Source organism: Panthera pardus, unplaced genomic scaffold (genome assembly GCF_024362965.1).
Source record: "Panthera pardus isolate Hobbes unplaced genomic scaffold, ASM2436296v1 HiC_scaffold_10, whole genome shotgun sequence".
NCBI classification, from domain to species: Eukaryota; Metazoa; Chordata; class Mammalia; order Carnivora; family Felidae; genus Panthera; species Panthera pardus.
In genome coordinates, this window is record NW_026526655.1 from 67,622,969 (window position 1) to 67,911,326 (window position 288,358).

The 288,358-nt window shown below is 37.6% G+C and overlaps 1 protein-coding gene and 1 non-coding gene across 4 annotated transcripts; one reads left to right on the top strand and one right to left on the bottom strand.

Annotated features, from left to right (window-relative positions):
• Nucleotides 1–1,477: 1,477 nt before the first annotated feature.
• Nucleotides 1,478–117,746, top strand: GRB14 (growth factor receptor bound protein 14). 3 transcript variants are annotated; one of them, XM_019457953.2, is made up of 15 exons: nt 1,767–1,877; nt 3,156–3,288; nt 55,753–55,841; nt 74,638–74,794; nt 91,087–91,208; nt 93,174–93,248; nt 96,096–96,233; nt 101,411–101,521; nt 101,713–101,808; nt 108,090–108,170; nt 112,842–112,958; nt 113,050–113,122; nt 113,282–113,369; nt 115,561–115,654; nt 116,999–117,746. In XM_019457953.2, exons 2-15 carry the CDS (start codon nt 3,219–3,221, stop codon nt 117,143–117,145), a joined length of 1,458 nt encoding a protein of 485 aa, XP_019313498.1. In that variant the 5' UTR covers nt 1,767–1,877; nt 3,156–3,218; the 3' UTR covers nt 117,146–117,746. The 3 variants fall into 3 exon arrangements, with proteins under 3 accessions (XP_019313483.1, XP_019313477.1, XP_019313498.1); XM_019457932.2 differs by lacking the exon at nt 55,753–55,841 and having other exon boundaries at nt 1,479–1,877; XM_019457938.2 differs by lacking the exons at nt 55,753–55,841; nt 101,713–101,808 and having other exon boundaries at nt 1,478–1,877.
• A 43,143-nt stretch (nt 117,747–160,889) lies between these two features.
• Nucleotides 160,890–161,016, bottom strand: LOC128772760 (small nucleolar RNA SNORA25). Its single transcript, XR_008416911.1, has one exon. It is a non-coding gene; the product is annotated as a small nucleolar RNA SNORA25 (small nucleolar RNA).
• Nucleotides 161,017–288,358: the final 127,342 nt, after the last annotated feature.

Genomic DNA, 288,358 nt, shown 5'->3' on the forward strand with positions numbered 1-288,358 from the left:
CACCCAGAATTTCAGAATAGGATTGCTAAATTTCAGAGGGTGAGCCTAATGTAATTACAATAGTCCACCCTTAATGGCAGAAATATGTTTCAAGACTTCCAGTGGATACCTGAAATCATGGGTAATACCACCATGAATCACCTATACTAATTAGGTATATAATATAATGTATTATATTTAAAATATAAATATATATATATTATGTATTATACATTATATACATATATGTATGTTATATAATACATATTATATGCATATATTATACACTGTATATACTATGTTTTTTCCTATACATACATACTGATGACAAATTTTAATTTATAAATTAGGCACAGTAAGAGAATAGCAATCATAACTAATAATAAAATAGAACGATTATAACAATATACTATAATAAAGGTTATGTAAATGTAGCCTCTCTCAAAATATCTTATTGTACTGTATTCACCCTTCTTCCTGTGATGATGCGAGATGTTAAAATGCCTACCTGACGAGATGAAGCGAGGTGAATGAGCGTTGAGAGGAAGCTACTTTCTGACTCTATCACAAAAGGATGGTCATCTGTTCTAGAGGGAGGCTGGCCACAGGTAACTGAAAGGAAGGAAAGCTAAATCACAGAAGGGGGCACTACTGTACCATTTCGCATAGTCTGGGTTTTTGAGAAGGGATCTTCTGAGTTCGAAGCTTAACTGCACCGATTTTTAGCGTTATGTTGCACAAGCTATTGAGCCCCACCTTCCTTACCTGTAAAATGGGGTAAACATCGAATTCGTGAAGCTGTCGCGAAGGTGGACTAGGACAAGGCAGAGGGGAGACTCAGAAACCGAGGGCTGCTCTTATTAAAAGAAAATTAATATTTTTTTCTAATTCCCAAGACACCCTCAAGATTATCCATGCCTTACTAAGAATTCTCAAACACCTCAGTAGTTTCCTTTGCTGCGCCGACTGTACTCTCTGCTCCCTCAGCCACCCCTCTCCCCCCGCCCCGTCTAGGGCTGCAGGAGTGGAAGACAGGCACGTGGGGGAAGGACTGGGGCAAACCTAGCCCCATGGCCCCTGGCCTCCTGGCACGGTGGGGCCTGTCATGGCGGCCCAGCTACAGCTTAGGTGATCTCAGAGCAGGAAGAAAGGAAGGGTCTGGGGGTCAGCGCCTCCCAGACCCCGGCCCCGCCTGCGCTCCGCCGGGCAAGCCCCGCGGGAGCGCCGGCTCACATGGGTCCCCGCCTCCAGCGGCGCGGGCCCGCCCTGACCCTGGGCTCAGCCTTGCGCTCGGGCGCCCACCTGGGGAGGTGGCGGCCGGGCCTCGCGCGCGGGCAGCCGAGGGCCGAGTGCGGGCCGCGGGACCTCCGCCAGCGCCCCGGAGCGTCCCGGACCGGGTGCGGGGCCCGCCCGGCGCCCGGCGCCCTCCCCGCCCCCTCCGCGCCTCGCCCCGCCGCCCGCGGCCCCCACCCATCGGCCGCTCCTCCCCTCTCCCCACCCTCCTCCTCCGCCCCCTCCCCTCCCCCGCCGCCTCGCCGACTGCTCGGCCGCGCGTCTGAGCCGCCCGGGCCCGGAGCGCAGGCGGCGAGGCCACCGCACCTGCAGCGCGCTCGGGCTGCCAAGCAGCCGCCTCGCCTCCCGCCGCCTGGCCTCCCTCTCCCCCAGCGCCGGGTCTCCCGTGACACCCGAGACCCCCGGCCGACGACAATGACCACTTCCCTGCAAGATGGGCAGAGCGCCGCGGGTAGGGCGGCTGCCCGGGACTCGCCGCTGACCGCCCAGGTGTGCGGCGCTGCCCAGGGGAGGGGCGACGCCCGCGACCTGGCGCCTGCCCCCTGGTTGCAAGCGCGGGCGCTCCTGCCCCCTCCGGACGGGACCCGCGGCTGTGCTGCAGACAGGTAGGCAGCCCTCCGAGGGCGCGGGGGAGTGTCCTGGGTTGGCAGCCGGCGAGGGGCTGAGGAGGCGGTCCTAGGGGGTGAGCCATGTGCCCAGAGCTGGGCCAAGTTTGTGAAAGTCTCTGAAGACAATTCCCTTTAAGCTGGCTTCTACCGGCTCGGCAGGACATTGCGATCTCCCAGCGCCTTATAAATAGCATCACCGTTTCATTGAGAGCTCCTGGTCTCTCTCACCTCTGCCCATCGGTGTGAACTAGGAGGCCAGGCTGGCCACCCCACTTCCTTTCTTCGTGGCCCTGCACTGAAAGCAAAACAAACAAACAAACAAACAAACCCCTAATCCTTTTTATTTTACGTGTTTAAAAAATCGGAGCATAAATGAATTCACCTCCCACATAGAATCTTACAGCGACCCTGGAGAGGCAAAGCACGGATTGACATTTGAGCAGTCTTGCTGTTCAGCAGGAAAGAATAGAGGCTTTAAAAGGTTTCCCAATCTCCATAGCATTCAGCACTAAGTGCCTTTAGAGTTCACAGTTTTGCACATACTTTAGGAAAGAAAAAGACTGCAACAATACAAAAATCTGTAGTCCTTTATATTCATACATTTAAATGGTACTTCTCCCCCCAGATTTTCAAAGTGCTTCAACTTCACTGAAGTTAAAATTACTCCGCAGTGGACTAGAGTACATTTATACTAGCAAGTTCTATTCACTTACCTCTTCAAAAACACTGCCTTGCGGTTTAGTATCTATAAGCACTTGAAAAATCAACAGACTGTGTGTGGGCAACATTGTGAATGAAATTTGAAGTGAGATGAACCACAGCTATAATTAATAAACCATAACTTCCAAAAGTGATTAGTGAAATAGCATAGGGATGAATTCACTAAATGTTTGTAGACTTGGTCAATTTAATGGATGCATAAAAATGTCTAACTTCTCAGGATGGTTTTTGCATCAATAATTATATAGTATTTCAGCCTCAGGAAAATTATCAAAAGTGCTGGAAATAGGCTTTCTATGCCTGGTAATTTTTTTTTAAGGCCAAAAAAAAAAAAAAAAAAAGATAGGAATACTATAGAAAATTCATTTATATCAATTAACATATTTTATTTTGACCCACAGAAAGTACATCACAGATCTTTGCTGTACATTTTATATAATATTAGTGTTATCACAGAGTGGTACATGTTGGCCTTAACTTCTTAATCCTGTCAGCAATTAAATTTTACATTCATTCCGCTTTATGTAAATTACATCCTATGTTCTCTTGGTGTAGGAGAAAAAAGAAAGATCTTGATGTTCTGGAAATGCCATCTATTCCAAACCCTTTTCCTGAGCTATGCTGTTCTCCATTTACATCTGTGTTGTCAGCAGGCCTGTTTCCCAAAGCAAATTCAAGGAAAAAACAGGTATGCATTTTAAAATGTTTAATTCAAAAATCTTAGGAGCTCTAAATCCATACAGTTTTTAAGGTATTCAGTAATTTGTAATATTAACAAAGGATTAGTATGGTCTATTTTAAATGACTATTGGCTGACAAAGTTTTTGGCATCATTTTCCTTTAAGGCCTTAGTTTTCACAGCTATATAATGGGAATGTTAAAAGTTACCTACTAAGCTTTTAGGATGGGTTAAATGAGAGAATATATATAAAGTACAGAGTCTGGGAGCTGTTATTATTTACAGGGTAGCTGGGGAGAGTTATATATGATGATAGATTATCAATTTTTAGTCAAATTGGAGGAAGGCAATGGTATTGGGGTAAGAAACAGATTGGTTGATTTCTTTAATACCTTCCATAATCTTCCAATTTGCAACCCATGCAACCTCACTTACTAAAGGAGAGTGGGATAGTGAATCTGTGGACTCCTCAGTGAACCAGTGAACTCCTCAGTTTGGAGGCTTCTGGGTGCAGAAGGCAGATGATGACTTCTTAGTGATAATTAGACGATGGACTTTATTTTTTATTTACTTATTTATTTTAATGTTTGTTTATTTTTGAGAGAGAGAGACACACACAGAGCACGAGCAGGGGAGGGGCAGAGAGAGAAGGAGATGCAGAATCCAAAGCAGGCTCTAGGCTCTGAGCTGTCAGCACAGAGCCCTACGCAGGGCTCGAACCCAAGAACGACACTGGACCTTAGTCGGACGCTTAACCGATTGAACCACCCAGGCGCCCCAGAAGATGGACTTTATTTTATATGATTTTGCTTTCCTTTTTAGTTTCTAGTTTGAGACTGACTTAGGCAAATTAGATTTCCAGGACCAAACAACTATGGAGAGAGATCCTTAATGACTATACATTTGGAAAAAAAAAAAATCAATGTTTCCTAGAATAATCCCGTCTCTTCTTAATATACTCCCTCCCAATTTTGAATTAGCAAAACAAAGAGAGGTTTCACTAGGCAAAATGTACCTTGTTCTTGCGAGGATAGAAGCAATAAATTTAAACAGTCAGATGTTTGCAGTGAGGAGACGGATAGTAAGTGGGGAAAAGACAGTTGACCATTTCCCTGCATCTGTTGTTCTCTTTCCTTTTTTTCTGCACTTTTACTTCCTGTGATGGGTTCAGTAATGCATGTTTACAGTTTTAGGAGTGGAGGAAATACCCTAGGAAATAGATGAGCTCTTGATAACATAAAGCGATAATAGAGACAGTATGGAAGCTTTCCATGGACTGTTGGGTTTTGATGGAAGTCTGGTATAACAAGGTATATATATATATATATATATATATATATATATATAATTTTTTTTTTGATGGGGGCGGTTTGAAGTTTAATTGGTGCATGTGCTTTTTGGAAAAGGACTGGAGAAAGTGGGAGTAAATATTCCCGGAGCAGAGGTATGTTCTCAATTAGAGACTTTGATGGGGGAGGCAAGTCCTTAAGTGGGCGGGACTGTGACTTTGGATGAGGAGATGAACACGGAGGAGATTCTCGAGAGCTTTATTATCAGGGTGAGTTTTAAAGTCAGAGCCCAAGAGAAAAACAGCCCCCCCCCCCCCCGAAATGTCTGGGCCTTTTAAAAGCTTGGCTTTCAGGTCAGGATATAAGATCAGAAGATGGGTGATAGATTTGACCGTGTGTCGTGATGGTGGAAAAATTGATTCTGGATTGCCTGTGGGATCCAGAATGGGAAAAGGAAATGCCCGATGGTGACATAATAGTCAGCTAGGGAATTTGATAGGTTATTTCCCTATTAATAGAGGGCCCTCTGTGTTTCTTGCACCAATCTAGGCCCTGGGGGACTGAGCTAAGCAAAAATGCCATGCAAAGGGTGTTTACCATGATGGGGCTTGGATTTGAGGTTGGGTCATGACTTTGGAGTTGAACAGAAGAAGGGGAATAGAGAGGGAGAGGTCTGGGCTTACTCTCACTTTAATTTTGAGAATTAATGCTGGGAGAATGCCTGTGTCTGAGAGATGTTGATGGGGCAAAGTTTGTTTTGAATAAAGAGGAAATATATTAATAGAGGGAGAAAAAAAAGAGAGCATGGGTACAGGTGTTAGGGTCAGGTCAGGGTGTGCCCTAAGTATGCAGTTATCATTGTAGGGTAAGACATCTTGTCTTGGTGAATGACAACATTTTTTTGGATCAGGTTTAGCAAATTGCAAAATGGGAAAAGGGTGCTATGTGACTATTGACTCCGGCTGGTTTCCTGCTCTGGCCTTGTGTCCTGTTTCCACAGTGACCTTCTGAGAGAGCACTGCACCCACACAGACAGCTGTGCTGTTTCATGAACAGAGCGTTCTGGCCCGACTCCTGGAGACCAGTCCCAGAGAGGTGTTCCCACCTGAGAAGGGCCCAGCATGCTGATCTCTTCCTTTGCTCAAGGGTTGGGATCTCTCTGAAGAGAAGGATGTCCCAAAGTTGGGGAAGAGGAAGGTTTCTTTTTACATTCTTTTATGTTTTCCACCTACGCTTTGCATTTAAAACGGATCCTTTGTTTTTATTCCTTTGTATATGCTCAGTTCTTTGGACTGAGTGTTGCTTTGGGAACAGATGACTCTATGTCAGTAATTCCCCAAGCTCAGTATCTTTGTGACACACATTACCCTTTTACTAGATGGTATTTCTGGCCCGATTATCTCTGACCTTCACTTGAGGTGATGTAAATGACTGGATGTGGTAGGTTTCCATTGACTGTTATTTACGGTTGACACATTGCAGGAGCCCTGGGTCTCTTCTCTTAATATTTTCTCTTTCATTTGTTTGGCTTACCCTTGCCAGTCATTTTAGCAATTCTTTTCTCCCTGTAGAAAAAGTGAAGGATTGCACTTGTTACTTACGAATAATTGACCAGAAAGTTTGAAAGAATCTAGACTAGAAATGTTAAATTTCATGTGGTCTTTCAAAACCAGAGTCAAAAATCATTTTACACACTATATATATACACATATATATATATATATGTGTGTGTGTGTATATATATATATATATATGTGTGTGTGTGTATACACATATATATGTGTGTGTGTGTATACACATATATATGTGTATATATATGTGTGTGTGTGTGTACACATATATATATATACTCTTTTTTTTAACAATTTGAGACACCTACATAATGCATAAGTGGTAAAGTGTATTGAAGCCCAAATAGGATATGCTTTATCTCTGTTTGGTAATAAAATGTCTCAAGGTATACAATACTGTAGGCTTTCAGTATTTTTATTGTAAAATAAGAGCTGGAATGAGATAGAATGTGGATTCTTTATTCTCTCTCCTTCTTATAATGCTGTTCAGATATATTGCCTGGACATATTTCCTTGTGTTTATCAATAAAGCAGATTCCTTTATATACATAGTCTAGAAAGAAAAATTACTTGTAATTTAAACTTTATATTAAAAGTGACTTAACTTATGGTTTAAATTTCTCTTTTTCTTCTATTTCTTTTTTTAATGTATACTTATTTATTTATTAATTTTTTTAAACATCTATTTATTTTTGGGAGAGAGAGAGAGAGAGAGAGAGTGAGCATGAGCGGGGGAGAGGCAGAGAGAGAGAGGCAGACACAGAATCTGAATCAGGCTCCAGGCTCTGAGTTGTCAGCACAGAGCCCGATGCGGGGCTTGAACTCATGAGCTATGAGATCATGACCTGAGCCGAAGTCAGACGCTCAACCGACTGAGCTACCCAGGCGCCCCTGTGTATTTATTTATTTTGAGAGAGAGAGAGCATGCACGCACACACGTGTACATGAGTGGGGGAGGGGCAGAGAGAGAGGGAGTGAGAATCCCAAACAAGTTCCATGCTGTCAGTACAGAGCCTGACGTGGAGCTGGATCCCCTGAACTGTGAGATCATGACCTTGGCCTAAATCAAGTGTCAGAGGCTTAACTGACTGAGCCACCCAGGCGCCCTCTTCTATTTCTGATTGAAATTTACCAGGAAATCATCCCTTAGCACTTACTGTTTGTAGAAAGGGAAATAATAAGAGATCATTAGCCCTTACAGAAAAATTAGTTCTTGTCTTGGGTTTGTCTACTGTCAGGTAATTTTTCTGCTCAAACTCAGCTTGTGTAGCAGGCCTGGTTAATTGCTTCCCAGGACTTTGTAGTATAACTTATTCAACATAAAGTATCTGAAGATTTTAAAGATAAAAAGACACCTATGAAAAACTGTGTTATGGAATGTTTGAGCTGGAAGAGAACTTTGAGATCATCTAGTGGACAGATTAGTAAATTGAGGCTAGAAATGCTGTGTGGCTCATAGTACACAGCAAGGACCAACAATTGCATTTCTTGAGGCCTTAAAGGGTCTTTTTTTAGGAAGGCACAATTTCCGCAGAAGTCGAGGACCATAAGAGTAGCACAAGGAATAAACATGCCAGTGTTGTTGGTTATAATCGCTCATAATACCAGAGCAGGGGTGACGGTACCATTGGTTAATACAAATTTAAGGACCTAGATATTTGTTTTTTCCTTCTTCAACTATTTCTTTATGCTTTTATCCTCTAGCTTTCTTCTCCGTCTTACTTGATATGATCAAATAATTGGCTTATCACCAACTAGGATTTATTGGTATTACTAATAACCAGCTTTTGTATGTAGTTTACAGTCCACAGAAGAGTGCCAAGAAGTGGTCTGATATCCACATTTTATGATTTTTTAAAAAGTGCAAAAACCAGAAATGATTTGCCCATGCTCCCACAGTTGAAATAAAGGGAGATCAAAAATAATATTGGTTGTGAATGTTTTTGCACCTTACCAAACTGTTTCTGATCTATTCTGTATTGAGTTAAGCCTTTTTGTACATCTGAGAAAAAGAAAAAATATCTTTCAAATAATTAAGAAATTACTTTTCCATGTGTTCTGCCTTTGATTTCTTTTTTCTCTCTCATATCAGGGACTATCAAAAGACAAGTTCATCTCTCCCCAAATTATAGGGTCTCTGATGTCACTCCTTTGTGATGCGAGTAATTAACCCAATTTGCATAGTTCTGTAGGAATCTTGGTGTGCCTGCTACATTAACCACACTCTTCTATACTCATTTCTCCAATATTCACGGAAGTAGAGAGCAATAAGTTATACTCTCATATTCCCATTTTCCACTTTCAGTAATTATAAAGATTTTGCTTCATTTACTTCATCTATTTCTTTTTGAATTTTTTATCGTCTTTGTTATAAATCCTGAACATCCTCTCATTGAATCCCCACCTAGTTTTGTATGCATCTCTGAAAAGTACATTTTCTATATAATCAAAATGCCATCATTCGCTAACAAAAATAACAATAATTCCTTGGTATCATTTAAAACCATTCATAATCTAATTGTCTCAGTTGGAATGACACATGAAATCTCCAAATTATAAACTGGTTATATTTCAAAAGTCCTTAAATTAGCTCTTTGGAAATTTAAATTCATTTTCAGATGGAAACAGCATCATAAGTCGTATTTAGGTACCCCCAGGCCATTTTACAAAATCCCATTTAATGTGAAATGAAATGCAAATATCTTCTATATGCAGAAAAAAATAATAGAAACAATACTTGCTCCTATTAGGGTTTCAAGCAAATATGTCTTTCCAACAGCAATTTGCTACTTCTGAATGTTGGCACTTGATGAATATCATTTTTCTTGGGAGGAATTTGAAAGTATACAGATCTTTGTAGCAAATCTGAAGCAGGCTTTAGAGCAGTGCTTCTCAAAGGGTAGTCACTGGACCACCTTCCTCAGAATCAGCAGGGATGCTTGTTAAAAATGTTGATACTCAGGCCTTTTATAAAACCCACTGAATAATAATGTCCTGGTGAAGGACATAAGGATTTGACTTTTTTTTTTCTTCTCTTTGACATATATTTGGAAAATCACAGGTATTCTTATTCCCTGTCACTTTTAGACTGTCGGGCAATCTGACCTTTCAAAATTGTGGACAATTTCATTTAGTTGAGAAAAAGTAGGAATATTACAAATGGACTTTAGTTGTTATTTTATCCAGGTATTGATTGTTTGGAGGAAACAACCTCACATGAACTAGCCTGAAAGGTTATGTTATAGTATCTGCAGGCCAAAAGTTCACTGATCTCATGAGAGATCAGAATCGGGGAGTAGAAAGTCAGCAAAAATCAAGGCAGACACTTTCTCCATTCTCTCTCTTCTGTTCTTCCACAAATACAGCACATAACCTCTGCTTCTTCTATGTCCATTTCCTCTCACATTTCTCTGCAATCTTGCTTGTCTTGATGGCACATCAGAGCACATGGCCCCAAATGGCCATCTCTTTGGAATAAATCTTTCCTCCCATTTGTGGTTTAGCACTTGGTAAGTGACTAGAGTCTACATCTGGAGAAAGCTGTTAGCCCAGTGTGCCCAGCTCTTTATTCAGTCAGCTGTGGCCAAAGGGACACAAGAACGTGGACCACTGCTCAGCAGTTTGTGGGAACAGTTTTGTGGGCAAGAAGTCCAGCTTCAATGGGTATGGCATATGAAGGTGGGAGAAAAACAGTGGACAGCTAGTGCCCCAGGGAAAACAAGACCTCAAACAAAAAAACAGTGGACACAAAATCAAATTCTTACTGTATCCTTATGATATATGGTGATTTACCAGTTCATTTGGCTAACTGACCTAGACAATTTACAGTGTCTGCTTCTTTCCTTCAGTTCACTTAATTCAGTTGAAGCATATTTATTTGACCGTGGTTTCAGTTCATGCCACCCTTGAGTTATGCTTATCTTGCTTGGCCATTGTCTTGTGCTTGCATTTTAGCCTCTGATGACAGGAGCTACCGACACAGGATTCTCCCTACTTCATGCTAGTTACTTTCATTTATAACAGAAGACAGCTGTCTCTTCCTATTTTAAAACTTAAATCTCCTAGCAGATCTGCTTGTCAAGGTTTTATTTCCAGTTTGAAGGTTGCCTCTAATTTTTGGTGAAATTGCAGGGTACATTTGCAATCCAACCTTTATCTGCAATATGGGTCTTATTTTTCACTTCTCTGAAAGCTCAGCTTCTGGTTTATTTTTCCCTAGGGGCATATATTATGTTCTGTCAACAGAAGGAAAATTGGAGCCATTCATGGTTCAATATAAATGTGGATCTTAATTAATATAAAAGAGCTTTCTGCAGTCTTGTGGATGTTGCTTTTAAACATGTCAGCTTATATAGAAAAGTGAGAAATTCCATTGTGTAAGAATACACTGATGTGTATTTGAGCAGGGATAGGCAGACTTGGGCATTGTCCTTTTGGCACTCCGTTTAAGGGATAGCTCAGTGGAGAACCCGGAAATGGCCACAAGTCTTTACCAAGGCAAGGGAGCCTTTCAGAATCAATTTAGGAGAGAAGTAGGAGAACTGATATAGGGAGAGCATCTTTTACTTCTTTTCCTTCCCTTTGGCTCCACTCATTTAGCATTTTTTCAAAGCCACAGAGAAAATAAACATAAATAGGAATATTAGTATTCTTTTTTTTTTAAAAGATTTTATTTTGAAGTAATCGCTACACCCAATGTGGGGCTCAAACTTAAACCCCAAGATCACGAGTTGCATGCTCTACCAACTGAGCAGCCAGGTGCCCTGGGAGGATTAACTATTCTTAACTAGTTTACCAATGCATGTACCTATTCCAAAAGCTCATTTATAAGTGGGCTGTTTATTCACATATATTTGTCTGTAGATGTAATGTTACATGTGGTGGTGAGGTTGTTAGGGAGTCAGTAAAAATTTTTAACCCATAATAGTTCCAGAGTATGGTACATTTACAGCATCCTGGGTGCCATTTTTAATATTGTTTCTGTGGAAAGATAGGAGACAGTATGACATGATTAAAAATATTGGACCAGAAACCTGCAAACCTAGTTTTTAATAATATCCTGCTGCTGCTCAGTGATGTGATATAAGCCTATTGCCCATACTTTCTGGGCTTTGTGAGTGCTACCCTTTTATTCTATTCCTAGAGCAAATGATTCTGGTGGCTCTTAAAGTACAGGATGACTCCTTGTAGTAGATACAGGAGTCTTAGGAGGTTCCTTTGGTGCCACTGGCCCCAGAAGTTTCCCGTCAGCCTTTGTTCAGATCTTCCCACATGGTCACCACACCTCCTGTGATATAGAGCACATTGGGTGTCATGCGACAAGGAGCACAGGAGCCACCAGCTAAACTGGAAATTGCACATCAAAGTCAAGGTCCAAATAGTAGAAACAGAGTCAGAAGGGGCCATATCTGAGAGGCGCCAAGTTAGGTGGTGAAGTTATATTGAAACTTAGAAATAAGGATATGAAATGAGATGCGAAACATTTGAGGGTGGCATAGGTCCAATGTACCTGGTTCTGCTTGGCTTGAAGGGTTGAGGTGCATAACCTTTAAGTCCTTCTCCAGGTTCCTCTTGCTCCGCCCTCAAGTAATCCATTTGGTTGCTCAAGCCAAAATCAAGGAGACCTCTTTCTGGTCTTATGTCAAGTACTGCTACATATTTCCCAAAATATACTTGAATCCATTAACTTTTTTCCATCTTCACTATTGCCATCCCAGCTTCAGCCACTGTCTTCTCACATACTGGAGGCTCATAAAGGGCCTTTGTGCTTCTATTTTAGTCTATCTGGGTACATTCTTCATGCATTTGTTAGAAGTGATCTCTTAGAAATGTGGATCACACTGGGGCACCTGGGTGGCTCAGTTGGTTAACGTCTGACTCTTGATTTTGGTTCAGGTCATGATCCCGGGGTTGTAGAATTGAGTCCCGTGTCAGGCTCCACGCTGAGTATGGAGTTTGCTTAGGTCTCTCTCTCCCTCTCCCTCTCCTACTCCCCCACCTCTTCTGCCCCCTCCCCTGCACGCTCTCTCTCTCTCTCTCTCTCTCTCTCAAAAAAATGTAGATCACATCATGTCACTGCCTGATTGAAAACTTTGTGATAGATTAGCATGAAATTCAATTTTGTACCTTGGCCTACAGGATTCTACATGATTTGACTTCTGTCTACTTCTTAAATCTCATCTGCATTCTACATTTTGTTGATTATATTGCGGCCACGGCACAGGGGCCTTCCTACCTGTTTGTGAATATGGCATCTTTTATTCTACCTCAGAGTCTTTGACCTTACTGTTTTTTTCTGCTTGGAACCTCTCTTCCTGGCTCTTTACATAGCTGACTCCTCTTTATTCTTTAGGTAGGTCTCAATATAAAATGACTTATCAAGGAGGCCTTTTTGACTGGACTATCTAAAGTGTTCCTTCACACTTGTTTTTTTATTTTATTTTCCCCCACCACGCCACCACATTTTCCAGTGCATTTCATTGGCTTTACTTAACATAATATGAATTGTTGCATTTATCTATTTGGTCTAATTATTTATTGTTTTTCCTTCCAGATGGAATATCTTACATTCCTAGTTCTTGGGTTCTTTCATTAAAAGAACCAATGAGTAAATGGATTATTAAAGACAAATAGTTCAAATAAATTTTAACAAATTGTATTTGACGTATTTATTCTAGTGGTGATCGATTATCTTCCTCCTCTTCATCAAATTTAAAAAATTTTCTAATTCTGTTAATAGTTACACATAGGAAATTTTGGTCATATGTAACAAAATTTATGGATATATTTCTGATTTGGTACATTATTCTTATTTAATGAGATTGTAAGTAAAAAGTATTTGGTGGATTGCAGTATACTTTCTTCCAGCTTACTGTGTGTTAAAAATGCCCATGTTAGAAAAAATTAAGTGGAAATACCAATTTGGCTTATAATATGAGTCTGTCAGAACAAGGGGTAGTAGGTATTAGCAGATGTTTTAATTATTAACATTTATATCACTGGTGGATGACTTGGGCCAGTGCTCATGATGTAGAAATGAAGAGACATGTACCCCTTGAATGTATAAAATTTACCAAGGGATGTGCAAACTCATAGAGTCAAGAGAATTAGTTACTGGATCCTCATCTTCCATATGTACTTCTTAAAACTTACCTTTCTGAGAACCCACCTGTGTTCATAATAACATTTTCACCTGGTGTATTACCCTGGGGCATGTAAACCTCCAGGGCATCACACATAGGGAAAGCTTCCTTTAATGATTAATCAAAGCACCACAAATCAGAAAGAGCTCCTGCCTTTTTGTGTCTTAAATCAATTTCTGTTAAGGAGAGACATGGTGGGTAATGAGGAATTGGGGTAGTGGTGAAATGTTCTGAATTCAGATATATGATTGTGTGATGGGACTGATAACAATTTTCACTTTTTTATTTTCAAGCATTTTTTTAAAAAGTTCATTTATTTTGAGAGAGAGAGAGAGAGAGAGAGAGAGAGAGAGAGAGAGAGGGAGGGAGAGAGGGAATCCCAAGCAGGCTTTGCGCTTGATCCCACACATGGTGAGAGATCACGAACCAAAACCAAGAGTTGGTCCCTCACCCAACTGAGCCACACAGGTGCCTCTATCATAAAATACTTGAATATTTTCCACTTTCTTTTAATAACAAATACACTGGCTGTCAGACTAATTTTTTAGTGTATATACATCATTTGTTTTCACTAAAATCATAAGAAATATTTATCATGATGAGTATTACAATTAATGGAGCTATTGCTAATTTTATACCTGTTTTTATTTAATTACATCCCAAAGCTAAAAAGGCAGAATGTACACTTAACACAATTACCAGAGAATTCCATGTTCTTAGCACTTTATCATACACTTAGAGCTCTTAGTTCTATATTTTAATTTTGACTGTATTCAGCTATTTCTTTTATAAGATATAATCTATAATTAATTTTCAGTGTTTTTTTAATATTTTTTTCTCAGAATGCATATTGATACCTTTATTTGAGTTGAAAAATAAAGTTGGATTTTATCTGATAGAATATAAGTCTGATTTGGCTGACTGATTTGAGAGTGACGACTATCTTTTCCAATTATATGGTTGACATTTTCCTTAAATTGAATAAACTAAATTTACAGCCCTAAACTTTTGATGAAAATGTATTTAAAGCACATTATAAGATAATGGCATTTTTATTTAAAAAACTGGAAAGAAGTCATGCAAAAGCCTCACTGTTATGTTTGATTGGCCAAGGTGTAATAAAATTAGCACTTTCCTCCCAAATTTTTCTGAGTATATTAGTTTTAACAATTTAAGTGAGAAAGTAACATATCATTAATCTTGGGTAATCTCATTGATTGATAAACTATTTAGAAATTGAGAAAGTGAATGAATCTGATTAATAATGAATCTTTTTCAAGTCCGATAGTTTTCAATTCATTGTTTTCAGTTACATTATAAAAGCCCTAATTGATTTATTGGATGATGTATCATTAAAAATGAATTTTAGGGGCCCCGGGGTGGCTCAGTTGGTTGAGCATCTGACTTTGGCTCAGGTCATGATCTCACTGTTCACGGGTTTGAGTCCCGTGTCGGGCTCTGTGCTGACACCTAAGAACGTGGAGCCTGTTTTGGATTATGTGTCCCTCTCTCTCTGCCCCTCCCCCGCTCACACTCTGTCTGTCTCTCAAAAATAAAATAAACATTAAAAAAGAATGAATTTTTAGCTCAGATGAAATTCAAAGATTGACATTGCTTTCTACCACATCTGCACTGTCTTTTCTCCCTTACCCAACTTACTTTTTCTCTCTGGAACTTAGCATCTGGCATTTTATATGTTCACACATATATGTGTTTATTCTCTGTCTTTTCCCACTAGAACAAGTCCCTGTAAGAGACTTCATTTTATGTATTCTGTCTCCAGCAGATAGAACAATGCCTGGCACTTAATAAGCCTTCAATAAATTTTGCTGGGTCAAAGAATAAATTCATGAATTAATGAATGGGGAAGACACAGAAGAGGTGGTTATTATTAAGTGAAGGAGTGAGGGAACATTTGGGAACGTACTAATACTTTAATATAATGGATAAAGAATTTGCAAGGAAACTTAGAAAAGTGAACTTTTGTAACTGGGAGGGGTCCGATATTGTTAGATGTTAACAAGGTCTGAATCAGGATAAACGTTTGAGTATTGATTTACCACTCTTAGCACATTCTAAATTTGGATTACCCGTGCTCAGAATAAGTTCTGTTCTTTGTCTGTTTGGTCCCCTTGTGAGCGTTTTCAGTCACAACCAGCCCATGTGCGCCAGTTAAAAAGCACGTATACTTTATGGGGCTGAGTCCAGTAAAAGCTTTTCAATCAACCCACATTCATAGTGGAAGATTACTTTCATTCTTGGGAAGGGTGACATATGTGTGTGAAGCCCAGTATTCAGATGAAAGGAGCACTTTGGTATTATTTAACTGTGTATTGGCAAGACTTGAGCCAGTATCTAGTTTCTCTTTAGAGACATTTTGCATTATATTACAGTACTCTTACTGTGCTGTGCCAGGGAAATTAAGATCAGCTGGAACACTCTGTAGGTCATTGGCTTGGAATCTCAGGGCACTGGGAACTTGATGTTTTGTTTTAATGACCTCATTTAGGCTGAACCTGTCTTTGTCCCAAAAGCATAAGGGCCTCTTTACAAAACCATGTCTGCACCTTGGGAAATAGATGGGAAAGGTTTAGAGAAAAGTGACTAAATATTTGAAGGCATTGGGTCAACCTCCATGTACAGGGTACTTGATAAATGACTCATTAGTTAAGGAAGATGAAGAGGATGTATTATTCAAATCCCTTCAACGTTGTTGTAGCCATCAAATTCCAGGATGTCTGAAACATACTTTGAAGGTTGAAGAGGGTATTTTTAAAAAAAAAATGAAAGGAAGAAGTGTTTACAGGTCTTGTAGCAGTTCATGGGACTTGGGCTCTGGCAGATGCTTTCTGCAGAGATTTCCATAGGATGTCACTCTTGTGGAATGAAGCACCTCCTCCATATTTCTCAAAGTGGGAGTATATGATGCGTGTATGCATATGGGGTGTGTGAGGACTGTGGGAGGGCCATATGGGAAGTTGCATGATAAACATGGAACACCTTTTTGGAACGATCATTTTAATTGAAAATAGGGGGAAATATTCTTATATTAAAATCAACCCTCCTGTTTTTATGAGCAGAATGCACAATTTACGTGAATTTTTAAGAACAAAGTTAATACCTCAGCGTCATTGCCTACCCAGAGATGGCAAGGGCTGTGTAAGTTGCTTTCTTTTGCACCTTCAGTGGTTCTGGTGGAAAAATTTGAAAAACACTAATGTTGTTTTCAGTTGTTGTGGGAAGTGACTTTTTGTAATCCTCAGGAGGATTGGTTATCAACTGTCTTTTCCTTCCCAGCACTTCTCTAACCAAACTGCTTTCTCCCTAAAGCTTCTCTGATTTCATTGGTACCTGTATCATGAATATTGAGGAGATTGGGTTGTTAAACATTTGAGTGTGTTTTCTATTGTACTTTCCAGCAGCTTGGCAGGAAGTGGCTCTCACTGAAGTCTCTGAAGACCACCCTATTCTGAAGACCTTCGTTAGCGCTTATTTTGATATCCCAGCAGTTTGGGGCATTTTTAACTACTCTTCACTTCTTGTAAATTTTCTTGACTTCTACCTTTTATAGGCCTCTGTCGTAGGATCTCAGTGTTGGTTTCCTTCGGGTTTTAACCTAGAACTTTTTGTTTTCTTTTTAGTTTCATTTTATTGCTTGGGTAATCTCATCTCCTCCCATGGCCTCAACTGCAATATATACATATAAATCCAGACTATTTATCCTGGACTGTCTGCTGGATATCTTCAGTTATACAGTCTATCGACATCTCAAACTTTGCATATTCCAAACTGAATTAATACTTTTCCTCTTCAACATGTTCCTTCTGTGTCTTCCTTCATTGGGAGTGGCATAGTCTACTCATACTAGAAGTCAAAAATCTTAGCTCTTAGTCCCCTCGCTATTCCTCTCCTCATCTGATTGGTTACAAAGTCCTCTTGGAAAAACAACTCTTGACTTTATCTATTCTGTGTTAGGTGTCCTGCTTTGAGAAAATCTCCCAGTCAGTTCTGTTGCATTATCAGTCTGTTTACTTATCAGTGTTCTGCTCTCCAGGAAGCTCTCTAGTGGCAGCAAGAGCCAAGTCTGCCTTGGACATCAGCGCATTTCCAGACCTTAGCATTGCGCCTGCCACATCATAGGTCCACTGTAAATACTTGAATAGATGGTTCGGATGGCACTTTTACCCAAAGTAGGATTCATTTCTAAAATATCTGATAGATGATCATTCATATAGTCTCCTTGAGCATTTTTAATGATGATAAGTTTATTTTGCTGGTGATCAGTAAAATCCCTATACAAATGCCCTCTTATGAACTGCACGTAAACCAAAGTTGTATATAATTTGTTAGAATAAAATTTAATTGCTTTATTTTTTGTAGGATTTTACCTTTCCCTATTTAATTCTTAATTTTGATCCATTATCCCAACATGTCAAGATATTATCAAATTGTGTTCTTTTATTACAGTAATTGTCCCTCTCAGCTTTGCTTCATATCACATCGGAATAGATGACAATAATATCTTCATTCGAGAATGAACAGTGAAACTTGCCACGTTAACCTGCCCTCAAGGATGATACTAGTGGATTAGTCAATACTTTGAGTTTTCTTAACATGTTGCTAAACCATTCAACCAATATTTATTGTCTTTGTACTAGTCATTGTGTTTGGTATATATACAGTCTACTCTTGAACAACATGGGCTTGAACCGTGTGGGTCCAACTTACCCAAGGATTTTTTTTTTTAATGTTTATTTTTATTTTTGAGAGAGAGAGAGAGAGAGAGAGAGAGAGAGACAGAGCACGAGCAGGGGAGAGGCAGAGAGAGAGGGAGACACAGAATCTGAAGCAGGCTTCAGGCCCTGAGCTGTCAACACAGAGCCCGACATGGGGCTCAAACTCACAAACTGTGAGATCATGAATGACCTGAGCTGAAGACAGATGCTTAACTGACTGAGCCACCCAGGTTTTTTTTTTTTTTTTCTTTTTGATAAATATAATACAATACTACAAATGTATTTTCTTTTTTTAAAAAAAAATTTTTTTAACATTTATTTATTTTTGAGACAGAAAGAGACAGAGCATGAACGGGGGATGGACAGAGAGAGAGGGAGACACAGAATCGGAAGCAGGCTCCAGGCTCTGAGCCATCAGCCCAGAGCCTGATGCGGGGCTCGAACTCACGGACCGTGAGATCGTGACCTGAGCTGAAGTCGGACGCTTAATCGACTGAGCCACCCAGGCGCCCCAAATGTATTTTCTTTTACTTATGATTTTCTTAAAAACATTTTCTTTTCTCTAACTTACTTTATTGTGAGCTTCATAGCACATAATACATGTATAAAATATGTGTTCATCAACTGTTTATGTTACAGATAAATCTTGTGGTTAACAGAAGGCTAGTAGTAGTTAAGTTTTAGGAGAGTCAAAAGTTGCACATGGATTTTTGACTGTGTGGAGGGTTGGTGTCCCTAATGCCTGCATCATTCAAGGGTCAACTGTATAATTAAAAAAAAGTTTTTTTTAATGTTTATTATTGAGAGACAGAGAGAGACAGAGCATGAGCAGGGGAGGGGCAGAGAGAGAGAGAGGGAGACACAGATTCTGAAGCAGGCTCCAGGCTCTGAGCTGTTGGTACAGAGCCTGACACGGGGCTCAGACTCACAAGCCGTGAGATCATGATCTGAGCCGAAGTTGGATGCATAACTGACTGAGCCACTCAGGTGCCCCTCAACTGTATAATTTATGTTATCATTCCGGCCTTACTCCATCTTGTCCGTCAGGGCATCATGAGGCATTTCTCAGTTATTCTTTAGACATCAAGATATCTTCAGTTCTAGAAATTCCTTTGCCCTATCAGTATAGAGGCTTACTTAAGTAGTAAGAACTTAGTGATTATTAGTATTATCAGTAATATTTATTCAGCTCTTGCTATGTACCAGGTGCTGTGCTAAGAAGATAGTAAGTTTTATAACATCCCCTTTTCCCAATATATCAGTGAGGTAGACACTATCATCATATCCACCTTAAAGTGGAGGACATTTAGGTTTAAGAAATATGACAATATTTGATCAAAATTACATAGCTGGGAAGTGACAGAGGCAGGATCTAAACTCAGACTGCCCTATGATGGTGAGATATACAGAATCCTGGAAACCGTTTTTTCCTTCCTTCCTTCCTTCCTTCCTTCCTTCTTTTTTTTTTTTTAACTTTAAAAAACATTCGAAAACAAACAAACAAAAAGAATGTTTTTTAATAGACCAGGCCCATACTATGAATAATATTAAAGGGTACAGTTCTAGAGGTAGGCATTGCTGAGACCTAACTCTTATATGGCATCACCAATGTGCTTGATGGAACCTAACTAATTCTACGTCGTTCCAAAGGTTCCTTTCACTCAGCATTAGCTCAGACTTGATTAGCTTATTTCCAGGTATATAACATTGTGGTAATCACACAAACTTTAAATATAGGAATGCTTTTTCCTTCTTTGAGAAAAACAATTCATCAAAACTGTGAAGACTGTATCCTGGAAGTCCATGCAGTTGTAAGGCAGTCCAACTTCTTTTCTCTTATACTGGTTTCTAAGGGTGCATATAAACTTCCTTTATTTCAGTGATGATGCAATTTGCAAGGTACATTCAAACATGTTATAATTTTTATCCTTTTATAAATGGCTGTTGTAAGTATATGAGTGAGTTTTATTTAGTTCTAAAGATGGAAAGAGGGTCAGAGATCAAGAGTTAAATCATACTGTGGTGCATGACAGAGACAGGACTTGAACCCACAGTTTCAAAAATTTTTTTTAAACATTTATTTACTTATTTTAGAGAGACACAGAGAAACAGAGCACAAGTAGGGGAGGAACAGAGAGAGAGGGAGACACAGAATCTGAAGCAGGCTCCAGGCTCTGAGATATAGCACAGAGCCCGATGCAGGGCTCGAACCCATGAACCATGAGATCATGACCTGAGCCGAAGTCCAGTGCTCAACCGACTGAGCGACTCAGGCGGCCCTTGAACCCAAATTTTCAGATTTCAGTTCTAGCCCTGAGTACCTAACAAAAATTGATAGGTAGAATTCTATGTAAGAACTGTATATATAAAATACCCCCTTTGTGTACCACAGATTTTTATACAGTGAAACATGAGTTGTGACAGTAATAAAGAGTGTTTTAAACTGCACTTGAGGGGCACCTGGGTGGCTCAGTCTGTTGGGCGGCTGACTACAGCCCAGGTCATGATCTCACGGTCTGTGGATTTGAGCCCCACGTCAGGCTCTGTCCTAGGCGCTCAGAGCCTGGAGCCTGCTTCCGATTATGTCTCTCCCTCTCTCTCTGACCCTTCCCTGCTTGCTTTCTGTCTCTCTCTCTTTCAAAAATAATAAGCAATAAAAAAATTTTAAAAAAGTTTTAAACTGCACATGAGTCTCAACCGTAATATATTCCAATCTTCCTTTACCTCCAGCGTTTTTCTTGTGGTATTGATGTATTGCTTTCAGGAAATACCAAAAATCCTTTTTATTATTGTTTCAGGAAATGTCAGAAATCCCTATTATTATTTTTTAATTTGTAGGATTTTGAATGATTTTTAGAAACTACCAGGGAAATTGGATCATTTGAAAATCAGGATATATTCTGACTGAAAGAGCTTAGCTGTACTCTGGGGTGTTAAATTAATTTTCATTGACAGACACTTGCCTGGGATTTAATTGAGATTTAGGTTAGTAAAAAAACCTGCCTTGTGGCCTAGCGAACAATTGGACAAAGTAGATGAAGTGGAGAGGAAAGTATTTTCTCAACCTTTTTTTCCCCTTGGACAGAAGCCACGTCACCTGCAGAGATTTGGAAGTGGAGCTGTCCTGCCAGATATATCACCATCAGCAAGTCAGACGTCCATCATTACAATAAATGCAGGGCTGTAAACATTGGTGCACAGATTACTGGTGTTTGAAGAACAGATTAAAAAATGATTCAGATATTTTGAGATTGAATTAAATTCCTTTTAATAAAAATAAGTTAGCAATCCTTCACTTAGCAATATGATTACCCTTTAACCTTAGAAAAGTTTTTTTATATAAAATGCTTTAGGGTGGCAATTCTCAAACCTCAGCAGGGATGACACATACCTAGATGATTTGGTATAAGTACAGATTTCCTGGGCCTCACACCTGGGGAGTCTATTTCTGTCGATCTGGATTGGGTTTAGATTTAGTTTTTGCTTGAATTTTAACTCGTATTACGTTTAAAAATAGACTATTTCTATTTTGAAAAGATATAAGCACCCTTTAGTCTGTTGCAGCATTATTTACAATAGCCAAGATTCGGGAGTAACCTAAATGTCCATCAATAGATGAATAGACACAGAAGATGTATATATACATGTGGTGTATATATCATATATAGTAGAATATTACGCGGCCATAAAAAGAAAATGTGATCTTGCCATTTATGACAACATGGATGGACCTAGAGGGTATTATGCGAAGTGAAATAAGTCAGATTGAGAAAGACAAATACCATATGATTTTACTCAAAAGTAGAATCTTAAAAAACCCACAAAATAAATGAATAAGCAAACAAAAAGCAGAATCAGACCTATAAACACGGAACAAATCGATGATTGCCAGAGGGAAGGGGTGTAGCATGCATAGCAGAATGGATAGAGATGTTGAATCACTGTATTATACACCTGAAACTAATGCAACATTGTATGTCGACTATACAAAAAAATTTTTAAAAATGTTTTTAAAAAGATGTGCTTGTTGTTTAATAAAGAACCTCTATGGCAATGGGAATTGTCAGGGCTCCATGACTGTAAAAGTGGTTGTTCAAGTCGACCACACTCGGGGGCGCTGTTGAAATAGATTCTTGTCTGTAGTTAGTTCTAAATACAGACAGCAGAGGGGGCATGCTTTAGATGACCCAAAGAACCTGTGACCGATTGTTTTAGTATGAATTTTCCTGTTCTGCACATTTTCTATTCTGCATCGTAAATTTATTTCATTTAGACTATTAGAGAAGTATCATTTGTTGAAACAAATGATCTGTTTTAGAAGGGGCCATGTGATTGGTAGTTTTTATAAGTTAATTACATGAAGAAAAATATTTTAACTATGTATTTAAACAATTCTGGTTTCTTTTCACATTTTCACATTATTATTTGAACAGTGGCTCTAGCTACCATCTTTTATAGGTTGGGTTTTTATTTTTAGTTGTAAGAATTAAGAGTCTGATATGCTGAAGGGTTAGTTGATTATAAAACTAGAATTGGCAGATGTCTCCTACAGATTGTTTGTTGAATAGAATTCTGTAATATTTTGCCTAAGAATGGAAGATATATGTCATTCCGTCCATATTATATGATTAAAAATTGGAAATGAGTCCCATATCCTAAAATTCTTTTTCTCTTTCCTTCTAGACTTAGTGCATATATACTTTTGTTTATAATTTGATATTCTGTTTTATATGGCATTTTCCCATACATTCTTTTACCAATTAATGCTCTATTAGCAACAATAGAAGAAATCAACTTGAATTATGTTAAACAGAAATGGAATGTCTTCTTTGCCGTTATTTTTGTCAAATTATAATCTTTTTTGCAGGCAGAGACTATTCTTTTTTTTATCTTCAGTTTCTACTGTGAAACTTTGGACAGAGTAATGAGTGTCACCGCTGGTGTCAACTCGTAGATACAGACTATGATGGATTAAAGATGGCTGTAGATTCTTTGCTACACTTCACATTCTTGTCTCATCCTCTAGAATCTTGGAGGGGTCTGAGTATTTGACTTATAATATAATGGGGGTGACACTGTGACAGTTTCTGGTCCAAGGTTTTAAGAGACTGGCAGCTTCCATTACCTGTTTCTTAGAATACTCTCTTTGGGAAGCCTGATCTTTCTTATATGAGCCTTGTATGACTTTATTGGGACCACCATGCTGGAGAAGCTATGTGTAGCCTCTCTGATCAGTAGTCTCAATTAAGCCCATCTATACAACCATCCTTGCTAAGATGCTACACACGAGAGTGAGGTAACCTTGGATCCTCCAGACTAAGCCCTAGCTGAATACTTTGACACAGTGTAGAACTGAAGAATTACTTAGCTAAGCCCTGCCTTCCTGATTCACAAAAACATGAGCTATAACAAAGGGCTATTGTTTAAAGTCACTGTGTTTGGGGCAATTTGTTATGCAGCCATAGGATAGCCAGAACAAGGCAGAGCACCTGAGAGAACAGATGGTGGCAACTGGAAGGAACCTTGTAGGATATCTTATTTAACCATTCCCCTTGGTAGGGAAAAACTGCATTCCAGAGAGATGAAGTGACATTTTCACTTCAAGGTCATCCAGACAGTTATGGTCACAGTACTCTAATCTGTCTTTGTTGCTCTTGTCTCTGGAGGACTCTATAAGATCATTAATTTTACACTTCCGAACTGGTCAGTAAAGACCTATAGATACAGCCCTGAGGTCATCTACAGAATGCTACCATGACAGAGGTTTTACAACCTCTAAAAGGACCCCAAAACAGTATTCATTTCAGAAATACTCAGTCTAATTATTCCTTACTACTTAACTGCTGTGATAAAAAGTTACATTCTAGTATAAATGTCTGTTTTACTTAATATTCAAATATAGTAAATAATGCTAGAAAAATAAGCATGCACACAAATAATGAATGATCATTTCCTATATAGGAAATTTCAATATTTATGCATTTCGTATTTCAAAAATTCATTGGTAATTTTGGAAACTTTGAATGCATTTTTTTTTGTTTTTGTTTTTTAGGGTCATGGTAAAGTGGGTTTTTTTTTGTTTTGTTTTGTTTTGTTTTTTGTTTTGTTTTTTGGGTTTTTTTGTAGATTCAAGTCAGTTAACATACAGTGTAGTATTGGTTTCAGGAGTAGAATTTAGTGATTCATCACTTACATATAACACCCAGTATTCATCCTGAAAAGTGCCCTCCTTAATGCCTAGCACCCATTTAACCCATCCTCCCACCCACCTCACTCCAGCAACCTTTAGTTTTTTCTCTATATTTAAGAGTCTTTTATGGTTTGCCTCCTTTGTTTTTACCTTGTTTTATTTTTCCTTCCCTTCCCCTATGTTTGTTTTGTTTCTTAAATCCCACATATGAGTGAAATCATATGATATTTGTCTTTCTCTGACTCACTTGTTTTGCTTAGCATAATACCCTCCGGTTCCATCCATGTTGTTGCAAATGGCAAGATTTCATTCTTTTTTCATCGCTGAGTAGTATTACATTGTGTGTGTGTATGTGTATATATATATATATATATATATACATATATATATATATGTGTATACATATATATATACATACATATATATATGTATGTGTGTGTGTATATATATATATGTGTGTGTGTGTGTGTGTATATATACCACATCTTCTTTATCCATTCATCAGTTGATGGACATTTGGGCTCTTTCCATACTTTGGCTATTGTCGATAGTACTGCTATAAACATTGGGGTGCATGTGCCCCTTCTAATCAGAATTTTTGTATCCTTTGGATAAATACCTAGTAGTGCAACTGCTGGGTACTAGGGTACTTCTATTTTTAACTTTTTGAGGAACCTCAATACTGTTTTCCAGAGTGGCTACACCAATTTGCATTCCCACCAACAGTGTAAGAGGGTTTCACTTTCTCTGCATCCTTACCAACATCTGTTGTTGCCTGAGTTGTTCATGTTAGCCATTCTGACAGGTGAGAAGTGGTATCTCAGTGTGGTTTTAATTTGTATTTCCCTGATGATGAGTGATGTTGAGCATCTTTCCATGAGTGATGTTGAGCCATCTGGATGTCTTCTTTGGAAAAGAGTCTATTCGTGTCCTCTACCCATTTCTTTACTGGATTATTATTATTATTATTATTATTATTATTATTATTTTTGGTGTTGAGTTTAATAAGTTCTTTAGAGATTTTGGATACTAACCCTTTATTTGATATGTCATTTGCAAATATCTTTTACCATTCTGTCAGCTGCTTTTTGGTTTGGTTGATTGTTTCCTTTGCAGTACAGAAGTTTTTTTATCTTGATGGGGTGCATTTTTGCATTTGTTTCCCTTGCCTCTGGAGACATGCTAGCAAGAAGTTGCTGTGGCCAAGGTCAGAGAGGTTGCTACATGTTTTCTCCTGTAGGATTTTGGTGGTTTCCTGTCTTACATTTAGGTATTTTATCCATTTAAATTTATTTTTGTGTATGGTGCAAGGAAGTGGTCCAGTTTCATTCTTCTGAATGTATTTTTCCATAGAAGCAATGATTTAAAAAATTCACTTTGATATATCATGTGCCTAATTTTTAAATAATCACCTTATTTATCATTTTTCTGTGGGACAGTGTTTGCAAATTCCAGCTTGCTATCTGTGAATCTCAGTCCAGTCTCCCCCTTTATTTGTCTTTGGCAGAGGAACCAGGTCTACTCTTTCTATGAGCAGTGGGAGTGAGCACTTTACCTTACTCTTAGCACCGGCTTGTGGCAGATGTCTTCTTATGACTAACAATAAAGGAGAGAATGGTCTGGGGACTGCATGCAGTTGGAGAGTGTGCTATACTTGGTGATGAGGAGTAGAAAGGGAACATGGTTCAGGATGCTGGTTAAATTTTTTAATTCAGGTACGCTTCTGTGATTTCCCTCCCCTCTTTCTTCCAAGTACCCTAGAGACTGGTATGTACTTGCTTTCATTTCCATCCTTCCCAGTAACTTCCTCCTTTCAAGGTGTCAATTCTTCAACTCAATAGACAACAGAATTAAGTCTCTCTATTTTTTTATACTTTCCTATTTTCTTTAATTTTCTGTTCTTTTGCTTTCTCTTCTCTTGTCATTTTCCTTTACCTCTTTCCCCTCTCTCCCCACCCTCCTCTTACTCGTGCCTCTCTCTCTCCCTTCCTCCTTCTCTTTTTCCCTTCTTTCCTTCCTTCCTTCTTCCCTCCTTCTGTCCTTTCTTTCTTCCATCCATCTACTTATCCACCCTTCCATCCTTCCTCTCCACCCATTGTCTTATTTCTCTTAAAAGTCAACCTAATTTCTTGAGAATTGTTAGTATAGTTAAATTAAATCCTTTAGTTTATTTTTAGATTTAGGGAAAGTAAGTAACACCTTTACAACTTATATAATTAAGACAAGTTATGGGTATTTCTCCTAGATTATAAGCCCTTGGTAGGAGGGACTATAGCTAATTTTTCTCTACAATCCCTTTTCACATAATTTTGATATTCTTAGCAATATTTATTGTGTAAATGAATAAAAATTAAAGATCACAATCACAGTTATTATCTCTCTCTATGATTATATATACCTGTGCTATGGAAGAGGGTGAAAGGCACTGATGAAGATTATTTTAAACCCTGTGGGTATATGCATGTTATCCACATATCTAGCCCGTGTGTTTAATGAAAGTATATATGATATTTTAAATGTTTTATTTATTTTTGAGAGACAGAGACAGAGCATGAGCGGGGTAGGGGCAGAGAGGGAGAGGGAGACACAGAATCCGAAGCAGGTTCCAGGCTCTGAGCTGCCAGCACAGAGCCCGACGTGGGGCTCAAACTCACGAACTGAACCGTGAGATCATGACCTGAGCCGAAGTCGATGCTCAACTGACTGAGCCACCCAGGTGCCCCAGTATATATGATATTTTAAAGTCAAATTTTGCCTTTGTTTTTCTCTTTCACCAGTATTTTTTACTTTCACTGATGTTCTGTTTGGTTCTTTTGTTTCGATACCATCAAACAATGGAGCTATGTAAAGCCATTAACGTGGTGTAGTTAATTCACTAATAATAAGGGGACTATCTGACATTACTTCTATTCCTTAGAGTAAGATTAAGTAAATCAAGGTTTGTAGTTTATTTGAAGGATTAAAGACGAGAGCTAGGAAACATTTTTTTTTCAGCTGTGTTTTTGATGACAAGTGAACCCTAGTTCTTTACTCAAGCAGAATAATTTGCACTGTGACAGTTCCACCTTTCCTCAGGATAAGACAAAAATTGTGTTGAAAAGTTCAAGATAATTTTTGTATTTTATGTTTCCTTGAACCTGACTTGAAGTGTAAAAGGGAGATGCCAAAAAGTCCCAACTTGAAGAACATATTATTCCACCAAATGTTATCTTTGTGTATTTATCAGTTTTTTGCTCTAGCCATTCTAAACTATTTGCTATTTTTATCTTCTTAGACTAAATGTACTTTAAATAATTCCTTAAATAATCAAGAAGGAAAACACAGCACTGAGAGAATCCCTAATGGTAATTTTAAGAGAAACTTAGCTTAATACATGAGGAAACTTTTTATGAAGGATCTTCATTAATTCTTAGTCTTTTTTTCCCTTAAAGAAAGCTGACATTTTAATCATTTGAGAGGTGTTAATTATGTTCTTTATGATAAGGTGCAAGATTCTTCAGACTTTTGTTGGGGTACAAATTCGTTGGAAATTCAGTATTTCAAAAGATGAAACATAACTCAATTTGTTTTCCTAAAACTTGACTTATTAATGTTATAGATTTTATTAAAAGTGTTGCTGTGTCTTTCTATCACAGCTTAATCACTCATGTTTGCAAAAATTTATCTGCAATTGTGCATGGAGTGGAGTACCTACTGTGTACTCCAAGTTGGAAGTTTATTATGTGGGTGTATCAAACAGAGAATGCAGCTTTTGTTTATATTTTCTACTAAGCTTATTCTAATTAGACTCATGATTTTTAAGAAAAAATAATTTTTTTAAATGTTTTTATTTATTTTTGAGACAGAGAGAGACAGAGCATGAGCAGGGAAGGGGCAGAGAGAGGAGACACAGAATCGGAAGCAGGCTCCAGCCTCTGAGCCATCAGCACAGAGCCCGATGCGGGGCTTGAACTCACAGACTGTGAGATCATGACCTGAGCCGAAGTTGGATGCTCAACCGACTGAGCCACCCAGGTGCCCCAAAAATAATTTATTTTGAGAGAGAGAGAGTGGGGGGGGGGAAAGAAAGAGAGAGAAAGAGAGAGAATAACAAGCAGCTCTACACTGCCAGCACGGAGCCCAACTCAGGGCTCAATCCCATGAACTGTGAGATCATGACCTGAGCAGAAATCAAGTTAGACGCTTAACTGACTAAGCCACCCAGGTGCTCCTAGACTCCTGATCTTATTCTGCACTATTTCAGTAGTCTCTAAATGCCATCAACTGGTCTCCAAGATCATATCCTTCTTTCCTTTTTGTTGGTGCTAGAGCACTCTTTCTAAAATCCTAAATCTGGACTTGACACTCTTCTACGTTAATTCTTGAATGACTGTCCACTGCCTATAAAATAGAGCCTGAGCTCTTTTCTATTGCTTACAAGGTCTTCTATGATCTGTTCTCTGACAACATTTGCCCCTGCCTACTGTCTCTTCCCACTCCATCTCTTGGAGGGAAGACTTGGGAGTATAAAGACCCTTTATACAGACTTGTAGGCCATGACCTTTTTTTTTTTTTTTTAAATATCTAATAATAACATGTCCTATGTACATGGCTTATATTTCTAATGCTGAATATTTCAGAGTTTGCAGGACATTTTTGATTGCTTATCTTTGCTTTTGCCCTCAGGTTTGACCTCCTTCCATTCTCCTAAGTCATCTGCCACTTTTTCAGACATTTTATGTTTTCATATATTAAAGTTCATGATTAGATTTGCTTCCTAGTCTCTTTGTCAATGGCCATAGTGTTTGTGTCCATTGTTCTTGTTTGGGAAGGTTTGCCAAGTAGGAGATAATGCATTGTTCTACAGTCTTGAAACTTTAAGTACATTGAAAACACATTTGTTCTTTCATTTATTCAGTATAACATATACTCCACATTATATTAACATTACTCATTGAGAAATCTTGCTCCCATTCTTGGATTCATTGGCTCATGATGTCTCCCCCAGTCCCTATAGAGATCCACTTTTATCAATGTTTTTTGTACATTCCTCTGTACTCATTTATGTAAATATTAATCATTATATATAGTTGTATAGTTATATATATGTATATACACATACACACTTACCCTATTTACTTTGGTTTTTGGCTTAACTGTTTCTCTGGATATCTTTACATGAAAGTACATTAAAGGTACAAACTATATAACATAAAGGGATTTGTATTAATTTATGATTTAGGATTGGTTCTTACACAGTTGCAAAGATATTTTTATGAAACTCAGGCTTATCACCAGGAAATACAAAAGATTGGAGAATAACAGATCAAGGAGGAGTATGGAGGCAGAGTTGATATGCAGTGAGAGAGAGGCAGCACAGTGCTGAAAGGAAATAAGAAAAATAGAGGTGGGTATTTAAGCTGACTTTCATAAACCAAGGAATATTTCCACATATAGAAGAAACAGTTCATAGAGTATAGTGCTCAACTACATACAAAGCACTTGCAAAGTAAGCAAAGAGTAGAGAGTTAGTCTTACCATACACCTCCCAAAATATCTGTAGTGAATAGTAAAGTTTGCATCAGAAAATTTTGCCACTTCTAAAAGAGTTTACATATCTGTACACATCTTGAAATTTTTGATAGTCTTGAGACTATTAAAAGGTTTCTATGACTTTTGGTTTATTCCTGTGTATTCAGCAATGGATATGCATTCGGTGATTCAAAATGAGGATGCTGCCTTCAAGGAAATTATTTTCCAAGCATCTATAATTATGTTCTACAAAATCATTTACTCAAAGACTTTTCTGTTTCGAATTCAGTTAATTTAGATGCCAATAAATAGTTCCATCAGGCTTTGTGTATATATAAATGAGAAAACTTTGCTAAAACAGCATAAAACAATACAAAAAAGTTTAGTGATATAGAAGAATCCTGCCTGACTGATCATACATATCAATTTTTAGTTGGAAAATAATACAATTTTATTTTATATTTTAAATTCTAAATAAGTGTTTACATTTAAACAAACTATTGAATATTATGGAAAACTAGGAACTATGTACCAAAGATAGAGTTAAAACCATGGACCAAAAACTAAAAGCACGATCCCATTGCTTAGAAATAGCTCTTGCTAACATTTTGGGTACCTCATCTTTTTCTAACTTTTTAATGCATCTAAACATAATTTAAAAATTTTTGATCAAATAATGTGTATTGATTGATCTAAAATCATAAGCTTTTAGCAGTAGAGGGTCCCTATTAATGATTTGTTTTCTTGTTTTACAAATGTAGAGACTGAGGGGCGCCTGGGTCACCCAGTTGGTTAAGCGTCTGACTTCGGCTCAGGTCATGATCTGGAGGTCCATGAGTTCGAGTCCTGCATCGGGCTTGGTGCTGACAGCTCGGAGCCTGGAGCCTCCCTCAGATTCTGTGTCTCCCTCTTTCTCTGCCTCTGCCCCGCTCACACTCTGTCTCTCCGTCGCTCAAAAATAAATAAACGTTAAAAAATAGAGAGAGAGACTGAGACCGAAGTGAATTAAATTACTTGCCAGTACTTGGCCATAATCATTTATCAAGTGGAATAGAGGCAAGAATAGAACTCATGTTTTCTGATCTTTCCACAGAGTCCCTGAATGCAGGTGCCACTCTTCCTTTAATTTCTCAGATCGTTAGCAGGTTGCTATGCACACAAATGCCAGACTGTGAAGATGAGGGCTGCATGAACACAGTGTGTCTAGGGGCTGGTGCCAGCCACCTGCTTGGATTCCAGGTTGGCGGTGTCCAAGAGGCAGGACCTCCAAGTCAGAGCTGGCTTGTTCAGCATTGGGTCCCAAAGGCCTCACTGAGATCAGTAGCCTATGAAACAGAGGCTCTGGGCCAAGCTTATCAAGCACGTCTGCTCAGTTGCCCAGAATAATGGATACTGCTTTGGAGAAGGCAGTGGGATCAGGAAGTAGTTTCTGAGGATTAGTGAGGAATGACAGGGAATTAAACTGACCTGAGGCCTTTGGGAACCTCTGGCCTTCAGACCAATAGCCCAGAGGACTGGAGGACACTAGGCCTTCATATATCCTAATGCTCCGAAAATTAGCAAAATGACAGGGTGGGCGGTATAGGACCCAGTTGGACCTGGGCAGGATAGTCTTTTCTCATTCCTTCTTTTATTGAGGAATATAAATACTGTTAAGATACCAGCCTGGGCCGAAGGCTCCCTTGTGGTTATTATTGATGTCAGGGTTGATGGGAAGGGGAAATTATTTTACTTATTTATTTACTTAAGTCTTGAAACATTCCAAGACTGTTGTCGCTCTGTAGATACTTTCAGTGCAATACCTTAGTCAAAACCCCTTACTTCCTGAAGTGGAGGTCACCTCAGTGAGATGCCAATGCTAGTGTAATTTCCCTGTGCACTTTTCTTCCATCCCCGGTCTTAGAAAGTCTGTATTCTGCACAGAAGACGGATGTGGAAGAGTATTTTTAAGTGCCAATTTATCTCATTAACTGCTGAGTTTGAGAGGAACTCTCAATTAAATACACAGACATTTCTGTGTATTATCTCTAATCAGCCTAATATTAGAGCTGAAAGCAATTTCTTAGCGCTGATAGAAATTCATGAGGCCAAATAATTTTACTAGGTTAACAAACTACATAATTGATATAGGATTACAGCCAAGCATTGCCATTTTATTACATATATGATGTAGCTGTTCACAGAATAAATTAAGAGGCCATTTTGCAAATGTGGATTAGAATAGAGCCAGTGTAGTTGTGTTTTTAGAGCACTTTCAATAGCAAATAATGGAGTTAATACTTTCTTTTCACATAGTGAAGAATGTGATTGTGAAATTGCGAAACTTTTAGAAAGCAAAATTACTTCTACAAAGCGTAATCAAAGGAGTTTCATAACCAAGTATGTATGTTCACATGAAACTGCTGTAAAAGACACATGTTTAGTCTTGTAGGATTCATCTAGTGTCAAGGTGCCATGTGCTGGATGTAGAGCATAAATTAAATGTCAATTTACACTAGATTATAATCCAATAATAGTTGATGCAATAATAGTTCCATGCCCCCCCCCCCCGCCCAAACTATTGGATTTAGTTTCATTTGGCGCGGTTTAAGGTCATGCAGTTCATTTATTTTATTCCAGAATTGATACATCTGAAAGAGTGGGGTCTCATTCAGTTCACTGGGAGGCAACATTGATTCTAGTGGTAGTGTTACTGCTGGGTAGTTTGGGAACAACTAGCTTATTCTTGGAAATTGATAACCATCTTTTAAGCATTCCCGTTGGTGACTGATCTTCATCCTTGTGACTATCCGATTTTGAGAAAGTTGTTAAAGCCAATGCTAGCACCCACACTAGAAAATATATGAAGTTCATGAAGCTCTGAGTTTCTTGCTGGACCCGAACATTTTGGTATTTCCTAGGAAGAATATAAAATTGCTTGTGGACAGGAGTATTGTTAGAATAAGGATATAGGATGTCTGAAAACTTTTTTCTGTCACATTTTCTGTGGAACTGCAAATAGAGTATTTTAACTAGGATAGTATTTTTTCCAAGGGCAAGGTATCGTTATAGCGATAATTTGAACTAAATACATCCTACTAGGGTAGTATTGTGAAAGCAAAAGCAACAATAACCACAAATCGTTATGAATAGCATTTGAGTACAGTCTTCTATTCCAGCTCCTGTAAAATGTCTGTAAGTGTATGCATTGATTCCAGGAAAGATTTCTATATACTCTGCTGTGTTCATTCCACACACACTTCTGCCTCATCAATTTTGTCATGCCGCTAATATGTGCCTTTAAATGGATGCTCTCCAAAAGAAATTTTTGGAATGATTTATCTGAGTTGGGAATTTTAATAAAGGTGTCTAATGAGAAGTTTAAGCAAACCGTCTTTTTCTCAAAATAGCTTTCCCTGCAGCAAGCTGAATTTTCAAAACTCCTGCTTTGACTTTTAGAACCATGTTCCTTAAAATAGCTTGCAACTCCTCCCATTTAGGCCAGAAAATCATGGTCTCTTGTCTGTTAATAAACTGTCCAATGGATAAAGGTGGCTGGAAATAAAAAAAAAAAAAAAAGGTTTATTTTAAACAATTTGGAATGAAACTCCACATGGTGAGGTTTACCTGAATAACTTCTGAGACTGTCACTTTTGAAGGCTCTCACCCATTTGCTGTGTCTATATATTCTGGTATATTTGCTAAATCAGTATCATTATCACATAGTCACTCCTCATAAATATTTGAACTTGCAGTCACAAAATGCATATTCTCCCACAATCACAGTGAAGAATGCTTTTCTCTTTCCGCCTACATACAACTCTGTAATGATGTCCACATTTGCTTTCTCAAAGTTTCTGCTGTGACCACTGGCAGAAACAGCATAGCAGACCAGATGGTCTGTTGATTTGAGTAGAAAAATTCTTTGGCCTTTATTTAATTCAGTAGTTCTACTCAATCTGCTCAGGAGAGTCTAATGAGAGCACATAAGGATGCTGCTGTTAAGATGAGGTACGTTGGCAGCATTTCTGCATTTCCTGCCCACCCTTGTCTGGGCATTGTCAGTAGTTTCTTATCTTTATAAAACCGTTAAGTGGATCATTTAAATAATAAAAGCAGTTCTCCTTGCGGCATAATATTTTTAAAAAGTGGCTCTAGGTTTAAATCTTCTTACCTTTAGAGAATATGTGAAGACCGGAAACATAGACTTATTTCTGTGTGAACAATTGATGAGAAAGTTGACCATCTCATTTGGCTTAAGAAATATTTTGATTGCCACTGAGGTTCTAATGTGGAAGGATCGGAATGAGTAGGGGTGAAGTTGTAAACAAATGCTGGGACTGTCTTTGGACCTGGAGGTTAATAGCAGAAGTAGCCGTGACACTGTATTTGAAAAGACCCGTCGAGTGCTCACTTCCTTCCGATGTTGTCTGCAGTGATCCCACATCACTCCCTAGCTGATGCAGTATTTTTACTTCTATGAGAAAACGTTCATGTCAGGGGCAGTATTCTTCATAACGGTTCTGATATCTAGAATGAAAATTTGCTTTGGAAGATAATTCCAATTGTCAGTTTCTGATTTGTAAGATTAGCAGACTTTGAACTAGGGAAAATAAAAGTGAGTAAAGATCTTTGCCTCAAAGTATTTATTGGAGTTTCAATTCATTGACTGTCCAAGCTGGGCTCGAACCTATGAATGGTGAAGTTGTGACCAGAGCTGAAACCAGGAGTTGGATGTTTAACCAACTGAGCCACCCAGAGGTTCCCCTTCCTTTTTTTTATTGTCAGTAAAGTTTTTTGTTAGTTTATGACATGAGAGTTGGTAATATAAACAATATTACATTATTATGTCAGTTCCAGTATTAAAAATATCTCATCTATAAAAATATTGGAGTAGCATGTTCGGGGAATACAGTGTTCCAGTAAACTAACTTTTTTAAACACTAACCCTCCCCCCCCTTTTTTTTGTGGGTAAAAACTGTCTTGAACAGAGTAGTGCACCTGAGATAATGAACAAAAAGGGTGTTTATCTATAATTACTGGAGAAAGGGGCTCCATTATTGAGGATGTCTTCTCTTAACCCTCAATGTTAATAATTTGGCTAGTTATAACTTTCTAGGTTCAAAATAATTTTGCTCTCAGAACTTGGAGGGCATTAATCCACTGTCATTCAGCATCTTGTTTTTAAGATAAAAAGCTTGTTGCCAATCTGATTCCTGTTTATTTGTAAGTAAGATTGTTTGCTTTGATTTGTTTATTGGTTTTTTAATCTTCTCTCTGGAAGCTTTGCAGTTTCTCTCTTATTGTTGGGATTATGATATTTCATTAAAATATGTTAAAATTATCTTCAGAAAACACTGTTTTGCTCTATACTTGGTAGGCTCATTTAATCCCAAGCCTACAGTCTTTTATTCAGCTAAGAGAACATTATGTGTTTCATTATTTTCTCTCTTCTGTTTTCCCCTTCTGGGTCCTAATTTTGCCAAGCATTATGTCAGCCTTGTGGTTTTGAGTGAGTTAACCTCTAACATCTTTGATCATCAATTGCATTATTATAAAGTGGAAATCATAATCCCCAGGAGGCCTGTACCCAATATGGTAATTATTCTTTCTCCTTCAGATGGCTTGCTCCTCTAAGCTTATCATTTTGATCGAGGCATTTGAATCTAAATATAGACTTCTGGCTCTTAAGTGATGTCTGGGCTGTTTTTAGCATGAAGGTTATTGGACATGACTCTGGTCTTCCTCAAGGTAGCACTGGCTAATTTCTGAAGGTTTCTTTGAATACTGTAGCCTGTGTTATATGGCAAATACAGAGATCAGCACAAAGAGAAGAGTCAAAGTACATATGGAAATGGAGCTAGAATGTTAAATAGAAGGCGACACCAAGAGTCTGTTAGAAGGTAAAAGTCTATAAAAGAAAATAGGGGACCTATATGAGTTCATCTGATGAATGGCTGCCAGATTAGTCTTCCCAGAAGAACAGCTTTGGTCATGTCACGCGCCTTAAAAATCTTCATTGGATTCTATTGCTTATGAAATTAACATCAGACTTTTAACACTTAATATACAAGTTGTCCAAAAGATTGGCTCCAGGGAAACTTTCCAATCTTACATCCTCCTATTCTGTACATATTCCTTTAGTTTAATCAAAATATATCACTCTGTTTCCCAGATCTATCCCATGCTGTCCTATTGAGTGTGAATTCTCCCTGCCACCCGTTTATTCCAGGGAAGTCCTCTTTTAAGGTCCAGGCCTACAGCCTCTTCCTTGACAAAGCTCCCTCCAGTTTCTGTACCTCATGTTCTTATCTGGCCTAAAGCACGTGACTTGTGCATCCTTTATAGCATCTAACATACTGCCTTGAAGTGATTTTAGGTAGGAACTATGTCACACTCCTGTGTGATCTGCTAAGGTCTAACAGTGCTTCATTTGTAATTTGTGCCCAGTAAATAGGGTTGAATGAGTAAGTGAATGGATGCGTTGCAGTCGTGTTACATTGTAACGTTTTACATGGAGCAAAGTAAATTTGGAGCGTTTTGTTTATTTTAGTGGAGCTGACTAGGGACCAACATTGTGCTTTGTTGACTATTTTGATTAGAAGCTTTTATATTGTCTCTGCGACTGCTTTTTGATTTTTATGAATAGCTATAAGCACTTTGCTAATGACACAGGAATACTGTCAGATATTTGAGAAATACTTAGCTTTTAGTCCTATACATTTAAGAGTTTAAATGAAGAAAAATGAAAATCAAATATAATATAGCTGTGACTGAAAACTTTACACGTTTTAATGAAATTTCTTATACCATCTAACCTGTTTTGCCTGCAGAAATAGTTTGAAAATAAACTGACTTGTTACTTGGGATCCATGGTAATAAATCTTAGAGTTAAGGGTCTCTTAAAATGCATTCATTCCTAGGGCGCCTGGGTGGCTGAGTCTGTTGAGCATCTGACTTCGGCTCAGGTCATGATCTCGCGGTTCATGAGTCGAGCTCCGCATCAGGATCTGTGCTGACAGCTCAGAGCCTGGAGCCTGCTTAGGATTCTGTGTCCCCCTCTCTCTCTGCCCCACCCCTGCTTGTGCTCTGTCTCTCTCTGTCTTTCAAAAATGAATAAACATTAAAAAATTTTTTTAAATGCATTCATTCCTTCTTTTGCTTCTTTTCCAGTGATGAAATTGAAGATCATGAAATATCTTGGTCTTGAAGTTGTGACTTTCCCTGTAAGAAAGGTGTAGCTTTTATAAAGGCACTAGAAATTTCTTGATGGATATGAAGAAGAGGAATAGGGCAAGACATTATATGGCAGTTTGTGGTGTGATTTATATTTGGGAGAAGAAGCTTTATTTTTGTGTCTTCAGTCATCAGGGTGACATTGAATTGTGGCAAGTCAATGTATTCCTGTGTATTTTTGCGATAATGATGATACTTAAGAGAACAATACTTAAGTCTCCTGAAAAAGACTTTTAAATTGTAGGGATTTACTTCTAGTAAAAAGGATTTACTTCTTTGACAAGTGGACAAATATTTTAGTTTCTTTCAGGAAATGAGTGTTTTCAAGTTTGCATTGATGTTTTTTCCCCCTTATAAGTGAAAAAAATACTTAATGCCCACTTTGTAAAAATGTCTTTTGCAGGTAAGGATAGATGCTCTGAGAGTGGTAGAGGACGAGGGACAAAAACTTAAGTCTTCCAACATAATGCTAACAACAACATACAACGATACTAGCAGCTAATATGTATAATGCATATATTTCCATGTACTATCACTAGAAGGAGACTGAGCATGGGAAGTTAAGTACCTTACTTGACGTCATACCATCATTAAGAGGGTTCAAATACAGGTTATCTCAATATAACCCAGAGATGTAGTACTCTGTGGTTTCACCTTTCATTATTGATTAATTGATTGAAGATCAAATTGGCTTTATTAAATAACTCATGAATCAGGCAGCATCAGATCTAGCAAGAGGAGGGAAGCTCCCTGTGGTTTCACTCTTTAAACAAAGCTTTTGAGTAGATACAAATTCCCTAAGAAATTAAGGATTAACTTTAAATCTGACATCACAACATTAGTATTAGTGGCAGTCTCCTAAATGTTATTTTATCACATTGCAGAGAATCTCTGTCACAATCAGAAAGGTAGAATAAAACTCTTGGATTATTGGGCCAAATAAAAATTTCCTATTTATAATGAAAATATGATGGAAATTGAAATTGGGTTAAACCTTTTGTAGTTTATAAATTGAATCCAATGTAATCCATTCTAAACTCCGAATGTTAACACAGAATTAGATTTGATGCCTAAGTGCATAGGAGATTAACTAATTGTGTTAGATTTATAGGAAGACAAAAGGAGTATGATTTTCAGCACTAGTAAAGGAGACACTCTCAACTAAGAAAAATTCTACTTCATTCAACTTACCTAGAATGTTTTTCTGATTAGAAAACTAGATGAAGAAATTATCTCAACTTTAATGTAAAAATGAGTACAATGTTTTACTGCTTCAAATGGTTATTGTATACCCTTTCACCATTTTTCCCGCCTATTTTATGTTTTTTAGTTTTCCTTTTCTGCCTTCTTTTGGACTAATCAAGTGTTTTTGCATTATTTAATGATTTCACATTTCACTCTATTATTTTGTAGTTTTATACTATTTTGCAGGTCCTTTGGTGACTGCCGTTGACTTTATAACATGCATCCTTGGTTTACAAAAGTGGTACTGGCACCGCTACTTGGACCACTTAGCTCTATTTTTTTTTTTTATTTTTTTAAGCAATCTCTACACCTAACGCTGGGACTTGAGCTCATGACACTGACATCATGAGTTGCATGCCCTTTCGACTGAGCCAGCCAGGTGCCCCAGATCACGTAACTCTATATTGTCCTTGCACCCTTTGTGCTAATGTTGTCATATATTTTAATTCTGCACGTGTTTTAAATTTATTGATATGTTCATTCAGAATTCATTTTGAATTACCAATATGTTTACTTTTCCATTGTTCTTCCTTGCATTCTGCAATTATTTAAAAAAAAATTTTTTTAACATTTATTTATTTTGGAGAGACAGAGAGGGACAGAGCATGAGTGGGGAAGGAGCAGAGAGAGAGGGAGACACAGAATCTGAAGGAGGCTCCAGGCTCTGAGCTGTCAGCACAGAGCCTGACATGGGACTTGAACTCATAAACTGAGAGATCATGACCTGAGCTGAAGTCAGACACTTAACTAAGTGAGCCGCTCAGGCGCTCCTTGCATTCTGCAATTAAAAAACATCTGAAATCAATTTCCCTTTGCCTGAAGAATTCCCTTTAGTATTTGTTTTAGTGCCATTCTTCCAGTAACAAATTATCTCCAATTTCTTTTGCCTAGAAATGTCCTTATTTGGAAGGATATTTTTGCTGTGTTTAAAATTCTAGGTTGGCATTATTTCTATTAACATTTCATAGATGTCTTTTCATTGTCTTCTGACTTCTATTATGTTTGTTAAGAAATAAGCTGTCAGTCTCATTATTGGATTTTCGAAGTTATTGCCCCACTTCAGGCTGCTTCTAAGATTTTTCCTTGTCTTTAGCTGAGCATAATTATTATTTTTAAATATTTGTCTGCTTAACATGCATAGTGCTTCTTAATTCTCTGACTTAATGGCTTTCCTCAGTTTTGGAGTGTTTTCTTTGTTTTTTTAATGTTTATTTTTATCTTTGAGAGAGAGAGAGAGAGAGGGAGAGAGGGAAAGAGAGAGAGCATGCGTGCATAAGTGGGGGAGGGGCAGAGAGAGAGGGAGACACAGAATCTGAAGGAAGCTCTGTGCTGACAGCTCAGAGCCTGACATGGGACTTGAACTCATGAACTGAGAGATCATGACCTGAGCTGAAGTCAAGATGCTTAACTGACTGAGCCACCCATGCCCTCCAGTTTTGGAGTATTTTGACCATGTAAAGAAAGTTCTTTAAATATTGTTTTTCTAGTTCTTTGTTAGAAGCCATTATGAGCTTTTTTCCTTGCCTCATACATACCTAAAGCTCTTTTTTCCTCCTACTTTGCTCTTCCTTTATCAGTCAGTATTTTTACTGAGATATTCTAGTTCACTGATCTTTTTGGCTATATCCAACCTGCTCTTAAGGCCATTTTGAGTTTTTAACTCCCATTATTGTCCTTTTCAATAATATTTTTTAAATATCCGTGTTTTAAAACAAATGTTTAGAATTTTTCACAATAGTTATTTCATTCAGTTTTGCAGATTTGAGTTCTCTTATATATTCTCCATTTTTTGTCTTCTATTTTCTTAAAAACATTAGTTGCAATTATTTTGAAGTCCATATCTTGTCACTTCAATGTCTAGATCTTTTTCCATGGTCTGTTTCCCTCCTGTTCCACCCTGTCCCTGTCACTTTGGATGCCAGTGGGCTTCTTATCAAATGTTGGACATTGTGTGTGAAAAATTGAACAAGTTCTAGATGAAGTCACATTCTCCCTGAGAATATTCACTCTATTCTCTAATCAGATGAATAACCTCAATACATTAGTGAGAGTAGCTCAGATGGCCAAAGATAACTGCTATAAGGAGGAGTAGTGGGTGGTATAGTTTAATGATAAAAGATTTAAAGCTAGGCAAATTTAGAAAAGAGGAAGGGAGATGTGTCTAAAAAAGAGCAATAAGGAACAAGAAGAACTTATGGAAACAGGGCCATTGGGAAGTATGGAACAGTGATCTTCACTGATAATCAGTTGCAGTTAGAAGAAGGAGAAATTGAGAGACGTGGTTGGATTTTATGGGATTTTGTTCCTGATTAACTGTGAGATCCAGAGGAATGGTAAAGGATTTTAGTAATTGGGGAAATGTGGGTGATGAGATGAGAGGAGGTGATGTACATATCCTAAGTAGAGAATATGGGGCCCAAGAATGGATGACCTAGGAGTTCTGGTTTGAGTGACTGACATGAACAGGGAAAAGGGCATAAAGATATTAATTTTGAGGGGCTCAGACAGATAATCATGGTGAAATTGTTAAGGAAGGAGAATCTTTTTATAAGCACTCAGAATTCTGTTCTCCCATTAACTATTCCAGTGACCATTTGGAAGGAGAGGTATGTGGTCATGGAGATCAGAAGCTTCCACTTCATTCCTAGAGTGTGTTATCAGAGATAAAAATAAATAGATTGATTCTGAAGATACTTAGGAAGTAAAATTAGCAGGACTTGGTGAAAAAAATGGATATAGGACGTGAATAGTGGGGCATGTCAGAATTGCTACCAAATTCCTGACTTATGAACCTAGATGGCTGATGGTGATGTCATTGACTGAGCTGGAAATACTAGAAGAGGATCAGCTTTGGGTGGTAGACAGTGACATCATGAGTTTGATTTGGATTTTCTGAGTTCAAGGTGCATTTGAGTCATTCAAATGGGGATATTACACAGCCAATTAAATATATGGGTATACTGCTTCACAGAGATATCTGAGCAAGAGATGGAAGTTAGTGAGTATCTTCCCATAATGTAATTGAAGGTTTTGGTTCGAATAAGCTGGCCGAAGGAGAGACAACAGGGAGAGGCTTGCCAAGACTGTCCACATGTTACTGAAGGGTAAATAGAATGGAGGATGAAAAAAGTCCGTTTTCCTTAGCTTCAAGGAGATCATTGGTGACAGGGTGGGTTAGGACCTTCAGAGTAGAGCCCTTAGATTAGATTTGGAGAACTTTGTTGGTAAAAGAAAGAAAAGGTAGCTGCTTTAGCTGGAGGGAAACTTTAGCATCCTTTGTCTTTAAATCTGAGAGCTTCAATATGTTTAAAAGCCAATGAGAGGAATTTGGGTGAGAAAAGCTTAAATACTAAAAGAAAGAAGAGAATATCAAGTAAGGCTCCTAAGAAGCTGGTAGGGAAAGAGGGATGTTAGTTTCCTACTTTGCTGTAACAAATTACAACAAATTTAGTAGCTTCAAACAGCACACAATTTCAGAAATATGAAGCCAGGGTGTCAGCAGGGCCTTTTTCTTTTTGGAGACCCCATTTCCTGGCCTTTTCTAGCATCTAGAGGCCACCTGCATTCCTGGGCTCTTGATCCTGCATCATTCTGACCCCTGCTTCTGCTTTTACATCTGATTCACTTTCTCTTTGCTTCTGCTGACGCATAGCCTTCCCTAGCTCTGACCCTCCTGCCTCCCTCTTATAAGGACCCTTGTGAATACCGTGGGGCCACCTGGATAATTCAGGATAATCTTCCCTTATCAAGTTTGTTAATTTAATCACCTCTGCAAAATGCTTTTTACCATGTAAGATAACATACACAGCTTCCAGGGATTAGATTATGGACTGTTTCGGCTGTGAGGAGCATTATTCAGCCTATCACAGGAGACAAAGAGATAGTCTTTAGAAGGTAGAAGGGACCAGTTTCTAATTTAATGAGAAAGCTAGAAGGTAGCTAGAAGGTGCAAGATATAGGTAGTTCTGTGTCTGTAGTGGAAATATATTTTGTGGCTGGTGTTCACTGTTTGCTCTTTAAAATCAAGTTTGTTTCACTTGCTCCAAGGCAGAAACAGAGACAGGAGATCTGTACCTGAAGATCTGTACCACAAGAAAGTACCACCCAAAAAACTAGAGCACTCCTTCGTTTAGCTAATAGCTAATAACCTGCTGGGAACCCAGTGGGTACAGGGATACAAAGATTTCAACACACAGTGGTTATTATCTTTCTGTAGTTGGAGGTTTTCACGGTGTGCTGAATGATCATTTTACCAGAGGAGTTTAGAAAGGATTCCTGGGAGCTAAGTTATACAAGATGATCTCATAGACAATTCTAATATTTGCTGATTGTATAAATAATATGTATTTCTTAAATACAATATGTTTTATTTTATTTATTTTATTTTAATTTATTTTTAATTTTTTTAAATAAAAAAATTTTTAATGTTTACTTTTGAGAGAGGGCAAGCATGAGCTGGGGAGGGTCAGAGAGAGGGGGTGACAGAGGATCTGAAGCAGGCTTTGCACTGACAGCAGAGAGCCTGAAGCTGGGCTCGAACTCATGAGCTGTGAGATCAAGACCCGAGCCAAAGCTGGCCACTTAACTGACTGAGCCACCCAGGCATCCCTATTTTTTAAAAATTTTAAATATTTATTTAAATAATCTCTCCACCCAAAGTGGGGCTCAAACTCATGACACTGAGATCAAGAGTCGAATGTTCTTCTGACAGAGCCAGCCAGGCACCCCTTAAATAAATGTATTTTAAAGAAATGGGTATTATATCCATAGAATGTATTAAATGTCAATACCAGAAATTCTTGCCAAAGTAAAGAATACCGTAAAGATTCTTAAGGAGCCATTGGCAGTATCTGAGCAGTTCAGAGCTCATGGCACTCTACTTTTATTAAATACTTGACCTTTAACTTGAGGAATCTTATAGTTGTTTTTTTTTTAATGTTTATTTATTTTTGACAGAGAAAGACAGAGCATGAGCAGGGGAGGGGCAGAGAGAGAGGGAGACACAGAATCCCAAGCAGGCTCCAGGCTCTGAGCTGTCAGCACAGAGCCTGATGCGGGGCTCGAACCCACGAGCTGTGAGATCATGACCTGAGCCAAAGTCAGATGCTCAACCGACTGAGCCATCCAGGCGCCCCTTACAGCTTTTTGTATTTTAATTTTGCAGGAATAGTAAATAATTATAAAATTATAAAAATAAATGCATTAAAAATAACCACTCATGATCCTATCTCTCCTTAATTTCAGTTTCCTCCCTTGAGATCACATTGTTAAAAATTTGGCATGGATTCTTCTAAGTTTTTTTTCTACGTTCTTATACTTAGTGGGTGTATATAAAACTTTAGGTATTTTCTTTGTTTGTACACAAATAGGGTCATACTAAATTATTGTTGTGTAATTTAAAAAATTCAACAGTATGATTTTACAATCTTTTTTGTTAATCCATACCTTACTACTATCAGTTGCTATCTAGAATTCCATAGTCTGAATGCAATGTATTTCATTAATATGTAACCATTTTCAATACATAAATTGTTTCTATTTTTTTCTACTAAACAGTGATGAGTGAACATCCTTCATTTATATATTTATAAACATCCCTTTATGAATATTTAGTCTACTTTGTTGGTAGAGAACAAGAAAAAGAGTACTTATATCAAAGGTTGTGGGTTCTTAGGATTTTTATGGATGCTGTCAAATTTCCTTCCTTAAAAGTTTGTTGTCATTTATTCTTTCATTGGTGTTTCAGAGTACCACTCTTTTACTAACACTGGTGTCGGTATTATTTGACATTATCCATCTTAAATTTTTGTCCAGTACTGAAAATGCCTTATTTTAACACACTTATCTCTTATTAGTAGAAATATCTTTTCAAGTTTTTATATTCAGTGGTATAATATGTTTATGTGTGTTTAAATTGTGTGTCCATTTCTGCCCAGAGTTCATTTGGAGGTTTGTTTCTTTGTTTTTCAGTTAATTTTTAGGAACTCTTTGTGTATTCTGGATATTTGTCCTCTCTTAAGTATGTTGCACATACGTACCCTCAGTCTATGCCTTGCACTTGAGTTTTATGTATGTCTTTTATGCCATAAACATTACAAATATTTGTGAGTTAAATGTGTTAACCTTTTTTAGGACTTGTAGGTCTTACTTAGTAAGGCTTTTCCCACCACAAGATTATTAAACCATTTTTTTGGTTATTTCTTCCATCATGTTTATGAATTAGTTAATTTTTAGAAATTTCTCTTAGTGTTCTAATTTTGGAGTCCATTTTAGTATATCAGGTTAGGTAAAGAAACCTGTACCCTTAGTTTACTCAAATGCGCACAGTCAATCTTTTTTGAATGTCTTACCCTTTCTCCATTGATTTTCAATACCAGCTGTTGCATATACACATGGATGTGTCAGTGCCTTTTTAAGAAATGGATGACTGTAGCTTTATATTATATCGGGTATATCAGGTATGAAAAGACACTCTTCACTGATCTTGTTCTTCTAACTTCCTTGGTTATAATTGTACATTTTCTTTACTCTGAAAGTTTGACTAGCATAGGAAATTATCTCTTTGTTAAAGGTTACATGGAATTTATCTGTGAAAAAAAACTGTCTGGGACTGGCCCACCCTTTGGGATGGTGGCTCTTTGACAGCTTTCTTCTATGGTAACTGATGTCTTCAAATTGTCTGGTTTTTTTGGATTCAATATATGTAGATTATACTGCCCTAGAGAATTAATCATTTCATAAAATGGAAAAAGTAGTTTCTCAATATTCTTTTAATTCTTTATTTCTCTGGTATTATTTCTTCTTTTATATATTGGTACTTTATTTTATCTCCTAGATTTGTTTCCCTAACTATCTATTTTATTTTTGTCCCCAAAGAACAGATCTTGTTTATTAGTTCTACCAGTTTACTTTCTACCTTTGTCTTTATTAGTTTATTCCTTCTGCTTTGCTCAGGTTTAATTTAATGATATATTCTAATTTTTGGATGCTAATGAATTTGTTTTCATTCTTGTTTATTAATAGACATGTTGTTTAAGGCTGTGGATTACAATATGGGAACCGTTTTAGCAGTATAAGATGTGATTTATAGTGTTTCCATTGTATTCCTTATTACTACTATACAGATATTCTGCCACTTCTGTTTTTTCTTAGTTATGTGAAGAGTCTTAAAATTTTTAGATGCTTCCTAATCCCAGATTTAGTAGTAATTTTCATGTTGCTGTATTGTGATCAGAAATTGTTGTCTGCACTCTTTCCAGTGTTAAAATTTTGGGGGGTTTTATCTGTGACCTAAAATGTGACCAAATTTTTATTTTTAAAATCACTTTCTTAAAGAGAAGTTACAATCTCTGATTTAATCTGAGTATTCAATATGTGACAGTCAAATCTATATTATTAATTATATTAGCCTATTTCTATTTTTTATAGTTATAGCTACTTTTTAATCTGCTTGTTCTTTGGGGCACCTGGCTGGCTCAGTCGGTAGGGCATGTGACTGTTCAAGCCCCACGTTGGGCATGGAGCCTACTTAAAAAAAAAAAGAAAAATTCTGCTTGTTCTTCATGGTTTGAGAGCGTTGGTTAATAATGTTTCTATCTGATTTTCCTTATAGTTCCTTTACTGTATGCTTTACAAGTGTGTATTATATGACAGTTAGATATAATCAACATATTTTTATTGTGATTCACATCATTCAGGATTATGAAGTCATCTTCATTGCTTTTTTAGTGCTGTCCTGGGTTCAGTCTTGCATGATATCGACCACTGTGTTCTTTCTTTCCTTCCCTCCCTATCTGCCTCTCTGTGTTCTTTCTCCACCCCTTCTCCTCTCCTTTTTTCCCCTTTCTCTCCACCTATTCTTTTGTTTTCAAACTCAGTTAGTTATACCGATCTTTCTCCCACAGAATAGAGTGGAATCTGCTTAATAATTCAAATGCAAAGTGTTTTTTTTCCTTTCAGTGAGTAAGTTTGGCTGTATTAAATACTGAGATAACATAAAAGTTTAGTATGAATACTGTCATTTTATTTTATATTATATTTTAAAACTTACAGCTTTTGGAAAAGAATTCACAATGTGTTCTGCCTTTTTAGCATTGTGTTCTTTTAATTAGAAAGGTTTATGTTTCTGTTGTCATGACTGCAACAACATAAAAAACCTTAATCCTCTTATTTATTTAAGGATTTATTTATTAATCCTCTGTAAGGAGCGATAATAAACTTAATATTTTTCCTCTTCCTCTTCCCTTTTCTACCAGCTGATTTTAGCATTATAAAATAATTTACTTAAATTCTTTTGTGGTTTATCAGTTTTAAATAATATCTTTTGATCTGAGTAACATTCCATGTTTTTCCTCCTTCGACTTTCATCTTTTTTTTTGTTTGTTTTATGGTTTCTGCATTGTTAAGGCTTATACTGCTTGTATTTTATTATAGCAACATAATGACATAGTGATTTAGTCCCATAAGTAGTTTTGGTATTTATTATAGTCCTTTTACTCTGATTTTTCCAGCCATCTCTTGGATGACTACAGTTTATCTTCTAGTAAATTCCTCAACAAAATCCCATGGGAACACGATTTTATGTGTTTGCATATGTTCAAAACTTTTGAACATTCGCTGTTGCCTTTATAATGAATGAGTTTGGCTAGATTTTAAAATCTCATTTATATTTCTTTGCTCAAGGATTTCACAGGCATTACTCTATCCAGTGGTGTGACCAGAGGCAGTGGGGTCCACCTAAGCGTGTTGTTGACTGTTGTGGATAAATACTCACCTGGTGGATCCCCCCTTACAGCTACTAGAGCTTTTTTTGTCTTGATGTCCAAGGATTCTTTACATTTGAAGTCCAGTAACTTTGATAAGGTATCTTACTGTTTACTGTTAAAAGGTGTTTCTTGGGGGAAGTACGCCCTTTCAATAGGTCTTTTATTAAAAAAACATTTCTTATATTTTGTCTTCACGAATGTATTCTTTTCGATGATTTTGATTTTCTTCTATGGAGATTCTAGTTATAGGTGTGGAGATCTCCTTAACTTGTCTTTAGATCCCTGTTTCTAATGCTTCTTAAATTTAAAACAGTTTCTCTTCTCTCTTCGGCTGCTCTTCTTGTATTTGTCATCTGTTTACCTTACCTCTGGTCTCACTGTAGATTTCAGTACATAGCAGTTAAATCTCTTGAGCTCTGCCAGCCTATGTTTCATCTCCTCTTATTGTTGTGGTGTTTATTCCCTGTTGCTTTTAATTTTCTGGTTTGTGGGTGAACATACATGATTTTACTTCATTCCTTTTTACTCTTGGTTTCAATTTATGTTCTCAAGTTTTATCTGAAATTTGGCAGAACTTTTCTTGCAAGCAGTCTTCTGCCATTTGTTTTTCCTGTACCTTTTCTCCTTTCTCTCCATTATTAGGATGCTTGTATGGATTCAGCAGTGGTTCCATTATATCGTTCATCTTCAAGGAATGGGTGGTTCTTGGAACATATTTATGAGAAGGAAAGTCAAGGTCCAAGTACTAAACTAAGAACCTTTTTCATTTCTGTGTTTGATTTTTTTTTCAGTCTTAAATTCTTCTATGTTAATGGAAATGGGAAAGTATAATTTTTTTAAAGTTTATTTAATATGAGAGAGCGAGGGAGAGAGAGAGAGAGAGAGGGAACATGCACAAGTAGGGGAGGGGCAGAGAGAGAGGGAGGGAGAAAATCCCAAGCAGGCTCTGCACTGTTAGCACAGAGCCCAATATGAGACTCAAACTCACGTACTGGGAGATCATGACCTGAGCTGAAACCAAGAGTCAGACGCTTAACTGACTGAGCCACGCAGGTGACCCTGAAATTTTCTTAATATCATCATTTCCACTGCTACAGAGGTATGATGTTCCCTGCAGAGATGGATTTCTGACTTCCTTTGGTTTTTATTATTTTTCTCTGCCTTAAAAAAAAAAGTCTTTATTTGTTTTTTAAGTTATCTCTGCACACACCATGGAGCTCGAACTCACAACCCCAAGATCAGGAGTCACACACTTGACTGATTATAGGTGCCCCCGGTTTTTATTATTTTTTTGAGGATTTTTGTGCTTATGTTCATGGAGGATATTGATGAGAAATAGGATTATGTTCTGATACCAGTCTGATATTCACAACTGCAGGTAAATATGAATTCTTCTCTCAGGAAGCATTAGGAATTTTATCTTTTCTCTTTGGAATTGTCCCATTTCCCACTATTTATCTAATGTGACTCCTTTTTCATTGAAATTACTTAGCCTTCTGTGGGTCTTTTTAGTTTAATTGTTTATAACTTTCATTAGCTCGGGGAACTTCTGCCTTTTTCTTATTTCTTATACTTTTTTTTTTTTTTTTACTCTTTCTGTGACTCATATTTTATTTGTGTTTATCTTTCTGGGTTGTTCCTATGTTTTGTTTTGTTTTTTCCTTTTTCTTCTTTTCTTTGACCTTTACTTTACATTATAGGAGACTCTCTCTCAACTTTATCTTCCATACCACTTAATAGTTTTTAGTTTTATTATATTAATATGTTACTGTATTTCCATACTATTTATAATATCTAGGAATGGTCTGTGGTTCTTTGATCTCTCCTGTTAACACAGCATTCTATTTTACCAGTGCTGTAGCACCTTGAATCTTTACCTGATCTAAGGAGTCCGATTAGACTTAAAATTCTAATTTTCTTCTCAATTATTGCTGATATTTTGGGAAGGGGTTTATTTTTTTGTTCATATTTTTATCTTTTCCCCTGTTATCTATTTTCTTCAAATGTTTAGTAATCCTTGGTTGTCTGTTTATTAATGTTGAATTACTCATTTAGATGTTTCCTTTTTTTTTTTTTCTTTTTGGGGAAGTTTTGGTTGCCTCAGATTCTTCATTCCTTTACTCTTCAGTATTTACGTAGTATTTATAATAAACTTCTATTTAAAAAATATATATATATATACACTCTAAACTTAATTTCTTCACCATCATTTCTCTGATACATAAATTCCTGCTGTAATTGCATGTGTTCTTATCACTCTCATCCCAGTGACCTCCTAGCTTCTAGAAATTCTTTTTCTTTTAATTTTTTTAAAATTATATTTATTTTTGAGAGAGGGAGAGAGAGAGAGAGGGAGACACAGAATCTGAAGCAGGCTCCAGGCTCTGAGCTGTCAGCACAGAGCCCGATGCGGGGCTCGAACTCACAAACTGCAAGATCATGACCTGAGCTGAAGTCGGATGCTTACCCGACTGAGCCACCCAGGCACCCTGCTTCTAGAAATTCTTTTAATGCACGCCGATTGAAGTACCCTTCTTATATCCCAGAATCATTTAAAAAAATAGGATTTCTTTTTTCTTACTAAGGAAATACTTCTTTTTTTCTTGCTCCTCTTCCTTCTTCTTGTCAATTTAAGGTTTTGGGAGCATGAAGAGAGGTAGGTGCTGGTTTTCTGTTTCAGCTCTTTCTTGATCTTATCTCTCCAAAATTTCAAAGACTATTTTTCTTCAGAAAACCTTAAAATATATGAAATACAAAGGGCATAGGCAGGATGCTTATCTTTTTTATAGCCTATACTTTTGTTAATTAAAACTTATATTGTAAGCTCATATATAAGAAAAAATTAATGACTTTTGTCTGTATTTGTCCACTTGATCCTGCTGTTTTTACCTCCTTGTCATCTTTGAAATCTTGACTCCTTTCTAATTTGGTAATTTCCATTTCTCTCTTGAACTTACGTAGGTCCGTCTCACTGTTTTCCTAACTTCTAGTTAGGATTCTCAGAAATAGCACACTTCATCTTCTACTCTGAGGTAAATTCACATCTTAACAAATATTGCTACCTTTGCAGATGAGAGTCAGATTCTTCCACGTGACATAGAATGACCATTCTTGTCTGGCTCTTCCCTCCATGTTTCTCCAGATTCATCTTTGTGTATGTTTTGTTTACCTGGAATTACCTTGATTCTGGAATCTTTTTCTCACTCAGTGTTAACATGTCTGCTGTCTCATGGTGAAGTTAAGCTCTTTTACTTTTATAGTTCCACCACTTTATTTATAGTCATTTACAGAACTTAACACTTTATTGAAATTATTTTTAAGTGTCCATCTGCCCTCCTGTAGACCGTAGTCCCTTAGTAGGCGGGCATAGTGCTCCTAGAAACTATGTCAGTTTTAGAATACATAGGCACTTTTAAAATGCTTTGAATGAAACTTGGTTTGGTAATATTTATAATCACTAGGGCTTATAACTCATTCAGTAATTTCTTTTAAAGAAGAAATTTTCTATCAGATTTTAAATCAGTGAGAAATCCTAGCCATTCCTGATAGAAGGAAATAGCTGTCAGAGGAGAGGGAGAAATAGGATAGAGGTAGATCAGATCAGCCTCATCAAGTGAGAAGCCCGATGCCATGTCACATACACAGGGAAGCAAAGCCCTTTAGTAGAGTAAGATAAGCTGGTAGAACTTGAGGTACTGAGTTTATGTCTAAATATCTAGACCGTTAATTGCTATCATAAAACATTTTAAGATTTATCTGAAATTGGTGTTCTTAGGACAGCAGTTAAATGTAGTGTTTACGTTACTGACCACTAGTAGAACTATGTCAGGTAGCAAAAGAATATCCAAATGTTCCTGTGAAGAAGACTGTGTGCTTTTGTTCAGAATAAATCATAAGGCTAGCAATTGTTAAGACGAGAAAGGAGGCTTGTCCACTATGTAACCGGAGCGACTAGTCTTTCCACATTGATTGTGACTGAACATAATGCCTACTGTGTACAGAACGCACTCTGCTAGGTATTCTGGGAGCAGCAGAAGAAATAAGAGATTGGGCCCCACCCTTAAGGACTGTATTTTCATTAGGCAGAAAACCACGGCCTATGGAAGGATTTATTAGCTATTAAAACAATGGATTAGTCTGTGCAGAGTAAGACATGAGCAATAGAAAAGTTTAATTTTTAAAAATGTGCAGGGGTGCCTGGGTAGCTCAGTTGGTTAAGCATCCCACTTCGGCTCAGGTCATGATCTTGTGGTTCGTGAGTTTGAGCCCCGGCATTGGGCTCTGTGCTGACAGCTCAGAGCCTGGAGCTTGCTTCGGATTCTGTGTCTCTCTCTCTCTCTTTGCCCCTCCCCCACTCATGCTCTGTCTCTCTGTCCCTCTCTGTGTCAAAAATGAATAAACGTCTCTCTCTCTCTTTCAGAAATAAAGACTAAAAAAAGTTTTTTTAAATGTACAAAATAAGGAGTAGTATAATTTAGATGGGGGAATGACTTCTTGGAGGGGTGAGTATTGATCTGAGATTTTGTGGGAGATGATGAACCTGGAGAGGCAATGAGCTGCCCCAGAATGGGAGGCATGATAGCACAACGTAGAGGGGGAAGACAAAGGGGCAGAGCAAGTTATGTTTTGTGTAAAGCAGGTGATTGGTTGATTTCTTGGCCAAAGAAGTATTTGTAGCACTTACTAATCAAGATCCATTCTTCTGGCTTATAGCATTTGATTTTTTTGGCATAAAGCCACTGGGTAAGTCAACATGATGGTAAATTAGACCTGTTCTTACCTCCCAGGAGCCCACATTCTAAATGATAGAAAGTGCACACACATAAGAAATAGCAGCTTGACTCAATTAGTGTATGACAAAAGGTAAAGAGAGAGGATGGAAAAGATGGATATGGTTGGAATCTGTAAAACAGGATTAAATAATACTTGCTTTACCGGGTTGTCACAATAAAATAAAATAACATATGTAAAGTTCCTAATCCTTAATAGGTAACTTATGTGCATGTATTGTGTCTCCCTTCTTCTCCACCGGTCAATTCTAAGGTAAACTTGTGGGGGAAAAAAAAAGAGAGAGAGATGTTCGAAAGAACAGGATCAGTGACACTTTCTGAAGAGGTATGTCTCGTCATGGGCCTTGAAAGATTGGTGGGGTTTAGTGAGCAAACGTTAGGAACAAAGAGGTAGACATACGGAATGTGCTTTTGGGAGCTACGGGAAGCTTTGCTTATGTTGAGTGGGAGAAGTTGGAAAGGCTGGGAACCTAGAGGTTGGCTGGTACCTGTATAGAATCCTCTTCTGCTCTGATCCTACCTTGTACACTACTCTGACTGATGGTTTACATGTTGTCATGGGTCAGCTCCTTTGGTAAGCAGGAATCAGGAGCTATCAACTTTGAATTCCCCACAGCAAATAGCATAGTATTTTACACCTAGTAAGGCCCCTCACACATATTTATTGACTTAGTAAAGATAACACATGCTTAGGTACATCAGAAACAAGGACTGTATGGTGATATTTCATGCTAATATTATATCAAATTATATAGTACAATGTTGTACTATTGTACAATAGTACAATTGTAGAATATTGTAGCGTGGAATAGTGGGGTGTCCTGGGGAAGGCCAGATCTGGGTTTCACCGTGGCTCATTGACTTACGCACCTTGTGAACCTGGGCGGGTTCTTTTGCAATATGTACTTATATCTGAAACCATTTCTTAGCTATCTGTTCTTCTGGCATTTGTTTCCTCATCTATTGACTAGCTAGTGCCTACCTCATAGAGTTGTTATAAGGATTCAATGAAAACTAGCTCAGTGCCTGGTTCATATTAGGTGCTCACATATATTGTATTAATAATCATAATAATAGTTATTTTTTGATATTCTTAATCCACATTGAAACCTTGATATGCATCTTTTGAGGGGCAAAATGTACTCTATTGCTATCAAAATACTGAGCAAGAACCAAAGTAATGTGCAGTGCTGTCCTATATATTTCACTGTGGATCCTGCTGTATTAAGCTCAAAATCCTGTTTTATCAAATTTCAGTTTTGGAAATAAGGACCTGAGCCACAGTATAAGGAAAAGGGGCATCTTAGGCCCCTTTCTCTGTGACAGCAAAGCATTTTCAGCAGCTGCCTCGGTCTCTTCCAGGCCCACACAAGCTTGGTTTCCTTGACCCTCACAGCAGTTCTAAAATTGTTGGCCATGGGTTTTTATCCTCATTTTGCAGAAGCTGAAAAAAACTAAGGGTCAGGTGACAAGGTTAGTGAGTGTGAAAGTCATTTATAATAATGGTAAAAAAGGCATAGGCTAAAGTTAAATTTTGAATCAGTGTCTATAATAAGTAAGAAGTAAGATAAAACACAGTCAATATGAACACTTGGAAAGGATCACTGAAAAAGGAGACTCTGCCTGTCTTAAGTGTGAATGTCATCTCATTAGTCTTTTTGCCTATTGACGAGGAAAAAGTGTACGTAAGTTTCATTTTTCAAAGACAGTGACCTTTTTGGCAACATAGAGTCACAAAATGCCACACTTTGCTCTTCATGGTTTTCACTGGAATTTTTTAAACTTCAATTTTCGAGTATTCCAAAGAGATGACCTATCACACGAGTTGTCTGTCAAGTGTTTTTTTAAGCCCTTATAGGGCAGGTATAGATCCTGGGCATCATTTTGACTTGAAGGATTTTTTTAGTGTTTAAAAAGCTCTATAGTGTCAAGTGAAACAGCATCTTTGACTTCCCACTCACCTAGACCTCAAAATGCAGACTCTGCTTTGAGAACCTCACTTTGTATCCCTATCAGCTATCAAGTTCTACGTATTCTTTTCTCCTAATCACTTTTCAAAGAAAATGTCATTTCTGTATATAGTTTCTTCTTCTACCTTGGTGCATCCTTGATACTTGACGTCTAATCACCATTAGGCTCACCTAACCCAGTACTGGGTATGATTTTTTTTTAACTTAAAAATGTATGATCTCTATTGCACTTTGAGATAGTGACCATGTCTTATTCAACAATATGTTCCTACCACCTAACACGCTGCCTAACATATAGTGGGTACTTTGCCTCATTATTTAGGGACATGAACTGCTTTGATGATGGTGGAACTCCTTTTTTGAGACGAGAGATAACACATCTTTGTAATATTCAAAGACTAAATTGAGAAAAGGAGAAAGAAAAAGCCAAATACTATAGATAATAATCTTGACATTACGTAGTTACTGTGGGCTCTGTTATTGCTGGCCTGCCAAAAAAGTGACTCAAGGTTAAACCAGAATCTTTCACTTTACAAATGGTAACTCCCATCCTAGTATTACTAGATTTTTAATGATATTTTTTATTTTAAAAGGCCACAATAAACCTAATTGGATAAGGATCAAATGAATGCCCCAAATTAGATCCACCTGTGACTTTTTATATTAAGTGGATTTCCCTCCCTAGCTACCATTGTGAGGGATCTATGTAGGTTTTGAAATTCAAAGTAGGGAACCCTAGAGTTTGTAGTGTCTCTTTTTCTTTTCAGGAACAGGAGATCACTGTGCATATAAAACACACCCAAAATAAAGCAGTAAAGTGAACCCTGCTTAGTAGCAGTCCAGATAATGAAATGGAAAGTTTGTGTCTGAGATGCCTAGAATCTTCCATTTTGCCTTGTTACTATACAACAGCCACCTTGTAATCTAGCAATTACAAGGAGTTTCCCTTGTACTGAATACAGTGGGTTATTCCATGTGTCACAGTTGAAGAACACAGAGTAGATGCTTGTTAAGTCCTCAGTACAGCAGGGATCTTATAATTACAGTAGCTCTGATTAGTTTCAATACTGTGATACTTTTTATCATTTTGAGTGTTTCTTTTAATCTTCATTTAGACTTCATTGAAAACGTTCTTGTTAGCCACCAATGATTTTACTTTGACGCTCCTCCAATCCCCCCAGATATTCTACTTTTCAATTATTTTAAGAAAAAAGGCAAAATGCCTGTTAAAATTTTGAATTTGCATTGAGCAATGATTATTGTTTAAATACTTTTAATTGAATGAAATATGCTAGGTTACACAGGTCTGTGCTTTTTAAAAACTGATAAGCATTTGCAATTCATATATTGTGGTTTAATGCCCTTTTTAAATTTAACATTATTTTTAGGTTGATTGTTAAGGTAATATTTAACAGAAATACTTAAGTGTGTAACCTCAAGGATAGTTGAAAAGCCCATAATACAAAAATTTTAGCTGTTAAAGAAAAAAATGCATCAATGAATATTAATAACCTTTTATATAACACGTAAATTAATACTTTGGGACCAATTCTAACCTCAGGATTTTTTGTGCCTTATATAATATGTAGCAATCGACCCATTTATCAAATTTATGAGTTACACAAGTAAATTAAGTTCATCTGCATATTTAAGTTCTTTAAATAGACCAATGTAAACAGTTTCTTATCTGCCATATGTTGAAATGTTTTAGTAAACTAAAGACATAACTGCTTAGTCAACAAAGATGGCATTAAATTGCACTGTTTTGGAAAAAAAAGTTAAGTGAACTAGATGCCTGTTAATCTGGTTCTTTAAATATCATAAACAAAAGTATCAGAATGTGTTTCCAAGGACAAAGGCGGAGTTTTCCCGGCTTTGATTGGTTGCTGCCTTGTCCTGTCCCACGGCCATCCTTAATTGGCTTTGGGTAGATTGGAATCACATAAGCAGAGTGACATTTATTACTTTCCTAGTTTCTTTGCACTGAGCCCTGAGATTCCCAAGTAGTAACTGTAAAAGATTTCTTTCATTTCGTCCATGATCTACAAGAGGGGATCATTCTACGAAGAGCAGGCATGAGTCTGAGTGCGAGAAGAGTCACTCTGCCTGCAATAACGCCAATAGTCCTACAGAAAAGGGTATGTGACTTCTTTTGCCTTTTTTTCTTCGTTTTGCTGTTTTTCTTTCTTTCTGCTACCGTGTGTTTATTAATATGTTGGAAACTTTAGTTACATATCCTGAGAGAGATTGTCATTCATTGAGGCTAGAGGTAATTAAAGGGTGTATTATTGAAATTAGACAAAAGGGGGAAAATGCTGTGCTAGAATGTCTCTGTGGTAAAAAACAAAAAAAAAAAAACAAAAAAAAAAACTCCTTGGAAAAGCAGTTTGGTCTCGATTTCAGGACATTGTGATTTAGAGAGTATTTGAAGCTTTTGCTTTTTTTTTTTTTTTCCTTCTGTAACTTCAGGCCTCTTTGCCTTTAGTTCAGTAGAAAATCTGCTAGCTATTATGTTTTATATTTGTGTACTGAGAAGCAGTTTCTTTGTTTCCCTATAATTCATAATACATCCATCTTCATTGTTGAATGGACTATATAATTGTTTTACTGTTTAACCATATGGCACCAGTTTATTAGCCTCTGGTTTCTACCAATTTCTATTGAGTTGCTGCCTATTTGCTTAAGAAAAACTTTCCATTATATTCCCTTGTGAAAGAGGTTTCTGTTAATTATTAATGCAATCAATCCTGTGTATGAAAATATTGTATCTATTGGTTTTTTGTAAAGTTTATTTCCATGTCTTACTTGCAGCATCGTATTTTATAAGGTAATGATAAGTATAACATGAGATGTAGTATTTATAATACTAAACTTTTCTGGTAAATACACCAAATAAGAACAATGCATTTAAATCCTTAAAGAATCAAATCTCCAGTATAGAAAACAAAAGCACCAACCCACATTTTTGGCGATATGCTTTCTGAATGGTTTTGGTGACGCTAGAAACTAATGTTTATTTCCGTACCTGACTTTTAATAGTTAACTGTTAGTTAGCTATTAGTGTATTCCGTAAGTCAAAGGTCATGGTTTAATTTGTTTAAATATGACAAATATAACAATTAAGGTGTTTTTTTTAAAAAAGAAAAGTATCTTTTTTATTGTTTTTAATTTTTAGGTTTTCAGTTTATTTTCTTACACAGTCAACCATTTATTCACTGGGACATTTTATTTGGCATTGGAATTGTATATGGTAATTTTGCCAACATTTGTTCTTTATCTTTCCTCATGTCTTTTTCTCTCATCTTAAGCAAATTTAATTGAAAATGCTTTGAGCTTGAATCTTTATTTTGATTTAGACTTAGCATTAATAGTGACTGTATATATAGATTCCCTGACTCACTGGAATGTGAAAAGTATACTAATATGTATCAAATATGTGTTCTTATGTCTGAGTTCTTGATCCAATTAATATTGCAATTTAGAATAACCAAGAAGCTTCCATCATGTTCTTTTGGATGACATGCTGGTGTGGTAGGAAGCATACTACCTGAGCTGTCTGTTTACTAGCTGCGTGACCTTGGGCAAGTCACTTAAACTCGTGGTCATTACTTCTTCACCTGTAACATAATAGTTGAGGGATTTTCATTAAAAGCTTTCTGCAGTCTTACCTGTGTCTGTAATTCTGCGAATCAAATAATATATTTTGTATTTTCATAGTTAAAATATTTAAACCATTTATTTTTTTTTTTTAGAGTATTAAAACATTAGAAAAAGATGCTGTCATTTTCAAGGACTTTGAGCACTTAATCCAGGGCACTTCGTATGAATAAAACTCGGCTAGAAAACCCAGTACTGACTGGTAAATAGCAGAACAAGAATATTCTGGAAAGCTGTGATTATAATTGGTGTTAAGTCTGAGCTGCCGATGGTCACATCATTGTGATTTCTCTTGGTCTCTTATAATAAGCTGCTTGTCAGGTTTTTATTATAATAATTACATAAGTAATTGTGCCCAAGTCCATGTTATTCCTTTCCAGCGAGTACACATATTAAATTTCCACGTAATTTAGGACATCACCATTCGCTGAAGGTACTTATGGTATTTCTTTGTCCTGGCATTTTAACCCCTAGAAGGCTCCTTATCTAGAAGACTATCCCGAAAATCTTAACATCTCTTACTTTAGGAATTGGGCATTTTTATAACTAGAAAACATCCATCTGCTCTGGTTACACCATGACTTTTTTTTCCCCAAGATTGAAAATTATTCCATACTTGTAATTAACTTGTCATTTTCTATATGCACCATAATTTAAGGTGATCTTACAAATTGGTACCAGCATTTCTCAGAGTGTTTTGGGGGCAGCTTCTTGTTTTCCTAACAAGGCAGCAAGTGCCTTTTGCGTAAGTTTGCCATAAAGTTTGCTCATCCTGAATGAGTGGCTCTTGAAAAATAATTTGCCAGTTGGAATCCTAATCATTTGAAAGGCTGAGGGCATTTCTGAAAATGCTTGATAGCACTAGGGAATAATTTTGTTATCAGTCTGTGTATGTGATCTAAATGGCCTTAAGATTCTCCTGAGAGTGGCTGGGAACTTGAACTTTAAACATGGTCCGTAACACAGTATGGGTCTTTTTTTTTTTTTTTTTTTTTTTTTTTGTAGAAGATCAAATACACTTTGATCTCTGAGGGACAGGGATTTTTGGTAGATTCTCTATCAAGTGAATTTTTAGGAAAGATATTTTTTGTGTCCTCCAATTCTATTAGGGTCTTATTTCCTTGATTCTGGTTCACCAAGGTTCTAGTGAAGAAGGGTTCATCATATCTCTCAGAAATGGTTACATCCTCACCAAATGCTCTGAATGAATATTTTACCTCATAGCATTTTTCTCAGGGAACTACTAGGTTATATCTTTTTTTTTTTTTTTTCTGATGAGAGAAGTCTGAGTCTCTTGGGTGTTGAGTGACTTATGCAAGGTCACTCAGAAGGTCAATGGCAAAGCTAGAAATAGAATCTAGGTCTTGTGACTTCAGTGTGTTTCTCCTAGATATGTGTTACCTCCTGAAATTAATATGTTAATGAAATTGCCTTATGGGGTGTATAATTGCCATTCAACTTCTAGTCTGGAATTAGCTTAGGCAAATCCTTTCATCTCCCTCTGCACCTCCACCAACTCCCATATGTTCTAGTGTAGAAAACATTTTATTCAGAAAGCAATTGTCAGCAGCAAAGAGTGTGTGTGTGTGTGTGTGTGTGTGTGTGTGTGTGTGTCTGAGAGAGAGAGAGAGAGAGAGAGAGAGAATGAGCATTTATACCCAGAGCTCTAGATTGGTACAGTACATCAAGAAACTATTTTAAGGTCCTAGAGAATTAACAAAAGACTCAAGCATTGTAAAATATATATTAAGTGTAATATAAAATTCCTATTCTTTTTATAGAGAGCCTTCAAGATCAGAAGGCCAGATGTCCATTTTCTGATTTTATGGGTAGGCATGTTCTAAGCCTCTATCAGATTTATAGAGTTTTGTGAATTATGTTTACAAGCATTTCTCCATTATTTATCCATACCACAATTATGAGATGTTCGTAAGCACACAAGATCCTAAAGCATCTTCTGAAGTCTCAGAGAAAGAAGGGATAATTTCTTGAATATATTTTCCTTAAGATTCAAATCCTTTTGAAAATCTGAAATTCATGAGTATAATATGGAGCAGCGCCATTTATCCAAAGATTCAATTCTCTGTCTATACAAGAGAATAGTTTATGTTATATTCATTTCCTTCCTCATACAGTTAGAATCATTGCTATGACTTTCTAAAAATAGTTTTGTAAAAAGTGAAAGAATACAGATTATCATATCACTATTTTGCCCAGAAACTTTTAAATATATACAGAATCAGTCCAAATGTGTGTAGCATTCACTGAGCTTCAGGGCTTGTGTGCCCCGTGGCTTCTTCCCCAGCTTCCTGTGAAGCCTCCACTCAGTACATGGCTTTCTTCCTTGTGCTCCAAACAGTGATTGATGTTTGTCCTTCTGTACTTCTGCCCCCAGTTTTGTGCTCCGTGGCCTATAGACAACTCCAGGATTCTGTTTGCTTTCCCAAAGGCTGTTTGTTGTCTGTGTCCCAGCTCAAGCTTTTAAGACTTTCTCAGCACATCTGTCTTGGTGGTGTCTTGATTCAGGATCAGTGGACATGCCTTTGTTGCTTACTTTCCAATCCAGTATGTTCTGCCATGTGACATCAATTTTAGTATCATCTTTTATGATACTGAAGTCTCATTAGCCATCCACAGTTATGTATCTTCTGCTTTCTGCTTTCTGGCTATTCACAGTGGACTTTTAGTGTTCTCTGTGTTACCGTGTGTGTGTGTGTGTGTGTGTGTGTGTGTGTGTGTGTGTGTTAATGTATAGGTCTTGTACTATCTGGTTTTCAAAATTTGTTGTTGTTGTTTTTTTTTTTTGTCTTACCACTAGATTTTAAAAATTTAAGAGACTCCTTAAATAAAGTGCTTTGTCAGTTACGAGCTGAATTTCTATTTCACATACCCAGAAAACTGAAATGACAGTGCATTAAACGGGGAGGAGATTTATTTTTCTTTCACTTTACCAGAAGACTCAGTCTAAAACTAATGTAGCAGCTCCACAATGTCCTCAGGCAACCAAACTTCTTCTTGCTTTCTGTTGTATCTTCCTTAGTGTGGGTCTCTTTTCCTTTTATGGAAAGAGGAATGCAAATCTCCAGTCATCCTGCTCACATTCCTGGCATACAGAATGGGAAGCACCAAGGGCGTGCTGGCCTCCTCTGTCAGATGTTAACTGCCACCCTGAGGTAACCAGGAGCTTCTGCTTCATCTTACTGGCCAAGATTATGTCATGTGGTCAGTCCTGGATACAGGGGGAGCCAAGAAGTGGAGGCCTTGAGCTCCACACACTGTTCTTGTTAGAATCAGGACTCTTCAGGAAGGGAGAGGGGAACAGTGATTCTTGGTGGGCAGCTAGCCATCCCCACCACAAGTGCCTCCAACATATTAGACATTCAATAAATATTTCTCCCTTGGATTTTTCTTATTGTGTTTTCAGATACAAAATATGGCTTTGCTTTTTTGTTTGTTTGTTTTAAAGATTTTATTTTTAATAATCCCTACACCCTACATGGGGCTCAAACTTACAACCCCGAGATCAAGAGTCTCATGCTCCACTGACTGAGCCAGCCAGGCGCCTGTCTCTATGGTTGTGCTTTTTGAACAAATGTATTCTGTTACTTGTATGGGGGTAGTAGAAGGTATAGTAAGTGGGGGAGAGAGTAGATTTCCTGAGCAGGGGAGGGTAATGGAGACCCACAGACGGCTGGCTTCCTTGGTTGGAAGGTAAGGTTGTGAAGTGGTAACCAGTACAGTATTATTTCTGTCTACATGGAGTTCTCATTCTTGCTAAACCTCACCCTTTCTTCTGCCCTTTTTGTTGTATACAGGGTACCTTTGTTGCATATCCACCTAGGAAGGGTACCACAGAGACAAATGGATTTTGTGTTTTCACAAAATGTTTCCTTTCCTGAGAAGTGAGTTTTTAGGAAGTAAGCTACAGTAGAGAATGTTGGTGTGTTTTAGAGCCAGGCAGCTCTGAGTTCGAGCTCAGCTCTGTCACTGACCAGTGGTGCGACTTTGGGTGCCTTCCTTGAAACTTTTCTGAGGATCATTTTCTCTGTCCTGGGGATGAGGATGTTTCCTCACAGAGCAGTTGGATAAATATTTAGAAATACTTGACATGTAGTAGAAGCTCGAAAAAATGTGAGTTTCTTCCCCACTCCCATCTGTGAAATGGCATGTTTTACTAGTTTCATAAACAGTTTAAAATCTCGCTATTACAATGAGCATAAATTGTTTTGTGCCCTGTCCTATTAAGGTAGTTATCCTTGTAGTAAATGAATCAAACAAAAAGTAGTTGTCCTTGATATATTACAGCCAGGGAGAGGAAGGCAATGTGTGTTTCACATGCTGGTTCCCTCAGCTCTTTTACTGTAACTTTTGGTGGGCTGTAACTGAATTAAAAAATAATAATCCAACTATTATATGCTGACAATTTTTACTTTTAAGCTGGGACCATAGATTTAAATATAATTAGATAGGTTCGATTATTTCTCTTTTCACTGTCCTGGGGAATATTAGGCAGAAACTTCTGGGTTATGTATTTGAAAGCGGTAAAATTGTGCCTAATATAGAGACATTTGTCTCAGTAGATAAAAGTGATGTTGCTGGAATGTTAGCTACATGATGGCAGAGGCAGTGTCACTTTTGATCATCACTGGACTCAAGTGCCCAACATGGGGCAGGTACAACATTGGTATATAATTACTGTTAGTTGAATAAACACAATGTTTGAAAAAATAGAATTGGACTGTTTGAATACTCACCTGTTATTGGCATTTCCTTCTCTACATTCGCGACCCTGTTGCATTCACTTCCTTTTCCCCTGGTTTCATACCTTGTGAAAAGCCACTCAGAGTCCACCCTGCATTGTCATTACCTTTATCCAGCTCCAGCTTGCTGCTGTGGGCAACTCTGTGTACCCACTGCCCTCGACACACACTCATAAAATGAAAACAGCTCTAACGTGTCCAACACTGATTACACATTCTCTTTAGTCCTCATAAGAACCCTACAGGATTGGTGGACAATTCCAGTTTGGGACGAGGAGTGTGAGGCTTGGAGGAGTTAAGTGCTGCCCACAGCACACGTCTGGTCCGTGACCAGGCAGGACTGAGTTCCGGGCCAGCTCCGTGCATGCAGGAGGCCACCTCTCCCAGCCGCGTGGGCACACTTGCTGCGGGGCCTTTTCCATCTGCCGCTAAGAGCTCTCTGCCCTCTCTTGCAGTCCTTTGGTTGGACCAGTCTCACCTTTCTGCCTATCTCTCTTCTTCCTCTTGTCATTTTATCTGGTTGTGTACTCAGTCTTGCCCTAAAGGTGTAGCGACTAAACCCAATGTCAGAGTTTCTCAGTGCTCAATAGTACTGGAGAAGCCTCTGAGACTTACTGAATGCCTTATTTGCTTTCAAAAATTTACAATAAAAATCACTTATATTAATTGAGCCCGATCAGTTTGCCAGCAGTTTGCCAATTTTTAGTATGAGGAATCTAACTAGTAACCTGGTGGTTGAGGATCTGATCACAGAGCGGACTGCAAAGTCCACCATCACCATGAACACCTGGACTGAACCTCCATATGAATGAGGGCCATGACCCACATTGTTCTGTGAACCACAGTGCCTGGTCCACATTTGGCAAGGAAGGCAGATTAAAAATAGGCTCATTAATAGTCTCAGACCCTTGCCTGGGGGCAGTCTCAGGGCTGGCTCTCCTGACTATTCCCCAGCACCGGAAGCCAAGTCTAGAAAATAAGAATCTCTTTGGCAGAAGAAAGAAGCAAGGCTTTTGGTAGTTTCAGATATTAAACCCTCTGAGAGGGTAGGGTCAAGATTTTCTACCCCTGTAAGATATCAAAAACAGTTGCTCTTCAGACTGTTCCTAAAGAAGAGGAATTCAAAAATCATCTTTGGCAAAAACACCGTTGTTAGAAAGTGATTATAAACGCTTCCTAGTCGGCCATGTATGGTTAGACGTATACATTCAGTTATATTAGCGAAAATTTCAGGGATTTTATAGTTTCAGAAGATAAATTAGTTTGGGTAGTTTTATCAATATTCAAAGAAATGTTTTGAAATTACCATTCTAAGTACCAGACTAACTCCAGCTTGAGTTCCAGGAAGGATTCTTGCTGAGGTGACTTGATATACAGTGTGTGTGTGTGTGTGTGTGTGTGTGTGTGTGTGTGTGTATACACATATATTCCAAAAAATCCTTATTGAAGTTAGGATGTACACGATTGATCTGAAAAATTCCAATTGTTAAGAATATTTAAAAATAGCTTTAAACATTTTAAAAGCTTGTAATTATGATAGTACCTGCACAGGGTTAAGAATGTTAAAGTTGTAATTTTCAAAACATCGTTATTTTCTCTATTTGTACACGCTGAGAAGTAAAGACTCCCTCTGCTGGCTGTTTCAGGACATGCAGATTTCCGGCAAGTTAATATGGAGAAAAGTGAAACAAGGAGCAACCTCTCTTGATATTCCAAAAGCAGGTGCTTTGGCACATACGTGCATTTTTATATTGTGGTTTTTAGTTATATAACACTTTATCTGAGATGGCGTGTAGAAGCAGCGGCTTACAGCCACATGGAAGTTGGAGGAGCAGAGCGGCAAGAACCGAGGCAGGTCGGAGCCCAGATAAGGGACTCTGGCTGGCTGTGCCGGGGAACAGCTAGCATCCCAAGCAAGTCAGACCTTCTTCAGTCTCGGCTTCTTTCTTTGTAAAATGAGAGGATGTCAGTGGATGTTGTCCAAGAGTCCTCTTGACCTTTCATATTTTATGATTCAAGCAGCACTGAGTGTATTTCTTGTACACAAATGTGCTTTATACATGTTTTTACTGATATAAAATAAATATTTAGCAAAGTGAAAGAAAGGTAAAATTACAAAAATGGTTATAAATCATTTGCTCCTAGTGCTGACACAGCATGGGAGTGTTAAGTCTAGAAAGTGATATTTTGTGTGCTATTATAAGTTTATACAATAATATCTCCCAAATGTCCCAGAAAAACAGCATAGCACATTTCATTGATCCTACGGCACCTTAAGTTACAAGAAGCATCATTATGTTCTATGTTTCCAATTAAACTATGACAGACCACTGATGGTAAGTTACATCCAAGTTTCAGACAAGTTAAATGTGAGGAGATGTGCTTTTAAAAATTAGTAAAATAAGGCAGTTCCTGAAAGTGCTTCAACTGATGCCAGACAACCCAAGAATTGCAATAAAAAGCCCAGTGTTCTGGGCACTAATAAACGTTCTCTTTCTACTCTTCATGTTTCCCCCTCTCTTTTCTTAACACTTTTCCACCCCTTCCCAACTTGTCCTTCTCACTGTGTGAAACTGTTTTTTTACTTTTTTGCCTAGACATGTCTTCTGGGTATTCTGGGAATAAATGATTGCTTAAACCCTGAAACGAGATACTGGAATAACATTGTGTCCAACATAAGCATGACCAGTGGTTTTCTGCTTTAAATATGAATAACCATTAGCACTTGTGAAGGTTTTTCTTTTACTTCAAAGACGAATTAGTCAGCACTGGCATCTTCACAGGAATTACATGAGTTTTAAAAACACTGAGGCTTCAGAGAACACTCTTTTGATGAAGTCACTGGAAACATTAGTGTGGGATTTGGGATTTGACCCTCTTTATTCATATTGGATTTAGGTCCTAAAATAACACGCATATATGCATATGTAGATGTGTGTGTGTGCGTGGTTTGGGACATCTTTAGACTTTATTTTTAGTGTTTGCCTTCTTTTATAATGAAATTGGAGCTGTCTCTTTTGCCTTTTCCCCCTGCCACATAACAGAGCACACTGAAAGGGCTTCCAGTTTTTTAATCGCAAAACTGAACCCCCTCTTGAGTCTTTCTGGCTACCCATGAGGGAGAAGAGAAGGAGCAGCCTGTAGGGCTCTTGGCCTGAGAAGAAGGGCAGAAAGGGTCAAGAACAGAGTTGGAGTCTCAGAGAGGGTAGAGGGGTATCAGGGAGACTTTCTGCGTGCCCCTTGGCCTGCACACTGGGTCTCTTCTCCTGGATGGGAGACTGGCCAGGCCATGATGTGACAGTGTTACTGTTCTAATCTGTCAGGTGTGGCAGTGCTCAGTCCCCTGCAATGTCAACTTTGGGGCATTTCCACGCCGGGCCCCTTTGGCTTGATGCTGGATGGGAAACCAATTCATACATCATACATCTCCATCCGTATATTTTGAATTTATATCCAGAACTTCTGGAAGTTCTACATGTATCTCCAGTAACACAGGCCATTTTTTTAAAAAGTTTATTTATTTTGAGAATGAGAGAGTGTGTGTGCACAAGCAGGTGAGGGGCAGACAGAGGAGGAGAGAGAGAATCCCAAGCAGGCTCCATGCTGTCAGTGCACAGCCTGACTCAGATCTTGATCTCAGGAACCGTGAGATCGTGACCTGAGCCAAAATCAAGAGTTGGCACACTTAACCGACTGAGCCACACAGGCACCCCAGCAACACAGGTCCTTTAATTCTGCGTTCGTTTCTGTGTTTATCCAATCAGGCCCTGTGATTTCCCCACTGAGATGAAATCGCATACAAATGTAGACAAGTTCAGAGTTTTTACAGAGATGGTGTGGGGGTGATCCAGCTTGTGACCTAGAGGACTGTGGACTCAGGGAAGGAGCCTGGCTCAGTCACTGGTGACTTGGTGGATCTGCCTCACGGAACTCGGAACCGTCTGCCTCAGTTTGGTTAATAAACCCTCGTAGGGTATATGTTCTGTTACTCGTCGCTGAACTGGTTCCTAAATGGTTAGGTGACCGTGTGGTTGTTTGCCATTATTCTCTTACCAATTTGTACACATGTTCTTGTGAACTTTCATTTAAAACTTAATTCTGTATTTCCAACCATTGGGAAAAGGCATTCTGTCATTTGTGGATCTGAAAACTGCTCCCTTCCGTGGTGGGCTCCCTGCTGGTTTGCACCGATGGAAACCTGTGGTCCGCAGTGCGGGGTGAAGAGCCTTCTCGAACATGCCTCCTGACACTTGAGCTTCCTCACCCGCTCCTCATAACTTCGTGCCTCTGCTCTTGGCAAAGCGGTCTGTCTCTTGTTGCATGCGTGTTTTTTGCTTCTTCAGTCCTTGGTGTCTTTACTCCTAATATTTAATATTTGTCCTGCCCAGAGGTCCTCTGACCTTTTTTTTTTTTTTTTTTTGAATTCTCATAGAATACCAGAATTGAAATGGGCCAGAGAAGTCACCTTCTCCACCTTTATTCAGTTCACAGATTTCATGAAAGCTTTGCTTGTGTTTTCTCTTTGGTCTCCGGGTATTTTTTCTCCCCTGGAGGTTTTCAAACCCTATGAGGTTTCAAAGCTACTGTTTTGGAATGCCTAATGTTGTCTCCTGCAGGGCTATGCATGATGGCTTCATTTTTCACTATAAGAATAGTTTTGATTATCAGCTGTGTGCCAGGTACTGTACTAATTGCTAGAGACACAAGGGAAAGAAAACAGTGACATCATCCCTGCTGTCATGCAGCATTCTGAGCAGTGGAGGTTGATGGATAGTAATCACGTGGTTGTGCACATGCATACATGGCATGAAGGGCCTGGACCTAAACTGAGAGGGTCATTGAAACTTCCCCACAGAAATAATGGCTCATGTGAGGGATGGAAAGTAGAAGGTGGGGAGATAGTGTACAAAGCAGCTCTAGTAGCATATGCAAAGGCCCCGTGTCAGGAAGGAGCACGGCTGTTTCAAGAAACTGAGAAAAACAAAATAATATGTTTGGAGTTAGAGAAGAAGGAAAGGATTATAGGGGGTAGATCTGAAAGGAGCCACAAGGGTATGGAATAGACAAGTTTGTGCCAGTCAGTTTCTGTAATTCTGATATTGGTGACAATACGTATTTTGAGTTAATATAACTAATTGAACATGTGCTGCTCATGCTCAAGTAAAATGTGTTATTGAATATCTTTTTTTAATGGAGAGAATGGAAGACATCCTACTACCTGACTTCTCTAAGCCATGTACTCTTTTGCTCTTAATAAATATTTGACAATTAGAAAAACAAAACAGAGTGGCCGTAAAGAAGCAGTAGCTTTCCTTGAGCTGTTGGGGCCTTTTGAACAGTTTTTGTTTTTTAAAGTATGCCATTTTGTTAGAGATTTGGAATAAGTAATACTGAATATATTATTTTCCATTTCCTTCAAGGGAACACAGTGAGTTACTTAATTCAAAATATCTGAGACTGTCTTCTCTTATCTTAGGACACTGCATTCCTTATGTAGAAGAATGTAAAAATCCAGGGCCACTCTGACCTTGATATAAAAATATTTCTCATGATTTAAGTGCATTGCCTATCTGTTAAAAATAATAGAGTAAAAAATGGAAACATTAAAAGATAGCTTTATAATCCTATTGCACTTGGATGATAAACTTTTAAAGAGCTATAGAAAATAAACTTTCCTTGGGACCTAGTTGAGGTCACACCTCTAAGGGCCTTGTTTCTTACTTTCTATTAACCATATGTAAACAAAATAGATAATTAATGGATACAGTGGATAAATTAATGTTTCTTTTTAGAAGTTATATACTTTCTTCATGGTAAGGTCTTAGTATTTAAATGTGATGTTTAAGTTATTGTAAATTAAATAGTAATTAATAAGAGTCAGTGTCTAATTAAATATTAAGTGTAGTATTTAAATGTAGTTAATTTAAAAGTTAAATTTAAATTTTCCCAAAATAAAAACTTTGGCACAAGAGACAACCATCCCCAATGATCTTTTTTTTTCTTCCTCTTTTGCTCTTTCTTCTTATTTTCTTTCTTTATTTAAAAATTTTTTCTCACTTCATTCTGTGGATTCTTGGTCATGTATTTATGCATAATCCATGCTTATTTTTTACCTGCTGAGTGATTATCCCACCTTCCATCCCCCTCCTCTGAAAAAAAACCAAGGATACATGGGGGAAAGCTACCCTGTATTAATTCCTCACCGGTGCTCCCTTCTGCTCTGTAACATTGCCACATGACCAGATGGCAGTCCTGAGTTTGTCTCAAATATTCCAGGATGAATCCAGGCTGAGAAAGGACTATCTATACCATACCGTCACATTCCTGGGGTCTGCAGGGAGGAGCAGAACGGCTGCCTCTTGGGGCCTTGCCTAGTGCTTTCCTAAGGCTTTATGAATAATCTGCTCTGAGAATCAGAATTTCCAGTGATTGTAGCAGATGATTACCATGTGTGCTTTGGAGGCAAGGTGATACATATCGGATTGACTTTCAGATTTGATCCCTTTATTTTTTCAGAAATGGCCGTTGTTTGATTTTTAAATATTTTATATCTTTTAGTCTTGAGGCTTTAGGGGCCTCAAGCTTTCTTCTAAAAAGTTAACCATTTCTTGCCATCCCTGTATATTTGAATGTTGTTGTGTCTACCGCTTTGAAAATGGGTTATGTTAATTTTTTAATCTTTTGCTTCCACTTACTTTTATGGAGGGCAGTCAGGGGAGTTGAAGTATAAAGTGTATGAACTGTCTTGATAAGATGGATGTCAGCCAAAACAGAGATCTGCTTCAGCCACATTTCAGCATATCCCCTGCGGGGGCTACTTTTCCTGTGTGGTACTATTTCACTAGTTGCCATATGCTCCCAGAGAAGTTTTTCAAACTGTAAACCACTCCAAAGGCCAAGGTTGCTCTGACTGTCAGGATTACAGTGACCGGGCAAGGCTTCCTAAACACAGCCTGTGTGTACCCTGTTGGCTGTCCTTGGGCACTCGCTCTGTTTATGCTGCTGGGATGTTATAGACAGGCCTTATCAGTGCATGTCTCTCTTGCTAGTCAAGTATCTTTCTGGTCATTGATGCAACAAAGAAAGTTCTTATACTTTTTTAGTGTCAGGCAGGATTTCTTCCTGCTGCTATATAATTTCAAATGATCAATTAGTATGAATAATATTTTTCTCCCCGTTTTTCACTTTATAAAGCAAGCTGGGAATTTAGATCACGGAACTTGAAATTATAATATCCCTTTATTAAGTAGCGTAATTATATGATTTTAAAATTTCTTTGTTACCACTCAGTGTGTAGAGGAAACAGGATGCCATTATGTTGCTCTAATAATTCTGAAGAACAGCCCTGCTACTTGTTTTTACCTAATCACAAAAGTTTTTAACTTAGTTTTAATCCATACTAGTCATGTAGGTTTTCAGATGATTTGACTTTTTTTCTTACATAGGACAGTTTTGTGTAGTAATACTTTTGGCAAGAGGCATATTCAACTCTAGTAGAGAGTTAAGGCTTATTAGATAAGCATTTCCTTTTTCGTATATTTTAAGGAGAAATAAATACTAATAAAGTGAGACTTTTAACCAAGACACCCCTTTGTGGTATAAAGAATTTTTCACAATTATTGAGTAGATTTGAGAGATGACAGGAATTTATTCCTGTGGAATATCAATTAAAATATAATTTTATCATTCTTAGGTAAATGTGTACTTTGGATACATGTCAATTAAATAGGAGTTAAAAAATACAAATTTAAAATGGAACTCAAACAAAAGTACCAAGCTTTTTTTCCAGTGGGTGTTATTTATTTTAAAATGAGTACATGCACCTATTCTAAAAATTTGAGTTGGCCTAGCCCTTCTAAATTTATGTGTCTTGATTCTTGGCAACCTGTTTCTTTCAAATTTGCAGTAATATAGTCTGAAGAAAATAATGGCATTTCCTAATTGGTTAGATGCCTTTTCCTTTGCCTCTTGTTCAGTTCTTGCCCACTACTTGAATTTGGCTTAGGCTTCAGAATGTCTCCAGTTGTTTTTTTTTTTTTTTTAATTTATTTCCTTTAATATAAAAATATAGTAGATAAGAAAAAAATAGAGCATGAAAGTAAGAGGCATACTTCTGTTAGCCCAGGTGATGGGAGTTTTCTGTAAGAAAACATGGGTAGTCGGGAAGCCTTCCCAGCGACCTCCATGTCATTCCCATTTGCCCCCCATCTCCTGACGTGAGATTTGCCAGCTGGCCTCTGAGGGAGCTGAGACAGTGGCTCATCATCGTGGCACATGAAGGAGCAGTCACAGGGTTGGATCCTCTTTTCCTCTCAAGAGTGGTCGTCTTTGTCAGGAGCATGCAGCAGGGCCTGACCCAGTCAGCGTCAGCCAGAGCACGTGGAGGTGCAGTGGACAGCATCCCTTAGAATCCCACCGGTTGTCTGTCACAGATACAGGTCCTCAGGACACGCCCTTAAGAACACTAGCCTCCCTGCTTGCAGTCAGGGGAAACACGGAGATTACAGGCAGATCTTGGGATCTTTGTGAACCACATGTGTTAACCAGAAAGCAAGTGAATTGATGTGAAAGGTCAAACAGTTGCATCTGATCTTGGCGATGTATTTTCACGACCTTTCTCATATGACCTTATGTAGCAACCTCAATGACGGCAAAACTCAGAACTGCCCACAAACAGCGATATTGAGTCAATTCTTACCTAGGACTGTTTGTAAGAAAACATGTATATCTGTGGATCATTGAGGAGAATTTGAATTTACTGAGCATTACGATTTAATAATCATACACTTTGTGACAAAATATTTTTAAATTAAAGTTTATAAATAGGTATTGAGTACTTACTATGTCAAAAAACTTTGGCTCTACAGGGGTACAAAGTTCATTTGTTCCGAAGATCTTTATTAAGCCATACATACGCTGCCTTGGGCCAGGTACCTGAAATATGATGTCAAATGGTAAATAAACAGAGATTTTCCTTGAAGAAATTTATTAGTACAATTGAGGAGAAGGGCCTGCAAATAGAAAATTATAAAATAAGAGTATGTAAAAGAGTAATATAAATTACAAAGGCTTGGGCAGTCAGGGAAGACCTTCTGGAAGAAGTGCCATGGAAACTGGGGCCAAACAGTAAGTAGGAATTTGCCAAATAAGGTACGTTGTTGGTGGTTGGAGTGTTGATCCCAGTTAGAGGGTACCTCACATGCAACTAAAAAAGAACAGCTTACAAGTACCTGACCTATTTGGCTAGGATCATAGAATGACCTGTAATATAGGCTGGTTTCCTGGAGAATGTACATGTTGCGTGCATCCTAGAGTTTGGGCTTTATTCCATGTGTTCCCACTTTCCTGGATCCCTTTCTACCTCATGTTATCTTTCAGACTTTCTTGCCTCTAAGTCACCATTAGTATTGGTACTTCTCAGGGTTCAGTCCTAGATTCTCTTTTTCTTTTGTTTTTCCTTTTCTCCCTCACCAGGCGTATCCGTGTCCATGGGTTTGTTTATGACTTAAAAGCTCGATGGTTCTTAAGTCAATTCTGAACTTAGGACCATACATCCCTATTACCACCATCCTGCCTACCACCTCAGTTTCCTTCCTCTTTGCTGCTCCTGCCATCCCTGACTCCTCTCAGTCTTTAGAACTTGCCAAATTCCTTCTTACCCAAGGGACTTCTGTTCCCTTAGCTGAAATGCTCTCACCTTCTCTTTGCCTGGCTCTAGCCCACTCTTCAAGTCTTGCCTTACGTTATCACTTTTTCACAGATACCTTCCAGGTCTCTCACCCTAACCTAAGCTCCATTTTATGATTAGTAATATGCCATACGTTTATGCTCTAGTTGGTAATTATTATATTTTTAATACTGCTTTCCCTACTAGACTTTAAGCTCTCTGAAATGAACAACAGTCTCTGTCTGTGACAGACAGCCTTATATTAAAACACTTAGCAAAGGATGTGCACCTTGTAAGGGGTCTTAGTAAATATGATGAGCTGCTTGAGTTGGGACAACAAGGAGCCACTGAAGAATCTTAGTAGCAGAACGACCTGATTGGATTGGCAATAAGCAAGTTTCTTCTGCCAGCAGTATGGAGATTGACCTGGAGGGGGTCCATGGCTAGAGCAAGGGAGAAATGTAGGTAGGTGTTACCAGTAGACACGGCACATATAAAAACACAAAGAAATCAAATTCACTTGTTCCAGGGGCTCTGAGATATTCTCAAGATTATTTTCATCTCTTAGCGTGGCTTACTCCACGTGGGCCTCATTTTCCCCCACTCTTTCTCTTTGTGAACAATAACAGCTTCATCCTACGTCTGCCCAATAGAAAAGAGGGTCCACTCTACGGTTATGTGAACAGATATCCAGATTGGCTCTGACTGGCTCTGATGAGGTCATACGCCCTTCTCTGAAGTAATAACTGTTGCCAGAGGGATTCTGGGTGCTGGTGGATCAGTCTGGATACTATCTATCCGGATCTGAGGCAGTGGTATGAACTAGTATGGTAAACTGGCCATAAAAAGACATGTTTTTGTATACATGCTCCTACCACGGCTGATTTCAAGCTGGATGCCTGACTTGCAGCTCCTGAGTGTTTAACAGCCGGCTCTGGTAAGCCTGTCCCTGAAGCTCTAGGTCTCCATGGCTGAGCTGGAGGGAGAGCTGCAGGGGTCACAAGGACCGATGGTGAGGGAGGGAGTGTGCTCTAAAAGGCAACCAGAATATTGTTAGAGAAGACAGGTAGGTACCTGGTAGCCAGTCTACCAAGGAAATTTGCACTGTACTATGCATAAAGTATACTTCGGTGTCATGATTTTCGTTTACCTAAGAATTTTTTAAAGTTCCTATATCATTTCCTTGAATAACATGCTGAGACATTATATAATATTCCATTCTATGAAAGTACTGTCATTTACTGTTCTTTTATAGTTGAATATTTAGATTAATAGAATTATATGTAACGCTTTGCTGGGTATGTCTATGCTTAAAGCCATTTTCCACATTTAGGACAGATTTACTGAGATGGTTTACGTAAGGGAAATTACTGAGTCAACGGAATGGACCTTTTAATGCTTTTGAATACTTTCCAATAGGTGTACAAAATAGTTTTACCAATTATATCACTCCTATCACTGTAAGAGAGCAAGTATTTCATCACACTGTTATTAAGTGTAATTTAAAAAAAAAAATGGTAGGACAAGGGCACCTGAGTGGCTCAGTCGGTTATGCATGAAACTCTTGATTTTGGCTCAGGTCATAATCTCAGAGTTCGTGAGACCAAACCTGCATCGGGCTCTGCGTTGACAGGGCAGATCCTGCTTGGGATTCTCTCTTTCCTCTCTCTGCCCCTCCCCTGCTTGTGCGCATGTGCTCTCTCTCAAAATAAATAAATAAACATTAAAAAAAATTGGTAGGACAAAATTGATAAATCATTTTTATTTGCATTTGTTTGAATTACTAAAAATGTTGAAATGTCTATTTTTGTAACAAGTGTATTTCTTATAGTGAATTTTTATATCATTTTCCACTTGTGTGTGTATATGTTGATCTTACTATATACTATTATCATAGGTGTTTATCTTCTTATAATTAATTTAATTAATATACAACCATACCATAGTTAATAATGGAAATTCTAGCACAGAGCACAACTTGGTAAATGTTAAGGGGAGTGTTGTATATGAAACTCTCTCTAATTCTGTATAATTTAGAGTAACATTAGCTGCTGTGATAGATAAATACAAATTCACAGTAAGTGAACACAATAAAAGTTTATTTCTTGCTCATGTCAAAGTTCCATATGGGTGTTCTTAGTTGGGCACCTTTCGTGTGGTCATGGTGGGATAAAGGCTCTTTTTGTCCTATGGCTTTTCTTCCCTCTAGGTCCTTGTAGTCATTTCCATTCAGTGGGAGAGTGGCCTAACAATGGGGGACAATATGTGGGAGATTTTTATGGATGAGGCCTGAAAGTACAACATTGAATGTGCTTACATTCCATTGACTAAAACTCAATCCCATGGATACAACTAATTGCAAGGGGGAAAAATGATTTGGTACACATCTAGCCAGTCTTTGCCCAAGTTTCAAGAACCTGAAAATAGAGACATCTTTCCATAAAGGCTGATTTACTTACTGCTTTTACTACCTGTATATATCTGGGAATGAATAGCCCATGTTACTTGGATTACAGGATTTAAATATGGAATGGAAAATTTTAAGTATTGTTAAGGGATATATAGCTTTTTAATAGACCAGAGTGGTAGAGAAATGACAGCAAATGGTCACTGAACGTCCTCTACTTTAGACACTGAAGAGAAGAGAGTAGAAGTTGTCAGACATAGTGATTTGACATGTTATGGACAAGTTTTGGATAGGCAACATTTTTTCAGTGTTTTAGAAAATTAAATGTACAAGAATCCATATAAGGACTTTGTAATTAGCTCAGCCAATAAGTTTGACGACTTATTAGAGTGATATTTTTTAATAGACTATTTTAGCTCATTTTCTTATTTCTACCTACACAGGTAATTAAAGTATACAGTGAAGATGAAACCAGCAGGGCTGTAGAGGTACCCAGTGACATAACTGCCCGAGATGTTTGCCAGCTGTTGATCCTGAAGAATCATTACATTGATGACCACAGCTGGACCCTTTTTGAGCATCTGCCTCACATAGGTCTAGGTAAGGATACAGAACCGTAGTCCATATCCTTGCTTTTCCATTCCTTATAGCTTCAATCATATGGCAAAGAGTTTCTTCAGATGTAGAAAAATAGAAGAGAATTATGAGTAGTCTTTTTCTTTATTTTTGGTGTTGGTGGTTGGGACACAAAGAATGTAGCACAAAATGAAAGTAAGGGTAGAAATATTACACATTTAGCACACTTCTTTGTTTAAATAATGATTTAGGGAAATTTGGGAGCCAAAACACAGAGTCCAAGTTGATAGAAAGATAAATGCCATAATAATCGTTGGTAGCACAGTGAACGTATTTTGAGAAGTTAATAAAATAAGCTGTTATCTGAACTACTTTTTGAACTGGTTGTAGTGAAGACATGGGAAATTTCTGCACTGGTGCTTCTCTTTATGGATGTGTAAACCCTAAATTTTTCTAGAAGAACTAAGTAACTCTTTTACATTTTAAAGTCATAAACATAAAGAGTAATCTTCAAAACTATTTTGTAAATTGGAAATGCAGCTCTGTGTTGTAAAATGTAGAGGGCTTTCTTCTCCATTTTTTAAAACAAGTTAAAAGAATTTTTATTCTTCTGTTGGAGTGAGACAGAATTTGGCAACAATTTTATTTCACATTTTCTTATTTTTACAGGTATTAGTGTTAAAGAACATGTTCCCCTAATAAGTAGTGAAAAAGAAAGGGGTTTGTTATGTTCATGCCATCCGATTCTTTGAATTCCATATTTGTTTCCTGCGGCTGCTCTAACACATTGCTATACACCTGGTGACTTACAACAACCAAACTTTATTCTTGTGGCTCTGGAGGCCAGAAGTCTAAAATCAGTATCGTCGGGTTGAACTTAAGGCATCGGCAGGGATGCACTTCTCTTGGAGGCTGTAGAAGACCAGCTGTTCCCGCACTCTTCTAGCTTCTGGTGGCGGCCAGCATTCCTCAGCTATGGCCATGTCACTTCAGTCCCTACTTTCGTGGTCACACTGGATTTTCCTCCTCTGTGTCAAATCACCCTCTGCCTCTGTCTTATAAAAATGGTACCATTTAGAGTTTACCTGGATAATCCAGGATAATCTCCTAGTTTTAAGGTCCCTTAATCACATCTGCAAATTTTTTTTTTTTTTTTTTTTTTTTTGGCCATATTAGGTAAAATTCACAGAAAACCTGAATTCTGAAGGTATGCTATATGGGCCAGGGCAACTTGCTGTCATTGCCTTCCCAGGGCAGAAAAAGTTCAACATATATTTTCTGCGTTGATATTTGTGATTAATTTAACTTCTATTCATGACCATTAATCTCCTTAAAGTATGATGTTGACTCTCAATAGACATCTGCCATATTCTAAACTTATCTTGTTTACATATGCTCTTAATTAGCATATGAAATTACAGTATTCTATACTATTAATTTTTTCTTTGGGAGCAACTTAAAAAACATTTTTTTTTTTTTGATTATAGTCACGACAGTTTATCCCTAACAAATAGCTTGAAACTCAATAATAAAAATCTACTCTGTAAATCACTGAAACCACAGCAAGTGATATTAAGGAATAAAACGCACAGGTCTTTTAATGTTGAGGCTTCAAATGGAACGCTGAGAATTAATTTGAGTTGCATACTAAGTTTAAGATTTTAGGCATCAAATAGAAATATGTTTCTCCATTACTCTATTTTCTGGAAATGCTGAAATAAAATCAAAGATGTGAGAATATTGTCTCATGGCTTTGTCAACCATGCATCAGGCCAAAGATTATGGGAAAGAAATGGGGTTCCACAGCCTTCTTGTGTTCTTTTTCCTCCTTTTGGTTTTCACTCAGATTATATCTTTAAATAGTAGAAAAGCTGCAGGCATAATGCTCTCCAAATACTGATGCATATTAGATTTACCATCTTCCATATCTGTATTTATTTATTAGCTGCTTTATTTCTGTAAGGATACACTGAAACATTAGATGGTAGCTAACGAATATCTATTTTCTTCACTTATTTATTTATTGTCTAATTTCTCTATTTTAACATAATCTGTAATTATACTGTGCATTTACTTTTGTAGACTTTTTGTGTGTGTGTGTGGGTGTATGTGTGTGTGCGCTTAAAAATACCTCTTATTTTTCTTTTTCTTTTTTTTTCATTTCACCTTACAGATTCCACAAAAACTAGGAACTCTCCCTGCCTTTTCCTGTTGTCTTCTTCAAACAATTTAGCAGATATTTATTGACTATTTTATACCCAGCCTTAGATCGTGGGGGTACAGTATGAACATGATAGACAAAAAAAACAAAAGAACAAACAAAAGAAAAAACCCACTGCCCTTGTGAGTTTGCATTTTCGAGGGAAGAGAAAGATAAGAGGCAAATGACTAAAATTTGTAACCCCTTAGATGATGATAAGTATGGGTTTCTCCTGATATCCAAAAGTAGAGTGCTCTTACTGAAAACTTTCATAAGCTGAAACTGTATAAAGCAAAGAAGCATTTACCATTAATTTATATGGAACAATATTTGAGCATTCCCAGACCCCACAAATAATCTCTCTTAGTATTTTCTGGTGTCTCAGGGTGCATCTTGCCAACAGATGCACAGAATAAATCAAGATAAAGCCCAGATGCTCACAGACTAAGTTCAAAGCTATGGTGGCTTGATGCTGAGATGCTGAGTGCAGTTCCCTGGAAGGAGCTTGGCGGGGCCATGTCGCTGCTCTCCAGGGTGCACGCTGCCTCTATAAGGGCTCGCTGCAAAGCAAACGCTGATTGGTATTTTCATTTTTCACCTTTTTATGTAAAAGTGAAAAGCCTCTTTGGATTTCTGCAGGTTGGCAAAAACAGGTACTAATGTAGGTCTTTTGTAAAAGCAAAGTGTTGTAATGCGAACTTTTGAAAAGCTGGAACTTTTGAAAAGCCTATACTGGGAGAAAAGGAAGGCAGGAAGAAGGAAAGAGCATGCTGGGGGTGAGTGGGCGATGCATTTTATTTCTTATTTTTATTACTTTGAAAGAGAGAGAGAAAGCGTGCAGTAGCAGGGGAGGGGCAAAAAGAGAGGGAGACAGAGAGTCCTAAGCAGGCTCCACACTGTCAGTGCAGAATCTGATGCAGGGCTCGAACCCGCAAACCGTGAGATCATGACCTGAGCTGAAATCAAGAGTCATTAACGGAATGAGGCACCCAGGTGCCCCAGGAGACGCACTTTAAAAAAAGGGATCAGGGAAGATGTCCTTGATAACATCACATGGAGGAGAATATTTGTGGCACTGTGCTCAGGCAGCAGCCAGAGGCCAGCACTTCTGGAATAAGGTGGGGAGTGAGGGAGTGGACTTCAGTAGGGCAGCTACAGAGCCAGCACATGTAGGGTCTCTTAAGCCACGGAGGGGCTTGACTTTTCCATTGAGTGACAGAAAAAGTGACTGGAGGTCTTGGAGTCAGAGAGCAAATACGATCCTGATTTAGTTTTGAAAGTACAGTCGACCCTTGAATAACATGGATTTGAAGTCCACAGATCTACTTATATGTGGATTTTTTCTAATAAATACGGTCTAGTACTGTAAATTTATTATCTCTTCCTTATAAATTTTCTTGATAACGTTTTTCTCTAGTTTACTTTATTGTAAGAGTACAGTATATAATACATATAACCTCAAAGTATTCATGGACTGTTTATATTACCAATAAGTCTTCCAGTCAGCAGTAGGCTATTCGTAATTAAGTTTTGGGGGAGTCAAGTTTCATACAGATTTTTTACTACAAGGGGAGATCTGCACCCCTGTCGTCCACATGGTTCAAGAGTCAGCTGTATACTGGTAAGAAGGCCAGAATTCAACCTTCTAGAGGCTAAGCCACTTTATTTTGCTTCTACATCAAATTAACTGTGGCTTCCTGGATTGATCCTGGTGCATATGTAATTTCTGCCGGTTGCTCATGCCCCACTGTAGCATCTTCACGGTATTGTCTACCCACGTATGAGGTGTAGTATTGGTGAGACCCTGACACATTATGGGCAAGAATGTTGTAACTTGTAGGATGAATGAGAGTTAAGGGTTTTCTGTACTTTAGTTCACGTTAATGACCAAGGTAAGCTTAGGAAAGTTTCAGAGACATTTTACGTTGTTAAAATAAATGTGCTATTGTTGTTGCTTCTGATCCAGTAAAGCACACCACAGATTACTAAAGTCAGAAGGAGGAGCACTTAATATTCAAAGTATAGTATGTATATGGAATCTAAAGTCTGTTTTCAGAGTGGCATTTTCTGTGGCAAAGGAAACGTCCATCTTATTAGTATTTTTTAATATAAATGCATGTGTGTGATAGCTGTTATTAATGTGCATCTTCTATGTGCAAGGCACAGAGGGAGAGGTTTAATATTAATCTTGATAGATGTTCATATTACTTACCCTCATGGTGACCCTGCAAGATACGTTTTGTTTTTTTTTTTAAAGCTCCATTTACATATAGGAATACAAAGATTCAGTGATGAGATACCTTGCCCAGAGTCAAATGTTGCTCAAGTCTAGGTCCTTTTACGTTCTTAAAGTCTTTGCGTTTTCCATTGAAATGAGTTTGTCTCTCCTCATCCCACTAGACAACCGGTCCAGGGATTCTGTGGTTGATTTGTCTCTGTCTCACTCTGTGTCTCTTTCATGTGTGATGTGAGTATAAGTTAAAATTTTGAACCCTCAAGAACATTTTTCGGTAAATGTTTCCTACCAAATGGTATTGAAGTTATTGGGAGCAAACCGATCTATCCTGTTCACTTTATAGCACAGCCAGTTATTTCTTCTGGCCGAGAAAGAGGATCATGTTGGAAATGGCTTCTCCTTGAATTTGTATATAGCATAAACGGTAACATGACTTTTGGAACTTTGAGTACACTATCAATAGTTCATATCCTCTGGCAATAATTATTAATGTATGTTGCTGAGAATTTTAATAGGCAGAGTAAATCATTGAAGGCAGCTAAACATCCTCATTTTGTTATGAATCTCTGATTTTCCTGATTTTGGATCATCTTATGATGAGGTTCCAGTTGCACACAGTTTTATAGACATTGAATTTAAAACATCAGTACATCTACAAATGTTTGCCCTTCTCTCCTGTGTTGACGTTTTGTAACTGGTGTGTTTTACTTCATAGCCACTGGATGTCACTGTGGTTCCCCAGATGGAGCCCTTTGCTTTTACAATCAGTGTTAAGTGGATTGAGGGGGGAGTGGGGCGGGGGCAGAAACTTCAGTTTTAAGTCCTCTGGAACTTAATGGGATCCATGTTTGTCTTGCTCCCATTTTGATTCCTAATTGAAGCCACGGTATGAAACTGTGGCAATTAACACAATACCTCAAGCGCATACCTATGGACTCCTCGGGAAGAAGAATTAATTGTATTTTAGTGTCATTGCTGGGGACAGCTGAGAGTTCCATTGTGAATATCATTGTGGAGTGGCTTTAATAAGCAAAATGAATGACTGGAGGCTTTTAATGAAACCATTTTTATGTGTGCAGCTGTCCCCACGTGATCTCTTTAAGACAGAAACAGTGCACAACAGTGGTAAAAAGGAGCTTCACAGCCGCCTGCTTTGAAGCTGTTCCTTTACTTTTTTTTTTTTTTTTTTTTCTTTTTTACCAAAGAAGCACAAGTGTTGTTCCTGTTGTCTGGAGCTGAAACGTGGTTGTACTTTCAGCGTTGTTTGTAACCTACCAGCCATCAGAATTGTGACCACTCTTATCACCAGTACCAGTAATTGTGAAGCTTTTAGGATATGTGGCGCTAGGCTTCCTTCTCTGCTGAAACTGACCTGAGCTCTGAGGAGGCGTGGTGTCCTGGTGGCACACCAAGACTGGAGGCAGAGAATATGAACCAGTGGGGCACCTGAGTGGCTCAGTCAGTTGAGCATTTGACTTTGGCTCAGGTCATGATCTCGCAGTTCATGAGTTTGAGCCCCGCATCCAGCTTGCTGCCAGTTGGTGAGTTCAAGCCCTGCATCCAGCTCGAGGCTGTCTGCGTGGAACCTTCAGATCCTCTTTTCCCTCCCTCTCTCTGCTCCTCCCCTGTTTGTGCTCTCTCTCTCAAAAATAAACATCAAAAAAAGAAAGAAGAAAGAAAAGAAAAGAAAAGAAAAGAAAAGAAAAGAAAAGAAAAGAAAAGAAAAGAAAAGAACCAGTGAAGAGTTATAACTAAATCTGCCTCCTGGTCCAGCTGATTTTTCCTTCTCGCTGTTCTCCTAGCCTGCATTCAGGTCTTATCATCTCTCTCCTCAGGTATTATATTAGCCTTATAACAGGTCCCTTTGCCTCTGGTCATACCAAGGTTATCCTTGTGAATGCAGCCCTGATTCTTCATGCATTAGGGCCCAAGGTCCTTTGCAGGCCTTGTAACACCTATGACCTGACTACCTCTCCTGTCTCCAGCCTTGTGTCTCCCCCTCTTCTTCCTGTACGTTTATACATTAAAGAAGTTCCTGTAGTTGCCCGCATATACTACAGTTTCCACTCCTTGGTTTCCTTGCTTGTGCTGTTAGGATTCTCAGCAAGTTCTTTCTCACCTGTCTTTACCTGGCTATGCCTCTTCCAAGGCTTACTTGGAATTTTAGTTAAAAATGATAGTAAGGTATAACTGGCAGCCATTTCCTAAAAATATTATGAAAACAAAGCAAGATGAAAACCCTCAGTTGTCCAAGCTGACAGCCAGCTAACGTAGTGCCATGATTTGAGAGAGAGAGAAAGAAAAGCATTAGGAGGCATCCCATGCTCAGCCTTATCAAGTAGAGTTGCCCCTTCCCTCTGAGAGCAGGTAGGGAGACAGGTCTGTCTCTTCTGTGTTCCAATTAGGATATTTACTGTTCTTGAGACAATTAGGGTACTTACTGGCACCACTGCTTCTTATACATCCTTTAGGAAATTGCAAATCCTAAAAATAACAGAGTGGTGCCAGAAACACTGGGAGTGATCGTGATGGATTGTGTCCCAGGAGGGGATGTTCCCACAAGTACATGCTGGACTGGGGTGTGGAAAACAAGCAAATTTGGCCAAGAAATAGGTATAGGGCTGTTCAAGCAGGGTTATTTACAATATCGATGAATTAGAAAAATGTTATAGCAATCAAGGGATGTAATAAAGTACATCCGTAGTATGTAAGTTATGCAGCTCTTGATCATGTTTTTGGAGTCCTCCCTTTGAAAACTGATATGGGCAGATATAAAATCAATGATGACTGACTGGATGTGTATATATATATATATATGTATGTACACACACACACACACACACACACACACACACACACACAGTGTCTCCTAAATTTCATATACATACATTCATATGGACCCAGGGAAAAAACAAGAAGGGATTATACTGAAATGTTAAGTGCTAATTCCTGATTGGTAAGCTTAAAAATGGATTGTGATTGTCAGCTGCCCATGCTTTTCAAATTTACTATAGTGGAAATGTATTATTTTAGAATCAAAGAAAAAAAAAAAAAGAAAGAAACACAGTTTTAAAAACTTAAGAAATTTTAAAAGATTTAAGACATCTTCCTGAAGCTCCAAGTTGGGCCAACTACCCGTCTTCTGAGCTGCTGTAACATTTTCTGCAACTATCTTTTTTTTTTTTATTTTTTTTAATGTTTATTTATTTTTGAGAGCAAGAGAGACAGAGTGTGGGTGGGAGAAGGGTAGAGAGAGAGTGAGACATGGAATCTGAAGCAGGCTCCAGGCTCTGAGCTGTCAGCACGGAGTACGACACGGGGCTTGAACCCACGGACCGTGAGATCATGACCTGAGCCAAAGTCGGACGCTTAACTGATTGAGCCACCCAGGCGCCCCTTCTGCAAATATCTTAATAGTGGTCATATTATGAAAACTAGACAGTAGTTCCATGAGAGATGGATCTCTGAATACATCTTTGTAAGCCAGGGTTTAAGACAAATAAATGGTTTCTGAACTAAAACATACTAAACTATAAGGTACTTATATCAAGCAGTTCAAAGGATGGATTACAACGTACATAGAAGGAAAAGACATGGAAAAGAAGCCAAAGAAATCAGATGCAATGCTCAGATGGAAATTTATTGTAAGTCTGTAAAGGATGTATTTCGTAACTTAGAATTTATGGAAGCAGTTTCTAAACTCTTCGGTTATTTACCAGTCAGCTTGAGGTAATGTATATGCAAATGCTTTGCAGAAAAGTAAGATTTCTATGAATACAAGTTGTGATCGGTGAGTCTGAGTTAATATGAAGACTACTTCAATCTGTTGAACAATAATCTGCAGGGCCTTTATAGCCATCAAACTAAGTGTCATCATTTTCCTAATAATTGTACTTGGGGAGCTGAATATGGTGGTAGCAATTTTTCCAGGGGATCTCTCTGGTATTAAGTAGTTTTCTTAGGTTAAGGAACCTTTCAGAATCGAGCCTTATTTAATTCTTTGCTTCTCCAGTTTTTGTTTTGCTTGGTCAGAGGCTGTTCATTTTTATCTGAAAATAAGATTGACAAAATGTATGTAGTTTCTACCTAGCCCAGAGAAGTACAAGGATCATTTGTCTCCTGGAGTTTCCTGTAACAAAGGTATACAAAGAATTGTTTTCTGGGCGAATTAGAGGTAAAAGCCACTTTTGTTTCTTCTCTTATCAAGTGATGAGAAGAGTAGGGAATCAGGTTTCTATTTGAGCCCCACGCTGTACTTTCAGTAGATTCAGTGAAGAAATCCAGGCAGAAGGTCACAGGTGAACACTTTCCATTCTGGGAGGATTGAGGTTTTTTTTAAAAGACTTTGAAGTGAAATCAACAGTTTCAGAAGAAACTTCTTTCCTCTCTTCTTCTTCCTTTTTGTTTTTAAAGAAAAAGTTTCTGAAATTAAATAGGAACAGAATTTTCTGTACTTATTATTTGGTAATGTTTCATTGTATTTCTGTGACACTTCACAGATCTATCAGAAACAGAAATGAAACTTAAAGTGATATGAAGCTTTTGTTTTGGTTTCAAGAAAGCTTTTCTTTAGTGTTTGGAGACTTTCCCCCTTTTTTCTCTTTTTTGGATGCTGTTTTGAAGCTATTTAAGAGGGCTTCTCTTCTATTTTTCTACCTACACGGAAATGGTATATAGTCCCTGTCATTCACTTTCCAGTGACTGAAAAATACTTTAAAAAGTTTCTAAGCAGACTTGTATCCATAAAGATTTAATAGTATATTTTAATATGGTATTTTAGGTGAATTTATGAAGTTTTAAAAATAAGGTCTTTAAAAGAGTCGTGATGAATTTATGAGAATGTTACCTGCGTCATTTATCACAAGACAACCCAAAAAGTCTCTGGATTCATTCTGGGTGACAGTTCTTAATATCATTGTTCTCAAGTATTGAGGCAAAGAGCTTCTAGTCGCAGAATTAATTTGTTTCTTTTTGATATTTAAGACGTGCATTGTAAGTTATTCAGTGGGATCATTCCTCTGGTTAAAATCCACTTGGTTTTAGAATGGCGCTAAAGAGGAAGCGTCAGTGGAAAGTTAATTAGAAGCCCTCTGGACCAGTACTTGTTTTGTTTTTTCTGTTCTCAGGTCTTGGTGATGATGTCCCAGGCCTAACCTAAGCAAAGCAAAGCCGGTCTTCTGCAACTTTTCACCCCCTCACCCCGCTTATGAGCTTTTTTGTTTTCCTCTCAAAGTTATCCATCTAGGCATCTTGTATCTTCATGTTGAGCTCCTCCCTGTTAAGATTTGTATTTAGTTAGGTGTCTGCCTTGAAAAAAAGAAACCATGAATTTTCTGCAAGATGTGATTAACTGATAATTATGCCTTTTAGGGTTATTTGGATTATTGTAACATTAATCCTTTAACGTAATGAGGTTTGGTTGTAGGATGGTATATGACAGTGCATCCAAATTTGGATACAAATATATAAATTGAAAATGCTTATTAATATAATACGATTTTGGAAAGCCAGGTTGTGTAGTAGGCAAGTTTTATCTCCATTACCGGGGAGTGTGTGAGGTGAGAACATGTAGCTGCATCTGATCCTCTGGGCTTTGTTTGTCTGCTTTCTTATGTGTTTTCTGAATTTTCAGTAGAGTACCCAGAAATCCTCTTTGAAGGAATGCAAAGTATGCCTTGCCCTATCTCACATACTCTAGTTAGTCTAGCTTTATTTGAAGAAATTTTTCTTCTTAAGATTACCAGAATATTTTCCTGATGCTAGTAATGCATTACTTACGCGTTTGGTATTACGGTTCCATGAAATTTTCTGCAAATACCGTACTCTATTGTTCCTTTCTACATTGTTACTCTGGGCTTTGTTTACATGTAGACTACTGCTTGGTTGGTGGTCACAAATAGTACTTGATAGTGCTTTTCGTGACATACTTGTCATAGCTGTTCACATACAGCTTGGCTTTTCTGCCTTTTTTGTTTTATTTCCTCTTTTGGGGCAGTCCAAATTCAAGTGATTTATGTTACTTTCATGTGAGGTTAAGATTGATGTGATTTGAAATATTGCCCGTTATTTTCCTTCTCCTTACACTCAAAATGCAGTTTTTTTATTGACTTAATTAGCAAATATTTATTGAACACATTTCAAAATAAAAGAATTTGAGGCAGCTGAAACATGAGAGGTGCAGGAACATGAGAGAGGATATTAGTTGATATGGAAAGAATGAACAGGATATAAATAGGCCCAGCAGAGGCTGTAGGGGGTGCCCCTCAAGTGGGAGCTGTAGTGAAGGCAGAGGCAATACTTGCAGAGGAAAAGCATTGACTTGGGATCAGACACCTGGCTGCTCTTCAAATCCTGAGATGTTCACTGTTCTGAAAAATGGAAATATAACTCTCATGAAGCTGTGATATTACTTTACCACAGACCTGGTGGCTTCAAACAACAGAAATGTAATCTGTAACAGTTCTGGAGGTGAGAAGTCCAAAATTGATGTCAGTGGGCTGAAATCAAGATGATGGCAGGGCCAGGCTCTTTCCGGGGCTTTAGAGGGAATCCGTTCCTTGCTTCGTCCATCTTCTGGTGGTTGCCATCGTTCTTGGCTTGTGGCTGTGTCACTTGAGTCTGCTCCTGTGGTCACATTGCCCTTTCCTCTTCTGTTTGGGTCACATCTCTTTCTGTCGCTGTCTCATAAAGATCCTTGTGACTGGATTTAGAGCCTACCTCAATAATTCAGGATAATCTCTTCCTCTCAGTCTCTTTAAGTTAATGACATCTGCAAAGACTTTGCCATATAAGGCAACATTTATAGGTTCCAGATGTCTTTGGAGCCATTGTTCAGCGTACTGAACTGAAAATATTAAAAGAATTAAATATGGCAAGGAGAAAGGTCTCAGATGGAGACTTACAAAAATGTAACTTCCTTTATTTCAATAATCTGAATAATTTTTTACTTTCAGCCTCCTGTCTTCTTCACAGCAGACAGTTTAATCTTCTGTGTATTTATTTTTTTGTGTGGATTGTTCTCAGTCTTGTTGGGGTTAATAATAAATTCAGGTTCTGTAAATGAGTTACATATGGGATTAAAATATTCTCAGTTGAAAATTCAGACCTGCTTTCACTTCTGCAACCTTCTGCTGAGGCATTAAGTCCCAGGACAGGTGTTTGCCTAACTCTTGTCCAGCTGTTCATATTCTGTTCCTGTCAAGCTTATTGACTGAACCATACAGCCCCCTAAGTCTGAACTCTTGTCTTAGCTCTTCCCTGTACCTGCTGGAGATGTGGTGCTACTTCCATGCTCTTTCTTCAGAGTGGGATGCCATGGACTCATCTGCCCTGATGTTGCCCTCAGTTATGGCTTCTCCACCATGCTGGATGTAGGGCCTCTATTGGAAACGAGATGTCTCCTAAGGCTACCCTCTAGTTTGAGCCACATACCACCGTTAAACTTATCTGGTGTTTTATCACCATCGACTCATCACCCTGAAAGCATTCTCATTCTGGAAGGGGACAGGATACAGGGTCACTTGGGACCTATACCATCCACTTATTATTATCTAGCGCAGTCTCTACTCCATCCTTTTCTTCACCAACACCTTAACTACAGCTCCTTTCCCAGAAGATAGAAGGTGGATCCTTGTATGAGGCCATCAAAGATTGGCTAGACATGATTCTCCCCAAGCACTTATATTTGTCAAAGATTGGTAAGGTCTGTTGTGAAGTTCAAAAGTAGAGGAAATGCGTTTCTTTATTTTTTTTCCTCTCTGTATAGTGTAGCTTGAGGTCAGAACATATGATGTTTCTTCAGTGGTAGAGAGGCAGTGGGTACAAAGAAACACAGGTTGGTAAAACAAACAAGCAAACATTTTGCCGACTACATTGAAATTTTCTTCCTGTGCAGTTGCAAAAAATACGGATATCATGCTTAGAAAATAGTATTTTTAATGTGAACCTGGGTTTCATAAGCTTGAAAATATCAGCTGGTTTGTGTGAGAAGGAGACCAAATTAAGGATAGAGAGATTGTTAGGGATGTGACTTCCCATGGGATATCTCAGTGACTGCTGACTCTCCCAACCTACTTAATAGTTTTTCAGACTCATTGATAGCAACACAATTCTTCCAAGAGCTTGAGTGGAGGACCTTGGTGTCTCCCCTAACTACCCTCTCTTTTCCATTTCCTATCCGATTTGTCAGCCAATCCTGTTGGCTCTATCTTCAGAATATGTCCAGATTCTGCCTGCTTTGTACATCTCCACCGCTGCCACTCTAATCCAAGCCGTATCATCTCTCCCCTCATTAATTGTAATATTCTACTAAATGTGCTTCCTGCTTCCACCCTTAAGTCTTTTTTTAAAGTTTTTTATTTATTTTGAGAGATAGAGTGAGAGAGAGCACACATGTGAGTGGGGGAAGGGCAGAGAGAGAGAGAGAGAGAGAGAGAGAGAGAGAATCCTAAGCAGCATCCATACACTGTGCTGTCAGCACAGAGCCCTATGTGGGGCTCAGTCTCACAACTGTGAGACATGACCTGAGCCAAAATCAAGAGTCAGGCGGCTCAACCGACTGAGCCACCTAGATGTCCCCACCTTGAAGCTTTTAAAATCAGCTCTCCTCCGCAGCCGATGCAATCCAATGAAAATATAAGTCAGTTCGTGTTATTTCTCTATTCAAAGTGACTTCTCCTCAAACTCCAAGGAAAGGCCAGAGCTTCACTATGAACTGCAGGGTCTTTCCTAGGCCTCCTTCTAGCTCATCACCATTGCTTCTCTAACCTCTTCTCCTAGTACTTGTCCCTTTGCTCACTCAGCTTCAGCCGCATTAATCTCCTTGCTGTACTTCAAACACGGAACGTTGCTCTTGCCTCAAAGGCTTTGTTCTTGTTCTTCCTGTAGGTGTCTGCTTGGCTCATGTCCCCTTCTCCTTTGGGTCTTTGTTCAAATATTACCTTCTCAGCGAGATCTATCCGGCAAGCTCTTGAAATGAATTCCTTTCCCCTATGACCTCCTCTTTTCCTATGCCCTGCTCTATTTTTCTTTGTAGTATTTATTCCTGCCTTTTAAGAGTCGCATTTTATTTATAGTCTGTATCTTCTCATTAGAATGAAAACTCCATGAGGCAGGGATTTTTGACTGTTTTATTCACTACAAAATTCCAAGCCCCAGGATGAATGTCTGACACGTGGTAGGCCTTCAAGAAATATTTGCCAAATGGATGGATGAATGAATGGTATAACTGCTAGACTCCATGGGTGTATCCCATAGAAAGTAGGAAGTAGATAAGCTTTTTGAGCAAGGGTCACGTTGACACATATGTTTTATGAAGCTTGCTGTAGTAGTAGTGTCCAGGTTGGATTACAAAAATAAGAAACTAGAGGTTTGGAGATTAGTTAAGAAAAGGTGAGGGTCTAAATTGGGATTGTGATCATGAGAATGAGTGAGGGGTTGTTGGTTGTGTGAGAGACACTTGGAGGGAAATCTCTAGTATCTGGGGATAGCAAAAGTGGAGGTCATGGGAGTGGATATAAAGACGCAATGGAGATAGGAGAATTTAGGAAAAAGCAGTTTGAAAGAGAAAAAAGAAGACTTTGTTTTCAAGTTTATTTTTTTATTTTGATAAAATGTACATAACATAAAATTTACCATTTTTAAGAGCATAGTTCATTGGCATTATGTACATTCATATTGTTGTGCAACCATCGCCACTGTCCCTCTCCAGAACATTTTTATCTTCTCATGGTGAAACTCCAAATCCATTAAACAATAACTCCTTGCTCCCTAGTCCCTGGCCACCACCATTCTACTTTCCATCTTTATGAATTTGTCTATTTGTACCATTCTATAAATGGAATCATGCAGTATCTGTTCTTGTGTATTCTTATTTTACATATAATATCTTTTAGGTCCATCCATGTTGTAGCATGTGTCATTCCTTTTTAAGGCTAAGTATCCCATTGTATGTTTGCAGTACGTGTTTATCCATTCACCTGTTGGTGGGCAGTAGGGTGTTTCCACCTCTTGTGAAGGATGCTACTGTGAACATTAGTGTAAAAATATCTGTTCTCATCCTGCTTTTGCTTCTTTTGGTTATATACTCAGAATTAGCATTGCTGGAATTAATATTTTGGGGGAATCACCATACTGACTCTGGATTTAGACAAACTATGTATGAGGTGGTGGAAAGTCTAGCAGCTAGAACTAGAGCACGAGTGAAAGTAACTGTGGCCAGAGATTCCATCTCCAGGAACTTGACAGATGGGATGGCTGAAGAGAAGAGAGTGAATTAGTTTAAGAAAGGGAAAGAAAAGATTTGAGCCAAAGATGACATCTTAGGAGGGAGGAACCATGGGAGCTTGTCAATGAGACAGAAAAAGAGCCATTGGAGTTAGGAACAGAACCCCAGAGTGTTGATACACACTTAACTTGAAGTCATCCATATTCATTGAGCTCTTACGAGAATTTCCTTTCAGATGAATAAGCTTCCATTTAAGTATGACTTTACTTTCAAGGGTTCAGGTGTTGTAGGTCACAGATCACTACTGAGTGTTGAATGTCTGAGACACGATACTTTCCAAAAAGGTCCTAGAAGCACCTAAAAAAAGCAGAGGGTTTCTGTATTCCTTAGTTGGCTGTTCTTCACTTCCTGTTTTACATTAGTAATTTCACAGTAACTTTTCTTTATTGTTGTTTCTTTATTTCTGTTATTGAGGTATGACATACCTTAAGAAAAGCGAACAAGCCATATGTGGACAACTCAATGAACTCTCCAATGTTACATAAACTTGGATATCCAACACCCAGAACAAGAAATAGTATTTCCCATACCCAGTGGTTCCCGTCATACTCCTGCTCCCTCACCCACTATCCCTATTATCTTGATTTCTAACACCACAGGTTTATTTCGCCTGTATCGAATTTCATGTAAGTGTAGTCATGTACTATGTACTATTCTTTGTGTCTGACTTCTTTCATTTAATATCATGTTTGTGAAATTCACCCACACAGTTGTGTGTTGTAGTATGTATTTCACTGTGTAAATTTACACAAGTTATTCATTCGTTCATTCTCAGGCTGATAGGCATTGGGTAGTTTTCAGTTTGGGGCTCTTTGAATAGCACTGCTATAGACATCAGGTTTCTTATTAAAATATGAGTTGTGTATGTTATGTTCACCTCTTTAAAGTTGTCGCTGCCTGTTTCATTTAAGTACCTTTCCTCCTAAGTGCCTTCCCACCCTACCTAATTATCTTCATTGTTAATACAAAATATAGTTGCCTAAACATTAGTTTTGAAAGCATAAAGTGCCCCTAGAAATTAGGTTTCTTGAAATTGTATGTGCTTGCATTAAATTTTTTCCTTTTAAAGCATTTATTTTAATTTTTCTCAACTATCCAGATTATGTGTCTCAAATGCGTTTTTGAACCTGTCAAAATTTTTCATGTCTTAATAGGGTGAATTGTTCAACCTTGAGGCAAATATTTTAATTTTGGCACCACGATGAGCTGGAGAAAAAGAATAGCTCCTAAATTCTTAATGCAGATTTGTTATCAAACTTAATTATAATTTACATGGCAATAAAAGGAATTGAGAATTACCAAAAAGTGCATTGTGATATTTTGTCATTTTTTCTCCTCAGGTTACAGTCTGCTTTGGTATAAAAATCAACATTACTAATTCAAAGTTGCCAAAAATATTATCAACCTGGCTGTCCTAGAATTGAGTTGAAATTTGCTGTATTTAGTAAAGATACATAATATATTTTATATATTTGTATGGATACATGTGTCCACATACGTTTCTCTCTACCTGCCTATTTTTCTGTCTGTCTATTCATTCATCTGTCCATCCAGGCATCTATCTGTTGACCTACTCACTGAAACATTCCTTACAGAAAGAACAATAGAAGACCACGAGCTGGTGATGGAAGTGCTATCTAACTGGGGAATGGAAGAAGAAAATAAACTATACTTTAGAAAAAATTATGCCAAATATGAATTCTTTAAAAACCCAATGGTAAGTGAAATCCCCATTAGTAGTTAGAGAAAATAAATGGATTTGTTAAATTTTATTTTATTTTTTGTGAAGAAAAGAGTCACTATGAATAAAGTATAATTTCCTATTTGGTAACTACGAAAAATGTAATTACCTATTTGGTAAATTGTAGGTCAGAATTCTGTTCCTTTAAAATCATAATTATGTTTTTTCTTACTTTATCAATGATTAGTCAGTATGATCATAGAAGTTCAGATAGGTAGTTTGGGGGAGCTATTTCTTCTTCTTCTTGCTTTTTAAGAAAACAAATATACATTTAATTTGGGAAATCAATTATTAGATATCCTCAAGCAGCTCCAAAATATTATAGTTTAACACTTTTCAAAGAATGTAGGAAATTTAAATAAGAAAATTTCTAAAGTAAAAACAGATTGATGATTGTTTGGAGTGCTATAGCTCAGCCAAAAATTATTGACATGAATCTTGCTGTTCCAAAATATTTTTTCAGTGCAATAATTACTGAGCTAAGTAGAAATGAACTAAAGACCAGAGCATTATCCAATAAATACTTCTTTCATTATAGTGCTCTTTAAAAGAAAATAAATGTGTGTCACATTCCTAGCGAAGACTAGGTATCTGCAGAAGTCAAAAGAGCCCCTGGGCTCATTATTTTAAATTGTTTTTGTCTCTGCAGCTATAGCGTATTTTTACACTAAGTTTTGGATAATTGAATTGAAATGATCCTTTATGAAAAATATATGATACATACTATAATAGAATATTTTCAAACCCTGAAAGACCTCTTATGTTCTCTTTTATTTGAACCTATTAATAAAAACATAATGGAGTGATCTTTGACAAAGAAAATAAAAGAGTCCTAATAAAAATTAAATAGAATTAGAATTTGAAGGGAAACTGTTTTCTTGTTGTGAATCTTTGTTAAAAGCAAGAATTTAAAAGTATAGTTAAAGGCATATGGTTTAGTGCTTGTTTTGGGTTATATATCATTTTGGTTGTTGTTGTTGTTATTATTATTATTATTATTATTATTATTTAAACAAGTCTGTACACTCATTTTGTAGACCTAGAGCAGTGGTCTCTCAACTGGGGGTGTTTTGACAATGTCTGGAGACATTTTTGCCTGTCATTACTGGGGTGGAGGGACAGGAGGGCTGTTAGTGGGTAGAGGCCAGGAATGCCGTAACTAATATTGAACACAGTATTAGACCAAATGTTAATAGAACTGTTGTAAAGGCCTGTCCTTCCAGGAAGTGTAGAGGTCTATATTTTCCCAAACTTGTCTGATTATAAAAATTACCTGGGGGTGTAGAGAGTGCTTATTAAAAGCATAGGACCCAAGACCTACCCACACCTACTGAATCAGACACCCCAGGAATGAAGCCTGGGAATTCCAGTTTTAAACAACTGTCCTAGGTGAATTTTATGATTAAACAAGGTTGGACAAAGAGTAGGTTGAAAGGACTGGACTTTTAGCCTCTGGCCCTATTGTAAGTCCTGGCTCCTCTACATGTGGCTGTGACCTGGGTTATACCATCTACTTCTATGAGCCTTGAGTTTGTGAAATGGAGTTGAGAATCCTCTAGCACCTGCCAGCCAGAATGGCTGTAGGACTCAGGGAAGAGATATGGGAGCAAGCACGCTGCCATCGTGAGAGCAGTGTTTGGTAACTTGACGTATGTGGATCTCTCTGCATCTGCATTATCTGAGGATGTTTGCTAATCTTTGGGCCCTACCCACACCTTCCCCTTAAGATACATGAAAGTAGAGTCCAGGGACTGGCATTAAAAAAGAAACAAAACAAAACAAAACAAAACAAAACAAAACAAAACAAAACAAAACAAAACACTTCAGGTGAATTTTCAACACAGTGACTTAGAGAACTTTTGCTCTAGCTTACTATATTGGTCATACTGAATCTTTTCTAGCATTGCTTTTGAGAAAATGTAACCTCTATCTTTTTGTCAGTATTTTTTTCCAGAGCATATGGTGTCTTTTGCAACTGAAACCAATGGTGAAATATCCCCCACACAGATTTTGCAGGTAAAATATATTCCCATTGAAGTATGTTAAGTAACAGCATGATAAAGGGGAACTTTAAGGTCCATATTTATACATGCCCAGATTTTGAAATGGTATACCTTGACTGATTAATTTTTGCTGGAGGTGAAACTAAAAAGAAAAGAAAGAATAGGAAAGGAAAGAACAAAACCTGAATAAAGAATTCCCTAAATCAGGAAAGCCTCCTAACCCCATTTTTCTTCCCAGTTTTGGCCAATTGTGAAAGGAATGTGTATCATGAAAGGAAACTTGCAGAGTAATTTGTTCTATGATGTGTTTAAAGATTATGTTAGTCTTTTTGAAAAATCAAAATCCTCAGTAAAGTGTAGGCATTTTACTGACAGATATTTAGTATTAACTTTTATAATAAGTGCTCTCAATCCATTTGTGATAAAATATTCAGCAATTAAGTGAAAGGAGAAAAACAGATATAAAATATATATATACATATATATATATATATATATATATATATATATATATATATATATATCATATGCTGACATGTGTCATAACCATGTTGGATACCTGAGCAGAATTCTGAAATGTTTTAGCTGAATTAAGAATGCTAGTTATTTAATTAAGAGTCTCCTTAGTTTTGTATCTGTTGGGCTCGTTTCTGCCAAACTGGAAGTGGCTTTACAAGATCATTTTTAAAGGTATTTTCATTACATTAAAAGAATGATTTCAGTTATTTTATTTTTCGTAGATTAGTAGATTTCACATCACAAGCTCTGCCATTGTTAACAGGTTAATGTTGAGCAATGTTTTTATAATGGTTACTGATTGATCTAAGCCTTCAGGCATCCTCAGACCCACTCAATATTTTCTGACCATTAAAGAAGACAACTTTTAATATTTCCATAATAGATACTACTTTAAGTATATTGGTATTTAAATATACTGGTAACTGTAATGGGTGGTACAGATCTGTTTTCTATGGGCTTTTAATAGGCTATATTTCATTTTTGCTCTTCACAATATTTTAGAAATGTGATTAGTCTCAAGAGATTTTCCTGAAAGCTTCTTATATGCTACTGGGTTTCACAGACACCCCATCAGGATATTAGGATGAGTGGCAGCGGCCCAGCAGCTATGCCTGAGGACCCCCCGCCCCCCCTGCCGCTCTCAGGCCCTCTCAGTGCTTCACTACTGGCTTAGGATACAGGGTGGCGGGCTGGAGTTTTTATTCCACCTCCTTTCCCCAATTCTCCTATAATATAGTTATATTACTTTAATGTGAAATTATAAAAACAAGAAAAATCATAGCTTTGGAATCAGATAGTCCTGCATATGCCTCTGACCTTTTCTCTCCACAGAGGCAATGTTTCCACTTTTAAAACGTTTCTTCTTTTTCTAGTATGACCTCTGTGACTCCCTTTTTAAAATTTAATTGGTTTGGTTTAATAACTTGGAAAGCACTCAAACTAAAAAACCTACTTGCCTGTTTTGCATGTCAATTAATTAATAACTGTGGCTCATTAACTTAAAAAATTTAATAATTTACTTAAAAACATACATATCTATTCTCAGCATTTCCCAGAGTAGCCTTTTAAAATATGTCACATCGTTTTAGCTAGTAATTTCTCTTTCAGTTTTTCCATTTTGCATTTGTTTATTCATAGGGATTTGTTTTCTTCTTTTAATGAGATGCTAATGCATTTCCACTGTCTTATTAAGGATGCAGAGCACAGCCACTCATACAGAGCTCTTCCTTTTCATTCTCGCTTTCCCAACCAGCACATGCCTACTGTCTCAGTTCATTATTACTGTGTAACAAACTGTTCCAAACCTTAATGGCTTAAGTGCCCACTCACATTTTGCCAACAATTTTGTGGGTCAGGAATATGGAAAGGGTTTAGCTGGGTGGGTCATCTCTGAAGCACATGGGCTCTCTGGAGGTTTGAGGATCCCCTTCTAAGATAGCTGTTCACTGTGTGTCCCTGGTACTTCTTGGCCTGCCTGCCTCTCTCTCTCTCTCTCTCTCTCTCTCTCTCTCTCTCCACATGGGTTCTCATCCTCAAGGGCTTTCCTAGTTGTATTGGGTCTCACACAGCAGAGCCATCTCGGGGTAGTCACATTTCTTATGTGACAGCTAGCTTCCAAGAGTTAACTAGTGAAGGACTAGTTAAGGACCAGAACTGGAACTAGCTGACTATCACTTCTGCTGTATTCCATTGGTCAAAGCAGTCAGAAGCTGTGCCCAGATTCAAGGAGGTAGAGAAACAGACTCCAGCTCTTCATGTGTCAGTGGCAAGATCACTTTGCAGAAGAGCATGTGAGCTGCGAGATGGTGCTGCAGCTCTCTTTGGAAAACACCTGCCGTAGCCATCCACAATCGAGAACCTTGGTGGACAAAGAAAAGACTGTTTGCTTTACCTCATCAGGGAGGTGAACTCAGCCCAACTTTCTTAACAACTGAATAACTGAAGTCAAGATTGTAGTCTTTATTTTGACTATGATGAAGTTGATATGTTCTCAGGGAGGAGCATAGAAAAGCATAGAAATGTATCAGGACTTAACTCTTAAACAAAATCTAGCTTTTCAAGATGGACATTTAAATAACTTACCAGTTTGGTGTTTGGCTAAGTACTGACCACTTAGAATGTATATTTTGTGCACATATTTTTATTTGGAACTTGCCTTGGGTTGTCAAAAGACTGATTTATTTTCCATTGTATTTATATTGCCATTTCTATAATGGCTTGTATAAGTGGTATTGACCCTGTTAGATTTTACATGGTTATATTTGAAATCTTAACAAGATTATTATAAGGCTACACTATCATTGATTCAAAAATACTATGAGAATGTCTAACTTTCTTCCAGATGTTTCTGAGTTCAAGCACATATCCTGAAATCCATGGCTTCTTACATGCAAAAGAACAGGGAAAGAAGTCCTGGAAAAAGATTTACTTCCTTCTAAGAAGATCTGGTTTATATTTTTCTACAAAAGGGACATCAAAGGTAATTGAAATGTCAATGATATGCTATGAATTGTAAGTTAAAGTGGGGTTTACTTTTTTTACTGCTTATATCAAGAGTTGGTAATTATAGATTCCAAATATTTGCTACAATTTATCTATCCTTTAAAAATGTTTATTTATTTATTTACTTACTTACTGAGAGAGACTCCCAACATGAGCAGGGGAGGGGGCAGAGAGAGACTGGGAGGGAATCCCAAGCAGGCTCCGTGCTGTCAGCGTGGAGCCTGACGCAGGTCTTGATCTCACGAACTGTGAGATGATTACTAGAGCTGAGATCAAGAGTCGGAGACTTCACGGACCCAGCCACCCTGGTACCCCTGCCATAATCCATTTAAGAACTGACTATTCAGCTTTGTTTCACACTAGTTTCAACATAGGCCCTGTGATGGAAATCTAGATGCTCTTATTTCAGTACCACATACTGTGCTCATTTCTTCTCTACTCCAAATTCACCCCCTTTTTCCTTATCCTTGGTTGCAGATTTTGAGGTCCAAGGTAGTGCACATCTTTTCTTTTCACCACAGGTTATGCTGCTGACCTTGCCCACTTCTGAACTTCTGTTGTTGATGCAGTTAGTAACACCCAGCTGACTCTGTAATTGCTCTTTAATACCTTTGTCTGTGTTGGTTTTGTCTCCTTAGCTAGATTGTAGATTCCTAAAGGAAGGTACATTACCATCAGGGTGGATATATGTGTTCCTTTGTGTGCTTGTGTGTGTATACCTGTGCAGTCACATAGACCTACTTGTGTGCTCCTACACGCACCATCACTCATACATGTAACTTCACAGTGCTCAGCGCTGCATTGTCTGTATTTCTGTGTAGTCTAGTCAGTGTTGACTATGCCTTGTTTTATGAGTGCTGACATTTTATGCGATGCATTGATTATCTTTCATGTGAAACTACTTTTGAGAGTTTTCATGGGCGACTATTTTAATTCTGTTCTCATGCATCTGTTGTTGTCAAACAACATTGTTGATTCTTTGTTGGTAATGTCATTTTTTTTCTGGTTGTTTTTCAAATATTGTGATAATCATTGGTGTTCAGTAACTTCCCTGACCATATTTCTAGGTGCATTCGCATGTATTCTGATGTATCTTACTTGATTCTCACCATATGCATTCAGTCTGCAAATTTCTATTTTCCTTTTATCCTGGGAATGTTCATTTATTATTTATTTCTCACTCTCATTATGTGATTCTTTAAATTTCTGTAGGATTTTCTGTCTTGGCTACTTGTGGCTGCAGGCACACGTTTGCTTGTGGAGGCCTCACTCTCTCCTCACGTGGCCTTCTCTTCTTTCTCCATGTCTTATAAGGACACTTGTCACTGCATTTAGGGCCCACCCAGATAATCTGAGATTGTCTCATCTTGAGATCCTTAACTTAATTACATCTGTAAAGACCCTTTTTCTAAATCAGGTTATATTCACAGTTTCTTGGGATGGGGGCACAGGCATATCTTTTGTGGGGGAGGGGGATGACTATCATTCAACTCACTATAGGAAGCCAATGAAAATTTTTGAGCAGGAGAGTGAGATAATCAAGTTGTAAGATTACTATGGCCATAGGGAGCTTAATCAGAGAAAGGGAGAGAGAGAGAGAGAGAGAGAGAAAAAGAATGAAGGGGAGGGAGCAAAGGAAGCAGAGAGTGGAGGGGGACACAGGGAAACAGATTATCTAGAGGCACACACAGATGCTAATTAGATAGTCACTCAGCAATGCAGAGTGGAGTTGATGGGATCTAACCTAGGCCTATGATGAGCTGGGGTGGGGGTGGGGGGGGGTGTGGGTGGCGAAAGGGATGGATACAAGATTCAATGGCAAGTGGCTAGATCTTGTTGACCTTGTTGATGTGAAAGGAGAGGGAGCATTTTAAACGTTCTTAAAAAAGGAAATAAAGAAACACTCAAGGATTTAATAAACAGGAATAGGAGGTTTGCTATCACATTATCTTAGAAGTAAGATCATGATCTGAGCTCTAGATATATTGTGTTGAGGGTGAAGCATTCAAATGGAAATGCCCAGAATACAGTTAATGGGGAGACCAGATATACCAGTGGTGGTCCTAACAGGAGATACAGAGCCACAAGGAGTAATACTCGATTCTTTCATACTTTTGCGAGCTTTCCCTCAGATATGGTTTTCCTTTGTTGCTGTTTGCAAGAGTACATGCATATGAGTGTGTATTTCGTTGAAGTTTAAGTGATGGAATGGGGCTCAACTAAGTTAGTAATACATTCTCTTACAGACGTATTTTATTTTTAAGTGTATGTCATTCGACTCCTAGCATCCTGTCATACATATGCATTAAACTAATTTTTCTTGAACATTTTAACTAATTTTCAAATTTTTCTATCATAAACAATGTCAGGATAAATAATTACCTGTTTCTGTAATTAAGGTTTTGGATTTTCTTTGGTCTAAATTTTAGTGGGATTGCTTTTTTATCCTTTGTTTGTAAGTGTGAAGTTATATATGAAGATGTTTTTTAAACAAATACATGCTTGGTTATCTTTTTTTTTTTTAACTTTATTCATTTAATTTGAGAGAGGCAGAAAGCATGAATGGGGGGCAGGGGCAGAGGGAGAGAGAGAATCCCAAGCAGGCTCCACACTGTTAGCACAGATCCTGACACAGGGCTCGAAACCATGAACTGTGAGACCATGATCTGAGCCAAGGTCGAACACCGACTGAGCCACCTAGGTGCCCCTATTATTTTATTTATTTTTTTACTTTTAACATCAGAGAAAAGTGGCTTCTAAATCCAGTAATCATGTTGATCGTACTTTTTCCAGTGAACCTTCACTGGAAGATACGATAATGTTTCTTTAATTTCTAAATTCTCACTTCTTCAACAGGTTTCTCATTAAAATCAACTGCCCATTATATTTTTACTTTAGCCTTCCCCCCCTTTCCCTGCCCAGCCGTTATATAAAAGACAGCTCTGATTCCTTCTACCGGACCCATGCCTTTTTTCTTGTGATGGTCTTTCCCTTGGCCAGGCAAAATCACAAGCATCAAACATCTGTTCTCAGTCCATATTGTAGCTCTTTTCAACATAGTGTCTGACTTTGCTGTGTATCAGTACATAATATTCTTCTCTCTGGCCTGTGTCTAATGAGCTCATGTTCCATACATGAAAATGATTTTAAATTTCCCCTCAAAAAAAGAAATTCAAGGTATTAGGTAACCTCAAGGATTATGACCTTAATATAAATTATGCAGGTTATCTAATGTCTAATGACATTTCTACCTGGCAAAGATACAATTTCCTATCCTTTTTCTGTGAGAAGGTCTTGATTTATTGTAATTTCTGAAGATCTGGGCTGCGTGGGAGTTAGTTCAGCACCGCTACAAGCCTTGGAGATGTGCCTGTGACTTTTATTTAGGGAAACCTCTAAGTATGCCCCTCTTCAACTCTCCCCTTGTATACACATGCACGTGTAGCCTTTGCTAACCAGGCCAACCCAAGCTTGTGGTCTCGATTTGTAAATCTTGATATGTCTGCAGTAATGGAGCAAAAATCTGTCAAGAAATGAAACCCGTCATGCCTCTGTAGCCTTCGAGGGTTTCTCAAGCTGCCCTTTTCTTACATCCAGATGACTCAGCTACGTTGACTTCTACAGCACCAGTGGATGGGGGATGGTTTTATCTTTTCTTCGTAGAAATCAGACATTTTTACTAGCAAATCAGTTTCTATCAAAAAATAGTTTTAAAAGCCATGACAGTAAGAGTATCTCTCTCCTTCCTCTCCCCTTGTTCCAAGGGCGCGAGGCTGGATCTCTTTCAACAGTTTTCTTTTCTGCCTTATTCTCCCATGGAGTTGGGAACTGTAGTCATTCATTAGATCAAAATGCCTAACAGTGACACACAGAGGAACAGTGGCATACACAGACACTCTCACTCTACCAATCATCAGGGATGCAATAGCCTGCTGGTAAATGACTAGAAGCATTTTGGATTTGGATCTGAATGGGTTGCTCAAACTGCTGAATGTTCTGGGTTTTCTGTCTTTTCTGTTTTGCTTTATTTTGAGCATTGCCTTTCAAATTTCAGTGCATATGAATAACCTGAGGCCTTGTTAAAATGCAGATTGTGATTCAGTAGGTCTGTGGTGGGGCCACACATTTTACATTTTTAATAAGCTCCCGGGTGATGCTGATGCTGCTCGTCTGGGACCACACTACTAGTAGCAAGATTTTAAAGAACAAATGCATTTTGGTCAGTTTAGATTATGCATTCAACCCCAGAATTAAGCACTTCTTCAAGTTATTAACCTGTCACAGAATAATATGACCCAGTGATTTCCCATGACCAGCTTTAAATCTCATGGATTTCCCAGAGAAGAAATAGCTGTTCATGATTCCTTCCACTTTGCCTTGAACATCAGACACATTCCACTGCCAGGTAATTTCCCTGAACTCATCTGTACAGGCTTCCTTCTTTTCATAAAAGTAGTCAGGCCACCTATTTCATTGTTTACTGTGATGTGCTGGGCAGTACGCAAACAGGAGGGGTGATCGTTTCTAAACAAAGCAAGAATCATTGTCTCTTTCTCTTCCTTCTCTGACTGCCGTGGAAGCTCAAACCAAGCTTCTTGCCTTTGTTCAACTACCATTATTTGAAACCTGGACAAGGAAAACATTTCCAAAAGCCATCCTTTGCTGCCTCTTTCCCTGAGATTCCTGAAATGGTAGTTAAAGAGAAAACTTTATTATTATTTTTTTTAATATATGAAATTTATTGTCAAATTGGTTTCCATACAACACCCAGTGCTCATCCCAAAAGATGCCCTCTTCAGTACCCATCACCTACTCTCCTCTCCCTCCCACCCCCATCAACCCTCAGCTTGCTCTCAGTTTTTAAGAGTCTCTTATGCTTTGGCTCTAAAGAGAAAACTTTAAATAGGAAGGTAAATGTTTTGCTGTATACTGGAAGTTAAACTTACAAACAAGTGGCCACTTCTCAAATAATATTGTATCAAGTTTCTGGTTCTTTTATGGATATAGTAACTTAATTTTTCTTCCCTTTTGTTTCTGTGACATTACTTGGAATATTTTTTGCCAAGGTATAAATTATGCAACATGATAGAAACACAAAGAGAGTGTGCCAAAATATGTGTTCACTTCAACACTCACATATATATTTTTTTAAAGGAACCACGGCATTTGCAGTTTTTCAGCGAATTTGGCAATAGTGATATTTATGTGTCACTGGCCGGCAAAAAAAAACACGGAGCACCGACTAACTATGGATTCTGCTTTAAGGTACAGGCTTAATATTTTGATAGATGAATAAAGCAAGCCTCAGCCTTTTAGGTAAGCTTGAGTTTCTTTTAATTTGTTTTAAAAAGAGACAGCTTTCTCTTATATATAGGAGAATTTTAGTGGCTTTTATTTCAACAGGTGTTACCTTCAAGATATGCATTAACGATAAACAATGTGCTGTGGCCTTCTAGCCTAACAAAGCGGGAGGGCCCCGAGACCTGAAAATGCTCTGTGCAGAAGAAGAGCAGAGTAGGACGTGCTGGGTGACCGCGATTAGATTGCTTAAGGTAATCTCGTCGCAGGCGTGAATTCCTATTAAATGCTGGGAGTGCCATGAAAGTGTGAAAACATCTGTATTTCAAAATGTGAAGACTCACTATGAGTCCATGTACCCAAATGTATGTATTTTATTTTTTTTATCTAAAAGATAAACATTTGCAGAGTAGAGTGGAATCGCCTAATGCATTTATCTTTTGTGTGTGGAGTAAGTATTCCATTTTTACAAATGCTCTGAATTTTATTTTTTAAAGAGTATTACATAGATAGCTAGTGTAACTGATTAAAACTTCTATACATGACTCAGTATGCATTTTCAACGTATTGTCAACAATCCAACGTGACATATATTTTAAAATGTGCCCACTGAAGTATGTTTAGTGTGATGGTTTTACATTTAATTTAAGTGTTGTATAAGTTGTTTTATAGTTTACTTCAAATTATTATACAAATTTTACTGATATACTATGAAAACATCCACTTTGTGCTAAGTAGAAATTGTAACCTAAATAAGCATAGTTTGTTAGTGAGCATTTTGAAAGGAGTAAGAATGTTCTAAAGGTTATGTGGGGAAGAGAGACATAGAGTGATTTCTTCTAGAATGTATAGAAAACATATTTAATTTCAAAACTTGTATGGTAGTAAATTTAACACAACTTCATAATTATAAAAATTATCAACCATTTCCTTTTGAAGAAGGGCAAAATAATCAGAATCAGAATTATTAGCTGTCTTACAAGTTTTGGAAAACAGTTTTATTTTTTATTCTTTTTTTTATTTGCTCTTTTATTTTTTATTCTTTTTTAAATTTTATCTTTTATCTTTTTAAATAAAATTGTATATGTTTTTTATTCTTTTATGTAATTGAGGTGAAATTCACATAACATAAAAGTAACTGAATTAACTATTTTAATTAACTATGCTAACATTATGAACATATTACTAACTGTGTACACATTAACAACATGAACAATACAATGGCATCTCATTCATTCAGAATGTTGTGCAACCACCACCTCTGTCTAGCTCCAAAAATTTTTTATCACCTCAAAAGGAAACTCCATAACCATAAAACAGTGACTCCCAGCCCCTGGCAACCATCCATGCCTGTGTCTGTCTCTATAGGATTTACCTATTTGGACATTTCATATAAATGGAATCATATAATATCTGATCTTTTGTGTCTGACTTCTTTTATTTAGCATATTGTTTTGTATTTCATCCACCTTATAGCATGTCCATAATTGATTCCCTTTTTATGGCTGAATAATATTCCATTGTGTGTGTGTGTGTGTGTGTGTGTGTGTGTGTGTGTGTGTGTTTACAGATGTATAGATATATGTTAAGGCAGTTTTTTCATTTATCCATTAATGGATACTTGGGTGTTTGCATCTTTTGATTATCGTGTATAGTACTGTTATGAACATGTGTGTTTATGTATTTGTTTGGATACCTGTTTTCAATTTTGAGGGTATATACTGAGAAGTGGAATTGCTGGTTATATGGTAATTCTGTTTAACCTTTTGAAGAATTGCCAAAATGTTTTCCAAAGTGACTAACGTTTACCACCTGCACTATATGAAAATTCCAATTTCTTCATATCCTCACTAACACTTGTTATTTTCCTTTAAAAAAAATAATTATCCTAGTGGATGTAAAGTGGTATTGGAAGAAACATCATTTAAATGGCTTAAAGGAAGCTTTTGGATTAACTATGAAATTTGCTTCCTTTTGCTGTTATGGCAGATAGCTACCGTAGTTACTTTATTACAAGAGACTTGTTTTCAATAGTCAACCGTTAAATGACTATCATGATTTTGGTTTCAACAAAGCTTAGAAGTCTTGATTCTTTGAAACCCTCATGGTAAGTAATTGCTTCTATGTTCTCATTGTCATAAAATGTAAAAAAGAAAAGAACTTTAAAGAGTGTTGCAAACCAGACAAAGAAGTAGTAATTAGTTAACTTGGGATATGCATTGGAATCATCTGAGAAGCACTCTCAAGTCCTATGTGCCCAGCCCGGTCCTTAGGGATCCCAATTTAGTGAGTGAATTCCAGATGTATGCCTGATTAAGAACCAGTAACCTCATCTAGTCTTCTCCTTTTATAGATGAAGAGGCTGGCGTTCTTTGGAACCCTTTAACTCATCACAGTCACAGTAGAGAAAGTACCTTGAGGTCTCTGGTTTTCTCTTTCCTTCCCTTAGAACTCTGGAAATCAGGGTAGGCTGGTAGAGGAGATGCTTTCCAACCTTGTTAGTCAAGGCTTCCTCCCTTCTAATTTGATCTCAAGGTCAAACACCCAAGTCAGGAGCAGATGGTAAGACCACTTCCTTTTTTTTTTTTTTAACTCACTTCCTTAAAGCAGTCTTTCTAACATGCAACTGATTTTACTAGGATTCACCTTTTTTTTTTTTTGCATAAGTAGAATTCTGCCAGTAAAATTATGATATGCTTTCATATCACTTATGATTTTTATTTTCATTTAGTTATTTTATATTTATTTAGACTTATAGATACAGATTTTCATCCTTTATCAATTTTGTGTACACACACACACATCTATCTATCTATCTACCTGAAATAAATTGTGTGAGCTATCTATAAAACTTCAAATTCTAAGTCTGGTTTTCCTGAATCATTTTTTCTCAGAGCATGGACACCCATATTTCATACGAACTCTCTAGCTCTGTGCCATCAGGAGCTTCAGGGAGGAATAACTTCTCAGATAGGTGCTCTGCCATGGTCCCTGGGGTTGTCTTTCTAGACAGTGGCATCCCCCTTGCAAGGTTTGATGCAAATGATTTTTTGATCTCACCAAACATTTCAGGCAATGGCAAGTCACTCGGTCCACAGTGAATATAAGATGCCATAGTTAAGTTAAGGCAAATTTATGGATGTTAAAATTTGAAAAGAAACGTGTGTCTAAGAATTGATGAAATGTATTAAAAGCTTTTTTTGATCTTTCCATATACAGGATGCTTAGCTTCTGGAAGATTGTCTCCTTTTCACTTTTTCTTCTCATTTGATTTCTTTTTAAACCATCTTTCAAGGCACAAATGTCCACTTTAAAGATGCTCCATTGTATTAGTTTCTATGGGTGCTATAACAAATGACCACTTTAGTGGCTTAAAACAACACAAATTTATTATCCTACACCGCTGTCATTCAGGAAGTCTGAAATGGGTCTAATTGTCCTAAACACAAGGTATCTGAGAGCCTACATTCTCTTCCAGAGACTGAGGGAGAATCCATTTCTCGTGCCCTTTCCAGACTTTAGAGGCCGCCAAGATTTCTTGGCTCATGGTCCCTTTCTCTACCATTAAAACCAGCAATATTAAGCCAAGAGTTTTTCATGCTATGACTCAGTTCTCTTTTGTGCCTCCCCTTCCACTTATAAGGGCCCTTATGATTATATTGGATCCACCTGGATAATCCAAGATACTCACCTAATTTCAGCATCAGCTGATTGGCACCCTTAATTTTATCTGCAGCATTAATTCTTCTTTGCCAGGTAACCTGACCTAATCACAGGCTCCAGGAATTACAATGTGGACATCTATCGGGGCCATTATTCTGCCTACTATATATGTATCCCGTGTGTGTGTGTGTGTGTGTGTGTGTGTGTGTGTGTGTGTGTGTTCAATTGTGGTAAAGCTTTTCCAGATGAGGCAGAGAGGGAGGCAGGCATCACTGAGAACCTTTATCCTGGAGGCAATGATAAACCACCTAACAGTTTCAAATGGGAAAGTGATATGATCTGTTTTACAGATCTGTTAAACAGATCTGTTTTAACATATCCAGATGCAGGAAGGCAGGGCTTGCCAGAACACATATTTGAAATGCTCTAACAGGGGAGTCAGTTGGTTTCCCCTGGCAGCTTGTCGTCAGTGGGTACCTGTTTTATCCCCCTGGCTGGTGCACCTGAACTCACTTGGTGTTAAAGGTGTCTTTTGATTTTTCTCCTTTGGCTGTCTGTTGTATTTCCAGATTATCATTGGACTTCGTTGGAAGCGCAGGGAGACATGAGTCTGTATGCTGATCGGACTGAAAGGGCCCCTGATTTTCCTTACATGCTACTTACTAGATACTGCCTCCTCCAAGAATTTGGCCTCCTAATTTTATTTTCCTTTCTTTTTTTTTCATATACACATGTAAACTGTTAATGTGGTGTCAGAGGAAGATCCTCCTATTCTCTTTGGATAAGTTCCAATTAAATATAGATCCATAGAAAATCTGAGAATTGCTCATGTACAGTGTCCTAGTTACATGTTATATTCTTCCCTTCCCTTCAACTAGAACTCTGTCAGCTTCTAACATATTTTGGTCCCTTATCTGCCCCTTTGTAGGACAGGGACATGTTAAGGTGACTCATGCCCTATCCCTCGGCCAGAGTTAAATGCCTACTAAAGACCAATAGCACAGAAGCAGCTACCTAACACTACAAGGTACCAGGGATAATACATCTTTGAAGGAAACAGTCTTATTAGTAGATAGCTGGCTTTTCACTACAGATAAATAAAAGGCCACCAAGCAGCATGTGTGCACCTTGTGGAAATATTGGTTAGAACTTACTGTATATTCTCCAAAATGAACTTGACTAGGAATTAGGCTCCTCTGTCTTCTTTTTACAGTTATGGTAGGTTTAGAGTTGATTTAAAGTAAATTTCATTAGGTTCCATTAATGTCAATCAAACTGTAAATTAAAAAATACTTTTTGTAAGTTGGGAAATAATTGGATAAAGAAATAATCATAGAGAATTTTAAATGAATGTGGGTTTGTATTCATGTTAAAAGCAAAATCTTGGAAACAGAGACTCTCCAAGCCGCCCTCTGATTTCTGCCTAATTACCAAATATATCCAGTTTGCTGGAATTGCTGTTACAGAAATAGTCTTTAGTAGAGAAACAGTTCTGTTGGAATGTTTAAATGGAATTCATCCTAAGGGTGAGATTGGATTCCATGGTGTCTCCTCAATCTTTTATATAGGGCCTATTTCCAAGTTCATCACAAATCTGTGAAATGGAGAGAATTGTCGAGGGTAGCCAGAGAAAAGAAAAGAAAAGCCCTCTCTGTGCCATTGTAGTTTTGCTTTGTTTTGTTTTGTTTTAAAGAAAGTGGCGTAAATCTTAGGGGAGTACCTTCTAGCTTCAGATGGTGAACCCTCCAAGATGAATTTGGTTCTAGCAGTTGGCATACTTTTTTTTTTCTTAACTAGGCTTTACACACAGTGCAGAGCCCAACATGGGCTTGAACTCAGGACCCCGAGGTCAAGAGTCAGCTGCTTGACTTACTGAGCCATCCAGGCACCCCATGGGAGTTAGCATTCTTTTTTTTTTTAAGTTTATTTATTTTTCATAGAGAGCGTGCAAGCGAGGGAGGGGCAGAGAGAGAGGGAGGCAGAGAATCCCAAGCAGGCTCCACACTGCCAGCTCAGAGCCCAGTGCGGGGCTTGCACCCACGAACCCTGAGATCATGACCCAAGCTAAAATCAAGAGTTGTGTGCTTAACCAACTGAGCCACCCAGGAGTCATGGCAGCTAGCATTCTTAATGTTTCTTAAACTAGTATTCTACTTACAGCCCAGACCCACTTTCTAATCTAATCGTGTAGCCTGGCAGCCGAGTCTTACAATGCTACCTCCTGAAAATAAAGATGCCGTGGTTCTGCCACTTACATTGTATTTTGTGACCGTTTGTGTGAGATCAGCCTGATTCCCCACCATTTTGATTTCCCTGAATTTAGAGCCAGAAATGAAACAATGTGATAAGAGTTTTGTTACTAGAGGATGCTACAGTGTCAAGAATCTTTAACATAGAGCCAAGTTTATGGATTTGCCAGAGAGATGATATAATTTGTCAATCAGTCATTGAAGAGTTATGGTGAATTTTACCCTGTTTTGCTTACGATGCCTGTAAGGTTTTCAGAGTCCTTGTTTCATAAAGTGGCATCCTTCCCAAGTGAGCTTTCTTATCATTAGGTGATATACTCCTTCAATGCTTTTGGCACCAGGGTGCTAAGAATAATGAGTAAGAATGTCCGTTTCAGATTTTTATACTGCTGAACTAGACTTTAAGTGTGGATTCAAGTAAAAAACACTTGTCTTTTTAATGTATCATTGTAGGGCACTAGAAGCTTACCTTTCAAAGTTATGGTTGCTTTACTATTTGTTGTAAGGAAAGCTTATAATTTTTATTTTTCATATTGATTATTTGTAATTAAAGTATTGAATTTTCATCAGTTGCCCATGTAGTAAAAGTGATGGGAATGCGTTTTTATTTATTTGTTCTGCAGTATGGCATGCAGCTGTACCAGAATTACATGCATCCATATCAAGGTAGAAGTGGCTGCAGTTCTCAGAGTATATCACCCATGGTAAGGACCATATTTATTAATCTATATATTTTATATTTACATTCTGTTCACTTGCAATTTTATTGCATTATAGATGTGCATTGCAGTACACTTACACTGTAAGTCCTTTTGGTTAAGTAAAGTAACGACACCATCTAACATAATGTTATATGGAATTATTTATTCTTGGATTTCACATGATTGCAGCCTATGTGATCAAATCACAGCAGTCCAGTATCACAAAGTATTCAATTAAAATAGATAATGTTATATGTTAAAGAAAATTGAAAGAGTTATGTGAGTCATTCTGTGTCATTACAACATTGGAGGATTACATTTTGATATGATTTATAGAATATTTTCCTTGAGACTGTAGATGTTTCTTTAATTATTGATTTTCATCGTGGGTTTATTTATTTATTTTAATATTAATTCTGGAATTGTCACAGCCTAGTATAAAGCTGCCAGTAGTTTGGAATTTTAAATGCTAAAGTACACACAGGTGAGCTCTTTTGCCATTCTGGCTTTCTAACAACAAAATTTTTAAGGTCTACGTCCTTGAAAAGCAAACTGCTCTTCAGGAAACCCAAAAACTGCTAACCAAAATGTAGGTCTTGCATTACATAAAGTCTAACACTACTTCTCAGATTTATGCTAAATGCAACTTGAATATTTACTTGCAGATACACACAGACACATCTTTTCCCTTCTTTAGAACCGAATTTTAACTTACTGTGCCTTAACACACGAAATTTATTTCTGAACTTAAAAGTTTACGTTCTACTATTTTTGCTCTTGCTCCTTAATATTGAGTATATTAGGAATTCGGGTGTATGTGCCTGTGTTACAAATCAGCTAACATACTGCATTTCCACATAGGTTAAAAATCTGCTCCTCATAACTGTGACCAAGGAAGGCACATTTCCCCACATGTAATGTAGCAGATGAAATGCTCAATTCTAGGAATGAGGCATGAAATAATGTTGATTACTAAGTCTGATAGACTAATATGGAAAAAAACTCCTATCTGTGGTTACGTTGCTTTTCGTTATGGAAGAGTAACTTTTCATCTTTGTGTCAGATCACTTTTAAGCCCTAAAATAAGAAACTAAAGACTGTAATGAATTTTTATAACAGCAGTTGCTTTAGGTGAATATTTTTATAGTTTGTCAGCTTACCTTCATCTTTCAATCCACATATATAGAAAGAATAATGGATTTTATGATCTTAATCCTTTTCTAAGTCCTTCTAAATTTCTTTTAGTATCTAAAGATTTTAGGATGAGCACATTAATAGCAGCCATGCATTTGGAGGCAGTTGCTTAGTGTCTGTTAATCATAGGGAAAAATTGTCATAAACAAAGCATTTTCCAGTCTCATCGTGGTGATTAGCATCATAAGCATGGCATTACTCTTGCCTCTGTCCATTGAAAGTGGGCCTGTTGCTGATCCATATTTACATGACAGCTTGGTTAGTATAACTTTGCTTCTTCAACACAGTGTGTAGGAAAAAGACACTTCTTGAGTGAATCTGGCTGGAGATAGGGATTTTGTAGGAGGCCTGTGTAGCGAGGACCTATCTGTCCTGTATGGCAGTTATCAAGATCAGAGAGAATAGCACTTGAGAATTATACCTCCGTTCTTCTTAACTTACATAAAGGAAACTGAGATGTTTGGGGAGGTATTTGTGTTTACTTTGATGTCTATACAGAATCCCACCTTTCTAGGTTATCATGGAAGAATCAGTGACCTCTATAATGACTGTCAGTGCCCCTCACCTGCCTCTGTTGGTTTTCATCCAGGCACTATCTTCAGTGAGCAACACAGAAAACCGAGTATACTTGAATTATATTGTTAAAGGAACACTATTCTTAACTTCTCCAGGGATACGTTTTGAGAAGGGAAGTAAGAAAAAAATTTCTCCTACCGTAATGAACATCATAGCTGTGTATAGCACATAATAGCCACCCCTATCAGCCTTTGAAATGAGCATCATCAGCAGATATTTCAGGCAGCCAAATATATTTGGTCCTTTTCAGCACAAAGATTCATTTAAAGGAGGATCTGTTAGTATGGCCCTGATTGGAGAGATGAGATGGGGAAAACTGGTCTACTCAAGTCCTTATTAGTCCTTACTCTTGACCCTGAGCTAGACATTGAAAAGTGAGTTTCTTCTATCTTCCACCCTGTGGTACATAAATGACCCTGGAAAGAGCCTATCTGTCACTGCATTTACATTGAGCTGCCTTTGTGACCTTGTTTGAGTCACTCGTGTCCTGCAGTATAAAATAAGGGGGGCAATTGCATAATTTCAGGAATTGGTTGCATCTCTGATGCCCTATGAGTCTGTATGAAGCAGAGGAGAGAATGGTATCAGGGAATTCTGTGCTCTCTTGCTAAGGACTCTGCTGCAGGTTTATCAACATCTTCCAAATGGGGTGACAGAGAGTGTGGCTACTAGTTGCCACCTGCGTAAACTCCCTGAAAAACATTTTCTGTCTCAGGCTGACTAGGAGTGACTGGATCCGATCTCAAAGTGTGGCCTGCATAATCCAGGGTGTACCCAGGCCTCTTCTTTCTTGCAAAAAGAGGTATGTCATTAAAATCATGGACCCTTTTTCAGGGCTTTCCCTGTTTATTCCACCAGAAGAAAGAGCTAGAAAAAAGGGACAAATATTTGAGAAATACACTGATTCTGAATGTTATCAACATTGCTTTCTTACGTGAAAGAAATTGAGCTGAAAATGACCTTTTGAGTTCAAGTCAGAATCTGCTTCACTTCTATTTCTTTGTCCACCAAAGGTAAACTATTAATTTTTCATCCACCACCTGCTATTCAGTAGAACACATTTGCTATATTCCTGTGTTTTCCCTAGTGTAGTCATTGTAGCAAATGAAAATATTTATTTGTATTGTAGACTCCCTACTAATGTCAAGTAATTATGGAACATGGGATCTTGTTTTACATTTCATCCTATTGTATTGTAGGAAAAAAAACACAAGAACAGGAACAACTGGTTATGTTTATTTTTCTTTCCTAACAGTATTTTTATGTTATCAGGACCTTGTGATTACAGAGCCCATCTTGGCACATGAAGTAGAGATATTGTAAGGATAAAGCTATCATTATGATTGAGATTAGTTACTCTGTGGTGTGGGCAGGTGGAGGCTTTTCATTAATGTCAGCAAAGCAGAAGTGTATCCGACTGGTCTACAGCCCGGCACAGAAGATCACGGGGTGAGAAGGGCAAAGTAAGGTGTGACAGCAGATAGAGATTACAGAGACGGCATCTGTCTGGAAAGAGCAGCTGTCAGTTACAAAGGCTCCTGGAACAAATGAAAGATTGCATGCCGGATCTCTAGAAATAAAGATGAACCGTAATAAGATTGTGGACCACTACAGCAGGGTTGGAAGAGGAAATAGCAAATGCTAATGAAGTGAGATGTATGATGCGGTGATAAGTGAGGCCCCCATTGTTTTGTGTGGACCAGGTTTTCTTGCAAACATACATTTGACTACCGTCTTTTAGATGAAGCTAGGAAGGGCCGGATCCATGTGCGGAGTTAGAAAAAGGCCTTACGCCACCAGTCTCCAGAGGCACACTGGCTCTTCCTTTACTATTAGAACTCCATTTTTTGTCTTGCTCCTCTGTTAACGAGGGGGAGTCAGTGTTAAACATTGTCCATGCTGTTCTTGAATGTTTTTTCCCCTTTGGGAGAGTTTGAATTCTTAGCAAACTGACGGAGACTCTTGATCATTGTCTCGTGTTAGGATGACCGACTTGGGATGGCACGCTTGTTTAAAAGCTGGTTGCAGAGTAGAGCCCTCACCAAACAAAGAGTAAAACTAAAGTCCAGGTTTGGGATAGTTTATTTTCACCTTCAGAGAATATGAAAACAAAAAGCAATGGCCAGGGGAAGACTTCATTGTTCATTTAAATTATGTTTGTTTGGAGATGTCTTCCTTGTACGTCAGTTCTTCTTTAGTCAGACTGATTTTTGCAGGTCTCATTTTTCCGTGTTCATCCTCACGAGATGGAAAATGTTCATATATTAAATCATAAAAATTTTAATATGGAATTACCGGAGTCATTATTCCACTAAATTTTATTTTCTAAGTAAGATGAACCTTGATGTGATACACTTTTAAGATACGTATTGTATTTTGTTCCATTATAAAATGGGTACTATTTCTTTCTCAGATACCTTTGTCCACTGTGACTTATAAAACAGCTGCTTCATCAGCAGATAGGGTTGACATTTAAATGATAATGACGAATCTCCAATCATAACAGAGATTAGTTCTGAAGTGGTGGGTCTTTTAGCCACAGGAAGAGTTACTCCTTTCGAAATTTGTGTTCTCAAGAGAATATCCAGAAACAGGGTTTTACCAGAGAATTTGCCAGAGAATGGGAAGAGAGAAGGTTCTTTTAAGAGAAAGACATGCTAACTTTGAAAGCTTTTAATCTCTTTACTCAACATTTAATTCAGTGATCTTAACAAATAACTATGTAATTTGTTTAATCAAAATACTTCACAGCACCATTTTATATTAAATATGTACTTTTAACTTTTTAATTTCTTGCCAGCCACCTTTGGATTCACATTCTAGAGTGGAAACATATTGCCAGCAAAGCACTGAAAGATAACTTTCAAAGATAACTTAATGTTAAAAAAATGTGTTTTTTCCCAGAGAAGTATATCAGAGAATTCTCTAGTAGCAATGGACTTCTCAGGCCAGAAAAGCAGAGTTATAGAAAATCCCACGGAAGCCCTTTCAGTCGCTGTTGAAGAAGGACTCGCTTGGAGGGTACAAATAACTTCACATTCTTCAAAAGTATTTATGATTCGAGTTTGTCTTACCCGAAAAGTTGAAATCTGTTTTCCCTTTCCTTGTGCAGAAAAAAGGATGCTTACGCCTGGCCACTCATGGTAGCCCTACTGCCTCTTCCCAGAGCTCTGCCACAAACATGGGTATGTCTGTGCCTGTTCACTGGGACTGAATGAATGGCTGGGTGGACGTGCACATGGGTGAGGGGACTGAGTGGCCGTGGTGGAAAGTGTATGTAATTAAATTGTGAGGATTTCAAACACAGCTCTGTATTCCCCCCCCCCCCCATTGTATTTCTTCAGCCATCCACCGGTCGCAGCCGTGGTTTCACCACAAAATTTCTAGAGATGAAGCACAGCGATTGATTATTCAGCAAGGACTTGTGGATGGGTAGGTTTGATTTAGAATGGTAGTGACTGTGATCCCTCTTATGATCGGTAATTACTTAGTTAATACACATAGTTTTGACTTCAGCATATCATAAAACAGAAGTGATTCTGTTCTGTAGGGGTAGTTACCGTTGTATCTGAGCAGTTATCTATACAAAACCTATTATGTCATGCGTGCTTATATCTGTGCATCAATGAACAGATAAGTGAATAGGATGCTCTGCCAGTTAACTAATGATCACTAATATTACCCATTTTGTGCCAACACCAGTATCTCAGTTAAAACTGAACTTGTTCTTAGGGGTCAACGTTTTGATTTGAACATGTAATAGGATTCCAAAGTATGATTTGTGTCATGACATTATCTTACATGTTATATATGTTTTTAAGTTTGACGCAGAGTATATGAACTCTTTTGTGTATATTTTGACTGCTTGTTTTATTTTTTTTCTCTCTGTGTACATTCCTATTTTCTCCAAGTTCTAACAGCTTAAAGTAGTGTAAACCTATGAGAAGAGGGTTTCTCTTAAGTGTTTCTCATGTCATTTTTGGGTGGGGTACCATGGAAGATACAAGAGAAATGTAAATTGTATTATGAAATATTTACACTCTGAAGCATTTTCTTTTTCTCCGATCGCTGAGTATTTCAAATACTTCCTGTAATGCTGGCAAAATTCTCTTTTCAAATGCAGTACAAATCAAGGGGGTTGTATTGAGGTTTGGACTAGAAATGAAACCAGCATCAATTTAAACAAGTGCTTGATGGGGCCTTTTATCTTCAAGGGTTGGCTTAAGATGATGACAAGATTTCAAGGTGATTTAATACTGACATTTGGATAAAAATGCATCTTCACATGGAAGATTATTAATAGCAAGTCAGCATTTCACTAGACTCTAAATAAGAGAAGATTTTAATATACTTCTCTATGTGGAGCACAGTCGTTTTAGATATAAATTTGAGCAATCAGCAGAATTACAATCCGATGAGACCAAGAAAAGAAATAATTCACAAAGAATCATTAAACTGTTTTGAAGGATTATAATTTCCCTACTTTTGGAGCCTAGTTTTTTATAAATTTTATGAAATAAATGAATAAAGAATGATACTATCTTTATCTTATTTTATTTTTTAAATCTTTAATGAAACATGGGGGGTGGGGTACATCCTTTGGAAAGATGTGATGATGCCAGGCAGTCCACTAGATGGTAGCGGTGATCCGCTCGGGAATGGAGAAAGAATTACAGCTTGATTTACCAGTGAAACTCCCTTTTGTCCCATCTCCCAGTGATGTAATGTCGGAATCTCACACAGTACAAATGGAATGGATAATCTCATCAGACATCTGTGATGGCTCAAATTTGGCTGCCTCTTTGCCCAGGCACAGTGAGATTAGTATTGGAGTCACCAGTGGGGATTGTTTGCACAATCTGTTTGCCAACAATTAACACAAAGCTGGTTTTGCACAGTATCACCAGTAAATAAGAATCCACGCCTAGCAGCATTTGCTCTTAGGCCATTAGGCCATGTCTTGTTTTTTCTAGCTTGACATTATAGAGGCTTTTCTGCTACATTCTTGATGATTGAAGTATATGTTGTTTGGGTGTTTCTTTTACTCAAAACATTTTGCTCAACATTTAATAAATGATTTCAGGATTGATTTTCTAGAATATATGCATTTCTCACTTTCTGTTGTGTATGTAACAGTAGGAACCAGAATCAAAAGAAAAAGGGGGATCAGTGTTGAAGAGGGGTTCAAAATGATTTCCTTCTAAATAATTTTCTCTTTTCAGGGACTAACATAACCCAGAAGTTACAGTAATAATATGCTAATGCCCCATTGTCTGCACAAAGGTGTTATGTGTGAATACCCAGTTCCTCCAATGGAAAAAGAACATAGCACTAACTTTTGATGCCAACGTAGCATTATATTGCTTATTGTGAGCAAACAACCTGACAAATGCACTGTGTATTTATCCTATTAGAATTGCATTAGCACTGATGACAGTTTTACAGCACAAGATTATGTTATACCAGATTGTTTACCATGTTGGATAATCCCATCATTGAATACACAGTAAAGGAAAACTCTGGCTACATTTATAAATATATTTTCTAGATTTGTTGCATGCTCTATTTTTATGAAATACATGAGTAAAGTAGAAACATATTGAAATTCCTTCTCTCTCCTTAGAGTTTTCTTGGTGCGGGATAGTCAGAGTAACCCCAAAACTTTCGTACTGTCAATGAGTCATGGACAAAAAATAAAGCATTTTCAAATTATACCAGTAAGTAATTTGTGATTTCACATTTGTATATTAGAGATGACCTTAATGCATAAGCTTTTGGAAACTTTGGTTTTCTTTGGATCTTTTATTAAATATAACCAGGGAGCTTGTGCTTTGACTAGACTTAAGTTTGGCAGAAATGGTTTTATGAGCCTGAATTAATATAAGAAATACAGGAATTGTAAAAATTAAATTTCCCTTTTTCCATGAAATATGATTTACCAATATTGCATGGACCCCATGCCACCTATTGTTAAAAGGCCACTAGAGATTCTTTCTGAATTGTACCAGTGGTTCTTTAAAAACCATTATTTTTAAACCCTTTCTGCTTTCTTATCTCAAACATGGCTTTTTTTTGTTATTGTTGTTGTTTTGTTTTTGTAGTTTTGCTTTTAATCATTATGGATAGGTACACAGGTGCTGCAGAACTGGAGAACATTTAAACTATTCTTAGCACATTTAAAATTTTTCTGTAATTCTGCTTCTGAGTAGCACACTTCACTTTGGGATTTTTGTTGCTTCTGTTGATGCCGTGTGTGTGTGTGTGTGTGTGTGTGTGTGCTCGCGTGCATGTGTATATGCATGTGATCTATATGTTGGAAACAGGTAGTGTGGAGTAGAGATTCAGTCTACTTTCAGGAACATTTTACCTAAGATTGCTAAGTTGCTAGTATTTCCTTTTGAATGGCCTCTTTTTGGAATTATCCAAATTCCATATGAAGTGTCTTCCCAACTTCACTGTCCTTGGGTGAGTATGAATTGTTTAATGTCACAAGACCTCTTTAATTTAATGTTTAATGTCACTGCCAGAGGAGGAGGAGGAGGAGGAGGAGGAGGAGGAGGAGGAGGAGGAGGAGGAAGAGAAGAAGCAGCTGTCATTCCATTCACATAATGTTTGATTGCTTCAGAATCAATTTACTGGTAGAAATTATATGAATATTTGCTTCTAGATAATAGATGAAGCTGTTAGGTAGACAACATTCAGGTATGGAAATTAATTTCTGTCGATGAGAGCATTAAAATCTTGTGTTTACTTTTGCACCGAATAGTGCAGACTTCTCACTGTTGGTTCACAATAGTCGTATTATTCTAACTATAGAACGTTAGGAGAACTTGACGTGTAGAAAGTAGAGCAGCCACGCTCTGGATCCTAGGGTCAGATGACATTTCTTTTAAATACAAGTGAAGTTACAAACAGAAAGCACATCATAACATTCTTTTAATTAACCTTTAGTTTCATCCACTTTTCCATTTTAGTATAAAAAGACACAGTGTGCAATAGAATATGATTGCCCTTGAGGGTATTTTGCCCATCTTACCAGTCTGCTGTTTTCCCTCCTGTAGGTGGAAGACGATGGTGAATTGTTCCACACTCTGGATGATGGCCACACGAGATTTACAGACCTAATCCAGCTGGTGGAGTTCTATCAACTCAATAAGGGCGTTCTTCCTTGCAAGTTGAAACATTATTGTGCTAGGATTGCTCTTTAGCCAAACCAGAAGTGACTTGTTAAACTGTTGAAGAAAAAGGACTCACGACACAAAAAAATAAAAATAAAAGAGAAAGAAAGAAAGAAAAAAAGAAAGAAAGAAAGAAAGAAAGAAAGAAAGAAAGAAAGAAAGAAAGAAAAAAGAAAGAAAAGGCAAGGAAGAAAGACCATAAATAAGGGAGAAAACATTGCCATGGTGAAAAGAATCTATTTCACCTACAAGTTACAAAAAATAGCTGTGCATTGCAGATAAGCAAAGATTTGAATTGACATTACATTTATCATCTAAAATTCATTAGTTAAAATTAAACCTCAGAAAAAATGATTTGGTGTGTTCTTGTGTGATTTTACATAACTATAGTATTTTCGTCAAATATGCATATTTTAAACATCTTTCTGTCCTCATTTATTAGAGTAGCATTTGAATTCTTAAACACAAAGTATGAAAAAACTGAGAGGGTTCAGAATGAATTATTTGCAGACTGAATTTCAATTACACTACTTTTTTTTGTAACTTCAGAAGAATGATAAAATCTTGAGCTATCAATTGAAAGAAACTACCCACAACTTGTTAATAAAACTAAAAAGTATTTTGAATTATATATTTTCTGAGTTTATTGTAACCTTAAAATCAAATCATATTTTCAAGTATCGGCTTAAAATTATTTTGAAGTATGTTGGTTTTTCAGGATGACTTTTATTAGGTTTTTAAATCATTAACTAGCCTATAATACTTAACACTGGTATTGTACCTATTAGTGGCACATTATTGATTGTGTTTTATTTCATTCACTTAAATACTAACTGGAGCTATCTTTTTAAAGAAAATGATCAGGATATGGAAGGGATTTATATAATTAGCACATGCTTTTGTGGCCTGTCATCAAATCTGGTGAGATCAAAGATTCAAAATCTATAAAGATCCTAATAGGCAAATTCGTCCTATTCTCTGTCTGCTCTCTTTTCAGTTGGCAACATCATTATGGAAACCAAAGACTTTGGAAACTTGAAACACTTACCTCCCTTATCGCCTCTCTGAGGCCATCTGGGAAGTTTTTGTTGGGATTCTGTGATTCTTTTCTTCCCACTTTTTGTGGATGGCTATTCATTGTTCACGAAAAGAAAAGAAAAGAAAAACACCAAGTTAAAATCATTCAAAATGTGCCATCTCCTCTGATCCTATAACAACACTGTAAGAAAGTTAGGATGATTGTTTTAAAACATTTCAAAAATGCATACTTTGGTTTTAAATATAGGCTATATATTTTTGGCAACAAAGCATCTGAAGACATTTATGAAATGGTAATAAGCCAATTATTACTGAAAAAAATGCTGGAATATAGAAAATATTCAGTTTACTTTCAGCCCAGGCAAACCTAATTCTTAAAGCACTGAAACTTAGAACATGAATCTGATGTTATAAAATAGCCATCTGGTGGTGTCCATGGGGCTTAGAAGACACACATGATCTCTACGTGGAAGAGTGAGAGGTCAACACCCTGGCCCTTTCAACCTTTCAGAAGAGTCCTGTGTATTTCTGACTTATTTCCAATTTATAAAAATAGTTTGTGTTTTGAATTGAAATGCATTTTCTCATTTTGCACCCAGTTAAAATTTACAGTATCAGAGAATGTCCTATTTTAAAGACTAGACTCTCAGAAATTGACCAATCTATGCTTGTCTTTGTTATTTGTGTCTCTGACTTCATTCATAATCTAAATTTATTGTGGAGCCCAGATGTTGTATGTAATTGCTTACTTTGATCTTAAAGCATGAGTCCAGAAAAATTACTGAGGAAAGGTAGACATTATCTTTCGTGATTCCTTCTGATAAATAGGGTTTTAAATGTGTATGTTTGTGTGTACATGTGTGTAAATCTAATACAAAATTAAATCCAAAAATATCAGACACATTCAGAGTTAGTACAGTATTAAAATGGATTTCCACGAGAAATGTGAATTATCTTTGGATTATTTTTCATTTGATTCAGCCAAGTTTTATTATCTTACACCATTTCGGATAAGGATTGGGACAAATCAGCTCTATTTTCTTCTTTTTTCTTTTCATATGTTGGAATGAGTATGCTTCACTCTCCTAGAAAGAAACTCTGCAGACTGTGTTGTTTTTATTTTCTTTTATGGAAGAATTAAGTAATCATTGTGAAGCATTCAGGAAACCCAGTGAAACAAGATAAAAATTATTAGGAGTCTTTCCCAGAAAAGCTACTCGCTTCACGTGTATAATGGTGTAATCCCTGACTGATTGAGTATATTAGATGGAGATTTTTGTGTTAACTTTATTACGGTGGTCAACATCAGTTAATCAGTGTCCCTGTGGGGTCACTGGCTTTTGATCACCAGCAATGCCAACTCTACATGGTAGTTGTATTATGATAATGACATTAGACTATTCCCTGGATTATGGCTTCTCTGAAAAGGAAAGTTTGTCCTTGGTAATGGTTACAACTTGGTGGTTCAAGCTGGCTCCTCTATTTACAAAGCTGTCCTCTCTGTTGCCCAGCATTATTAAGATTTCCTATGCCTTGGATCTGTCTAGCAGCCTGATGAAACGTATGGACCCCCTTCCCAGAATGTCTTTTCATGTATAAAATAAAATAGAATTTCAAAGTAAACTAATTATAGAAACATAGCTACAGTTTTATATGTACCCCAGTTGGAAACAGTGCTGTAGTATGGCCTGCGGTGTCTTCTGGCTTTGTTGACTTCTGCTCATGGAAGGTCTCCAGTTTTCTGTCTCGTATTCTCCAGAGAACACAGTGGGTGATTCGTAGTCAGTGTTACCCGCCCCCCCACCTCCCCACCCCCCCCACCCCCCCCACCCCCGCCGGGGAGGCATAGAATAGTTTGCTTGAGATGCAGGGTTGTTGTAACATTTATTAAACATTCAGCCAAACTGTCATACCTGCCTCTTGTGGGATGGATCAACTCCTGCCTGACCTGCTCCCAGATTTTTGCTGTCTGTGACATTAGGCATGCTTGGAACCCAGACACTGTTTGTGTTGTCTTTAATCACATATACCATAGGCCACAAATTGTAGATGTGAACCAGAGAAAAGCAAGACTCTTGGCTAAGCACATAACTATACTCACCCCAAAGTTCATGGCAGAGATCCCCCACCTTGAGAAAGGGCATCCAAGAGAATGTCTAACCAGCATCAGTATTTGCTTCTGCAGTTGGAGTATCAGGTGGCTAGCCCTTTCCAAGTCAATTTCCTTTATAATTATAAAAAATTCACCACTTCTTTTTTTTTTTTAAGTTTATTTTGAGAGAGCAAGCAAGGAAGGGGCAGAGAGAAAAGGAGAGAGGGAGAGAGAGAGAATCCCAAACAGGCTCCATGCTGTCAGCACAGAGCTGGACATAGGACTAGATCCCACCAACCATGGGATCATGACCTGAGCTGAAACCAGGAGTCAGATGCTTAACTGACTGAGCCACTCAGTTCCTCCCAAACAATCACCACTTCTTAATTCAATCCCCCATAATACACAAGGCATTAGAAACTAGAGTTAAGATTATAGCCATGAAGTCATACGTTTTGGATTTGAATTCCAGCCCCTTTCATAGTAGCTATGTAGCCTTGGTCAAATCAGTTTCATTTCTAGAGAAGAGATCACCATCATCATTATCACCACTTTTTAAAGACATTTTTTTAATGTTTATTTATTTTTGAAAGAGACAGAGACTGAATGCGAGTGGGTTAGGGGCTGAGAGAGAGGGAGACACAGAATCGGAAGCAGGCTCCAGGCTCTGAGCTGTCAGCACAGAGCCCCACGCGGGGCTCAAACTCACGAGCTGTGAGATCATGACCTGAGCCGAAGTCAGATGCTCAACCAACTGAGCCACTCAGGCGCCCCAATCACCACTTTTTTAAAAAAAAATTTAAATGTTTATTTATTTTTCGAGGCAGAGAGCATGAGCAGGGGAGGGGCAGAGACGGAGACATAGAATCTGAAGCAGGCTCCAGACTCTGAGCCGTCAGCACAGAGCCCAACGCCGGGCTCGAACTCGTCAACTGGTGAGATCATGACTTGAGCCGAAGTCAGACGTTCAACTGACTGAGCCACCCAGGCGCCCCTTATTGTCACCACTTCTTAAATTGTTGGGGCGGTTAAATAAAATCATTCATGTAAAGTGCATAGCTATCCGATTCTATCTAAGATATTGATATATATTTTTTATTACATTAGTGATTGTACTTTTAGGTATTCTACCTCCCTGGAGTTTTGTCCTTTCCACCACTGAGTGCCTTTGCTATGCTACCACTTGATTGTCCTTCCTGCCAAGAAGGCACATTATGCATATATTATACATTGTGCCTCTGCGCTGGTTTTAGTCCTTCATGTGAGACTTTGTTAATGGAAGTAGCCATGGTTACAGTACAGTAGGGGTGTGGGTGACCAGTCCATCTACAGGGACTCTGTGGGCTGTCCCTGCCTGCACCAGAACTCACAGATTCCCATGCTTTCTTCCACTTGGCTGATTAACAATATAAAGTGATATTCCATCTCTCTTCTCTCAAATGAAAGTGATTGGTAGGATGGGAAGTATAGAAGATGGAAAACTTGCTTTAGAGGTCCTGCCTGGACAGCACAGGAAATGGGCTAATGCACAGCTGAGTGGAGGAAGATGAAAAGACTCCTAGGTCATCGGTGCATCCTTGAGAGATTAATAACGTTTCACCGAATGGATGTGTCCCTATTTGTACACGCATGGATTCTGCTACCCTCAGAAGCTCTTGTCATGTTAGCAATCTGATTAAAGGCTGAAAACAGTGTTCTTACCTCGTGTGCTTGTCAAGTTCACTTCAGTATGTACAGAGTGCCTATTATGTGAAAGACACTTTTGAGATGCAAAACTGAGTAGGGTATAGATAGACAAACATCTGTCCTGGAAGCCAGGCTGGGTAAGTATTATACAGTTAATACACTGGGAGAGAAACATTGATTATACTTGCCGGAAGATGGGAGGAGTAAGATGGGTCCTGAGGCTGCAGGAGTTAACTTTACAAAACCTTGGAGAAAGGAGTGTGTGGTGCCATCAAAGAGGGAATGGCCGTGCCAGGCAGCATGAGATTGAATTTAAGAGTTTTCCTTTTTGTCTTTTGTTAAGATTTTATTGTTCTGTAATCTCTACACCCAAATTGGGGCTCAAACTTACAAACCCGAGATCAAAGGTCACATGTTCTACCAACTGAGCCAGCCAGGGGCCCCTGAATTTAAAAGTTTTTCAGCAAATGATAGCTTCGTTGTAACTGAAGTATACACAGTATTGTGACCGAGAGGGAAGTCATGGCAAATAGGACTAGAAAGGCAAACTGTTACAGCATTAGGGAGAGCTTCGGTGCCCAGCAAAGTGGTTTACATTTTAGTTATAGAAAGGTATAGTCAGGTACCTCAACGTATCACCCTATTAAATTTTTACCTGGTTGAAATCAGGAATGGGCTCCATTCATCCTTTTACTTTGCCTTGTGTATTGGAAATTCCCAGAAATGTTTGTTAAATAAATGAATAATTAGAGGATAGAAGTACCCTGATGATGTCTGGATTACAGGAGCAGCTGTGTTTAAGATGACTAAGATGGGGCAGGGTACCAAAGAATGATGACCCTTTGCAATGATCTTGGCAATAATCATAAAGCCTACTCGAGAGTCATGGCCATGAAAAAAAATTATTTTATGGAGGAGGAATGATCAATGATGTCAGTGATGGGATGAAAAGGATGGGGAAGAAGTAAAGAGAGGAGTCAAAACATGCTTAGTAGGTTTAGGGCCGAGGAGAGTAGGAAGACGGTGACAATTACGATGGTGAAAAAGTTATAATTTTAACAGATGTCATCAAAATTCTTAGAGAAGGATTTGTCTTTATTTAGAACATCTTCTTTTATAGGAAGGTAGGCCTGAAGCTTTGATGTTGAAGGAAACAGTTAAATACCAAGAACTTCATTTTGCACAGGAAATTAAGAATTTGGGCATGAAAGCCAAGACAGGAGGTGGTAAGAGAATGAATCCAGGGACCTAACGGACAGTGGGAGGCTGGAAGCTGAAGAGGAAAATGGTCACTGAGGAAGTCCAGAGGCCAGGTGGCAAAAAGAGCTTAAGAACATGGATACAGAGTACATATTTTCCAGGATGCTTGCTCTGTTGATCTACAATTTAACAACTTCCGTCTTCCCAAACCTGGTGTGAAGTCTCCATACGTACAATAGACTTGGAAGAGTGTTGTAGAAAGTCCAGAGAAATGACTACACTCCACATCAAGTTTTAGGTGGCTTATAAAGGTGGACCACCACTAAAATTGGGGCAGAAACAGGAAATTCAAACTATAGGACCGAATGTCAGAAACTTTGAGTTGGGCATTGGTGGCCTTTTGAGGGGAGGTAGTTTGTTATAGAAAAATGAAAAGGCAGGCTACCCTCAGCTAACAGACAGTTTGAACTTTTTATAATCTTTTTTTAAGTCACCCCTTGGTTGCTTTAGTATGAACCCTAACTCACTCCCTGGCCTTGTCTTTTATAATATACCTTCTTGCACATCACCATTTCTTCACTTGCTATTATTCAAAATCACTGACCTCTCTCTACCTCACTGAAACCGCAGGACCACTGAAAGGGGAACTTTTCAGGCCGTTCTTACGTGTTCTTTCACCAACATTGGTGCTATCACTCTCTCCTTGAATCACTCCCTTCTTTTGGTTTCCATGTCCACAGAATTCTTATATTCTTCCTATCCTTCTGGGTACCTCTTTTTGGTCTTCTTTACAACTCATTTTCCTTTTTGCTCATCCCTTAAATTTTGCTATGCTTAGCTAGATCCTAGGCTTAACCCCCTCCCTTCTTATTTTACCCTGTCCCTGAAGACTCTTTCCTTTAATGTCATGACTTCACATACTAAGTGGCTTTAAAACCTGTGCCTTCTTTCTGAACTTTAGATCCATATATTCAGCTGTGGTAGGGTCCCTTCCCTTAAGGAAAGGGGAAAAAAAAAACAACCTCAAGGCAACCTGGCTATACATGTACGTGACAACATCCCTCATGACCTTGTAACATGAGACCACTTAATCAGACCACGTATTTGTGTGTCGCCATATATGGAAGACAAGGAAGTAGAGACATATTTAAAAACTACACCACATGGCATTCAGAAACCCAGTTGTTCGGGTATGAACCCAACCGAGCAGTGCTGGCACGAATAAAGATGCTTCCTGGAAAGAAAAGCCTCAGTGTCATGACTCTCTGTGCAAGAATCCTGCTACACAGCTACCCATTCAACATCTCCCTTTACACATCTTATAGTTACATCAAACTCCACATTTCCATGGATCTCTTTATCTTCCCCCAAGACCTGGTCCCTACCAGAGCCTCACAGCTCAGTAAACATGGTGCCATCATTCAGTTTCCCAAACAATAACCTAGAAGATATTGAGAAACCGTCACCTTCCACATCCAAAGAACACCAAGTGTATTTCTCTCCACTTCCATTGCCATTACACAAATATAGACCACTTTCTTTCCTAGACTACCAGAGCAGATTCTTGAATCGTGTTTCTTCCTCTGATTTTTCTCCACACCTACTCTCCCTCCCCAAGTTCATTCTGCACTCTACTGTCAGTCATCTCTCAAAAATACTGGTCATAGCACTCTTCTACTTAAAAGCTTCAATCGCTTCTTATTGCCCTTGGATAAAGAATCCTAACATAACTATGAGGCTCTCATATTTTCACCTTTGTATTTCTAGCATAATCTTTAGCCACTCTCCCTTGCATTCTATTTTCCAGACAGTCTGTTCCCTGAAGTAGACTCTATTCTGAAATATTCTCTTTAACTTCAGGTTTTTGCACGTACATTCCCTTTATGTTAAACACATTCTTTTACCCTTCTCTCCAATTCAAGTAACTGTTTTGCCCTTTTAGAGCTCCTGTGACAATATTACTTTCTTCAGGACAATTTTCTTGACTATGGATTAGATTAAATTATCCAACAATATAGTCCTTCAACTTTTCCATCTTAACAGTCATCACTCTCTGTTGAATTATTCATTGATTTTTTTTTCCCTATTAAGTGTAAGTTCCTGGCAAGGAAGGACTATGTTCCTCTTGGTTGTAGCCTCAGAATTTAGCAAAGTGTCTAAGGCTGATATTAAGTTCTCAGTAGAGACTTGTTGAATGAACTCAGTACAATGATGAGGAGGAATTGAATATGAGATCAGTTTCGGAACTCTTAGATCCTGAGTTCCTGTAACACATCATGAGAAAATGATTCCAGACCTTTGAAAAAAATATATAGATATAGATAGATATATCTACATATCTATATCTATATGTATCTATCTGTATCTATCTATCTATCTATCTATCTATCTGTCATCTATCTACTTTAACTCTGGAAAAATAAGCATACAAGAAATAGCCAGGAACACTTAGAAAATGGTGAGGTGTTAGTTACTACAACAGATATTAAACCATAAAGTAACAGTGATTGAATAATTTTTAAATAGACTGATGTGATCATTGTATAATTTAGTTAATCCCACTTATTTTTGTTTTCTTTGCTGAAGCCTCACCAGAGAAGAAGAAAGCTACTAATTTTCCTATTATTAGTTCAGGAAGCAGAGACCAACCTTGTAAGTGTAAACATCTAAGCTGCTCTTATACATTGTATCCTACACATCTGGAAAAAAAAAAAGGTGCTAACATCTTGACTATTGAAGGGTAGTAAAAATAGATTATCCAAAGAGGAGAAAAGGAATTTCTATGTTGCAAGAAGTAGAAATGGCCTAACCAAAGGAGAGAGAAATTAAGGTTAGCTTAAATTAGGAAGGAGATGATTGTTCGGGGTTTTCCTTGAGGAGCAGAAATGTGTGTTCCTTTTACAGCTCCATGGATGGGTGGGTGAGTGGAGAATGCCTAGGACACTAGACTGAAGCATTTTACCTCTGACAGCAGAGATGAGGGCTTTTGTGGCAGAACCTGTAGTTGGGAATAGACTTCTCAGAGCACCAAGGGGCCTTTTTTCTGATGTCAGAAGATCCATTTTACAGCAACATTTTTAGCTAGAGGATCAAATGGCACTAACCACCAGATCAAGCCACAGCCCTCATTGCCTAGAACCATGCCTAGAATTTCTATGAAGATGAGGTTTGTTGCACTCAAGTATCATTGAGCAAATTTGTATCTCTTTGATAATAAACCAGAAAAAGAATCAAGAATATGCATGGAAACAGATATCAATGAGGGAACAGTTGCTTTTTTAGGTTTAATGGGACAACTAGCATCTCATGGCTCCTTACTGCTCTCTTTATGCCATAATAAATTTCAGATAGTTCAAAAACCTTTAAACATAAAATATGAAATCATAAAACATCAGAAAAATTATGGAGGAATATTTTTGTAAAGTCATGGTTGTATTTAATCATGGTATTAAAGCCAAAAATAAAAAAAGGCACTGACACATACAAAATGAAAACCTATATAAAAGAAAAGGATACCACTCTATGTAGGGCATGGTAACAAAAGAAAATTTGGATAAAATATTGATACTGTTGTCATATATCAGTAAGTAAGACATACATTCCAAAGGGACAAAAAAAAAAGAAATGAAATGGCAGTTAACAAATAGATAGCCATCCTGGTACCCTATGTCTTTTGACTGGAGCATTTAGTCCATCTACATTCAGAGTTGTTATTGATAGATAAGAATTTAGTGCCATTGTATTACCTGTAAAGTTGGTGTTTCTGGAGATTTTTTCTAGTTCCTTTTTTAAGCCTTTGTTGCTGTCACTCTTTCTTTTCCACTCAGAGTCCCCTTTAATATTTCTTGCAGGGCTGGTTTAGTGGTCACGGACTCCTTTAGTTTTTGTTTACTGGGAAAGTCTTTATCTCTTCTATTCTGAATGACAGACTTGCTGGATAAAGGTTCTTGGCTGCAGATTTTTCCCATTGGGCACATTCGATGTTTCCTGTCTCTCCCTCTGGCCTGCCAAGTTTCTGGGCTGCTGCTAACCTTGTTTTCCTTTGTAGGTTAGGGATTTCTTCTCCTTTGCTGCTTTCAGGATTCTTTCCTTATCTCTGTATTTCGCAATTTTTACTGTGATATGTCTTGGTGTTGATCTGCTTTTGTTGATTTTGATGGGAGTTCTGTGTGCCTCTGGGATTTGGATGTCTGTTTTCTTCCCCAGATTAGGGAAGTTTTCAGTTGTAATTTGCTCAAATAAGACTTTTGTCCCTTTTCCCCTCCCTTCTTCTGGGACTCCTATGATATGAATGTTATTAGGGAGGTAAGGAAGGGATGGGCTAAATGGTGATGTGTATTAAGGAGAGCACTTGTTGTGATGAGCTCTGGGTGGTATATGTAAGTGATGAATCACTAAATTCTACTCCTGCAACAAATATTACACTATATGTTAACTAACTAGAATTTAAATAAAAACAAATAATAATAAAAATAAAATTTTGAAAATTATATAAAATGTCATGAAAAATTAAATATAAAAAGACAGGAAAAATACAACATTTAGAAAAATAAGTTTCACAGTGTTAGAGATTAATATAGTTAAGAAGTGAAGGATGTGGATATTGGAATCAAAAAATAATAATTTTGCTTCTCTTATTGAATGGTCAAGTGGTCGTTATGAAAAATAGACAGCCAGTAAACATATAAAAAGATGTTCAGTCTCATTAGCATTCAGCAACTAAAATTTAAATTTTAATCGGTTATTTCTTTTCCTAACAGATTGGTATCGAGTGTTGTCAAGGATGTGGGGGAAGTTAAACATTCCTGTCGTGTTACTGGTGGAAATTTTGAGGACTCCATACTTTAGTAGAAGAGTTAGGCAATATATATATATATATATAGTGATTAAAAAATTGAGATATAATTGACATAGAGCATTTTATTAGTTTTACGTGTGTACAACATCATGGTTTGCTATATTTATATTTTGTGACATGATAATCACGATTAACTTAGTTAACATTCATCATCACACATAGTTACAATTTTTTTCTTGTAATGTGAACTTTTAAGATCTACTCATTACTATAGTCACCATGCTGTACATTACATTCTCAGGACTTACATATATTTTATAACTGAAAGTTTGTACTTTTTGATCACCTTTACCCATTTAACCCATCCCTCACCCCCCACCTCTGGCAATCATCAATCTGTTCTCTGTATCTAGGAGTTCAGTTTGTGTGTGTGTGTGTGTGTGTGTGTGTGTGTGTGTGTGTTTTAGATTTCACATAGAAGTGAGATCATACAGTATTTGTCTTTCTCTGTCTGACTTATTTTGTTTAGCATAATGTCCTCAAGGTTCAAGCATGTTGTCACAAATATCCTTCTTTTTTTTTTTTTTTTTTTTTTTTAAAATTTTTTTTTTTTCAACGTTTTTTTATTTATTTTTGGGACAGAGAGAGACAGAGCATGAACGGGGGAGGGGCAGAGAGAGAAGGAGACACAGAGTCGGAAAGAGGCTCCAGGCTCCGAGCTGTCAGCCCAGAGCCTGACGCGGGGCTCGAACTCACGGACCGCGAGATCGTGACCTGGCTGAAGTCGGACGCTTAACCGACTGCGCCACCCAGGCGCCCCTATCCTTCTTTTTTTATAGATGAATAATATTTTGCAATATTTATAAAAAAAATAGAAAATGTTCATTCCCCTTTATCTGGAAATTCTATTTCTAGAAACTTACTCTAAGGAGAAAATTTGTCAAGTAGAGCATCAACATGTACTCATCAATCCATTTGTTCACTTATTCATTCATGTGATACACTTTGTTAGTGTCTACTATATGCTTGATTATGAATTGATGTACATGAAAAACACAACCACTGATCTTGTCGAGTTTCTGTTCTCTTTGAGAATACAGACAAAAACAGGAAAGCAAATTTTAAAAATGTTTTCAAGATACTTGGAAGGAGCTCCTAACAAGAACAAGAGGATGGGTACTGTACGTTTAATAAGATAGGTAGAGAAGATCTCTGTAGGGAAGTTATCACTTAAGGAGAGACAAACAGTTTAAAAAGTAACCATGTAAAAATCCTGTGGAGAAGAGCTTTCCAAGCAGTGAAAAGAATATGTGTGAAAGCCCAAAGCAAAATATAATACAACATGCTGAGGAGCACAATGATTGAACATGGTGTGTAACAGGGGAGATAGCAGAGAGACAGGTACCGTTTAGACCATCCAGGCCCTTTGAAGCCAAGGAGAAGGATTTGGGTTTTATTCTAAGGGTATGTAGACAATGGATTGGAAGGTGGGCAAGAGTAATTGTTTATTGCAGCATCATTTATAATTGTGAAAAACTGGAAACAAGAAATACCTAGGGGATTGTTCATAATGATCATAATGAATGATCATTTATCTATATTCACTGATATGGAAAAAAAAACCTCCACAATTTTTGAGAAAAAAAAGTGTGTGTGTGTGTGTGTGTGCGTGTGTGTGTATGTGTGTGCGCGCACGTGCACATGCTGAAAGGAAGTTCACAAAATGGTAGTACAAGTAGTTGACCCTGCTCTGCCTACAATATAACATTGGTGAGATTTTGGGGTGACTTTACATTTGGCTTTATTTTTTTTCTTTATAATTTTTTTATGCATGGGTATACTTTTTATAATAAGAAAGATAAATCTCTTTTAATTTTAGAGTCAAAAGGCATGTCATTTTATACTATTTTTTTCAGTTTGCTTAAATGTGAACTGGCATTTTTGTCTATACAGTAAGATACACGTGTGGATAATTGGGTGTCATGTCCATCCAGTGTTTCGATCTGAGCATGTTACTCTTCTGTCAAAACATGTGGGATGCCTGCCTGCCAATTTCTGAAGGAAAGAAGAGAAATCTACATTTCGGCTCTCTCCGTAGGCTCTGGTCTTTGTAACTCAAAGAACTAGAGAATTTTCATTAAAAGAGACCTGTTTGGGGGTGCCTGGATGGCTCAGTCGGTTAAGTGTCTGACTTCAGCTCAGGTCATGATCTTACATTTCGTGGGTTCAAAGCCTGCGTCGGGCTCTGTGCTGACAGCTCAGAGCCTGGAGCCTACTTCCCATTCTGTGTCTCCCATTCCCTGCCCTTCCTCTGCTCATCCTCTCTCTCTGTCACTCAAAAATAAATAAACGTTAAAATTTTTTTTTGAAAAGAGACCTATTTGTATCTTCCAAGTCTAGGCTAACTTTCAGGGTTTTTTTTTTTTTTTTTAAATTTGTTTTCAACGTTTTTTATTTATTTTTGGGACAGAGAGAGACAGAGCATGAACGGGGGAGGGGCACACAGAATCGGAAACAGGCTCCAGGCTCTGAGCCATCAGCCCAGAGCCTGACGCGGGGCTCGAACTCACGGACAGCGAGATCGTGACCTGGCTGAAGTCAGACGCTTAACCGACTGCGCCACCCAGGCGCCCCTAACTTTCAGGTTTTATCCTGAAGGACTAGTAAAGATTCCAAAGCAGCTTTAGCATCAAACTTCTCAGTCCTCTTACAGCAACATTATCCCAAACACACAGGAGTCCTACCCAGGGCCTTGGGAGCCTGCAGGTTTTTGAGCATGTTTTCTGAAAGGACATTCCTTTTTTCGGTGTTGCTATACATTGTAACATTGTGACATTTTACTACAGTAAAAAGAAATAACTTACCCAGAATTGCAAGCTCCCTGGTTAATTTTCAGTCTCTTCCCCAAATGGAAAATAATAGTTTTCTTCCTTTTAACTAAGTACTAGATGCTGTCTCTCCTGCTAGTACTAGATGCTAAGTACAAGATGCTGTCTCTCCTGCTCGTACCATTTTATAACCCCGTGTCTCTAATACCTTTTCCTGGGTTTTCATAGAAAACAGCTTAGCCTTCGCCTTTCTTGCCCTTACATCTCTTAACTTCTTGGTCTTTCTCAAACTGTTCTTTACCCCAAGTCACAATTATTAACTTAAAGTTATTAAATTATAGCTTCCAAGTAAATAGACAAACTCTTTGTGCACTAATTCAATTCTTAAAATCATCCTCAAAGCTTCTGATTGATTGAAGGTTTAGTCATGGGATTTAGGGGGACAATGATGAAAATAATGGTGATGAGGACGATTGATTAAATATCATAGGACTGCTGAATTTGCCCCGACTCCTTCCTGCACAACCATAATTTCCCCAGAACATGTAAGGGATGTTTACCTAAACTTAAAAGAAATATCATAAATAACACATCTTCATTAAAGGAAAATCAGATGACAGTAGGGGAAAAAAAGAGAAAAATCACCTATAATTTTACCACCACTAATATAGTACTGCTAACACATTGATATGTATAGTGAGTATAAATTATGCATTGCCTTTGAGTGTTTCGCACTAGTTATCCTCCACCCATTTAACCTCATTTTTTCTGGGCATCTGACTTTTATTTGTATATAATCATAAGTGATTTCTGTCTTATATGCCCTGCCTGACAATTTGAAGAAATTAAAAAATAATAATTTTTTAATGGTTTGGTGATCACATTTTAGAAAGTAACAGAATACAAAAAAAAAAAAAAATTACAGAATTTGTTCCAGGGGTGCCTTGGTGATTGGTTGAGTGTCTGACTCTTGATTTGGACTCAGTTCATGATCCCAGGGTTGTGGGGTCAAGCCCCGGCGCTGGGCTCCCTACTGTTTGTGGAGCCTGCTCAAGATTCTCTCTCTTTTCCTCTGTCCCTCTACTCTGCTCATGCTCTCCCTTTCTCTATAAAATAAAAATAATTTAAAAAAAAGAATTTGTTCCACTGACAAAGTTGAACCTCTTTTCTGTGTTGCCCCCAATAGGATGACCAAAATAGTACATGATCTGCGTGCTGTATCGAATTGGAGCATTAGGAATAAGACAGTCTCTCTCTTAGTGCAGTGTTCTTCAAAGTGCGGTTTTGAACAAACTGCATTAGAAACTTCTCAAAGATTCTGATGCAGTTCTGCAGTGGAGTCCAGAAATCTACATCTGTAATAAGCAATCCAGATTCTGATGCTTATTACCCGTTCAGAGCCTCTATGTTAATGCACTTGACCATTCCTCCCTAGTGCTCATCTTTGTCAAATGTTTCACTGCTTTCAAAATTACAGCAAGGCAATTTACCAAATTCTTTGCAGTATAAAATGACAATATTGATATTTACCGATCATATAACAGGTGAAGATATTTTCTCCTGTCACTATGTTTTAGTTTGTCTTCTTTCAAACTCACAGAGGTAAGGAGCTTCATCAGTGTCCTCTAACTCAAAATATACAGAGTGATTCTCATGGATTATTGAATTTCAAGCTTTTAAAAATTATAACCCATGATGTCCTAAATGTAACGGACATATTAATCCAAATAATGTGAACACTAAAGAAAGGCATAAGTATGTAAAACCCACAGATTTTCACCCCCAGTCTTAGACTAAAAATCCAAAGAATCTGGACAATGTCAAAGGACAGCCAGTGGATGTCACCAGTGCGCCATGAATTTGTGGAAACAAGAGCTCTTTTGCTGTCCCCTCTTAGAAATAACTGCAGCTGGTGGTCTTATACCTTCGTAACATCCAATATTTTTTTTCCCTTTCCTTATAAATTATTGACTGATTCTGTACCAATTAGTTCTACCAGTTGGTAGGTTTGTTACCAAGTTAAGCTTCAAGACAAGAACCTGGACTCAAATGATTAAAAATTTAGAGGCAGTTGATTAAATATGCAGATAGTCTGTGAAGCTACTTCTTGAAACCATTATATTGTCTTTTAATACTAATGATTTGTATAATTAATAAAAAAACAAGCTTGAAAGCATTAAAGAAAGAAGTGAAACATTAAAGGGAATGGGGTTAAATGCCAAGAAGTAAGAATATAATTCGATCAGGACACATTTACCCTATAAGTTAATTCTGGCTGTTTTGTTTTAATAATATGGTTCCATTTTTAGCGAAGACTATGTATAGAATTGTGCAATTGTTTGGGAAATTATGTGTTGGATCAGTAAGTGGTCCGAGGGCTAATTATATACATTTTGCAAATTGTATACTTTTTCTTCCAATTAAAAATCTTAATTACTTCAGTGAATTTTCCAATTTGAAGGTTTGTTGTGAAGTATAAGCAGTGAAGCGTAGATGTCCGGATCAAATTGGGACTGCTGTTGAGATCCCCTGGCATATAATAAAGCTATTTTTAGTTAATTATAAAATTATGAAATTGCCCTAGCAACTCTGACCCCTAAATTCATGTTTTTAAAATGCATTTTTCTCCAGATCATAGATTCTTCTCAGCTATGAACACAAATTTGGAGTCAGTTCAGGTCTTTTCACTGTACGATAGCAGAAAAGACATTTAAACTCTTCATGCTTCTGCTTTCTTAGCTATGTTACAAGGCAAATCAAACAATATCAGGAATAACTATTATTTGCAGGGGCTCTGCTAAGTATCAGGTACAATCATAAGCTCTTTCATGGTTTACCTCATTGAAATCATTGAAAAAAACCCAGATGGGAACTTCTGCTAGTCTGATGTCATAGAAAAGAAGGCGGAGAAATAAAGTACTGGAACTTGCTTTCAAATCATAGAGCATCTGATTCAGAGGCCTAAGATCTTTTTCAACATGGCTCTTTCAGCAGATGCTCCTGCCGCCATGCTTTCTAAGGCCAGGCGTTGCCCAGGCATTGCATCGAATATGTTCCATGGGTTGATTAAAGGACTAGCAGTGTGAACACACACCACTGATGCCAAAGTACTATGTTCCTCGGCAGAAAGTACCTGCCAAGCCTCTTCCAGTGCCCCATAGGATTGAATCTAGTTACTTACTTTTTGGAGACTATGGAGTCAGATTCCCATAGAACATTCATGTTTATTGTTTAATTTTGGTGCATTATCATAAAAGACAGGAAACTGAAGAAGAGATTTTGGACCTTAAGTTAGAGATGGAAAAATCATGGTGAATGCAAACATTAGGCTGAAGACCATGTCAAGAGTCTGGATTTAACTCTGGGATTGATCAGTTCTTCGTATGGTAGGTCCTGGACACCACCTGTTTGAGGGCGATTATCAGTCCTGCGTCTGTTGGAGAGATTTTTCTGAAGATTACTCACATAACTCCAATTTTCGCTGAGTTATGTGCTCTAACATCATCCCAAACTCAGCATGACACAATTATATCTGTGGGTAAACATTGTAAGTGAATAAAATAGCAGTTGTCAGATGATTCAAAATAGCTTAAATGATTAAGAAACTGAGATTCTGGATTTGTAGATATATGTATGGATGTATGGATGTGTAAGTTTGTTGGTGAAATAATTTGTTTCCTGTTTCTCCAGCATTCTTTTGCATGTTTGTTTTGCCCAGGAGTTTGATTAAACTCTTCCATTTTGCAATTGCCTCTGTGTCTTGCTTTTTCACTTGCTATTTAATGGTCCTATTTCCCTTTGTCTCCCTCTCTCTCTCTCTCTCTCTCTCTGTCTTTTATGTCAGACTATAAGGGGCAGGGGATCGGGAATGAAAAGACCATAGGTATTTGGCACAGAAAGATTCAAGTACACTTAATAGATCTGTGACTTTGGGACAGATAACTTCACTGTACTTCACTTTCCTTTTGCGAAAGGAATTACCATAAAGCTTGAGATAATATATGCAAATCACTGGGCCTGGCACAAAATAGCTCAACAAGTGCCATTTAAAAAAATACTATTTCTAAAATCCTTTTCTTTCCCCTTCTCTATGTGAACATAAAAATCATTCAGTAAAGTTTGGTCGAAAGGATAAATGACTGTTATTGTTTGAATCACCTGGAAGCCCATTTCCTGATTATTATTTCACTCTTTATCATAATCTCCTAATGTCATACGTTCCAAATTGTCTTAAATGGGAACCTGTTGTCTCCAAAACCTTTCTGGGTTCTACTTTTGCTGATCATAGTTTGTTTGGGGCAGGCTCTCATGGCCTCCTTTTCATATCTACTCCCCTAGAAGCAGACTTTTATTTTCGCCCAAGGCCTCCTTCACTTATTCACCATCTTGCTACACTTCAAAGCGCAACTTGAAATACGCCTTTTCCATGAACTCTTCCAAGAGAAAAATATTCGATTCTCACAGCACGCAGTTCTCTCAAAATTTTACACTTCTGAGGATATGTTGAAATGGGCTTTGTAAAATTAGCATGCATTTGAAACAAATGATATGTCCTCATGAGTAGGGAATGTATTTCATATATTACTTTCTATCATCTTGATGCTACCTAGTAAGGTAGACATTCAAATATTTGCTGATTTGAATAAGGGATACATTTCCAACCAAACCATATCAGAAAGAAAGATGATAAAATAATCTTTCAGGATTTTAGAAAACACATTTCTGTCTCCATCTTCATCAGTACCGCCTTTATTTTTAGGAATACGAAAATAATTTTAAATGAATTTGTATGTAAGGAAATTTCCAAAGTTGTTTTTTGGCCATAATTGTTTTCTATATTTTTAATTCATCTACTTAACATTTACTGATCACCTCTGATGTGTTAGATACTTTTCTAGGTTCTAAGGAAATGAAACCTGAAAAAAGGCAAGGTCATTGACCCCAAAGAACTCATGAAAAGTGAGAAGGGCAAATCAGTAATGAATAAGTATAAAGATGTGGTTGGTGCAGAGACAGAAGTCAAAGGTACTATGGGAACACCCCAAATTCAACCTGATTTGGACTGTCATTCCTTTCAAAATAGAATATTCTTACCCCACAGCTTGCCCATGAGGATTTTAATGGGTCCACACTCTTTCTGTTGTTGCCACACCTCTCATTCTTATTGCATTGAACATTTTCATATTCCATGTTGGAAATTACATATATCACATAAGTTTGTGGGGGTGTGTATATGGACACATGGATATTTCATGTGCAGGCCTATACACATGTATATTTCATGTGCAGGCCTCCTCCATTCTGTGCATAAAATTACTCTCTAGACTTCCTCCTATGGCAGTATTGATAATATATGATATATTCCTATGGCATTTACCTATTACCTTTCAAAATCATCAAGAGTTTGGCAAGATCTATTCTGACTGTCAACATCTGTAAAGATAATATCATAATATATTTCTATGTCATTGTACACTTTTCAAAGCATTTTTTTTTATGGGGAGCTGAGCCTTGGGAGTGATGTTCTCCAGGAAAGATGAACTGCGTTTGTAGCAGAGTACAATGGACAGAATATTTGGCAAATGCCACACGTGGCAATTCTTTCCATTCAAAAACAGTCCAAAATGTTGAAGTAATTCTTGTCATGTCAGAGAGTGCAAATGTTCTTCGGGTATGGTTGGTTGATTTTATAAATGAGTTTTTCCACTTTCCAAAATTACGTCAACAGACATTTCATTAAATTATATTTAAAGATTCGACAAGACAGGTCCTGTGGAAAGCACGTTAGCTCTCGTCACACTATGATTGGTCTAAGTGTGGTAGAGCCTGAAAGGGTGGGCTTTAATCAGCATGAACATTTGCAGAAAGTAATGAAATTTAATAATAAATAATTCCAAGAGGCCTCGTTAAGCTGGAACATTATTATCAAACTGAATATACATGTTGACAGCTATGCCAATAAATTTGAGAGCTGTGAACATTTACCACATAAAATAATGAAGGTTCTTGAAAAGGCTCTGCTGCTCTTGTTCTAAGAGAAGGATTACTCGCTGACTCTGTTTTCTTTCTTTGTCAAAAAAAAGAGAAAGATGGGGGGGGGAAACAACTTCTGGCTTTGCTATCAGAGACATGCCTGCAAAGAAATGCAGTAGGTCTAAATGAACTGTAGGAAAAAAAAAATCATACAGAAGTTTATCGTATTATCTCTACCATCAAAATTAGAACTACAGATCTGGCTGACCATAGCAATTTCCTTGAGGTTTTACATCTTATCAAATGGAGACAGTGCTTTTGGATTTTGGTTATGAATACGAATGTAAGAAGATTACTTAATCCCTAGATCTTGATTCTGAATGCAGAATTGAACACAAACTCATTATAGTTGCTGCATTGAACTTAATAATATTATGAGCCAATAATTAAATACTATGCTTGAGGAAGATTATGTTATTTTTTGCAACTACCGATAGTTTTTACAAAAGATAAAAGAAGCAGACAAGCTCTGTAAGATTTGTTTAGAATTTCTTGTTACAGAACATGGATACATTTTGGCATTAAATTGCCTTGGACATAAAAAAATATCTAGTATACAACTTCACTTAGAGAACTGCCAGCACAGATAATTACAATTAAATGATGGCCAGAAGAGAATCAAATATATTAGGGAGGCCATAGTATAATAAATAAATTTGGTAAAGACACTCATCCTAATGAGATTAATTTTAGGTGTAATTGCACAAAGCTCTAGCTTCATTGAAGATAATAAAATGCCCTTAAAACATTTTTAAAGATCAGCTCAAAGTATTTCTGGAACGTCAACAAATTTTCATTTTCTTATGTTGGATTCAATCCACAGAAGTAAAAGAATGAGAATGAACTACTCCTCTTTGCTTATTGTGTTTTCTCACAAGCATATTAAATCATTAAAGACCTAGCACCTATTTGTCAATTGCAGGCATCGGCAAAATAGAAGAGACCTTGCTTGAATTGTCTCTAAACACGGAAAAGTCCTGAATGAGCCCGTCTTGTGTTTCTGATTCAGGGCATCTTGCACATATTACACTCAGGTCTACATTAAAAGCATTAGGCTAAAACTACCCCCCCCCCCCCCAATTTCTATATGTCAAACAACTATTTGGATCTATTAAGAGATACTTTTAGGTAGGGATTGGGAGTCTACTTCTCTGTACCTCTCACCCCTCCTTCCAACCTTGCATTGACTGTCCTTTCTGACTGTCCTCTTTAGGCCCCAGCCTTAATGGTGGCCTACGCCTTGGTAGGTTTTACTAAGTGGTCACCAACATTCCATTTTCTCCTCGTCCAGGCAAATGAAAAACAAATCCCTGGGGTTCCTGGACCCTGTAACTTTTCCTGGACAATGATGGTGAAAAGCTTGTGTGCCTTTATTTGCTGTTGACCCAACAATGGTACCGAGAAGGTAACATCTTCCAGATAGTTCAGCGAAGAACTATCGAGACTTTTGAAGTTGTTTTGGAGTTGTTCTCCACTAATCCAAACTTAGTCCAAATTAATTAGTAAATGCTCTGACACAGGGTATTTCTCATTCCCATTCTTCTTATCAAAACTTTCTGCATCTTAGCTGGATGTCCTGTTAGATTAGAAAGGTGTTAAAAATTCCATGTATATTAAAATATTAATAGGTATAGCTACCCCTTGATAGTAGAAAAGAAGGCAATGAGAGGACAAGAACGAGGGTGGTCAGGAGGAAATAACGGTTGGTGGAATATCAGAGCTCTGTGGCTGACTGGGAGGGGAAGGAGGATTCCAAGGGAGAGCCCCTCCTGATTTCTGCCTGCAGTTCTAATAAAACTGTTAGTGATTCCAAATACCTAAATCTTCCCTACCAGTTTATGTCTGTGTAAGCTCAGGAGTCAGTTGCTTCTTAAATGTAGATATTTTAAGTTGTTTAAAGTAAAATTTATTCCAATATTAATGTGAAAAATAACCATAACTCAAGTTCAGGAAGGTAAACTTGTGTGAAATGAGATATGACATTAACTCTTTGAGTGTGTAGGAAGCAGAAATATTACATAGCCCCTCCTTATAGCTTTATTTTTCCATGGCAGACAACACTCCCATCCCGAATTAATGAATAATATTTTGTCATATTTGCTTCATACTTTTTAAATAAATAAAACATTATAGTCCCTCCCTTTTGTCCCCAAAGGTAATTACATTCACAAATTGTACATGTATTTTTTATACTTTTACTGCATATATAATCATAAACAAGATATGCTATTTTCAGCTTGTGTGTTTGAAAAAATTACATAATGCTGTCAGCCTATACATATTGTTCTATAGCTTTCTTTAAAAAAAAACCTACACGTTATATTTTGAGATCGATCCATGTTAATCTATCTATTGATCTATCTATCATCATGGTATATATCATTTTATCTAGCTATGTGTATGTGTATTTCACTTTTACTGCTTTTAAAGTTTATACCAAAATGTATCCATTTCTCTACATGCTATTTTTTTTGGTTGTTTCAAAGTTTTAACTATTACAAATAATGCTGCAAAAATATTTTAATTTGTGTCCCCTTATGAGAGTTTTGTTTGTGTGGTTTATGTTGTTGTTAGATATATACCCAGGAATTGAACTGCAGGATTTTAAATGTTGTACGTTTTCTTTATTACAAGGTACTGTCACAATGCTTTCATAATTGATCCTGATGATTTATACCCCCAGCAGCAATTAATGGGTTACCTAAATCCTCACCAACACTTAGTGTTACAGACTTAATTTTTGTTTTTGCCACACTGATTGGTATGAAATAGTATTTTAATAATACTGGTATGTGTCAACATTTTTCCAAATGGTTGTGTTAATTGGCAATTCAAGTTTTCTTTTTTTGGTATTTGTTCACATCTTTAGCTCATTTTACTATTTGGTTGTGTTTTTATCACATGTGAGAGGTTTTTTTTTTTTTCTTTTTTCTTCTTTTTTTAATTTTCTGGATTCTCATGCCTTTTGATATGTATTTCAAATGTCTTCCCCCAGTGTGTGGTTTCTTTTTATCCTTTGTTTATGATGTCTTTAGTACACAGAGGTATTAATTTTGATCTGGCAAAACTAATTCATCTATTCTTTTATAACTCCTGATTGTTTAACATCTTAAGGACACAAGATGTTATTTTTTATGTCCTATTTTTTTCTATGTAAGTTTTAATTCTCTTGGAATTTATGTCTGAGTATGTTTTTTTGTTAAGAGTCTGATTTTATTTTTTTTATTATTGTTTAATAAGTGAAGCTAATGTTCAGATATCATTTTTTGGAATAGTTTGTTTTTGATGATGTGTTTTCAATGCATATTTTACCATTTAACAAATTCACCTGTATGCACACTTCTGATTCTGGGATTCTTATTCAGTTCCATTGATCAATTTGCCCTTTTCTACCCTGTGACCTCATTATATTAATTGCCATGACTTTATATAAAAATATTTATTTTTAGTTGAACAAGGCCTCTTTGTTCTTTGCTTTTCTCCCCAAACACGTTTAGCTAGGTTTAGAGCTTGATTCCCATATATGAATTTAAAAATCATTTTGCCAAAGTGTATGAAAAATCCTACTGTGCTTTTGATCGGAATTGCATTGAATTTATAGATGCCCAGGGCATTTTGACTATGTCTACATAATACTAATATAGAATAACGAACTAGTACCTACCCTAGCCTTTAATGCTGAGCCACTAACAGCACGTATATATATCACTTCCAAATCTAATGGGACTCTCAAGAGATGTGAACCTGTTTTGGAGGTACTTTAGAAAGAAGAGCAGGTGGTGTTTAAAAATGGAAAAGAATTCGGAGAGGATTCAATTTTAAAAACAGAAATAGGGAATGAGCAAAAAAATGTAACCATGGCAAGGAATGAAATGACATCTTATCAGTTATGTGGATGGGGGGAAGGGGGTATTGGGAGGAAATCACATGAGAATGCTAGTTGCAGTGTTTGACTCTTCCATGTCCTGAAATTGGAAACTTTTCGAGTATGTTTCAAAGTGGTAACCCTTTCCCGCAAATAACAAATAAATTAGTTTCAAAAACCACTGCCAGGTTCAACCTCTAGAATCTGCCAGTTTAAATAGTCTGTGCCAATGCATTCTTACACACCCCACTTCCCCCTGCCAGCTTCCTTGCTGATTGGATCCTGATGGATGGTAACACTCTATTCCACAGCGGCACTTTATAAATAACATAATGCTGTGATCTACAGAACAATGGCAATTCCTATTTATGCAGCTATTGGACTGACTGGAAACAAATGATTTCCCTAATAGCAGACCTTTGGATGGATATTGGGCTCTGGAGCCATCTCCAAAAAATGTATCAAGAAGGTATTAAAAAGCAAGATGTATATGTTTTTAGGAATGTGGACGTTTTAGGCACAAAACATATATACTACTCAAATGCACTTATGCTACCATAAGTGAAAAAAAAATAACTAAGTAAGAAACACTGATACCATAGGAAATGTCAAGCATGCTGCATACATTTGTTAGATAAATATTGCTGTGTGGCATTAACGAATGTTACTATTTTGTGTCCCTAGTGTTTCTCTATGTTATTCTTTCTGAAGATTTATATATTTTTTCATAGACTTGTTTATTAAAAAAAAAAAAAAGAAAGAAAGATTCCATGAAAGGATTGATACTATCTAGGTAAGAAGTTTAAATTAATCCAAAATTTGACCAAAATACACAAATTACCAAAATTTCAAGATTGCCTATTTACAGGGATATGGGCACCACTAAACTTGATGGCATTAAACGTAAGTCAGGAATTTACATCAGCTGATAAGGATTCTGTTTTAAGAATGTCAGGTGGCTAGCTAGATTTAAAAAAAAAAAAGCAAGAATGAATTCCACAAGAACTTCAAAATGGTATTGTAAGAATTGGTAATTATTATGGCTGCAAAGGGTTACATTTCGTCAAATTCTTCCATTTTACCAAAGAGAACCGAATACAAGTTCTTCTCTCATTCAAATACTACATACAAGATCATTTTAATGTCATGGCGCATGCCTCCCTCTCCTGTCATGTGATGATGCCTCCTTCCCGCACACATGGAAGTTCTAAGCGACAGAGCCCTCAAAATGCTTTGACTCTGTCACACTGTTTTGCTTATAGGTCTTTGTTGCTTATAGGTCTTTGCACATGTTCCTTCAGCTTAAAATGCTCTCTCTTCCACCACCTGAACCACACTGATAACCTCCTACGTTTTCTTTGAGAAAAATAAGAATTAGAAACATTTGGTGCACGCTTACTGTTTGTCCAACGCTGTTCTAGCCACATTGAACCACTTTGCTCATTAAACCCTCCTACTGACCTGATAAAGTATGTAGTATTATCATCCCCATGTAACAGATGGGGAAACCGAGACACTGAAATCTTAAATAACTGAAACAAGAACACAAGAAGCAGATTAAAAGTCAGGCAATGTATCTCCAGGGAATGATATTATAATCTCTGTATTATACTGGCAACACAGATTCAGGGTACACTTCATTTACTCTTAAAACTCGACTTCTACTTTTTTTCTGAGTACCCACAGTACCACTACAAACAACACTTTCCAAGGTGAATATTAATAGATTTTGTTTTGGGTCTCCTACTGTGAGATTCTTAGTGGCACTAAATAGCATTACATAGAATTGAGAGTTTAGACCTGGAATTGGACAGACCAGGATTTGGATCGTAGGTCTGTCACTTACTCAAAATGTGACCTTGGCAAATTATTTACCTACTGGAACTCAGTTTTTCTAATCTGTAAAATGGGTATAATAACAGTTGCTTTGTCATAATGATACATTAGGAGGATTAAATATGTTAAACACATAGTTGCTCAAAATAGATGAGCTGTTACGATAATTATTAGCTGTGTCTTCTAAATGTATCACCATCATAGTGGTAGATGCATATTTGTTGCATAAATAGGGCTTTGAGGGCACAAATGAGCCAGATCGTATTCTGAATTTACCAACTAGTGACACATTTATTTTGTGAACTCCAGAGCTTAACCTTCAATACAGAGAAGTAACCCTTCTTGAGGGATATGGGCTTTGATATCTTCAGTTTAGGGTCCTTCTTGGTAATGCGTTTGTCATCATATCTCTGTTCACATATCAAGTCAGGCTACCTAGGATATTATTTAGGGCACAGAGAATAGATATGTTTTTTAATGCACCGGTGTTTTCTGAACTGAAGGAAGGATGGACATCGAGAGAATTGAGTCCTTTAAATAGCTTCCTGAAGCAGAGGGAAGGAGCTATTGTAGAGTGGTGATCTGAACCACTGAGTTGCTACATGACCTTCAAGGTATTATTCTACTTTTGTCCTAGAAAAAAGGAAAACAAAACTACAAAACTCTTGGTTCCCTTCATCCATCACCCCTAGTGGGTCTGTGTGTGTGTCTGCGTGTGCAGAGATATGGCCCAGGCAGCATCTTTGTCAATAAGGTTTGGGAGAGCTGGCTTAGCACTACAGTGGGAGGTAGGAGTCATAGTTCTCAAGTTTCTGCCTTTAAAAATATGACCTTTAGAGGTCGCCTGGGTGGCTCAGTCGGTTAAGCAGCCGACTTCGGCTCAGGTCATGATCTCGCGGTCCGTGAGTTCTAGCCCCGCGTCGGGCTCTGTGCTGACAGCTCAGAGCCTGGAGCCTGTTTCAGATTCCGTGTCTCCCTCTCTCTGACCCTCCCCTGTTCATGCTGTGTCTCTCCCTGTCTCAGAAATAAATAAACGTTAAAAAAAATTTTAAAAAATATGACCTTTAGTTATATAACTAGAACCTATGTAAACAAACAAACATGCGAGCAAGCAAGCCAAAAAGGAATGACCTCTTCTCAACAGAATGAAGTTGTTCCCAAGGAAACCCATTACAGCTCCAGTGTCAAAGCACAAGGACTCCCCAATATTCCCAGCATCAGTGTCCCGGGGTACTAACATGTTATGATGAGTATGATGGTGAGATCCGATACCCAGATAAGTGAGACACAGCAGGAGGAATTTTCTGAGAGTACTGGGTGAGGTCCTGTTAGTTAAGGCAAGATTTTGTCAGACAATTTTACCACGTGAGGGAGAGACACTTATAAGTGTCCAACCGATCTTTTCCCACATATCGGTCAGAATAATATTTTAAAATGAGAATACAGCCCATCATGCTTCTATTTGAACCCCTTCAATAGCTTTCCATTGTCCAATGCACTGTGAGAGTTATTGCTGTGACCTACAAGGTCCTCCATGATGCAGACACTGCTTCCCTTCAAAATGTCATCCACTCCTCTTCTCAGTATGTTCCCAGGCCCAGGGGCCTCTTTAAGTTCCTCAGTGCTCCTGGTTTCCCCACATCAGGGTTGCAGCACATGCTGTTCTCTCTACCCAGAACACTTTTCCTCCAGATGTGTGCATGAACGCTTTCTTGTCATCTTGAAGTTGTCCTTTTAAGTAGCGTCTCAGAGAGGGCTTCCCCACCATCTTCCCTAAAACCAAAGGCCAAGAGGGACTTTAATCTACTTTGTGTGTCTGCACAGGCAGCACTCAGCTGACTGTCTAGAAGACAGTGTGTGGGTAGGTCTCCCAGAGCACTTGTTGAATGAAGAATGAGTGAATGGAGGAGTCAACAGCTCTCCTCTAGTCTCCTAGAGATCGATTAGACCACCCAGTCACACAAATTGGAGCCCCAAACCAATAACTTCATATGTTTATGAGGATCTCTCAATTTAAGACTCACTTTTTTCTCCTTGCTATGGCAGAATACTGAGTGTCGGAAGCGTGGTAGAGAGATCAGCACTGTGTATTAAGTGCTATTGTACTACTGTGTGCTAAGTGCTATGAGGAGTACGGGTAGTATTTGGCTTTTCCTTAAAATAACTTTTTAACGTTTATTTATTATTGAGAGACAGAGCATGAGCATGGGAGCGGCAGAGACAGGAGGAGACACAGAACCTGTAGCAGGCTCCAGGCTCTGAGCTGTTAGCACAGAGCCCGACATGGGGCTCAAACTCAGAAACCGAGAGATCATGACCTGAGCCACGCTTAACTGACTGAGCCACCCAGCGCCCCTAGTTGGCTTTTTAAAATAGCACTTTGAAGGCAGTGATTCTAGGCTTTCTAATTTAACCTGTTCTGTATAAACAATGGGCTTTGTGTATATTTAGGTCTGCATGCCATTGCAAAAATCTAGAGTAGGGCTGGTAAATCTACCTGTCTGCTGTTCACTCATTGATTAAGTCAGGAAGTTTTCTTTGTCTCCAGAAAGAATTGGGCACTGTGCCTAGTGTGCTGGCACTAGGGATATTGCTTTGAATAAAAGAGACAAACTCCCGACTCTCACAAAGCCCTTATATACATGCAAGAAAGACAGCCACTAAGTAAGAACTGCAATGTCAGATTTGGAAAAGCATAATAATAGAAGGAGAGTGATGAGATGTAGACCCACTGGGGGTTGGGGCTGGCTTCCTGAAGCATGTGACATTTGACCTGAGGTCTAGAGGAATGGTGATGAGTTGCCCGCCACAGAGTTGGAAGAAGAGCGTTCCATTCAGAGAGAGGTTAGAGTAGGACTCCAGGTAGCACAGAGCTGTGTGTGAGAGACTGAGGGAAACCAGTGTGGCCGGCCGGTGAGGAGGAGAGTGAGGGCAGGCCACAAAGACAGATCATAGAGGGTCTTATGGGCCGTGCAAAAGAGTTTGAATTGTATTCTAAGAAAAAGCAAGGGAATCGCTGGAGTGTTGTTAAGTGCAGGACTGACGGGATCTGATTTATGCCTTTAAAGGGTTATCGCTAGAAAAAGAAGGGGTTGTAAGAGGACTATGAGTAAAATAAAGGACTCAGTGATCTTCGAGATCATTATTAGACGTACATTTCCGTGTAAGATAACACAACCCAACTCAGCAAAAGTGTGCTGCGTAGCTTCCGTGTGCCAGGTGCTGGGCACAAATAAAAAGGTGATGTTGAAGGATTCCTTCAGCAACGTTCCTGGGTATTTGCAGAGAGACACAACTCCATATTTTTCAAAATTGATTTCCTCATTCATTTTCAATTTCCTCTTCTTGATTAGCTAAATCGAAAGCAAATGTTTGGGGTCCTTTTAACCTGCTCACCTCAAACCCTCTTTCTCTTTTCGAACAGGTCTGTAATTTCCCAAAGTAGCGCGTGGCTGTGGCGTGTAGTACTTATCCCAAAGAAGCAGGTTCTGCTGGGGGTTCATGCTTGAGTCCATTTTTCTTATCTTTCTCAAATGGCCGAAGTTAACTGATTTGAAAGGGCCTCATTTTAAATTACATTCATTCAGTGAAAACAGAAATTAACACTTAGAGACATCTATATGCTAATGATTGTAGCTCAGGGAATTCACTTCTAACCTTTTCAAAAGGCGCTGGTAAAGAGCCATTTCACTTGAAAGCAACTTAGTAAAACTGGTAGATTAATTAAATACCATAAAATTTCTTTAAAAATCTTTATTTCATTTATCATTTATGCCATTATTTTTTCTTTTTTATGTGGGCTACCTTGACTCGGATCGTGCCTTCTAGGACATATTATTTAGCAGATTATTTGACATGAATAATGCAAAATCCAGAGCGGTAATATAATGCCATGAGTTCGGAAGAGAGTAAAAGAACAAAAGACAAACAAAGGAAATCTGTTTATCAAGGCCACTCTTAACTCATGTTGCAGCTTTGTGTAAATGTTTTTGAAAGTCCCTTTCCTCTGTCAGTGAAGCCCTGGTGAGGACACAAGCCCAGGCTTGGTGAATGAAGTCGGGGTGCAAATTCCCATTTACCTCTTCAGCCACATGCCTTTGTACAGTGAACAAACTGCGCAGCTGTACGTGAAATCCTTCAGTGGTTCTAGGTCTCCTCTGTATCTTACTAATCTGTATTTACTTATCTCTACTTCTCTTCATTCACTATTTCATAGATCATTAAATTCTGTTATCAGGGAGAAGCAAGCTTTTCCCCAGTCTACCCATGCCCTGAAGTGTCAACTCTGCTAAGGATTTTAGAGTAGGATATATTTTGTTGAACTGTGTGAAGAAGAGATCGTAAACTTGAGCGAGGTAGCCCTTCAAGGGTATAGGTTAATTATGTCAAAATAACTCGATGTTATTTTCACACCCAACATCCCCCTCCTATCTTTTGTATAAGCAACAACTTTTTAGGGCGTGAGGTTTTATAATCGACTTGCTTCTGAATCCTGGTTCCGCCAAACATTTACTGGTTGTATAACTTTGAGCCTGTTATTTAACTACTCAAGCCCCAGTTTCCTCATCTGTGGAATGGGTACAGTAACACTTGCTGGGAGGGTTAAATGAGAAAATTCATATAAAGTGCTTGGTAAAATGCAAGTGGAGGGTAATGCTTAAGTGGTGAGGATAAATTAAAGAAAGAAACAATTGGAGGGGCATCTGGCTGGCTCAGTAGGTTGAGCTTCCAACTTTGGCCCAGGTCATGTTCTTGCGGTTCGTGAGTTCGAGCCCCACATTAGGCTTGCTGCTGTCAGCATGGAGCCTGCTTCAGATCCTCTGTCCCCCTTTCTCTGCCCCTCCCCTGCTTACAGTATCTCAAAAATAAATAAAACACAAAAAAGGAAAGAAAATTAAAAATAAAAAAGAAATGAACAGTTGGAAAGATTGCTGCCTTCAGAAGCTGCATTTCCCAAATTAAGCTGAAATAAGGGACCTCAGATACCTAAACTGGTGATATTACATGACCCTTACACTCAAGATTCTTTAGCCATGTTTCCTTCATACATTTCTTCTTGACTCATGTGTTCAAAAGTGGCATTCTATAATCATTAAAGGGAATCATATCAATACATTTGTCCATGGTAGATTTATTTTTATTACTCCTCCTTTTTAACAACTGTAAAATTAGATGCATTTTGAGATTTGTTTACACTCATAAAACCTTCATCACAATCAGAATAATAAGCATATCCATCACCCCCAAAAGTTTCCTTGTGCCCTTTTGTATTCCCTTCCATTACCCTCCCACCCTCTACCCCCACCAAACTTCCTCCCCATCCCCAACAGCCACTGATCTGCTGTTTGTCACTACAGATCAATTTGCATTTTCTAGGATCTTATATAAATGGAATCATACAATAGGTACTCTTTCTTTTTTGGTGTTGTTTTGATCAGGTTTCTTTCACTCAATATAAGTATTTTAAGTCTTATTGCAACAGAAGCATTTTGACCCCAATGAAGATATTTTTCTCCCCGGACAGCATCCACCTTAGTGTATGCATCAGTAATTTATTCTTTTTTCTTGCTGAGTAATATTCTTTTTTACAGATATAACACAATTTTTGAAAATCCATTCACCTGTCGATGAACACTTGGATTGTTTCCAGTTTGGGCTATTGCAAAGACATTTGTTATGACCATTAAAAAATATAAGTCTTTGTACGGACATATGCTTTCATTTCTCTTGGGGGAAATATCAAGGAGTACAATGGCTAGATCTTATGGTAAAGGTATGTTCAACTTTTAAGCTAATTACCAAATTGTTTCCTTAGAGGTTGTGCCATTTCATATTATCTTTATCAGTATATGAGACTATATGCTCTATATTTTTACTAGCACTGGGTATGGTCAATGTTTTTTCATTTCAGCCATTTAAAGAGTGATATAGTGGTACCTCATTCTGATTTCAATTTCTCTAATGATTGTCATGTGCTTCTCTGACATCCTTAATAATCTCTTTGATGAAGTGGCTATGTAAATATTTTGCTCCCCTTTTTATATTGAACTGTTTTCTTGTTATTGAATCTTGAGAGTGATTTAGATATTTTGAAACAAATCCTGTATCAGAAATGTGCTTTGTAAATATTTTTTCCCTGTCTGTGGTTGTCTTTTCATTCCCTTTACAGCATCTTAAAGGGAAGCTCTTAATTTTAATGAAGTCCAATTTGTCAATTTTATCTTTTATGGATCTTTGCCTGACTCAAGTTTTCAAACTGTTCCCTGTGTTTCTGTCTAGAAATTTTATAGGTTTAGGTCTTTGGTCTATGATCTGTTTTGCGTAAAAATTTTTATGTGGTGAAAGATTGAGATCAACGTTCATCTTTTGGGATATGAATATTTGGTTGCCCCAGTACCATCTGTTGAAAACACTCCTTTTTTCTGCACTGAATTGCCTTTGCACCTTTGCCAGAAATCAATTGATCATATATGTATGGGTTTATTTCTGGACTCTCCATTCTGCTCCATTGATCCATTTATCTACTTTTAAGACAATGGCATATTTCATAACCTTTTAATCTCTAAGCAGTTTGCTGAGCTCCATTCCATCAGTGTCGCCTCCTTCCATGTAGTTCAACTGAACAACTCAGTTTAGTTTTCTTTTAGTGAAATATAGCCAAAATGAATTTCACCAATGACCTAAAATGAGTCTAAAGCCCCTCTCTACCCTTTGCTAATGTTGTATCCCAGTTTACATTTTTTTTGGCGGGGTGGGGGGGGACGGATGTATGTGCTGAAAATACGTTGACAAACTTTTCTATTTCATACAAACCTATAGAAATTAGTATAAATCATCAAATTGCTCATGGTGGGGTGAGGAGTGGCAGCAGAAAAATGAAATGAAGAACCCAAAACAAACACCAAACCCTCTCTAAAGAATTCCTGTTAACGACTGTGTCCATTCCTAAATTATATCTAACTTTTCTCTGCTCTCTGTTGTATACACAGAGGGTGAGTGTTCACTTTTTTTTTCTTTCTTTCTTTCTTTCTTGCTTTCTTTTTTTTTCACTTTAGACTGACATTAGGGGTTCTCGAAAGCAGAGGCAGGCCAGAAATCCCAGGGCAAGATCCAGTTGAGCCTGCTTGAGAACAGGGCTTTCTCAGGTAGGATTCCACTTGTAAATCCCAGCTGTCAAACTGTGACGAACAGAGCCTCAGAAGAGGGAAAAGCCAAGACTAAGCAAGGAGTGAGGAGAGCACGTGTGCTGCAAACAGGGAGACAGGAAAGGTGGTTATCAGCCTTTTCATAGGTCCAAGCTGATTGGCGAGCTTCTTGTTGATGCTAATGAAGCTATTTTTACACTGATAGCTACATTACTCCCAGCAATTGTCATGGTTACACGGACAAAAGAGAAGGCGAATGGTAAACTTTCTGAATAAAGGAGATATTAAACTGGAATCACTGAATCACTTATCCTAACAACAAAAATAAGTCCTTTCTAAGATAGTTAATGAACTCTGTTTTACCCTGAGGCTATAATCCTCCACTAACATCAGTCTCCTCATCTGTTAAAATGATGGGGGTTGGACTGGATGATCTCTGAGGTCCGTGCCAGCCCTGAAAATTCTATGATTCTAGGATTATTTAATCTATTTGTTTCTCAGTGACTGGCGGTTTTGCATTTACTATATGTTGAAACAAGGGGGACTTTTAACTTGGAAATTTTGAAATGTTATTTGTCTCACAAGCTGGATTTCAAAAGACAGAGTTTGAACTAAAGGCATTGATCTCTAATATATTTTGGACCATATACAGTAACCTGCCCATTTAATGACACACCGTGTGGGGGTTGGCAGGAAAGCAGTAAAAAAAAAAAAAAAAAAAAAAATCCTGCTGCTCTGTGCAATTTCAAATCCGTGATAAGTTCGTTCTTCTCTGAAGGAGAACAACCTGATATCTGTGCTAACTCCAATCCCCTTTCAAAATGGTTCTCAAACACAGTTTGGCAGAAGGCATCAGCTAACTGTGGTAGATGTGTTCTCACTTACCACTTGTCAAAGCTGGGCCTGATCAAACCGGGATGCTCATCTCCTGGCATTAAAAGAATGCATCAGAATTCTCAGACAGGAATCTGTAAGCGGATGATAAAGTTGTGATATATCTGGGCTCAAAATGGATAGGACCTTACTTAATTCTATAGCTTTTTCATAATATAGAATCTACAGAGAATGCCGGAACCAACTACCTGAATGTGTTAGCTCATTAATCCCCATTTTCCATTCAGAAAATTACCTAAATGTCTTCTAGTCTACATGCCTACTGTTTCAGGAAAAAGGTCCCCAAATTACAGTTTATGTAGACTGTGTTAGCCTTAGCATAAAGTTCTGTAGCCTGGTTCTCAAGGAACTTACAGTCTACTTGACAGAGAAGATGGGATTAGGAAATATTTGTATGTCAGAGGCATACTGTACCAGGCACTGGGCATAACTCTTATTGTGAGAAAGAGTCTATGATTTCTGTTCTATGGATTAAAACACTGAGTCTCAAGGCATTAAAAAAAAAAAGGATACCATTGTTGCATATCTAGCAAAGCTCCTATCAGAGGTTTGAATCCTGGTTCATCTGACACAAGGTCTGTCCTATTTTCTCAGCACCAGGGATGGCAAATAGGTTTCATCTCACCTGCTGATGCTGAGGAATTGACGGAGCTAATTGGAGTGTCGATTAAGAGAGTTTCTGGGGTGCCTGGGTGGCTCAGTAGGTTGAGCGTCCGACTTCAGCTCAGGTCATGATCTTTCGGTCTGTGGTTCAAGCCCCGTGTGGGGCTCTGTGCTGACAGCGCAGAGCATGGAGCCTACTTCAGATTCTGTCTCCCTCTCTCTCTGCCCCTCCCTCGCTCACGCTCTGTCTCTCTCTCTCTCTCTCTCTCTCTCTCTCTCTCTCAAAAATAGATACACATTTAAAAAAAACTTAAAAAAAGAGAGAGAGTTTCTGAGAGAGGACATATTGGATCAGAGGAATGGAGTGCCTTGGTTTTTTTGTGATGCAGCATACATTCTTGAAATTTCCCATATTTGCCCCAGCACCTGCTGGCACACACCTAAGTTAATGGAGGAGTGAGAAGAAAGGAAAACTCAGCCGAGTCTGCGTGTTCAGGGAAAGTTTCTTAGAAATCTGGGAGACAAGCCAGCCCTGATAGATGGGTAGAACTTGGACAAGTGGCCGGAAAGCAAATCAGTACTCCAAAAAAGAGTTTGAGATGAGAAGCAACGAGAGAGCAGGCCTTTAAGGCAACGATGGGGGTAATTTTTAGGAGACTGAGACCCTTGCCTTCACGCCTGCGTTAACCATGGGGCGATGGAACACAAGCAGATCGTTTAAACTGGTTCAAAGGCTTCTCGCATTTACCCTGCTCGAACAATCTCTCTGTGTTTCATTAGTTGCCAATAAGTTACCTCTTTGTTTCTGTGTTTGGTTTTATGGATTCTATTGTTGGCATGATGAGAGCACAGGGAAGCCATGTAATGACAGGGGGAAGCACTGGCTGGGGGAAAGAAAAAACACTTTGAAGCCGTGGGGCTCCCAGGCTGTGTCTGGGCACAATGCCAGCTTTTCTGTAGCTGAAGAACTTGCCGTGGAAACAGCTGGCAATGGCTACAATTCACCTGTAATAAAGACAAGCGATACCGACCACTCAGCACACTAATCAATGATTTAATAATTGTGTCAATGAAACAGATGATTTGATGGGCTCCGGGGGATTCAAGCCCCCTCTGCAGCTACATGCTGCCTTCGAGAATGGCCTAGTCTTCCTCAACAGACTTCCACGTTTCCCTCCAGCACTCTTATTTTAAGACTCTTCTGGTTACAACTTTTATACCAGAATATATTGGAACATCATCTACTCCTCAGACTGGTGTTTATTGACATTTATGGAAGTGTCAGGAAAGTCCACTGAGCAAATAGAGCCTTTCCCCACTCTGTCTATCTAGGTTTGTAGAATCTGTCCCTAGTGGCAGTACTGTCCCCTTCGGGGTCGTAGAACATCTCTTCCAACGAGCTGCTGCTTCTCAGGATGCATCGCAGCTCGGTCTGACTGAAGCGGGGGAGGGGGGGGGGTTGCCAGAAAGAATATGTGTTAGGTTCCATTGCATTTTGGATTTTCTCTACCCCCTCCTTTTTACTCTGTGACATTATGAGGTGTTTCAAATCTGGCTGAGGTGTTATCCAATCATAAGTACAGTTTCCTAGGATCTGGGTGACCCTTTCCTCCCTACTTAACAGTCGTTAAATGAACAGATGCCATAAAATGAAAGGGCGCTGATTTTCGGCTTGTCCTGGAAAGCACAGTGGACTGGCGTGTGTGGGGCAGTGTGGGATGGCTGGTGGTCACAGCCGCTCTCGTGAGCACGTTGCTGCCGGTCCCCCCTCGGGGGGTTGTCATAGTGTTTTTCCACCTTCCCTTCTTTTTTTTTTTTTTTTTTTTAAATTTTTTTTTTTTCTTCAACGTTTTTTTATTTATTTTTGGGACAGAGAGAGACAGAGCATGAACGGGGGAGGGGCAGAGAGAGAGGGAGACACAGAATCGGAAACAGGCTCCAGGCTCCGAGCCATCAGCCCAGAGCCTGACGCGGGGCTCGAACTCACGGACCGCGAGATCGTGACCTGGCTGAAGTCGGACGCTTAACCGACTGCGCCACCCAGGCGCCCCTTCCACCTTCCCTTCTTAATCTCACAGAAAATTATTTAACTGACTATCATCTAAGCTCTTACATGTTAGTTACACCGAGTAGACTTTAGGAAACTGAGCATCAATGATACTGAGTCAGTTAGAATTAGGTCTTCCCTGGTGGTGAATCTATCATGACATTGACTTTTATGAGGAGAAAAAAAAAGGAAAAAAGGGAGGGGGGTTACACCATTGTGTAAGCAGCTTTTGTAACTTGTTGGTAGGTATGCAATATCTCAGACCTAAGGTAAGTTTTCAAAAACCCAGGACCTTCCCCCCACCAGTAAGGTAAACAGGCTTAAAATTTTATAAGGGATCTGCTCTGGGTCCCCTTCTAAAAGCCAGGTTCCAGTTATTTGTTAAGCGTGCCAAACTCTTGCAGTGCTGGGATCAGACTCCCTGGCCCCGATTGTTGGTGATTCCCTTTACAATTTGAGCATTTTTTGTCTGTTATTTTGAACTGTGGACCCGAGTGCCCATTTGGAGGCAAACAGAAAAGTCCCACTCAACATTCTGATATGTATAATGGCCCCGGGCAAGTTTTCCATATCTGGAAATACATTTGTGTTGTATTATTTTAAAAACACTCCTCTACTGTCACTCTCCTTATCCCTGGCTTACCCTGAGCTCCATTAATTAAGGGCCTAATCTGTGCGAATATTGTGGCCCTTTTAAGAGTATATGCATTTTAATGGGTTTGCTTAAGGCCTGAAAAAGATTCAAGACACAAAGGACTGAGTCGATAATGGTGGGATTTCAGGCAGTATGACAAGCATTGAGGGATATACTTTTGGCCAGAGGCCCTGCCTGACTCCATTCAAATTTCACAAAATAGACAGTTGTCTCTCCATAAGCAAATGAACAATATCCTTTTCTTTCCTTTTCCCTTCATAATTTTGACATAAGCTATGCAGTGGAAAGCAGGTACTGGCTGGTAGTATCCATTATGCATGGGGGCCAATTCTATTAAGGATCTAGGAAATCCCTCCCTTGGTGGCATATTTAGAAAGTACTATTGGCATCCCGTCCCTCTGTGTTACCAGTGAATGACATGTCAATGTCTTGATGCCTGATCTTAATTATTCACTCTCTGCCATTTCCACAGACCCGAGACGGCTTTCGTCAGTGCTGACACACGGAATATAGCAAGGAGCATTAGTGGAGTCCAAATATGACTGTAAGAACAGTGAAGAGAAATTATATGCATCTATATGTATCCGTATATAAATATATATATTATACATACATGTATATGTATATATACACATGCTTATATGCATGTGTGTGTATGTCTATAGATAGATATAGATGTATCTATAGCCACAAAAGATATAAAAGTTGATCCACAAAACTAATTTAGTGGCTTCCAGCATATATGGCGAAAGAACCATCTCATTCATACATGTAAGAAACCACAGTGACTTCTCTCTCCTGACCATTCTGCAAGGAGCTCATGGGAGTATTCAAATGTTATCTATTAATATTCATGCAATGTTTCCTATTATATAATTTGTACAATGTTCCTTTGAGGATAAAATGAGACAGTAGATACGAAAATACTTTGAAGATTATAAATTGTAAACTAAACAAATATATTTCATCATAATTATGACTATGTTTATTTTCATGTTATCTATTTGGTTTCAAGTTTTGGATTACAACTTCCTTTGTGGCACAGCTGACGTTAGTTGATTTTCCTTGTGAGTGCCAGAATGGCACAATCATCAAAAAGGTACAAACACAGCAAGGCAGAAGGAACAACGAATGCCAAGAAGATGGAGTTTTATTCCCAGCTTGCTGGTAACAAATCTTACGCCTTGGGCAAATCATTTAATCTCACCAAGTCTTTCCACCCTTATCTTTAAAATAAAGGGGTGGCTCAGCCAATATTCCATCCAGATCCAATTTTCAGGGATCCTTGGGTAACCCTTTTAAAAAAAAAACATATGAAACCTCTCATCAGGGAAAGTTACAACGTCTTTCCTTCCACCACAAAAATTAGCTTTGGTCCAGGTTCCATAACGTGTTAGGTTGTAAGAATTTGGCAAAAACTGAAATATATTCCAGAAATTGTTTTAATGCCAACAGGCTGTTATCAGCTATATTGCTGCCAGGACATTATAATGTGTGAGATGAACCATTGAAAAAAAAGGATAAGAGCACAAACAAAAACAAAAGTGTGGGTGAAATCTTTGAATTTTTGGCATCAGTCTGATTTGTCTGATTACAAAGTAGTCAATGAGAATATCTTTCTTTCTTTTACTTTTTGCATTCCTTTCCTTCTTCCTTCAAGAGCCCTGTTCCATATAGAAAAACAGGCTCAATAGAATCAATGTTCGAAGCTAATTTAGATGGTCTAAGCCATTTCAATTGGTAGTCAATAACCTTGTGGGACCCCTTCTTAGGCATCCTCACCTTCTGTAGAAGATAAAGGGATGAGATACAAAGAAACTACAGTGGGAAATGCATTTTCAGTGGTCCCCTGGCAGAAAGCCACGGCATTCCTCCATTACGTGCCCACATCATGCACCCAAACTGTGCCAGTGTTTGATTTTCCCCTGCGACGATGATATTCCATCAACAGTTTGCAATCTTTGTAATTTCTCCACTTTAAAACTGCCTTGATAAATTAACTGGGTTAAACTAGTTGTAGATTTAAACCTCTCTGAAGGTCTTAATAGGGCAGTGTCATATGGACTGCAATCTGAAGAAAGTGAGCAAGGTCCCGTTCCCATCTCTGTTGGCGCAAAGTAATTCAGGCTGAAGGAGGAGTAGCTGCAGGGCATTTCTTGAGGCTGGAGAGTGCCTGGTTGGAGAAAGAGCAAGAATGCCAAAATGCCTGGTGACAGCCAGGGAGCGGAGGGTTGTGGAGGATGAGATGAAAGTTGAGGAGGGGCAGGCAGACGCTGTAGGATTTGGTAGGCCATTGTAATGAAATCAGGAATCATTGGAGGGTGTGGGCAAACGACTTGAACCAAATGACGTTGAACAGAATATCTCTGGTGGTAAACAGAGCTGCCGGGGGCAAATAGAATAATCTAGGGCATAGGTGATGGCGTCTTGGAACAGGTGGTAGTGGTGGAGACGGTGAGCGATGGTCTGGATCTGTTCCGACAGAAGAGCTGACACATTCTGTTGATGGATCAAATAAGGAGTGTGAGAGAAAGAGAGAAGCCCAGGATGACTCCGAGGTGATGCCTGAGAAACTGACACTAAGGAATCACTGGCAACTGAGATGAAGTTTGTGGACTTAAGTCTTTGATGCCCATATGAGGAAGAAATTTCTGTAGACCTTTAATCAGTACACTAGTATTGGGTAGCTACTTTCATTCATATTTAAATTTAAGAGCCAGGGTGGCTCAGTCAGTTAAGCCTCTGACTTTGGCCAGGTTATGATCTCACGGTTTGTGAGTTCAAGCCCTGCGTCGGGCTCTCTCTGCTGTCGGTGCAGAGACCACATTGGAAACTCTGTACCTCTGTCTCTGCTCCTCCCCTCTCTCAAAAATTAATAAACATTAAATAAATAAATAAATAAATAAATAAATAAATAAATAAATTTAAGAAAGAACTTTAGGAAATGGAAAAAAATCCAGGAGTAGTGCATTCTCTTGGTTTCATCGACTCATTCATTTGGTTAGTTAATTAATATGTACTGTAATCTCTCACACATTAAAAGGTACCAAAGTGCTGTGAAGGATAGAAAAATGTTTACATGTGAATTATATTACCAGAATGCATATAACCTAATAGAGGGTGAAAGTATGTGTCATTAACACAAATAAGGTACCACGGTGCTTGGGTATACCAGAGCGATTATGAGGTGTTCTCACATGAGACAGCCTTAAAAATTGGTTGGCTCTTTACATTCCAAAAGGAAAGTCATTACACCATCAAAGCCAGAAAGACTGGAAGAGGAAAAGAATTGTCTTATTAGACCTTGTGAGCTTACTGTGGGTAATCTGGAAAACCAATCTTGACCAGTCTTTCTCAAGAAGTTTTGAGAATTAAGCTCTAATGCTCATTGTATGTAATTAATTTGCTTATCTCACATGCATCTAGGATGCACCTAGCCATGTAACATTGGTGAGAGAATTGAGAAAATTGTCCCGTGGTTGAAAAAGACTGAATTGTAAATTCAGGATTACATTTAATTAGTGTTAGATATCTCAGCTTCTGGTCAAATTCTCATATCTAACCCAGAAAGCAAATAAGATGAGTGGTATACCTGATGTCTGCTGAGCTGGACGTCACGTAAAAGGCTATGCAGGTAAGTGAAAATAGCAAAAGAAATAAAAGAAATTGCTCTTACCCTTGAGGCTCATGTAATCTAATTGGGAAGACAAACACAAGGACAAGTACATGAGAACAGTTTTACAGCAGAGTCTAAATATTGACCAGTGACATCATAGTCATGAGTGTGGACAAAGGGTAGGGTGGTAATTTGTGTTAAGGAATAATCAAGGTTGGCTGGGTTGAAGCAGAGAGGACATCCTTGAGGGTCTGAATCTTAAGAAAATATTGGCAAGTCATCGATCAGTCAATTTAAAAAAAAAACACAAAACCTGACATTTGGGCATGGATTTTATGAGCTAAGCAACGGACACTGTATAGGAATGCTGATATTCAGATGGCTTTCCTTCATTTTAAGAATAAATCTTCATGTACAAAAATCTTTGCTGCACTCACATTTGTGCTTCTCAAGCCTGTTGGATTCTCCTCTCCTGAAGACTGACACCTGTCTAATGCTTGAGTTGTGAACAACGTCCCCTCTGATGGGCTCTTCTGTTGACAGTTATAAGATTTCCTTGTGGTGATCACTGAGGGCTGCCTTCTCAAAATGAGCACTCTACTATGATGAAAACGTGGAAAGAGATGCAAGTCCCATAAAAAAGGCAAATCTCTCACCTCACACATCCTCCGGTGTGTGGATAACTGACTGATAAAGCCTTCTCTCTTAGGATGTAGGACTTGGTCAAGTCCCACTTGGTGGGGTACCACTGTTTGGACTCAGCAGGGTGCATCATCCTCAGAGCACTCTGTGCCAGTCTAGAAATACCCCGAACACATTGGAGAGAGAGCAGGAAATCTCAGTGCATTTTCCCAGTACCCCATCTGTGTGGCATGTCGCCGAAACCCACAACTTGTAATGGTAACATGTTGAGGTGAGAGGCGAGAGGGCAGGCGCTGTCGCAGGTGGAGAAGGAAAGGTTGTTAGGCTTTCTGAAGGCATGTCGAGGGAGGCTGCAGTAACGTGACAGTGCCCCGTGCTACCTGAGCACAGCACATTGAAATCTCACATAAGTGATGCAGAGCATTTAATGAGTCGGGACTGAAAACTTTAATTAGCTTGTAGGGCTTTTTATTATTTTATTTTTTGTTCATTATATTTTCTGCTCAGTCTCTGTGGATGTTCTGCATTTTCATCATCAAATGACTGGCTGGCTATTTTTGTCAAACAAGAAGCCTGAAACCATCAAGTCTGAGTGCGGAGACGGTCTGCCCGCTCTGTCAACAGGATGAAAGTGAGTCTCGGGCTTTTTTAATTACAAGGATAACATGTTCGCTCATCTAATAATGAAGATGGTTAGCAATTTTAAATTTTAATAATCAATTACTGAAAGTAATTCTCCATTAAACCACAAGAGAGCCATTAAATCTCAAAAGATGGAACATGCTGTATGTAACAGTAGCAAATTTTCTATTTTTAAATATCATTAGGGAATATCTGATTGTTTCATTTCTCTGCATTTCTTTTACCTTTTTCCTCATGCAGACCATCTCATTTTCCGCAGGAAGACAGCACATGATCTTATAAATAATAAAAGAAAACCCTTGCAAGACTTGATCCAGGGGTGTGAAAGATGTGCTAAGAATGTAATTTATTTCAGTCTGGGATATTTTGACTGAATAATAAGGAAGGTGACTAATTAATATTATACTGCGCTGTGGGCAAGGCATGGCTAATCCATGCTGCCTCCACCTCTGGAGACCTGCATTCAAGCCTTAGAGGAGTCACAGCTGCAGAACACGGGTTGGGGGATGGGAGGGGAAGGAGTCAGATGTCTTTCCCTGGCTGTGGAGACCCCTGTCCATATTCTAAAACCACCCTGAACATCAGCCTCTGCTCCGAGGAGACGAGGGAAAAGACAGATGATTGCTACTTGGCTGTGGCAATTTGGCCGACTTATATGTCAGGGGGAGATAGCTCTGTGACAGCCTGAGCTGTCCCAGCCCCAGCCTGGTTTAGCCAGCACACTTTCATCCCACTTAAACACTTGGAGATAGATGGAGTAAAAGAAAAGGGTGAGTGTGTGTGTGTGTGTGCGAGTGTGTGTGTGCGCACGTGTGCTCAGGTAAGATACTAGATAGGGGTGGGAGCACAATAACGAGATGGCCAGAATCAAATCAGCCCAAGTCTCCATCAAAGCAGCTGACTCCATATCTGCAGTATCTGAAGCTTAAAGAGCAGAAGGACACGGTGCTTTATTTCTAAGGCATTCGATTAGCCTTCAGTTAGTGGGAAGACCACTTAGAGTCTAACCAGTAAATAGTGCACTCAGCATTATAGTGCTGGTCCCCCAAACACCATGCGGTGTGTGGAAGGCAGGGAAGCCCGCTGACCTGAACACCAGGAACCACATGGCCGGAGGTGGGCTTCTCATTGTCCTGCTTGTGTTTCTGTTGGGAACTGTCCCTGTGTTTCTGAACTGTGCTGGCCTTTCCAGGGAGCAGTCCCGGGCTCCCCCAGGAAGGGATAAAGCAGAAACTCTGCCAAGCCAAGCAGGTTGGGGGGTGGATAAGGGGGATTTCATGCCATGGATAATTAAGATGCAGTTCTTTTGTACTTCTTCACTGAAAATGTCAAGTTTCTGGATATTGTGGGGTTTCTGTTTCTGTCTCACTCTGCTACCTGGACTTTAATCATCCTTAGAGCCATGAGCAGGGAGAAGCTGACTTGGTGGATATAATGGAATGTTGGTTCTCAACCTCAGGAGTTCCCCAGGTGAAATTCAGAGCTGGCCCCTGAAATTCGGAATGTGGAGAGCAAGGCAAGGACGAAGACAGAGGCAGGCCCCTCTGGATTGATAGGTGGCAGTTTTAAGAAGGGAACTTCCATTTGATGCTTGCCTTGGGCTGTGCAAAATGAGATCTTTGTACCTACCTTGCAGAATCATAATTTATTTTTATAGAGGCCTTAATGGGATTCAGTCATGTACACAGTCCAGATGGTCTCAATAACACATTACTCTCAAGGCTGCATCCTTGTAGTGGCTCCTAGTGTGGGAACAGTGGGTGGAACATACCTTCCAAGGAAAGGGGGGGGGGGCTCTGCTCTTATTGCCTGGATCCAGGTCAAACGTCAGCCAGGGGTCATGCCTTCTCAATGACCTCCTCCAACAGGAAAATGTGATCCACATTGGACAATTTTGGTCTTTGTTAGCACATCTGAGAAGTGACTTAGAGAAACAGATAAGAAACTGTTAATGTTTAGGTTCTGATGTGAACCCCAATTATCTAGCTATGGTGATACAGCCATGTTCTGCCTATCCACTATTGGTATGTGTAATGGGCATGAAAGTGATGATATATTATTTAACTTTGGAACATGCTTACTCTCCCGGATCACCAATCATGGGTTATTATGAATGAACTACCATGAACTTTTATGATTATAGGAGTGGCTACATCTTATATTTCCTCAGAAAAACAGCACTATTTAATGACTATGGCATCCTATGGAGACCTTCAACCTTTAGTCATAGAGTTAAGAGCTCTTGGTTTCACAGCTCCAAAAGCCCTCTTTGAAATGATCTCTATATAAACCGGGGCAGAAAGACCCCTCACCTTTGCATGACATACGCAGAATTTGAGAATCAGAAATCTTATTGGCAGTCACATTTGTATATTCTGTGGAATGAAATCCACTTTAGTGGGCAGTTCTGTTTGATATCTTCGTCCATTCTTACATGTTCTTCTGTATCTCATTTTCTGCAGAAACAAATCTGGTCCTTCAAAAGGGCATATAATAGGAAGCATTGTTTCTTTTATTTCAAATCTATTTTTAGAGACAAATTACAGCTCCTGATACTGTGGTTTAGTGAAGCTGCTATTTTGGGGGCATGTGTGTTACTTCTGTAATGGGTGTGAAAATACAGTGACCCAGGGCATGGAGAATCTAGCTTCTTGCTGCTTGCTAGCTTTGTTTGGGCTGTTTCAGATTGGTCTCTGGGGTGCATGAAGGTAAGTGAGCAACATACATTGGGTCTTCAGCAATTTGGTTTGGAGGTCAGACTGCAGATTCCCTCCCCTAGGAATCTTTACTACTTCAGAGTGGGAGAGAGTCAACTCTCAGTGGCTTCCCTAAGGAATGTCTGATGCTCCACAGACAGTTGGAGGAAAAGGGCAATACCAAATCCTCCTTACCTCCCCAGTGGTGTTTGGGTTCTTGTGTAGAGGTGGAAAATGTCATCCATGGCATCAGTGGAGGCAGGACTCTATCCGCAAAGAAGATGGCGATGTCAGCAGGGGTCACTCCAGGGAATTCTCTTTACTGAGAAGCAGAGAACAGGATAAAGGCAAAGCCTAAGGGAGGCTAAACTAACACCCAGTGGAGAGATAGAGAGTCAGTCAGGCCACCTTGCTAGAAGGCTCAGGGCTAGAATCATATAAAGTTAGGGGAAGCATTTAGAAAAACTCTAGGTGTGGGCTCTCCGATTGTGGATAAGAATTGGAATGACTGGTGAAGATCAATGAGATAGAGAGCAGCCTTATCTACACCCAAACCGAGGACCTCCAGATGTCTGATTCAAAGCACTGCAACATTGTGTACGATGAGGCAAATGATTTTCCAACGAGCTACAGTGCAGCAAGAGTGTGACGTGGTGGTGAGGGTGTGGGTTTTGGTGTCAAACAGTGCTGGCTTTGAGTCCCACCTCAGCCACTTATTGGCTTATTTGGCAACTTATTTAACCCCTTTAAGCCTCCTTTTTCTCATCTGTCAAGAGGAGATGAAAGTAGGGCAGGGTTTCTCAACTTTGGCACTATTGACACGTTGGACTGCATAATTCTTTGTTGTGGGTGCTGCTGTGCATGGAAGGCTATTTAGATCACTAGATGCTAATATCACAACCCCTCCCCTTCAAGTGCTGACAACCAAAAATGACTCCAGACATTGCAAAATGTCCCATGGGATCAAAATATTTCCAGTGGAAAACCACTGCCACGTGTAATAGTGGGAACAAAGAAGTTCTAAGTAAAGTACTTGGCATTGGTGTCTGGAATGTAACAGTTGCTCAATAGATATTAGATATTATTTTTACCCATTGAAAAAAATGTGGGCAGTATTTTTATTAGATATTAAATAATATCATTGTTAGGGCATACCATTTACTCTCTCGGGCCATGTGTATATTCTTAGTTCAGAGTTTCAACTGGCTTTGCTGTTGTTACTTTGAACAAGGGAAAGAGGGTTTTGTTTGTTGGTTTTTTTTTTAAGGCGTTTCTTTTTCCTGTGTTCACATTCTTAGTTCATGTACACTATGCAGATACACTCACAGCTCACCTGGCAGAAGCTTTGCAAAACAGTAGCTGCATGATTAATTGATTAAACATTGCAGTGTTCGTAGCATATTCTGAGAGAACAATTACAAGTTTCCCAATGTAATGCACATCTCGATGTTGAGTAGCTGCCCACAGTATTCTTATTTGGAAAGACACTCATGACAGTTATATGTAGGTTTCTATTAAAAATGTGTTTATATTGTTTCTGAACCATGGAATAGTCACTTGTTTTGTTGACATAATCCAAAGAAGAAGGATGATGTTCATTTATGTTTATCATGCACATTAATGTCCTCTCTTGTTTGGCTATTATTTGATAGCATGTACAACAATGTAATCAGTCAAAATGAAATTCTAGCTTCTCCTTGAATTCAGTGATTAAAAAACAAACCATGATCCATTGAGTCTTGGTTTCACATCAAACTCCCTCTACTTTCTTCAAGCAAAAGCAAACAGTCAGCCAATAAGAATAGGCATGGCTCATCAAGGTAATTTTTCATGCATTAAACTTAAACTCTTCAAAAGTCTCAAGATTTTATTTCTTTGGCTCCAGACTGAATTGCTGAATTTTGCAGAAGGCATTACAAGTTACACAAGGGGCATTAGACACAACTGCCACTAAGACATTAAAGGGAGGTGGAAGAAAATCTAAAGAATATAGATGTATATTTTTTAAAAGAAAATTTGGGGGGCCCCTGGGTGGCTCAGTCGGTTAAGCGTCTGACTTCAGCTCAGGTCATGATCCCGCGGTTTGTGAGTTCAAGCCCCACATCAGGCTCTGTGCTGACAGCTCAGAGCCTGAACCTGCTTTAGATTCTGTGTCTCCTTCTCCCTCTGCCCCTCCCTCACTCATGCTCTGTCTCTTTCTCCCAAAAATAAATAGACATTAAAAAATTTTTAAAAAAAAGAAAAAAATTTGGGACTAAGAACAACCACCTTTCAACTTGCATTGGAAATATTTGAGTTTGGTTTTCTCATTTGCTTTGTTTAGAGTGAAACTCATAGAGTAATTTATGGAATAAAATTTGGAATTTATGGAATAAAAGATCTGATTTGACAGATCTTTTAGGCAAACACTTTGGGCAAAGAGTATATTAGCATTAGAATTTTTGTTTTCCAAATTGCAAAAGCAATATGAAGAAACACATCAAAACAAAGTTGTTTTTATTTTCATTTGAATCCGTGTTGTATGATCTTTGAGGCCATCTGTCAAACACCCTCCCTCAACTTTCCGGTTATTGTTTCTACTACAACCTTATCAGCTTCAGATATACATTCTTGTGCTTTCCTACATTTTCTCTCTGGACATCCATCTTCATCACTTCTTTGATGTTCTGGGTCAAAACCCATCCTTTCAATTGTCTTTCTAGTTATACCTGTGCACATGGATCGTGCCTTTATTCCACATCTCCTCATTACTTATGTGAATGATTTTTCTATATTATTTTGCACTGGTTTTATATTGCTTAGCAATTTTGTGCTGGTTACATGTGTTTCATATCTTTTCAAGTAGATTGTTATATCATGGAAAGCATAGACTGCCTTTGACTTTTGTTTTTCTCCAATGACCAAAGTGTTTTAAATGTATAACAAGTATGTGTTGGATGAATTAATGAACACTTTCCAAGTAGATTGTTATATCATGGAAAGCAGACTGCCTTTGACTTTTATTTTTCTCCAACGACCAAAGTGTTTTAAATGTATAACAAGTATGTGTTCGATGAATTAATGAACACTGTACCGAACTATTTAAAAGTGAGTTTTTATGGAGGGTCTCTTGTTTAAATACTTAACAGTATATGATGAATCACATTATATGATGAACCAATAACAACATCAAAAATACCACTTGTTCAGAATGATGTAATGGTTTAATCTAGTCTAATTCTCATTTTACAGATGGAAAAACTGAGTAGATAACTGGCTCAATTGTTGTAAACTCAATGAGCAGGCAGAAGGGTAACTGGATATTCGCACACACAGTCCCCCGTTTTCACCTCTTAGTGCCATCTCCTCCATTAGTTACATATTGCCAATGAAAAGATATACTGATCTAAAATAAATATAATGGTGTCAGGTCACCTTGCCCGTTGCTATCAGGCAATATAGAGCATACTGGAGTTAAGCTCATGCTTGAGAAGCATACAGGTTGTAGATCGAGGTCTGGCTTCACCATTCCTTAGTCCAAAGAACTCAGGTGAGTAATTTAAATTCCAAGTTTGTTTATTCATCTGTAAAATTGGACTAATAATTGTATTTACCTAATAGTTCTTAACACATCTGATATATTTTATGTGGCATATAAAAAGCTGTCAGTGATTGCTATCTATAATTATTCATACTTTAGTGCTATACGGTTTATTTTTTATTGTTTTTTGAATTTATTTTGAGAGAGACAGAGAGAGAGCATGACAAGTTGGGGGCAAGGGTCAGAGAGAGAGAGAGAGAAAGAGAGAGAGAGAGAGAGAGAGAGAGAGAGAGAGAGAGAAAATCCCAAGCAGGCTCCACGCTGTCAGTGCAGAGCCTGACCTGAGGCTCAGTCTCATGAACAGTGAGGTCATGACCTGAGCCAAAACCAAGAGTCAGATGCTAACAGACTGAGCCACCCAGGTGCCACAAGGGGCTGTATAGTTTAAAAAGAATTTCTAATTACATGAATTTCATGTACTTTATAGATTTGCAAATGGATATCAATCCATATATTTAATGGTATACCACTTTAAGAAATGTATGTCTTTCTACTCTACTTTGTCAGTATCTCCAGGAAATCTTCTCATAGTTTTCTCTAAATTACCTCAGAAATTTTTCTGAGTTTCAGTTTAGGTAATTTTGTTTTATTATTATTATTTTTTTAAGTTTATTTTTGAGACAGACAGAGAGACAGAGAGAGAGGGAGACACAGAATCTGAAGCAGATTCCAGGCTCTGAGCTGTCAGCACAGAGCCCGATGTAGGGCTCGAACCCACGAGCTGTGAGATCACGACCTGAGCTGAAGTCAGACACTCCACCGACTGAGCCACCCAGGAACCCCTAGTTTAGGTAATTTTGGTGTTATACATACTTTTGTTTCCATTTTCAGGAGAACTCTCCTAATCTTTATTTTAAAAATAGCTGTCAACATTCTTAAATTCCCTAATAGTTTAGTCATATATTTCCTTCAAGAGCTACCTTTTTTATTCAAAGAGTGAAATGATAAAAAATAATACTGAGATAAAATTGCTTATTTTATTTTTATGTAGTGCAATATTTTATAGCTACTTCTTTTAAAACCATAGGTTGAATATGAAATTCACAGGAGGACAAAACTGTAGATTTCTTTTATTAATTTCATATCTTATCTGTTTTAATTTCAGCCCACACCCCTTTTCTCAGATGATTGGAAAAAATAACTTTCTGGAAAATGTGTTACATACCATTAATTTTTTAAAGCATTTGCTATTATCTAAAATCAAACTAGCACAAATGTCTTTTCTTGGTCACAAGCAGGTTTGAAGTATGGCTGTACCAGGGCAAACTCCAAGTACCTACTCTACATAAATTGATCTCCCAAAGGAAAATGCATTATGCTTATAATTGAAGTTATCATTTCTAATACCACCATTAATGCTGATTGAATCTTGAATTTGTGTTGGGATCATTTATTTGAAGACACTATATCTCTTAAAAATTCATGTCAAGTACACCCTATAAAGGTTAATCTACAGTCTTGGAGCTATTTCTTAGGCTTTGGCAACCTGGAGAAGGTCAGATTATGAATCTATGCAAAAATAAGAGCCTATTTTTTTTAATGGGTTGAGAGCAGTATCTATTTTACAGAAAGATAGGGATTGCGAAGTTAGATTAAGGTTTTATTTCTTAAATATAAGTATTGGTAGATCTGTTCGCAAGATCATCCTTTTTTAACTCCTCATTTTCATTTTGTTAAAATTAGAATTTTTATTTTAAGCCATGTCTTCTACTTTCTGCACGGTGCGTTCTGGGAATAAGTAACTTCTTCCAACGGATCCATTTCTTTGTCTCTCTCTTCCAGTTCTGTTCACCCCTTTTCCTAGATAGACAGATGCACCATCATTATCTATTCAGTTGCTATATTTAGAAACTTTGGGGGAGGGTCACTCTTGATGCCTCTCCTTCTCCCTTTTTGCCATATCTGATCAATCTGCAGATGTTAAATTTTTTTTTTTAACATTTATTTGTTTTTGAGACAGAGAGAGAGCATGAATAGGGGAGGGTCAGAGAAAGAGGGAGACACAGAATCCGAAACAGGCTCCAGGCTCTGAGCTGTCAGCACAGAGCCTGATGCGGGGCTTGAACCCACAGGCTGTGAGATCATGACCTGAGCCGAAGTCGGACGCTCAACCGACTGAGCCACCCAGGTGCCCCAATCTGCAGATGTTATATTCGTCTTCTCAAAAATAGCTACAGAAGGTAAGGAAAGTGTCTACATTTTTCTATGCTCTCTCTCATTGCTTTGGTGCAAATAACATCTGCCTAACCATTAGGCTGAACCATAGGAAATTGACATTTTTGTTAGACAAAAAAACAAAACAAAACAAAACAACACCTTCATATATTCGTAATTCATGTATTTCAACCTAAATAATTTCCCTTTATTTTTTCCTAATTCATTGGTTTCCACTGCAGTAAGAGAAATCTTTCAGAAACACAAATCTGATCATATATCACACTTGTTAGCCCTCTTTAATGGTTTTCCATTGTCCCCACGATAATGTCCAAATTCCTTTCCATGGCCTCCAATGTCCTACATGAGCCAGTCTCCATTGATTTCTTTAGTATCATTTTTTTGCAGCTTTCCACCCCTTACAATTTTGTTTATCTTATCTCTGGTCTTGTGTAGATATCATTTTTTTACATGGTCTGTCTTCACTGTCGTCTTACTTGGCTGAGTCCAATTCATCTTTTACATTTCAATGTATCCGCCAGTTTCTCTAACCCCCAGATCTTTGTTAGGTGTTCTGTTGCACACCCCACACGGTATTTAATTTCATATTTGTTTTTTCATCCCCTCTACACAATAGCTCCAGAAGGAGAGGGGCCATATCTTCTGGTTGATAGCTGGGTTTCTACTGGTAATGCACTGCAGGTATTCAATACATTCTTGGGCAAATTACTTATTCTCTCAAGTTAGCCTCTGTTTCCATGTATCAAACGTGAGGGTAACTTCATCTTAGATACATGGGGGTGGTGGTGAGGACTTCCTGACAATACTTGTGTAATAGCACTTTTTGGCAGGCTATTTTTATTTTATTGTAGTTCCCTTTCCCGTTTACTTCCTTAGTATTTATTTGTTTCCTTTCATTTGGGAGCTTTATTTTCTTACTGGTAAAGGGGAGATTTCGTGTGTGACATAGGGAGGATGGAGGAGGATGGAAAATGAAATGGAGTCACATTTCTAATCCACCTGCCAACTCACATCCCTGGGACTGGGTTTAGGGAACTATATAGAGAGAAGCAGAAGTGGCAGGATTCTTCAGGACTGTGTTGTCTTTAGGTAATAAAGTGGGCACAGAGTTTGGAAGGAGACCCTTTGCCCTCTTGCATGGGATCCAATATTTTGTGACTCTCAGAGGATTGGGACCTTGAGTCTGCCAGGCTCAGGTTATGGGGATTTATTGTGAGACTACACCTGGCAGTAAGGAAGGTAGCGTGTATCTCATGGGAATAAAGAACAGTAAACATAACATGGCAGCCTTTGCAGAGATTAGAACTAGATTCAAGAATCTCTAAGGAACCTTTCTTTTATGGATCTTCACTTTTGTGTTCCTCTATTAATGGTACTCCCAAGACATTCCCAGGGCTGTTTTTGTTTTTGTCTTGTCTTCTTCCTTCTCCCCTTGCTGCTAGCTGTTTTACTTATCCTCTACTCTGTATGCCCTTTTGTCAAAGCTTTTATCTATTCAGAACACCTGTTCATAGCTGAAATTATCTTCACTATATCTTGGAAGATAACACTAAATAGGAAACCAGCTCATTTGACTTCGAACTTCATTTCTGATCCCGTGCCTCTGCAAGCATCACTGTGTTTACTCGTTTATTCATTCAGTTAATTTGTTCCACAGATACTCAGTGAGCATCTCTTGTATTTTAGGCATTTTTCTTGGTATGCGTAATAATACCTAGATACTATACACATAGACGCCCCTACCCTCAAAGCAATCACATTCCAGCAACATTCAAACTATTGCAATTTAATATTGGAAATGGAAAAGAGACTGAGGCCGGGGCAGATTTCTAGCAGTTACCAGTGAGATACTATATTGCAAATGATCAGCAAAGTAACAGATGAAGACACTGAGGTCTTGCTTCCAGGGCTCCTTGAGGCAGCTCCACGCTTTCATTCTCTTCATTGATTGCACACAGCCCTCCCTTTTACCTCTAAGTACACTATACATGTTTTGTACCTTTCCTCCCATCAGACTGCTCCCTCCTGTGTCCCATAGAACAGACTGCTCCCTCCTGTGTCATATAGAACCCTCTGTTTCCCTAGGCCAGGGGTGGTTTACCTATGAAGTTAACTCAGGGGCTGGAGAGCACTCATGGATTAATGCACATTATCTCCAGATACTGTGTTTGTAATTTAGGAAGGATTTTCCATCATCTTAACCACCCTACAAACCACCTCTAAAGATAATTTCAAACCTTTTTATTATTTTTTTTTTCAGGCTAATGGGGAAGCAATTGGCTGACAGGCAATTTTTGATTGCTTCCTAAATCTCACCATCTATGTGGCCAATTGGTAAATACTCTCTTAAAACCCCAACCAAAAGAGAAGTAAGTCAGAATCATTTGTTTTTATGCCAACTGTTGCATATGTCCTTCATTCTTTTTTAAAAAAGAAAACATTGTGAGTCTAAAGTATGAGGAAATGATTTCCACATTATGCTCATTAAAAACTTAGCGAGGTTTTCCTTGTCTTTGACATTATAAAGAAGGAATCTCAGGTAAGATCTTGAAGTGGGAGGAGCTGTCATCAGTGAATAGCTGCGTACAGAGATGCAACCCAATTACAGTACTACATTATCAACCATCAGGCCTTTACTGCTGTTCCCTTTAGCATTGTTTTGCCTAAAATACAGGTGCATTTATTGCCTTGGACCCCAAGATTCACCACCCTGAGAGTTATTGGTTGCTTTGAGGACAGAGTTGCTTTCAGAAGCAATAGCGGCCTTAGATCTTAGTATTTCCCAGCTGTCATTCTCTTGTCATACCCTCTTTAAAAGGGTTTGGGGTTCTCCTCTCATTACATATGCATAGCTTCCATTAGTGTTAATCACATGCTCCATTTTAGAGCTGTTTTGGCCCCTCCGGTTAAATGGGCGTTTAAGCAGTTTTTAATGCATTATATGTACTTATTTTTTAAATGAGTATTATATGCCCAATTGACTGGAATGAATACAAAGTCCATCAGGTGAATACAGATTTATAATTGTTTTTAAAGCATGTATTATTTACTCGACCAACCATGACAGCCCTTTTGGAGTCATTCCAGCTGAGAGGGGAAATACATGTATATGTCAATACCGAATAAACCTTCATGAATTCTTTTAGTACTGTTCCCTCTTAAGCTTAAAGCTTATTTGGCTAATCGTTTACTCTCAGCTTCTGTCTCCCTTCTCAAACAAATTCTCAACATATTGTTCACTATTTTTAGCTTGCATCACCATCATCTGTGAGCTGGATGAGAGCTACACAAAGCCCCATTCAACTCAAATAAAGTCAACGGTATTCAACGAGATACAGAGCATCTGCATGACATGAGGACTTGATACTGAAAAAGACAAGATACGCTCAGTTCTTAAGTCACACATAACTGGCCTACATAAATCGTAGTATTTCATAAATTATTTCATTTTACAAATTATCCAATCTGTCTAAAAATTACTGTAACTAGCAAATTGAAAAGAAACTAAATATATTCCTTGTTCTCTTTTCAGACATACAATTAAACACGACTCTGCTGTTCTTTCATAGCATTAAGCCAGTTTCATATCTTTTCTCCCTTCCCTGCATTGCTAAGATTATTCCAAAATTGTTTCTCAAGCCTTTAACGTACTTTTTATTTTGTAGTATCTTCACTTTTTTACCATAATAATAAAGTGACTGTATAAGAGGACACTGGAATTGATTTTTATTCGCTTGTAAAACTTAAAACAGATACAACATACAGTTTTAGGCAATGCATTCAGAACCTATGCCAAATGAAAGATGGCTGTTCTAGACCATAAAGTAAAGCATGTAGTATGGTTGGTAGGATTGAAATCCATGTCAGCTTTGGGAAGAGAATGGATTGCTTACCACTACAGAAGTACAACACATAGGACTCCAATTTCGGACAATGAAATCAAAGTTTTAAAATTTCAAAAGTACTTTAGGAAGAGCCTGCCATTCTTTGTAGTTCAAAAACGAATGCATGAGCACGACCGCATTCATTGAAGTAACGAAGAGTAATCCTCTCTGTAGTGCATACGTGTGAAAATTGTTCTTGGAGAGCGTGCTATGGCCTCTGTTTGCAGAAACTGGCCACGTTTGCAACTTTCCCTCAGACTAGAGGTTGTTCTGAGACTTGTTGTAGAGTCTTCCCAGGTAGCAGGATTCTGAGCACAGGTGTGTGGCTGGCTGCTGCTGTTGTCCAGTGGTTTTTAACAGGGCCATTTTTGATGGTTCATTAGAATACCCTTGGGTGTTCTTGTGTGGCTGTCACAGAGGGCAGCTTAGTTATGACAATGTGGTGCAGAAACAAGGCAGCAATGGGTGGAATGTTGTCTCTTTATTTGAGACAAAAACAAACTCACCTTCACAAAAGCTGTCCTTGGAGAATCATAATGAAGTAAGGTGACTTTACATACTAAAAAAAAAATCCACGTTGAAATTCTCAATAATGGATTGTCAGCCTGGCAACCATATTTATGTCTGTGTTACTTAATTACGGATTAATGCTGTTCCATGTCAGATAACAGAGGCTGCTTAACTAAATATTATTACATATTTTATACCATTCATTTTCTTTTGGGTTTTCCTACTATTTAGCTTTCTTATTCAAGTCTGTCCATCCTTCCATATTTTTCCCTTTCTTTTTTTTTTCCTATTCTTTTTTCCCCCACAAATACTCATTGCAAATTTGCTACTTGAATTTGGCTTTGAATGAAATAAGGTTCGAGTCTTTTTTTTTTTTTTTAGGGCTCAAGTCTTTAAGACCATTAGAGTTTACAAGGACTATATACATGCAAAAAAGGTAATAATTTAATATAAGTATATAAGGAGAGTGTTAGCAAAAATATCAGTAGGATGCTGTTCATTGGGATTCACTGGTGAATTTTTTTTTATTTGTTTGTTACGTTCATTTCTATATTGGTGAACCATAAGTCTTTCTCAAAGTGAAGCAAGGCATTTCTAGGGTACCTGGATAGCTCAGTTGGTTAAGCATCTGACTTTTCATCTCGCTCAAGTCATGATCTCCCAGTTCTGTTGGTGGGATTGAGCCCTACGTGGGGCTCCATGCTGACAGTGTGGAGCCAGCTTGGGATTCTCTCTTTCTCTCTGCTCCTCCCGCAGGCAATCTCTTTCTCTCTCAAAATAAATAAAAAATAAACAAACAAACTTAAAAAAAAAGAAAGAAAATCATTTCCCTGCAAGAATCAAAATCATTCTATTAAAAATTACAAAAATATTCCCCAATGCCCTTTTGCATATCTTGGTTAACTATATGCATTTTTAAGAATATAAAATATGTAGTTGATATATTCCATACAATAAAAGTATTATATGTAAAAGTAATAACTTGACTTCCAGTTGGGAAGTGTTATCATTATAATACCTCACTAATCCAAAGTATAATTTACAAAAGAATAAAATAAAACTTTACATGATATGGTAAAAATATGGTAAAAAAATCTTTGCATTGAATTTCCTCCCCTCTTTTTAAAAAATAAGCCTTTTAAAATTGTTCATAATTTAGGGGAAATAACTCTAGGGAAGAGATATCTGTCTGTTTCGACCTCCCTCATCATCAAAATATTTTCTTTATAAGCAACCAACTTCCATTTGTATGTCCTCATTCCACAGTGCAAAGTCCTTTGTGAATGGGCCACCTTCCCTTACACATACAGGTCCCTGCAGCACAATTGCATAGATTGACTGACCTGGGTCATTAATTGTTACACTTGAAGAACTCTATAAACTTGAGCAGAGCAGTGAGTAGTAATGTGACACTGACCATAGAGATTGCATTTTCTTTTTTTGTTGTTTGCCTGTATTTTAAAATTGTTTTTATCCCCTGGTTATTTCCCACTTGAAAGCAATATTATTGAAATGTTTTATTAAAATAAACGGTTTCCACATTTAGTAATGTCTCAGAATTCCCAAGCATTTCCTTGGTTGGAATAAACTCTAGATTTCACTGCACTCTTTCATTAGTAAGGCAGCAACGTGATAGCTTCTCCTAGGTAAGTTCTATGCCGCTGTTCAAGTGGAAATAGTTAAGTAAAAAAGCATCAACATCGAGGTGGTGCGGCTATTGCGTTTCAGAAAAAGAATGGAGATGAGATTGTGATTTTGCTTATTGATATTAATACCTGGAGCTTCGCTTTCCTCTGTTGTGCAGATGATGGCGTCAATGAGAGCTTTGCTTGCAACAGAACAGAACAAAGCAAATAAAACCGAACCAACCCAAAGTGTGTTTTACAAAAGAATAAAATAAAACTTCACATGATATATGACTGTAAAAAAATATTCCCGCTGCATTTTCTCACCGCTTTTTTTTTAAGGCCAGGTGTTAAAATACGCCTATTCCTATGTTGTTTTTTGAAAGCATGTATCTTTTGAATATCTTACTTTATTCTTAACCCTTTCTAAATGTTTGTTAAAATATCACAAGCCTACCAAGCCCAACTCCAACAAAAAGCAACCAGTTTGATATGGCAGATAACGTCCTCAAAACGTCACTTCTCTGAGAACTAAGAAAACATATTCAGGTTTTCAGAGAAGAGGAATAGCAGATGAATTTCAAGGAGTTGAGGTATTCTTGCTCTCGGTCTCTTTCAAAACCCCTGAAATCGACTCTGAAGCTGAGCTGATTTCACGTTAGAAAGCTGTCCTAAATACACACTGACAGAGGGACCGTGTGAATGGACACAGAGCTGTCTGCTCCCTCACACATGCCACCAAGCACACTCTCAAGTTCTGACTTGTTTAAGAAGACTGCAGACTCCTTAAGCTCATTTTTAAGATACAGTCCAGCTAAGATGAATACAGACTCGTGCACCCCTACACATGTGTGTCTTGAGGCCGAAAACAGTCCACCCTATATTCAGGTGAATGTGTATTAGAAAATTATGGCATCACTGTTAGCATCTTTATTGGTTGACTAAACCTCCTGGTGAATATTGTGATTGATCAAGGGGGAAAAATAGTGTAAAAAGAGACTGGATACATTTTAACTTGGTATGGTTGGTTCGAAAGGGGCTTTCTTAATTTCCTTGCATGGTACAACAAAGCACTGAGAAGAATCTACAGTGATATAAAGAAATAGAATTCCTATACATCTTTATTGAATGTGACACGATATAATCAAAGAATGCACATAATTAAGTACTCAAGCTCAGAGCATCTTTGAAGCAGGAATTCTGCTGATTTTTTATTTTATGTGATTGCTTACAGATTAGTTCTCTATTTGCTCCTAAAGAATATACTTAAACACTCAATCAATGAATAACCTACAGCAGTTTGTTGTAGATTCAATAATGGGGAATGGTGCATTGTACCAGGATAGTCAGATATACCCATAGGGAGTGTCAGTGGTCAAAATGCTTCCATTGCCAGAAGGTAGTCTGAAAATGGTCTGGAAATTCAATACAGCATTGACCCTACATTGTATACATGATCCACAGTCAGTTTCTCAAGCATACTTGAAGTTTTAAAAAGAACCATTAGAAAAAAAGCTGGAATTGAAAAAAAACTGTTTTAAATGAGGTTTTTTTTTTTGTGGAATGGTTGATTTTAAATGTATTAGTTTAAACGAGGTAAGTAGAAAATCTAACCATTTTCACTGTAGGTTACATGTGTCTAAAATTATTTTTAAAATAACTTAACATAATATTTTAAGGCTTTAAAAATAACCTAACGTTTTAAAGTTATGTACTAGTATTTCTATTTGTGTGAGTATTAAATGCTCTCCTATCCATCCTTCTAAAATCTCCTGATGTTAAACAACAAACAGCCACGTGTAAACGCACACCTTGTGATGTCTGTCTGATTTCTTCATTAAATCATTTTTTTCCTTTATTTTATCAGTAGATTAAGAATCAGTGACAAGATTTCTAGGCAAACAGACCAGAGCCTTCCACCAAATATACTGATATGTTTGCTTTTTCCTACATTGTGACAATTGCCAGTATATGTTCATTAAAATGCGTGTTAACTTTGATTCTCTAATTATTAGGTGCCTTCCTTTGTGTAGTTATTCCAAACTGCTTCAAGATGGTACCTTTGTTATTCTGAAATCAGGAGAAGATTAGGAATTAGGACTCCACCAGCAGAAAAAAGATAAGAACTTATTTTGGAATACACTTACTTTGGGAACACAGAAATTTCTTGTCTTTTTCACACACGCACTGAGTTCCTTTTCACAGTGTTAGTAAATTGAGAACACACATTCTCACATCACATACACCCTAGCACGTATTTTGTAAGTTTTAGACTTCTCATTTTCCAATTAGAAGGAGAGCTACAATTGCACGTTAAGAACTGCAAATGTATGTATAATAGTAAATACTGCATGTGTATATATATATATATATATATATATATATAATGTCTGCATGCACATAACACATGCATAAACATATGCTTTTAGTATTTCACTTAGGGTTATTAAATGTATAAATTAAGACATAAATTCCATGTGCTCTAGAAGCTGGTACTAAAAACTTAGTTTGACTTTTATGGTTATTTGGCCAAATGGCATGGACAATCATAGAATCATCCTGTGATGTTTCTGAGAATAAAATTCTTTAATAAACTGTATACTTGCATCCTATTGATTTTTGTCATGCAGATTTTATGTTAAACTTCAATAGTGCTTTGATGATGGTGACGATAATTCGAATGTTATTTTTCCCCCCACATTGACAGGTTTACCTTTTTTCACTCTAAAAGTTACTTTTTTAGGAACTTGCGTTACATCTTATGGCTTATCAATTAGTACAACTTCTGTGTAAGATGAGAGTGCTATTTCTCTAATTACAGATGGAGAAGTAATATTATAAGTTGATTATTGCACACAATGAAATAGGAGTTCGTTGTAATGATTGGTGGGTTTTTCTATTTCACTTTCTTCCGTTTTAAGGTAACAACTATACTCTTCTATAAAAGGATTTACCTGATCTTCTGTTGATGAAAGATGTGAATACATCTTTGTGGTAAAAATCCGCAAAGTTCCTGGAATTGGGCTGGGCTCACCGTTGTTGTGTAACAATTGCTAACTCTCTGAATTCTGCCCTGTATTCTGTATTCATCACAAGAATTCTAATGTTTTGTGCCTTTTTGTGAGAGAAGACTATATTTTCTAATTTGGGCAGATCAGCTGGGAAGTTATAGTGTACCTTGAAAATAACACAGGCTATAGAACAAAATTTGCATAAGGACTGAGCTCCAGAGGGTTAAGAACTAAAAGTACCAGAGAAACTTCGCTTTTACTCTGACTCATAATCACAACCTAACAGTAATAATCCAGAAGCTGGTTTTCTAGTTTAAAACTAAATTACAGGCTGCCAGAGTACAGGGCTGTGAGTTTGCCTTTTCGTAGCTGTTTGTTTAGGTCCAGGCATACAGGAGGTGCTCGGTAAATAGTGTTTACATGACAGAGCAAAAGGGTGCAATTTTTCCTCATTTCCATCTTTATAAAGGCACGTAAGTTAAGTAAAATTGATTTGATGTTCTTGTGATTTTTTAAAAACTAGAACATTCTATTTCAACACTGACTAATTTTTCCGATTACTATTTTTCCTAAGATTGAAGCAAAAGCAGTTCCATTCGGATCCTAATCCAGCCTCCTTATACCGAGAGATCTCTGATCTTCATTTATTTTCTACTTCCCCTGCTAAATGGTATTATACCTAGCACAATAATCCTACCTCAATTGCAGGATTTATAAGAGCTTAATGATCTTGGTTTATGGGTCATCATTTTTTAAGTAGCTCTTTTCTTAAACTCAGACCTTTACCATTATGCTTCTGGGTGGGACCATCAAAAAGCCTTTTCTCATACGTAGAAATTAGTCCATGCTCTGCTTTCACAAATGCAAATATTTACTGAGAAGAGAGAGAAAGAAAATAATCTTTCACGCTCCCCCCACCCCCCCTTCTGAAACCTAAAAGCATTTTGTTTTCTAGAGCTCTATAAAAGTTCAGCACATAAAAGGTTAGGAGCCTGACTTTTTTCTGTCGTGTATATCTTTGAAAAATTGGTTTATGAAGAGTCATACATCATGTAGCCAGACATATGGGAATAGTTAAAGATTAAGGTAAATAGACAAATTGAACTGCTTTAAATCATTTTCCTGGTTTCAGTTTTATGAAAGAGCTTATGAACAAAAGCTGACATTAAGCAATCACAATAGGCTCTTCTATATGTTTTAGACAGTGGTAAAGACTTTAGTGTCACAGACTGTTGCATCACGGAGAGTTACATCAATTTGATTGGTGTCCAGATTTCAAAAATGTTACCTTGTCAAACCGTAACCTTTTCTAAGTTTTTCATTTGTCATTGTTTTGTAGATTATATCATTTATTTTACATTACCTGTATCAGAAAGCATGGATCACGGATTATAAGATTTTTTTTATTATATATTGGTTGTTTTTGTTTTTTAAATAAAATTAATACTGTAGGCATTTGTGTTCGAAAGGGACTAATCAAATATTTTGGAAGGAAGTTTGATTTCATGTAACAAACATTTCTGTAACTCTGCCTAAGGAGACCTTTGATTCCTTTTTACAAAAAAAAAAAAAAAAAAAGAGAGAGAGAGAGAGAAAGAGAGATTTTCAGAACCATTAGGATAACATTTCTAATAAATTGAATAAATATACTGAACTTTTACAGGGTACCTAATACTCTAATATCCTGTGGAGAGAACCTGGCTGTTGGACTTTAAGGTAGGTCCCAGGAATTTTCCCACTGGCATGGTGACAAGCCCCTACTCTTATGAAAAGTATTATGGGATCTTTAATGTCCACACAGGAGAGTAAGGATTTAAGATTTTGTGGTCTCATTTGAAAGACCCCTACATAGTAAACTGCATGGAACTCAATTTATCTACCTCAGAAAGGAGAGAAGGCTTTGTAGCCCCTGTACCTATAAATCTAAGAAATGCTGTGAATATATGCCTTCATATTCATGCAGCACCAATCCCCTTCTTAAAAAAAATAATAAAAATAACAAGGTCTATGATCATCAGGTTGATATAGATAAAAATCTATTAACTTTTCATCATTATCACAGCTCTCGTATCAAAGTGCAGACATTCGTGGGGCTAGCTCACCTCCCCTGGTAGCTGTGCAAAGAGATAGATGAAGATCTTTTACATACTTTGTTGGTTGGCCTTTTATGGTGTGTGTGCTCGATTTAGGAACTGCTGATGGTAAAGTGTAATTTAAGAAGATTACAAATATTTGCACAGCTATGTGAGCCCAGTTTAGAAGACATCCAGCTAACAAGGTTTCTCATATTCTGAGTGAATGTGAATGATAGGAAAAAGAGTAAATTCTGGAAAATATTGACCAAGTTTACTACAGAATTTGATTGATTCTATGTGGTAACACATATGTTTATGCCCAGCCTGAAGACTGATATATATTAGGCACTGCATAAATGGTAGTTTTTTTTCTTTTAAAATATTCTAATTATCGCTAGAAATATGTGTAAGAAATAATCCTGTAAAGTTTGCTGAAGTACCTCAGGACGTAAATGTATGAACAGTTTCTTAATAAGGAATTTGGACATAGAGGAAAAACACCATCATGCATATTTTGATAAAATTCTAGCGTTTTTGTGGTTGGGAATTTTTCTGGGATTGAGTGCTTCTAGCAATTGTGTCCTCAGTCTCTCCTTATCATATTTCCAAGCGTGCGCACGCGTGCGTGCGCGCGCGCGCGCACACACACGCACGCACACACACACACACACACACACACACAGAGTTTTAACTCACTTAAAAAGTGAGGTGTTGTGTGTGTGTGTGTGTGTGTGCGTGCGTGTGTGTGTGTTTAGGTCAGGTTAGCTAAGTGATTTGTTTATAAGAATAAGGTTTATGCCTGCATAAAATATTAGTATAAATTCATGAGTTCTAGTTCCTTCTCTATGCATTTAGCTTATCAACTCAGAAAGCTATATCCATTCTTTCAAATGGAATACACATATCTTCCCTGTATCTGTTCTTCATGACCATGAAATTCTATTTCAGAATAGAAACCTCCATTTTGCAGATATTCTTTCATTTTTCCAGCAGTCCAGTGTACTTATAACTATAATGGGATTTATTTGTGAAATGAAGGGGCTTAAAACTAAGACAAAACAAAATGATTATTTAATTTTTGATGGGATCTTTATTGCTCGGCCTCAAAATTAGCTATTTTTAAAAACAAGTCATATTCATTAAACATTTGGATTCAGAGCAATATAAAGTTTTTTTCTCCCCACTGTTACTGGAAACAATGGAAGTTCAATATTTCATTGAACATTTATGGCATCGAGTGTGAAACAACCTTTCTCTTTAAGGTGTTGTCATTAGTTAAGTCAGTTATCCCAGCAATTTAAACAATTAAAACATATCCCGAAATATCCATAAAACCTGACAATGTATCACTGAAGCAATATTCTAATAAAGTTAATGCACTATTATAACTTAAAAAAATCTTAGATCATTTTAAATTTCTCTGGTATGCTTGATCACGGAATTATATTAAAACATTTTTAAGTTTAAGAGCACATCTAGGTCACTTGTGATGATGGATATACTTTTTAAAGTTTCTTAATATTGGCTATAAAGCAAGTGTCAATGAGCTTGAACTGCAGGAGAATGGTTTTTCCTCTTTCCACAAGGTTCTTCCAAACGCTGGGCACTAGAGGGAGCTGTTGTAACTGATTGTAACAATAAGACACCTGAACTTGTTCCTTGAATCAATACTATCAGGATCCCAAAATGTTTCTAATGAGCTACTATATTGTTATTAGTTTTTAACACTGGGCTCTGTGAATATCATCAGCACAACTCGCAAGGCAAATCACAAAAGCGTAATTAAAGCGAAAAGCTCCCTAACTTGATAATTATTTGTTGTTGTTGAAATGAAATCAAGATTCTGCTCTCCCACCCTTTTTAATACTCTCCCAGTCTTTCTTCAGGATGCATAGGTTGGTGATACATTTGTATAAATGGCAAGGAAAACGGGCTTGTCAGGCAATTACATATTCTTTGGACTTTAAACGTACATAGCCACAAAAGGTTGTTTCTTAAAACAAGCGCATCAAGAGGCTGCCCGTCCAACTTTTCTCCTGGTGTTTGAGGAAAATTGTAGCCATTCGAGGATGTCTGCACATGAGGATACACCATCTTTATGTCAGAAAACGTTGCTTTATATGAAAATTGAAGGATCATCTCCTCCCCCTGCCCCCACCCTCCTGGTGGTTATTTATAAAGGCGTCATTGGTAGTTGCCTTTCTTAGACCTTCCCTGCAGGCATGATCAGACTCAAGCAGGCAGCTATTTCCCTTTAATTTTCCACAGCAAGCCAGTAATGCTTATGATTATTGTGAAGTCAGGAAAAGTTTAGTTTCATCAAGTGACATGTAGTGATACAATTAGTTACTTAAGCACTTCTCATAAAATGTTCCACCATGGAACCTAGTTTGTCAGACGCAGCTAAATATTAGCATCTCATATTAAACACAAGAGTAAAACTGCCTCGTGGAAAGCGCAGCTGACAGCTCTCAACATGAGCTGAATGATCACTCTCAATTGTAATCGATTCTGTAAGTACTGAACACAAACCCCCAGGCAATTGAAGAAAATAGGATGATGAAGGACTGCAAACTAATATGTTACACATCTTCATTGATTAGACATTGATTAACCATTATTTTCCTGAATGACAAACAGCTAGTGGTAAAGTAACTGAGGCTTGTGATTTATTTACATCTTAGACAGAGATGACTTCTTTATTCAGCTGATTGTGGGCTAATGCTAAACCCAGAGACAGCAATAGTTTAAGAAACCAGCTACTGTTTTCTTTCTTTATTTAAAAAAACAAAAATCCTTGCTGGGCAGTCTTAGATTTATGGCACGTTTCTATTAGAAACAAATTTAACTAGATTTAAAAATGGTCAGCTGAATTCCAAAATACAGAACATGTAGCTGTGGTATAACTACATTTAAAAGGAAGATCATTTTATAGACTTGGTATTTACAAGCATATTGATCAGTGTTTATTGAACTTTTAATTTAATTCTCTCTTTTCTTCAGTGCCTTATTGGCAATTATACACAATTCTAGAATGAGCCGACTAAGAGTGTGTTAGTGTCTGTTGCTTATTTTTCTTCTGTGAAGCCTATTGCTTTACAGCTATGGGAATCTATTGAGATATGATACATAACACATGTAGGAAGGCAAATATTTCACAGTTTAAATAATTCTTGGTTCACATAAAACTGGGATATTATAGACAATCTTGGATTTATGTAGCAAAATCTTGTGGCAGTACAGTAAAATTTCTTAGATCTATTTCAGTAGATCTCAAACAACACGCCCAATGAAAAAAATCTGCTCTTGAACTTGTACACAATCTCTTCTATTATGATGAAGAAAAGAGAGCAAATATATGTTGAAATGAATTGAATTAGCACAAAGTTAAAACCAAATTATAATGAGACTAATTGTTGGTGGTGGGGTTTTTTTTTTGTTTTTTTGTTTTTGTTTTTGCTTTCTAGAGCATTCCTGTGCATTTTGAAGATTTGTGGAAAACATTATTTGTAAGCAGGAATAATTAAGATGCTCCGGCATTCTTCATCATAATGGTCATGATAAAGACTTTTGATGTTCAAGAAAGCATAATTTGCTACTCCATTGGAATTTGATTGTAAATTAGCACTAATTAATGTTCACTTAAGTGTTACAGATGTGTGATATATCTAGTTAGTCACCAAAGGAGTAACAGTGGAAAATTTGTTCTGTGAAAGTATATGAATTTAGAGTAATGATTAGAATGTCATTTTTAAAAATAAGAGAAATTCATTACCATTTTCAGTATTACAAGTCAATTTTAGCCTGTATGTAACCTAGGAAAAAGAAATTAGTAAACCATACACTTCAGTTAATTAATACAGAGATGCATTCAATACCCCCCTTATTAGTTATTAAATTATTGGACATGTAATTGTGAAACTTCATTGTCTTTTGCCCTTTAATGCGACTGTAACTTCAGGTTCAAAAATCAAATCTCTTCTTCATGGACATTGCCATCTTTATCACGATAAATATGTGAACATGCTTTTCCCCAAGCAACTTTTGGTAGCCTCACCTAAAACCCTGGGCCCTTGCGTATAGGTCTTTCAACTCGAGGCTTTTAGTTAAAGATTTGTTGCACAGTTTCAGGATTTTAATACTGGGGCAGAGAGAAAAAGATGTGAAATTTATTTCTATAGTTTTAATTTTAACAATTGGAAACCAGTCTCTTCGTTAAAGACATCCAGCTGTACTCTAAGGGAAACAGACTCGTTAAGTTTTAATACAGGAGGACTATCTAGTCGGGATAACATGCAGTGCTCAAACTTTTACAAAGGAAACCGAGGGTGAGCTTTGACTCCCCAGTTGCCCTCAGTTTAAAGTACATCAGCGGACCCATGCTAATTATAAATTACCTCCTTAGTAGTATTTTTGAGGGTTAGATTCCCCCTTCGCTTTATAAGGTGCTCAGAACATAAGGAAGGGAAGGTGCTGATTGGCTAGTGGAGCATGAAGACAGAACAAATGGAAAACCATCCAACAGCCATATCCTAGAGGGAGCTCAGAACCCCAGAAAGAAGTCTAATAGTGTGTCGTTTCCCGGTCCATCTGTGGGCAGGTGAGAGCCCCACTGCAGGGGTCTGCGGGCAAAGGCCAGAATCAGAAACCCGGAATTTCACAGAAACAACAATGATGCGCTATTTGCACAGCAAGTCCTTTCTGGGGAAAATAAAATGCACCTCCTTTGGTGTCGGCTGTGTCCTTTTGTGTGTGTGTGTGTGTGTGTGTGTGGTGTTTACGCGCGTGTGTGTGCGTGTGTGTGTGCACCCGCACACATACACACCTGTGCACAGAGGCTTGTGTGGAGCTGAGTATGCTTCAGTTTCTTCAAGCATATTTAATATCTTTAAAATTTTAAATGAAAATGTAGCTGTCAATTTTAAACTAATTTGGATGGACAGCAATAAAATGCAAACCTCACTTCAAATTAGAATTTTCAGTGAGGATTTCTAATGGAAAGTAATTGCTGACAATAGGAAATGACAAATTACTAATTACTTAGTTCAATTAGACTTTTGTGCCTTTGGTCCTAAGTGGCAAGCATACAGCAAATCTTGCACTTTTATAACAATTAATGACACTAAAACTATTTAAACTGCCAACAGATGTGAGTAAGAAGACATGAATTGAAACTTACTTAATTTACATACTATCCCTATTTTATATCAAGTAAATGGTGTTTAATTTTTATGCTACAATTAAATATTACTAGTACAGTGCAATTTTCACAGACCTTCATAGGGAAAAATATCACTGCTCAAAAGCTGGTCAGTGTTAATGCTTCCTTTTCTCTTATCACAGCAGTATTTCTCTTGAAAAGATTCTTAGAGTATGAATTTCTATCTACACTGTATTCATGGCTATACATCAGTCTTAATTAAATAGCAGCATCCCTGCTTTTTGCTTTTCTTCTCTTCATTTTCCCTCTATCCTGTTCATTTTTAATTTCATAATCACCTATTTAGAATCCGTATATTTTTTACACTCCTGTTTTCCCCCCAAGACTAATTCAGGCATGGTTTTGCGAAAGGATTTTGTATAGAAGTTCAGTTCCATTACATGCCTCTGTACTGTCAACTTCTGGCTGTCGCTTACAGGGAACTTAATTTGGTATTCCTAGTACTATCATTTTGATAATTTTAATTTTGCAAATATAGGATTTTCGTAATGTTTCCAGTTATAATCAGAAATTTTTTCTCTATAGGTCAGCAGCTCAGGAGACCTATTGCAGATGCATGTGAAGTAAAACAGAAAGACAAGCGATCCAATTACATTTGTAATGATCAATTTCTCTGTAAGACTTTACCTATATTTATTCTTTTCTCAGTGCATGTAAAAAAGTATTTACTCATGAATTGCAAATAAAAATGCTGATCCGCACTGGGGCAAATTCACCTGGCATCTTGTGCCTACAGAGTAAGGGCAATGATTTTTGGCAACTAAACTAGTCATAAAAATAAACGTGAAAGGATGTTAGAGGAAAAAAATGCATAAAAAACGCTGGTGAAATGAAGGACTTTAAAATCACTGCATAACTAAGCAAAGGAGTGATTCAAATGTAGAAGGCCAAACTGGCGATTATAGTCTACAATTTTCCTTCGGGAATTTCTTTAGCTTGGGATATTCTCTGCATGCTGCTAAGAGCTGGGCATCAGGAACTAGATTGCCTTCCTCAGTGTTTTGGATAATACTGCAAACCTCCTACTCAAATCAAATGTATATTCTTACACTCACCACTTACAGTTTAAGATGGAGTGTATTCCGTGCCATATTATTATTGAGAGTTCATTGTAGCTGGGTGAACAGAAGAACCTGTTTGGTCCAGTTCTGAGTAAACAAGGGGAAAATGCAGATATGTCTTGTTTCATCATACAGATGCAGAGGCAGGGAGAAGTAGAGGGCCCTAAGACTTGAGAGCAAACAGATGACAAACGCTTTTTCCAAGGCTTTGGCTTGATTTTTGCAAGATTTTTTTCCCCTCCAAAATTCCTGCAATTAAGCTGTTGTTTGGAGGCAACACTGTAAACTAGATCTAAATAACCAAGGGTAGTTTTGGACAAACCTCTGTTGTTTCACCACAGCTGTAGTTTTCTTTTCTCATGAGCCTTGTGAACTTTAAGGGCTAGAAATATAACAGAGAGTATAGTAGATAATAAAGGAAAAAGGAAAAGCTTAGGCAGGGGGTAGGAGGCCTGGGCAGGGACAGAGGAAAGAAAGACTTTCACAAATCACAAGAAAAATGGCACTGGCATTGTGCCTAAAAAAAGATAACGTGGAAAAGAGGCGATTGCAGCGATGGACTTAGCAAGTATATTTAGAGCAAGAATGAGAGGAAGAAAGAGGTGGCCTAATTAGAGGAGAGGGAGAAGGAGAGCAAGGGAGAGGGAGAAGGAGAGGGAACAAGAGTGCAAAGCAAGTGTCAGAAAAAAACAGAAAGGAATGAACCTAGGGAAATTAGCAAACATCTATGAAGCTAAGGATATATCCATCCTCACTCAGGCCACAATGCACCACAAGAGAGGTATGTTTTGGGTGATTTAGACATCGAAGAAATGCATCATTTCTTTTCCAGTTTCCATCAGTCTTGAAACACAAACAACATATAAATGTCACTTTGGTAATCTAGATTTCTTTTATGTAGTTACATGAGGAATTGAAAACTGTGTACTATCTACATATTCTGCATTGTCAATTATATGATATTGCCATACATCTACTTCTATATAATTTATAAATCTGGGATGCGTTGTATATGTGCATATGTACGTTATGCATATTTCGTGTTCAGTGAACATTTTGAGAATTCTTTTAAGCTCCAAGAATTTTTGAACTCAATTGTTGTTTTTTTTTTTTAACTTTTTAAAAATCTTTATTTTTGAGAGAGAGACAGAGAGACAGAGTGCAAGTGAGGGAGGAACAGAAAGAGAGGGAGACACAGAATCCAAAGCAGGCTCCAGGCTCTGAGCCATCAGCACAGAGCCCTATGCGGTGCTTGAACTTACCAACTGCTAGATCATGACCTGAGCTGAAGTCGGACACTTAACCGACTGAACCACCCAGTCGCCTTGAAGTTAATTATTTTATAAATGGGGAAGCAAGCTGAAATTTTCAAAAGATTTTGAGAGAACTGTATATTTTTTCTAAACTTGATATTATAACAAATTTATATACATAAGCTTACAAGAAGAAAACTCTATTGAGTTGTGTTTCCCATGCAAAGATCTTACTCACATGACTGTGCTTTCTATTTTGTTGATAATCACATTTCAGTTTAGGAATACTATGGGGGTGCCTGGGTGGAACAGTCAGTTAAGTCTCAGACTCTGGATTTCCCGTCGGGTCGTGATCTCATGGTTTGTGAATTTGAACCCTTAGACCGGCTCTGCACTGACAATGTGGAGCCTACCTGGGATTCTCTCTCTCTCTCTCTCTCTCTCTCTCTCTCTCTCCCTCTCTCTCTGCTCCTGCACTGCTCATGCTCATGCTCTCTCTCTTTCTTTCAAAATAAATAAATAATCTTAACAACAACAACCAAAAGGTATACTAGAGCTCAGTTGTATAATCTTTCTAGACGGGCTTACAGAAGTATGAGATTTTGCCAGTCATTTCCTTCTTTCCATGCTTCCTTCTCTCTCTTCCTCACTCCCTTTTTCCTTCCCTTTTCTCTGCATGTACAGGGCCTGTTTGGATGGATTGCCCATTGGATAGATTGAACATTATTCTGAATATGAATTCTAATATGAACATAAATTATAACTTCATGGGCTAGATGGATAAGGACGTGATTTTCTCCAAGTAATCTTTAATGGTTCTCTAGAATGTTTAGTAATTTGTATCATTAAAGCAGATCTAGCCACATAGGTGTAGATATGTGTCCCCTTCAGGTTCAGGACCAGAAGTCTTTGCTTGATTCATTTGGATAATGTCTTGACAGTTTCTGTAATATGCTCCAACTTGTCTCATGAATGGTTATTTCCATTTAAGAAGCTGACTGAGGGCTTATTACAATTATTGAAAATCTTAGTAGAAATTTACCCGACAGATATGAGGCCACTTTTTGATGTATCTCCATCTCTGATTTCATTTATCTCTCAGAGACTGAAGGCTAACATGGCAACAATTAAGATTCCTACCAAATGGTTGAGGATTATCATCTACCATTTTTGTTTTCTTGGAAACTATTCTCTGCCTTCTGGAGAGTTTCCCTTTATCAGGTATTATATAGACCTAAAATAAAGAAGAAAAAGCTGAAAGAGATCATATGTATGTCCTAGACAGTGCACAATTTTTATTGATAAGGAGAATATTACATATATACATACAATATGTCCTTGAAAATTACTGAGGCTAATTCACATTTTCCATACTATTTTCCTCAAATAATTATGTATATACCCTATGAGATTTCAATTTAATGAATGACAGTATATACAGATTTCAGGTTTCAAATTCTCATTTTTTTGCTGTCACTATCTTTATTTCTACTATGTGATTAACAAAGAAAGGCTATTATTAGCGTGATGCAAATACAAGTAGAAAAATTATGGATTTATCATAAGCATAGCACAAGGAATTTGAAATCACAAGATGTACTTTGAAGGAATATTTTCTTGGTTTCTGCAGGTTCCTGGACTTCAAATGTCATCCCTCAGAGAAGTCTTATTGTACTAGCAACTTAGAGTCATGGCACATTTTTGTGACTTTCTTGCTAATAGTGACTGATGTACAGAGAGTAACTCATTTTATAGTAAAACAAATAAGACATCAAACTTCTGCATTACAAGGAACAAAAAAAATTTAGCCAAAAACCAAATGTGCTTTTTGGAATTTGAATGATTTTAAATTATGTCAGATTACTTTAAAATCAAGAGCAGAAGAGGTCTCCTGCCAGATGGGAACTCATATGTGAAAGCACTATTTTGGAGATGAGGGCCAGGGTAAGAGAGACTTACAGGAAAAAAATATTAGTGGGGTAACTGCAATTCAGGTACCAAATACTGTATTCTAAAATTTATTTTTAACATTTATTTATTTTTCAAAGACAGAGCACAAACGGGGGAGGGGCAGACACAAGCACGCACACACACACACACACACACACACACACACACACACACACACAGAATCTGAAGCAGGCTCCAGGGTCTGAGCTGTCAGCACAAAGCCTGATGCGAGGCTTGAACACATGAACCGTGAGATCATGACCTGAGCCGAAGTCGGATGCTTAACCGACTGAGCCACCCAAGTGCCCCACTAAATACTGTATTCTAAGAATTGATTCTGCCCTTTTAGATAAATAGTAAATTATGAATAAATAATAAATTCAAGAAATATGAAATATATTTTCTTTGCTTAATTTAGGAAACAAAAGCAAATTGTCCTTTCTGTCTTGAAGAATTTAAAAGATAATTAAGAAGTATCCATCTATGGAAGTTAGACACGTCGGTTTGAGATCAAGGCTAAAATCAGGAGAAAATTCTACTTCTACATTTTTTTTTTCAACGTTTTTTATTTATTTTTTTTGGGACACAGAGAGACAGAGCATGAACGGGGGAGGGGCAGAGAGAGAGGGAGACACAGAATCGGAAGCAGGCTCCAGGCTCCGAGCCATCAGCCCAGAGCCTGACGCGGGGCTTGAACTCACGGACCGCGAGATCGTGACCTGGCTGAAGTCGGACGCTTAACCAACCAAGCCACCCAGGCGCCCCGAAAATTCTACTTCTAAATCTGCCATGACTTGCTATATGATCTTGGACAAGTCATTTAAACCTTTTTGTGCTTGAATGCTCATTATAGAATGAAGATAACATCTGTCATTTCTAGGTTTGGTTTTGTTTTTAGGATAAAGTATAAAAAAAGGTAATAACTACTTTGTGAAATGTATGTATAGTAAAAGTATCAGTAGAAGCACATTTTTTATGTTTTTGGTAGTCACCGAGGTATTTTGAAATTAAGTTGTTGCTCTTGAAACATTAACACTGTAATGATTAAATATACCTTTTAAAAAATAAAATTCAGTATTAAATATAAACAGCTCTAAATTCTAAACACCTTAAAATCATAAAAAAAGTTGCACAGAAGTACAACTATTTAAAATTAAGATTTTAAAAAAGGGAGGGGGGGAGAAAAGGAAATAAGGAGTAAACATCGAAGTAAAAATATCACTGCTAATAACATTTTAGAACTGCAAAATATTTTTGTGTTGCTTAAAACCTAAGCTTACAAATATAAAAAGTATATGAAAATAGATGGAGGCCTTTAATTGAAAATATGTTTTCACTATAAAATGATTCAGATTACTTGAACAAATGTGTTCATTACAGATTTATATTTGATTTTGCATTTCACCTTTAAAATATATCCCAATCGTACTGCATGAGATAGGACCATACAGTATGCTAAAAACCTCGAAGACTGCTACAAATTACACAAAAATGCAGAAAAATCAGAGAATGGTTTCCTTTGATCAGAGAATGATTTTCTCAGGTTCTGAGGGCTCTTCTAGTCTAACTTCCAGTGTGATTAGAGAATCTCTTTCACAAGGGCTCTTGAGCACTGATGATCCAGGCTCTTCCCAGACACACACCCAGTGAGGGAGGCTCACGTTCTCATGTGGCCGTGTTTTTGTCACAATTTTTGAGATCCACTTTTCATGATTGGGATAATGGATATCTACTGATGACAAGTTTGCCTCATACTAATGCTTTTGGAAAATTAGATCATTCTAGACTTTTTTGGAAACACATTCAATTACATTTGAAAATCAGTTGTAACATGGATGTGGGGGTGTCAAACACAGCAAATCATGCCCATGGATCCAAACACCTAATAGCTCATAGGCTATAAGGAGAAAGACTCAAAGAGTTACAACACAATGTAATTGGGGCAACAACAGAAGTATGAACATATTACAGAAGCAGCACAGAAGTAGGTTTAATAGGTTTAAAGGAGGGGTCTTATAACAGGAGAGGCTTCACTGAGCAACTGATAACTGAAATGCACGGTGAGGAGGAAAGAAATGTAAGGTAGAAGAAAAATGACATGCATAGGTACTGAGCTCCAAACAACATAATATGTGTGGGAAATTGCAAGAGGGGCCAAATTAAAGTCCTCCTTCATTTATTTTTATTATTGGTTTTATTAACAACTTTATTGAGATATATTTGATATACAAAAACACTGCATATATTTATTTTTTTAGAAGAGAGAGAGAGTTCATGCGCACACGTGAGCGAGCGGGGGAGGCATAGAAAGAGAGGGAGAGAATCTTAAGCAGGCTTCACGCTCAGCTCAGCTTAGAACCTGACAAGGGGGCTTGATCCCACGACTGCCCCCCCAAGTGCCCCAAAACTGCATATATTTACTGTTTACAATTTAATGAGTCCAGATATATGCACAGACCTATTAAAACATCACCACAATCAAGTTAATAAACAGTATCACCTGCAAAATGCCCTTATGTCCCTTTTTTTTGGTTTTGTTTTGCTCTTGTTTTTGTAGTAAGAACACCAAACATGAGATCTACTCTCTAAAATTTTTAAGCACATTTCACAGTATTGTTAATATAGGCTCTTTGTTGTTTGGCTGATTTCTAGAAGTTTTTCATCTGTATAACTGAGACTTTCCACCATTCTACTGTCTGCTTCTATGAGTTTGACTATTTTAGATACTTCATATCAGTGGAAACATGCAGTATTTGTCCATTTGTGATTGGCTTCTTTCCCATAGCTCTAGGTTCATTTATGCTTCTTGCATGTAAATCTAACTCATCTCTGGTTGTTGAATTCTGTCTCCTTGGATGACTTATTAATCCATTTTTCAAAAAAATATTGGGTGTCATCCATGTTACAATCCCTATTGTAAGTGCTAAGCATAGAGGAATGAACAAAATTGGCACAAATCTCAGCTCTACTGAAACTGACATTCAGGTGGTGGGGAGGGGGGGGGGTAGGCAACGAATAGGACAAATGCATGAGATATATAGAATGTTAATGATTTTAAATGCTAAGGAAAGCATGTAAAGGAAAGGAAGATCGGAAATCTGAGGGAAGAAGAAAGGTGTTACAAATTTAGGATGGGTGGTCAAATAAGTCTCACCAAGTAAAGGAAACAATGAACCATTTGGCCTTTTGGGATTGATTATATCAGGTAGAAGGGATAGGAGATGTCTGGAGGAAAAAGTATGCCTGGTGTGTTCAAGGAACAGGAGGAAGACAAGTGGAATTAGCAAGGGGGAGATTAGGATGAGATCAGAGAAAAAATGGTAGTTTTATATGTCACTGCAATAAATTTGGCATCTTACTTTGGAAGGCCCCCGAAGGATTTTGAGTAGAGAAATGACATGAGTGACTTATAACGGGGTCATTTTGGCTGCTTCATGGAGAATAGACCAAAGCTGCTCATAAGCAAAAGGAAAAAGACAGGGTGAGGTTTTTGTTTTTGTTTTTGTTGTTGTTGTTGTTGTTATTTTGTTTTGTTTTGTTTTGTTTTGAGGGAAGGGAAGTTGCTATTGCAGATATTGGTGGTTTAGACCAGGATGGTAGCAAAGGAAATGGTGAAAATCACTTCCTTCTAGATAATTTTGAAAGTAGAACAGGCTAGGGCACCTGGGTGGCTCAGTCGGTTAAGCATCTGACTCTTGATTTTGACTCAGGTCATGATCTCACAGTTCCTGGGTTCAACCCCCATGTTGGGCTCTGCATTGACAGTGTCTCCCTCTCTCTTTGTCTCTCTCTCAATCTCAAAAATAAATAGATAAACATTAAAAAAAGAAGAAGAAAGTAGAACAGGCAGGATTAGCTGAAGGATTGGATGCAGAATATGAAAGAAAGTCTTGGGTGACTTTAGGATTTTGGGCCTGAACAACTAAAAGAATGGTTGCCATTTACTTAAATGGGGAAGAAGAGCGAGTTAAGGAGAAAATATCAGGAGCTTTAAAATTTTAGGGACCAAGTGAATATTCAAGAAAAAATGCTAACTAGGCAGTTTGACATATAACTCTGGAGTTCTGGGAAAAGATATGAACCAGAAATACAACGTTGAGAGTCAGCCTATAGTAAAACCAGCGAACTATGTAATTATCAAGAGAATGAGTGTAGAGAGAATATAGAAGTGATCCAAGGACTGAGCCAGGGAACTTCAGCATTTAGACTTTGGAGAGGTGATGTGAAACCAGTAAAGGAAAATACAGAGTGGTCAGTGAACGGTGGAAAAGCTGATGTGGTGTGGGTAGTTTCCTGAAAATCTAGTGAGGACTGTGTTCAAAAAGGAGAGAGAACACATTTCTTTCAAATGCTCTCATGGGTCAAGATGAGAATTGATAACCAACAAACAGATTGAGCAACATAAAAGTCATTAGTGATCTTGACAAAGCAGGGGTGGTGGTGGTGGGAGTGATGGGAAGGAGAAGTTTAATTAGAATGAGATTTGGAGACAATAGAAGAAGATCACATGGGGGAAGTGAATATAAACAGTTATTTTCCCCCCTGAGATCTGCTACGGAGAAAGGAGAAAAATGGGGATGGTAAATGAAATGAAAATGAGTTTTTTGTGTTTTTTTGTTTTTTTGTTTTTTTTTTGAGGCTGGAAAAAACTTATGTAGATGGGAAAAAGCTAATAGAAAAAGGACAAATAGATCCCCAGGAGAGAGATGGGGAAATTGCTAGAGCAACATTTTTAAGTAGGCAAGAAGGGACAGACTTCAATAGACAAGGAAGTAGAGGGGGTGGCCATGTTAAAAGAGAATTCTTCATGTGTCTCTGGCATTTCTGTATCTTGTTAGCAAAGGCACTTATTGCCTTTTTGTTCTACACTATCTTTTCAAGGCTGTTTGTTTGGCAAATAGCCTTGGTAATTGGAGATAGAATCTATCTCCTTTAGAGAGAAGATGGGTTTGCTTCTGTCCAGTACAATGAAGATAGTGTCTCATCCCATTATAAAATATCTGGGTTTCCTAAGCTCAGAGTTCTTCTTCTGTAATGCAACTGACTACAGGGGCAGATGTTCCTTGATCATCATAACATTGCCTGTGCGAATTAAGACTTAGGGAACATTATTGATTTGAGTTTTCCAGAGAAAAAGAACCGAAGAGATTTTCTATATACATATATAAAGATTTACTCTAAGAAATTGGCTCACGTGGTTGATGGAGGTTGAGAAGTTCAAGATCTGCAGCTAGCGAACTAGAGACACAGGAGAACTAGGTATAGTTATAGTCTGAGTCTGAAGGCCTGAGGACCAGAAGAGCTGATGGTATAAGTTCCAGTCCAAGTCTGAGTGTACAGGTAGGAGAAGCCCAATGTCCACACTCAAAATTAGGCAGAGAGAGAAACTTCTTTCTTACACAGCCTTTTTATTCTGTTCAGGTCCTCAGTGATTGGATGAAGCCTACCCATTTTGGAGAGGTCATTTTGCTTTAGTCAATCTATAGATTCAAGTGTTAATCTCATTTAGCAACACCCTCACAGACACACCCAGAAATCATGCATAACCAAATATCTGTTATAGCTCAGGCTCCTATAGAAGAATGCTGTAGATTTTCTGGCTTAAACAGCACATATTTATGTCTTACCCAGTTCTGGAGGCTGAAAGTCTCAGATTAGGGTGCGAGCATAGTCAAATTTTTGGAGGGCTCTCTTCCTGGTCTTCCTTGCTGGGTACTTGGAGAGATAGGGGTGGAGGTTGGAGGCCTGTATCTCCTCTTTTTTTTTTTTTTTTTTTTCCCAAATATTTATTTGTGTGAGAGAGAAAGAGCATGCAAGTACGGAAGGGGCAGGGAGAAAGGGTGACAGAGAATCAAAGAGGGCTCTGTGCTGACAGCAGAGTGCCTGATGTAGGGCTTGAATTCACAAACTGGGAGATCATGATCCGGGCTTAAGTCCGACACTTAACTGACTGAGCCACCCAGGTGCCCGTCTCCTCATCTTTTTATAAGTGCATTAATTATATTGTGAGGACCCCATCCCAATAATATAACCTAACCCTGATTACCTCCCAAAGGCCCCACCTCTAAATACCATTATATTGGAAATTAGGGTTTCAACATACGCATTTTAGGGGATCACAAGCGTTCATCCATAGCATCTGGACACCCATGGGCCAGCCAAGTTAACACAGAAAATCACATCACAGGAACCATTACAGACAAATAACCATACTTTTACTACTGCGATTTCTATGAGTAATGAACCATCCTTTGTATCCAACCCAGGACTCTCATGACTTTTGGTATCACCCATGAAACTGTGGCAAGCTAACTTTTAAGCTTGCAGGTGGAGTAAAAGCTCACACCCTTCATAAATCTTGATAGGCTACAGCTAGGAACCTAGGCCCTTCTCCATGTTAGCAGAAGGGTGGGTAGAAGTGATGGGCTCAGATACAGGTGGGTGGCTGCAATGGCTTCACTTTTCTCAATGAAATTAAAAGCAAAGTCATAGTGAGGATGGGAGAGAAAGCACTGATGTTGGAAAACAAAAATCTTTGTAAAACACTTGTTAGGGAGAGAGTAGGAATGGACAAGGGAAATATGATCCTGGCTGGTATTAAGGGCTACTTGCTCATGAACTTAAAGTGAGATTAGATAGCCTGGCTGTAACTAGTTTAGCTGCAGTCATGTTTCAATTCAGGCATAGGGTTAGCTGTAGAGGGTTGAAGTTCAGTCAAGGAAGCCAGGGAGAGGCAAGAGAGCTAAGAGTCTAGGCAAGAGAATGGTTGTAATGAATGAATCATGGAATTTAAACTGGCTAAGGAGAGTAGTGAGGGCATCAGGGCAGAGTGGGGGCAGTGGAAGGTGGTAGGATTGATGGATTGCAGATCTCATTCTCAGAGCAATCTAAAAGACTTTGGACTTGTGGTACTAGCAGAAGTGAGCTGAAAAGATTATTCTGGTTATCTATCATATTAGCTATTCCTCCTAGCATGTGTCATCTAAATTATATTATTTTTTCACATCTTGATTTTTTTCTAAGTACTTTGCTCAAATCAAGATGGTAGTATGTACTCCATTCTCTTAATGTCAGAGTGACGTTATTAAAAACACAAATCAAGTCCGCGGTGCAAGTTATTTTTACAAAAGTCATTCGTGGTTCCTGATGATCACTACACGCTTTTCATTATATTTACATTTCTTTTCAAATGTTCGCTCAGAATACCTTTTAGAATGTTCCTGATCATTGATATTAGCCTCACAGATCTATTATTTGTAGAATTTGTATGTTCCAGATCGATGGCTTTCAAATGTTTTTGATAATGCACCCCTTGCAGCAAAATATTTTTATGAATCTGTATCCATATATATGCTTAATTATGCATAAATTATGTTCTTATATTAAAATATAAATATAATCATATACAAATATGATAACTATATTACAAAACTTGACCAATTATAGGAATTGAAAAAGAATGAATTTGGATGCAGCTTACTTTATTTATTTCCTTTTTCTTTTGGTGTGAAAATTTTTTCTCATTTAATTTTAGTAATTATAGTCAATATTAATACTGTCAATTATAATAGTTTAGTGATAGCAGCATGATTGTATTAGACCTGATGAGATTGTCATTGACTTTTAACTCATAAATAGCTGATAAGAAATTTGCCCAAGGGGGAAGAGAGATCTTAGCGCTGCCATTTTCTAAATGTTTAGGTGTACTTGTGTTAATAGAATTGCCTTTGATCCATGGCTCCTTTGTAAGAGTCTTTCTGAATTTCTTGTTCATTTTGTGAGGGTGAAGTTTCACTTCATTTTGTGAGGGTGAATTTCATTAAAACTGATCAATGTAATCTGTAAATCTGCTTAACTGGTGCAATTAAACTGCAATAGTTCAAATATGAGCAAAGGCCACTTGTCTTATTGAACTTCCACTGTGCCATAAGGATATCTTGATAAACCATACAGTATATATGATGTTCTCACAACTGAGCTTAGTGAGGATGGCCTTGCCAATCTGTATGTTAAACCATAGTACAGCTTCGTGTCCTTCTCATTTCTAGCTAAAAAAATAATAGAAGAAAAAGTCTAGGATTTTATTTTCAACCTTAGTGGATTGTCTTAATTTTCCCCTACTAAAGAGACTACTGTCTTTGTCTATTTGCCACCGCTATCAGAAAAACTAATATATGGGGTGCCTGGGTGGCTCAGTCAGTTAAGCGTCCAACTTCGGCTCAGGTCATGATCTCACGGTGTGTGAGTTCAAGCCCCGCGTCCGGCTCTGTGCTGACAGCTCAGAGCCTGGAGCCTACTTCCAATTCTGTGTCTCTTCCTCTCTCTGCCCCTCCCCAACTTGTGCTCTGTCTCTCAAAAAATAAATAAATGTAAAAAAAATTAAAAAAAAAGAAAAACTAATATGTATCATGTGCTCAATATATATTTCATGAATGAATAAACCCATAAACTCCCCTGCTTAAAAAATTAGGAACCTCCTTGTTTCCAAGATTTTGATCCATCTTTGTGTTTTACGGTTTTGTATATATTTCTCACAGTAGTTATAGAATCACATTTGCTTGCCATCTTCCTGAAAGAGATTATGGTAAATCTCAACTTATATAGCACTTACTTTGAAAAGTTTCTAAATGGTCTCCTCTTATATGTGATATCTGGCCACGCTTGTGTGTTTTTCACCATATGATCCTAACATATTTTCCTTTTAATATTTTTAAAGCAATATATATAGCATATATATGAAATATTTTAACATAGTGTGTGCTAAAAATCAAGTTCCATATCCATAAGTCTATGTCAGTTTGCTTATTGTGACTTCCAGAAACAAAGTTATAGGTACTTTTTTTTTTCTTTCTGATTTCCCTAATTCTGACTCCAGTCAGAAACTCTAGGCCTATCTGAAAAACGGACAGCTATGAACCGACATTCTTCTGGCACTACTTTGCCATCACAGGAAAGAATTTAATTGACGTAAAGAACCTATGATGGATACTTATTCAGTAAACGGTGTCTGGTCATTGAAATTCCTCATGTTCCTGAAACTTCATTCCCTCCTGTGTGTCCCTCACTTCATTCATATTTGCTAAAGATGTGAGGATTCTCTGTGTGTAACTTCCTTACTCCCTTTACTGTGGTTTGTATCTCTCCCCTTCAATACCTGCAGACATCTTTGGAGTCCGTTTTTCCTTGAATGTATTTGTTGTCTTAGATAACTTTGAAGTCTCTCATAGAGAAGAAAAGAAATAAAACCGAGGATGCTTTTAGGTGATTCCAACTTTTTCTCTTTCCTCATGCTATTGTGTTTTTCTTCCTTTTTCTTCTGTTAAAAGAGTGGCTTCTTACCATCCTCACTCTTCCTTCACAATCACCGTGCAGACTCAAAATTATTTGCTCTGTTATATAATGTCTCTGTGCTCTCCACTGATGACAACGAGAGGCTTGTCTGTCAGCATATATGGGGCAAATGTAGCAGGATCTTTTCCTAAAACTTTTATTTTGTTTAAAGAAAAAATAAATTTCCCCTAGTTGTCAGAAACTTGGGAGCTCTTTTAGTCCTACAAAAATACAACTTAGATTGCAAAAGAATTTATAAGTCAACACTTCTAGGCATCTCAACGTTTTTTTAATGCAACGGTTAAGTGATGGCAGGAGAACTTGGAGGCAGGTCTTTGAATGGATCTGTTTGAGAATTCCTGCACTTTATCTCCACATGTGGTCACTCAAGTTTTCTGAAGTTCCATTAGTTGAAAATGTACTTAAACTCATTCTCTACTCCCAACCAAGTATACTCCTTAACAAATTGTGCATGTATCCACTGAGAAGATATTTTAAAAAATTGGAAAAATGAGGATGAACTTTTAAAATGTGGGCTTTCATTTTAATTTATTGAAGTGTCAGGATTACCAGATTCAAATCCAAAAGGAATTAATTAGTAATAGTAACAGAAAGTTAGTCTGGACTATTTCTTTAAAAAAATAAAATTTGGAGTTTAGTTTTTGAATACAGTAGTAATGCATGTTGACCATATTTGGAAAATATGGAAAAGAAGAGGAGAATTTCCCCTTATTACTAGATAGTCCTGATAGAATTTTTCTGTGTTCTTAAAAAGCTCATGTAGCTTGAGAAATTTGAGTTTAATTTTTGGCACCTTATCTCATTTCTTTAGAGGTTATTGGTTTATTTAGGTTTGTGTCCTTAGATGTTAGTAGTTTTTAAAAATCTTCTTAGGAACTTATTGTTTTTATAGAAAATTTCATATTTTTATTTATTGCTCTAACTGTAGTTAACTTATTTTCTGATTTGGGGGGAGTATTTTTTCTTTCATTTGCCTGCTCATTTGTGTGTGGGACATCTTCAGTGTCAAGGTTTCTTTTTTCAAATGGATACATTTCTGCTTTATTATATGACCTTCTTTTGTTTATTGTGAAATTACATTTATTTTGTCCCTCAACCTCCCAGCCCATGCCATTGAATTAAATGCTAAGTTCATTGAGTTTTCATCTTCCCTATTAAATAATGAGAACATTTTAGGGTCATTAATTCTAACCACAGCTTTGACTGCATCCTTTAAGTTTTGTGATGGAGCTTTTCTCATGTTGTTATTTTGCGTGTAGTCTCTAACAGTAGCGGTGATTTCTTCTGTCTCCACCAGATTTCTGTAAGGAGTGTGGAGTGGGCAGCACTCCCTAATCACTGAGGCGCTACTCTCTAGAAGCTATCATACCACCGAGTGAAGTAGTCAGACTACAATACCATCTTCCTCTAAGGAGGGCCATCTTCCTCCATGACAGTGCTTCCCGCAATTCTCCACAACATAGAAAGCACAGACAATAATAATATAATAATACAGCCCAATAGGGTAAACAGTTGAGGCTGCTTCTAGCTGTACTGTCTAGTTTAGGCGCTTTGGGGCCCGGGACCTGCTCAGTTGCCCTCAGCGCTAAGAGACAAGGATTCCTGGTATACCTGAAACCTATTCTTGCTACCTCAGTTGGGAATTTCTACTCTGAGAGACTGTTAAGATGACTTTCATCATTGTTTTTTAATTGTTTACCTCAGACAATGTCAGAAGTCCAAGCCTCCACACCTGCTATCAACTAATCAAAAAAAAAGAGGTTTAATTTACATCCAGTAAAGTTCTTCCCTTTTAGTGTGCAGTTTAATGAGATTTGACAACCACCTACAGTCATGTAGCTACCAATGCAATAGAGATATAGAACAATTTCATCACTCCAAGAAATTCCCATGTACCCTTTGTTATCTGCTCCTCCTTTACTCCAGACCCTAGGCAACTACTGGTCTGTTTTGTGTACCCTGTAACTATGCCTTTCCAGAATATCATGGAATGATATGGAATCAGGCATTGTGCATTCCTTTGAATCTGGTTTCTTCCACTTAGCATAATACATTTGAGATTCATGCACGTTGCCACATATACCAATCATTACTTTGTTCCTCTCTTATGGTGGCGGAGTATTCTGTTATTTGGATGTATCTCATGCAGTGGCCGGCTAAAGGACATATGAGTTGTTTCTGAGTTTTAGTAATTAGGAATAAAGCTGCTCTAACAATTTGTGTACGTTTTTTGTTTGTTTGTTTTTGGGTGAACATAGTTTTTATTTCTCTTTGATAAATGCACAGAAAATAGTGCTGCTACCCAATTAACAATGATTCATATGTAGCTATGAATATTGTGTGAACACAAATTCATCCTTAAATGGACATTCATTGTAGCACAGAAACCCTACTATGATGCTCTAGAAGTTTATGTTCCAACTCTTTAAGCCTCCCAATTTCCCCAGCCTAAATTTCCGATGGAGACCTTACTTTATTTCTCATCGAAAAAACAGAAACTAATAGACTTAAAATCCATCATGTTCCCACCACAACCCAAAACTCTGTTTACCTCTGAACCCATTTCCTCTTACTTTTCTCCTGTAAAAAAAAGAAGCAGTTCCCTGCATCTATCTTTGGTTTATTACAAAAGGGTTTATTACAAGGCTGCTTTTATTTCTCTAACAGATATTTACACACCCCCCCCCCCAATTAAATTAGGTTTTCACTCCTAATACCCAATTGAAACTACTTTTGGCAAAGCCACCAATGTCCTTCATGTTGCTAAATTCAACAAATTGTTATTCAGTCTTCATCTGACTCTTGTCTCTTGTGTATTTGTCTGATTGCCGCTTTCTTTTGTTTTATTTTAAAGTCATTTGTTGCTAAAGATGGGATTTAATAGTCAAATTTAATTATTTCACGGCATGTGGAGCAGTCCAAGAGTATAATGTAGTGTTTTCCATTTTTCAGTTTCAGTTGACTCTGTTATTATCTTCTCCCCCAACTTTCAAGCCTACAGGAAAGTTTCAAGAATAGTGAAAAGAACACTCACATACCCTTCACTTTGATTATACAGTTGTTAACAATTTGCCGAATTTATTTGTCTCTCTCTAAATGTGTCTCTACAGAGATCAGTATCATTCTATATTTCTATAATGCTTAAAACCACATATTTTGTCTGTATTATATCTTAGAATATTGATAGTTCAAGCTTGTATGTTTAGGACTAGGATCAATTTCAAGTTGACTTTGGTGGAATTGTGAAGTAAGGGTGGAGTTTTTTGTTTTTTCCTAAGATTTTTTTTAACAGCACTTTTAGGTTCACAGCAAAATTGAGAGGAAGGTACAAGATTTCCCATATACACCATGCTCTCATATATGCAGAGCCTGTTCCGTTATCAATATTCCTCACCAGAGTGGTACGGCTGTTACAACTTATAAATCTATACTGACACATCATTATCACCCAAAGATCATAGTTTACATGAGGGTTTACTCTTGGTATTGTTATTTTATGGATTTTGACAAATCTATAATGACATATAGCAACCATTATGGTACCATACAGAGAGGTTTCACTGCCCTAAAAATCCTCTGTGCTCTGCCTTTCATCCCTACCTCTCCCTAACCCCTGACAAACACTATTTTTTTTTTTTTTTTTTACTGTCTCCATAATTCAGCTTTTTCCATACTGTCATATATTTGGAATCATAGAAGATGTGGCCTTTTCAGATTGGCTTCTTTCACTTAGTAATGTACATTTGTGTTTCCTCCATGTCTGTTTATAGCTTGATAGCTCATTTCTTTTTAGCACTGAATAATATTCCATTGTCTAAATATACCAGAATTTATTTATCCATTTACTTACTGAAAGACATCTTGGTTGCTTCCAAGATTTGGCAATTATGAACAAAGCTGTTATAAACATCCATGTGCAGATTTTTGTGCGGACAGAAGTTTTCTATTCCTTTGGGTAAATACTAAAGGAGTGTGACTGCTGGATCGTATGGTGAGAGTATGTTTAGTTTTGTGTTTTGTGGGAAACTACCAAATTGTCTTCCAAAGTGGCTATATGATTTTGCATTCCTACTAGTAATAAACGAGAATTCTTGTTGCTTCAAATGCCTAACAGCATTTGGTGATGTCAGTGTTCTGGATTTTGGCCATTCTAATAGATAAGTAATGTTTGTTTTAGTTTGCGTTTCCCTGATGATGACATATGAAGTGGAGCACCTTTTCATATGCTTATTTGTTATCTGTATATCTTTGGTGAGGTGTCTGTTAAGGTCATTTGTTTTCTTATTGTTGAATTTTAAAAGTTCTTTGTGTATTTTGGACAACAGTCCCTTATCAGATATATCTTTCCCATACATTTTGTCCCAGTCTGTGACTTGTCTTTTCAAGGTCTCTTGATCTGGTCTCTCACAGAGTAGAAAATTTGAATTTTGATAAAATCCAATTCCTAATCCATATACCTTCCATTTCCTTATCTTGTCTTATTGCATCTTCTAGGATGTCTAGTAAAATGTTGTAAAGCAGTGTTGAGAGGGAAAATCTTTGCTTGTTCCTGAACTTACTAGGAAAGTTTAAAATTTTGTCACCATTAAGTATGGTGTTAGCTGTAGGAGAGATGGCTACTAATTGCAATGTAATGCCCTGGGCTAGTTCCTATAATACAAAAAAAAGGTATTATGGAAAACTGAGAAATTTGAATAAAGCATAAATATTATTTAATTCTAAAGTGTCAATATTATTTCATTAATTACAACAAATATACCATGCTAATATCAGATGTTAATAAAAGAAGATACTGAGCATGAAATATATGGGAACTCTCTATACTATCTTCTTAATAATTCTGTGAATGTAAACCCACCTTAAATAAAAAGTTCATTTCAAATAAGAGCAAGATTTGAGAATCTGGAATGTGTGAATTGAACTCAATGTAGGCTATAAAGCTATATTAACCAACACAGTATGTATTGGCATTAAGATAGACACATAAAGCAATGAAAAAAAAATAGAGTATCCAGAAATCTACTCATACTAATATGGCCAATTTATTTTCAACAAATGTGATAAGGAAGAAAGAATATTTTTTAAGTTGTTTTTTTTTAATGTTTATTTATTTTTGAGAGAGAGACAGTGAGCAGGGGAGGAGCAGAGAGAGAGGGAGACACAGAATCCAAAGCAGGCTCCAGGCTGTGATCTGTCAGCACAGAGACTGATGTGGGGCTCTAATTCACAAACTGTGAGCTGAAGTTGGATGCTTAACCGGCTGAGCCTCCTGAAAGAATAATTTTTTAACCAACGGTAATGGAAAAATTAAATATCCAAATGCACAAAAATGACCTTAGAAAACAAGGGTTAGAGAAGAAATCTCAAGAGAAGTTTAAAAAATTTTGAAGTAAATGAAAATGGAAACACAACTTACCAGAATTTGGGGGATGCAACAAACGTAGTGCTTACAGGAAAATATATAGTAATGAATATATTCATTAGAAAAGAAGGAAAATCTAAAATAAATCATCTAATCATCCACCTTAGAAAACCAGAAAGAGTAAAGTAAAGCCAAAATAAGCAGAATACAACATATAAAAAAAATTAGAGCAGATCAATGAAATTGAAAACAGAAAATCAATAGAGAAAAGTCAATAGAACTAAAGCTGGTACTTTGAAAATATTAATGAAATCAGTAAGCCTCTAACTAGGGAAACTAAGAAAAAAACAAGAGAAGACAAAAATTACTACCGTCAAAAATGAAAGAGGGGACATCACTACAGATGCCATGAACATTAAAGGGATAATAAAATAATACTATGAACAACTCAATGCCCACAAATTTAATAGCCTATATGAAATGAATTAATTCCTTAAAGCACACACTCTGTCAGAACTCAAACAAGAAGAAATGCATAATCTGGATAGGCCTATACCAAATAAGTAAATTCAATCAATGATTGATAATCTTCCAAACAAAAAGCACCAGACCCAGATGGGATTACTGGTGAGTTCTACAAAACATTTAAGAAGATGTTATAGTATTTATCTTCAATCTCTTTTAGAATATAGGAGCAGAAGGAATACTTCCTAATTCATCCTATTAGCTAGCATTACACTAATAGTAAAATCAGACAAAGATATTAAAAGAAAATAAAACTATAGACCAACATCTCTTATGAACATAGATGCAAAAATTCTCAACAGAGTAGCAAATAAAATCCAACCATGCATAGAAAGAATTATACACTATGGCCAAGGAGAATTTATACCAAGTATGCAAGTGTGGTTCAGCATTAAAAAAAAAGTTAATATAATCTATCAAATCAATAGGCTAGAGAAGAAAAATTACATTATTATGCCAATAGATGCACAAAAAGCATTTGAAAAAATCCAACATCTTTCACAATTTAAAACTTTCAGTAAATTATAGTAGAAGGGGAACCTTTTCAATTTGATAAAGAATATCTATAAGGAAGGGGTCTAGGATGGCAACAGAAAGTCAGCTTTTCTAATAGAAACACAAATGTATAGCCAAATGGATTATTCCCTATGAAAAAGATCTGAAAGGTAGATAAACTGCTCTCCACAACAAAGGATAAAAAGACCACTCGAAGATGAGTGGGAGAGGCAGAGAAATGGCCTTGTAAAAAATCCCGCCCCCAGTGTAGCACATGTTATAAGGAGGGATATCACCAGACAGGTACTTCTCCCCAGGAACAAGAATTTGGTGCCTCACATTGGGCACCCTGGTGCCTGAGATCTGCAGTGGAAAGACAAGCCCACCAACCTGTAGCTTGGAAAATCAGCAGGGCTGATACCTGGGAGTCTCAAAATACTATAATAATAGGTGGGATTTCCCTTCTGGAGGGTTTGTGTTCAGTCTCGCTCACTCAGAGACTTAGCAAAAAGCCAGAAGTTTGAAAAATGTCTCAATTATAGGTAGGGGAGATGAATTTGCTGATCTAGGGTCATCAGTTGGAGGGGTGGGAACAGTGGAGATACTTCCTGGAGATGGAGGTGCTGGTGGACATCTTTGTTCCATTCTCCACATAGTCTTCTAACACAGGTGCGTAAACTCAGGGGGGGCACACTCCTATCTCTTGCTGGGATGGGTGGAGCAACAGCTGCAGCACTTGCTGAGCTAGAGAGGGGAAGTAGTTGCAGCGAGCCCCTGCTCCCTGGCTGCGATAGGTAAGAACAATGGTTGCAGAGTTTTCCCATTTCCTACCTAAAGTCTGCACATGCAGGTGCTTATGACATTTCCCTGCCCCTGACTGGGGCTGGTGGGTGAGAGCAGTCATGGCATTTTCTACCTCCCATCCAAAAGCTGGCAAATGTGCACAGGCAAGTCACTCTCCCGTTGCATTGAGGTAGCCTATTTGGTTTCAGTCAAAACATCCTATTCCTACTTTTATTGAAGCTGATGAGAATACCCTACCAATACACTTTCTTGCTACCTTACTAAAGCCAGGGGGCATGTGCAATCCACTCAGGATATGCCCCTTGATTGCCCAGCCCTGGTGGCCAAGAGGGCTGGCATTCTAGAATTCCTCAGGACTGGAACAATTGAAAAGAGTTTTTGTCAGACCACTACCCCCAGGGCACTGCACAACAGAAGACTGAAAGAGAACCTCAGTCTTCCTGTGAAAAAGGCTTATTTACTTAGCCTAAAGGTACAGCCTAAGGAAGAGGTTTCAGGTTTCCCACACATCTAGAGACTAAGGAAGTGTTCCCAGGGAACAGAAGCAGGGAGATATACTTGCTTCACCTCGCTGCAGCTTGATGAGACTTCTCAGAAAGGAGCTTATATACTCATCTGGAACCCCAATTTTTGCAACTACCGACTAGGTAACCCCTCCAGATCTCCTGGTTTAGAGGACAGCAAGGATTATAACTGTGGCCCCAAAGGACTGAACATGCTTGCATACTCTAAAAGCTGTTGCCTGAGGGTCTGGCTTCCAATCAGCATGGAACTAGGTGCTAAATGAGGTTCCTCCCCTTAGAACACTGACAGGTCTTAGCACACCTTAAAACAATGGGGCCATAACAAGAATAATCAAGCAGTTTAGACAATCACAAAGGTTTGAGAGACAACCAAAAGCTAGGACAAGTTTGAGTATATCACCAAACAAGGCTACTCCTTCAAGCCTGAGAGAGGTAACTATTTCACCTAATATAGAAACAAATACAAAGAGTCAAGCAAAATGATGAAAGAGAAATATTTAAAAGAAAAAAAGAATAAGACAAAACCTCAAAAATAGATCTTAATGATATAAGATCAAGTATAAGTAATCTACCTGATAAAGAACTCATAGTAATGGTTGTAAAGATATGCACTGAACTCAATAGAAGAATGGATGAACACAGTAAGAACTTCGACAAAGAGATAGAAAACATAAGAAGGTATCAGAAGTCACAGAGCTAAAGATTATAATAACTGAACTCTAAAATAAACTGGAGGGTCTAAGAGCAGAATAGATGCAGTGGAAGAAGGAATCAGCATGCTGGGAGATAAAGCAATGGAACTCACCCAAACAGCACAACAACAACAAAAAAGGAAGCTAACTTAAGAGACCTCTAGAACAACATCAAATGGGATAATTTTCACATCATAGGGGTCCCAGAAGGAGAAGAGAGAGACAAAGGGTAAAAGAAGTTATGAAACAATAATGGCTGAGAATTTCTCTAACCTAGGGATGGAAACAGACATCCAGGTCATGAGTGCTCCAAATAAAATAACCCAAAAAGAGCCACACCAAGACACATTAAATTAAGATGTCAAAACATCTTAATTATGTCTTTAAAGACAGAATCTTAAAAGCAGCAAGAGAAAAACAACGCCATCATGTAAAAGGGGGAAACCCCAAAGGCTATCAGCAGATTTCTCGCAGAAACTTTGTAAACCAGAAGGGAGTGGCATAATATATACAAAGTGCTAAAAGAAAAAAAAAATCCAAAAAACAAACAAAAAAACCACTTTTTTTTTAACATAGTTTATTGTATATTATATATGAACCACATCTTCTTTATCCATTCATCAGTTGATGTACATTTAGGCTCTTTTCATAATTTGGCTATTGTGAAAGCACTGCTATAAACATTGGGGTACACATGCCCCAATGAATTGGCACTCCTGCATCCCTTGGGTAAATTAGTAGTAGTGCTATTGCTGGGTCATAGGATAGTTCCATTTTTAATTTTTTGAGGAAACTCCACACTGTTTTCCAGAGCAGCTGCACCAGTTTGCATTCCCACCAACAGTGCAAGAGGGTTCCTGTTTCTCCACATCCTCACCAGCATCTGTAGCTTCCTGAGTTGTTAATTTTAGCTACTCTGAGCAGTGTGAAGTGGTATCTCAGTGTGGCTTTGATTTTGTATTTCTCTGGTGATGAGTGATGAGCATCTTTTCATGTGTCTGTTGGCCCTCTGGATGTCTTCTCTGTAAAAGTGTCTATTCATGTCTTCTGCCCATTTCCTCACTGGATTATTTGTTTTTTGGGCATTGAGTTTGGTAAATTCTTTATAGATTTTGGGTACTAACCCTTTATCCGATATGTCATTTGCAAATATCTTTTCCCATTCCGCCAGTTGCCTTTTAGTTTTGTTGATTGTTTCCTTCGCAGTGCAGAAGCTTTTTATCTTGATGAAGTCCCAATAGTTCATTTTTGCTAAAACAACAACAACAACAACAACAAACAAAAAACAAAAAAACCCCACCTTTTAACTAAGAATACCCTACCTGGCAAGGTTATCATTCATATTTGAAGCAGAGGTAAAGAGTTTTCCAGACAAGAAAAACTAAAGAACCAAAGGAATTCATCATTGCTAAACTGGCTTTACAAAAAATATCAAAGGGACCATACTACCCCCACACTCTTCCAAAAAGTTGAAGAGAAGGGAAAGGTTTCAATCTCATTTTATGAGGCCAGCATTACCCTGATACTAAAACCAGACAAGGACACTCCCTGCCACACACACATTATAGCTAGTAACTCTGTTGAACATAGATGCAAAAATCCTTAACAAAATATTAACAAATCAAGTTCAACAATACATTAATATGATCATACAGCACAATTAAGTATGATTTATTCCAGGGATGCAAGGATTGGTCAGCCTTAAGAAATCAATTGTGGTATATCAAATTAACAAAATGAAAGATAAAAATCATATGATCATCTGAATAGATGCAGAAAAGTCATTTGGCAAAATTACACTTCTATTTAAGGTAAAAACTCTCAATGAAGTAGAGGTAGAGGAAGTGTACCTTAATATAATAAAGGCCGTATATGACACACCCACAACTAATGCTACACTCAACAGTGAGTATAGCTGAAAGCTTTTCCTCTAAGATCAAGACCAAGAGAAACATGCCCACTCTCCCCACTTTTTATTCAACGTAATATTGGAACTTCTAGCCACAGCAATTTGGCAGTGAAAATAAATAAAAGGTATACAAACTGGAGAGAAAAAAATCAAATTATCACTATTTGCAGATGACACGATAATATATATAAAAATCCCTAAAGCCTCCGCCAAAATGCTATTAGAACTGATCAGTAAATTCAGTAAAGTTGTAGGATACAAAGTTAATATATAAAATCTGTTGTGTTTCTATACAATAATAACAAACTATCAGAAAATCAAGAAAACAATACCACTTACAATCACAGCAAAAAGAATAAAATAACTAGAAATGAATTTAACCAAAGAGGTGAAAGGTTATACAATGCAAACCATAAGATATTAATGGAAAAAATTGAAAAAGGCACAAACAAATGGAAAGATATTCTATGTGCATGGATTGGAAGAATTAATAAATTCACAATATATAAGGAACTCCAACAACGTAATAACTAAAAAAAAAAAAACAGTCAAAAAATAAGCAGAGGATCTAAGTAGACATTTTTCCAAAGAAAATGTACAGATAACCAACAGGCATATGAAAAAATTCTCATCATTAACCAGCAGGGAAATGCAAATGAACACCATGATGAGACATCACCTTACACTTGTCACAAAGTCTATCATCAAAATGATAAGAAATAAAGTGTTGACAAGGAAGTGGAGAAAAGAGAACTTTTGGGTACTATTGTGGGAATGTAAATTGTTACAGCTACTATGGAAAACAGTATGGAGTTTCCTCAAAAAAGTAAAGATAGACCCTCCACATGATCCAGCAATTCCTCTACTGGGTATCTATCAAAAGAAAATTATATATAGGTACACATTACTACTACTACTACTCAGCCATAAAAAAGAATAAAATTTTGCCACTTGTGACAACATAAGTGGATTTTGCTATGTGAAATAAGTCAGAGAGAGACAAATACTGTGTGATTTCACTTATATATGGAATTTAAAAAAATCAAACAAAACAAAACAAAACTCGGACTCATAAGTACAGAGTTGGGAAGGGGTGTTGAGGAGAGAGAAATCGGTGAAGGGATTAAGAAGTACAAACTTCCAATCATAAAATAAATAAGTCATGGGGATGTGATGTACAGCATGGAGAACATGGCCAATAACATTGTATTAACTTTGTAAGGTGACGAGAATTATTGCAGTGATCATTTTACAATGCATACAAATGTCAAGTTGCTATGTTTTATACCTGAAACTAATATGTTCAATGTCAGTACCTCAATAAAAAAAGAAAAGGATATCTAGAAAAGCCTCACAGCTTTTAATACATGACCATGGAATATCATTTTTAGAATATATTTCATTTCTTTCATTGGTGTTTGGAGTTTTCCACATACCAACTCTGGACATCATTTTTTATTTGTGCCTAGGTATTTTATTTGTCCATACCATTATAAAAAATATTGTTTCATACTTCTAATTCTAATTGTTCATTGTTGGTATAAATGAAAGTAATTGGCCCATATATTGACCTTGTATCTTATGAACTTGCTGTACTCACTGATTAGTTCCAAGGGCTTGGTTTTTTTTGCAGGTTTTCGGGGTTTTCTACAAAGAAATTGTGTCATCAGTTTATTTCTTCTTTTCATTTATTTTTCTTGTCTTATTGTACTAGTTAAAATTTTCAACATAACGTTGAATAAGAGTGGCAAGAAAGGACATTCTTGCTTTGCTCTTCATCTTAGGAGAAAAATATCTAGTCTTTCACCACCAAGTATGATGCTAGTTGTAGGTTTTTTGTAAATGTCTCTATTGAGTTGAAGAGGTTTACTGAACTGAAATGGCAGAGTGTGACTTCTGCAGAATTCTCAGTCAACAAAATAGTAGAGCTCACTTAATTTAAAGAGAAGAATGATGGACCAACTCTCAATGGGAAGAGTTTCAAAGAATATGCAGCCATTTTTAATTCACCACAATCTACCCTGAACCACAAATTGTTTCTATTTCTTCCCCATGGAAAATAAACTCACTTCCTCTAAATCCCACAAACTCTTATCCTATTTCACTATTATCTCAAAGTCCAAGTTGTCACTTTTCTAAATCAAATCCAGGTGTACATTAGGCTCCTGGTGCACAGTTTTTCATGTATGGTTTCTCTTGATCTTCATCTGTGTGCAATATATGAGTTATGTGTTTCCCACACCCAAGGTACAACAGTGAGCTAGGAATAGGATAACAGCAATAGACCCTCCTGTTCAAAAAGGGGAAAAGCAAGAATTATGGAGATCTCCAGTCCATAGCAATTCTGAAAGCCAATCACATACATGTTGCCATATTTAAAAAAATCAGAGCCCAGAACTGCTCCATAGAAATGATTTCCTATGACTATTGGCTATGTCTTCTCACCTTTTGGTCTGACATTGGAATTATCTTTCCTTTCTATAATAAATAGCTGATGTTTGTAGCTAGGTAGTTTTCTCAGCCTTCTTTCTGCCTGTAGGAAGTTAGGAGTCCTGATGTTTTTGTTTTGTTTTGTTTTGTTTCCATTCTGTAATATCATTGTCTTTTTCAGTTCAAGTGGTATAATCCTTTTAAGTTTTATAGACTTTCACTTGTATCAGTCTACAATCTGTTCCAACAGACAACACCACACCCATAAATATCTCCAAAATACACTCTTCTCTACCTGGGCCCTCAAATTCCTGAGAACCCCAATATTTAAAAGGAGAAGATCTATAGGTCTTGCCAAAGAAGGCTTTTTGTCCTTAGAAGTCATTTTGTCTAGCTGAAAGCATCTATGAAATGCCATCTTAAGTCTCTCTGGGGTCTTAAAAAAGGTTTTACTCTGTTACCTTGACTTTACTTTACTAAATAGGAAACTGAATTAGATCTTTCCTCTGAGGCTATCCTACTTTTAGCAGTGTGTGTGTGTGTGTGTGTGCGCGCGTGAGTGTGTGTGTTGGAAAGACTATCCTGAGTTCTTTAGTATTTCCTCCATATTATGTTAGAAAACTTAAGAAAATTTTCCTAAGTTTGTCTCTCATTTTTCATTTTGTTGTGGATAGCTAGAAGAATCTGTGCCTGCAAGTCTCTTTAGCAAGATTTCTGAGATCATTAGGTTGCTTTTCTATTTTCCATATTGCTGCAGGCAACAGTTTGCTAACTGTTCTGTCTGTATATAACTCAGCTGCCCTTTTCACTGGCCTTCAACAACATTTCCCTCATTGTCCTTGAAGCCCTAATAGTTTCCCTAAGGCCAATCTTGGTTGTTTCACCAAGAGTTCCTTCCAGCTCCTGCCCACCACCCAGTTTCAGCCAATCCTACACATTTTGTGTGTTTTGTTTGTTAACATAGCACCTCACTTTCAGGTACCAAAGTCTGTCCCAGTTATCTATTACTTCATAATAAATTACCCCAAACTTAGAAGCTTAAAACAAGAAATGCTTTATTATATCTCATGATTTTGTGAATCGGTAATTTGGACAGGGCTCGGCTGGCTCATGCTTCTGCTTTATATAATGTTCAGTGATGCCACTTGGTAGTATTCAGCTGCTGGATGGGATGGTCTGGAGAGTCTGGTTGGTTTCACACACATTTCTGGTCCCAAGCAGGGATGGCTAGATGACTCAGTTCATCTGGGATTTTTGAACACATCACCTATATCTGGCTGCTTTAGCATGGAGGTCTCAAGGTAGATGGATTGTTTACACAGCAGCAGCCCAAGGCTTAAACAGAGGGAATGTTCCAAGAGACAAGTTCAAGATGGTGTCTTTTAAGGCCCTGGATTTGAAACTGACTCAGGTATATTTCTACTATATTCTATTAGTCAAAGCAGTCTCTGAATTCACTCAGATTCTAGTTCAGTGATCATAGGTCACTTCTCTATGGGCATAGTCTCAAGGACTTTTTGGTCATCTTGAGTGTGCTAAATATCCTATTTCTATTTTCAATGAACTATAATAACTGAGACTCTTGAGGTATGGGAAAATTTTTCTTGTAGTGAATGTTTGGAAAACTTGGAGTCTTGAAACTTGGTTATCAATTATCAGTCATTCTGTTAGGAAAAAACCCTCTTTTCAAGAATTAAACTACACCCTAATAATGATCTAGTCCTGTTTAGACCATGCCTTCAACATTGAAGAATTAGAAGCTTCCCATTAAATATCAGTTCTATCATTTATTAGTTTTAAAATCCCAGGTGAGCATCTTGAATTTTCCAAATTGTAAAATAGGGTGGAGAAGGTTATATCTATGATATCCATATAATTTTGTCTAAACTGGGGGCACTTCAGGCAATGCTAAAAATGAAGCATTGTGGCCATGTCTTCTTGATAAAAAGCTCAAACTGGGGCTACCTTGGGTAAATGAGGACCCATTTATTTGTCTTTCTGTTTTGCAAGGTTCTTGTGATGATCAAACAAGAGAATGTATATCACCAAGCATTCAAAATTAGAAAATGTGAAATAGAGGCAATTTATATCCTCTATAAACTTATAAAACTGTTTCTAAATATGTTTGAATCACCTCCAGTATTTAATAACACTAAAAGTATGCCACTTTTCCTTAATTGCAGAACTGGCATGGTATATTTTAAGATAATTTATTTTTATTCTATTCCCAGGGAATTCTGGAGAGACCTGATTACTACCCAGCTTTGAACAGTAACCTTCCCCACCTATTACAGCTACTGTTATGTCCTTTTAGTTGGACCTTTTTCAGACTAAGTAATATCAGCTCCTTTATGTCCTATGTTTCATCTTGTTAATACAGTTTGGTATTCATTATCGTTGCTCCTCAATGGTTTTAAATTATAAGTCTTAGGATAGTTTTGAAACTGATCACCTAGTAAGTAAAGTTATCCTTTTACTTATAATGAAAATCTTTTAGCTTAGCACATAGAAATTGAAGCCATTCTAATATACACTAATTTAGCATGGTTTGTCTTAGGCAATTTTAATATTCACCCTCATCTTTCAGGCCCACAATATTATGTCTAATACTTTGGCTTTATGTCTTACAAATTCTTGCCTAACTAACACTAGATCTAGTTACAGGTTGCTTGTCTTGCTAATGCTTGGTAATCTGGAGGTAATAGAAACCTGGAAGATCAACTCTGAACAATGTCTGAAATACAATTTTCTCCAAAATAAAACTGGTCTTCAAAGACAGGAAATTTTTTCCTTATGGAAGCTGGAGATAACAGATAGCAGTTCAATCACTGGCTAGAACTCAGTTGTGGGAGAACTAAGGAACAAGGTCAGATTGCTTCTAGCAGCACTTTTGACTCAATCAGTCTTTTAGGGAGTTAACCCATGACTCTTTATATTCTCATCCCATGAGTCCAGGATGGGACCTTGGTTTGAATTTGTAAAGAGCCTTATCACAAAAAAAAAAAAAAAAAAAAAAAAAAAAAAAAAAAAAAAAGAGTTGCAATCATCATGTTTAAAAATAATGAAATATAATAGGAAGTGTGGTTCAACTGGCCAAATGTGCAATAAAGAGAAATGCGTACTTACAAAACTAAATAAGAACATTGAAGAGAAAGGGTGAGTTAGAAGCATGGAGTTAGGTCCAAGTCCAGAGCAGGTAACATGTCTACCAGAGCGCTTAGTTAATGTGTGTATATGGATGGAGGAGTCCCAGTGAGGTAGTCTTAACGAAGTTCAGGAAATGATATCATTTTGAAGTCTAAACTATATACATAGGTGATATTAGAAAACTGCTTCAGGACAATATTTTAAAATCATAACATAAACCCTATCCTCTCAGGGTTTGATCCACCTTTGCCATTTAAAATTTAATGCCATATTAGTTGAACATCCCTTGGATTTTGCTTAGAAATGTTATTTAATTTATTGCACATTTCCTCTATTTCTACAGTAGGCTTTTGTCTTGCTATAGATCTCAAATATTTTCTTGCAAATTACTAAAAAGTATCAGTGGTGCTGGATTAAGTGACATCAATCTAAATGGAGAAGTGCCAGCCTTGTACACAGTGTCAACAATAGACTTAATAATGCTGTGAATTGTGAGTTTCCACTATTGTGTTAAGAATGAGAATTATGAGCACTCTCTTTTCTTCTTTTTTAAACTATGGCATCGCATTTTTTAAAAAGGAAGCAATAATTAAAGACCCTCTCCAAAGTGCATGGTTTCATGGCTATATTCAGTAGAGAGTCACTTGTTTTGATAAATTCTTTAGCAGTAACTCTGATTAGGAGGATCACTTATTTAAAAGTGATCATAATAGTCATAAGACAGAGTTCATTGTTTTCGTTTTGTAGAGGTTGCATTATAGGAAATAAAACAGACTTTCTCTTTCTGCATTTCCTTGTCATCACATTATTTTATGTCCGTGGTAAATTTGTGTATAACTGCATTTCTTATTGTGTAAGCTATTCAAAGATGATAAAATGAAAATTCAAAGTCTTCAAAAGTTTTAAAAATAATACTTTAAAAATTCTAGCTGGTAATCTTTGACATTAAGAACTTGATTCAAAACAATAGTATTTATTGAGTTGAATTAAATATATTTTATTCTTTAAATGTAATGCCATTTAACGTTTAGTTCTGAGACAATAAAGCAAATGTTATTGCAGCAACAATGCTTCCTTCATTGAAATTATACATTATACTTGAGTTATTGCCAGTTTTAGAAGGCTTTGTGCTTATTGCACATTTTAAATTATTAAGGACAAAAAACATTATTTTTTAACTGCATTTGGATTGACTATGCCCTAACCTAGTCTTCTAACCACATTCCAACCTTGTTAGTTTTCCTTGAAGACTTTCTTAATATGCCTCAAAATAAGAAAATCCTAACTTTTTAGTTTTTTAGGTGTTTACATCATGAGTTATGTGCTTTACATTTCAAGTATTGAGTTATTAATTACATTAATCTTAACTAAAGTTATTAGTTATCATATACTTCAATATATTTTAGATCAAAGTCTTGCTTTCTTGACCACAGAGTTGAATTCCATGTATTTTTGCTTTCCCCTGACTGAACTCCATTGTCCATATTCATACATAATATTTGTAATTTTTATGTAACCAGTTTTTGTTTTACAATTCTCTCCATTATTATGGACATTTTCTCCATTAATATATGTTTAGTATGTTTTGATAAAATGAGTTTTATTTGACCAATTTTAATCTTACTCATTGCATCACTTACAATGCAGAGTTAATGCTACTATTTTATAAATTTATTAAAATATTTCTGTATAAAACTAAGGTGACCATTTGGATAGAGTGGTCACAATATTGTAAAAGGACACAGGAGTAAAAAGACCATTTCTTCTCTACTACTAATATTTCCTGTGGGACTTTGGGTATTTTATTTAAATGTCTGAAGTTTAGTGGACATATTTGGAAAATGAGGAAACTAATATTTATCTGTTTGAAAGCAGGAAATTCTCCTGAGCTACATTCTCTGTCTCTCTATCTCTCTCTCTCTCTCTATCCCATTTTTTTCTGAGCTACATTCTTATTCTAAGATATCAGGTTCCATGATTATTGATTTCCTTCTTGGTTTAGAGCATTTGGATTTTAAATGTTTATTGATAGACTCAAGATTATGCCTATAAGCCTGTTGGTAGCTAATCTCTATTTTGAAAACTTTTGTCATTGGCCTCTATTGATTCTAGTCCCATTTATGTCTATTGGATATTTATTTATTTATTTTTTTTAATTTTTTTTTTCAACGTTTTTTATTTATTTTTGGGACAGAGAGAGACAGAGCATGAACAGGGGAGGGGCAGAGAGAGAGGGAGACACAGAATCGGAAACAGGCTCCAGGCTCCGAGCCATCAGCCCAGAGCCTGACGCGGTGCTCGAACTCACTGACCGCGAGATCGTGACCTGGCTGAAGTGGGACGCTTAACCCACTGCGCCACCCAGGCGCCCCGTCTATTGCATATTTATATAACACTTGATGTAAATTTGTTGGGATGTGGTCAGGAATCTTTGCAAAAAAAAAAAAAAAAAACAAGTGTGAGCAAGTGTGAGCAGATGGTCAAAACAATACAAAGAGAAAAGCCTATGAGACACATATTAAATGAGGAGGTTTGAAAGCATGTTAGATCTAAGACACAAAAAAAGGATTATTTTAAATTGGGATCAACTCTCTCAACCCTTACACTGCTTCTTGAATTACTCAGGGAGAGGGAGGGGGAGGTACAGAAGGTAATAACACCTAGCCTAAGGAATGGATATGAATCTGTCCCAGAACATTAAAGATTATCTTGTATTCCATTGTACAGGTAATATTTTAAAATAATTGATAAATTAATGATTAGTGCTGACCACTGTAGGACACAGTGCCCTCAACTACATCTTTGCAATGAACCATTGATGATATCTCTGTGACTTCCTATCAACAATACTTTATTCTTGTGAAATTTTTAAGAGTCTCATGGATATCCACATACTCATCAATTTTTCTCTATTTTTTTTTGTGCTTAGTGTTACTTAAGGAAAGGGTATTGGTTATTATAAATAGATCTTAGCATTGATGTGTGATGTATTTTGCATAAATACATCAATTATAATCTATGTTGTTTACATATAATATTTTGCCTAAATGGTACTTCTCAGCAAAATGTATATTGAGAGTAGACAGCTACATTCAACAAAATTTTACAGTACTTCAATTAGTCTCAAGAGTCTTGTAGAGAAACAAAACCTTGGAATGTTGGTGCTAGACATGGAACACATCATCAAAGAAAAAAATCTAAACCAAAATGATGTGAATGAGATCTTACCGGGACAATAATGAAATGACATTCCAAGGAAGGAAGAATTACTTGTGCAAAGGCTGGGAAATGAGACAGCAGAGTGTGGTCAAGGTATGTTGTACTAAAAGGTTGGAGAAGGGGAAAGAAACAGATCATGGGCTGGAAATGGAGTGTCAAGTCTCCAGCAACACTAGCTAGGAAATGTCAACAATCCATCACTGTTTGGCAAATGTTTTAGAAAAGATATAAAAGATTGTGTAACTTGTCCTCAATATAATTTTATATTTAGATACTATGTCTTTTATATTTAGACGCCGTCTCTAAAGCATCATTTATACTCAATGGATTAATGGCACATTTACTGAAGATCACATTCTCTATGTAGTAGCTGGACCTTTTTTAGGTAGATCTGCTGTTTATACAACCAAGACTTGAGTAAACCTGTGGTTTTTGTTTATGTATAAGTCAAAGGAATTTTTTTACAGGAATACAGGGAAATTTTAATGTCTCTTCAGTATCATATGCTCAGAGCAAATTCGTCAATAGAAACGATGGATAATCCATTAAATGAGAGCTATGCACTATTACTATGCACTGTTTTAATCTACTGGCTTTCATGAAATTAAACATTATTGTTACTTCCAAGTTTCACGATTTTTTTACTTACGAATTTGTCTGGTGGCTTATGGAAAAAAGTAATCATGTTAAGCTAATTTGGTGCTCAACAGTTTTTCAAAATACTTCAAAATATTAGATGTCCCCCCCCCTTGTAGTCCTAATGTAAGTCAATTAATATTCAATAATTTCTTCTGCCAGTAAATGATTTTTAAGTGACCTATTTTAGTTCAATATTCATATTATATTACTTAGTATGTCGTAATTCTTGTAAGTTAATTGCTGCATTTGGAAATGAAATCTTTCCAAACAGCTTCCAAAACCATGCAGACAAACAAGAGAATAAATAACATTATCTGTAGCCTTTGGCTAGGATTAACCAGGAGACAAAGAGAACTACAAACTATAGTTCACACTGAGTGAGTGAATAATCATTCAAAATAAGCAGAGCAGGCTCTCAACCGTTCAAGAAAAAATCAAGAAGATAGAAAAGAAAGATGAGTGAGAAGTGATCTTTGTGGGGACAAAATTCTGAGCACCGCAAGTAGGTTTTAACCTGGGTGAAAGAGAGTCCTACTCCCAATGGGGAAATGCGGTAAAGAAGTGTGGTAAGTTGTAGATGAGATTAAAGGGAGGCACTTGGAAAGTGTATGAGACCAGAGGAGGTGGCAATCTTGGGAAGATACTATGTCCAAAAGGAAGGGCAGCAGTGAAGATGTGAAAAGTATCTATTTGAGGTTTGGTCATAAAAGAAGAAAAAGCATTTGAAGATAAAGAGCTAATGGAAACAAGGAAATGCTCCAGTATAAATTAGAATGATTGCAAATATAAAAGGCAACCATGAAATTCAAAATAGAAACATCAGAATCATGTAATAATATAAGAGCTGACTGAACTAAAAAATAATTGAAGAAAAAGACGGGCATACCAGTAGTAAAGTAGTAAATTAATTACACGATGCCCAAGGGAAATTAGATACGTTTGTTAACAGTAAAAGATACAGAAAATAAGAATGAAAAAAAGCCACAAGGATAAAAATACTAAATATGGGAAAAGATCAGAGAGAAAAAAGATTAATATAATTGGAGTCCAAGAAAAACGAAACAAAACAAAACAATGGAACAGGACTAATTTTTAAAATGACAATCTAAGAAAAATTCCCTGAAATAAAAGAAGGCTTGACTTTACATACTGAAGAAAGTCCTCCATGTGCTGGAAAAATTTACTTTGAAATATATTTTAGTAAAAACACTGGACTTAAAAAAAATTTTTAATGGTTATTCATTTCATGAGAGAGGGCGAGGGCAAGCAGGGTGAGGCAGAGAGAGAGGGAGAGAGAGAATTCCAAGCAGGCTCTGCACTGTGTGAATGCAGAGCCTGATGTGAGGCTCAGTCTCACCAACCAGGAGATCATGACCTGGATCGAAATCAAGAATTGGACGATCAACCTACTGAGCCACCCAGGCTCCCCTTAGTGCTGGACTGTAAAGATAAAGTAAAAAAAAAGAAATTCTTCTGGCTTTAAGATTTAAGAAAAGGAAGAAGAAGACACAAGTCACTTAAAAAGGAAAAGAAATTCACTTGGCCTTGGAATTCTTGATGGCAAACATACAAATCATGGATAGTGGAGAAATGTTTTCAAGAAACTCAAGGAGAGAATGACAAGGACTTTAAATCCAGTCAAGCTGTCTTCTAAAAATTAGGTTCAAGCAAAATCAGTTTAAAATGGTAAAAACTCAAAAACTCTCATACTTTCAAGCTCTTCTCCACTTAACTACTGTGGAACAAATTTTATCTAACCTCTCAGTGCTAGGGGAATTTTTGGCAAATAGGCTGATAATGAGAAGTGGAAACATTTAGATGGCTATAAGTATGGAAGAAGAGTATGTAATTTTTATACATGCTTGGCAAAGTAGAAATAATGCAACTAAATAGAAAATGAGAAAAGGGAGAAAGTAGCATATAGGAAAGCCAATGAAATGTCATGTAATTATCATTGTGGACTAAAAAAATATTATTTCAAGCTGAGAAAACAAATCAGAGAAGCTTAAGTAAGGAAAAGGAAAGCTAAGGAGAATATATAAAACTGTCAGTTTAAAATTAATCACTAGAAAAAAATTACATCTCTTCCTATCAACAGTGGAAAAAAGAAAGAGCAAGGAAAACAGAAAACATAATGAAAAATGCAATTATTATCATGCAATTAATTGTACACATATGTTTATCAGTCTATCTGACAGAGCTGAGAGCAAATATATCAGTCATATCAATATATTTAAATGGGATTAGTCACTTATTGAAAAAAGATGCCTTTTAAAAATTGGCTTGCAAAGAAAAACCTAACTTTGCTATGTGCAAGTTATGTATATGAAACACAGTGACTCAGAAGACTAAAAATAAATAGTATTGGTAAAGCTTTCCATGTATATTGTACACCTCTGTGCACCATTCCTAAGCCTATTAAGTCCTCTTCTAACTTCAGACACTGCTGTGGCTACTGGTTCCAAGTAGGCTTTGCACCTGATAGTACCTCACCTTGAACCTATGCCATCTACCTCACTTCCGGGAGAAGGGATTATGTGATGCCATGGCAGTGGCTACTTAAGGCAACTACTCAGCAGTCATGGACAAAACCAGAAGTGAAAAAAATTAACACCTTGGAGCCACCCTTGAATAAGGGACAGTGGGCACCTATGGATAAACGATTCTGCCTTTCATGCCTTGGACCTGGATGAATGGTAATGGCATGAATTTCATAAGGCTCCAAAGATAGTTCTGTAGGGTTCAGAACCAGGTATCTGTAACTACAGCCGCTTTGATAAGCGCGTATATTTTGATTTTATTGGCTTTACCTCTCTCCTTATTTCACCTCACTCTTCCCTTGCTCCAGCCCTTTGGGAATGTTTGCCTCAGGCTATGGTGTTGGTCTAAGCCACTACTCAAATTCAAAGAAAACCGAAGCACAACAGGGATTCCATTCTTTGTATCTGACAAACTTGAGCTCAAGATTCAAAGTATTAAACATAGAACTAGAAGCTACACAATACCTATAAAGAACATAGAAGCTTTCACAATACATACATAACCATTATAGACCTATGTGTACCAAATAACACAGCCACTGCAGAACATGCCAAGAGAGACACTAACAAAGCAGTTTTTATATGTGCCACTCATAGTCCCTTTAAGTGTAAAAGATACATAAACCTACAGAAGACTAAAAGTACAAAATTAATATAGTAATTAACTTTTTAAATTAATTTTATTTAATTTGATGAATATACGCTAAAGTTGGGAACCTGAAAATTGAGAAAACACCATCTTTTCAAGTGCACAAGAATCTTCGCTATATACCAACTCTGATTATATACCAATCAAAAAAAAAAAAAAAGAAAAAGAAAAACAATTCACTAACTGCCACAAAGAAAAACAATGTGATCAACGTTCTGTGGTCAAATGCAGTAAAAATAGGCATTTAATGACAACATTTTTAAAAGGTCCTTCTCATCTAGAAATTTAGAAAACTCCATATTAAAGAACTCTTAGGTCAAATGTAAAGCATAAACTTCCAAAAATAATAATAATGATAACAGGTTCTCTCGGATACCATTGAAGCAACGATCAGAGGAATTAAATAATTAGGTCAATAAAAATGAAATCAAAGGATTTGCAGTTTCCTGTTTGCATATTAGGAGTTTGAAAGTTACTACTCTGTTCCCACAACAAGTAAAAAACTACACCGGTTGAAAAATCATCTCTTGGGGTGCTTTGGTGGCTCAGTCGGTTGAGCGTCTGACTTTGGCTCGGGTCATGATCTCGCGGTCTGTGGGCTCGAGCCCCGCATCGGGCTCTGTGCTGACAGCTCAGAGCCTGGAGCCTGTTTCAGATTCTGTGTCTCCCTCTCTTTCTGCCCCTCCCCCACTCATGCTCTGTCTCTCTCTCTGTCAATAATAAATAAACATTAAAAAAAATTAAAAAAAAAAGAAAAATCATCTCTTCTTGGATCTATAAAATAGCGGAGGACACAGGAAAAAACGGTTGCCCCCAAGGTTGGAGAGACAGGCAGGTGAACACAAGGGGTCAAGGCTTCTGCTCAGGAGAGCAGACTGCTGAGTGGAAGCATCTGTAGAAGCCAGGGCAGGCACAGGAGCACTTGACCTGTGATTGGTGAATTGCTGGAGGCCCTGGGTGGACAATTCTGAGATTACACACTCCAGGAGGACCCAGTCCCCAAAGGGGAGAAGAGGCACATTGTTGTGCAATTTACCTCCATGAGCTGGAACTGGTTTGCACAGTAAATATCAGAGAAAACTCCCTCCCCTGAAGCTTCCAGCAGGGGGAAGGAAAAGAAACCATTGTCAAATGCAAGGTAGCACGCTCTTCTTAGCAAGGCCTGCCCTCAGGGGAAACTAGTTAACCAAAGACTAACCTGCTAGAGCATCATCGAAGCCTAACTGACCTGGGAGAAGGGAAATAACCAACTAGGGCCTGCTCGGGCCGTCCTGTGTCATCAAAAGGTAGAGAGCAAAGTGCGGGAAGGAACTGAGAAATATTTTGGAGGAAACTGAGCCCTGAAGCCAGCCTGGGCAAAATGTGGCTATTTGTGTAGAGAGGTCTGAGGTGCAGAGTTGGTAGCAGGAGGTCGTGCCCGTGTGCAAGAACCTTTTAAATGAGTCCCTGCGCTTTAGCTTGCGGTGAGACACTGGGGAGGGGACAGAGATGCATGTGGAATATCATTTTCCTCCATCCCAGTTGTTGTGCCGTTCAAAAGTCTGCAGAGGTTTGTAATTGAAAGTGTATAATAAGAGTAATAATAATAATGGTTGAGTTAACCTTTATTAAGCCCTACTGTATACTAAACATTTTTCTAAGTTAGAAATGCTAGGCTCAGCACCTCTAGTGTTGTTGTCTGCTGCACATTTCCTTCTCTCAAAATTCATATGGGCTCTGTGCTGTCACAGGAGCCCAAGCAGAGAGGACTCAGGGGGCTGTGATCTCTCTCCCAGTCAGTGATAAGTGGGGGGCACACTGTGGCCCACCTCCCGTCTGTGTCCAAAGTCCAAAGGGAAGCAGAGAGCTCAGGAGGTGTGATTGTACATGCCCTTTTCATTAGCATTCAGTTTTGGTCTGTTGCTTATGATGAGATAGGACAAGCATTTTCAGGGTGCTCCATTAAATTTCTTCCTAACGCCTGAATCTCTTTATGATAGTGGGAAGATAAGATGCCCTTGTCCTCTGTGTCCTTTTATTATTCACTCTAACCTGGTTCTCAAGTGTCTCCATTCACCCATTCTGAAGCCTTCTTTTCCTAATCTTTGTAGATTATTTCTCCATTTTTTGAAGACCGGGCAGTTGGCTCTTAAATGTTTCCTGCGGTCCTTTCATTTCACTGAATTTTAAATATTTCAGCCAATTTGAAGAGTTCATAATGATGAATAAGATTAAGCTTGGAGCTTAACCTTTTGAAACTGGGTGACGCGTTAACTCGGCTGGAACGCTGGTTAATTTAACAGCAGGAGTTGAATTAACTTGTCACAGCTCTGCCATTGTTAAATTTCCTGCCCCTGATCCTTGTCCCAATCTCAGGGAACTTGGTTGTCCTGGGACCAGGGGATGAGCCAGGGTGAAGAATAGGGTGGAAATGGGAAAGGAAAGGCAGCACGCATTGTTGGGATGGTAGCAGGATGACCGGAAATGGCCAGGCGAGAAATCCATTTCAGTTGGAGAAGACTAGAAGAAAACAGCTCAGAGGGAGCTTGAAAAATACAAGCAGTACAAGGGAGGCTTGGGAGGGTGTGCAGTGAGGAACGGAGAGGGGATGAGATAAGAAAGAGAAGAGTATGTTAAGAGGAGGCAGTGGGTGATGCGATTTGAATTTCTTGGAAATGCATTATGCTCGGCACATTAGAAGCTCTTAATAGTGACAGTCTGGCAAACAAAAATAAAATGACCTGCTTAAAAATACCTCTTGTGTTAGGTAGGAATGAATATGTTGAACTGTAGGAATCATTGCAGAGATGATCTCAGCAGAGAGAAGTTCTTCTTCTTTTTTTTTTTAAAAAAGTGTTTTAATGTTTATTTGTTTCTGAGAGAGAGAGAGAGCAGGGGAGGGGCTGAGAGAGAGGGAGATACAGAATCTGAAGCAGGCTCCAGGCTCTGAACCTCAGCAGAATGCCTGACAGAGTCCGACCCGGGGCTCAAATTCACGAACGGCAAGATCATGACCGGAGCCAGAGTCGGATTCTTAAACTGACTGAGCCACCCAGGTGCCTCGAGAGAGTTCTTCTAAGTTGGACTCCACAAACATATGTATTTGGCATATTTGTAGATCACTGTGAAACATTTTGGCTTGTTGCAGTTTAGTCAGGACCAGGGGAAGAGAGGAAAGGAGTAGAAGGAGGCGGCAGGAAAGTAATTCAGGGGACAGGGAGTCAGAGGAGGGAGGTCTGGGGGAGAGCTTAGGGGGGGTCTTTCCCCAGGGAGGAGTGGAGGCTGGGGACAGAATGTAAACTTGGAAGCAGCTGTGGCCTTTTGCGCAGCTGTCCCTCCAACACACAGGCATTGTGGGCTAGAATGCTCTGTGCATGTATGGCTTGCTTACCCCACGATTAACCCCCATATATGCATTATCTCAGGTTTGTGATTCCTTCTCAGCCAGGAAGCTTTGCGCAGTAGAGTAAGCGGCTCAGCCTTCTGGGCAGAGGCCTAATGACACCTGAAACACAGGCAAAACAACCAGTCTGCTTCTAAGCACCAGCCACTTTGAGGCCCATCAGTAGAGATCACCTGGAGCCCATCTTCCTTCCGATTGTTTTGGGAGTGCCTTCACTTAACGCCGAAGGGACATTTTCTTTTCTATTTGTATGATTTTGTTTCAGGGCTGACGTTATTCTGTGGGTGCTCTAACAGGTTTTCAATTTCCAAGGTAGTTGCCTGAAAAGACTGTTGGCTGTTCAGGAGCCTAACCAGCTCTCAGTAGCTGGATCTGAAGCGGATTACTAAGGATTCCAAGGCCTTTTGCTTCTGTCCAAAATTACTTTAAAGTCTAGCTAACAGATGGCTGGGCTGTGTCTGATGGATCAAGAGAGTGAGGCAAGTGGAGGAAAGGTGAAAGGGATAAGTAGGAGATAGAGGACAAAAGGAAGGTTTAAAAAAAAGTGTGATAAGAGAAGAAAAGAGTGAAGAATTTCTTATTTAGCTTCAGTATAGAAACTGAACTCTCGAGGCATTTTAAATTCACCAATCGATGTTCAAAGGTGCAAAGAAAGTTTTGAATCCAGGTGGTTAGAAAGCAATGCACTAAAAAGTAAACATAATCAAAGAGATGTGGTAAATTAGTGGATAAGCTAGAACTCTCCTCCTGTACCACCAGCAGTTTGCTGAATGCGTGTTTGTTTTGCTTCAAAGAGCCCAAGCAGGGTACCATTGCTGGTGAAGGTTGGGCAGAATTTGGGGGCATAAATTCGCATAGTAGCTTATACTGCTATAGTGGTAATTACATGTTTCCTTTTTCTACACAGGTAAAATTTAAAAAAAAAAATCCTTTTTTCACCATCCAACAGAAGTCTCGTAATAAAAATAACATCTAGTTTGAGGTGGATTTGTCTTGTTCTCCAGGAAAAGAATTTAGTTTTTCAAGTTCTAAGGGACCCTTAAGTTATACAGTATCCAGATAATGGACTCCAGAGGGAGCACCCTATAGAAACAATAGTGCCATCCTTGAACACAATGCTTCTTAATATTACTCGGCACATCCGAGTTTGATTGAACTTAGCATTTCTGTTAGACAATGACAATGAGGTAAGAAAACTTCAAATAAAAATGAATGGCCCAACAGTTTCTTTCGTCTCAAACGATTTCCAAAGTATGTTTCCCGGAATATTAAATGGAATGGCACTTCATGGAAAACACATGTCAAGACTTCGTTACTGTCTATCTTCAGGAGATGCTAAAGAACCGCCCCAATGGATTGACCACAGAATCACTTTTCTTCAGAGTACCAATCGTTACATTTTGGAACAGAACTATTCTTCCTACGAATATTACCATCATTCTTTCACCGAGTCTTCATGAACATGTTCACAAATGGCTGACCCGTAGCCTCTTCAGAGACAGTTCGACATTCCCAGTGCCCCCAGTATGGTTTAACGTTACAGGTTTGACATAAGGAATGGTTAGCTATTCATGTCGTGCGAGCTTGGGCAGTGCCTTTAGTTTGTTGTTGACTTCTGTGTGTGGCAGACGGGGTCCCAGTAACTCCACGTGTTCGAGTAAGAGAGGTGCCAGGGGGTCACTACCAGGAAAACCAACGCTCAAAGTTTCAAGGTTTCTGTGTGCCTGGAACGTACTTTCTGTGGCCCCAGTGAAGGGCTGCTCTGCTACGTGTGAGCAGGACATCTGTACTCCCAGTCAAATGGCCATCCAGGCACCTCAGTGCTTCTTTATGGGCCTGTAATTTCTATTATGACTTTAGACTGTCATCTTTCAGCATATTTTCATTTATTGTTTTTAGCCACAATCAGGGCAGTAATAGGAGAGCAATTCTAGGGAGTGAATGCACAGATAAAATATGTGGACCCTGGCGATCGTGAGGTCTACTTAGCCACACCTCATATTTCAGTTCACAGAAATGCGTGTGGGGGCTGACATAAGTACTCCCTGTTGTGTTATTGCTTCAGGCTCAGTAGCCCTTTGAGAAGACCGGAGAATAAAGGACTGCAGAGAGCGGGTGTTGTCGAAATGGCAGTGCTAGAGAGGGTGCCTACAAGCACCCGAGAGAGTTTTATGTTTTTTAACAAATGTTTTCTTGATGTTACCCTCAAATCCCACCTGTGTTTCCTTCTCTCGCCATCCACATCAGTCACGTCTTTGCTTTTCAGGCTTCCTTTTGAGGCATCAATGAACCTAAAGGAAACCAGCATGGTGGGAATTTCGCGACAACTTGCAGCACTATCGCTTTCTTGGCAGCAATGCGACTAAATGGCATTCAGACTCTCACTGCAGGGCCACAGCTGATCAATAATTTCCAGGAGCCCCTTCTGACTGTGTCAGAAGCAAAACCAAGGGATGTGACTGGGCCAGTTAGAAATAGCACCCTGACAGGAAAATTCCAGGGCAGTCAAAAGATAAATTGTAACATTTGGTTATATTACTATGTGTTAAGGCTCTTTCTTGACAGGAGACATTTGGTTCCCATTTTAAGGCTGCAGAGGGCTTTAACTAAGCATAGAGATAGGAGTGTCACAAAGGAGTGTTTCAAACGGCTACATTAAGAAATTGAGGTTGTCAAATCTCGCCTTGTGATTTTAAGGATGAGAAACGATCATCCAGGTATATACTAAAAGGCTCCATTAGAAAACTATTTTAAATGCTGTTACCCTGGTGGAGCCTCCTCTAATGAAATGGAAATAATGTTATGATTTCTAAACTATTTTTTTCTCACTTTTCTATGAGGAAAGTCTCTCATCTGGCAATAGTACAGATATATTTTTCTCAGCTTATTATTTTTCCTTAGTAGTAGTAGCAGATATAGTTATATAGATAGTTGCTGCATGATTAACTAGGAACTCCAACTTTAAAAAATATTAAGTAATACAATGCCTGTCCAAAATAGCGCTTATGTATAAGAGAGCTTGATAGGTGTTTTTGAGTGATGAAGAAAACAAAAAATTCACTTCTTTTCCTTTGTATTGTGCATGTAGAGAGTAGAAGACACAGACTATTATAAACATCATTGTCATCAACGCCATTTATTGACGGCTGCATGTAAAATACAATGTGGCTGGGGTACAAGAAAAAGGAAACTTGATTCTTGGACTCCTTAACCTCTTCTCATAAATTAGCAAAGGTGAAGGTCAGACTCTTGAAGTAGTCCTGCAGGTCATCAATGGTTAACGTAGTATTTGGAGGGAGACCTCCCAGACTCTAAAGCCTTTGCTCATCATTTAACACGGGACTGTGTCCTGCTCAGTGACAAAAAGTTGGTGCCAACAGGGTATTTATGCTGCTTTCAGCCTCAGTTATTTCATCGGTAAAATGGGAATAATGTCACACTTACTACATACATTTCAGAACTGTTGTAAAGAAAAGAGATAATTGATATGCAGAAATTAATAAAGGCTCTTAGTTAATGCATTAAAGATAGTTAATGTTTTTCATCATCATCATCATCATCATCATCATCATCATCATCTTCCTCCTCCTCAACCAAACTGCAAAGTGCCTTGTAGAGTTAGGTGAGATAATTACCCTTCTTAAAGGGTTAAGGTTAATACTGACTAGCACTTTGAAAGGGCCAGGTTTGACAGACAAGGGGAAAAAAAACATTCAAATTTAGAGGGAATATTAGTGGTATAACTTGGAGGCAAATATTTTAATTTAATGTCGTGGAGGACCTTTTTTGTCTTCAGTTTTTATTTGTTTGTTTTGCGAGAGAGAGAGAGAGAGAGAGAGAGAGAGAGAGATAAAGTGTGTACATAAACAGGGAGAGAATGGGATAGGGAATCCCAAGCAGGTTCTGAGCAGTCAGTACAGAGCCCGATGCGGGGCTCAGAGTCATGAACCATGAAATCATGACCTAAGCTAAAATCAAGAGTCGGCCACTTAATGAACTGAGTCACCCAGGCGCCCCATCTTCAAGTTTTTATTCAAATTCCAGTTTGCTAACATACAGCATATTAGTTTCCGGTGTAGAATTTAGTGATTCATCACTTACCTACAACACCCAGTGAGCAGGACTTGAGAGGGGGAGTGGTGTATGTGTGTCAGGGTAATGGCAATTATGTATTTATTTATCTATTCAAGAAAACATTTAATGACTGCTGCTCTATGCCAGTCAAAATACGAGATACTGGATTTATATGTTATATAAACAATGATTTCTGCATTCAAGAAGCTCACAGTTTGATGGGGCATCAAATAATGAATCAGTATTTCTTCAGCATGGACAGTGTTATAAAATAGAGATGTGTACAAGGTACAGTGGTAGCAATGAGCAAGAAGAAGCCAACTTTCATGAGAAGACTGTAAAAGTCTTTTCTGAAGGGTACTGCTTAAAACTACACTTTCTTTTCAAACTGCAGTTTGAATTTCAGAGGATGTATAGCTCAGGAGCTGACCAGAGTAGTGAACTGACACAATCAAAATCCTTGACCCCCCAAAAAAACAAAACAAAAAAAAAACACAAAAAAATTCCTCTACCTATAGGATAGAGAGTGGGGAAGCAGAAATATCTGAAAAATGATGTTTTATATTATACAGGCAAAGGATAGGGTCTGGCCATGGATGGATTTGGAAGAATTAATGGATGATGGACTCTGTGTCAAAGGTAAAAGAAGAGACATGGCAAATACGAGATTATATTTACAGGCTTGAATGTTGTCAGAGATAATCGTGCCTTTGATATATACACAGAAAGATGAAGAGCCATACAAAATGTCAGCTTGAGTGGGAGCTAATTATCCTAGCATGGAGAGAATTTCAAGAAGGTATCAACCAATGGAACTGACTGGGAAAATTGAATAGCATATAAGCATTTTCTGAATTAGATCTATTTCATTTTGTACAGTGCTCACAAACCACAAAGATATAATGGATAAATCTCCTTTTTGGGCTTGTCAAGAACAGGGAGATAAAAATAAAAAGAGTTTCATACAGCATCCCTGGTTCAAAAAAAGAAAAAAAATCCAAGTACACTTATTTCAGAGCCCATAGTGATTTTGGGATTATGCCCTGTTCTACTCTCCTTGATTAGTATCAGAAAGTGAGCTGACTCTTTTTGTAGGTAAAATCTGCAAAATAACACACTTCTTTGCCGTTTTAAGTAAGAATATTTGAAAATGGGAGAGTTGTTTAAATTGCATGGAAAATAATTTCTCTTCAGTCTGTCACCACAGTCATGGTTATTGTCATTATAGTCCTGACAGTATAGATTTCATAGCTGTGGTCTGATATGCACTTCTCTGGTATGTTCTATTCTGACTTTTGAATAAAGAAAAGCATGTCACATTTGCTTTTCTGTGTTGTGCAAATGTTCTGGTTTTCCTAGGTGTTACATGTCATAATTATTAATACATCTTTTTTTTTTAAATCCCCTGTTACTTGGAAGGGGGGAAAAAAAAAAAAACCTTCCTGAAATAACATGCAGTGAAAACCCAGGTGAGTAAACAAAGATCTGAAAATCTACATTTATTTTTTTCAGTGAAGGAGTATGGCATGCACAATAGATTTTAACTTTCACATAAGGGAGCGTCAGTCTTGCCAGTCCTGCCTTAATGACAGAGATCAAAATTTAAAATGGTTCAGATCAAAAGTGTATTCCCAGGAGTATATAGGAAATTTGGAAGACATAAGCCAAATGGACGGTATTTGATGGGCCTGGATGAGTAACAGAAATCAGAGTGGCGAAGAGAATCCGGGGAAATTCATGTTTTTGACTTGTACATTGAGATGCTTCCAAATTCCATGAAGATAAGTAGGGATAGTATAGCTTACTGATTAAGAACATGGGTTTATCATCAAACAGAACTAGATTCAAACTCTGTTTGGCAACTAATTATGGGATTCGGGGCAGTGATTCATCTTCACTGACTCTCAGCTCCTTCGTTTAAGATGGTGAGAGGTGAAGTGAGAGTAAAATAGATTATGTTTGCAAAGGGCTCAGCATGGCACCTAACGTAGTGATTCATCAAAAATGGTACTAGCATTAAAATTTTACATTTCTTTCTCCAGACCTAACTTTGAGAGTTCAAACCAAAAGAAACATCTCAGGTGTTCATGGGCAGGGGATTTACTGCTCCTCAGTTCTCCTCATGTCCATCACTAGAGAACTACAGAAGTCTGAGCATTTCCTTTGGCAAATGCACATTGGTGTTCTGCCCTCTCCCTTCTAGACTCCAGATGACTATCTCTTTATGAGCTGGTCCTGAAGACTCAGATACCCAGTACTGCTTCTAGAAGGCAGAGCTGCTTAAATGATTGCCTTCCTGTCCTGGGGCTTTTTGATGGTTGTTGGGCCTTCTGGCTTGAGTTGCTCTTATGTGGGGGCACTTTGCCCCATTAGCCTTCAGTTTTGTTTTGTTTTGTTTTCCTGCCATTCTTCTATCTCAGCTCCTTGAGAAACGGAGAGCAAGAGTGAACTTAGACTCTAATCACTGATATGAGGCTTGGGACGATTCCTCCCCATCAATGGATTGAAGAGTTTACTCATCTAAGCAAAAGTTGGAAACAGCGGCTGTCAGTTTTTGTTTTTGTTTTTGTTTTTGTTTTAATCTCCAGGGTGCTCATTTTGGGGGATGTAGTAGAAGCTTCTTAGACTTAGGGCAATTGTTAAACAAATTTCTAGTCCCACCTTACAATTCCAACCAGGCAGGAGGAGAATCCCTCTTCCTCAGCACAAGCTTTAGATGCCAACATTACCTGAGGCCACTTGGTCATGGCCAAATACTAATAAGCAACTTGTGTTGGAGCAGTGGACATTAGTGACACTCCTCTTAGTGCTGTTGACAGAATTGCTTCCGGTGACTTAGTCTCTCTCTGTTTGAACTAGACCAGGATCACACGTGCTGGTGTAATGCAGGGTCACCTTAGGACTCCTTCCATTCTGGATCCTGTGGACTCAGAGTACTCGAAACATGGAACGTATTTCTTGCAGAGAAACTCCAAAGAAGGAGCAGGTTGGCAAGACCTGATCTGAAAGGAACCAAATTTTTGGAAACTTGGAACAAGCTTCTAAGAACTGTTTCTTCGGGGATATTCACAGTCAATTCAGAGTCTCCAAGTGATTTACACCGAAGAGCAGAAAATAGCAGTCTCTTCTATTTGGAATTTGTCATTTTGTCACTTGTATTATTTAGAGTACTAAAGAAAGCCAAACTCAAAAAATGTTACCATAATGACAAAATGAACTAATGTATGTCTTAGAACTAGTGAGCCATTTAACACCTTCTAAGATTTGGCTCGTTAAGAAAGAAAAAATACTTCCTGTTTTGTAACAATTTTCTAGATTTTCCATTTCTTCTCTCCTTGGAGGAATAGAAAATGTAATACTGATATGGCAGTCATTTGAAAGTAATTTCAAAAGGCTACTCAGTTTACTACTTAAGATCAAAGTCTACGTTTTTCTAACATTCTTTTGATACTAATTACCATTATAGATTAATTGACTTCCATCTGGGAAAGGATATAAATATGTATGTGTGTGTGTATATATGTATATATGTGTATATATATTACATACACATACATATATATGTATACATATATACATGTATATAATAAACATACACACATGCACACATAACCATGCAATGCTGTTTTATATACGTACATAAGTGTATGTGCAAAGGGATACACATACACATACACACATGTATACATGTATATCCATAATATGCTAAAATAAAGGCAGCAAAATAACTGGGTTTTAAAATTCAGAATTGACTTATGAGGACATATTAGAGGTGTTTTACAAAATAAAACATAATAAAATAAAACAAAACAAAACAAAACAAAACACTGTTGAAACCAAGCAGGAAAGTGAGTTAAAGATTTTATGTAGGAAAAGATTTTATTCTAGCCCCCTTGCAACTCTGTAAGACCTTTTTGAAATGTAGGAACAGAAGCACAAGCCACTTTCCCAGCTTTCTCCCTCTCTCTTTTTCTTCACATTTTATAAAACTGCGGTTTTATTGCTAGATAATATGGTAAAAAAAGATTCATTGTAAGGGTTACCTAACAACGTTGGTGGTGTTGATGAATAGTTGCAATTAATACATTCCCTTAATTAGTCTGATACCCAGAAGATGCACCTGGCAGGTCATTTTAATACTACAATTGATTTATAGCTGCTAGAAATGATTTTACCGGCTATCTTCAGAGAGTACAATTAGAGTGGATTTCATTTTTTTATGCATTTTCACTGAGGAATAAACATAAAAGGTCTATGTAATTCAGAACAAAGCAGCTATAATGTACTAATGGTTTATGGATTTTATTAATATTCAGCTAACATTAGAGGCAATTTTAGGAGAGAGCAACCTATTTTCTTTATGAAGTATTCAGTTTTTTAGTATCTGAGTGCTTTGTTTAACAAATAAACCTTGATATTTTCTGATGAGTTGCTTTTATTTCTTATAGGAAAAATGTTATATGTTCTAACATGAAAAAAGAAAATAAAAATTTTAAGTGCTGTTTATTAATTGCATGCAGATGCATTTCTATACTGTATATTTACTTTTTAAATACATGTAAATTTAAAAATAAGTCATCAGGCATTCATGTGATTTAAATAGAGCTTCCATTAATATAATTGTTGAGCTAATGGATGAACTCTATTAGTAACGGAGGGAGTCATACTTCGTGGTTGAACAGGTAACAGAATATTTTAAGAACCCGATTACATATCTGGCTTTTAATTCCCTGTTTATCTGGGATATTAATTTTGCTAATCGGGAATCTTTGTCCTTCTCTCTCGTCCTCCATAACAGGGGACCACTTGCCTTCTTTAGTTTAAGACAGTAGGACAATGAGAAATCAGTCCCACAGATAAAGCCAATAGTCCTATGAAAAGTATTAATATTTAAATACACTATTCCTATGACTAAAAGGAACGCTACCTGAAAAACGTCTTTATCAAAGGATCAGTGAACCTCTGCTGGCTCCAGGAGAATTTATGTTTAAAAATCCAAAATGTATTAAAAATTTGTCCTATGACTATTTTGTGAGGGCCTACCACAGGCGGGATACTAACTTCAGAAGAGCTGTGGATTCAAGAGGCAAGCAACAAAAAAAGCCTCTGCCAACACGTTATTGCAGCCTGGTGGGGAAGGGCAGGAGGATTCATCGACTGATCCACAAAGGCAAAGTCTACAAAGTCGTAATGAACTGTTGGATCCCATGAAGGAGATATTGAGGAGCCTGCGAAGGGGCATCCCAGGGAGGCCCGGCTGCTGCTGCATTTCTGTGTCACAGATTCTAATCCCGACATTGGCAGCTTGGTCCAAACCACAGAGGAACACAACACAGCACCCGCAGTGCCCCATAATGACGTCTCTCCTCCGTCAACAGTGAAAATTCTTCTGCCTGCCCCTCCCCCCCCCCTCATCAGTAGGTGAATTCGGCTTTTTTTGTTTGGTTTTGCTTTTAGTAGTTAATGCATCGCAAAGTCGTCAGGTCTCTTGTCCAAATTTCCTTCCTACTAAAGCTCCACATTACAAGGATAGCCAGGTAGGGTTACCAGGAGAGTTCAGGCTCAGGTATTCTAATTCTTTGGAAGCTGACCATCCACATAGAGTGTAATTTCTCAAATCAAACACATGTATTTTTAAAATAAAACTTTCCCAGCCAACACCATTCTGGATAACTGAGGAGTAAGCAAAATTAGTACTGATTGGTCTGGAACCATTAAGGCAACATGATCTCTCAGGGCACTCTAAGACCTCTGGTTCTGTACCTTTCCTATAAAACTACAGGTTAAAAACAAATCTGTGCTTGTTTACCAAACAGTGCGGCTACCCATAAAGACTCCCTGGAGAATGTCCTGATGTCAATAGGAAATTACAGGATGACTTCCACTAGGATTAGAGGGCCACAGGATTTGGAAGTTTCCAGGTATCAAAAGCGAAGACATTTTCTCTGTGAACATTCTGGCATGGTTGACAGAGGGTTAAAGTAGGATGCCTGTTGGCTACGGGTGCCTGCTAACCCCTTTACCACCACTTCTGTGGCTATACTGAAGGAATCAGTTAGCATTTCCTAAATTACAGGATTGGGACTTCAAGAGGTCATTTTGCCCATCCCCCTGCTTCTGGGCAGGACAGTACTTAATTATCTTGGCTCACAGAGCTCTCTCTGAAACCAATTGATGCATAGATGCAATCATTTGCCTCAGGGGAACATGATGTTATGCAGATAGATTGTTTTTGTTTATTTCTGGTTTTGGCGAAGGAACATTTAAAAGTGAAATTCTCTCCCACTTGATTTTGTTTGCAATGTGGTCTAAATTATATTCTGCTCTGGTTCTCATGCTGCAGGAGGTTTTTAATGCCGAACAGGATCACTGACAGCCATCTGTGCCTGGCCCCAGGCATGGACTCTCCTAGGATATGTCTACACTCACCTGTCGGCACCACAGGTTTAGGCTGCTAATATCATTTGAACACTTTGCATTGAAAGAAATAGCAATAAAAAGGTAGTTTTGCGTCCTGTGGGAGAGTCATTATTCTTCCAACTTGCTGGGCAGCTCCTCCTTGCCAACTTCTTCACTGCTGGCTGTTGAGGCAACTCGTGTGACATTACATTCTTCCCTCTTTCCTTTCAAGACAATGTGTTTTTAAGGTAATCTAAAACCAACTTCTGATTTAAACGCTTACGATTAGTTGCCTCTGATGCTTTTTCTCCTAATTTCCCACTACCGTGCTTACGAACACAAGAAATAATGAGAATCAAGACATAAAATCAATCTGTGGCTTGTAAATGATTTTAAAACAAGAAGCAGACCAGTCTCAATGACCTAAAAGAAGGTAGGCAGATTCCTCTTTAAAGTGCTCCCTGACTCCATCAGGAGCCTCGAGTCTGCATACAGCATTCGAAGACGAGGGGGCATCTCACCTGTGCGTCTGTCCGTGGGTTGTGGAAACTGGAGAGACACCAGCATCCTCTCTGTCCCCTGGGAGCTTGTGAGAAATGAGGGATCCCAGGTCCTGTCCAAACCTACTCAGTCACAATCTGCACTTGAACAAGATCTGCAGGGGACCTGTGCACTCATCAAAGTTTGGGAAACAATGCTTAAAACTTTGAGACCCTCTCCCAATATGCAGCATTAAGAAGTAAACACATGGGGCACCTGGGTGACTCAGTCGGTTAAGGGTCCGACTTTGGCTCAGGTCATGATCTCACAGCTCGTGGGTTTGAGCCCACGCTGACAGCTAAGAGCCTGGAGCTTCTTTCAGATTCTGTGTCTTCCTCTCTCTCTCTGCTCTTCCCTTGCTCACACTCTGTCAATCTCTCTCTCGAAAAATAAATAAACATCAAAAATTTTTTTTTTAAAAAGAAGTAAACATAGATGGCAAGAATGAGAATTTTAATTAAACTTGATGATATTCTGTTTCAGCTTATGCTAACAATTTTTTAACATAAGTTAGGAGACCGAGTGAAAAATGTCTTTTTTTCTTTATCCATAGCAGAGTTGCATAGAACAATAAAATGGCCTTTTTACTGTTTTACGTTTCCAGGGTACTTAAGGAATTAATTTCTGCATATTTAAACTTAGAGTAAATGACCTGGGCATGACGTTTGCTTTAATTTGACCGGGACTATCCAGTGGCAGGGATCATTCACACCCGACCTTAACTTCCTTCCCAGGTAAGATCTCCAAAAGGCTGTGTTAAGTACATTTAAAAATTGGAATGTACAAAATCATTTCAACTATTTAAAAGATGCACAGGAGACATTATAGTAAGAAAACACACCAATTGCTAATGACTTTTACAAGAATTTTGGATGAGCTCTTTTTCTTCACTTTAACTTTTTGTATATCCCAATATTGCTATACTAAGTATGTACTATTTTTATAGTCAGAAAATGATACTACTTAAAACTCAATTCATGCAGGTTGTTCGGGGGTAAGATGAAGCTATGTAAAATGGCTGAAAGTCTGGAAGCAAAATATTTTTTATCCTTTTCTGTATTTGTAGCTTTCTATATAAAATAATACATTTTCTGTAGCGGTTACCACATGAGTTTCAATAAATGTCTAATAAGTAAATTTTAAATCTTTTTTTTAATGTTTACTTAATTTTGAGAGAGTAAGAGACAGAGTACGAGCAGGGGAGAGGCAGAGAGAGAGGGAGACACAGAATCCGAAGCAGGCTCCAGGCTCTGAGCTGTCAGCACAGAGCCTGACGCAGGGCCCAAACTCATGGACCGCCAGATCATGACCTGAGCAGAAGTCGAACACTTAACAGACTGAGCCACCTAGGTGTCCCTCTAATAAGTAAATTTTAAATGAATGAATGCATGAGTGTAGAATTTACTCCTCAATTAGAGTTAACTGTGAGGTATTTGAATTATGAATTTTGAGACAGTATCATCCATAAAATGGTTAATTTTTTTTTTAATGTTTATTTTTGAGAGAGAGAGAGAGAGAGAATGTGAGCAGGGAGGGGCAGAGAGAGAGACAAAATTCGAAGCAAGCTCCAGTCTCTGAGCTGGCAGCACAGAGCTCAACATCAAGCTCAAACCCATGAAGTGTGAGATCATGACCTGAGCTGAAGTCGGACGCTCAACCAACCGAGCCACTCAGGTGCCCCAGTATAGTGGTTCATTTGTATACACACGGTCAAGTCAGATTAGTGATAGAAAGTACAGTATTCAGCTCCCATTTCATATTCTTTTTATGGCATTTTGTAAATGAGTGGTTTAACTAAACTTTCCCCAAACTTAGAAACATACTGTTTAGCATCTAGTTCCTTAAAAAGCAATTTACATTTATTTAAAAAAAAATTGTTTATTTATTTTTGAGAGAGAGAGACAGAACACAAGCAGGGGAGGAGCAGAGAGAGAGAGGGTGACACAGAATCCGAAGCAGGGTCCAAGCTCTGAGTCATCAGGACAGAGCCCAGTGTGGGGCTGGAACTCACAAACCATGAGTTCATGATCTGAGCCAAAGTCGGAAGCTTAATTGACTGAACCACCCATGCTTCCCAAAAGGAGTTTACATTTAAATTAATTAGCATTTCCAAATCTCTTTAGTATATAAGTGGTAACATTGATGGGATAATTTAATTTTACTTGGAAGGTTCTGACCACTGGATTCAGAGATTTTAAATATTTTAGCTCTAGAATCTTTTTTTTTACCCGGTGTATTCTTAATGGGAGCATGAAAATTAAGTATAAACAAGAAGTTCTGGTTGTTTGGGTCAGGGGGCGGGGGGAGGGAATTCAGTTTCCTGTCTGACTCTTAATGAGGATCCCTAGAGGCCTGGATTTGGGAAACACAGTCTGAAAACCATGGAATCACAAAGTATTTGGATCACTGGGGTAAAGTAGAATTTTTTTCCCCCCAGGGCACAACAGGGTCCACTAAAATATCATGCTTATTTAACATATTTATATCCATCATTTTTTTGTGATCTCTGTAGCAATGAGAGTCATTTTCTCATAATACTCATGAAGAAGAGAGTTAGAGCCATCAATTGGACTGATCATGTGGACATCACCATTGAGGCCTAAAGCCAGGCTTTTATCTCAAGTTAAAAGAATGCAAACCTCAAATATTTTCCATGCAAGACACTGCTATACACATTAACAAAGTAGTTGATAAACTAGTAGTTATTGTTAACTAGAGAGGCAGGACAGTGTGTTGTCCAAAAGTTCACGTTCGTGAGTCAGACTACCTGGGTTCAAATCCTGCCTATACCATTCACTAGATCTATGACCTTAGGCAAGTTACTGAATTTCTTTGTTCTTGTTCCTTATCTGTACAATGTGGTTGTCATAATGTGCACCTAATAGATAATTTTGGAGTTGAAATGAGTTAATATAAGAAAAGGCCTGGCAATAGTAAGTGTTCAATAAATGTTAGCTATTTAGAGTACTTAGAGTAAGCCAGAACCATTTTTTGTATGTACTATTTATATTTAATTCATACCCCAAAGCAGTGGTGTATTTAAAAATTTTTTAATTTTATAGAAGAAAAAAACCAAAGGTCAATAATTATAAGAACTCTATAAAGATAAATCATGAATCTGGAAATTTAACTCAAGTCTCTAACTCCAAAGCCAATGCTCCTAATTATTATTTTTAAAGAAATCGTAAAAACTTGTTTTTAAATACTACGAAGTTTCATTGAATTATTTTCCCAAATTCATGCTGAATAGTAATAATTTTTAAATTTATTTAATCTTATTCTTCTGATCATTTGTTTTTACAATAGCCCCATTAGACATGGAGTAGGCAAATATTGTTCCTTATAACACAAGTTATTAAAAACATGTTTACGTAGAAAAATACCAGTAGTAGTATCCATATTAATGCAGAACAAAATATGTGGGAATGTAAACTCCAGTGTGGAATTTGTTCTGTCTCCCTGGCAATCAGTTCTGCTATTTTGTGTTTGATAGTCCTTATAGATTTTCATATTTCAGTTACTTCTTTTTTGCTGGTGCATTACATAAAATACCTAGTAATATTTAGAATAATCATCTCCCATAATTAGTATTTCACAGCATATCACTGAAATTGATCATTATTTCCTTTTGATGGCAAAGGTATCAGAATATCCCTTACAGAGTTCACTTCTGCAAAGTGTTAATTTCCCATCATTTTTTTATTTAAACAAGGATGGAAGAATAGAGTTCAGAAGGTAGTATGTATTCTTATGACCAGCAATTAGGAAATTGAAATAAAATTTTAAAAGCTTAATGGGGTTGGAAATGGCAAACTGTGCCCTACTAAATTATCAATTTGTCAACTTTGAAATAATTCAGTAGAACCATGAATCTCTCATGAGTGACTATTAGATGATCTATTATGAGATAAGTCAATGAACTGAGTCTAGTTTCAATTGACTAATCACACACCTAAAAAAACCCCATAGATATTATTTCCATCTCCTCTTAAAACTTACTACTACTTAGCAAAGTGGACCAAACTTTAATGGAGAAAACAACTGGTCTACTCTTTTGCCCAAGAAGTTGTCCTTTTCGTTTGGGATTGAGGCATGTTTCCTTTATTGCAAAGGGCAGTTCATATTGAGGCTGTCATTTATATTGATGTTCTTTTTCAAAATGACACCTCCATGTAATTTTTTTCTGCAGAAAAATTGGACTTCAGTGTTCAGGGTCATTGGTAAGAGATCTTTCACTGATTCAAAATTCATTTAAAATTTTTAGGAAGAATGGGAAAAAAACAGAACGAAAACTCCCCAAGAGAGGTAATATGTACCTTACTTGGAAAAGCTAGTGCATTTTAAATGGACTCACCAAATAGAAGACAAGTTTTTTTTTTTCCTTTGCCAATTTAATAACAACACATGGGAATTTCTTTCTCTAGAATTTTGTGAAAACTTACAATTATCATAGGACTGAGTGCAGTTTGTTTGCTCCCCACAAAAGCAGAGATGATTTTTATTGACCAATGTTTGATCCGAGAGATTAAAGAAAGTACTGCATGAGCAGTGAGAAGGATAACACCACGGGGGTCAATAGGCTTTACTGCTATTGGAAATGAAAGTGAATCATCCCATTGGGAGATGGGGTAATTTAGCATTCTTACTGGGAACTCAAGACTTTCTTTTTCTCCCTTTTTTTTGGACAAAAAAAATTCAACTTATGAATAGGTTTTTCCATGACTTAATACCATGGCCACACATGAGGTCATTTGGAGGGCACTAGATTCACCAACATAATTCTGTACAATGCTTTTTAGCCCAAATGGCCTGGCTGTCACATTCTCACACACTTGATTGAAATGTCCCTAGTAGACTTTTGGAATGCAGTCTGAAGGCTTAGTGACTCAATATTTTCACAGTGAATACATTTCCAATCTCATAGAAAGTTGCCACTAACTATCGCTCATGTTATATCTCTTTCGGTTTTCCTCTGAAATACTGTGAATAGAGCAAAATTCAAGTTTAGCTGAGTTTTGCGAAAACAGGATATCATAAATCCACACTGCCATTATTTGCCGTTATAATTACAATTCTGTTCAAGTCAAGATTATCTAGCCTACCACCTTTCAATTGATAGTTGATAAAATAGTTACCTTTTACTTCTATTGTCGTAAATAGAAGGGTATTTTTTCCCCCTTTCTTTTTTCTGTAAGCCAGGGAGTAAGGGTTGGAAGCGTAACATCTGGTATGATGGTGACTGGGGATAATACTGAAATAGAATTGTTTATAGAATATTCACCAGGACTCCTGAGGCCTGACAAAATGTTCACGTTATGCTTCTTCATTTCTTTGAAAGATTGCCAAAGAAATTTCAGTGAATTTTCCAATTGTAGCTCTCTTCTAATTTGCTAAAGACATATGAAGCTTGGGGCAATTTATTTTAAACTTTTGGCTGATTATTTTTAACAGAGTTCTTATTTGAAAATTTAAAATGCCTCTGTTCTTCTCTCTATAAGTCTTTGGATATAAGACAGGTCTTTCACATTGATTCTCAATAATGTACCACCCAGAGCTATTCAGTTCTGGTTCCAGTGGTTTCTAAAGCTGATTTAGTATTGGAATTACATAGAGAACTTAAAAGTTTTGATCAAAACTATTGTTTCCTCTTATCTTAAGTCAAGTGTCCATGTTGCTTTCCTTAGCAAGTGTATCCAACTCAACTCTCCACATCGTGTCTCTCCTTTGTTGGATTATTTCATTCTAATTTAAAATTGTGATTAATAATGAGCATAACCCTCTTCTCCTTAGGGGAATATTTATTAAATTTTTTGGAATAAATTTAGTAATGTATTAAGTACATTAATATAGTTTTACATTTATTTACTTAGATTCCCCTGATACCATTCAGTAAATATTGGCCATACCAAATGATGCCCAAGTGGCTAGAAATAGTGCATTCTTCTATTCAAAATGTTTACTTTGGTTATTAGTGAGACTCTGTATAGTGATGAAGTCTGATTCATTAAGTATATTCAATATAGTAAATTTTGACTAATGTCATAAATAAAATTAATAGAAAATAATAAATGGTTCAGGAGACTGAAACTCTTTTCTAAAGTAAATGTTGATTTATTTTTGACCTGAGGCAAATCAATTAATTTGAATCCAGTGTATATAACTTAGGAACAATCTTTTGTTTGGAAGGCAGACCTGAGTCTCTAAGATTTTACTGAAACTCATAAAAGATTTCTCATTCTTAAACTGGGCAACTTTTTTTTTTTTAGTGTTTATTTATATATTTTGAAAGAGAGAGAGTGAGTACAAGCAAGGGAGGGGCAGAGAGAGAGAGGGAGAGAGAGAATCCCAAGCAGGTTCTGCTCTGTCAGCACGGATCCTGACTCAGGGCTTGATCTCATGAATCCATGAGATCGTGACCTGAGCTGAAATCAAGAGTCGGATGCTTTAACCAACAGAGTCACCCAGGCGCCCCTAAAGCAGGCAACTTCTGATTACTGTGCACCATTAGGTAGAAGAATTGATCTTAAACTTGATCTGAATGCCAAAGGGGAGTATGGAGTAACCTTAGTGCTATAGATCCTGTCAAATTCCTATATGCTAAAGTACAGTAGTTATAATTATTAAAATTATAACAATAATAATAGCTAATATTTATTGAGGCCTTACTGTATATCAGAAATTGTCCCTTACTTGGCATGCCATTTGATTCTTAAGATAAACATATGAGATAGGTATTGCAAGAGACAGGATGTTTGTGTTCCCCCAAATTCATATTTTGACATGTAATACCTATTGTGATGGTATTTGGAGGCGGGGCTCTTGGGAAGTAATTAGGTCCTGAGGGTAGAGACCTCATGAATGGCATTAGTCTCTTATGTGGAAAGGCCAAGAAGCTGGCTTGCCCTCTCCATCATGTGAGGAAACAAGGAAAAGTCATCAGTCTGCAACTGAGAAAGCAGCCCTCACCAGAACCTCATCACGCGGGCCCTTCGATGTGAGCTTCCAGCCTCCAAAACTGTGAGAAATAAATGTTTGTTTTTTAAGCCTTTCAGTCCACAGCTGTTTGTTAGGGCAGTCCAAACTGGTTAAGACAAGTATTAATGTCACCCCTCTTGTAGGGGTGAGGAGACCATAAAATACAAAAAGCATGCCTAGACTTAAGATTCAAATTCGGGTCTGTTTGCCTCTGGATTCTACTTGAAAAACCTGTCTGCCATACTTTTCCCCTGCACTTTTGTATATTCACAGTCTATAACTGTGCACCACCTACATCAACTTCTCAAAGTCACCAAATTTCTTGGGGGTGGTGTTTGCCAGCCAATTATTCTTTTTGGGGGGCTTTGCCACTCTGGGCAAATATTTGAGCACCTGATGACTATTTTATCAAATTCTGTCACTAATATATAAAAGTAAGTGTAAACCAGAAAATGAATATGCTTATGCTGGATAAATATATGAAAAAACAATTGTGAGAAAGATGGAAATAAGTAAGCCCTGAAAAAGAATGAACCCTAAGCCTTATTTGGAAGCTCAGTGAACTTAAGCCGGCTGACCACGAGTTTAATTGTTAAGAAAACATTTATAGTATAGAATGTGTGTGAAATATTGGAAACAGCACCAAAGACTGCTTCTAAAAATCTGTGTACTTGTGGTTTGTAAACTTTTAAATTTTGTTACATTGTATAAGTCATTTGATGTTCATACACTGTATTTTTTCAGGTACTCATTATGTGTAAAAGGAAGGGACTGGGTTTAGTTTAGCTTAACTTTACCTAAGAATAACATATATTCCAAAAAAACAAATGGACTGATGTTAAAGCCTCCAAATGAACACCTGATTGTTTAATCAGACTCAGCCAAGGACCTAAAAGCTTAACAGGACACTTTCTAGGTACAGATTGCAGAAGCTCTATTTTCTATTATTTTCCCCTCACAGGGCCATTCGAATTTTCAGTGTCCTGCAGTGGATAAGATTCGAGGCTTTAGAACACACAGACCTGGGTTCAAATCTTTGCTCTACTACTTATCGACTGTTAACCCATCAACACTAAGCAATCTTGTGCAAGTAATAATCTCTTTCTTCAATTACCGTGCTTTGAAATAGAATTAATGCTACTTGCCAAATAGAGCTCTTACTAAGATTATTCCTTATTTCATACACACACACACACACACACACACACACACACACACACACACACTTAGCGTATAGTGTTTGGCACACAATACATATCAATTGTTTGAATTGTTATTGTTATGAAATCTCGAGATAAGGCAAGGTCTTTGGCAGAATGATTGAGATTATGGGGCCACCGGGGAGAGTTTGTACTTCTAAAGATTCACAGAAGTTGTTAAGTGAAAGAAACAGTAATTCTTCTCTGGCCACTGAAACTCATAGGAGGAGTCCTGGTTTGGCACTCTCTTCACAACGCAGAGCCAACCTTGCACCTCGTGGTTAATGAGAATGGTGTTATCTATTTCAGAGAATGTCAGCTCAGTTCCAATTGTTTGCTTTCTTTGCATCCCATAGTTAAATGCTACACTAGTTTACAGAGGATTTAGGATGTGTTGAAGATTTGCTCATTCCCTACCTATTTTTTTACTCTATTAAAAACAAACACTCCACATTATTAAATGGAAAGTGGCGGTTATATTACTTGATCCATTTCCCCTAGGGGTTCTTCCAAGGATCAAAAGCTTCAGCCTTGATCTTCGTTTGCATATATCTACCATCTCCCGTCATATTATAGTTTAACTCCACAATTATGTTTTGAGCTAGATATTTCTCAACTTTGGTATTTTACAAAGCAAAAGTAAAAATAAATTGAGTTTTTTGAAAGGTTCAATGGTGGCATTTTCAAGAAAAGCAGGAACTTTTTGATATAAACATGAAAACTTTCCCTCTTCAGAAGATTCAGGCCAATTCCTGAGTTTTATCATATCAAGGAAATATTTGTAGTTACTTCCTTGGAATAAGCAACATGAGAAATAAAAAAACAGTTTCATGGTTGATTGATGTCTTTTTAAAGTTTCTCTTCTTTTCTTCTCTCTACTCCAAACTATTTGATCGTACAATTATTGTTTGAGTACAGAAGATACACAAGTAAATCTTAAATTTTGCATTAAAATATAAAAAGCAATAATAGCATATTGTGTATAGCTTCAAATTTTCTCCAATCTAGTCTACAGTTCAGCACAAGTAGGAATCATGTAGGTGACATTATTACTCAACTTCTACAACTACTGAGAAGAAATTACTTTTCAGGGAGAATTTCTGCTTCTATAGAATAAGGCCCCAGGACACGTAGAGTCTCTATAGCGTTAGGACTTCTATAGTTGAATTTTATTTGGAAAATCCCAGGACTGTATTATACTTACCCGCTTCTGAATGATGAAAGACTAAGTCAACTTTGCTTGTGGTTAAGCTTCAGTTTATGAATAGAATATTATCCTGTTAGTGATGGAACTCTGTATGGCATAAGTTTTGACTGATTAACTTCTGGAAAATGGGAGTATTATTAAATAGAATTCTCATAGGCATATGTGCAAGAAAAATTGCTGTCGGCTCATGGAAAATCAAGTTTTTCTTTGTTTATTTGTTTCTTTTTTTAAGTTTATTTATTTATTTTGAGAGAGAGAGAGAGAGAGAGAGAGAGAGAGATGGAGAGAGAGAGAGAGATAGTCCTAAGCTTTGATGCTGGGCTTGATCTCAGAAACTGTGAGATGATGACCTGAGTAGAAATGAAGAGTTGGAAGCTTAACCCACTGAGCCACCCAGGGGCCTCCTACCTTACTTTAGATACCACTCATAAGCTCCAGGGCCCCCAGGTTACCTGAGCTTCTCACTAACTGGCTACAAATTTCCACTACCTCTCAGGCTCAATAATTCACTAGAGTGACTCACGGAACTCAGGAAGGTGCTAATTTACGGTTATATTTTTATTATAAAGGGTGAGGATTAGGAGCAGCTAAATGAAGAGATGTATAGGGTGATGTCTCAAATGTGAAGCCTCTGTGTTCTCAAGACCCATCATCCTCTCAATAAATGTGTGTATCAGTAGCCAGGATGCACATCTGAGCGTTAGTGTGCAGGGTTTTTATTAGAATTTTATTAAGAAAGCATGACTGATTGATTCATTGGCCATGTGATTGAACTCAATCTCCTGCCCTCTCCCTTTTCTGAGGTTGGGCTGATACCATGTGACACAAAGTCTAAACCCTCTAATCACTTGGGAGTTCTTTAGGTAAGGCCAGCCCCCATCCTGAAACAATATAGATGCCCACTGTGAGTTACCTCATTAGCATATACTCAGGTGTGGTCTGATAGGTCCATCAGGAATAGCAAAGATTTCTATCACTCAGGACATTCAAAATCTAGAGTTTTTCTCTCTCAGGTACAAGGGGACAAAGAGGAGACATATTTATTATGCAACATTGAAGTTTTAGAGATTATGGGTTTTGTTGCATTCCTACTATGCAGTGTCTAAAATAAAAATACACGTAGAGTATCCTACTCATGGGAACAGTGTGAGTAATCTTACTGGGGTGCATCAGACGTGGCTTGCTTCATTACAGCTCATGCGGTCCCTGCATGCAAATATCCTCTACCACCTCCATGAAGCTGAATCTCATCACTTCTTTAACAACCCCAAGGTACACCTCTTCCAGGAAACCTTTCCTGTTTCATGCACTTTGTGCCAGTGGTTTTCATTTATACAATCCCAACTTTATTAGGCCATATATCAGTGCATGCACATTAATTATCATTTAACTGCTTAGTTTGTTTCTACAGACATTTGGGTTTCTGACAACACATACTGGGCAAGAAATTGGGATGCAAAGAATTAAAGTTGGTTGAGGACGAAGGAAAATTAGAGAGACAGGGTGATTTTGATCCCTAAGAAGTACCAAATAACCTGTTTACAGTTTTTATACCAATTCTAGAAGAATAAGGTTCTGCTCTATGTCTGGCACTCGTCTTGGTTCTTGGATACAGTGATATTCAAGATAAGTGAGCTCCCAGGGACAACACATTTTAGAGAGACAAGAGAGCTAGCAATAAGCCAACACATGCATGAGGTAATTTTAGAGAGTGATGAGGGATGTAGAGAAGAGGTGAGGACAAATGTGTGGGGCAGGGAGGTGGCTTCAATTTGGGTGGGTCATCTGAGAATGTGATATATGGAACAGGGTGATATGAAGGAGTCACACAATGACCTGGGGGGCAGAGCACTCCAGGCAGGGGGGACAAGTGATGCAAAGGATCCAAGACCAAACTGTGCTTGATATATCTGACCAAAAAAAGGGTAGAGTATCTTGTGATCAGAGAGTAAGGAAAAATGAACTCACAGAAGAAGGCAGAAACCATGGCCATTATAAGGAATCAACATTATTCTGAGTTTTATGTACATTATATAATATATATTATAATATTATATATATACATACATATATATATATATATATATATATATATATATATATATAAAATACAGAAATATAAGGAGGAAATAGGGGTGCCTGGGTGGCTGAATCGGTTAAGCATCTGACTTTTGCTTTCGGCTCAGGTCATGATCTCACGGTTTGTGAGTTCGAGCCCAGGGTCGGGCTCAGCACTGACAATGTGGAGCCTGCGTGGGATTCTCTCTCTCTGTCTTGGCCCACTTGGGACATCTCTGGAGACTCATCCTAGGATACAGGTCCACTGGCTCAGTGGACCCAAACCAAGGCTGCCCTGCCTGGTCATCTTAGGCATACAACTAGTGGGCCTCTTCCCCCTCCCAGGCTATTCCTGCAGGGCTTGGGGAAGCTGGGGAAGCAGAGAGAAGTCTGTGGTGGGCATGGAGTGAGGTGGGGGACAGAATGACTTGCTCCCCATCCTGCTATGCCCCAGATCTTGTGATTTCAGACTTTGGAGAACAAAAGGAAGGCGGGTGAGGAAAATAAGGGTAAGTGTACTAAAAGAGGAGAAGGAGGCATGCACAGCTCTGCCACTTAAAAGTAATTCTGAAAACAGAATAGAGCTCCCTACCCTAACAAGGCCATCGGTGTGGAAAGGGGAGCAGACCCCATGGGTCTGAGAGGGGACCACAGGGCAGCCGCCAGGCTGAAGCCACTGGCACACATTGTACCCATTAGGATTCCCTTCTCAGGCGTTTGCCCTGTTTATCATTTCGCATTTCATCTTGAGCGTCCACTCAAGTCACTGCCCACTGTGTCTTCATCCCCTTTTGAAGAAAAAAAAAGAAATGAATTAAAATAAATAAATAAATAAATAAATAAATTCAAAACAAGAAAGAAAGAACCCATAGTCCAATAGTGTGCACTAACTACAGTCAAAGTATCAACTCATTTTACTTCAGTACTTTTTTCTGCATATGTAGAAATTCATAACAAAAGAAATACATATAAAAAAACAAGATCAGGAGCATGGGCATAGTTTTGTGACTTGTCTTTTTTTTTTTTTTTTAACCTAATAATACACCGTGAACATTTTTTTCCATGTCAATACGTATTGTTTTAGGACATTAATGGCAGCAAAATATTCCTCTATACATGTGTGTCATATTTATTTGAACTGTGTTTAACTACTCATTTTTAAGATAGTTTTTTGTTTCAATAATATTTCTTGTATTCAAAACATTGTATACATTTTTGGTTATCCCTTCTGGTTAAATTCTTAAAATGGATTTACTAGGTCAAATAGTACAAACATGCTTAGGGCTTTTGATACGTAAATCTCCTCCCAGAAATGTAACAATTTGCCTATCCAGACAGTGATTAAAGTTTCTGATTCACTGCACCCTTATCTCACAAAGCACTGCAACTGTAATGGGTAAAAATCATACCCTATAGCTTTTTACTTGCTACGTTCAATGACATTAGAATATTTTCCACTCCTTTATTGGCCTTTGTATTTTTTGTGGAAATTGAACTGGTATATTTTTCAGAAAGCTTTTCTCAATTCGCTAGGCAAAAATTTCGCATCCTCTTCTGCGTTTCCAGAGCGTTTTATCTTTGCTTTGTGGAGTTATTTTCTCCCTGGAATAGTAGCATCGCACGGAAACGTCTTAGTTCCTGTCCTCGGCGGAAGGTTGAGATCTTTGCCTCTTTTCTTGGATTTGGGCACCGTGTAACACAGAAAGCAAGTACTTAGGCTGTATTTGTTGCACCAATAACTGATCCTCACACTTATTTCAGCAGATACTCGTGTAGAGAAACTGGTCCTGATATTGGGGTGTTATTCTTATTCATGTTCTTAAGGATATTTTTCAAATGAATTATCAGTTTTTGAAGTGGTCGTGTTTTGATGAGGTCAGTTTGCCAAAACCCGGTTTACTGCATCATAATTATCGCTCCACTATCATATTTCTTCATTTCCCATTATCCCGGTACACTTCCTTGATTTTACTCCAATTACGGGCTTTTTGTCAAATACAATAGTCCTTGAGCTGTTTAGTTTATTGAGACAGTTCGAACTGTACTCTGTATCAGAATCACCAGGAGGTCTTGTTAAGCCAGATTAATGCTCTCTACCCTCAGAGTTTCTGATAATGCAGGCCTGAGGTGGGGTCCAAGAATTTGCATTTCTAACATGTTCCCAGGTGATGCTGATGCTGCTGGTCTTCAGATTGCATTTTGAGAACCGCTGGCCTAAATGATAGTCAGCATACTTAGTGTCCTTTTGGAAAGAAACAGCAGCTACGTCTTTGCATAATTTTCTTTGTGAAGTGGGTCCCGGTAAGGGCCGTAGAAATGGACTTTGAGAAGAGAATTTTGTCTATAGCTTTGGTAAGCGGACTGCCTTAATGCCTCGCATTTTCTCTTGCTGGGAAATTCTCCCGTTGAGAGGACCACCACAGTTAGCATTTTAGAACTTGTTCTGCTTTAAAGAACCAAGTGAGTTCAGAAGAGAGAAGAGAGAACAATGGGAAAGGACACCTGTGATGGACACGGGAGGGGGGTGCAGGTGTGATCAAATGAGTTCCATCAAATCACCAACTCTCCCAACCCCCAGGTATAGAAGTTGGCATATTGGCTCTACCGAAGGCTGTCTCCGAAGGGAAATGTCATGAAAGTATAAACTGCTGCTTAGGCAGCACAAGTCCCGCGGGGGCGTCAACTTAAACAAAATTAAAAAAAAAAAATGTGCCAGCTTCAAGTTGGCAATTTTGAGTTCACTTCACTATAGTCAATGACGCACCTTCACACAGTAAGCGCAATAGAGACAAAGAGGTGCCTTGCAGCTGCCAGAGAGAGAAAAGAGTCCTCTGAGATGAAATGTTAACATAAGAAGTGGAAATGGTTTGTCATAGTCGCAAGCTGGCTCTTTGGGGTTCACTTTCCTATAGTGAGTGAACTGTAGTGTGGTACCCTAGCAAAAGAGTCTCAATAAAATTAGAACGATCATTTAAAAAGGGCAGAGGGAGAGAGAGGCGTAGAGAGAGAAGGAGAGAGGGTTCTTTCTTTTGTGTGTGTGTGATAAGAAGCTTAACAAAAGTGGAAAAACGCTTTATATGGATGTGAGTTTTCATGGCAGGCTCAAGCCGGTACTCGGTTGCCTTTATTATAGACTAAGCTACTTTAGCAAGCAAAGGATAATGGAGAGACAGAGAATGCTGGAAACAACAGTCAGGTGGGAGGGGGGAGAGACCTTTTGACAGGGAATGTTCTGTAACTAAAGCAACAATATACATTTTCTGTGTGGTTTTCACACACTATACTCCTTATGAGAAAGAAAACGAATATGTTTCTCCCTGAACGGAATTTTTGAAGTTCTTGTGGAATGTGAGTTAATAAAAATATTAATTTTTACTTGCAAAATAATGTTGTATTTTATTTTATTTATTATTTAAATTTATGTTTGAGAGAGAGAGACAGAGTGAGAGTAGGGGAAGGGCAGAGAGAGAGAGAGAGAGCGGGAGACACAGAATCTGAAGCAGGCTCCAGGCTCCGAGCTGTCAGCACAGAGCCCGATAAGGGGCTTGACCTCACGACCTAGGAGATCATGACCTGAGCCGAAGTCCTACGCTTAACCGACTGAGCCACTCGGGTGCCCCAATAATGTATTTTATATTTACGGCCAGGAAAAGCCTGTGTACATAAGAGAAAAGCACAGCTGGAGTGTGTTGACATATGAATCATTTTAAAGTTTGTTTTCAACACATGGTAGTGGGAAAATAAGGGGAACTTGTTTATTGGCAAACAAAATAATCAGCTAGACTCCTTGTTCTTTTACTTCCTGAAATGTACATAGGGGTCAAGCAAGTCCAGAATTGGTGGGAGAAATTGAGGAATTGCAGTAAATAACTTGCCTCCTTATTTCCATTGTCAGCTTGAATTTTACTTAAACTTGTAGGTTTGTTTTGTTTTTTTCTACTTACATGGGACTCTATGGGGTCATTGAAAATGAGGTTTGGAAGAGACATTAAATATGACCTATTGACGGATGCCTGAATTTATTGGACAATATCTCCAACACACTGCACTCCAGCCACTTCTTGAATGATGGTACTCTCTTCGAGATGGTCACTTCCATCTTTAAATATCTTTGACCATTAGGGGAGCCTGGGTGGCTCAGTCGGTTGAGCACCTGACTCATGATTTTTGCTCAGGTTGTGATCTCACATTTCTTGAGATCGAGCCTCTGGTCAGGCTCTGCACTGACAGCACGGAGCCTGCTTGGGATTCTCTCTCTCTCTCTCTCTCTCTCTCCCTCTCTCTCTCTGCAACTCTCCCCAACTCTCTCAAAATTAATAAATAAACATTAAAAAAAATAAATGTTTTTGACTATTAGAGTGAAAAGTCCATCTTCTTGTAATTAGCATACCTTGTCCTTCCATTTAGGTTTGTATTTAGCCAATTATGTTCTTCCTTCCCAGTATAGTCCTACTAATGTTTGTGGACAACTCTCATATCTTCTTCTGCTCTACAGGTTACAAATTCCCAGGTCCTTCACCATTGATTGTGGTGTTTAAGGTTGACACTCAGTGGCTACTCTATAGTATTGGCTCCTGTTAAAATCATGAAGTATAAATCTCCCAAATCCTTTTTATTTTCATACATGTTATCATAAGTAGTTACATTTATTATATTTTATTTGTGCTGATGGTTCACTAGATTCAAATATAGGGCATAATATTTATTCCTATTCAACCTCTTCTTATAAAAATCTATGTTTTTTCCTGTCTGTGGAAATATTTTGAATTGAAACTGTATCAGTCAACATACTTTATGTCATTCCAATTTTTGTGTAACTCACAATTTAGCATGCTGTGCATGTTCACGTGTATATGTGTGGACACATGTGTTTCCGTGTGTGCATATGTGTGTGGTTCTTCAGAGTGGGGTAGTGACTGAGAACTCCTTCTCTGAAATCACACAAATCTGATTCATATTCTGCCTCTGTTACTTTTAGCTTGTGACCTTTGGCAAATGACTTAACCTTGCAAAATCTCTACTTTTGCTTATGTGAAATGGTTCCTACCTCAATGGATAACTATAAGTTATAAGAATAAGGCATGGTAATGTGTATATAGTGCTTGGCATGTTCCTGGCCCATAGTAAGCAATGGAGGGTAAATTTCTTTAGCTCACTAATTCTTAGGTTCCTGATTCATAAGATATAAAGACATAAAATGATGATAGTACTTTTCCCATTGAACTGTTGGGGGAAATTAAAGGAGTTAATATATATAACAGGCTTAGAACAGTTTCTGGCATATCGAAGTTACTACAGGTTAGTTATTATCCTCATCAGTATTATTAATAATTATTAGTGTTAGTCCTACTTACACATATATAAAATCCCTAAACATAAACTGATTCTAGTCTCTATAACTTTAATTAGTACGGTGTCCATATTTTATTACAAATATTTAATTCTTTCAATTCAGGAAACATTTGTTTATTCTGATCGTTGTTGTGTATTGTGTAGGGCACAAAGCTACATGAGAAATGCTTGGTTCTCAAGGGAGATTCCAATCTAATTAGTTTCTGATTGAGAAGAACCTCTGGTTTCCAAGAAAGCTGAAAATGATTTTTCTTTTCAAAGAGTAAGATCTTCGAAATAACTGTGAGACTCTAATTTCCTCTTTTATGGAAGATCAGCATATATATATACATACATATACATATATAGGATATATATATATATATCCTAGTGTCTTTTTCATTTTCTCCAATAACTGAACGTAACTCTAACAACCATTACTGAGCACTTAGCAGGTGTGAAGTGATGTGTGGGGTGTTTGTAAGATATAATTTCTCCCTCAGGAAGACCCTACAAGTCAATGAGCAGGGATATATGATCTTCTTACAGGACAGTTGGCCTGAAAAATTAGGAATAATAAAATTAGGAACAATAATATCACCTACCAAAGTGTTTACCATCTGCTTGTCATGTGCACTATTATTCTACTTCAGAATAATAGTGTACTTTTTACAGTAGAAATGGCTTGAGAAAGCAGTTGAGGTGGAGGAAGGCTATTGAGCCAGGTTGTGGATGAAAGAAAATTGTTTTTTATGTTTGACTGGAGTAAGGGGTTATGGGTACAGGTAGGGAAACATTGAGGTTGGAGATCTAGCTGAAGCATTTTCTAGAGTGTTACAAAAACACAAAGAATTTTTTTTTTTAATTATACACTATGTAAAGCTGCTACATTTTTATTTATTTATTTATTTAAAAAAATTTTTAACGTTTATTTATTTTTGAGACAGAGAGAGACAGAGCATGAATGGGGGAGGGTCAGAGAGAGAGGGAGACACAGAATCCGAAACAGGCTCCAGGCTCTGAGCTGTCAGCACAGAGCCCGACGCGGGGCTCGAACTCAAGGACCGCGAGATCATGACCTGAGCCGAAGTCGGACGCCCAACCGACTGAGCCACCCAGGTACCCCAAAGAGGCTACATTTTAATATACATTTACTTTAAGTATTTTCATTTTTTTTTACATATAGAAATTATTTAAACCCACCATGATAATTTTTTATGCATATATGTTACCTCTCAGAATGTCCTCAAAAATTAAAATGATAAACTTGACATATTATCTGCTGTCTTACATAATAATATTTAGCTAACCAATTCCAGTTTTTCTTTAAGATATAACAACACTATAGAAACAACTTCAGAGTAACTATTGGTTTCAAAACAATGGGTACATGTATTGTTTTATATTTTCTTATTTTTCATTATTGAAGCCTTTTAGATTTTTTAAAAAAAAATTCATGCTGCAATTTGGTAAATTTACTAAGTTTTTTATTTTGGGTTCTGAAAATGAGCTTTGGAATATCATTATGAGGAAAAGAATCTAGAAAGGTTATATAAGACATCAGAATACTAGTAACGGCAAACACGATCACAAAGCATTTTTGTATTTGCTTTATTTTCGAATAACCAGCATATTTTCTGGCACTTGGTAGGCATTCCATAAAATAAAAAAATAAACTAATATAGGTATATCTCATTTTATTGTGCTTTGCTGATATTGCATCTTTTACAAACTGAAGGTTTGCAGCAACCCTGCATTGAGCAAGTCTATCATTTTTCCAGTAGCGTTTGTTTACTTCCTGTGTCTGTGTTGCATTTTGGTAATTCTTGCAGTATTTCAGCCTTTTTCATTATTATTCTTTTTGCTATGATGAGTGAACACTGATCTTTGATGTTACCATCGTTCTTGTTTTGCCCTTATAAGTCAGATGATGAACTTAATTGATAAGTGTTTTTTGTGTTCTGACTCTCCACTGACCAGCTACTCCCCATCTTTTCCTCTCTTGGAGCCTCCCTAGTCCCTGAGACACGACAATATTGAAATGAGGCCAGTTAATGACCCTACAATGGCCTCTAAGTGTTTAAGTGAAAGAAAGATTCACACATCTCTTAGATTAAAAACTAGAAATGAGTAATCTTACTGAGGAAGGCATGTCAATAGCTGAGACAGGCCAAAAGCAAGGACTCTTGCATAACTTAGCCAAGTTATAGATGTCAAGGAAAATTTTGAAGAAAATTAAAAGTGCTACTCCAGTGAGCCATGGATGATAAAGAAAGCAAAATAGGCTTGTTGCTGACATGGAGAAAGTTTTAGTGGTCTGGATAGAAGACCAAGCCAACCACAACATTTCCTAAAGCCAAAACCTAATCCAGAGCAAAGCCCTAAGTCTCTTTAATTCTATGAAGTCTGAGAGAGGTGAGGAAGCTGCAGAAGAAGAGTTTGAAGTAGCATAGGTTGGTTCACAAAGCTTAAGAAGAGAGATGCCATCTTGATAACAGAAGGGCGCAAGGTGAAGGAACAAGAAGCTGTGGCAAGTTATCCGGAAGATCCAGCTAAGATATTATGAAGGTGGCTACACTAAACAACATAGTTTCAATATACATGAAACAGCTGTCTATTGGAAGAAGATGCCATCTAGAACTTTCATAGCTAGAGAGGAGAAGTCTTTGCCTGCCATCACAGCTTCAAAAGTCAGACTGACTCTCATTAGGGGCTAATGCAGCTGGTCACTTGAAATTGAAACCAATGCACATTTACCATTCTGAAAATCCTAGGGTCCTGAAGAATTACGCTAAATCCACTTTGTCCATGCCCTTTAAATGGAACAACAAAACCTGCATGGCAGCACATCTTTTTACAATATGGTTTACCGAATATTTTTTAATACTTTTTAATGTTTATTTATTTTTGTGAGAGACAGACAGAGGACAAGTGGGGAAGGGGCAGAGAGAGAAGGAAACACAGAATCTAAAGCAGGCTCCAGGCTCCAAGCTGTCAGCACAGAGCCCGATGTGGGGTCGAACCCATGAACTGCGAGATCATTACCTGAGCTGAAGTCGGGTGCTCAACTGACACACACCCAGGCACCCCTAGTTTACTGAATATTTTAAGCTCACTATTGAGACCTACTGCTTAAAAATAAAGATTCCTTCGAAAATATTGCTGCTCATTGACAATGTACCTAATCACCCAAGAGAGCTGATGGAGATGTACAACAAAATTAATGTGATTTTCTTGCAAGCTAACACAATGTTCACTGTGCAGCCTAAGGATCAAGGGGTAATTTTGACTTTCAAGTCTTATTATTTAAGAAACACAGTCATAAGCTAGCTACAATATATAGTGATTCCTCTGATGGATCTGAATAAAGTTGAAAACCTGCTGGAAAGGATTTGGCATTTTAGATGCCTTTCAGAATATTTGTGACTCATGGGTAGAGGTCAAAATATCAATGTTAGCAGGAGTTTGGAAGAAGTTGATTCCAACCTTCATGGGTGACTTTGAAGATTCACCATGTCAGTGGAGGAGGTAAGTGCAGACGTGGTGGAAACAGCAAGGAACTAGAATTAATATGGAACCTGAAGATGGGACTGTATGGCTTCAAACTCTTGATAAAACTTGAATGGGGGCGCCTGGGTGGCTCAGTCGGTTGAGCGCCGACTTCGGCTCAGGTCACGATCTCGCGGTCCGTGAGTTCGAGCCCCGCATCGGGCCCCTGTGCTGACAGCTCAGAGCCCGGAGCCTGTTTCAGATTCTGTGTCTCCCTCTCTCTGACCCTCCCCCGTTCATGCTCTGTCTCCCTCTGTCTCAAAAATAAATAAACGTTAAAAAAAAAAAAGAGCTTTAAAACTTGAATGGATGAGGAGTTGCTTCTTATGGATGAGCAGAGAAAGTGGTTTCTTGGGGTGGAATCTCCTGGTGAAGATGCTGTGAAGATTGTTGAAATGAAAGCAAAGGTCTATTACATCAACTTAGTTCATAAAACGGCAGTAGGATTTGAGAGCATTGATTTCAATTTTAAAATAAATTCCATTGTGGGTAAAACGCTATAAAGCAGCCTTGCATGCTATAGAGAAATTGCTCATGAAAGGAGGGGTCAATTAATGTGGCAAACTTCATCGTTGTCTTATTTAAGAAACTGCCTACAGTCACCGCAACCTTCAGCAACTACCACCCTGATCAGTGTGTAGCCATCAACATTGAGACAAGGCTCTCCTCCAGCCAAAAGATTATAACTTGTTGAATGCTCAGATGATGACTAGCATTTTTAAACAATACAGTAGTTTTTAATTAAGGTATGTACATTTTTTTTAAGACATAATGCCATTGCACACTTAGTAGACCACTGTACAGCGTAAACATGACTTCTATATGAGTTGGGAAACCAAAAAATTCATTTGGCTTGCACTGTTGTGATATTTGCTTTATTGCAGTCGTCTGAAACAAACTCTCAATATCTCCAAGGTATGCCTGTAAGTGAGACTAAAATTGGGAGTCTTATTTCCAAAATACTCAGGAGCACGAATCCAAGAAACACTCGAGTTTCTGTCCTTAGGCTGCTTCTCAACAAGCTGTCTTGGAAATGGATGGTATTAGTGCTAATGGAGATTCATTAACAGTATGTATAGCTCAGGGCAAACAAAAGTTTATTAAGTAATATCAACTTTATTTAGAAATGGAAACCCATTAATTTTTTTCTTGCTGTTAATGATAATAGATCATGAATTGAAAGTAGACTGTAGAGATGGAACCTATCTTAGAGACCATCTGGTCCACCTCACTGATTTTACAGATGAAGAAACTGAAGTTCCTAGTGACGGACTCATCTGTAATTCGTTAACGTTCATGATTAGAAGCCGCAGTTCCTGACTTCCAGTTGCTCTTTCCTCCCGTATCATGCTGCCTTCCTGCTGTTAAGCTCTGTATGGAGATTATGTAAAGTGTTCATTTCACATATTTAGCAGTTGCTCTCTAAAACGATGTTATGAAACTACCGAATTTTCATTGGACCTGATGCTAATGAACACAGCATGTTGATTGATATTTCTTTTGTTACATTTGTCACATTTAAAATAATTCAATTGCAACTTTGACCATAGCCTCAGAACACCATAAAGTGAAGGACGTGTAGTATATTTCTGCCCTTTCCAGGCAAAACCATATGGAGGAAAATGATCTTTACCCTACTATAGATAGAAAGGGTTAGCTAAAATACATGATATGCTTCAAGTCCTTAGTCAAGATGCCTCATGTCACATAATTTGTTTTTCTTCCGCATACTGTCTTATGTACTTTTCTGGAATGAAACCAATACCCTATTTTTAAATTTTTTTTTTTACTTTTGATTCTGGGAAGTCATTCATAGTTGCTATCGTCTCTACTCTAATAGATATTCGTTTACAACTGTTAATCATTCTTCATGGCAGGGCTCCTATTTGAGCTGAGATTTAAAGAATGAGTGAATCAATAAATGATAGAATAGTGACACCACTGCCTTTATTAGAGAGAAGGATACCTTTATTTCATGGTATGTTTTCATGGTTTCAGGGAAATGGAGACTCACTGTGAAAACAAACCCAGTTTCCTGCTTGCAAAGGTTAAACATTCATTTCTTGCCAAGCTATTAAACTGGCAATTATGTTTTTTAAAGTGTTTGTGCATCATGTTATGTTCCTGCCTTCGTATGATGTCCAACCTGAATTGACATGACTGGAACAGATGCTAAATGACTGTCCTCAAGTCACTTGTGTCCTATTTTACACTTCACTTCATGAACTGCGCTAGGCCAGGAGAACGTTCACTCTCCAGCTCCAAGTAAAACCATATGTCTTCAAATCCATGGGATATAGGCTTGTGGTCAATTTACCTCCCACCTGGTCTCACCGTTGCTTTCTTAAAATTTAAGTGGAAGGGAACTTACATAGCCATAAAAGTTTAAGTTACAAGAATATGTATTTTTATATTTAAGTTTTTAATAGAATTAATTTTTTATTAGTGTAGGTCAGGGAATAAGCAGTAGTTTTTACCGGTTGAAGTATAATAGTGCAGAATATTTGTCAGTTGGTTTTGTGTAACGGGCTGAGGTTTGAAGTGTTTTTATACAGAAAGATTATGAAACTCAGATAGGGCTAACTTGTTTTAGAAAAGTCTTTTTTTTTTAATGTTTATTTTTGAGAGACAGAGAGAGACAGAGTGCGAGCAGGTGAGGGGCAGAGAGAGAGGAGACAGTACCTGAAGCACGCTCCAGGCTCCGAGCTGTCGGCACAGTGCCTGATGCGGGGCTCAAACCCATGAACCCTGAGATCATGACCTGAGTTGAAGTTGGCGCTTAACCCACAGAGCCACCCAGGGGCCCCTTTTATAAAAGTCTTAATAAGCCTTTATTAGGTGTTTACTAAAGGTGTTATTTTGAAAAGGAAACATGCTAAACTATTGGGGCTACAGGAGGAATGATATTAAAATTGAACGTAGTGGATGCAAGCAGCCCTCTGAATGATGACAGGTAGGGAGGAAGTTTCCCATGGTTGTGAACTTCTACAAAGAAGTGGCCAGTAAATCCTGCAGTTACTTCAGTTTGCATTGGTCTTCCAAAGGGATTTCTATTTGCCTTTCTAAAGGGCACTTCCCTTGGAAAAGTGAAGCCTCTCTGACGACACAGGTCCGGCAGGAGTGGATCCTATTTACACATGACTCACACTGACACTCAGAAACAAAGCAGCGAATTCAACCTCAGAAGTACCCCCAGTTCCAGAACACTCCATTCAACCCACTTTGCGCATAGCGAGGTCTGATGTGAGGATAAATGTTCGAGCTGTACTTTTGTGTAAAAACAGAGACATGCATAGTGCTTTTCCTGAAGGCCACTTTGAAAGAAATACTCTACCTATAATAACAAGGAATCAGTGGTCACACTCCAGAAAACAGACCCACAAACAAAAAGGCAAATCCATAACAGTGATCACGAAATCATCAGAAATTCTTTCACCATTTGGAGAGTATTAAAGAGGGTAAGAACCGTCTCCTCCTCGTTATGAAGAAAGGATTGGATTCGTAGCATATCCATTCAACCTGCAAATATTTTCTGAGACCTGGAATCAGCACTGTGCTAGGCACTGGAGATAATGACCAAAGGTGGTGTCATGTTGATCGTGATGACTGCCTCCCTTCGGTGGTCTTGCTTTATACTTGAGAGGTCCTGGTACAGAGCCCTCAAATTGGGTAGATTGTAAAAGAGACTCCAGGTGAAGTGAATGCAAGAAGGAGGTGTAGAAGTGTGATTTGGTGGTGATAGGATTATCAAACACTTCCAAATGAGAAGAGAAGTCTGGGGGAATGTGGGGGGTAGCTGTCTAACCTCATTAAAAAAAAAAAGTCCTTTTCCCTCATCTTGCTTCCAAGGGGAGAGGGGTAATGAAAAAGGATAAAACAACACAAACATTCAGCTCATCTCCCCCATTTGCAGGAAAGTTGCTCCAGATAAGAAAGGACATCAACTGGAATCTGCTAACTCCTAGACACGGTGTTCTATCTTCAAATATTTCAAATGGCTAATTGCATTGTTATTTTCTAATAAGCCAAGAAATCCTTCTCCTTTATCATTGTTCTAGTGACCAAATATTAAAATTCCATTTTTTTTTTAAAAAGGGAAAGAAGCTAACACTTTATTTATTTATTTATTTATTTATTTATTATATGTGTATTTACCCCACAGAACACACGTATTTATTTCACTAGTTCTCAGATATTCCGGGGAAAGTTAGACCAACTATTGCACAGAATTTGCCTTGCTGTCTCGTGTACTCTGCCAGAATTTTCTTTTTTATTTAATTGCCTTATTTTTAATTTTACCTTCTTGCTCTAGGCTTTATATCAACTTTCAGTTTTCAATGTTTACACACATTAGGTATTTGTAGACAATTCTCGTGTTTCCCTTAGTTAGCCAACTGCACGTGTATTATTTATTCTTCTAATATTTCCTCTAGAGTAAATACCTCTGGTTCCTTAATTATTCCTGTTGATTTCTTCTGAACTTCCTGCAGCGTGTCTTTCTTTTTCTTATAATGAGATCCCCAAACTGAATGCATATTCCTGCTTCAGTCTCTCCTGAATCACAAAGAGGGGACTCTTCCTCTGTTCCATAACAATTTTCTTCTTTTGCATATGCAGGTCCGGAATAACAATGACCTTCTTTACTTCCCAAGTTTCAGTATGAACCTGCTCATAATTACTTTCTGGTAATATTTAAAATATCTCAGAAATATGAACTCACTTCCCGTCTTGTGAATGCAGTTATTTGGTAGATTTGGGAAATTGTGATCCCACGTTTTTGGAGGCTGGGGCTTTCAAATCACTGTGTCATTCTGTTTCATGATGATCCAGCATACTGTAATCAGGTACAGCCGAAAGTCCCCTTTTGCAGCTTTTCCAGGCTTCCATTCCTTCCTCACTGATGAAGTGTCAGGAAAGGAAGAGGCCTGGCAAAGTGAATTCTTTCCGAAGAGGGAAGGGGCTTTCACATATGTGAAAGAAACGTGTCCAGCCTTTGGTTTATGCTCTAAAGAGGTTTCATAGAAGTTATTTCCGTGACTCCTTCCTTTAGTCACTTAGAATGCTGCCTTAATGAATTTTCCTGAAGTATCATTTTAGAATGTTACTCTTAAATACTTCTGTGTCTTCCCATTGTTTATGCGGCAAAATGTACTCTTTAGCTCATCTATTATAAGGATCCCTCTAAATGAGTTCAGCCTGGTGCCCACTTTCCCCTTTCAGAAGATCTCTGAGGGCATGTGTGTCTGTGCTTGTGTAAGTCACTACGTCCACATTTTTGCGCATAAATTTCTGTTAACTGTATGACTTTGTTTTTGTACCTCTTGAACATCCTTGTAAAAGCCTACTAGAACTCCATTATTCCTTGTTCTTAGTAATATTCATTTGACCACATCACTTGCTGCCTTACATTTTTAGTATCTCTTCACATATCCACAGTGCATCTCCCTTCCAAAATTGCAAGCTCTTTTAACAAGATTTTCATTTTCTTTATGTTGTTTGGAACAGAGGAAAATCTCTCAAAAAGAATGAGTGGAGAATGATTTCCCACATTATCCCTAATGCTGGAGGGTAATGAAAATACCAAGTGTTAGTAAGTGTTAAAGGTTCAGTTGTGAACCCTCACCCCTAAATTTATATGTTGAACACATGTACCTTACAACATGACCTTACTTGGGAATAGGGTCATTGCAGATGTAATTAACATACTGGAATAGGTTGGGCCCCTAAGCCAATATGTCTGAAGTCTTTATACAAAGGGAAAATTTGGACATAGAAACACACAGATGCTAGGAGAGAGGCTTGAAATAGATCATTCTCTAGCATATTCCGAGGGAATATGGTCCTAAGACACTTTGACCTTGGACCTCAAATCTCCAGAACTGTGAGATAATAAATTTCTGGTGTTTACGCTACTCAGTTTGTGGTACTTTGTTACAGCAGCCCTAGTAAACTAATATAATAAGAAACTAATAATACTTTAGGAACTAATGATGCCCAGTCAGTAGGGCTACCATTGATAGTCATATTTTTTCTTTCTTAAAAAATTCATTTATATTGCCTGAGAGACGACTATATTAAATTAATAAAACAGTCTTGAACATCTCTTTGGATACAGAGTGTTGTGAATCCTTTCTGAAAGACAAGCCCTCTCATTATGCCCAGAGCAGACAATTTCCTAAGTATATCTTCTGCTTTCATGGCCTTGACTTGTACATTTTTTCCCTCTGAGATTTCCCACTCATGTTGACATAGATTTGCTGTGCGTGGTGAAGTGACAAAATCAATGAAAAAGACACGTGACTCTCTGCTTGTAAAAGGACTTTAGTTTTTCTTGCTTATTGTATAATGTAAGCCTACCAAACTATGTTTATGAAGTAGTTATTTCTTTGATCCGTTATATTCCGTGTGCAGCTTAGAGGCTTCTCTGAGAAATACCATGTGGCACATTTCCAAAAATTTCACTTTCATAAATATAAATTTATGTGACCCTAAAATGATAACCTTCCTGTCCTAATGATTCTAACAAATACGGTGGTTAAGTCAGAAGTTCAATTTGAAAGACATATATCATTGTTCTTTCATTTCCTCTTTCCATGAAAAAAAATCCTATTTCTATCCAGAGTGCCAAAGGGTGTCTTTCTTTTTTCCCACATTCCTCACACCTATCTGAAATACATAACATGATTCGAAGCTGAAATGTCTGGGTCTAAAGTTATCTATATAAATATAACATTGCCTAAATTCTAAAGATACCCACTAACCACAAACTTATAATCAGATTTTGTAGCCAAAGAGTCATGTTATCAGCTTTGTCTTTTGAAAATGTGAGTGCCCCGTGGAGGGGAGTCCTAGGGCTGTGGCATTGCCTAGAAAAGCAATGATGAGGCTCAGATTAAGGTGTAGCTGTTTAGATAGTGAGGGGGAGCTAAAGGTGGTCAAATTGATAGAAATTGGTTTTCATTCACCTTGGAAGTTGTGAAAGAAAGAGAACTTGTTGTTAATCCCAAATTCATTTTTAGTAGCTTAACTTGTAAGGCTATTGACAGAGAAATCCAGTAAGAACTATGTAAGGTATTGTTCCTATTGTTTTTGTCATTATTTACCAGTCCAGGGAAACATAAAAAGAAAACCTATCTTCTCATCATGAAATGAATTCAAATGAATAGAATGAATGGGTTTCCTAAAATTGTATTATTATTGGCTATATAATTTGAGAGAATAGTTTATACAAATATGGCCAAACATAAAAGTACAGGAAAAAGAAAATTTTCAGTAGAAAGAAATCAAAATTTAACAATTAAATTAGATAATTTATAATAAGATAAGATGAAGATTGCCGATACATTATGAGAAATAATCTACAATGCCAATACACTGTTACTCCTGTGAGTTCACTGCTCATTGAGAGGTGTTGCCTTAAATATTTAAAAATTTCTTCAACTACACTTTCATTACTGAATTTCAAAATTAATAATCTAGCTTTAGTCACCTATGTCATGTAGTTGGCCTGAAGTTATAGCTCTGGTGATCCCAGGTTAACATTTTACATTCTGGTTTTCGAAGAAAGTTGTTTTGTTTTTTATATAGGTGTAACTTTGAACATGTGATTATTGATGATTTTTTTTTAGGAGACAATGTAAGCAGGTTGTAATTATAGGTCTTTCTTTTTATAGTCCTCAATGAACCACTATCCAAACAAATCTTTGTCAATTTTGTATAAAAAAGATACAAAATTCTATCCTGAGAGGTTAAGAGAAAAATTACCAGGGGTACTCACAACTGCAAAGAAAAGATCTTTCCCCTCCCCCGCCGGTCCTGAAACCAGCCAGGGCGTGCCCTGTCACAGTCTGACATAAAGGCGGGAACCAATCAAGTTCTGCTGAATGGTTTGAAATAAAGGCGGGAACAAATCAAGTTCTGCTGAGCGTTCAAATTTAAATGTCAACCTATAACAACTCTGTAGTCTCAAAAAAAATCCCTAACTTGTTTGTGCCTGACTATAAAAGAAGCTGTAAGATCCTTGCTCGGGGCCTCTTGCGTCACCGGCAACGAGTGCGCGGAGGACGGGGTTCGAACCTGCAGTAAACGACCCTTGCCGCTTGGCTTTGGCTCTGGACTCTGGTGGTTTGTTTTCGGGGGGTCTCTCGAATCGGGGCATATCAATCCAAGGACAGTTAGGTTACTTCCATTTCTTGGCTATTGTAAATAAAATTGCAGTTCACATAGGGCTGCATATATCAGATGGTAGCCACATTTGTGACAAACAGCAAAATGTATACAGAAAATGAATCACTACGTTGTACACCTGCAACAAGTGTAACATTGGGTCAACTATCCTCAAAAAGTGTTTCTAAAAGATACAAAACTCAAAACCTTATTTAAAAAAAGTAACACGTGGAAATCATACATTAAAAATTATTTAAAATAACAGTGTCAGAAAGTATAGAGAGAAAAAAGAATGATTTTTCTTAAATTCTATACCAGACATACTATGTAATTAATTTCCAAACTAAAACAAATGAGTTAGGTACCATTATACCTACTTCAAAGATAGAGGGGGTGCCTGGGTGGCTCGTCCGCTTAAGCATCAGACTAAGCATCAGACGTTGGCTTTCAGCTCAGGTTGATGGGGCAGGTTGAGGACAAAGTGCAAGCTAGGGCACCACCCCCACCCAAACAGGAGAGATGTGTGATATTCCTCAGGCACTCCTGGCTGCCCAAGGACAAAGGAAAGGAAAGAAAACCAATGCTTAACTGATAAAGATCACAGTCAAACGGGACATGGGTCTCCGTCAGTTTACAAATATCTTAGTAAATTACAAGAAAAAGGTAATCTTATCAATAGCCCAGTCCCCAGAAACCTATAGACTCAGTTTCCTGGAATCCCAGCATCACCCTTCCATAGTGATGTGGGCAACAAAGGCAAGAAGAAATGGCAGGTGAAATTAAATTTCCTTGTAACCTGCTGCCCATTGACAGATACTTGAGGCAGGCAGAGTTTCCAGGAACTCCTGACTGTCTTAATGTTAATGCTTTGCTTGAGGGAAAAATAACCTTAGCTTGACAATAGCAAGGCCTCAGGTATCTTAGGAGTCCTCTTTAGCATATCAAAGTTCCTCTGGAGGCCCCCCACTTAACTTTACCTCCCCAACTTCATAGTATAAGAAGAGCAACCCTTCAGGACCCCAGCGCAGCTCTTTCTGCCCACAGGTCCTGTCCCGGTGCCTTAATAAAATAGCCTTTTTAGCCCAAAGAAGTCTTCAAGAATTCCTTTTTTTTTTTTTTTTTTTTTGGTCATCAGCTCTGGACCCCCCACCATCACCCCAAAACCTCATCAAGATCACAATCTCATGGTTCATGAGTTCAAGCCCTACATTGGGCTCTGTGCTGATGGTGTGGAACCTGCTTGGGATTTTTTCTCTCCCTCTCCCTCTCTTGCGTTCTCTCTCTCTCTCTCAAAATAAACAAATAAACTTAAAAAGTTAAGAAAAAAAACAAAGCTGGAGAACAGAGGTTTGGAGAAGTTAGTCTGTTTGTCCAAGATTACACAGCTAATAACAAGTGAAAAACTGCCTCTGAATTCATATTCTTTTTCTTTTATAGCTTATGTATTTTTTTCAACATAGCATGACATATTTTCATAAGCACGCAAGCACATAGGATTACATAAACTGCATAAAGGTCTTTACCTTAGTTTCTTTTGTCCTTTTGCACATAATCCCACTAAAGTTTAGAAATAAATTTTTGCTTATTCCTTGCTCCTTGCTTCACTGGAGTTGATTTGTATATTTGTAAACCAGCATCTTTCTCAAGATTGAGTCTGAGAGACAGAAAAACAGTGCAGGATCTACTCAACATGTTTTATTCTTTGCTTTGTCAAAGTTGATAAAAATGATATACCCATATCTATATCTGTATGTTATAGTATACATATGTATGCACACATAATTAGAGAGGATGATATAACAGTTTGTAGGAGTTTTGTATATGCTCTTGATATGAATTCTTTATCTGGTATGTGTTATAGAATCTTCGCCGGTCTATGACTTGTCTTTCAACTTTGTTTATGGCATCTGTGCAGGGATCCAAGAATAAATTCTAGGGTGTAATATTATCTTTCTTCATTTTCTTCTAATAATTTCTAATTTTTTTACATTTTTAATTCATGTGGTACTCTGTTTCTAAATGGTGTAAATGAGGTATTTACGTATTTTTAATATGTATTTAAAATATGGCCATTTATCGAATGCCATCTTTTGAAATGAAAACTGTCTCACTATTATTGCTTAATGCTTTTGGCCAAATAAAATAATAAACAAATCAAGTTTTACTTGTCTCACATAGTAGAACATCTGGAGACAAGAGGCTGCTCATTGTTGCTTCAGGGCTTCACAATGTCAGCTCTTGTCTGGAAATTTTCTCATCTTTTCCTCATTCTTGCTGCCTCCTGGTCACAAGGATGTTGCTGCAGCTCCAGCTATCGTTTTCTCCAATCTAACCAGAAGGAGGAGAAAGAGGAAGGGGCAAGTGGAAATTCTAGCTGAAGTGTTTTTTATTTTAAAATCAATATAGTAAAATTTTTCCTGGGGGCTCCATCCAACAGATTTCTGCTTATATTCGTTGGTCAGAACTAGGCTACATGACTCTTTGAGACAATTAATGACCAAATGCGAGGAAGTGTGCCATAATCATTTTAGACTAAGCTCAACTTATCTCCTATAGCTAGATTAGAACCCTCTACTCCCTAAGATAAAGGGATTGCTCATGCCTGCAGATTCTAGTAACAAAGAAGAGGGAGGTTGTATTTTAAAGGAGTAGAATGATGTTTGCCACAGTTTACATTTAAACTTTCATTATTTGACTTATTATTTTTTAAAGTACTCTCAGCTTTTGTTTTATGTTTGTATGTATGTATGTATGTTTCAAGTTTTTATTTAAATTGCAGGTAGTTAACGTAGTGTAATATTAATTTCAGGAGTCGAATTTAGTGACTCGTCACTTACGTATAAAACCCAGTGCTCCTCACAAGTGCCCTGCTTGATACCCATCACCCACTTAACCCATCCCCACCACCTCTCCTCCAGCAAACCTGTTTGTTCTCTATAGTTAAGAGTCTGTTTTATGGCTTGCCTCTCTTTCTTTTGTTTTCTATGTTCATCTGTTTCCTAAATTCCACGGATGAGTGAAATCATATGGTACTTGTCATTCTCTGACTTATTTCGCTTAGCATATACATGCTAGTTCCATCTACATCATTGCAAATGCAAGATTTCATTTTTCATGGCTGAGTAATATTCCATTGTACATATATACCACAACTTCTTTTTTTTTAAATTTTTTTTTAATGTTTATTTATTTTTGAGACAGAGAGAGACAGAGCATGAACAGGGGAGGGGCAGAGAGAGAGGGAGACACAGAATGGGAAGCAGGCTCCAGGCTCCGAGCCATCAACCCAGAGCCCGACGCGGGGCTCGAACTCATGGACCTCGAGATCGTGACCTGAGCCGAAGTCAGATGCTCAACCGGCTGAGCCACCCAGGCGCCCCACAACTTCTTTATCCATCGAACAAATAATCCAGTTAAGGAATTGGCAGGAGACATGAATAGACATTTTTCCAAAGAAACACACAGATGTCTAAGAGACACATGAAAAGATGCTCAACATCATTTATCATCAGGGAAATACAGGTCAAAACCACAATGAGATACCACCTCAGACCTGTCAGAATGTCTAAAATTAACAACACAGGAAACAACAGGTGTTGGTGAGGGTGTGGAGAAAGGGAAACCCTCTTACACTGTTGGTGGGAATGCAAACTGGTGCAGTTACTCTGGAAAACAGTATTGAGGTTCCTCAAAAAGTTAAAAACACAACTACTCTATATCCCAGCAATTGCACTATCAGGTATTTACCCAAAGGATACAAAAATACTGATTCCAAGGGACACATGCATCCTGATGTTTATAACAGCATTATCAACAATAACCAAATTATGAAGAAGCTCAAATATCCATTGACTAATCTCAGGTTTTAAAGAAATTGAGGCGATGAAGAGATTGATTTACTTACCTTACCTTTTAGATTCTCTTCTTCAGTGATATGATTTTATATTTCAGACTGCTCTGAAGCTCTAAGCCCTATTTTTAGAAGTCTTCATCTTACATTTAAATGCATTTAATGCTTGCCCCCATTCCTTTTACTATAATTACATTGACTTAAGGATTTTATGGTTATTTATGAAAAGCTCCTGAAAATATAATAGAGGTTTTGCACATTAAAAAACAAGTTTATTTATTTATTTATTTTTGAGAGAGAGAGAGAGAGAGAGAGAGAGAGAGAGAGAGAGCCAGAGTGGGGCAGAGAAAAGCAAGAGAAATTCCAAGTAGGTTCTGTGCTTTCAGCACAGACCTGATGCAGGGCTCAAACTCACAAACTGAGATCATGACCAGAGACAAAGCCAAGAGTCGTACGCTTAACTGACTGACCCACCCAGACGCCCTGGTTTTGCACATTTGGAACTTACCATATCTTGGCTGAACATAGGATTATTCGATCATACCTTCTTTTCTTGAGGTTTTTTAGATGTTCACTCCTTTCTAGCACTAGGTATTTCTATAAAGATGCCTGAAGCCAGTTTGCTTTTTCTTCTGTCATCTTTTTATTTTTAGCCTTATTTCTAAGTGACTATATTTTTTAATTCAACATTCAGTAACTTTAACAATCTATATCTTGGTTTTGATTTCCCTTCACATTTATCTTGGAGTAATGATGAGTGATTTCAATCAGTAGGCTCAATCTTTTCTTATATTTGGAAAACTTTCTTTTTTAAAAAAAATTTTTTTTAATGTTTATTTATTTCTGAGACAGAGAGAGACAGAGCATTAGTGGGGGAGGGTCAGAGAGAGAGGGAGACACAGAATCCGAAGCAGGCTCCAGGCTCTGAGCTGTCAGCACAGAGCCCGAAGCGGGGCTCGAACTCACAAACCTTGAGATCATGACCTGAACTGAAGTCAGTCACTCAACTGACTGAGCCACCCAGGCACCCCATGGAAAATTTTCTTAATTTATATTTATATTTTAAGTGTCTATTTATTTTGAGAGAGAGAGAGAGAGCATGAGCAGAAAAGGCAGAGAGAGAGAGAGAGAGAGAGAGAGGGAGAGAGAGAATCCCAAGCAGGCTCTGTACTGTCAGTGTGAGCCCCATGCAGGGCTTGGTCCCACGAACTGTGAAATCATGACCTGAGCCCAAATCAAGAATCAGACACTTAACCAACTGAGCCACCCAGGCGTCCCTTAATTTATATATTTTTAAAGTCAAATAATTTTGATTGTCTTCTTCAGGAATACCAATTAAATATGCTTAGGATATACCTTACCTGTTTTCCATAGCTATCGTTTTTGTTCTCAACCTTTTGCAGCTAGAAATTCTTCTAGATTGATCTCAGATTGATAGAAAGACCAGATGTAGACATCACGTAGATGAATCAAGCATGGTTTAATTCTTTAAAGGATGTAGAAGAATTAAGTGAATAATTATGTATTTCGGATTATTCAGCAACAACTGAACAGAAAAAGATGTATACTTTCGATTCTCACCCTTTCACTTGAAAGTAAAACTTGTCATCGGTTGGCACATAGTACCAAGGTAATTTTGAATGAGTGAGCGTAAGTAATACTAAACCTTACAGTAGTTCACCTGGCCCCTTCCGATCGAGAGTTATACACAATGATATGTGCAAAAACTAGTTTGGCTAGTTGCTAGCATCATCTCATCTAAACTAGGTATACTTTATTAATCTTAGGATTATAGGGTGCATGCTAAAATGACAGTGTGGCAGAGCATACTTGGGCATGAATTCAATTCTAATCTATCTCTCTTAACTCCTAAGACAAGTTCTGGTGAAAGGAAATTCTGAACTTGTAGCTTTATAACTAGAACAAATGGCAGGAACCCAGACATCTAGGAATTATGCTAATGGACCTTTAGGTAAGTGGCCAATTATAAAAACTCTTTGTTCATACCCGTTTTATTTTTCTTGGCCCTAACTTCCATGTACCTTACTGCTTTCTCAAATATACTCAAATACTGCTTTCTTTGCTGTGCTTCTTTTTTTTTTTTAAGTTTTTAACGTTTATTTATTTTTGAGAGAGAGAGAGTGAGAGTGAGAGAGAGAGAGTGAGAGTGTAGGGGAGGGGTAGAGAGAGAGGGAGACACAGAATCTGAAGTAGGCTCCAGGCTCTGAGCTGTCAGCACAGAGCCTGATGCGGGGCTAGAACCCATGGACCATGAGATCATGACCTGAGCCGAAGTCAGATGCCTCACCGACTGAGCCACCCAGGCGCCTCTCTTTTGTTGTGCTTCTATGTGGCTTTCTATTTATGTCATTTTATGTCCTTCCTGAGCTATGTATATACATCTTTTGATCTTTTCTGTTGTTTTACCATATTTACTATAGCTTTTGTACCACTTCTAGGAGTTTTTGTTTTATTAAAAGGTGATCTTTCATTAAGTTTCAAATGTTCATAGTGATGTCTTTGGTAGGTGAGAAGAGGAGAAAAGCGATATTTGAAAAATAATTTCAGATAATTTTCTAAAACTAAAGAAAGACACTTAGTGTTTAGATACAAAGCTCACTCTAAAAACCAAGAATGAAAAGTAAAAATAAAATGAAACTCATTTTTAGATTCTCTGAAGTGATCTAAAGAAATTAAGGATAAAGATAGAATCTTTCAATATAATCAGAAGAAAAGAAATACTAACTTCATGGAAAGAAACAATAGCTAAATAATCAGATTTTTCACTGGTAATAATGGATGCCAGAAAACTATGGAATAATAACTTTAAAATGATGACATAAATTAATGTCAACTTAGAAATTTTGCCCAACTAGAGTGGGAGCAAAATTAAATTATTATCAAATATTCAGATATGTAAACCAATAAGCCCTATCTAAAAACAAACAAGCAAACAAAAACCCAGACAGACAAAAACACAATCTGTTAAAGATGTATTTGCAATGAGAAAAAGTAAATGAGGAAAAGTAGAGACGTGGTGGGTTACAAGATAAATGGAACTGCAAACACAAAAGTTAGCAAAATTTGCGGGTTAAATTTAATGATCTATTCCCCATTAAAAAAAAAAAAAACATTCATTTTGTGAAGGTAAAGCAATGAAAAGTTTTAAAGAATTAACAAATGTTTACCAAAATATGAGATTTGAGGGAAAGTAAGTTTAAAAAACAGTAGAATTATTTCCTTGTGATGACTAAGAAGAGATTACAAGTACTGGATAGTGTAGACTTTAAAAAGTCTGTGTATACTAAAAACAAAGGTAACACTAAAAGATGAGAAATCTAATTTAGATTGTAAAAGTCGGCAATTAAAGAAATCATAAAATATTTATCAGTCTGTATTTTGAGATACTATCTACATGATATACATGTGAGGTATATGGTATGTGTGGGTGATATACATGAACAAAAGCATAACGTGGTTAAAAAAATAATGTCCAATAATGTAATCGGTAAATACAAGGTTTAAAAAAACAAAAATGGCAGAAATCATATAAAATAAAATGAAATTTTAACCTCCCCCCACAATTAAAAAGAGTAGAAGTGTCATTATGTAATGATAAAAAAGAGAAATACACCAATAGGGCATCGTATTTATAAGCTTATGTGCACTCAACAATCTAGCCCAATAATATATTAAAGCAACCAGATAAAATGGGAATAAGGGATCCAGAAATCCATAATGATACTAGGAAATTTCAAATCTATGAGCCCTATCAGAAACTGATTAACCAAACAGGCAAAAAAAGTAGGTTACTCACTCTTTGAACAACAATACTAAAATTTTTGAGCTGATAGTTGTAAAAGAAATCTACTTTCAACAGTTAGAAAATTTATACTCTTTGCCGGTACTTTCAGAAGTTTTGTTAAAATTTACCAGGTATTAGTTTGCAAAGGAAGTTTCAAAGACTAAAAAATCAATACCAAACAATGTATTCGCAATAATGCCATTAAAGTAGAAAACAACGAGGAAAAGTTTGAAAAGTTTTTCATGTTAAGAGACATTTTAATGAACTCCTGACTAAGTAATGGCTTCTTCAAAAAATCATAATGGAAATGACAAAATATTTACAACTGAGGAAATTGAGCATAATCAATATGTATCCAGCCCTGGGGCATGCAGTTAAAATAGCATTTTTATGTAAACTGACAGCTTCCAATGTTTTTGATAAAAATAGAAGAACAAATAAAAATAAGTAATATCCGTAATCACCTAAAGAAGCAAGAAGAATTATACCTAAGTAAACACAAATGTCTAGTAAGGCAGAAAATAGTAAAGGCAAAGTGACATTTAATAAAATATAGAATAATGGGATACAAATAAAAACACTAGTGAAATTTCAGGAAATAAAAAGCAGCACAAAAAATGTATAATCTAAATAGCATGCCCGAATAAGATGTGAAAAAAAAAATGGGACTGAGCTCCAAGAACAATTAATTATGACAGTCTTTAAGTACCTTAATGAATAATGTTCCCAACAGCAAATCTCCCCTCACATGAGATCATGACCCGAGCCAAAGTCGGATGCTCAGCCGACTGAGCCACCCAGGTGCCCCTCTAAGAGCAGTTTAATTCCACATTAGAACTTTTTGTTTCAGTGAAACTAGAAGTGGCATGTTTCATTAAACAAATAGTTTCTGGAGACAGACAACCAGATTAGATGCCTTGGCTCACCAGTTGCTAGCTTTGAAACCTAGGAAAATGTATCCTCTCATCTATAAAACAGAGATAACAGTGATTGTATAATCCATGTAGACCACATAGCATTGCTTTTAGTTCAGAAATAAGCAACTAGTAAATATTATAATATATTATTATTATTATCATGATTGTTGTTAGAAAGAAAATGGAAATATATTGTTGGGTTACAGGAATAAAAATCTGGCGAATGGGACACCTGTGTGGCTCAGTGGGTTGAACATCGGACTCTTGATTTCAGCTCGGGTCATGGGATCAAGTTCCTCGTGGAGCTCCACGCATGGAGCCTGCTGAAGATTCTCTTTCCCTCTGCCCCTTGCCTCTGCTCCCTCCCTCCCTCTCACATGTTGTCTATTTTCTCCGCAACTTAGAAAAATTTCCCTGGCTTTATGTCTATCGATCAGATAAAAACTGACAGCCCTTGCTAGGATAGTTGTAATTTATACAAGAGAGAGAATGAGGACGAGGAGGAGGAGGAAGAGGAGGGGGCAGAAGGGCAAATATACATTACGCATGTGCATTTTTGTGTACACATGTAGAGTGTGTGTGGGTCACTCATTGGGAATATTGTATTTTCTAGTGTATGTGGGACACTCATTGGCAATACTGTCTCTTCAGTTAAAGAAGATGTGTCACGTCTGTAGAGTCAGATGTGTGACATCAGAGAACTTGATACAATGCTGGACGCGTAGGTATTAAATAAGTGTCTTTTGAACTCAGTTGAAGTAAAAAGCGATATTCAAGTTGTTGATTTTGTATTAGAGATGGAATGTATATGGGGCGCCTGGGTGGCTCAGTCGGTTAAACTGCCGACTTGGGCTCAGGTCATGATCTCACAGCTCGTGAGTGCAAGGCCCGCGTCGGGCTCTGTGCTGACAGCTCAGAGCCTGGAGCTTCTTCAGATTCTGTGTCTTTCTCTCTCTCTCTGCCCCTCCCCTGCTCACACTCTGTATCTCTCTGTCTCTTAAAAATAAATAAACATTAAAAAAATTTAAAAATGGAGTGTATAGATAAACTAAGTAACAAAAAACAAACCTGAAAAAAATGGGCATAATTTCGAGGCTAGTAACTCAGAACCATACAACAGGAGATAGAGGAAATTTTTCCTTTTCAAGAAAGTGAGAGAGGCTATTTTTAATGTTTTGCAAAAACTTTATCTTATGTTTTCCTCCCTCATTGCCCCTTTTCACACTTCATTATATGTATCTATTCAGAATTTTTATTTTTGTAGAAGCAGAGAAAAAAATACCTACTATACAATTGATCAGAATGTTCATTTCAGCCTTTGTAAGATTTGTTGTCTTTAATTAGTTGAAAATAGTGAGAGGGCCTTAATATGACATTAGTGGGAGTGTCTGAGGGCAAGATTTGGCCCCGAGATTTTTCCAACAAGTATTGCTGTATTTTACAAATGTCATATATTCTATATATGGTGACTGGGTTTTAATTTAATGTTCTTTTGAATTTTAAGAATAAAGATAGAATTATTTAAAGGAGCAAGTCTTGGTTGAGACTGCAGGTGTTAGGCATGAAATCGGCCATCTGTGTTCATGAAGTGTTCCCGGTCTGCCACCTGTCAGGCATCCCTATCTAGGTAAGAGGCAGGACTTGGGGCCATTATGAGAATGTCTGATTCTGTAAGAAGCGTCAGCTAGTGCAGAGCTGAAAAGAGGAAGAGAGTGAATTTTCTGTAATCTTAATTTTCAAAACTTTTTACTACCTAAATGTAACCACAGAACATTATTAAAAAAAATAAAAGTTTAGCGGCGCCTGGGTGGCTCGGTCAGTTGTGTCTGACTTCTGCTCAGGTCACAATCTCATCGTTCCAGGCTGTGTCCAGACAGTGTGAAGGCTGGAGCCTGCTTTCTGTTCTGTGTCTCTCTCTCTCTCTGCCCCTCCCATGCGTCTACTCTGACTCTCTCTCTCTCAAAAATAAACATTAAAAAAATTAAAAAAATAAAAGTTTGAATGTTTATTTGTCTTGATCTATAAAGATGATAAGGTGCCCTTGTTATCAGAGGTTTTCAAACTTTAACTGGTATCAGTATACTCTTGAGATAACTGTTGAAATGCAGATTCTTATATACCAGGTCCAGGATTCAGGCACTGGAATAGGGCTTGGAAATCTCTATTTTAGTGTATAGATCATTCTAGAAAAGCTTGGTATGTTAGGTTGCTAGAGATGTTAGAACAAAATACCACAGGCTGGGAGGCTTAAAGAACAGAAATGTGTTTGTTCACAGTTCTGGAGGCTTGAAGTCTGAGATCAAGGTGTGAGCAGGGTGGATTTCTTCTGAGGCCTCTCTCCTTGGCTTTCAGATGACTGTCTTAGAGTTGTGTCCTCGCATTGCTTTTCCTCTGTGTATGTGCATCCCTGGTCTTTTTGTGTGCCTTAATTTCCTCTTCTTGTAAGAACAGCAGTCAGGTTGGATTAGGGCTTACCCAAGGGACTCATTTTAACTTAATCGCCTCTTTAAAGACTCTGTCTCCAAATGCAGCCACATTCTGAGGTACTGGGGCTTAGGGCTTCAACATATGAATTTTGTGGGTGCAATTCAGTCCACAATAGGTGGTATATGTAAAAATACTCTCGAAGCCATTTCTTGATGACAATCTGCTTTGACATCTGAGACAACTCAAGCACTATATTGAGAATTCATCCTCTTCCAAATTGTTTTCTGAAAAGTAGCTGGCCTTCATTAACTCTTTTTGCAAACTTGCAAGACGAATAGAAGTTGTGCTCTCCCATTAGTGCTTAAAATGTAAAATTTCAGGCTCTTATCTGAGTCATGATACTACTCTCCAGCCTTCCCCTAAAAGGACTCCTTGTGCACTGCCATGGAAGAGCTTAGATGTATATATGAGTGAAACAAAGACTCAACCCCCCCAGAAATGCTGGGAAGTTTAATGAAAAGTGGAGCCCTCACTTAGATGACTGATTTGGAGGTGAAACCTTTCCATACGTCCCTGTACAAATACCATGGGAAGTGGGGACCCAACACGCTGTAGGCAAGAGTTGCGTTCCTAGAAGATTCTATGTAAAGGAAACTCTGAAGAGCACTTATACCACTGACATTACTGCAGTCACAACTTATTTGGATGCTTGAAACCATATTTATGGATTCAACCACTGCCTTCGCTGGATGATCCGTCTTTGGGCTGTGCTATCAATATAGAACATGAGAGTAGGCTTTGCAACCATGTAACAGAAAATGATTTCCCCATGTGGTAGAAATAGGGCAGCAATAAGTTCTTGCCATATCCTGTTAGAAAAGCCCTCCAGAACAGATCTTATCACCAGCAGGGGACCAATGAGAGACATACACACTAAAGGAAACTCTTATATGGGCAGCATAAACGACTTCACAGGTCAAACATTTCTTGTCATGTGAAAAAGTCACAGAGATTCGTAATTTCTGAAATTGTTATATTTCGGTGTAAATTGTGACTTACGTGGTAATAACCATTGCATAGATAAATTCAAAAATGAAACTAATTTGTTCAACCAAAGATATAGGCACCAATGACAACTGTACTAAAACACTATTTATCGAAGCATTTCCTCTGACACTGTATCAAGCTTCTATACTTTGCTTAACTGTCAACTGCTTGTGTGAACACCACATTAACAAAATGAAGAATAAAGTCACATCTAAATAATTCAGAAGAACAACATGAAATGACAAAATAATTTAATCAGAATTCATGTTTCCCTCATACAGTATGAGGATCACTGGATATTTTTTTTGAATTATAAAACAAATGCATGATTTGTATAAAGGACTCTGGCAGCTTTTAAAAAGTATCCACTAATAAGGATCATTATTATCATTTTTGTGTATATTTGTCCGTACTTTCCTATGGATGTGTTTTTCTTTAAATTTATTTAATTATAAATTCACTATAAAATTGCCTTCACAGCATACTTAACTTTACAAGGATGAAGGCAAGTTACCATCTAATTCAGCACCTCTATCAGGGAGCATTACTTAAAGGGAAAGGTCAACATTATATATATATATACGTTATATATATATATATATATATATATATATATATATATGTTATATATATATAAAATTATAATTATATATAATTATAATTATATAATATATATATTATATAATTATTACATATATATTATAAGCTCTTAAATGTCAGAAAATTGTCTTGTACATCTCGTTACACAATTGGTAATTGAGAACGACAATAATTGAAATCAGATATGAATGTTTTATTCTACACCAGGAAAAAATGAATAAAATGATTTGATTTGACAATGATTAAAATGACCTTAATAAGATATGTAGATTTCTAGTCACCCCTTCCCTCTTCCATGTTTTCTCCCTTTATTTTGTAGTGACCTCATTCTTTCCATTGTTTTCCTCCATTACACTCTTCTCTTTTTGATTTTCTGGTTCTGCACTTAAAACAAACAAAACAAAACAAAACAAAACAAAACAAAACAAAAAAACACAAAACAAAACAACCTGCTCTCTCATTCCTTTGGTCTTCCCAAGACATGGGATCTGTGTGTGGAATATGGTAAGTGCTCAGTCATTTGGTTTTTCTTAGCTATCTTCTCTAGCTACAGAAAAAGCATCAAAATATTTTATGTGACCCCTAGACTATGATAGGTATGTAGATTCATATATACAGTGCCAGATCTGGGTAAAAAAACCTAAGAATCACTTAGATCAGGAATGAAAAATAGGTTTCCTTCCAAGAGGCCTCTCTAATTGACTTGCTGAGAGACCTTGTTTGCTACTTTGTATTTTCTACTTATCCCATATTCTGTAGCCTGGGAAATCCACCAAACTTATTGTTTTTTTTTGTTTTTTTGTTTTTTTTTTTAACTATTTTATTTTATTTTTTTTTAACGTTTATTTATTTTTGAGACAGAGAGAGACAGAGCATGAACGGGGGACGGTCAGAGAGAGAGGGAGACACAGAATCCGAAACAGGCTCCAGGCTCCGAGCTGTCAGCACAGAGCCCGATGCGGGGCTTGAACTCACGGACCGTGAGATCATGACCCGAGCCGAAGTCGGGCGCTTAACCAACTGAGCCACCCAGGCGCCCCCAAACTTATTGTTTTAAAAGCCACCAATTTCAACTGTCTATTCCATTTTGCTTGTTTTTTTTTTTTTTTTTTTTTGATATCTTAAAACTGTTTCCAGTGATATATTGATCCCTGTCCCCATCACCAATTACCTACCTTCATATATGTTCCTTCATGTTCTTTATTTCAGGAAACACCATCACAATTTACCCTGTTGCTTAAGGTAGAAATCTGGGAGTCACCCTTAACACCTTCCTCTCTCCTATATACCCTTTATATCCAAGCTATCAGAAAGTCTTTTTTTTGTTTGTTTTTATGAAAGACTATTTTTTAGAGCAGTTTTAGGTTAACAGTAAATTAAGAGGAAAGTATAGAAATTTCTCATATGCCTCCACACTTGTGTAGAATGGCCCATTATCAATACCTTCCACCAGAATGTATAATTGCTATAATGATGAACCTACGGTGACACATCATAATCACCCAAAGTCCAAGTTTACAAAATGTTGTACATTGTATGGGTTTGAGCAAATGTATAATGACATATATCCATCATTATAGCGTCACACAGAGTGGTTTCATTGCCCTAAAATCCTGTCTTCCACTGATTTGTCCCTCCCTGCCTCCTAAGCCCTGGCAACAATGGATCTAAAAAGGTCCATTACTCTCTCCATGGCTTTTCCTTTTCCAAAATGTCATATATTTGGAATCATGGTCAGATTGTCTTCTTTCACTTCACAATATGCACTTAAGTTTTCTTCATGTCTTTTCATAGCTTGGTAGCCTTTTTTTTTTTTTTTTTTTTTTTTTAGTACTGAATAATATTGCATTGTCTGTCTGCATTGCATGTACCACAGTTTATTTATCCATTCTCCTCCTGAAACACATCTTCGTTGCTTCCAAGTTTTGGCAATTATGAATAAAACTACTATAAATATCCATGCACAGTTTTTTTTGTGTGTTTTTGTTTTTTTGGACATAAGTTTTCGACTCCTTTGGGTGAATACCAAGGAATATGATTGCTGGATCATTAGGTAAAAGTTTCTTTTGCAAGAAACCACCAAGCTGTCTTCCAAAGTGGCTATACCATTTTGTATTTCCACCGGTAATATATGAGAGTACCTGCTGCTTCACAGCCTCACAAGCATTTGGTATTGTCAGTGTTCTGGATTTTGCCATTCTAATAGGTGTGTAGTAGGCATCTCATTGTTGTTTTAATTTATATTTCTTTGATGACATATGGTGTGGAGCATCTTTTCATATGCTCATTTGCCATCTGAATATCTTCTTTGGTAGGTATCTGTTAAAGTCTTTGGCCCATTTTTTTAATCAAGTCCTTTGTTTTTTTATTGTTGGGTCTAAAGAATCCTTTGTATCCAATATTTTGGATAACAGTCTTTTATCAGATATATCTTTTGCCTACAGTTTTTCCCAGACTGTGACTTGTCTTTTCATTCTCATGATATTGTCTTTCATAGAGCAGAAGTTCTTAATTTTAATGTAGTCCAACTTACCTTTTTCTTTTTTTCTTTTTTTTTTCACGGATCCTGCCTTTGGTGCTATATCTAAAAAGTCATTACCATATCTGATTCTTTCATATTTTTCTTAAGTTATCTTCAAGAAGTTTTCATAGTTATGTGTTTATATTTACATCCATGATCCATGTGTGACAATTTTTGTAAAGGGTGTAAAGATTATGTCTAGATTCAGTTATTTGCATGTGGTATCTATTTGTTTTACAATATTAGCTGAAAAAATGATTTTTTCTCCACCATATTGTTTTTGCTCCTTTTTCAAAGATCCATTAACTATATTTATGTGCATCTGTTTCTGAACTTTCAAATCTGTTCCATTGATCTATGGGTTTATTTTTTCACTAATATCACACTGTCTTGATTAGTATAGCTTCATAATATGTCTTGAAGTTGAGTAGTGTCAGTCCTCAAACTTTGTTCTTCTTCTTCCAATAGTACACAGGCTATTCTGAGTCTTTTATTCTCCATATAAACTTAAGAATCATATTTTTGAGGAGCACCTGGATGGATCAGTCAGTTAAGCTTCAGACTCTTGATATTGGCTCAGGTTGTAATCTCATAGTTATGGGATGAAGCCCTGAGTTGGGCTCTGGGCTGAGCACGGAGTCTGTTTGGGACTCTCTCTCTCCCTCTCTTTCTGTCCCTCTTCCATTTGTGCACTTGGTCTCTCTCCCTCTCAAAATACATAAACTTAAAAAAAATTATATATTTGATATTCATAAAATAACTTTCAGGTATTTCTATTGGAAGTTCATTGAAGTGAGAAGTGACATCTTGATAATATTGAATCTCCTATTTATGAACATGGAATATCTTTACATTTATTTAGTTCTTTGATTTTGTTCATCAGTGTTTTATAGTTTTCCTTATATTAATCTTGTATAGTTTTTTAGATTTATACCTAAATATTTCATTTTTGGGGGTGCCAATGTAAATGATACAGTGTTTTTAATGTCAAAGTCCACTTATTCATTGCTGGTATGTAAGGAAGTGATTACTTTTGTATGTTAACCTTTTGTCCTACAGCCTTGCTATAATTGCTTATTAATTCTGCAAGTTTTTTGTTGATTGTTCCAGATTTTCTACCTAGATGATTATGTCATCTCCTGCAACTTTGATATAATGCTTATTAGTCTTGGCAGTATTTTTGTGGATTCCTTCAGATTTTCTACACTGGCAATCATGTCATCTGTAAACAAAGACGGTTTTATGTTTCTTCCCAATATATATACCTTTTATTTCCTTTTCTTATCTTATAACATCAGCTAAAATTTCTAGTATGATGTTGAAAAGGAGTGATGAGAGGAGATATCTTTGCTTTGTTTCTTGTCCTAGTGAAATTCTTTGAGTTTCTCATCATTAAGTGTGATGCTAGCTGCAGTTTTTTTTTTAAAGATAGTTTTGATCAAGTTGAGGAATTTCTTCTCTACCACAGTTTACAAAGAGTTTTTATGAATGGGTATTAGATTTTGTCAAGTTTTTTTTCTGAATCTATTGATATGATCATGTAATTTTTCCTTTTTAGTCTATTAATGTGATGGATCACATTAATTGATTTTTGAGAACCAGTCTTGCATGTTGGGGATAAATCCCATTTGGTTATGGGTTATAATTCTCTTTTATACACTATTAGATTCAATTTGCTAATAGTTTTCTGCAAATTTTTCATCTATGTTCATGAGAGATTTTGGTCTGTAGTTTTATTTTTTTGTAATGTCTATCTGGTTTAAGTTTAAGGGAAATACTGGCCTCATAAAATGAATTAGGATGTATGTACTCCTGTTGCTTTTGTCTTTTGAAAGTGATTGTAGAGAATTATTATAATTTCTCCCTTAAACATTTGACAGAATTCATCAGTGAACCCATTTAGACATAGTTCTATGGATTTAATATCTTTAATAGGTGTAGGGGACTATTCAGATCGTGTATTTCTTTTGTGTGAATTTTGGCAGATTGTGTCTTTTGAGAATTTGTTCTATTTCATATAACTTACCAAATTTGAGGGCATGGAGCTGTTCATAGTATTCTTTCATTGTCTTTTAATGTCGGTGGTATATATAGAGGTGTTCTCTCTTTCACTTGTGATGTTAGTAATTTTTGTTCCCTCTCCCTTTTTTTTTTCTTAGATACCTTGGCTACAGCCTTATCAATTTTATTAATCTTTTCAAAAGAACCAGCTTTTGGTTTCATTGATTTTCTCTATTGGTTTCTTATTTTCATTTTCATTGATTTTTGTTTTAATTTTCATTTCTTTTCCTCTCTATACTTTGTATGTAATTACTTCTCTTTCCAATTTTCTAAAGTGAATCTTAATGACTGATTTTTTAGTTTTCTTCTTCTCTAATGTGTACAGCCAATGCTATAAATTTCCCTCAAAGCTCTGCTTTCACTGCACCCCACAAATTTTGATTAGTTTTTTAGATTTTTCATTTAGTTTATAGTATTTTTAAATTTCTCTTGAGACTTATTCTTTGACCCATGTGTTATTTAGAAGCATGTTTTTTACTCTCCACATATTTTGGAATTTTTCCAGTTATTTTTCTGTTACTGATTTCAAGTTTAATTCCATTGTGGTTTCATGGCAGATGTTGTATGATTTCTATTTTTAAAATTCCTTAAGGTGTGTTTTATAGCCCATAATGTGGTCTATCTTGGTGAATATTTTATGTGAGCTCGAGAAAAATGAATTTTTTACTGTTCTTGGATGAAGTAGTCTATGGTTATCATTTTTATCCAGTTGATTGATGGTGCCGTTGAGTTCAACTATGTCCTTACTAGTTTTCTGCCTGCTGGATGTGCCCATTTCTGTTAAATGAGTATTGTAGGCTTTGAGTAGGGTAGTGAATTTATCTATTTCTCTTAGCAATTTTATTAGTATTTTCCTCACATTGTTACATTGTTTGATGTCTGTTATTGGGGGCATATATGTTAAAAGTTATTATATCTTGTTGGAGAATTGACCACTTTATCATTACATGATATCCTTATTTATCCATGATAATTTTTCTTGTTTTGAGGTCTGTTCTGTCTGAAATTAACATAGTAACTCTTGTTGTCTTTTAATAAGTGTTTACCCATTTACTTTTAGTCTTTATGTATCTTTATATTTAAAGAGTGTTTCTTGTAGACAAATATACTTGAGTGCTGTTTTTTGATCATCTCTGACAATATGTTTTAATTGGTGCATTTAGATAATTGATGTTTGAAGTGCGCTTGATGTAGTTGGATTAATATCTACTATATTCATCACGGTTTTCCATTTATTGCCCTTGTCTTTGTTCCTCTTTTTATCTTCCATTCTTTTTCTGCCTTTTATGGTTTTAATTGAGTATTTCATATGAGTCTGTTTTCTCTTCTTTCTCTCCTTTCTTAGTTATGCTTTTTAAAAAGTGTTTTTCCTACAGTTTGCAAGATACATTTACAGCTAATCCAAGTCTACTTTCAAATAACTCTGTGCTATTTAATGGATATTGTGACTACCTTATAATAACACAACAATCTTAACTCCTCCCTCCCATCCCTTGTATCATCACTGTCATTCATTTTATTTGTCTATAAGCATACCTAAGCATTATATACATACATATATCTATGATATGTATAATATATACATATCATATATATACATAATTGAATACATTACATTGTTGCTATTATTATTTTGATCAAACTTTCATCTGTTAGATCCATTAAGAATAAGAAAATAAAAGTTTTTATTTTACCTTCACTTGTTCATTCTCCAATGCTCTTCCATTCTTTATGTTGATCTGAGTTTTGGGCCTGTACTCTTTCCCTTCTCTCTAACGAAACTCTTTCAATATTTCTTGCAAGATATGTCTACTGGCAACAAATTGTCTCATTTGTCTGCTAACACCTTTGTTTCTTCTTCACTGTTAAAAGATAATTTGTAGGTGCAGAATTTTAGGTTGATGGTTTTTTTCTCCTCACACTTTAAATATTTCACTCCACTCTCCTCTTGCTTGCATGGTTTCTGAGAAGTTGGGTGTAATTCCTACCTTTGTTCCTGTGTAAGTAAGATTTTATTTTTTCCCTCTGGCTTCTTTCAGGATTTTTCTTTATCTTTTATTTTTAGTAGTTTTAAAAACAGTCTAACTTATCATAGTTTTTTTCGGCATTTACCCTGCTTGATGTTTTCTGAGTTTCCTGATCTGTGATATGGTGTCTGAAATGAATTTGGGGAATTTCTCAGTTGTTATTATTTCAAACATTTCTTCTGTGTCTTTTTTTCTTTCTCATTCTCTGGCATTCCCATTATGCATCTGTTACACTTTTTTGTAGTTTTCTCATAGTCCTTGGACATTCTGTTCTGTTTTCTTTTAGTCTTTATTCTCTTTGCTTGGCAGTTTCCAGTGTTTCTATTTATATATCCTCAAGTGCAAAGATTCTTTCCTCACTCACGTCCAGTGTACTAGTAAGCCCATCAAAGGCATTCTTCATTTCTATTATGATTATTTCTATTTTTGATCTCTAGCACTTCTTTTTGTTTCTTTATTAAGATTTATATTTCTCTGTTTACATTGCCCATCTGTTTTTCATGCTGTCTACTTTACTTATTAGAGCACTTAGCATATTAATCATAGTCATTTTAAATTCTGAATCTGATAATTCCAACATTTCTGCCATGTCTGATTTTGATGCTTACTTTCTCTCCATATTTTTGCCTTTTGGTATGCCTTGAAATTTCCTTATGATAGCTGAACATAATGTACCAGGTAAAAGGAACTGTCTTACATTCCTTTAGTAATGTAGTGGTAAGGTGATGGGAGAAGGGGCACATTCTATAGTCCTATGATTTAATCTCAAGTCTTTTAGTGAGCCTATGTTTTTGAACTGTGTTTCTCAGTTTTTCTCTTCCACCCCCCGGGTGACATAAAATGGCTAGAGTGGAGTGGACTTGGATATTTCCCTTCTCCCAGGTCAGTTAGGCTCTAATAATACCCCAGATAGTCAGGCTTTGGTTGACTGGTTTCTCTTGGGTGTAGACCTTGTTAAGGTGAACAGAGTGCTCTGGTGTAAATAAGAATGATTCGTTTCCCCTTCCCCTGCAGGAAGCATGAAAGGATGTTTCTCCAATACTTACTGTGAGAACCTAGAAGTATATCTCACAATAATATAGAGGCTCCTCCTATGGGCCCCCCTGGAGATTTTAACTCTCTGAGTTGTCCATACTCAGCAGTTCATCAATTATATTTCAGGTTTTCCTATCCCTGTGCTGGTTTCTGCAAAGGTTCCACTCATGAGTCTCTGCTCCAGTAAGCCATGACTTCCTGTGTTTTCTTGTCTGGATCTTGAATCTTGGGAGCAAAGGTTTTCCCTATGCTCTCTCCTCTCTTATAGATCCAGGAAGAGTTGATGATTTTTCAATCTGTTCCGCTTTTCACTTATTGGTAGGAAAGAATGGTGACTTACAAGCTCCTTACATGTGGAAATGGAAACTAGCCCTTGATAATCTGTTTAAAAAATAATCACCAGTCTTGTTTTGTATCCAAAAATGCACTCTGAAGCAGGTCACTTATTTTTCCTTCTCTACTGATACGAATTTGGATGAAGCCACCATCATCTACTTCCTGAACTAATACTGAGGCTTCTTAATTGGTGCTTCCACTCTTGTCCACAGTTTAATCAGTTTTTCACACTACAGCAAGAATAAATCTAACATGAAGAAATCATTTCACTATAGCTACTTAAGGCTCTTTTATGACTCTCTTAGGCACCCAGAGCAACACTGTTTAACATGCATGGCCTAATACACCTGCTCAAACTGACTGCTGCTCACTACTCTAAACCCATTCAGAACTACTTCTGCCCTTACTCTAGCCACAAATTAGGCAAATAATTGAGTCCAGCTTTTTGCCATCTCTGAGCCTTCTTACACACTGTTACACCCTAAATCTCATTAATTCTTCTGGTCTTAGTTTTATTATTTCTTTCTCAAAAAGCCTTCCCTGACATGCGAATCTACATACTGCATGCTATTCTTCTTCATAGTACTTTATTCTTTAAATTTACAGCACTTGTCATCATTTTAAATTAACACATTAATGTGTGCACCTTTTAAAATCTATGTTCTTTTGTTAGACTAATTGTGAGTTTAGAGGTCATGTTTGTTTATGTTTAACTAAATAAAATCCATGAACTTTCTTTTTAAACTTTATTAATTTTGAGAGAGAGAGAGAGTGAGCACAAGTGGGGGGAGAGGCAGAGAGAGGGGGAGAGAGAGAAAGAGAGAGAATCCCATGCAGCCTCCACCTTATCAGTGCAGAGCCTAATGCAGGGCTTAAACTTATGAACTGTGAGATCATGACCTGAGCTGAGATCAAGAATCGGGTGCTCACCTGAGCTGGGAGGCCATCGCTTCCGTTATTACAAAAGAAAAAAAAAAGCCTGAACAAACTGAAAGTCAATGACTTTCTTGGATCCAAACTAAATTTTCAGGGGAAAATCACCACCTCAAAATCTGGGAAGCCAAGTGAATCCAGAGAGGCATAGCTGAGATCTGTGTACCTGAAGGAGAATATACTGGAGCCATAACTGTAGAAACACTTAAATGGCATGAATAAATGGCAAATTGCTGGAACATGAGTATGAATGAGCATGAGAGTGAGAAACACCTTGGGGGTACAGTCTGAGAAAGCAGGGGAACACAGTTTCATGAGTTATTATCTCTACAAACCCCATTGTGGTTCTAAGGATAAAGAGCTGAGAAATATCCCTTTAAGCATATGGTAGAGATAAGGGAATTTTAATCATTGTGAAATATAATTTAAAAAAAAGAGGAATTAATAGAAGCTTACTCAAGCTAGGGAAGGGCATTTTTCCAGTCCCCTTTACCCTTCCTGTCTCACATATATGTAAAGGAAAAAAAAAAAAAAAAAGCTGTACCTCTACAGAAGCACTTGCGAAGGTCACAGTAAGAGACAGGCTCATTAAAACACAGAAATTTAATCATAAGATTATAGAATGCTTCACTTCCCCATACCTTATCACCTCACCAACAAGACTGCAGTATAATAACAGTGGATTACCGCTGAAAGAACGGAAAGTGTGGAAGAGTATTCATTGTGAAATACATCTTATGAAGAGTCCTCCATAAGAAAGGCCAAATCTCCAAGGAAAAAGACTTCACTGGAGTATTATCACAGGTGGGGGAAAAGCATTTCTCACACTTCATTGCATTCTTATCTTCCTTTTCTTGACTGAGGGAGAAAGCAAAACAAAACAAAAATACATAGTCAATAGATGCCAGGACTATAAGGAAATAGACTGGGAGTGATACAGTCAGGGAAAGGAAGTACTGGGGAAACACTTGTGAAGGTCATAGCCCCAAAGCACAAGTCCCTAAGGAACTGAGAGTTAATAAGAATGTTATGGGATTTTCCCCTTCTCCCTATACCTTTCCACAAGGCTAACAAGTATCCAGCATAATAGTGTATTACAGTTAAAAGTGCTATAAGACACAGATGTTCTCTGAAGAAGAGTACTTAAGGTAGCCCAAGGTCAAGAAAAGAGACAGAAAATAAAGATAATAGAGGAATCTAGAGTCCCTGGAACTTATAACTACAGAAACATTACATAACACAAGACAAGACATTTAAAATAACTATGACTTCCATGTTAAGGTGTTGAATAGGAAAAAATAAACATACATAAGAACAGAGGGGTAATGAAAGCAGTGAGATAGGAACTCTAAAAAGGATAAAAAGAAATGCTAAAACCAAAAACATCGTAGCAGAAATGAAGAATGCCTTTGTTTGACGGACTCATTACTAGACTGGACACAATGAAGCAAAGAAAGACTGCTAAAAGAGAGGGCAATAGAAACTTTTCAGTCTGAAATACAAAAGGAAAGTTGAACAGAACTTCAAGAATTGTGAAACTATTTCAAAAACTATGACATACGTGTAATTTTAATATAGAAGAAAGTGAGAACAAAGAAGAGAAAATATTTGAAAAAAAAACAATGGCCAAGAGTTTTTCAAAATTAATGACAGACACGAAATCACAGATCCAGGAAGCTCAGAGGACAGGTAAATGACAACAAACTATACCAAAATGAAACAAATAAGCAGCAGTAACAAAAGAGCTATACATATTGTTTTCAAACTGCAGAAAACCAAAAGCAAAGGAAATACTGAAAAAAGTCAGGGCAAAACTAAGAACTAGAGGAACAAAGGTAATATTTCCAAAGGACTTTTCATCAGAAACTAGTCGCAGAAAGACAGCAAATTACGATATTTAAAGAGTTGAAAGAAACCCCCCCCCCAATCTAGAATTTTATGTTAAACAAAATTAAACTTCAAAAGTAAAATAGATATAAGACTTTTCCAGACGAGCAAAAACAGAGAAAATTCATTACCACCAGACTGGCTCTGTAAGAAATGTAAGACATTCTTTAGGTAGAAGGAAATTGATCTAAGTCAGAAATTCAGATTTATGCAAAGAAATGTGTCACAGAAGGAATAAATGAAAGTAGTAAAACACTTTCAGTTTTTTTTTTTGGTCTTAATTGGAATACGTAACTGTTCCTTTACAGTAATGTAATAGTTATAATATATTGGATGATTATAGCAAAGAGATAAGTGAAGTAATTGACAGGAATTTTATAGAGAATGAGAGGAAGAATTAGAAATACCATGTTATAATGTACCTGTATTACACATACTGTAATTACAAGTACCTTGTGTTACAAGGTACTGATGCTATACATGAATGGTGTAGTTTTATTTGAAGATGGATTTACATTATTTAAAAATGTGCATTGGAATCTTAGGACAATCACTAAAAAAATAAAGAATTAAAATTGATACTTTGAGAAAAAAATAATATAAAATCACATAAAATGCTCAATTAAAACTAGAGAAGACAGAAAATGAGGGAAAATAAGTAGCAAAGAATGAATGAAGAAACAGGTAAAAACAATGTAACTATATCAATATTAAATTAACTATATCAATAATCATTTTAAATGTAAATGGTAGAAATAGATGCATTAAAGATAGATATTAGCACAATGTATGAAAAAATAAACCTAACTACATATTTTCTGTAAGAAACTCACTTTAAATATAAAGTCTCAGAAATGTTCAAAATAAAGGGTTGGAGAAAAATGTACCATGCTAACAAATATAAATAAAGCTGGGGTACCTATATTTATTTCAGGTAAAGCAGTCCTCAAAACAAGAAATATTCTTAAGAATAAAGAGTTCATTGTATAATGAAAAGGAGTTAATTTTCCAAAAGGTGTCACAGTCCTAAATGTATATACATCATAATACATGAGGAAAAAACTGATAGAACAGTAAGAAAAAATAGACAAACCTATTATTGTAGTTGAAGACTTCAAAGCCCTGTTGGTATTTGATAAATCAAGCAGGCAATAAATCAGTAGGAATTTGTTGACCTGAAGAACATTATCAATCGATATGACCAAATTGACTTTTATAGAATACTCCAGTTAACAACAGCAGAATATATATTCTTCTGAAGCTTATATGAAATATTCTGCAACATATACCATATTCTTGGCCATAGAATACACTTAAATAAATGAAGAAAATAGAAATGGTACAAAGTGTATTCTCAGACCACAATGCAATTAAACTAGAAATCAATAACAGAAAGCTAAGAGGAAAAAAATCCCCAAATATTAGTAACTAACACACTTCAGAATAACACCTGGGTCAAATAAGAAGTCTCAAGAAAAATTGAAGAAATATTTTGAAATAAATATGAATACAATTTATCAAATTCATGGACTGCAACAAAAGCTTTGCTTAGAGAAAACCTATAGCCCTAAACATTTATCTTAGAAAAGAATAAAATATTTAAATCAATAACTTGCGTTCCCACCTTAGAGAAAGAAGAGTAGTTAAATCTAAATTGAGGAGATTTTTAAAAAGAAAAGAATAGAAGTTAAGATGGCAGAGCTCATGGAAACCCTGAGCTTGTCTTGTCCCTGAAATACAGCTAGATCAGCACCAAACCATTTTGCACATCTAGGAAATTGATCTGAGGATTCACACAACAATCTGCATAACTTGGGTCACAGAACTCAGCAGGTTTGTGAACTGGGGGAGAGAAAATCCATGGAGGGTAGGGAGCTGTTTCTCCACTCTCTGAACCTCTGGGACTGTGTGATTGCATGAACATTTTCTGGGACAAGACGGCACCCAGCTATTGTTCAGTGAAACCCTCC

What these genes read in the sequence shown, in the direction of transcription:
- GRB14 (XM_019457932.2), top strand. Translation starts at nt 1,687, where the DNA reads ATGACCACTTCCCTGCAAGATGGGCAGAGCGCCGCGGGTAGGGCGGCT. An exon ending in AATTCTTTAAAAACCCAATG is followed by an intron (nt 91,209 to 93,173) that starts GTAAGTGAAATC and finishes TCTTTTTGTCAG; the next exon opens with TATTTTTTTCCAGAGCATAT. An exon ending in GAGCTCTGCCACAAACATGG is followed by an intron (nt 113,123 to 113,281) that starts GTATGTCTGTGC and finishes GTATTTCTTCAG; the next exon opens with CCATCCACCGGTCGCAGCCG.